This window comes from Meles meles, chromosome 11, assembly GCF_922984935.1.
Source record: "Meles meles chromosome 11, mMelMel3.1 paternal haplotype, whole genome shotgun sequence".
NCBI lineage: Eukaryota > Metazoa > Chordata > Mammalia > Carnivora > Mustelidae > Meles > Meles meles.
In genome coordinates, this window is record NC_060076.1 from 19,754,045 (window position 1) to 20,042,402 (window position 288,358).

The 288,358-nt window shown below is 47.3% G+C and overlaps 1 protein-coding gene and 1 pseudogene across 6 annotated transcripts; both read right to left on the reverse strand.

Moving 5' to 3' along the window:
* Positions 1-1,239: 1,239 nt before the first annotated feature.
* Positions 1,240-185,097, reverse strand: ZNF618 (zinc finger protein 618). 6 transcript variants are annotated; one of them, XM_046023167.1, is made up of 17 exons: positions 184,977-185,097; positions 86,341-86,384; positions 67,967-68,226; positions 58,625-58,720; positions 55,238-55,315; positions 54,616-54,654; positions 49,767-49,856; positions 48,809-48,844; positions 48,639-48,716; positions 41,423-41,482; positions 40,794-40,883; positions 28,797-29,036; positions 25,152-25,235; positions 23,149-23,193; positions 22,085-22,162; positions 9,625-9,726; positions 1,240-8,996 (listed from the first exon to the last, which is right to left on the reverse strand). In XM_046023167.1, the coding sequence occupies exons 1-17, from the start codon at positions 185,007-185,009 to the stop codon at positions 7,480-7,482; spliced, it is 2,970 nt and encodes a 989-aa protein (XP_045879123.1). In that variant the 5' UTR covers positions 185,010-185,097; the 3' UTR covers positions 1,240-7,479. The 6 variants fall into 6 exon arrangements, with proteins under 6 accessions (XP_045879123.1, XP_045879124.1, XP_045879125.1 ...); XM_046023168.1 differs by lacking the exon at positions 58,625-58,720; XM_046023169.1 differs by lacking the exons at positions 23,149-23,193; positions 41,423-41,482.
* A 34,232-nt stretch (positions 185,098-219,329) lies between these two features.
* On the reverse strand, positions 219,330-219,758 carry LOC123953506 (annotated as a pseudogene).
* Between the last annotated feature and the right edge of the window lie 68,600 nt (positions 219,759-288,358).

A 288,358-nucleotide genomic window follows, 5' to 3' on the forward strand; every position in this document is an offset into this window, starting at 1 on the left:
TCTGTGCCCCGGAATCTGGAGCCCGGGCCACTCACTCCCGCGGGCCACAGAATCCTTCTGTCCAGTCTGCCCTGAATGAAGACTCAGCGTGGTTCTCAAGCATCCTTACCTGAAATCTTCTCTTCAAGATACTGGTCACATTTGGTACAAAATCAATGTGGCTGCTTTAGTAACAACACGTACCCCTCTTTTTAAAAACCCAGAGGCTGGCCCTTCGGCCGCATGAAGGCTCTGGGCCATGCCCTTGGCCTTCTGGAACTGTGATGTTCGGACTTGGGAGAGGACTCTTTGAGCTACAGGAGACTCCTGACTTGTTTTAGATGGCATGGAAACTCCTCGATGAAACATCAGTCAACTGCTCTGGGCCATGTCCCCGGGGTACTTGTCACAGGAAACTCCCACAGGATGGTCCTGAGGGCAGGGTTCATGCCCTGTGGGACGGAGGGTCCAGCTCGGCAGCCTGTCGAGGATGCTCCACATGCGATCTGGTGGGATTTGTCCGGCCAATCCATGCAACATCCTCTTCGGGGACCGCACCCCACCATCTGGTTGAGGCCAGGAGAAAGCACAACAGACTGTTTCGACAGCAGCACACCCGCACCCTCCGGCCCACTCAGACCGCTGCTCACCTTCTGGGGGCCTCACCTCTCCTTCGACCTGCCCTCAGCTTGACTCGAAGCACTGACGTGCGTGCCAGGGGTGCGAGGCTCCGGGTGAGACTGAGCTGAAGTCCACCCAGGCTGGTACCCCAGAACTCACTGTGGAGGACACAGATTTTTAACACGTTTAGAGCCACAGATGTCATCAGCAATCTGGCAAAGCCGCACCCTTCCCTAGAGGGAAGGGGATACAACACACAGTCACACCGGTCACCCAAGGGTGCTGAGAACAAGGACACCAGAGCCAAGAGGCACAGCAGTGGCCACAAGGCAAACGTGGCTGTGTCCCTGAGACACCAGACATGTAGGACTCATAAGTTCATCCTCCTTCCACGGGACAAGGGTCCCTAAGCAAGGCCCACAGGGGCCTTAGCACTGACCTCACACGCGCTGAGCCGACTCTGGGCTGGACGTGTCCGCTCAGCTGAGATGATACCCTGACCTCACCGTGTCCCCTCAGCATGGACTCCGTCTGACTCTGTCGCGCCCAGCGGTCCTGCCTCTCGCCCATCTCTATTCCCATCTCTATTCCCCCGCGCCACGCTGGATGACATGGCCCAACGCCAAACCCAAGAAATAAGACCACACACCACCATCTTCCTAAAGGTCGTTTTATTGTAAAACCATAAATACAACACTGACATGAAATCATTTAAGTAACTGATCCTCTCTAACCATTAAAAGGATGTCTTTTTGCCTTGGCATCAACCAACTGGGAAATAATGTTGCAAGAATTCGGGGGATGGGGGGTGAATTCTGGGCTAGGGCTTTTGGCGATTTAAGGAACCAAGTGGAACCTTCCTCTTCTTCCTTGGGAATGTCCCACTTTCGGACAAGAACAGACAGGTAAAAACAGCAACATTTAAACAGCTCAGTTTTAAATTTTATTACTCTGTAAAAATCTTTTTTTTTTTCCTTTTTTCTGTTCCTTTCCTCCATTTGACATCAGAAAAAGTTTTAAACATCACGAAACTGATTTGGCTGTAAATGGAGATACGGTACCAAAACAAAATGAAACGAAAAAACCCAAAGGACAAACAGAAAACCCTAAATAAACCCTCAAGTTTGGTCTCGGGGGTTTACAGATCACAAGAACCGTCAACTCAACCCCCATGCAACGTGACTCTTGGAGAGCCGCCGGAGCCACACCGACGACACGGGAGACCGCAAACAACGTCTTTTGTTAATTAACACAGCAAGGGTGACACTAGGTAACTTTTTTTTAAATACAGTACATGGTACACAGGGCCCCAAGAGGGCCCCTGCATGAACCCCTCGTGAAGACTGGAGCCAAGCACTGGCTGTTTATAAAAATATTGTGTTGCTACAAAAGTATAAATTAATGCTACCGGTATTAAGAAATATTAAACACATAAAACTTATAAGGATTAAGAAAAATATTCATTAATACCTGTAGAAAACTCTGGCCTAAAAAAGATATTTTTTTTGTGTTTGTTTTTTTGTAAATTTTTTTTGTATTTTTTTTTTTTTTTAAGATGACTTGAGTTTCTTGCACTCGGAGAGAGAGACACAGTCAGATGTGCCTATGGTATTGCCTAGAACATCTTTAACTACTGAGAAAGGACAGGGGTGGGGGGTGCACGCACGTGGTTATTGAGCGGGGCGTGGGCAGGAAGGGGCACCAAGGCTTTCTCAAGATTTACCTGATGTGAAAGAATCACCGACGTGAAGTTTGCAGGGGGAAAAGAAAAAGGATCAGAACACAACTGAAAAATAATTTACGCTTTTTAAAAAATATCTCTGCTTCGGGTGGTTGTACAAAATGATTTCCTGATGCTTGAGATCTGAATGGCCCCGGACGCACTGCCCAGCAGGTCCCCTCTCTCCCGGTTGGCGAGTCCCAGCCCCACGCCAGTCCACGAGCTGGCTCACCACCCGGGAAACCCGGCCACCCTGGCTGGGCGGGAGGGAGGGCCCCGGGCAGGGACCGGCTGGCACCTGGGCTGTGGGAGGAGGCTTCCCTCCAGCTGGTCTCAGACCCCACGGTCTCGGCCAACTGGACATCAGGAAGCGCCACAGGGATCCCAGGCCCCTGAGGTTGTGGACAAGGCTGGGCTGTGCCCCTTTAAGGAACTTTGGTTCGAAGAGTCAAGGTGCCCAGTGGGGACGCGCAGGTGGGTAGGACCCGTGGGTCCCGATGCTGACGCCCAACTGCAGACCTAGCCAACCCTTCTCTGGACAGGAGTTGGGTCTTGGAAGCAACACCCATGGCAGCGGCGGGGACGTGAATACAGTGAACAGCGACCCCGGGATCTTCACCCTCATCAAAGCCGAAGCAGGTGCCTCCTCTCCCAGAAACCACAGGGCCCCCTCCGGGGAAAGGCAGGCCTCTACTGACCACGACCCTCAAACCCAAATGAGAGAGGAAGAAACACAAAACGGCGACAACAAAATCCTCCAGAAAACCCTGAAGAGGGAACCCAGGAGGGAAACGTAAGAGGAAAAACAACACCGTATCATTGGTTCACCATAACTGGCCTAGCAAACATGAGCCACAGTGAAGAGAGAGACAGGTCCAGCTGGAGCTGGGGCAGGGCTGGCAGGACTGAGACCGGAGCCCTCGCCTACCGTCTCCAGGGGACAGCCCGGGCCGGACTCAGCCACTCTGTTCTAACCGGCAGCCTTTCCAGGAGCTGTCAGGTACATCCCAGGAAAACGGGCATTGCCACCATTCTCAAGGCCAAGGGCAAAGCTATGAACTCACCCCAGCTCCGCCGGGCAGGAGGCAGCTGCCCACCACACCCCGTGTGCCTCCTCTTCCCATCTTCGCGAGCACGTCCATCATGGTGACAACATCCAGGCACCGTCCCCTTCCCGGCTGTTGCTCACAGGACCTTCCTCCTCCATCCACAACTCAGCTTCACTCCGAACCTTTCTTGGGAATGTGTGGCCCCCGAGAGTGCGTGCCATATCCCTGATGTCTCTCCAGGTGGCCCCTCGCTGAGGAGTCTAGTCCAAGCCCAGGCAGCAGCAGGTGGCCTCAGCCGAGCACAGGGGACCCCCGAAGGCCGAGGTTCAGCTTCACAGTGGAAAACACGCCTTGCAGAGTTTTTCCCTGGGGGTTCTTCAAAGTGCAGGAGATAAAAGAGGAAACTCAAGGGGAGAACACTTGCCAGTTTACGAACCAGGTGTAAAAAGAAAGTCCTTCCTTGGACCGTTCTCTCCTGACCAGGAAACCTTGTACCCTTTTCCCACCAAGAGCCAAAGCCTGAACTTGAAGTCCACGGCTGTCGGGTGGCACGTGCTCGGGGATCCAGCGGCAGTTTTGCTCACCAGGCCCTTCCGTTTTGTTTCCCGGTTTCTAACCACTATCTGAGGCCTGGCTGGTGGGCCCAGGCGCTGGGAGGGAGAATGGTGTTGGGACCAGAGCATCCGCGCCCAGGCCACTCAGATCGACCACTCATGAGGCTGCAATCCTTGGCCTTGGCTTTGGTGGTGAAGCCAATGGACATCAGATGAGGGGAGGACATCCTGCAGGATGGAGGCGTGCTCTCTCTTCTCCCCTCTGGGATCCACGTGTGTCAAAACCAGACCACTTCCGTCCCGGGAATCACATGGCTTGAGTCAAGTTGTGTCCAAGTTCAGCAGACGACCACACTAAGCTGCCAAAAACATGACTGAGATGGCCCTATTGCCCGGCCTGCCAGCAACCAACGGCCTGTGGTAGAAAGTCCCACAGTGGTCACAGAACGCAGGGAGCCGAAGACAAAATCCTTCGCAAGGTCAGTGCCAGGGGAGGAGCACGGAGATGAACTGGAAGAGTCGACCCTCAATCCTTTGGCTAAACTAGAATTTGGATAAGGTGGATATTGCTGGAAATGAGGGACCAGTGGCTGGACCTGTGAGATCTTTGGGTTTTCCTAAGCTGTTCACTGCAGCAAGATTTGCACTACGGGAACCGCATGCATGAGGCAGGCCGAAGGGGCACCTTGATACAGCCGTTCCTGTTGGTGACACCTTTCGGGGGAAACCAGCGGCTGCAAGAGGCAAAGGACTACCTGCCACCTGTTACCAAATCCAGATGAGGCAGCCCCAGGAGACAGCTTTCAGAGCGCCTAGCAGCATCTCTCTTAAACCTACAGAGCGAGCCAAGCCCAAAGGGTTGAAAGGAGGTGGTAAGTTAGAGCAGAACGAGGGTGACACGTATGACACTTAGAGTGTAGCTAACCAGACTTACAGACTTTCATTCTGGAGGGCAGACAGCCCCGTGTTCTGAAGAGAATATGGAATGCTCTAAATGAGTCTCTGGGCTTGGTCTCTGATGGTTCTGCAAGAAAGTGAAATGTCTGGCCCGATAATGGGGCAATGCAGAACAGCTCTGCTCTCGGGACAGGGATGGTGGGCTCCAAGGCTCTGCTCCCACCAAACACACAAAGCTCTGATCCTCCATGTGTGGTGGGAAGTGCCAAGTCGTGGACCCTTCTGCAGCAGCCTCGCAGCTACCTTCTGGAACGTCCCCAAAAATCAGATCCCTGCTGCTCCCACTCTCTCTCTCGTGACATGAGGTGACTGTCCAGTGCAGATGGAGGCTCTTCTGGTGGTGTGACCCCGGCTGGAAATGTGGGGGAAATACCTAGAACTTCTCCAGGAGAGGCAAGGGCACACTGGTTCCTGAGACCACCGCTTGCAGGAGCGAAGGTGTGAACAGCCTGTTGTGATGCATTTCAGTTTGTCCAAGACTCGAGGGAAAAGCTGGGTTAGTTCTCATGAGGCGACATGAGCAGGCCTGGCCCCCAGGCACACCGTTCTGGTCTAAGATCGATCCTAAGCCTTCTCGAGTGTTTGGACCAACTTGACTTCCCGATCTGCTACGGACCCGGGGAGGGGCCTGTTGTACAGTGCTTTTTGGAATCGAGGTATCTCACTGCTAAGTAATGCTTTATTACCAAGAAGGGAGGGAGCGGACTTGGTCAACCCTCAAGATGGTGAAACATGCCTTTGCAAAGAGCCCTCTGTGAAGGTGGTCATTCTTAGCCTGAAGCCCTCAGTGTAACTATCTATCCCACTAGCCATGGCCACTGGGGGGCCAGAGGCCACCAGCACATTACTCGTGGGAGGGCTGGGGGGGGGTGAGGTGCTGACCCTGACAGAACCACTTCCTGGGAGGGCAAAGAGGCCACGCTCTTGGCACTTGGACTGAGCGTGTAGAACCTAAACTGCTCACAGAGAGAAAAATCCATCTTTCACAGCCTCGCATTAAATGCGGCCTGATGCCACTGTGCCCTCCAGACATCAACCGTTTGGCCCCCAAGGCACCAAGCTCAACTACTGTCCTGGCAGGAGGGCCAAGGCTCACAGAGGGGAAGGACCCCCCTCCCAGGTCTGGGGCAATGGAACCAGAGGAACCCCATGGGGCCCCGGCGAGGGGGGAGGGGCTGAGGGTCTGAGGTGCGACGGATGTGAACATGGAGGGACTCGGGAGTCCCTGCTGAGCTGGAAGTGTCAGTGACGTGGCGAGTAGTGTGATGCACTCTGGGTACAGAAGTCAGACATTCGTGGTACCAGATGCGGCGAAGCGGGAGGGCGGGTCTTGCGCGTACATTCACGAGCACTCCTAAGCCACACGCTTCCCTATGGCTTCCACCGAACCCCACGTCCGTGAAACCTCTGACTCCAGCCCCACTCCTGGTTTCCAAACAGCAAAGCCAAGTTCGAGGTCTTGGCCGTTCGAATACATGAACATGGGACAGTGCAGGGAGGGCTAATAAAATCCTTAGGCTACTGAAGGTACCACTGAGATGAGCTAGTTTACAGTGTGATTTGAGGAACAAAAAGGGCAACTGAAAAAACAAAAAACAAAACCAAAAAAAACCTCCAAAACATAAGTTACAGACATTCAGTGCCTCCTAGCAGAGTCTAAAATCAAATCTGAGGGAAGAAAAAAAAAAAAGGTAAAAACTGCTAAAATGTTAGGGAAAAAAATTATTAAGGAGTGGAGACAGTATCTATACTTCTTTAAAAAAAGTCTTTTTTTTCTATCTTATATTAAAAAGCAAAAAGTCAGCTTTATATTCTTAAAGTCTCCTTTCCTGATTTGGGGAGATAGATAGGTGTGTTTCTAAGGCGGCTGCCCCGGGACCCCCACCCCCGCCAACGGGGAGGAAGCTCGGCGGCAGCAGCTCAATGCCCTGAAGGTGAACGAGAACACAGTCCAGTGCAGACACTGTCCGTCTGATGCAGTTTGGAGAATCCATGGCAGAGCAGCCGGGGGTTGGGGGAGGCGGTGTGGTCAGGAGGGCTGGGGGGAGGGGGACAGGAGAGGGGGAGACGGGGAAGCCATGGGGCAAGGACAGAGAACGTCAAGTCACTTCAGATCTCAGCTGCCTGAACATTTTACGACATCAGCCTTCTACCAATCTGCACACCTGAAAATGGAGTCTCTGCAGCCCCCTCACTGAGAAAAGGAGGTGAAGCGTCTTCCCTCTTTCCCACATAGCTTTCCTGACACAACGCAGCTTAATGCACAGGCGCCCGCGAGCAGGCGTGTGTGCACGCACCAGGGTTGTGTGTGTGTGTGCACGCGTGCACGAGGCTGTGGGGGGCCGCGCAGGCGAGCACAGCACCCCCTCCCCCGTGCTGCACACCCGCGGCCCACGCGCTCAGACGCGTGCGCACACCACATGCACACGCACGCCGAAAAAGCACTTAAGTTTCCAGGGGGGCGTTTATAATGAGGTCCACAGTGTTTAGAACTTAAATTCCTTTTTCTTTGCGACAGTGTTGTGTGTGTGTATGTGGTTTTTTTTCCCTAACGTTTCTCTTCTCTTTCTCTTGTCTTCCTTGTCAGCGTCCCGAAGTCTTAAAGCATGTTGGATTTCAGAAACATGAGTTTGTTCATGTCTTCCGGACTGAGCAGCCGCCTCCTTTTGATTAGAAGTGCTTGCTCACACATATTTACACACCCGCTCCTGGCCCCCACGGCCGGAACCGCGAGCAGCCAGAAGGCCAGCTTGGCGAGTTTCGTGTGCTTTTGGGTCACGCACGACCAGTACTGGAAGAGATCGGGGGTGGCCTGGAAGAGGGGCTCCTGCAGGTAATCGTACACCTCGTTCTTCCCCAGCCGATCGTCCTCCTGAGCCACGGGGTGCTCGCCCGCGGCGGAGCGGGGCTTCTTGGCGGTGGGCTCAAAGTCGGCCTCCTCGGCCCAGGACTCCTTCACCTCGTTGATGAGCTCGCACACCTTGCCGATGATCTCCTCATGCTGGTAGGGCGGCACAGGCCGCAGCTTCTGCTGCGGGTCCAGGATCATGGCCACCTTGTGTGCCGGGTGCACCTTGAAGTTCTCCTTGAGGGCCTCCAGGAAGAGGTGGCACAGCTTGCTAACGGTGCCCGCGTCATTAGCCTTGGCCGTGAACAACTTCTCCAGCCGGACATAGGTGGGCAGCACTAGCTGCAGGGTGGGCTGGCTCTCATTGCTCAGCTCGATGACCGCCTGCTTGACGGGCGTCAGGATGGCCGCCAGGTTGCTGAGCAGGTGCTTGTTGAGGCTCTGGATAAGGTTCATCTTCTTGGCGCGGCTGTAGAACTCACAGATCTGCTCGTAGCGCTCGTGCACCAGCAGCAGCGAGTCGGTGACGGAGTTCCAGCAGGGCGGCGGCGAGGTCTCCTCCAGTGAGCCGAAGGTCTCCTTGGCCAGACCCGTGGAGCCTGCCAGGTCCTCGCACACATTGAGCAGCTCGATGACCTCATGCATGCTGCGGGCCTGCAGCGTCCGCTTACTCAGCACGCTCTGCACCACCGAGTTCAAGGCACAGGCTGAGCAGCGAAGGCACATGCCGGCCTTGGAGAAGGCCGATGCGCTCACCCGGCAGTCTGTCACGTACACCGTCCTGATCTCCGACATCACGAACTCTGACAGCACGTTCTGCACCCAGTGGTGCACCAGGTCGCCGCTGTCGCGGATGTCTGCACCCTTGACGCCCAGCACGTAGCTCTTGATGTGGTTGCCCTCGGCCTGGTAGGCCGTGAGGATGTAGCACGAGTCGGGGCCGACGCTCTGTGAGTGGCAGGTGACGCCGATGCCCAGGCAGGCGTTGCTGCCCAGGGCGCACGTCACCTTCACCTTCACCTGGTTGTACATGCGCGGCAGGTGCTTCAGCGCCAGCGTGTTGAAGTTGCCCAGGATCTCCGTGACCGAGAAGGCCCCATAGCGGGCGCCACTGTCCACCAGCGTCTGGGCCAGCTTCAGGAACTCCTTCCCGCTTACCACACTCAGGGCACCCAGGTCGGCGCACATGACCCGCAGCAGCCGCTCTGCGATGTTCTGCCGCTCCTTCTCGGGGATCATGCTGTTGGGTGTCAGGCCACTGGTTATGGCTGGCGGAGGACACAAAGAGAGAGAGGTCATTAAACCTGGCATCTGAGGTCCCTCTGTCTGGCGGCAGCCTACCACTCAAGCACCTAGTATTAGAACTGTGAGGAGGTTTCACCTTGCACACCATGAGCCTCAGAGGAATAACGTTCTGGGATTGACTAGTAATGCCTGCCATGAGCATGGGAAGGGAATATAGTGGGACGTGTGCAACATACTTGCTGCATGTGTCATTCACCTAGCCTCTTGAAGCCAACTAGTCTAACTTTTTCAAGATAGGAATTACCCCTAAGAAAGGAATCTCTAAAATAAATGAGGCCACAGCATCAGGAAAGAGCAGCCTACAGAAGTTGCAGACAGTGGATTCCAGTTGTGACTCTATGACTAAATACATGTGCTCTGACCACAAAAAGGTCACCTCCTCTCCCCAGGCTTCCTTCTGCCTGTGCAGTGAGATCAGAATTTCCACGGGTGAGGTCTTAGGTGTGTAAGAGCTTCAGACGTGGTCTCGCACCATCATGAGAGGCACAGGTGGTGGGATGGGGGAGCAGAGGGCAGTGACCGGAGCCAGGGCTAGAGGTGCACAGGGAGGACCTCTGCGAGCCCCCAGGCTCTGGCCTGGGAGAGACCTACTGTTGTTGGCGCTATTCCTCTGGGCCTGGGGTTTCCACTTCTCTTCTACAACAGCAGGCGGTGATCGGGACTGGTTGGAGGCGATGTTGTTCTCATTGTCCGCTGCGGGCACAAAGGGGACAGCATGTGACCCTGAGGTGCAAGAGGCCTGCCAACTCACAAGATGAGAATGACAGCAGGGCTGGTGAAGTCCAAACAAGACTTCTAGGACACAGGCCTGGGTCCCAACCCCGGCTCCCGCTCAGACAACCTCCGATGCTTGCAAAGCCTCAATTCTGTGACTTGGAAGAAGGAAGATGAGGACATGGGTGGGACACATGGGTTGGAAGGACCAACCAGAGAGAATGCAGGGAGAGACCAGAGCACGGGGCCAGGTGCAGAGTAACTGCCCAGTGGGTGGGAACCGCTGCCCCAACTCGACCTGGGAGGCCTCACACCCACACACAACCCCGTTCTAGCTCAGAAATGGGCGAGGGGGGCCAGGTACAGCAAGGGGCCTAAGGGACCTCACATTCTCTCACTTCTCTCAAGTGTGCTTTCCCATCTTTTCAGTTTATTGACTCGGAACAAAACCAAACCAAAGTCCTATAGGATACTAAGTTCTCAACCCCCTTCCCTGTCAGAGGTGGAAACTGACGCCCAGAGACAGGAAAGGATCTGCCCCAGATCACACCAAAAAAACCATAGGCAGGGCTGGGACAGACATCCAAGGTCCCTAATTCCTAACGCCTGCTCCATCATTTCCCAACTTCTGTTTACTTGTGCATATGCAGCTGAATCAAAATGGTACATACTGGGCGCCCCGGGGGCTCAGTGGATTGAGACTCAGACTCTTGATTTCGGCTCAGGTCATGATCTCAGGATCATGAAATTGAGCCCTGTGTCGGGCTCCATGCTGGGCATGGTGCCTGTTTAAGAGTCTCTCTCTCCCCCCTGCTGTCCCTCCCCACCCCCAGCCCACACGGTCTCTCTCTTGCTAATACACAGACAAAATGGCACATGCCTCTTTTCCTCCCTTCACTGCGACTCCTTGCCATTTTTATAGAATCATTTCTGAGCAGAAACGGTCTGAGTACCGGGCTTGTCATTACAAATGACCACACAGTCTTCCGTTGTAGGATCCCCCACGGGTTGCTGAACCACACACCGAGTACCTAATTTCTGGGCCGTTTCCAATAGGCACCTACTGTTTCTGCTATTAAGCTACTTGCCCAATATTCTACTATCATTTCTCTGTGCTTTTGTTGTTGTGGTGGTTTATTTCCGAGACATAATCTTACAGGCAGAATCACAAACGCAAGGAGATGAACAAGCCAATGACACTGGCTCAGGGTTGCCAGAATCTTCCATTGTTCTCAGTTCAAGGCTTGAGGCCCTGGAAGCCAAGGCCACAATTTTAAATAGCAAGCGAAGAGGCTTCCCCAGTATCTACATGTTCAGTCCTGCAGGGGTTAATTAAGAAACTCCAGGAAAAAAACAAAACCAAAAACATCCCCCCCAAAAAACAACAAAAAAGGACCTCCAGGATATCCACTCAAAGGAACATATTCTAATCACTAAAAAAGGTGGTTGCACAGACTGTAATAACAAGAGAAAAGGCATAATGAAATGATCTCATCACAATTTAGACATATTATTTATATTTGTATTTTGGACTTGAAAGTCAAATAACAAATAAATCCATGCACCAAAAAGAGTCTGGAGGTGGTCGGGTTAGGCAGGGGACCGGGGACTTGCCCTTCCACCCACGAAGCATGACCTGCCACAGGAATGGCCCTTCCAGTTGGAAACAACTGTGAATCACAATTCCGCTGCTTTCGGACAGATAACCCAGGTTCTGATCCCAGAAAAGGGTGAAAAAATGTGGTGAATAATACCACTGGCCCAGCTGGCCTGAACGCAGTTCACAGGCGGCAGCACGAGGACAGGGAACGGGAACAGAGCCCAGAGGTCTTGCTGATTTGAAGAGGCAGAAGCCGATGTTTAGGGAGACCCAAGGGAGCTAATATTTACAGGGAAAGTACCAGAGAGGAGGGAGTTATGTAAAGAAAGCGCATGCTGGAGACCTTCAGTAGGGTTCCCTGAAGTCTGCTGAATACTGATTTGCCCAAGTACAGAGTCAAATTCCACAAGATTGGGTAAAGAATCACTAGAAAGCACCAAGTGGAGGGGGCAGGGAGGAAATAATTTGTATTTCCTCAACCAGAAAGGAAAGACGATGTGTAAGGAATTGGGTAGGGTCCCCTCATTATGGGGCAAAATTAACAACAGATTTAAGGGCTGCAATAGACTTGCCCTAATACCTTCTTTTTTTTTTTTTTTTTTAAAGATTTTATTTATTTGAGATAGGGAATGAGTGGTGGGGGGGGGGCGGAGAGGGAGAGGGAGAAGCAGCTGCCCTGCTGAGCAGAGAGCCTGAGGTGGGGCCCAATTCCCAGGACCCTGAGATTATGACCAGAGTCAAAGGCAGAGGTTTAACTGACTGAGCTACCCAGGTGCCCCCTCTACCATAATACATCTTAAGAGTAAGCCTCCAAAGTATCAAGGTGGTCCTATGTTACTAACCTGTAAATCAGAACAAAGTTCAATGTTTTTTCAAAATCTAGCACCTAACAATATAAAAATTCCCAATGTCGATTACGCAATAAAAAATTAATCAGGCCTTCCAAATAGTAAGAACATACAACCTATCAACCAGGAGAAAAACCAATCAATTGAAACAGAGCCACGAAGGACAGAGATGATGGAATTATCCAATAAGGAGCTTACAGCGGTGTTATAAATACCATAAACACGTTCACAGACATGAAGGGAAGCATGAACACCATCAGGAGAGAAACGGAAGATGTGAAAAACCCAAAACTAAAACTAACCAGATCAACTGGAACTTGTAGATATAAAAATAATCCAGGGAAACAACACACTGTATGGAATAAAAGATCAGATGCCACAGAAGAAAAAAAATCAGTGGAGAAAGAGCAAGAGAACCACCCAACATGAAAAACGGAAAGGGTAAAAGGCTGAAGACAGTGAACAGAGCATGGACGCTAGCAGACAGGCAATTTCATATACATGTAACTGGAGTCCCAATGAAAGGGGGTGAAGGTAGGAAAAAATACCTGAAAAAATGGACACAATTTTTCCAAACTAGATTAAAAGTCTAAGTCCAGATTCAAAAAGATCACCGGACTTTAAGCAGAATAAACATAAAGAAAATACCACCGAGGCACAGCATCATGACAAAATCGTTGAAAACCACTGAAAAGAAACTCTTAGAAGGAGCCAGAGAGGGGGAGAAATTACACACAAATGAACAACAGTAAAAATGACAAGAGACCCAGAGGCAATGGAACAAAGCATCAACAGAAAGGATCATCCTAAATTTTTTTTTCAATCAACCTAAAATTCTAAATCCAATGACAGTATCTTTCACAAATGAAGATTTCTGAGATTAAAAAATTCCAAAAAATCACACCTGCGCTGTAAGAAATGTTACAGGAATTTCTTTCGGTCTTAGCAAAAACAACATCAAATAAGAATCTAAATCTACAAAAGAAATGAGGATTGCTGGAAACTACACCTGTTGGTAAATGTATATATATTAAAAATGCTCCCTCACTTTTGAACTCTTTAAAAGATAAAGGACTACTCATCAGAAAATAACAATGAACTGCAGTAATAATATGTACAGTAAACTGTAGGACAAGAATATCACTAAGAGGGGGATCTGGGTGGTTCAGTCATTGGGCATCTGCCTTTGGCTCAGGGCACGATCTCAGGGTCCTGGGATCGAGTGCTGCATCTAGCTCTCTACCCAGTGGGGATCCTGCTTCTCCTTCTCCCCGTCTGTCGCTCCCCCTACTTGTGCTCTCTAATAAATAAATAAATAAAATCTTTATTTAAAAAAAAAAAGGAAAAAATAAAAAAAGAATATCACAAAGACCAGGACAGGGAAAGAGAAAGTTTCTCATATAATATGGAAGGTTGGCTGATGCCACTTGACTTGACAAGAAATATATAGTTTAAAGCCCAAATAAACTCTAATAAATAAAACAAGGAGCAGGCTTGATGAATCACTGGAGATAAAAATGGAATCCTAAAAAAATCCTCAATCCAAAATGAGGCAGAAATATGAGAGAAAGAGAAACTAAGAAATGGACTGATTAGGAAACAAGTAGTAAGATGGCAAATTTACACCCAGTACTATTAAAATTACATTAAATATAAATGGTCTCCACATTCCAAATAAGACAGAGACTGTCATACTTAGTAAAAAAAAGTTAAGACTCTACCATATGTTATCTATAAGGAACCTATTTAAATATTAAGACAGGGTAAAGGGCTGAATAAAGTCACATCATACAAATAGTAGAGAAGAAAGCTAGTGATGTTTGCGATAGCATTACAGAAAAAACAGACCTCAGAACAAGAAATATTACCAGGGATAACAAGAGACCCTATACCATGATAACAGTCAAAATACCAAGAATAACATAATAATCCCAAACGTGGATATATCCAAACACATGAAGCAAAACCTGAAACAAGAAGTAGACAAATCCACAATTATACCTGGGGATTTCAACTCTCCTCTCGGAGTAACTGTTAGTTAGAAATGAAGGAAAAGGACTGCATATAAGTGAACAGGCAGTTGAAAAGATCAAGCAGCCTAATACACATATAACTTGGTTCCCAGGAAAAGGAAGTAGGCAGAAATATAGTGAAAAAACTGCAACTATTTGAATAATAAACATTACACTTCTAAAAATCACAAGGACCAAAAAATACCATAAGGGAAATCAGAAAATGGTTTGAACTTAATATTAAAACATAACCTTTCAGAATTTGTGGGTTCCATCTAAAGCAGGGCATATGTATAGCATTAAATGATTACATTAAAAAAGAATAAAGGTTTAAAATCAGTATTATAAGCTTCTACCATAAGAAAGATCTAAGGAGGAAGAGCAAATTGATTCTACAGTAAGAAGAAAGGAAATCCTATAGCTAAAGCAGAAATGAATAAAACAGAAAATAAATACAATAGAAAAAAACTAATTAAACAAAAACCTCATTTTTTGTAGAAATGAAGAAAAGTGATAAACCTTTAGCCAAAAAGATTAAAAAAAAAAAAAAAAAGGATACAAATTACCAGTATCAGGAAAGAGAGAAGGGGACATCACTACATATGCTACAGATATTAGAGGGATTAAAAATGATGCAACTCCTTCAGTGAGGCAAACAAACACCCTAAAACATGCAAAGAACCGAAGTCCACTCCAGAAGAAACAGATAACCTAAAATATCCATTATGGAAATCGAGTTCATATAGAGGCACAAAGAAAAATCCCATATGGGTTAACTGGAGAATGTGACCAAATATTTAAGTAGTAATACAAATTCTATGAAAATTATTCCAGAAAATAGATGAGAGAAGAACATTTCTCATTTTATGAGACTGGCATTATTCTGATCCAAAACTAGAGAAAATCACTTCAGGAGAAGAAACTACAAACCAATATTCCTCATAAACACACATATAAACATCCTTCACCAAATATTAACAAACTAAATACAGCAATATATTAAAAAAATAATAATACATCGTCACTAGGTGGAATTTACCCCAGAAATATAAGTTGAGGTTAAAAAAAAAAAAAAATCCAATCAGTGCAATTCCCTATACTAAGAGAAAAGAAGAAGAAAAATGATCTCTATGGACAGAAGTACACGTTAAAATGTGAGAAAATTTCAGAGGAGCCTGGTTGCTCAGTCAGGTAGGTGTCCGACTCAGTTTGAACTAGGGTCATGATCTCAGGGTTATGGGATTAACTCTGTGCTCAATGGGGAGTCTGCTTGAGATTCTCTTCCCTTGCCCCACACCCCACATTGTCTCTCTCTAAAAATAAGTAAGTCTTCTTAAAAATGTGACAAAATTCAATAGCCACTCTTGACACAAACTCTTAGCCAACTAGGAAGAGAAGGAAACTTCCTGGACCTGATAAAGGAAATCTAAAAACAAACAAACAAACAATAAAAAATCTTAAGTCTGCTGACTTGATAGAAACAAAAAAGATTTTAAGGAAATACTATGAACAACAGTATTCCAACAAATCACATAATCTGGATGAAATAAATTTTTTCCAAGATTTTATTTATTTGTTTGACAGAGAGAGATACAGCGAGAGAGGGAACAGAAGCAGGAGAATGGGAGAGGGATAAGCAGGCTTCCCACCAAGCAGGGAGCCTGATGCTGGGCTCAATCCTGGGACCCTGCGATTGTCATATGACCAGAGGTGAAGGCAGACGCTTAACAACTGAAACACCCAGGCACCCCAAACTCTTAGAAAAACATAAACTACCAGAAACCAATTCCAGAAATAGAAAATCTGAACAGACCTATAGAAGACTGAATTAGTATTCAAAATATTTTTCACAAAAAGAAAGAAAAGCTAAGTTCAGATTCTGATGAGTTCATTAGTGAATTCTAATGTTAAGGAACTCTTCACAAAATGTGAAGGAACTCCTTCACAACAGAGGAGGGAACATTTCACAATTTATTTCACGAGGCAAACATTATTCTGATACCCAAATCAGACAAAGAAATTACACGAAAAGAAGCCACAGGCCACTATGTCTTAGGATTACAGACACAAACATCTTCAATAAAACAGAGCAGACCAAATCCAGCAATAACAAGTGGGATTTACTCCAGGAATACAAAATTGGTTCAACGTACAAATAAAACATATTAATCGAACACAGAACAAAAACCAAATGATCATCTCAACAGATGCAGAAAAGACATCTGACAAAATCCAATACTTTTTTTTTTTTTAAGATTTTATTTATTTATTTGACAGAGATCATAAGCAGGCAGAGGGGCAGGCAGAGAGAGAGAGAGAGGAGGAAGCAGGCTCCCTGTCGAGCAAAGAGCCCGATGTGGGGCTCGATCCCAGGACTCTGGGATCATGACCGGAGCTGAAGACAGAGGCTTTAACTCACTGAGCCACCCAGGCGCCCCCAAAATCCAAAACTTTTAAAAACCAATCAGCAAACCAGGTACAGAAGCGACCTTTTTCAACCTGACAAAAGGGCATCTCTGAAAAACCCACTGTTAACATCACACTTGATGGTTAAACACTGAAAACTTCCCCCTAAGATCAGGAACAAGACAAGAATACCCAGTCTCACCTCTTTTATTCAACACGTATTAGTGATTCTAGCCAGGGCAAGGAGGAAAAAATAGTTAAGAATTTCAAAAAATCATCCAGATTGGAAAGGAAAAAGTAAAATTATCTCTATTTGCAGGTGACATGGTTTATGGTACATAAACAATCTCATGAAATACACACACACACACACACACATACACACACACACGCAAAACTATTAGAACTGATAAGTAAGTTTAGCAAGGTTTCAGGGAACAAGATCAACACATATGAAAAAAAAAATCAATTGTATTTCTTTATACTAACAAATGAACACCCCAAAAATTAAACTAAGAGAACAATTCCATTTTATAACAGCATCCAAAAGAATAAAATAGGACTAAATTTACAAATGAAGTGCAAGATTTAGTACAATGAAAACTAAAAACACGGCTGGAAGAACTCAAAGACTTCAACAAACGGAAAGACATTGCATGTTCATAGACTAGAAGATTTAATATTGTCAAAATGGCAATACTCCCCAAATTAATCTAGATTCCACACGATCCCTATCAAAATCCATGCTGACTTTTTAAGAGAAATTGACAAGCTGAGCCTAAAATTCATGTGGAAATCCAAGAGAGGCAAAATAGCCAAGATGATCTTCAAATAGAACAAAGTTAGAGGCCTTAGACTTCCTGATTTCAAAGGTACTGCAAAGCCACAGACTAATCAAGACAGTGTAGTACTAGCATGGGGTCATACAGATTAATGGAACAGAATTCAAATTTCAGAAATAAAACCTCACACTTATGGACAACTGATTTTTGACAAGGGTACAAGGACAATTTAGTGGGCAAAAGGATAGTTTCAAAAAATGGTGGTAGGACAACTGGATACTGCATGCAGAAGACTAAAGTAGGGCCCCCCTCCCCAATAACTCACACAAAAATGAACTTGGAATACAGTATAAATGTAAAAGCTAAAACTCGGGTTTCTTAGGTAAGATACCAAGAGCACACGTGATGAAAGAAAAAATAAATGGACTTCACCAAAATTTTAAACTTCTGTGTTTCAAAGGCCAGCATCAAGAAAGTAAAGAGACAACCTGCACTACAGGAGAAAATACTTACAAACCATATACCTGTAGAAGTCTTATATCCAGAAGATGTAAAGAACACTCACAATTCAACAATAAAAAGACAAAAGAAAAATTTAAAAATGGGCAAAGGATCTGAACAGACATTTCTCCCAGGGAGATATTCAAATGGCCAATAAGCACAAGACAAATGTTCAATGTCATTACTCGTTAGGAATATGCAAATGAAAATTATAATGAAATACCCCTTTGCACACATTGGATGGCTGTAACAAAAAAATCAAATAGCAAGTACCTTGAACAGGTGTGGAGGAATCACACCCCTCATACACTGTTCATAGGAATGGAAAAATGGTACAAGGCCCTTGCAGAAACAATCTGGCAATTTCCACATAAACGTGAGTTAGCACGTAACCCAGAATTTCCACTCCCAGGTGTACACCCAATAGTTAAAAACATATATCCACACAAAAACGCATACTTGATCGTTCACAGCAGGTGTGTTCAGAAGAGCCCCAAACGGGAGAGAACTTAAGTGGCTATCAACTGGTGACAGGATAAACAAATTGTGGCAGGGCCAAACAATGGCGTCCCACTCCGTAATAAAAAGCACTGGTTACTGATGACACAGAACGTGGATTCATCTCTAAAGCATGCAAAGTGAGAAAAGCCAGACACAAAAAACTAAATGCTATGTAATTCCATTTATATAAAACTCCAGTAAAAGCAAAACTAGAGCCAAGGGAAGCAGAGAGTGGCTGCTCGGGCTGGGCTCAGAGCGGGGACTGGCCACCAGGAAGCAGGAGGGAACTTCTGGATGGATGCGGTTATGTTACACATCTTGACAGCAATGGTGATCAGATGACCATCACATGTCAAAATGATCAAACTGCACTCTTCAAATGTGTGAATTCCATGTACGTTAAAATTTTATCTTCATAAATCCAGTTTTAAAATGAGTGAAGAGAAGCCCATCCCAACAGAGTGGGTAGCTCTGAGTAGTGAAGGCATGGCTTCATTTCCTAACTTCCACACCAGTTCCCGATTTCTTTGAAGAAGTAGGTATTACATTAAAAATGGGGGAAACACATGTTCTAGAACGGAAACCAGCAGCCGTTCTTGTTGCCTTTCTCCACCAGCGTACACAGGTTTGAAGCCCGGGGTTTGAATCAGGCTCTGCCATGGTTGTGGGCTGGGAGACAGAGCTAGCTGCTTCAACTTTCTGGGCCTCGTTTCCCCCCCTTAACCAAAATGCTGGGGCAGGGCAAGCTGTAGGCTGATTCCCCTATCCTCTGCCTTTCTGCAGGACCTAGAATGGAGAGGACTCAACCCAGCAGTGGAGAACAACATCTAGTATTAGCTGGCTCAATCGACTTTTTTCTCCAGATCCCACTGATACAGCCTCTGATATGGATGAGGTACTTGGTAAATGCCCGTGAAAAGGCTTGATTTATAGCTTGAGTAGAAAATAAAGTTTACTCAGTGTGGCTATCCCCTAAGTCCCACAGGTGCACATGCCCGGCCCCATTGGCAAAGGGCTGGATACGAAGCTGGAGTCAAGGCCATCTCGTGGGCAGGGGCCACTGTAGGAAGCAGATGTTGGGAAAAGAGGCACCTGTTGCTTTTCAGTATCTGAGACTATACCACGACCCTCAATATGGGACAGATGTTATTATCAGTCCCCTCACCCAGCCTGTGAGAACGCTGACTGGCCCACTTCACAGCTGAGAAGCTTGAGGCCCAGACTGCTAAAGCGGCTCCAAGGGAAGGTCTGGGACCATGCGAGAGCTCATTATGATGTTAGATACCTTTTACAAGCTCTGCAACTTTGGGCCAGTGATTCTGTTCTGTGAGCTTCAGTTTCTTCATCTATATAATGGGGATGAGAACATCAGCTCCTTCAAGAGCTCTAATGGCACAGCCTCGTCTGACCCACAGTAACTGCTCACTAAATGTTAGCGATCTCTGGTATGATGATTCCCAAAACACACTCTGGAATGGACACCAGGGGCAAGACAAATTTTCCTATAGCACAGAAAAGAAGTTTATTAGGGGGAATTACCCTGTGCCATTCAGCAGCCTCTTAATGAGATTGGTGTTATTCGAGGCTGATCCCCCTTATCAGCGACACCGTGAACTGCACAGATCATGACGCTTAATTTTTCACTATGGAGTCAATCCTTTAATCCCGACTCAGCCTGGCTGGGATTCAGGCTGGCTTTGCACTGGATTGCCCGTGAGGCATTCTTTGCCAGCAGTGGACCAGAACAAAGCGGCCCAAAGCTCTCCCTAGAATACAAGTCTCAAGGCTTGGGAGCCGCAAGGCCCCACAGGCACAGCCTCGATTTGCATTTTAATGGCCTCCACCCAACTGCCTGAGCACCCAGACAGACCCTTCCCTAACTGGCCTCAGCTTCCAGAAGCTGGCAGGGGGGCAGGTGCAGGGTCCTGGTTTCGGAAGGGGAGTCAGCAGACACTGGACTGTGGGAGTCTCTGCTCCAAGAGGTGTGCCTGTCACTGGTTCCCACGGGGTCAAGTCTGAATGCCTTCAGCGGGCATTCCAGGCCTTCCATGGGGAAGGATGGTTGGCGGCCAAGGCAAGCAGGAAGGGTGAGGCTTGCGAAGATTCGTGGGAGGACAGCTGGACAGGACAGGTTTCCCAGATGGAGAAGGCTCAGACAGGGGGACACGTTTACTGCCCGGAGCACTCGGCCCAGCGGCACACCAGAGCCTGGAGTGGGGATGCTGCCATAGTAGCTCTGCTCTGATTTCAGTGAGTTCGTTAGAAATATGTAATAGCTCCCCCCACCAAAGAGCACGTGACTGAGCGCTGAGGGGACAGCGCCTACCCAACAACTGCATGCCGAAGAAGGGAATGGACGGACGCCATGAACAAAGAGGGGATATGCTCACAGAACAGAACAGCCCCCGCCTAAATGAGGGTCCGGTCCTGCTTCCTCTGTGCAGGTCAGGCCAGCCCTAAGAGGGGCACGAACAGTAACGGTCACGATCGCAGACACGGCAGTGACCACTGCTTCTACACGGCCCAGCGTGTCAGGGACACTCCTCCCACTTCCAAGCATCCCGATCCACCCCCACCCCAGGAGGCCTTGTAGAGACGGGTGGCAAGGATGGCTAGCTGAAGCCCCAGGTTCCCATTTCTCCCGACAGTGTGTCAGGCTGTCCCTGGACAGTGGCACTGGGCGTGCTCCTCGCCCCTGGAATGTGGGCATATAGGACCACGTGTCACTTGTGATCCAAAGTGGTAGAGGAGGAAGTCTGCTGCTCTCCCCGCTGCCCCGTCTGAGACAGAGAGACTCTGAGGAGCCACAGGGAGGACGGAGCTTCGGTCACATGGTCAAGGCCAGCCAGCCCGGCCACCTGAGTCAGGCCGCGCTGGGACAGCAGAAGTCAGTGATTACGTAAAACCACTGCGACTCTGGGGCTTATCCACTATCGCACACAGTGGCGTCCGCCTGACCGGAACAGAAACTGGACCAGAAGCGGGGTGCTGCTGCGAAAAGACCCTGAAAACGGGAGGCGTGGCTTTGAAAGCAGGATGGTTGAGAGGGCGCTAATACCACATACTTGGAAGGTGGCCGCACAGCTGATAAAAAGGTCGCCTGGACAGCGAGCCACTAGCCAGGAGCTTGTCCCGGGTGGCTCTCCTCATACTCCCTAGACTCACGGCGGGGCCGAGGACTTGCCAGCAACGCCAGCGCCAGGCCCTGTCGCAGACCTACAGACCCCGGCATCAGGGTCGGGGGCCTGGGCATGCTCCAGTCTGAGGACTGCTGCTGTCATGTCTGGGACAGTGTCATAGTGAACGTACCTCTACTCGGAGACGGGGCTTGGGCCCAGGCTGCCCCGGCAGGATCCCTCTGCCCCGTCTAGCTCCCGCCTCAGCTCCCCGAGATCTCAAACCACACTCCCTCGCCCCCTTGAGGTCCTTCCCGTCAGCTCCTACGGTTATGCTCGGGGGGCCAGAGCCACAACCTTCAAGAAGGCTTTTTCAGCTCGTCTCCCTCTCTAACTAGGCACCCACCACCCTCTCCAGCACAGACCTCCCCTGTGGGGCCAGAGGGCTCCCTGAGGGCAGATCCCAGGTCCTGTGCCCATTTCCTGAGAAGGCCTGGCCTCCAGGGCAAGCTCCGGGCGGCAGGGGGGCAGGAAGAGCGCTCGGGACGGCCCAGGCCAAGGACTCCCTTACCTGCGTGGGACTGCATGTGCTCCAGCAGATTGTTGTAGAACTGGAACTGGATCCCACAGGCGCCGCAGGTGTACGGTTCTGGGGCGGGAGGGGGAGAAATGAGGCAGCTGCATTAGTGGCGGAGCGACCCTGGATGCCCGGGAACCGGCTGGGGCTCTGCGCTCGGAGCTCTGGGCCCAGCCTGTCTGCCCCTGTCACTAACCGCTGAGGGAGAGGCTTGGGGGAAGGAGCAGCAACGGAGGGAGGAAGACCTGCAGATAGAGACCGTCTAGTTCAATCACACAGACATTTATTGAGTGCTTACTGTGTGCCAGGCACTGTTCTGGGCACTGGGGAGGGGAAGGGGGGCAACACTAATGGACTAAGTGCTGTCCTGGGGCAGAGACCATGTCCCACATGCCCCACAGCCCATCCCAGGCCTGGAGGAGTGCAGACGTCCCCGCCGAGGAAACAAAGACGTGAGTGTATGAATGAAACGAAAACCAGATGACGAGCACAGAGGGCCGTAAAGGGAGCGGGCAGTGAGCGGGAGAGCAGGGTAGGAGGTGGAGAAGGCCACAGGAAGGTGAGAGGACACAGGACAGGTGAGGACAGGGAAGACAGTGCGTGCAGGACAGAACCACGTGCACAGGGGGACCTCCCACCTCTGTGTCCCCAGAACTCAAGTCAATGCCCGGCACAGGGAAAAGTGGAAGGCAGAGGAAAGAAGGGAGTCAAAGAGGAGTAACGAAGAGAAGTAAAGGGTGGCTGAGATGGGCCTGGAAGAGGTGTCCTGAGGCCGCCCCCATGAGTAGCAAGGGGAAGGCCTGGGTTCCTGCGGGGGGGGGGGGGGGTGGCGGCGGGGGGGGGGGGGGCGGAAGCAGGAGTCAGGCTCTGCCTTGTCCCCTCTGCAGACTCCCCCTCCCCCCTGGGGCCGGCCCCTCCTCCTGCCTCCTCTGGCTGCCAGCTCTGCCTAGGGGTGGCCCAAGGGCAAGGGCTCTGGGGAAGTCCTGAGCAGGTGGCTGGCTGAGTTCACTCCCTGCCCTGCCTTGCCCTCTCCAGCCCCCCATAGGACCGTCACTTACTCTGTAGGAGAGGGAAAGGATTGGAAATCAGGGGACTTGCAGTTTCTGCAAAAGAGAAACAGTTTAGCTAAGTCTCTTCCGGTTCTGGTGCTCTGAGATGATTGTCATTACTTCTCTTCTCAGGAAGCAGTAAGCCATCGGGGCTCTCGGAGGAGGAGGAGGAGGATCTGAGAGCCAGGCTCACATTCTGGGCTGGTGCTGGGGCACCAGGCAGGGCAAGGTCAGCCAGGGCCATGCCTCCAGGACACTCTCAACTCTCAGAGAGTGAGCCACAGAGCTCGAATGAGCAAATGTCCCTGTGTGGCTGCCGCTTAAGGAGAGGGAGCTGGGAGCTGCTTCTAGACCCTGGCACCGGACACCAGAGCAGCCATGGGGAGGGCCGTGCTGGGACAGGTTCTGCTTCTTGGCATTGTCAGGTGAGCCTCAAAGGCAAAAGGCAGCAGGCGTCCCTTACAGACTGGGGACCTGGGGACCTGGGGCCGTTACCGACCTCTCCTGGGCCTGTTTCCTCATCCAGAAAATGGGGTTAATAAGAACACTGACATCCCGCCCCCGCCCCCGGGCTGTGGTAAGGATGAAAACAGGGGAGACACAGACAGCTCTGAACACAGGCCAGGCACGTAGTAAGCGCTCAATAAATGGTGGCTGCTGGTAGCAGCGTGTCATGCTGTCCTCCAGGCAGCAGTGCTGGAGGACGGAGAGGCGGGGGGTCTAGCCTGACTGCTACGGGGAGATGGCGGTCCCAGTCCTGGCTCTCCTGCTTCCTGTGTGGCCTCGGGCAAGCCACCCCGTCGCTCCTGGCTCCGCCTTTTGGAGACTGGGTCACGTGTCTCAGAAGGTGAGCGGCTTGGAAAAGTCAGCAAGCTCTCTATGGTTTACGGGGCTACACGGACATTCTCAGCCCCCGGCACGGCCCATCTCCCTCGCTTCTCCTCGGGGCACTCCACGCGTCGCCTGGTTCAGTTAGAACCACCACTGTCACCACCGCCACCAGAACACCAGCCCGCTGCCACAGGGACGTGTGCGCGAGCCCCGCTTCAGAGTGCACGGGAGGTGAAGAGGCCGCCGGCCCCAGGCACCAGCTTGGAGGTAGAGCCGACGGGGATCACGCTTCGGCTCGAGATCAGAGCTGGAGCTTGCCATATGGGGCAGAAGCGTCCACATCCAAGTCTGGGCTCCTGGCTGGTTCATGAGAGCCCCGACTGCTGGCCCCGTCTATGCCCAGGCAGTGGCCAGCACGGTGCCAGGCACACCCCAGCCCCTCACCTGCTGAGCTGAACTGCAGCTGCACGGAGGTGGGGAGGTACCCTACTTTAACGTGACCCCAGCATCAGAACCGTGTTCCCATCTTGCCCTGGTCGCCACTGTGCAGGCCGGCTTGCTGCGCCTTTCTCGGACAGGGCTCCCCAGCGCCCTGCTAGGCTAGCGGAGGATCCTTCTGGGGAGAGCGGCCTTTGGCTGCTGCAAGGTGCGAGAGGACCGCCGCCAGGGGGCACCAAAACACCACCGGGAACCTGGGACAAGCCTTCCGCAGGCAGGGGCTGGCAGAGGCCCTTTGGATGGCCTCTGGTTCACAGTGGGGCCAGAACTCATGGGTCTCTGGCTCTTTGGCTACAGTCCTCTCTGCTGCACCCTCCTTTGCCTGTCCTGGAAAGAAACTGGCTGCAACGTTTACTCTAAAAACCCAGCAACAGCTCTCTCACTCCTCCCGGGGCTATCTGCATCAATGCTGCAGGCGATGGGGAGGGTGAGTCCCTCTCTCCTGGGGAGGAGACGTAGAGCAGCAGTCCCTGAGATGCCCCTGAGGCCCAGAGGCAGGTCCCTGGAAGAAAACACCCTTCCCATGTCTGCCTGCCCCGGCCCCCTCCTAATTCCCTGCCTGCTGCGTCCTCCCAAGAACAGCATCGGGGACCATGAAGACCCCAGCCCAGAGCGCCTGCCGACTCCCCGCATAGGAGCAGTGGAGGTCACAGCACAGGATGGTTGTCACAGGGCACACTCACCGCTGGAGTTTTGGGAACTGCTATTTGTCTCTTCAAAGTGGTTTTGTGCTTTGCCTTCTACTCTCCGACTGAAAGCGCTTTCTGCTGGGTGGGGACAGGAGAGAGCGAGAAAACACCGGTGACTGGTTAGCACAATGAGGGCCAAAAGGAACTGGCTTGGAGGCCAGGGTACCCGGGAACTGCCTGGTCCAGGGTCTGGGCGCACTCAGCGAGGGGCGCCAGGACCCCAAAACAGACCTCCAGCTCCTTGGGCTCACCAGATTTGCCTGACATCTCATCAGGCAAAAGATCCCCCCTACAGCGCCCAGCGTGGGTGAAGGGGCAGGCACGGGGGGCAAACGTATGTGACCTGAATGCCCAGATGAAATCCAGCCGAGTGGGCAGAAGGCAAACAGAGCCGGGTCTCCCATCTCTGGTTAAGGAGCCACATGTGTGACACTAAGTCATTGGGACCTGCCACCCGCTACTTCCTCGGCCAGAATCTGCTGCCACGGGCTCCACCACGGAGCCGGGAGGGTGACAGACTGTTTTCTGGCGGTGGCTCCGGCAGAGCAGGAGGGCCAGACAGCACATTCCAGATCTATAAGCCGAGTGGTCGCTGGGTGGCAGGGAGGGCATCCTGGAGAGATGGCGTGACAGGCAGAGGGTGGGCAGCCACACACCCCGAGAGTCTGAAGACCAGAGGAGGTCTGCTGCGAGTTCATCCACGGGAAGGGACTGGATCCTTATGGGATTCGGGGGCATCTCCACCCAGAGGGGGCACCTTCCTGGCGCCGTGTGAAGAGATGGGGTCTGGGCAGGAGCAAACAAACCAGTTTAGCTCCCACCCTTGCCCCCTGTGGAAGGTCCTAAGATAGAGTTATCAGAGCTTGAAGGCAGCTCTGCTCTTCCCCGTTGCTCCTGGCACAACAGGGCTGCAGGATGCGCCGGGACATAAAACTCTTCTGGGAGCAAGTCCGGTTGGGACAAGCAGCTGACCCAGTCCCTTTTAAGGGAGATCAACTCACACAGGGGTATCCAAGGCTCTGAGAAGCTCCACCAGAAAGAGACCCGCGTGGCTTTGTGCGGCCTTCCCAAATACATTTTAGCCACTGAGGCCCATTTTAAAAATTCCTTAGTATCCCTCAGAAATGGTGATCCCCGGAGCCCACTTTGGGAATTGCCAGCTCCACCCAGCCCACCCCACATCAGAAGGACAGGTGCTCAGACGGTGGGGGCTGGGGTTCTGCACGAGGATGGGGCAATGGGAAAAGAAGCCCCAGGAGGCTCCCTCAGGGCTTGCTCCATGTCCGGGCTCCCGAGCCCAACGCTGCCTCCCAACACCGAGGCTGTTGATGACATCCCAAGAAGACCCGCTCTTCAAAACGCATCTGTGAAATGCCCAGGCTGACAGCTACCCATCGGCTCACCTCAAGGTACCATCTGTAAATCGGCAAAGAACGCCCCTCAATTCTGTGTGGGGTCGGGGGGGGGGCTCTCATTTACTGAGCACCTACTATGTGGCCAGCACGGTCTGCACACCTGATGCCCGTGGTCTCCCACAGTCCTCCCGACGGGGCTGTGACAGCCACACTGTCATTGCCATTCTACAGGCAGGAGGACAGGCAAGTGACACTGCCCAGTCCTGGAGGCGGGTGCACGCCTAACCCACCGGGTGGCAGAACGAGAAGAGTTCGCTGCTGAGACACATGCGGTCTCCTGAAGAGGGTCTGGGGTAGGGACGGGATTCCTTTCTCCATCTTATGCCCTGTGCATTCCTTCAAACCCCCGCCCCCGCCCCCGCAGAGGCGTTCCACGCAGCCTGACCACCATCTCAAGAGGACGCAGCACCACAGAGCTGACAGTCCCCTACTGCTCAGGGGACCACGCAGACCAGAACCGCTACTTCCAAATCAGCACCTTGGGCCAAAAAGCCGGGGGCAGTGCTCCAAGGGGAGTGCTGTGTGCAGACATGCTCGTACCCAAGGAGCGCGGCCTGTGAGCGGGACAGGGGCGAGGACAACTTCCAGATTCGATGGGCAGGGCCCTGCTCACCCCCTGTTGTCCTCTGCCCCAGGACCCCCAGCACAAGCCTTCCAGGTCACATGGAGGCAGCCAGAGGCACGTCCCATAGTTGGGTGGATGCTTACTATGAGGCACTGAGGTCTGAGAAACATGAGAGACCACAGGGCCCTGGCAGGCCCTTCTCTGCACAAAACGGTCAATGCATAAGCTCCCAGCCCCAAGGTCAAGAGTAAAAGCAAGACTTGAAAGCCAGGATCCCATTATCTGGTTGAGCCAGTATCTACCATCAACGAGCCCGTGATGACCAGTCTGTTTCCAACCAATGCATGACTGCTATTGCAAAAACACAGAGGCTTTTGGCTTTTCTCAGCACACTGCCTGAAAAATCATTACCTTCAAGGTTGACGGACTACTTACTTCTCTTCTGAAAGACCTAAGCACAATAAACTTATCCTCAAACATTTTGAAGAATCAAATCTTTGCCCAAAATTGAAACACAGAGGAAAGGCAAACCCAACCCACACTGGGCTGTGTGGCGGGTCCAATCTACTTGTTCACTAAACTCGGTTCTCAGTCTGATCGCTGGTGTAGCTCTCTGCTGGCTCTGGGCCTCTTGAGGGTGAGCAAAGGCCCACAGCCCCAGAAGGACAACCTCGTCACTCTTTCCTCACCCCACACACCCCGGCAGGCAGCCCAAGGCTCAGCGCACCCAGACGGGCATGAGGATTCCTGACAGTCGCCACTCAGCAGCTGCTGTGTCTCGTCAAGTCTTCCTGGGCACGGTGGCTGCTCTGTACCCTTCACTGCCTGGTCCCCACCTGCAGCCACAGACTCAGAACACACTGCAGCTGGCGTCCACTGCTTTCTTGCTGGGCTAGGGCCCACGGAGGGGCTTCACAGCTAGTACCAGGCAGGGGGAGGCTAAGAGAACAGAGTTCTGCTTCATGGGGAACAACTCTTCTAGAAATGAGTTTTTGAAATTTTTTTCAGGAAGACGGGGGGATGCAAACTCATGCCAAGAGGGTCCAGGCAGGTGATGTAAATGGATGAGCGGGGCTGGATGCGAGACAGACAACAGCGTGATCACAATGAGAAATGACACCTGCCACGTGGCCACTGTGTTAGGGACGCAGGAGGGAGTGGTGAGGACCACGGAATACCGGGCAGTGTGTGCTCTCTTCCAGGTGGCCGCTGTGGCTCAGCCGCACGCCAGCGGCTGCCCTCCGGGGAAGCGGGCCCAGCACTGCCAGAGCTGACTTTCCGACGTCAGCAAGAACTCAAACGTCTTATGCAAAATCTCTTTAGTCTCAAAGGCTGGCAGTTAATTTAAAAAGAAGTTTGAACTCCTTAGGCTATGACTTGGGAAAAAATAGTATCCCGCTTAAAAAAAAAAAAAATTGCAAACTGTCACATACAAACTCTCTGATTTAGAGTAAGAAAACCGAGGCTCAGAGAGGCTAGGTGGCTCGCCATGGTGAGAGCCAGCCAGCTAGAGGCACAGCTGGGACCCAGACCTGTCCCAGAGAAACACGGGGCCTCCACTCGCTCTTGCAAGGTAACAGTGGCCCCAGGCACAGCTGTGGCAGGTGGGAGTGGGGTGGGGAGTGGAGGAAGTGCGAGCATGACAGAGGCCATCGGTACCTGCGGTCGCCTTGCTTGCCGGAGATCCCGAGTTTGGAGTGCGGAACGTCTGGGTTTGGGTGGCTGGAGGGGTGCGGTGTAAGAGGGCGCCACATCGAACCACGGAGGCCGGAGCTTTTTTCCCCGACTGGTTCGTCTGGGTCTTCGCTGCCACGAAGCGTGGAGACGGGGAGACCTCTGGATGCGAACACTCAGAGCCCGTGTCTGGATCGTCCGGTGGCTCCCACCCGGGGGCAGTACCTGAGAGGGTCATGCTCTCAGTCCCCGTGGGCCCTTGGTGCCGGCCGACTGAGTGGTCTCTTGGGCCACAGAACCCCATGCTCAAGGGTCAAAACCTCTTCTTGGTCCACAGAGGGCAAAGGCTCTCACTCTCTCTCGAAGCCTAATAAAGTCCAGGATTCTAGAACCTTCTCCAGCTTCTCCTTGAAGGAAGCCTGATCATCAACTAACACACTGACCAGCTTACCTTACCGGGAGGGCTTTCCCATAACCCTAGACCAACCCAGTGCCTAAGAACGCAGCCTATGACCTGTTGGAGCACATGAATTAGTCAACCCAGGCCAGAGAGCATTTTCTAGAACACTGGCTCCGAAGCCTCTTTTCCTTCCAAGGCAGGCTAGCTCAGAAGGAAGGACAGAAAGCAGACAGCCAGGAACATGCCAGGGTTGCCTGGTGGTGGGGGGGAAAAGCAGAGGGGCTCCATGGAGCCCCAGGGTTTTAGGGGGAAGGGGTGCTGGAGACTTGCTGCTCTCGGGGACAGCGCATGAAGTCTACGCTGCTGCTTTCACCAAAGTCAGTGCGATGCAACAGTTCCCTAGTGCTGTCTGGGAAGTGTGGGTCACCATTTCCCAGACCCCGTCTCCCTCCCGAGTCCTCTGCAAAAGCCAGAGTCGCTGAGAACTGGGGGCTGACACCCAGGTGGTCTCCACCTCTGGCCATCCTGGGCGGGCAGCAGTCTGCCTCCTTCATGCCGCCCGGGGCCCTAGGCTGAGCCCTGAACCTGCCACACTCCCATGTTCAACACAGAACAGGAGCAGGGAGGCAGTGGTCTTCTAGCTCAACGGCAAATCTCCCCACCGAAGGCAAGAAGGGGACCAGACAGCACGGGAACGGGCTTCTTCGGTGCTGCTGCTCCCCTGCCTCTGGGGGGTGGACAAGGGGCCTCATTACACCCCTGGTGCCAGGACAGTGTCCCCATCCTGGGCATCAGACACTTCACCCACTGTTTTCAGAGCCAAAAAATAAAAAGGCACTTCCTGATCCTCTACCTTGGGCCATTCCTGGTAGCCACGAGCAAGCCCTGGCCTAGAGAAGCAGGAAGCAGGGCTTTGCATGGGGCCACACAGGGATGCACTCTTCAGCCTGAGACACTGAGACACTCAGATGAGCTCAGAGCACTCGGCTGCCCCCCGTCCTCTTGGAGGTACGCCCTCCTCCATTCACAGTGGTGGCCAGATGCCAGGAGCGGGGGGACACTCTGGTCACAGCCATCTTAATTAAGCAAGCCCTCACCCAGCCCAGCCCGGCCCCAAGAGGAGTTCCCAAAGCCACTGTCCGCAGAGGATACAGGTGTCCCTCACTGTCTCAATACCCATTCTCTGGACTCTGGCTTTCTCAATCACAAACTAGAGGTCTGGGTAGGGAAGGCCACTTCCCTATGTTCCCTCCCTATCTCTCTCTCCCTTTTGGAGCCAAGGACCTTAGAGGTCCCTGGAGGCTAATCTAAAGGGTGGCTTGTCTCACCATTTCCAAATGTTTTTAGCCACAGAACCAGCTACACACCACACTCCATGGTGTGTGTCCAGAGCTCTGAGCTCCCCACTACCTCCCTGAAGCTGAGTTTGGGGACCGAACGTGCAGCAAGAGGAACCCACCTCCGGATGCCAGGTCCCTGCCCCTTCCGTCTCCGTGGTCTTGGCTTCTTTACTTCTCCTCAACTGACCTTAGCTCCCCCCGACCCGTGCCCCTTTTGTCCGCCAAGAAAAGTGGTGTGCCCGGCCTCACGGGGATTCTGTGAGAGCCGAAGAACACACAAGCTCCCAGAAGTCCCGTGAATGGTACATGGCTCTTCACGTGTAAGCGGCTACTACTGGGCTTGGGACGGATAAGGACACCGAGGCCCAGAATGTTCAGTCAGTTTAGGGTCACACGGCAAGACCGTGTCAGGATTAAGACAGAAGCTCAATCTTGTCAAGCTACCTGCACAAGGCCGTGTGGTCCCCTGTGCCATCCAACCACACAACCCAGGAACCTGGGCACAAAGGACAGAATTTCTGAGCAACACACTGAGCACATGGCTTTCGTTCTCAAGCCCCAGGCTCTACTCTGAAGGATGGTTTCTAGAAGGCCCTCCAGATCAGTTCTTTCCAGGGTCTACAATTCCTGATGTCAAAATCCTGGCCTGTGTAACAGCCTGCCCCCCCCTCCCCCCCCCCCCCGCGGTAGGGCAGGGAGCTCAGGGACACCCACGAAGCACATGATCCAGGCAATCTTCAGGCACCTGGCCTGGGACTGGCTCACCTCTTGCCTTTCCCATTCTCTAGCACCCTCTCTCTTCCAAGCCTTGCAGCTCTGCACATGTCATATTCTTCTGGAACGATCCTCCCTCCAGTTTTCACCTACGTAACTTGTGCTGGTCTGACACGAGTGTCACGAGTGTGTCAGACTGGGGTACCCCTGCCGACACCTCACTCGGTCATGGACCTTTCAGTCTTTCAGTGGCTCCTCTGCTCCTCCCTTCCCAGAACTGATCACCACCCGTACTGACACACGGTGTGATCTTTTGAATGGGATCTTGTTCCCCATTAGTCTTCAATGTTCTGGGAGGGCAGACGCCGCCAGTGAGGCCCAACCATGCACTCGGGACCTAGCACATTCCCTGACACACAGGAAGTGCTCAAGAGGTGTTGTGGGATCAGAGAATCACTGCGCGAACGGCCAGAAAAGCACAGCACACCAAAGACGAGATGCCGGAGAGGAGACGTGAGAACCCAGCCCCTGCGTCACCCTCCCATCAGCCCCGGAGGCGTATCTAGGGACAGATAGCCCCTCGGAGCTCAGAGAGGTACAGGAACCACTCTGGGGTCACAGAGCAGGTAGGGACAGAGAGGATGAACTTCGCAGACTCCTAACTCCTTTCCCTCAACAGTCTGCTCCATCTGTGGACCTTCTCACACGGAATGTGATCAGGCTGCAATTCCTACCCGAGTTCTCACTGGGAAAAGAAGAGCGAGCTTCAGACAGACTGGCTGACAGAACACCCATGAAAGGTTTACATCTAGGAGATACTTAAAAATACGAGGGCACTGAGGTCTCTCCTTTCTGTAAAGCCAAAAATTTAATAGGAGCAAAATCAATCAATCAGAGAACATAAGGATTCCAGAAAAAAAACCATGGGGTTACTGAGAGCGCAGAGAGAGCAGGGGGTCTCCCTGACACTCTCATGGGGCAGAGGAGGGCGGAGACCATCTGAGGCAAATGGGAACAGCGTGCTCAAAGGCTGGGGGTGGGATTGCGGGGGTCGTGGCGCAAGGGGAGTCTCATCTGGGAATGCCGCGTCATGGTTTTCATTTTAGTTAAAGAACCGGAGAACTTACTCCTCCAGCCATCCCAGAGTCCCCGGTGTAGGACAAAGCCCTCCTCCAGATTCAGCCGTAAAGCTGGACAAAATACACGGAACATGGCAGCGCAGGGTTGTGATTCATGAGGGAAGACCTGATGTGTGATCACTCCAGTCTCTGCCTGGAGATCTTCCGGACCACGGCACGGGGGTGGAACCCAAAGAAAGCACTGCTGTTGGGCTGAATGGGGGAGGCAATGGTCAGAGTTCAGGGCTTCTGAGGGACCTGGAATTAGCAGGACAGAATAACAAAGAGTAGGGAATTCTGAAGGGGGGGGGAGAAACTTCAGTAATGTGCGGAGGGAACCCCTTAAAGTCTTAGACCAGACGCCAGAATTTTTTTTTTTTTAAAGATTTTATTTATTTATTTGACACAGAGAGATCACAAGTAGGCAGAGAGGCAGGCAGAGAGAGAGAGGAGGAAGCAGGGTCCCCGCGGAGCAGAGAGCCTGATGCGGGGCTCGATCCCAGAACCCTGAGATCATGACCTGAGCCGAAGGCAGCAGACGCCAGAATTTGTACAGAAGAAGTCTCTGAAAAGTCTGGCAGGTAACCGCTACAAAGAGCTGTGAGCGAGCAAGGATTCAGAAGTCTCACAAGATGAGGAGATGTTGTCTGAGTTCCCATCTGCCAGAGAAGATGGACCTTGTTGAACACCTCGAGCATTTAGTCCAGGACCAGGAAGGTCAGGCCATAGAAGGATTACTCTAACCCTAGAGTAAGAACAACTGGAAACCCACCCTAATAGTTTAAAAACAAACCACTGAAGTATAAAGCTGATCTATAAGTTAAGTAACCATCTGCCATAAGAAAATTCAACACTTTTCAAAGGAAGATAACAAAATCCAGATGCTCAACAAAACACTGCAATGTGCAGCCCAGAATGAAAAATTACTTGTGAGGCAAAGCAGGAAACTGTGACTAATAATCAAGAGAAAAATACCACTTAAGAGACACGGAAAGGATCATGGGCTCTGCTGACAAGGGCCTTAAAACAGCTTTCATAGATATGCTCTAAGATTTAAAGGATAATATGAACTAAATGAAAAAAAAATGCTATAAAAAGGAACCAAACGGAAATTACAGAGATGAAAAATAGGAGAGTTGAAATGAAAAATTCACTTGACAGATTTTTCTAATAAAAAAGATTGTGGGGGCGCCTGGGTGGCTCAGTGGGTTGAAGCCTCTGTCTTCAGCTCAGATCATGATTCCAACATCCTGGGATCGAGCCCCACATCGGGCTCTCTGCTCTGCAGAGCCTGTTTCCCCTCCTCTCTCTGCCAGCCTCTCTGCCTACTTGTGATCTCTGTCAAATAAATAAATAAAATCTTAAAAAAAAAAAAAAGAAAAGAAAAGATTGCATACTAGAGAAGAAAAGAACAGCAAACTTGGAAACAAGGTACTAGAAACCATCCAAATTGAGGCTCGAAGGGAAAACAGGAGCTTCATCACCAAATGGTTTAATACAAATAGAAATAATACAAATAGAAAGTCTCAACAGCAGAAAAAAGATTGGGTAATAAGAATATTTACAGAAATACTGACTGAAATTTTCCAAATCTGATGAGAAATATAAACCCCACTGAACCACAAAACTCAATGAACTCCAAACAGGAGACACACAGAAAAATTATACATTATAATTAGGGTGGTAAAAAACAGTAACACAGAGATTTATTTAGAACCACCCAGACAAAAAAGACACATTAAATATAGCAGAATAAGAATGATCTTTGACTTCTCATCAGAAACAACATAAACCAGAAGATAAAAGAATGTCATTTTTAAAGTGCCAAAAGAAGAATTTCTCAACCTAGAATTTCATATGCAGAGAAAGTATCCATCAAAAGGACAGATAAAATAAAAACATCTTCAGTTAAGCAAATCTTTCGCCAACAGACCTACAATTAAGCATTAAAGGAAATTCTTCAAAGAATAAGGGGAAATGATAATAGATGGAAGTTAGATTCATACAAAGGAAAGAAAAGTACAGGAAGTGGTAAATATGTTAGAAAATAACAAAAAAACATTTCCTTATTTCTTAGTTAAAAAATAATTCACTGTTTAAAGCAAAAAGAATAACTGTTGGGTTTATAACTTACATACGCATAGACATATCAGAATAGCACAAAGGACAGGAGAGTAGTAAATGGAGATGCACTTTTATAAGGTTCTTAGAGTATTGTGATATTTTGAATTCATCACAGATTGTAACACATTAAAGATATCTACTATAAACTACAGAATAACTACTAAAGAAAAAGAGGAGGTACAGTTGGAAAGCTAACAAAGGAAATTTTTAAGTTCTCAATTAATATTAAAAGAAGATAAGAAAAGAAGAAAAAAATGAACGAGATGGGACAAACAGAAAAAACAAGACAAAATATACAAAATACAAAAAATATGAAATACAAAAATCCAACCATATCAATAAATAATATTAAATATAAATGGATTAAACACTTCATTTAAAAGGCAGGAATTACCAGACTAGAGAAAAGAGTGAAAACCAACTATATGTACACACTTCAAATAGAAAGACACAAAGATTGTAAGAAAAAGATCAAAAGAAATATACCATGTAAATACTAAGCCTAAAAAAGCTGTAGTAGCTATATTAATAACAGATAAAGCAGATTTCAGGACAAGAGCTATTACCTGTTAAATAAAAAAAATTTTTAAATAAAGAGATAAATAAAGGTACTGAACAATTTTTAAAGAGTCATCAAGACATAATGATCCAAAGTGTGTGCACCTGAAAGCAGTTTCAAAGTACATGAATCGAAAACTGACAGTACTAAAGGGAGAAACAGCATATTCATAATTACAGTTGTAGATTTTAATGCCTGTCTCTCAATACTTGATAGAACAAGCACACTTTTTAAAAGCCTGAAAAGGAATAGAGATTTGAACATTATTAAGCAACTTCACCTAACTGACACTACACTCAGGAAATACTCTTCCCAGCTCATTCCCAGAGACCAGTTTTAGCCTGATACCCAACTCACATTATAAAAAAGGGAAGTACGCTACTGGTTGGAATGCAAAAGGGCATAACCACTTGGCAAACAGTTTAGTTGTTTCTTAGAAGTTAAATGTCCACCTATCATGAGATCCCACTATTCCATTCCTCTAGCTGTTTACTCAAGATTAATGAAAGCAGCTGCCCATACAAGGACTTGAACACAAATGTTCAGAGCAGCTTTGTACTATAGTGCTCCAAACTAGAACCACCCAAATGGCCATCCCCAAGTGAATCAAGCAAACTGGGGGCTGTGTATCCATTCAATGGAACACTACTCCTCATCAGTTAAAGGAAATGAACTGACACATGCAACCATGGATGAGTCTTAAAACAATCGTGGTGAGTAAAGAACCCAGACCCCCACAAACCCACACAGAAAGGGTACATACTATGAGATACTATATATATGGAATATTCTAGGAAATGAAAACTAATACATAGTAACAGAAAGCAGATCGGCATTTGCCTGGGGATGGGGACGTGGTGAGTAAGGGATTATAAAAAAGAGCACAAAAAGCTTTAGGGTGCTGGATGTGTTTCTTATGTTTGTTATCTCAACTGCAGTGATAACTTCATAAGTGTATACACTTACCAAACTGTACACTTTAAATACAGGCACGTTACTGTAGGATAGTATGCCTCAATACTGTTTTAAAAAAATATTTATTTTCTTGATTATGACCATTAATCAACAAACCACTGATATTCATAGGGTAGAGCTAATTCTAGGATTCTAGCTCCCTAGCTTTGAGAAGTCAGTTTTGGGAGTGATACCAAAAACCAGGTAAAATCCTGGGGAATTTTAGCTAGAAGTGATCAGAAAATATGTTCTTAAAAGCAAGTAACTCTACAAACTGCCCTAGGTCTTAAAGTAATTTAGATGCCTTTCCAAGAAAAAGGAGTTTCAAAGAAGAAAGTCACTCTCTTGGCAAACAGGACACATCCTAACATTGTAAGTTCCTTCAGTTCATTTCATAGTTGGGACTCTGACTGTTTTCATGTGTTTTAGTAAAGTACAGGCACGGTGATTTATTTAAGACCTATGCTAACAAGGGTGCCTGAGTGGCTCAGTCTGTTAAGTGTCTGCCTTTGGCTTGGGTCATGATCCCAGGGTCCTGGGATGGAGCCCCACATCAGGCTCCTTACTCAGCGGGGAGCCTGCTTCTCCCTTTCCCTCCACCTGCTGTTCTCCCTGGTTGTGCTGTGGGTCAAATAAACAAAATCTTTAAAAGACAAAACAAAACAAATTAAGCCATGTAATATACCACATTATCAGAATAAAAGAATCATAGAATCATTTCAATACACGGAGGAAAAAACATAAAACAGTGATTTATGACAGAAAATTTCAGGGAACCAGGAATAAAAGGTCACCTCCTCAACTGATAAAGGGCATTTATAAAAACCTACTTCAGCTACTATAATTCTTAATGATGAAAATGATTACTCTTCATAGTAAAAAACTGAACCCTATGATTAGGAAAAAGACAGAAATACTCACTCAATTCTTCTATTCAACATTGTACTGGAGGGTCCTAACCAGTATAGTGAGATGAAAAAAAATACTAAGAATACAGACTGGAAAGAAAGAAGTAGAGCTATCTTTATTAGTAGATGACATCAGTATGTACAAGGAAAATCCAAAGAAACTGACCAAAAAGCTACTGGGACTAGTTCACTACTAGTTACCTTAGCAAAGTTTCAGGACACAAAATCAATACACAAAAATAGTGTGTTTGTGTAATAGCAATGAGTAACTGGAAGCTAAAAATTACAGTAGAAAAAACAAAGTACTTGAGATAATTTCATGAAATACGTACAAGACCTCTGCTCTGAAAAATATAAATTATTGCTGAGAGAAAAAGGCCTGAATACATCCAGATATAAACTATATTCATGGATTGGAATACCCAATATTATTATGACATCCTATTCTCTCTAAATTGGTCTATAGATTCAGGGTAATCCTAAACAGAATCCCAGTTGAATTTTTTTTATAGAAAATGGAAATCAGAAATTCCCCTAACATTTATATGGAAGAGCAAAGTTCCTAAAATTGACAAATATTCTTTTAAAAGGACAAAGTTGAAAAACCAAGAGTACCTGAATTTAAGATTTCCTATAAAACTCCAGGTAAATAAGACCATATTAGCATAAACATAAACAAACAGATTGACAGGATAGAAATAAACTCATATATACTTAGGCATGCAACTGATTCTCAACAAAGGTTGCAAAGTAATGCAATGAGGAAAGGACAACTCTTTTAATAGATGATGAACAACCAGATCTCGATATGGGATAAAATGAATCAACTCCTACCTCTCACCATTCATAAAAGTTAACTTGAAAAGATCACAGACCTTAGTCCAAAAGTTAACTTGAAAAGATCACAGACCTAAATCCAAAGGCTAATTATCTAAAAGATAATTAAGGAGACTGTCTTCACAATCTTGAGATAGCTAAGACATTCTGGGTAGAACCCAAGAAGTACTAACCATAGTAAAAAACTGATAAATTAGACTCTGTAAAAAAAAAAAAAAAATTATCAAAAGATACTGTGTGTCACAAAGATAAACTCGAAATGGATAAAAGACCTCTGCATGAGGCAGGAATCTATCAAAATCCTAGAAGGGAACATAGGCAGTAACTTCTTCGACATCAGCCACAGCAACTTCTTTCAAGGTATGTCTCCAAAGGCAAAGGAAACAAATGCAAAAATGAACTTTTGGGACTTCATCAAGATCAAAAGCTTCTGCACAGCAAAGGAAACAGTCAATAAAACAAAGAGGCAACCCACGGAATGGGAGAAGATATTCACAAATGACAGTACAGACAATGGTCTGATATCCAAGATCTACAAAGAACTCCTCCAGCTCACCACACACAAAACAGATAATCACATAAAAAAATGGGCAGAATACATGAACAGATACTTCTCCAAAGAAGACATACAAATGGCTAACAGACACATGAAAAAATGTTCATCATCACTAGCCATCAGGGAGATTCAAATCAAAACCACATTGAGATGCCACCTTACACCAGTTAGAATTGCCAAAATTAACAAGACAGGAAACAACGTGTGTTGGAGTTGATGTGGAGAAAGGGGAACCCTCTTAACACTGTTGGTGGGAATGCAAGCTGGTGCAGCCACTTTGGAAAACAGTGTGGAGAGTCCTTAAGAAATTAAAAACAGAGCTTCCCTACGACCCTGCAATTGTACTACTGGGTATTTACCCCAAAGATACAGATGTAGTGAAAAGGGCCATCTGTATTCCAATGTTCATAACAGCAATGGCCACAGTCACCAAACTGTGGAAAGAACCAAGACGCCCTTCAGCGGACAAATGGACAAAGAAGATGTGGTTCATGTATACTATGGAGTATTATGCCTCCATCAGAAAGGATGAATACCCAACTTTTGTATCAACATGGATGGGACTGGTGGAGATTATGCTGAGTGAAATAAGTCAAGCAGGGAGAGTCAATTATCATATGGTTTCATTTACTTGTGGAACACAAGGAATAACACGGAGGACATTGGGAGAAGGAGAGAAGTGAGTTGGGGGAAATCAGAGGGGGAGACGAACCATGAGAGACTGTGGACTCTGAGAAACAAATTGAGGGTTTTGGAGGGGAGAAGGGTGGGGGGCTAGGTGAGCCTGGTGGTGGGTATTAAGGAGGGCACATATTGCATGAGCCATGGGTATGGTGCATAAACAATGAATCTTGGAACAGTGAAAAGAAATAAAATTACAAAAAAAAAAAAAGAATAAAGATAGTTTATGAGAATCAAAGGGCATGCTGAAAACAGGAAGAAAATATTCACAGTGTATGTGTCCGATGTAAGACCTGGACCTGGATCTAGAATATATAAAGAGAGCTCTTACAACTTAATGATACGAACTCCAACCACAAGATGGGCAAAAGACTTTAGATCATTTCTAGAGTAAATATACAATGGCCCATATGCAGATGAAACAGTGCTCAATGGTCTTCAGTCATCAAGAAAACACAAATTAACTCCAAAATGACCACGTCGCACTCACGGGAATAGCTAGAATTAAAGAGCCCATCACCTCCAAACGTTGGCAAGAATGCGGGTCCAGGGGAACTCCCACAGGTGGCTGGAGGGAGCGTAAGATGCTACAGCCATTTTGAAAAACAGTTCTTAAGTCTTCAGGAAGTTCAACACTCTCCCCTACAACCGAGCATTTTACTCCCTGGTGTTTATCCAAGAGAAATAAACACACATGCCCTCAAAAAGCCTCCTACAAACACCTTCATAGCGGCTTCATTCTTAAGAGCCTAAAACAGGAAACAACTGAAATGAACAAGCACAGGGCTAAACCAACGGTGGGATTTTCACAAAATTAACACTGCTCAGCAGTCAGGCAGAATGAACTGACGTATACCACACTGTGTACGAGTCTTACAGACATTTCGCTCAGTGAAAGCAGCTAGACACAGGAGACTACTGTTACACTTACAACTTAAACTTACAACTGTCCAGTTGTAAGGACTTCTGTAGTCAGTGTAGGTTCTTCTAAATACTCTCCTCAGACCCAGAGTCCCCAAGCCCGAGCCCCGGGTCCCACGTGAAGCCAAGCCCAGCCCCTAGTTCCGCACAGAACCCAGCGGCATACAGACCTCCAGATCCAAAGGGCTGTTTCAGCCTTGGCAAAGCAATCCTCGGTTGGATCTAGCTGATATCTCTCATACCCTCCTAGCCCACATCCTGGGGATCTAAGGATGGAGCCCCCTCTGACACCCAGGAGGGAAGCTGTCAAACAGGAGACTGGAAGGCTGGGGTGTCCCACATGAAGGGCCATTAGAAGTCTTTTCTTCCAGACCAAGGGAGAAGGGAGAGACTGAGGGCCAGAGACAGGATGGGGCCTGCCCAAGGTCCTACAACCCTGAGACCCAGCTGATTAAAACCCAGGGCTTCTGAGTCTTGGCTTAGTGCCCCTTCTAGCTTTCTACCCCCTCCACCACCAAGGGCAAAGAGGCAGCTGTCTTGTCTCCTTGGCCATGGCTTAGTGGCATCACGTAGCACCGGCTCTTGGGAACCACGCAATTCAGAGGGGCTCAGAGGTGAGGACAGGACCACTGAAGGAAGTGGATGAGCGATGCCCACCGTGAGCTGACCGAGGGTGACTCAGGCTTTCGGCTTTCCCAGCTATGCCAGCTACTACAGTAAGGTGGCCCAGGGTCAGACCCAGACACCTGGAGATTGCCCCGGGGCCAAGGTCACCTTCATGGTCACCCTCCCCTGGCAAAGCCTCCATCTTGGGGCCGACCCATCCCTCCGCCACCACCCCCCAGCCCCCCAACCAGAGAAGGTACTCACTGATGGGGGCGTGTAAGGCCACGTGCTCCTGGTAGGGTGTGTAGTACTTGTACTGCTTTCCGCAGAATTCACAGGTGTAATTGCCAGTTTCTGTCCAAGGAGAGCAAAGTGTGGGAATGGGCGCCCGGGTCCCACTGAGAAGCAGCAGTATGCTCCCTCCCCTCCAGTTCCCCCTCATCCTGGGACCAACTACAATCAGGAGCACGCTGGAGTCAGACCGCCTGGGTTCAAGTCCCAACAACTCCACGTCAAGCTGTGTGACCTTGGGCAAATCTCTTAACCTCTCTGTGCCTCAGTTTTCCTATCTGTAAATGGGGGGGTAATAATAGGACCACCTTCTAGGATTGCTGCGAGGATTAAATTTATATGTCAAGTGTTTAGAACAGTACCTGGCACACGCTATTTCTCCAACACTCCGCCCCCAGGCCCTGGTGCTCAGGAAATGTGGTGACCTTAGCTGACCCCCCAGTGCCAAGCTCGCATTCACCCCCTTTGCGAGTCCTAGCCTCTGCAATGGCCACGCTTGGGTCCCCTCGTCTCCAGGACCTTCCCCGCCCCCAAGCACCCCACCCCTTCCCAGCAGGAGGGGTCACGTCTTCCTCTCGGGTCCCACCAAACTTTATCTTTACCTCTCTTTTGGCACTGCCTAACTTCTTTCTTCTTAAAAATTTCTGATGTAATATTGTTCACTGGGGGAAAATTATAAAATACTGATAAATACAAATACAAGATTTAAAGAGTTAGAGAAATTTCAATCATCCGTCACCCCCAAACAAAGAGCAGCAGCGACCCCTTGGGGGTGGAGCGTGCAACCTTGACATCTGCCCCAGGCTCCATCCCTCTACTCCCATCTCATCTGGAGCCTGCTTCTCTCCCTGACATCATCTGTCTGGCCCCGGTGGGCCCTGAATTAGCCAGCCCTGATCCATATCCTCTTTGTAACCTGGTGTATGCAATCGACAACACTTTGTGGACATCTTGCTCAATCAATAAACATTGATCCGTACTGCATTTATTGGCTGTATGCATCCCACTGGACTCTGAAATCTGCTGAGCCAGCCTCCTACACCGGGGGATGTTTGGATTGTTTCAAAATTTCTCGCTTACCAAAAAAAAAAAAAAAAAAAAAAAGCTGTGATCCGCATCCCTGTAGAAATGTCTGCCCAATTTGCTCATTATTTTTCATATCACTGCAAAATAAGGATTATTGTGCATAATCACTGCTCATTATTTCCCCGGGATAAATTAAGGGTACGCATTTTTAAGGCTTTTGATAACCACAGCACCAACTACATATCAAAAGGTTGGGCTCATTTTCATCCCAATCAGAAAGATGGGCCTTATAGGAGGAACTATATGGCGCTGCTGCTTTCATTTTCCATTTGTTTGAGTTCTAAGGAAACTGACCATTTTTCATGTTTCATTAACCGGTATTTTTCCTTTTGTGACTTTCCCATTTGTGTTCACAGTCAATGTTTCCATAGGCATATTTACTTTTAATTGCCAAGAACCCCACTGATGAAGGACATCAACGATTTCATTCTACAGGTTACAAGTATTTTTTCACAATTTTTAAAAATTCTGTGTATGGGTTTCTCTCTCTCAATATGGACTTAAAAATTTTTCAACAATAACTTTTATAACTGATTCACGAACACTGGACAAGATCTACTATTTGTTGTTCATAGGTTTCAAAGTTGTGAAATCAACTGTACTGTATTATTCAAACCCGGTATGACCCTGTCTGCCCACCTGCTCTATCAAAGACTGAAAGTTGTGCTCAATCCTTCCACTCTGTCGTGCTTCCAAATCTATTTTGTATATTCAGATGCAATGCTGTCTGATGCATATAAATAAGGCCCATGAGATCAAAATCGTCACTGCCAACTGTAGCCTTCAGAACATGAAACGGTTCTGTAACACGGTGCTTCTCAAAGATGCGGTTCCTGGACCAGCATTGTCCCACAATCAGTGAGAAATGCAAAGTCTCAAGACTTAATCCAAGACACAATGAAAGAAAAGCTCTAGGACCGGGATCCAGGAATCTGTGTTTTAACCGGCCCCGCAGAAAAATCTGACACACGGGAAAGTTTAAGAACCACTGCTCAGATATTTAATTATACTGTTGTATTAGCTCGCCTGACATTAGTTACTAATTCTTGATCATTTGTAAGAGCCTCCTTTCTCATTGTTTGCATGTGCCTAAAAACATTTCCCTAAATTTTCTTGGGAAAATTCATTAAAAAGATACGTTGGTAGATGGCCAGCACAAACTGCTGAGAAAAACGAATCATGGTTCCGGCCTTCAAGGAGCTTACAGTCTGGAAGAGGAGACCGAAAAATCAAAAATAATCACACAAACTTAAAACTGCAATCCCAATGGGTGTTCTTAAAGAAGACATTTATAGGGTTAGGAAAATCCCAAAAGGGGACTCAATTTAGTTAAGGAAGCAAGAGGGAGCTCCCAGAGAAAGAGATGGGGAATTAACGAGCTAGATCTCTAATAAACCACTATTTCATATTAACTTGAGAACCTTTGTCTCCTAATAAGAGACATTAGGCCATTTGGTTTTGTAGCTGTAAGTGACTTGGTATTACTTCTTTGTGTGTTTTCTTTTCTTTTCTTTTTTTTTCATTGTTCCACCCTTCCAGGTTTGTTTCCTTCGTTTGCAGCTGCTCGATGCATGAAATCTTTTCTCTGCCTTTCCATTATTTGCCGATATTACCATTATTTTCCAATATTCTCCTTTGTTTGTTTTACACAGCATGTAAGATACATCTATTACAGTTAAGCAGAAAATGACATTTTCAAGTCTATTATCATAGAGAAAGGTAGCTTAACTCTGTGCTTCTCCAACTTTGGCAGGTTTAAGAATTATCTAGAAAGGTGGTTACAATACAGATTGCTGGGCTTCACCCCAGAGGCTCTTATTCCCAGGGTCGGGGGTGGAGTCTAAGAATTTACATTTCTGATAAGCTTCCAGGAGATGGTGCTGCTGCTGCTGGTCTGGGGCCCACACTATGGGAGGGACTGGTTTAACCTTCTCTACCGCATCCTTCCCTTATTCCTTCCTTCTCGTGTTCTTACAAATTGTTTTTATTACTGCATAATGATCTTTGTCTTCTGCATTCAATTTTGTGTCCAGATTCGTTACATTTTAAATTTATGTTTACGGATGGGTGGCTCAGTTGGTTAAGTGACTACCTTCGGCTCAGGTCATGATCCTGGAGTCCCAGGATCAAGTCCACATCCAACTCCCTGTTCAGCGGTGAGTCTGCTTCTTCCTCTGATCCTACCCCCTCTCAAGCTGTCTCTCCCTCCCTCTCTCGTTCTCTCTTTCAAATAAATAAAATTTTAAGAATATGTATCTAAAAAAATAAACTTATGTCTAGTTTATCTGGTTTTAACATGGACCACAGGTCCTCCTATGCGACGAATTCACTCTTCACAACTGGGGTGTACTTCATGAATTTTTTGAAAATGGGTACATGGGGAAAACAGTCTTTTCAAGCCCTCATTTTCCCCTTTACTCATAAATTACAATCGGTCTAGATATAAAATGCTTAGGATGTAATCTGCATTTCCTTTCAAAACGTAATCCAGGGGACACCTGGGTGGCTCAGTGGGTTAAGCCTCTGGGATCTAGCCCCGCATTGGGGCTCTCTGCTCAGCAGGGAGGCTGCTTCCTCCCTCTCTCTCTCTGTTTGCCTCTCTGCCTACTTGTGATCTCTGTCAAATAAATAAATAAAATCTTAAAAAAAAAAACGTAATCCAGTATCTTTTGGCATTTAGCCCTGTACAGAAGTCTGAGACAAGTCCCCCTTGGATTCACTGTTAAAAACTGGCTTTTCTTATACCTAGATGCCTGCAAACTTTTTCCTTTATAGTTTAAGGAAGTCACAAACATCTGTTGAGTTATGGGTCTTTTTATACGGAGGTAGATTATAGCCCAATCATGTCACCCCCGACACATGGTGAGGCCTTACATCAGCACGTGGGTCTGCCTTCAGCACATTTTTCTTCGACTGCATCTCTGGAGTATTACTTCTGTCCCACCGGTACACTGACCCGGAACTGGCTCCCCAGGCTCCGTAGTTAGCTTGTTTTCCCCTTGTTCTCTTGCTCTGTTCAGGTTTCTCCTCCCTGTATTTAATTCTATTTCATTTAATTCCAAGAGATCAACTCTGCTCCAACAGATCCACTCTGGTCTTTACTACGTACCACGTCGATTTTAATTTCATTTTCTGTTTCTCTGCAGTTCTCCACCTCCCTCCTTTCTCTGCCTCTTCATTTTATCCTGCTGCTTTGTCACCGGACAACTTCAGGCTCCTCTCTCACAGGGGTCATGCTACAGACTGAACCGTAGCCCCCCCCAAAGTCAACTGCTGATGCCCCACTTCCCCATGTGAAGGTATCTGGACATGGGGCCTGTGGGGGTAACTGGGCTGAGATGAGGTCACGAGGGCAGGGCCCTCGGGACTGGATTTCTGCCCTTGTAACAAGAGGCACCAGGGAGCTGGCCTGCATCGGTCTCCCACCATGTAAGGGGCACAGACAGATGGGGGCCAGCTCCAAGTCAGGAAGAAGGTTCTCACCAGAACCTGACCACGCTGGCACTTCGACCTTGGACTTCCAGCCTCCAGAACTGTGAGGAAATAAAGCTGTTTAAGCCATCCAGTCTGGGAGTTTGTTATGACAGTCCAAGCAGACTGACAGAAGTCGTATCTTCTTACATTCGGTTGCGGCTGTCAAACAGAATTTTCTTCCAGATTTCTGTAGTAGGTCATTTTCAGAGGTATGCTTTCCCTCCGAGTCTCCTAATTTCTGTCTTGTTAGGTGGAATTTTTAGCTTCATACTTTGGAATCTTTTTAATTTTTTTTTTAAAAGATTTTATTTATTTATTTGACAGAGAGAGATCACAAGCAGACAGAGAGGCAGGCAGAGAGAGGAAGGGAAGCAGGATCCCCGCTGAGTGGAGAGCCCGATGCGGGGCTCGATCCCAGGACCCTGAGATCATGACCTGAGCTGAAGGCAGAGGCTTAACCCACTGAGCCACCCAGGCGCCCTTTTTAATTTAAAAATTTTTTCAAGTTACTCTTCCTCAGCCACACATAAAAACTGAGTCAACTACAGATGATCCAGACTTAATATTTTTAGTAGCTATGAGCAAACTGTCCTTGAGCCTCCCATTATTGCGGCAGTAAGTTATCGTGGCAGACCACGGTCCCAGTTTAATTCTCAGATCTGCAGAAGAGCAGGCGGACACGCAGGACCCCTATGGCCAACTGTGTCCTTCTAGAAGGATTCTTCTGCTATCATGGCTCCGGCAGCACCAAGGACCTAATTTCTCCAGGTTGTTCAGATCACGGGGTTGTGGGAGGTGTGCTTCCCAGAACGCACTGCTTCTGGGGTTTTCCTCTTCCTAAGTCCCTTCGTGGGGCTCTGTGCCTCTCACGGCTCCGCTTACTCTACACCTTGTCATTTCTGGGTTCTGTGACCCTGGCTTTCTGAAACCCAAGACGCAACATTCTCATCTCGTGAGGCAGCTCCTGAGCCATAACAGGAGAGGTTCACACTAGTCCAGCAATCTTGGTCTCACAATGTCAAGCTGGGGGCGTGCACAGAGCCAAACCCAGTGCTATTTTCTCAATGCAATTCCCAACTGCGTATGGCGCGTGACCCTTCCCAAATCCGACTCGGTTGGTTACTGATAGAACAAGCTGCATCTAGTTCCGTATCTTCCTGGGCAACAGGTGCTTCTTCTTCAATGCCTTCCACGCATGTGTTACTGACTACTCACTCCCTTGCAATTGTGACCTCATTCATTCTCCACGACCATCCTGAGAGGTGAGTTTTCTCGTCATCAGCTCATTCTCGAGTTAAGGAAAACTGTGGATTAGGAAGATTATAAAGTGTGTAGGACGTCACACAGGTATTAGGTGTAGGGCTGGGGCTCCCGGATGGGATGCTCTGAAGCTCCCACCCTTGGCCATTTCTTGACAACATCACTCACCTGTTATGCCCTGAATACAAGCCAGGGGGCTGGGCTAGTCCCTCCCTGAACGTATCCTCCACGGGCCCTACAGAACAGAGAGATGCTCTCGTCCCCAACTTGGAGGAGTCAAAGGACACTCAGAAGGGGGATAAGCAGCTCGTCAGTGGGTGATGCCCGCATTCAAACCCAGGCCTCCTGATTCCAATTCTGTTTTCATAATTACGATGCTAGGGATGGCTGCAAGGGCGTGCTCCCCGGGGAGGGTGAGGGGGACAGCTGGGGGAGTGCTGAGATGGCAGGTCCCCGATCTCGCTGTCGCCATCCTGTAGCTGTCTAGGATCTCCCATCACAGAACAGATCTCAATACACAGGTGGGTTTTACCAGTTTAATTTTTAGCAGTTTTAGTGTTGAGGTTTGTTATTTTCTTCCAGAGAACAGGCCACGCGCACAGTCAACGCATGACAAGCACCACGCTGACCGCTTCATGGGTACTGTCCCAGCCCCAGTCCCCCGAGTGCTGAAGAGTTCGAAGAGAGCAATGAATCCCCTCTACCATGAAGAAGGGAGAAAAAGGACTGGGGGACCCAGTCAACACCTTCCGAAGGGGGGGCCACGCTCTGCCCTGTGAGGTGCACCTCCAGCTTCGCTGGCTTTCGTGCCCCGAGATTTCCTCGTGCATTTATTCACTGTGTGTGTACCTTTTTGCAAGCTGCCTGGAAGCTTTACTGTAATGAGGCAGAGTCAACAAAGGTTTCTTCTTGCTGGGTGGTAAGTGAAAGGAGGGAGAATGCGGGTTCCTGAAGGCCTGGACCAGACACCTCTCACTGGCTGACTCCACCTAACCCATTCTTCTAGAAACAGCCAAAACAGACTTGTCAATCTGACCAAGATTTTACCAAATATAAGTCTGACCAAGTCCCTTCCCCACTTGGGGTAACCCTCTAGCTCATTTCCCTCAGAAGGAAGTCTAGATGCCTTCCTCTGGCGTTCAAGGCTCTCGAAGACCCCAACTCAGAAACTGACTAGCCTTTCAACTCCCCAGAACAAAAGCTGCTCGCCTACCTTCACCCTGTGATGCAAAAGGGCTCATTCTCCACCCTGGTCCCCAACGCAAAAGCCTCCTCGCTTCCCAAGGCTGGAGAGGGGCCCACCCCCTCCCCCCTGGCTCCCAAGGCTCCCTGTGCATCGGGTTATGCTGTCTGCACACTGCCCGACTGCCCCCCTCCTGAGCCGAGGACCCGAGGGCAGGGTCACGACTGCCCCATTCACTGCTGTGTCCTCCCCACACTCCACACAGCACCCCGAGAACAGGCGGGTAGCAGGTGTGGCTCCTGCTCTCAGGGGTGTCATGGGACAAGGACAGAATGTCCAGGTGGCTCCCTTGGACAGCTTCATTTGCCGATGAACCCCTTCACTGGCGGATGATGACAACAGGAGTATTTTCCGAGCACCTCTTATGTACCAGGCACTGTGCTAATAGGTGATTTACATTCACGATCTCATTTAATCCCCCAACAAACCTTCGGGGAAATGTAGTCCTCATTGACACGTGAGGAGCCGAGGCTCAGGACGGCTAACAGACTACCAGGGCACCAAGCGTGTGCTACATTCGCTGCCCTGACCTTGACCCTGTGCTGTTCTGCTGCTCCTCAAAAGCTGAAGTCCTAAGACTGGCCCATTTGACAGGTGGACAAAGTAAGGTAATGGAAGCCAGTGGTCACCGGCCAGTAGCACTGTTGCAGGATAAGTGAGGTCACCCCCTTCCAATGGCAAGACTCATCCCGCCCCCCTCAGCCGGCCCCCGGCTGTCTCCCACCCAGCCCACCCCCAGGGAGAGGCCCGCATACTTGGCCCGATTTTCTGGAATGGTTCCGGGGGTTCCTCCTTCACCTCGTCAGCAGCCACAACGCCTTGTTCGAAGGGGTCTGTGGGAGAACACACAGCCCTTAGCACCCTGGTAACCAGGTCCCCTGAGCCCAGCCAGGGACAGGGAGGTGGGCAGTCACCAAGGACTTACCTGCCCGATTCTCGGGGGCCCCTTCCACACTAAACACTGCGCCCAGGCGGTAGGCAGCAGCCGCAGAAGGAAAGAAGCAAACAGGAGCCCTGTTAGTCCCTGTCCACAGCGGCCTCTGCCCAATGCTCCCAGCCTCTCTGGGACCCAGGAGAGGCAGCCATGGCCAGCATGAAAACCAGGGGCCACAGGAAGGCACAACTCAACCAGGACGCAGCCTTTGCCTCCATTCCTCACGCTCCCCATGGGCTGGGGACCAACCCAGAAGAAGGCAGACTCTCTGCCCAGCCAGTTTCTGGATCGCTGGCAGCCACTCAAGGGGCCAGGACAGGAGAAAACGAGGAAGAGACCAGTTAGGAGACTAAGAGGGGATGAGAAGGACTAGCCAGTGGCAACAGGCGGCCGAGCCTGGTTGTCACAGCCCACGACAGGCTGGGGTGCGGGGCTGGAGAAGGAGCCCCCTCCACTTTTTCCAGGCCCAAGACCCTATTTCTGGGATTGAGGTTCTAAAAATAAATTACCTAAATTTATTTTTCTAATTTCTAACTCTATAACCTAAGACACTAAAATACCATCATTCATTTTAAAAAACTGGTTTAATTTCATCAGAGCATATGACTACTCAGTATGAAATTGTAAAATGCATCGATATGAAATTGCTGAAATTCGACGGATTCTGACCTACAAAAATGGCAATTTCACTTGGGCTACCCTAATCAGAATGTATGGAATATGATGGGGACCTTCTCTCTCCCAGAATCCTCAAGGGTCTGTCACTTTCCTCGTGGTCTTGGCTGCTGCCGGACCTTCCTCTGGGTGGGAGGAGAGAGGGGACACCTGGGGGCTGGGAGGAGCCAGGTGAGCAGCCCTGGCGCTGGGGGGTGGGAGTGGGGAGTGGGGGACGGCATGGGCGCTCCTCCTCACGTGACTCTCCTCCCTCGGAGCCAGGGGCCCGACTCACCATCCACAGCGTGCAGGTCCCGGTGCTCCTGGAAACAGCTGTAGTACTTGTATTTCTTCCCACAGATGTCACACGTGTACCTGAAATTGTCTGTGGGGGATGGAAAGACACAAGCAGTTACCAGGGCTTCGGTCACGTGGGATGGGGATGGGGGGGGCGCAGCTCATCTGCCTTAGGAACCAACATGGGACCAGCCCACACCAGCCCCAACTGGTGCCCCCTGGACAGTCAGTCCTGGGATTGTTAGGGGTTCTCTACACAAGGAGATAGGAGAGCTTGAAAACCACCTTCAAACCAGCCCCCAAACCCACTCTGTGCGAACCAAGTGCCTAAGGGCCGGGCCCCACCTCCCTTCTCAAGGTTACATGAGAGCGACTGTCACTGCAGCCACTACTTCCTGGGCACTGCACGCGCCAAGGGGCCAGGCCAGGCACTTCCTCTGCCTTTCCTCCATCAGTCCTTGTGACTGAGCAAGGACTGAACACGCGTGTAGACGCAGGGTCAGAAGGGACCCAGCCCAAGCCCCACAGCCAGGAGGGCCTGTGGTAGGCAGCTTCCTAAGGACCCTGGCCTCCGGGCGTTCACACCCGATGTGATCCCTTTGCTCTGAGTCTCAGCTGGGCCTAGTGACTTGCTTCTAACGAAGGGAATGTGACAAAGCGATGGGATGTCGTTTCTGAGAGTCAGTTACCAAAGACTGACACTTCTGTCTTGCTCTTAGGAGCTGCCCAGAGCGCGAGCCAGATGGCATCCTCTGTGAGCAGCCAGTGGGAAAGTGAGGTCCTCAGCCCCACAGCTGGGGAAAGACCCCGCCTGCTGACTGCCACGGGAGTGCAGCGGCATCTCCTTTCCCGGCTGAGCCCTGAGATGGGCCTCAGCCCCGACCAACACCTCCCCTGCCGCAGGAGACCCACAGCCGAAGGACCCAGGGAAACCACACCTGAGGTCTGACCACATAACCCGAGAAAACCAGCGTTTGTTTACATCATTCAATTCTGGGGAAACGTGTTACATGGCAAGAGGTGACGAACACCGGGCCAGAGTGTGGATGATCCCGGGCGGGTCTATCCAAATTCTGAGTCCAGACTCTCCCACGGCATTGCCCTCGGCCCGCACCAGCATGGACCTCCCGAGTGTATTCCTTGGGCAGATCTAGAGATGCCCCATTCACCCCCATCTTCCTGACGAGGCCCAGCCCAGGGGGACAGAGTGGCTTGCTCAAGGCTGCAGAGTGGGGTGAGGAATGACCAAGATTCAAATATTCACTTAACTCCATGCCATAGCTAAGTCAGGGCACGTGTCCTTTCTCGGTCCGCACAGGCCACCTTCCACTCCTGACTGAGGCACCAGCCTTCCCACCCTTCTTCGACTCCCCAGCACTCAAACGCGGGATTTGATGGGACCACCTCCATCCCGAGGTTGCAATGCCCCGCAATTCTACAGGAAGGTTTCTAGTCCCTGCTTAGCTGAACTTAGGGGCACAAATGACGTCAGCCTTCTCCTTGCCTCTGCCCCCCACCTCTTCCACACTACACCTGCAGGCTCTCAAAGTCCCCTGTCAGGTGCCAGGGCTACAGAGACGAACTGGTCCCCAAGAAACGCGTGCAGTGTCAACACACACAGTCCTAAAGGCCTGGGGACCGGGTCCTGCCACCCCCATACCTACCCGTGAACCAACCAGGCAGTGGTGTGGGGAGAAGGCAGGGTTGGAGGAAGAGAGGCCTGGTCCTGCTCTGCCTCACCCAGACTGTCAGCGACTGCTGACCCCACCTCGAGATTCAGCTTCCCTTCTTTTCCCCCTCATCTGAGGGGATGGGAAGGGATGGGAGGGTGGTAATGGGCTGACTTCCACGGCCTCTTCCAGGCTGGCCATTCTAGGATTCAAGCCTGGCTCCAGATTCAATCCGGCCTAGACAATAATCACCACCTCATGCCCCATCATGTCCCATCTAGACCTGAATTCTCTCTCGGCAGTGGATACCGGGGAACGTAGCTAAAGAAGTGAAGGCTGTCCAGGGTCTGGCTCTGGACGGGACGCTGCCCCTGAAATGCCTCTCCCCCACTGGCCAGTGCCGGTCTCCCTCCACAGCTGCTGGGAGCACTTGCCTCACCTGTGCTCACAGAGCGCCCCCCCACCACCTCCGAGAAAACGAGAACCCCCCCGGCTTTCTGCCACTGAGAAGCGCCATCACCCCACTCCTCCTTCTCAGCGGGAAGCGTTAGGGGTTCTCAGAATCCCACCCCACACCTCCTTCTCAATGTGCATGGGGACCACATTCCCGGGCCCACCTAAGGCAGGAGTAGATTAGGACAAGAGTTATTCCCCAGAGGAAGAAAAGCAAAATGATTTTCTGTCAATGAAACCACAACTTCTGAGCCTCCGAGAGAGCTCAGCGTCTCTAGGAACAGCAGTGAGCAGCAGTCTGGGGAGACAGGCTCTGGGGTCAGGTTGCCAGACTCCAGCCTGGCTTGGCCACAACCAGTGTGACTAATGTTGGACATGCTCCCTAACCGCTATACCTCGGTCATCTGTAAAATGGGTATGATGGTCCCTTCATCTCCCAGAGTTCGAATAAAGAATGAGCCAGGACAATGTCTCACAAACAGATACTAGGTAGATGGCATCTAATACTGTTCTGGAAAGGGAATCAGTGTAACAGCAGCAAGAGAACCCGACAAGGCGTTAACCTTTTATTTTCTGAGCTAAGAGATGGATGAGTGGGTATGGGCCTCCCTTTCAGAGTGCACAATTTTTCTAATAACTAAATGAAAGACTCTGGATTAGAAGGTGGGAGGCCTGGTTTCTAGGCCCACCTGAACCACTAACAAGTTGCAGGAGTTCTCTCTGGGACTCAGTGTCCTCATCTGCGAAATGAATAGGCTGGATTTGGTATTCTCGATACAACGCTTTTGGCTCCAGGACTCCATGGTCAGGCTCCTGTCATGAGGCTGGTGTGAGAGGACGCCAGGCCTTCTGACCAGGCGCTGCTGGCTTGGGTCGGGGTGGGATGCAGGGCTGAGAACAAAATAAAGCAGAGTGGCCATGGGGAGAAAACTCCCTAGGGAGGAAGGCCAAAAGACTAAAAATACCCCCGGCGAGAGTCCTCTACATCCTCTGGGAACCAAGGAAGCCAGACGGAACACAATGGATCATTGAGGGGCTGCCCGAGAGGCCAGAGGCCCAGAATAGCCAAGGAAAGAACGATAAATAGAGAAGATCTTTAAATGTGTGGCTGACCACAGGCAAACCGCGGAAGCCGGGTCAGAAGGAAGCTTCTGAAGGAGAAGGAAGCCAGGGGCCAGACTGGGGCAGAGCTCAGGGAAGAGGTGCAGGCCTACACGGCCCGCTAGCCAGGTCCTAGGGCAGGTGTCGGGCCTGAGCCTCAGAGTGTCTAGAACACGGAAGCTTAGCCTTGGCCCCGCCTGCCTCTCACGTGATACGGGAATCCAAGGAGAGAGTGACTGGGAAAGGGCCTGATAGAAATGCTTTTTGGACCTAGTACAATTAAGGCCCTTCACTGGCCCACACATGTCCTCAATTGGCTTTGTTTGGGATTTTTTTTTGGGGGGGGTGCATTTTTATTATTTTTAAAGACCTTCTGCAGCAGGAGGAAAAGGGGCTGACAAACTATGGCCTGCCCACCCTCTGTTTAGGTGAAAAGTTCGCTTCTGTATCATCTCTGGCTATGCTCAGGGTACAAGGCAGAGCTGAGTGGTGGGGACAGAGATGTCTGGCCTGCAAAGTCTAAAATATTGACTATCTGGTCCCTATGAAAAAGTCTGCTGACCCTGAGGCAGAAAACTGTTCAGCTCCTTCGATTTTCATAAACCAGAAACCCCTTCCCAAGGCTAGCATGAGTCACTTTCCCAATTCTGTACTTCCTGTACAGACATCTCGGAGGAGGGGCTCTTGTGCTGGGCCCCTTTGGCTAATGGTTGTTTGTGTGTAATCCACGTTGCTGGGAGGAGCCATTTACCCTTGCTTCTTGCTGCTTCACGTGAGCACACCACAAGTGATCTGTCCGTTCACCTAGTGCTGGGCACTTGGGTGGTTTCCAGTCTGGGGCTGTTACAAACAGTGCTGCTAAGAACAGGCTAGCTCCAGGGCGCCAGGGTGGCTCAGTTGGTTGAGCACCTGCCTTCGACGCAGGTCATGATCCCAGGATCCTGGGATCGAGCCCCATGTCGGGCTCCCAGCTCCCTGCTCAGCGGAGTCTGCTTCTCTCTTCCCCTTCCCGCAGCTTATGCTTGCAAGCTCTTTAATAAAATCTTAAAAGGAAAATATCCACTTCCCATCTTTTGGTGGACATGTGGCACACAGCTCTGTTGGGGATACACCTGCGAGTGGAAAGTCTGGGTTGTAGAGCTCAGGCTCGTTGGGCGGGGAGAAGTTCCACCCCAGCCTACGCCCATCTGGCTTTTCTGAGGCCCATGGGTTTCGATCTGGAGGAGGGCAAGCAGAACCCGGTCCTCAGACGGCAAGGCCCTGTGCAGCCCAGACTCGGAGGGAGCATCCAGAGATAAGACTCGAACTAGCATTTCCCAAACACCAGCACTGAGTTTGCCAGTGAGGGGCCCTGAGGAGTCTACTACAAAGAAGTATGTTCATCTTGGCAGAACTCAAGGCTCGGGTACTCAAGAACTCGGGCCAGAGAACCTGTTACTGACAATACACCTGGTACCTTCCACAGGATGCACGCCATGGACACATTTGGGAAAGGCTGCTCTGAGGTTCCATCCTCCAATGTCAAGACCCTCTGGCCCCAAAGCCTGAACCACAGCCAAGTTGTCTCCCACAGGCCCCTTAGGACAGTCCTGAGGGGGAAAAGAGCAAGGGGGAAATACTCACTGCCTTGGGAGGCTCCCTCCCCTGAGGTGGCTTCGGTGTCTGCGCAAGAGAGAAAATGAGAAGGAAGTGAACAGACGGGACCCCCCATGGGGCTGGTGCCAAAGAGCACGAGGGACTAGGGGGAGACAGTGACCCCAGCACAACGTGCCCATGACGCTCTGTGCCCATTCACAGCCCTTCCCCGTGGCCCCTGCTGTCAGGCTTGGACCCACTGGCTGTCCTCCCTCGCACCATCTGTCCTGTCCCCTCAGCCTCCTCATGTTCAGAATGGAGACAGTGCCCCGACCCCACACCCGGGGAAGCCGGGAGGAGCACACGAGATGACATGGGAGCACCTTCCCTGCAGAGGCCGCCCCCTCCAGGCAGCCCTGATGCATTCTGGGAGAAAAAAGGCCCACGTGAAGCAGAAGACTGGTGGCATGTCCTCCCAACCCCCCACTGGCCCTGTGTGCTCCCACATAAGGAGGCCTCTTCTCTCCACCTGGGTCTCCATTCTACGGCACACACCAGGAGAGGACTGGAGCTCTGGGGGGTGGGGTGGGGGTGGGCTTGCAGTCATCAACAGGCCAGGCAGGGAATGGGGAGGTGTGGCCCCTGTCTCTGTTCCTGGGACGCCCCTCACCTCGGTGTGCCCGGACGTGGGTCTGGAAACAGTTGTAATACTTATACTTCTTGCCACAAATTCCACACTCATAGGATCCTGGAAAACAGGAAAGGGAGGGACAGGTCAGTAAGTGCCCAACGTGTACAACTACGAGGTCCCAGGACCCACAGTGATGCCCCCCAAGGATCATGAACTCCATGACCAGGGGGCACCACGTCCCATGGGCTGTATTAGCTCTGGCAAGCAAAGATGCAGCAAGGACCAGCAGACACAGCCCCAGGCCAGAAGTTCAGAGCCCGGGGTCTAGTTCCAAGTTTCTGCCCCAACTCTCTAAGTGACCTCGGGGAAGTTGCTTCCCATCTCCCGGCCTCAGTTTCCAAATCTGTGAGATGGAGAAGACAACTCTTTCTTGAACTTACTCCTTGGGAGGAAAAAGGAAATGAACCTAAAAGTGCTCTTTCAAAATAAGAATAAATGGCATCCAAGGAAAGAAATCAACATGCACTTGAGTAACTTTTATCTCTCCTCTTTGCTGGGATGGTACAGAGATTAAGAGGACAGTCTTTGAACCAGATGGATATGATCCCCATCCCTGTTCTGCCACTTACCAGCATCATGCCCTAGGTAATTCCCTTAGACACTTAAACCTCAGTCTGCTCATCTGTCCAATGGGGCTGTAAGCACCTACCTTACAGGGTGGCCCTATATTCCTCTTAGGAAGTGCCCAGCCCTATTAGAGATGTGCCCTACGGGGAGAGTACCCCCCCTCCCCACCACAATCTACTGAGAAGCTTTCTTGTTCTCTCAGACACACAGGGACGGACACAGTGTAACTACCTGACTCCAGTCCTCTGCTGGCCCCTTCTCCCAGGAGCTGGGACTGAAATGGCTGAGTTCCCAATAGGCATTTCAGACAGGGCAAGGCGGAGCCTACCCATACAGAGCACACATGGAAGGCTCATGGCAGGAAGCCAGGCAGAGCCCATCAGACCCAGCCCGGCCGGGGCCCTAGGTGCGGAGGCCTGGCTCATCCCTCACAGACACCCGCTGCCACCAGAGCCTCGGCCACAGCCTTCCTAACAGAATGGTCAGGAAGCTCGCACCACACAGAGGCCCTGGCCCCACGCCAGGGTCAGTGTCCTAGAATGGCTGGGGTTAGGGGCCCAGGAATCTGCCTTTTACAAAAGGGTGCCTCAGTGGATTCTGAGCAGACCAGCAACCAGGTTCAGGAACCACTGATTCTAGAGTAAGACAGACCTGGGAGGGGATCTCAGCTCTATCATTTACTGGCACGGGGGTGCCCGCATCACCTGCTCTTACTGCCTTTGGCCTCTCCTGGGAGCAGAGGCATGTATACCGGGTGCAAATTCCAGGCATCAGATTAAGTCTGAGGAGCACTGAGCCTGGAGTCAGAAGGTCCACTCAGCCCTGCCACGGCCCCCAGCGGACAGCAGGCACACCCCTTTTTCCAGTCAGAGCCACAGCGGCCTCTCCTGTAACCCAGGACGGTGACCCCTATGTCTCACGACCGAGATCAGGACTAACAAGACACATCCTGTGAGCTGTGAGCCGGCTGTCACACAGGTGGCCTCGCCGCCTTACCACCGTGGATCATAGAGGGGACGCTGTCATCCCAACATCAGTGTGGAACCAACAGCCTGTTACCCACTGGTTTTATACGTGCTACCCTTGTCTCACAGAGGAAAAAATACAAATACGGGGAGGGTAAAGATGAGACTGGGTATTTCTTTGTCTTTAGTCCACTGATTGGCACGCAATGGGGGCTCAATAAATCCACAGAGTCCTGCTGTTCTGCTCATCTGTCACCGAGTCATAATGACCCCAACCCCCTTCCCGTGCCTCTACCCACTCTTTGGCAGTTTTTGCCAATTCCCCGTCAACCAAGTGAGAATTTGTGGAACACCTTCCACGCGCCTGGCACCAAAGCCCCAATCATGAGCAAGTCCGTGCGTGATCAGCGCCCTCCGTGACAGGAAGGAGACAGGCCACCAGGCAAGAGGACAGGCAGGGTGACAGGTTTACGACAGTGAAGTACTGAACCTGGTAGGCGCAGCGCAGGACCCTGATGTGGCCACATCAAGGGGCCAAGGTCAGAGGGGTGAACAAGCAGGCGGCAAAAGTAAAGGGCAGACAGAAGGGAAGGCATCCCAGGCAAAGTGGACTCTCTCCCCAGAAGACATGAGGCCACAGACAGTGATGAGGCAAAACTTGGTTCAGATCTGACCCTCTTCCAGATGAAGTCTCTGTGATCCAGTCCTGCCCCCTCTCTGCCACAGACCCGGGCCTCAGTTTCTCCCCTATCGTCAGTGACCTCAGGACTCTCAAACTGTGTAGTAAGTGCAGGCTGCAGTGGGTCCCCCAACTTGTCTGCCTACTTCATCCTGTGGAAAAGCAGGCCAGGTCCCTCCCAGCTTTATGGGATTTTCCCTTCAACCCACAGAGCAAGCTGAGGACCCCTGAAGCCTTGCTCCCGGATCTCAACCCACAGAGTAACACGGGGATATAGCCGTCATTCTGGTACCGTCTCCTGCCTCTCCAAGGCAGAGTGGGGACCCCCTGCCCTATGCACAGAGTCTTAGGATCCCCTCCCAAGGTCCTGCCTGTCTCTCACTCACCCTAAGACCCAGGCTTCAGGTGCTCTGTCTGCAGAGGGGCTGGATGCTCAGGTGGCTGAGGGCTGGGGGCCACGGCCATGGGACAGCACACCAGAGCGGCAGCCCCACAGCCCGGTGGCGTCAGCACACCTGCTTCAAATCCTGGCTCACCACCGAAGTAGCCAAGGGCCCCAGAAACACTCGTGCCTCAGGCTTCCTCTCTAAGCACAGGAAAATGGTACCCACCTCAAGGGGGCGCTTGTGAGCAGTAATACTTTGGCTACTGAGCACAGTACATAGTACAAAGCAGGCACTCGGCACAGCACAGCGGCTGTCATCATCCGCATGTTCCACAGTTCTTCAGAACCCAATTTCCGGAACGCAGTCCAGGAAAGAGAGACCCATGATCAAGCTAAGCTGGTGGGAGGCATAGTCATCTTGGGAAGGTGTGGCACAGAGGGAACTTGGGAAAATGTCCTACAGGAACCCTGTTTAACCCCAGCCCTTCCAACACACTTGGCCACAGGACTCCTTTATATAGCCTTGGCTTGTTTCAAAGTTGCTGTCCACAGCAGGCACTGCCAGAATGGTCCTGGTGTTCCAGACTTGCCAATTTCCACAAGCCGGCATCCCTCCGATGGCCAAGTCCTCCAAGCCCCTGGCAGGCTCAGAAGTGCTGCCCTCTGGCAGCGACAGGGAAGACGAGCGTGGCCCCATACGGCCCTGTCCGGCCATGCCCCACCCTCACATGGCCCCGATCAGGTCCTCCTGTCCCTCGGCCCTCACGTACCAGATGCGTATCTCAACGCTTGGTCAAAAATCCAGGTCCCTGAATAGCGGCTTCGCACCGATCCACCGTGGGGGTTGCCTTCGGGCGCTTTTCCATCTGAATTACGTAAGAAATCAGAAAGAGCCCTTGAAGTTGGGGGTTCCTGGGAGGTGGGGAAGGAGCCAGGTGAGGGGGTGCCCCACATCTCAGGAAAGACAGTCGCCTGAGCTGCTGGGGCCTGGGGCCTTGGTTTCTGTGTCCATACCGTCTCCTTTTTCACTGGAGAACTTGCTCTGCTCAGGGAGGCATTCACACCTCCCTTGGAAGGCTGGGCTATGGCAGAAAGCAGCAGTCACAGGCCCAAATCCCCCCAAAGTTTGATGTTTTCTCTGTATTCTAACTCGTGACATAAATATAACAAAATTATCCACTGTATGGCTATGACATTACTCCCTCAAGGCCTTCCAGCAAAATGACCCTACGGGGAGGCTATGCCCTACCTATGCCATTGTCCCCCCCCCCCCACCCGCCACCCCCCCACACCCGCCAGCCCCAGTCACTGAGTACCCCAGTGTGGTGCAGGGGGGCGCTAGTGAGCCTTCCTGGGGATGCTCAGCTCAGACAGCCCCAGGCCCCACAACTGACTCCCTGCCAGGTACACTTCCTCACTCTGCTGGGCTCCCCAGAAACCCCTGTCCTTTGTCACCACCAGTCTAAGTGACAGATGCTTAATGCACTTCATTCGAGCCTCCCCTGAGTCTCAGCAGAGCTGGCCTCCGAGCCCGACACACAAGCAGAAGCTAGCCAGGTGTGCAGCCCCGTGGCCAGCTCAGCTCACCCTCATGCGCCCAGCAGACAGAACGATTGTCGTCCCCATTTCTCAGATGAGCTAAGAGTAGCTCAGATCAGCGGTGATCCAGCGCCTGTGTGTGTGTGATCGCCACACCTCTGGGAAAGGCCCAAGAAGAGACAGTGCTTTTTAATATGCACCATCCACTGGGGGCACCCAGGTTTTGTTCCCGTCCTCCATCCTCCCACAAGTCCTGGATTGCTTGGGACAACTCCACACCCAGTTCACTGATGAGTGTGAATGTTCTAGGGGCCAGGCGGTCCAGGGTGGGGGCTACTCAGCTTGTGGCTGGCCGGCCTTCCGAGCCACCCTGCGGCCCCCACACCAAGTCATCTCTGGATGCCAAGGGAGCTGGGGCTTCCCCCTAGCACTGCAAAGCAGCTGACCCCCCCTTCCACCCCCGTTTGCCCCACCGCGTCCGGTCCTCCTGCGGGACTCCCAGAGTCCTCCATCTATTCTCACGGCTGCCTGGGGCAGCAGACAGAGCATGCCAGCACACGGCAGCCCAGCCTCTTCCTCTCCCCAATCCCGTCACTAGTGATGCAAGAACCTACAGGCACTGAGTAACAGAACCTGTCTGGCATTTTCCGGAAGCACTTGGCAGACAACCTGGCTTAGCTCCCTCCCCAAGAGTGCAGGACAGACCAGGTGAGGCCAGCGGGGCGGGGCGGGGGGGGGCGGCTCTAGTTCCTGAGGCCTTGGAGGGAAGAAGTCACGAAGCTAACACAGAGAAAGCTGCCCCTGAGGGCCAGGAATGAGGGCAGCAAGCCGCAGCCCTATCATGTGCACCCAGCTAGCTCCAGGCCAGCTCACACACCTTTCTAGATACACAAAATGCAACGAGGCAGAAATCTGGAGCAGGTGAATGAGAGGAAAAACACAAGAAGATAGGGGTGTCAAGGAGTCCCGAAACCTCTCTTGGTTCCAGGACCCCGCAAGAGCGAGGCCCACGGCCTGCTGGCAGACAAGGGAGCCAGAGAGGTAAATCATGGACAAGTGGGTTTCCCAAGGCTCTCCAGGCTTGGACTCAGCCCAAGTATCCTTGGGACCAGTGTCTTTCAAGTGGGGTACAAATCGCCTGGGGATATGTGAGCACAGGTAGTTTTAAGAGAATCAATATCCTAATCATAACTCTCAAATATATTCTTCCCTTAAATCAATGTGCTGGGGATGCAGCAGGGGGCGGGGAGGCCCCGCTCAGCGGGCTCTCCTTCCCACGTTGTCTCCTCACCGCCACCCTGATACGCTACAAGCCAAGACGATTCCTCACTCCCCCATCCCACCACGGTGCCCACCATGGGGGCTGCTCATCTCACGGCTCCAAGCAAAGAGGTCTAGGAGGGAACCTAGAATGGGGGCAAACGCTAATGGCAGGGCACAAGGCCTTCTGTGAATCGGGTGATTTCCAATTCTTTACTCTCAACGAAACGGAAGAAGAATCTAATGGAACTGTCCACACAGAGACCCTTAAAACCAGCGTGTGAGGACACACCCCGTGCGATTCTCAGCACACAACTTGGGAAGAGTTCCAAACACTGAGTGACGCTCCAAACTCCGTCCTTACCTACGTGATGAAGCTTTCTAAGTACTTACATGTACAGAAACAAACAAACAAACCAGGAGTTAAATTAATGCTAAATCTTGCCTCATTCAATAATGAGAAAATATTAATTCACAGAAACAGGAGGCAATTGAAAAAGACATAAAGCCCTATCCATTTCATTAAGAGGTGCATTTCCAATAATTTTTTTTTATTTTTATGTTTACTGTTTATTCCAAATTTGTTTTTAACAAATGGACTAATACTAACTCGATCTGGGGGGGAAAATGTTTTAAAAAGCGGAGTTTTATGATCCTGACAAATTTTTTAGAAATTTCTATTTCAATTTATGTACATCTTGTTGTGGGAGAGGAGTGTGAAACAGTGATCAATAAAAGACTCTCAGGCATAAAAAATATATTACATGAGGATAAAATCCTGCGAGGGAAGTGGACTGGAAATATGAGTTCAAGGAGAGAAAAGGAAAGATGTAAAATTTCTGGCTGTTGAAGATGAGCCGGTTCGCAGGTTTTTAAAATGGATGATGTCAGATATTAAACAGCAGTGGCTTTGGATTCTCTCCGATACGTTTAAAACAGTGGTTTCACAGTTGCATTTCCAAAAACGACACTTTTTTCTTTTTTTTAACACAATACTCCAAAAATTAGATCCTTTGCAATTATTTAAACTTTGGATCAAAATGTGAGGTGTCAACTTGAAAATATGAAAGCATATACAATTTCTTGAACTCCTTTTGGACGGGATGAGCATAAAAAGTTGAGAGCCACCAGCCTGTCAGGTTCCTGGCTGTCCAGATGTGCCAACGTCCTGAGGCTCCTGCAAACACTGCTGGGAGCTGTTTTGCATTTTCTGTCTCTCCGTAAAAAACGCTTTCATACCTGTTACCTCGCTGTGCCCCCAACATGCCTCCTGGAAAAACAGGCAGACGTTCTTACACCCACCGATGGATGAAGACAGCACGGCTCAGAGAGGTTAAGGGTCTCATCTGAGACTCCACCGCGGGGCAGATCCTGGGACTCTCGGATTTACAGCCCAGGGACCCTTCCCGTGGGGACCCTCCACCCAGGACCTCTTCCCACCCTGACCCACTGGCAGCAGAGCTAAGACGTGCCTGGGAGGGTGGCCAGAACCCCTCCTTCCCCGCGGCTGCAGCAAAGGGCTGAGGGCTGGTTCTGGCAGGCTCCGGGGTGAGGCCTGCCAACCACCTACTGAAACAGGAAACTATCAGCTGGCCTGATATGGGGCAGGACCTGGCACCTCCGCTGCCCTCATTTGTCACAGACCCAAATCCATGTGGCCGGGTCTGAACGGTTGCCTGCCCTCCTACTGCTCCTTCCAGAGCTACAGCCGAGCCACTGCCCCCTTTCCCTGTGCCGCCTCCCCTGGGCAGTCCTGCAGGCGTGGAAACACCTCCACCTGCCGTGCTCAAAGCTCACTGCTTAGAAACACCCGTGCAGTCCTCCATCTGCTCCTTGACTGCCTCCTGCACCCCGTCCAGTGATTTCCAGGACAGAACTCATGCCCTCCCAGGCCTGTATCTGGTTCCAGACAGTTCCCACAGTCTCACAGGTTCCTGTTACTGAGCTGAATTCACTGGTGATGCCCCCTTATGGGTTGAGGCCAGGCAGAACACATCCACTCCTTCCCCTCCCACTCAAATGCTTCCAGTCATGACTACCTCTAAGCCCCCCTCCCCCGACCCCTACCACTGGCCCCCACCTCCAGTCTCTTCCTCCCCAGGACAAAGAGCCCTTAGCTCTTCCACGGGGCTGGAAATAAGCTGGTTGGCCCACACCCCACATCTGAGGAAGGGCCCCACTGGCTGGCTTGCTCCCTCCAGGGGCTCCTGCAACACTGGTCTCCAGGCACCTGCCACTCTCCCTGGGCTCCCCTCAGGTGTAAGCTCCCCAGGATTAAGGACCAATGTCTCACCATACAGAGACAAGCACCCACTGCTGGGTAGTACCTTCTGACCACTACGATGGGATCCGAGCATCCTTCTCTCTCAGAACCAGGAAACGCTGCATGGACTGAACGTCCTGACTGCTCTAAACCCAGCTTGCCCTGTCTTCACCATCTAGGACAAGAACAGCAAGTAGGTTTCCACTTGCTACTTTTCAACCCGGCTGCCTGGCAGTGCCATCCGATGGAGCATGTTGAGGAGGATGCAGAGGCACACTGCTGCCGTCCATGGTGTCCATGGTGACCCGTCAGTGACGTCAGCTGCTGAGTGTGGGCGGAGGTGGCAGCAACGGGAGCGCCCTGTGTTCAACACTCCTCGTGGGGTTCTCGAAACCTCAAGTGTGGATCCAACCGCCCTTGGGGCTGCTGTGCCGAGATTCGCATGTAGCCCGTCAGGTGAACACAGGCCATCGGTGACCTCACTTCCTTTCATTTCTGGTTTTATCCAACGAAGTCATCAAGTTCAAGATCATCTCAACACTTCTGGCTCAAAACCCCCGGTTTCCCCCACACTGGCTCCAATGGTAGTGACGTTCTTTCTAAGAGCAAGAGATCACTTTCTTAGCCCAGGAACTTCTGGCAGCCGGGAAACAGCAGTCCCCACTGCAAGCCTGGCAGTCAGCCTCCTGGGCACTGATGCCCCTCCAGCCTCTCCCAGCCTGAGAAGCTGCCAGATGCCGTCCTCAGGTCCAAGCCCCGGCTCCTCCACGGGAAGTGCGCTGGGTGAGGTCTGTGCCACTGGAAACTGTCTGAAGGCCACTACAGGGCCAGCAAGGACCTGCGGATGGGGCAAGGTTCCCCTACAGCACAGCACTGAGTGACCATGGGGAACACTGTTCTATTCAGTAACAAGCCGGCTCTGAGCCCTGAGCGTGGCTTGGGGAGCGGGGCACTCCGGAGGCCCTCGGGCGCACAGAACTTCATGCTTCCCCGCCAAGCAGCTGGTGAACGTATTCCTTAACCAGCCTCTGTGGCACAGGTGCATTTAAAGGGATGGCTCTAATCAGCATTCGGCCCCTGGCCGGATCCCCAGAAGTGCTTTCCCTCCTTGTTCTCCTTCCAGGTGGGACAGGGTTGCTGTGAGGTGGATAGTCCCTTCATGAAGTGGAAGAAAATGCCACTGACTTGCTCTGTGGAGCCACTCTCTTCCTTTTTGTTGGCCTCTGTTTGTCCCTTTACAAAATGAGGGGATAAGGGGTGTCAACTCGTAGCATACAGAGCCCCACTGCCTATTCCCACATCTGTGGCAGACATTAATAATCAATCATGCTTAATCACACCGCCCCTTTAGAACCTTTAACACAGAACCCCTAATAAACAGCAGCAATTACTCGGACTTGGCCCACGAGATGAAACCTTGCCATCTTGAGATCAGCTGAATTTGAAAGGCTCGATTCTTACATCGATTTTTTTTTTTTTTAATGCTTTTCTTTCCTGGTACTGAGGCCAAGCCAGATTTCTCTGAGCCTGACCCCTGACAGAAACTACACCCCCAAGGAGGAAGGTCTGCCCTGATGGATGCAAGATGAGCCTCAAAAACCAGCAGGGAAGGTCCAGGCCCTGCCTGGTCTTCGGGGTTCTAAAACGGCGGCTCCACTCCCCCTGGCCACCGTGGCTGTACTCCTTTTCCAATAAGGGTCTGCCAAAAGCAGGTTACTTAGCAATGTCACAGCATACCCAAAGTCCCTGGATTCTAGGGAGGCAGCACTAGCAAGGGCTCCAGGGACGGGACAGGCTGTCCTGTTCAGACGAGACAATGGAGGCTCAATTAGAACCCACGTCCTCTGACACCTCACCCAGAGCCAACTTCTTCCCCGGCCTATTTTTTTCTCTACACCAGCCTGGCGTATTTATTTCTTAGGCTTCAGGAAAATGCAGGAACTATTACTACTCTTTCCCCTTGAAGAGGTACTTGAAAGAGGCCCTCTCCGCCCCGGAAGAACAATGCTAATCCTACCAATAAAAGCTAGTCTTACCAAGTACAATGCTGAGGGCTTTATAGACCTCACCTCGCCGAATCTTCATGCAACCCCACAAGTTGGCAGTTCTGAGAACTGAGGCACAGGGAGGTCAAGCAGCCTGCCTGATGTCCCACAGCTATTACATCAGAGAGCCTGGATGTGCTCGGACACTGAGCCCTGAGCTCATCTCCCTTGCACAACGCTGTTCTCTTCCACTGCCTCTTTTGATCTGCATACCCGTGAGTGGGCAGGACGGCGAGCCTCACTGAACAGAAGAGGACACGAGGGCACCGCAAAGCCAAGAACCCTGCCACTGAGCGGCCACCGAGCTGGAAACCACCATCTGTGGCTGGCAGCTGGGGCAAGGAAGACTCCCTCCGAACATTTGCTAGCATGGCTGCCCTAGGCCTTCCCCACCAAACCCCGACTGCTGGCTCTGTCCCAAGATTCAGATTCACCTACTCTTCACTGAGCATCTCCTGGGGAGGAGGCAGAAATAGCTCCTGAGTCTCCTGAGTCTTAAAACACACCCGCCCCCTGGGGCGCCTGGATGGCTCAGTGGGTTAAGCCTCTGCCTTCGGCTCAGGACATGATCCCAGGGTCCTGGGATTGAGCCCTGCATCAGGCTCTCCACTCTGCGGGGAGCCTGCATCGTCCCTCTCCCTGTCTGACTCTCTGCCTACTTGTGATCTCTGTCAAATAAACAAATAAAATCTTTAACCCCCCCACCAAGTGAGCAAGGGCACATCCTATTTTAGGTTAGTGGCAGATCCCTAGTGGCTAACACTGTTCTTAGACCCAGGGAACACAGACTGATGGAGGAAGGCCAGACACAGGCTCCTGAAAAGGCCCTTCTTCCCCTGGGCTTATTAGCACTGGGCTGTTTGTTACTCAAGCTCTTCACCAAGTACTGCTGGGTCATCCCAGTTCGGTCACGTGGGAGGATGGCATCTCCTGGCCACCTGCGGTTGGGTGCGGCCATGTGCCTCATGTGGCCAATGACAGGGAGGGGATTTGACTCTCTACCCTCTGGGCTGCAGCAGGTAATAGCCAGTCTGAATCTCTCCAGAGCTTGCCTTCTTTCTGTCCCTTGGCCGACAGTATTTCACACAATGGCTGCTTTCAGCTTGGTTCCAGAGCCCCCAGATGACCTACAACGCACACACAGTGGGACCAAGGAAGAAACCTTTGTGGTTCTGAGCTACCAAGATCTCGTTACTTTCAGGATCTGTTGTGACTGGGCATAACCTAGCCCCATCCTGACAGTTACGACCCTGATGTCGGTACTGCCCCCTCGAAGTTGGCATCTTGCAGGACATTGTGGGGCGGAAGCAGGAAACCCAGAGACACAGATCAGACAAGTTCCGACGCACCAACCTCCACGGGCTCCTAGTCTTGTGGCAGAGGCAGGCACAGACAAGGTCCCTCTAATCTCAAACAGATCATGGGGAGTGCCCAAATGAGGGGCAAGGTAGAAACAGAACGCGCTGACTAGAAGAAAGTCAAGAAGGCTTCTCGGAGGAGGTGGCACTGGAGCTGGCCTTGAAAGACGGGCTGGATGTGGGCATGCGCACATGGGCAAAGGAACTGCAGGGAGAGGAATGAGTACCAGCCAAGGGCAAGAGATGCCGTGGAAAGGCAGTGTGTGTGCTGGAATGCAAGGTCCAAAGAGGTCCTAAATAAGCAACAGGCATCAGGTTATAGGCGATCTTGATACACGGCCTTGACCCTACACACAGTGAGGAATCCCAAGTTTATAAGCAGAGTGTGACATGGTCAATGACTTATTTTTGCCAAGGCCCCTGGCAGCCAGAGTGGAGGGCAGGTGAGGGCAGAGAGACACGAAGGCATGGCTGTCTGCAGGATGCCACGATGGCCCAGGTGTGCGGACAGAGAACAGCCAGGAAACGGAGGACAAGGCTGAGTCCTGGCAGCTGGGAAGAAAAGGCAACAGGACTCGAGTGTAAACTTGGGGAGAGAGACACAGTGGAACCTCCACACGAGGCCCTGCATGCCACATGTGGGACATGAGCCCAGGAGTCTGGAGCAAGTAAGCCAGAGCTGGACCAAAGAGGACAGGGAGAGGGGAGGGAGGTGGTGACATGTCTAAGACAGGGAGGACCGTGCAGATGGAACAGACCAGGCAAGGCCTTGGCACCAGGGTAAGGCCCGCAGACTTTATTTTACACACCAGGAGTTGCCACCCTGTGCCACGGAAGGACCCGGACCCCCAGATAGGTTCTGTTAGGCAGATCTCAAAAGTCAAATTAGTCACCAACACCTAAAGCCAAAAGAATTCACATCAGATGTCGCATTTCAGGCCTGTGGCATGTCCGCTGAGATCCGGCCACATAGAGCCTGTCTCCCACCTCGTTACTGTGGCCACGGAGGATCGAGCCACTCCATGTATGTGCTGGGCCTCACGGGCATCTGAGTTTGTGATCCTTACAGGGGTGCAGGCAGCCCCCGAGGGGACTCCCCTAGTGGGGGAGCGAGGACTGCCACGAAGCTCGTTTCCACCACGAAGCTCGTTTCCACCGAGCTCCTCTGAGCCTGACCCAGTCCAGAAGAGGCAGAGGAAGGTGCTGGTCTATCACCAATGTGATCCGGCCTGGGCACCTGCTCCAAGCAGGACAGCACTGGGAGCCGCCTTCAGGAGCCCACGGTAAAGCCAAGGAGGAAGAAACACAGAAGGGCGTTTAGGACAACAAGCGATTTGTCTGAGCCAGGCCCACCTGGGGAGTGGCTCCTGTGGGAGCCCCACAGCATGAGGGGTTCACCACACCTTCCAGGCATCTGACCTGAACAAAGTCTTAAAACACAGGCTGGTTTCTGACACGTCAGGTGGAAAGGAAAGTGGTCCAGACCAGGGTTGTACAAGCCAAGGGCAAGTCTAAGGAGACTAGGTCCTTCCCTGAAGGCAGCGGGGAGCCACCAAAGGCTCTCTCAGCCAGGGAGAGGCAGGCCTCTGCTCTTCGGGACTCTGACCACCCTGGTCCCAGCCCCGAACCTCTCAGGCAGGCACTCACCAAGGGTCTGCTGGTTGCGGACACCACCGATCACCACGCAGATCTCGGCGGGCACATCACCTGTCCCGTCCTTGCCGACCGCCTTCTTCTCCTCCTTGGCCTCCCCCTGCCAGATCACCTCCTGGATGTAGTCATCAGGTAGCTCGGTCTTCACCTTCACCTCCGTCATCGTCCCCTGCTCGGCACTCAGCGAAGCCTCGGCCGGCGCAGGCTCTGGCCCCTCCACCTTGGTGCTCTTCTGGCTGCGCTTCAAGCGCTCCCTGGGCGAGAAGAGAGTCCGCTCAGTGTAGACCCTGAGCCAGCCCCCAGACCCACCTGGGAGCCCACTGGCCCAAAATGTTTAGCTATGAATCTCACCCTGAAGCACACGAGACCCACGGCAGCCCCTCGGGGGTCTTCTGGGAACCCACTGTGCTCGGAGGAACACAGTTTGAAAACCACTGGGCTAGTATGGCTCCAATTCCACCATTTTACAGATAACGGAAGCTGGGCTCTCAAGAGGTCTAAATCTAAACTCTTTTAACTGGAGTTACAAAAGACCTACAAGGGCCGCTCTGGATGGCTGGGATCAGTTCTCAATCATCATGTGCGCTTACACATCAGCTGAGAACATGGGTAAAATGCCGATTCTGGTTCAGCAGGTCTGGGGTTTTGCCCGAGAGTCTGCTTCTCTAATGAGCACGCAGCCGGGGCCGGGGCTCTCACCTTCAGTCTACACTCTGAGCATCAAGGGTTGAAGTGATGTGTGCAACGTGCCCAGCGCTATTCCTTCCCCTCCTTGGCAGAAGGGCTAGAGAGTTCATCCACGCCCCCCCTGTTCCCGGCGGACAGACAGGCGACTACAAGCCAAAAGCCTCACTCAGACCAACACTCTTGCCTCCAGGTAGGTCTTCAAATATGAGAAGACATCCTTAAGGTCATGAGCTCAGTACTGAGGGGGACAGGACCCCGGTTACTACTGAGCCTCCTTCATGAGGGGCCCACCGCGGCCCCGAGCAGAGCTGGTACTTGCCCAGCCCCACACACGAGACTGGGGGACAGGCCATGACATGGAGCCGGGTCCCTGCCATCTCTCGAGCAGACGGTTCGGTGGGCTGCTATCCTAAGGGCCCCCTCGGCCTTCTGGCAGGGGGTTCCTCATCACCACTGCCATCTCTGAGGTACAGGAGCCAAGGTGTGCAAGAAAGGGGAGACCACAGCACAGTCCAGGCTGGGAGTGCCGCCCCGCACGTCCAGCCCTCTCCGTAGACTGCACCTTAAGGCCCAGGCTCGAGCCACACTCAGACAAGACCCATTAGCACACCGACTAGAGGTGCCAGGCTGGGAGGCAGGGACGCAGGTTCCAACCCTGGGTCTTGCCGTGGGACTGTGGACAAGACCTTGCTCTGCTCTGGGCCTCAGCGGCTCCATCCGTCATCAAGTGCATGAGTCTACTCATAATTTTGGTCCCTCCCAGCTCTGAACTTGCTCTTGGGTTGGGGAATGGAAGAAAGGGAGGAGGAGGGTCCCAACTAATGAGGAGGGAGCAAGGAGAAGGCACTGTGGAGGCTTCATGGCCTGAAATGTATTCCCCCCACCTCCCATTCATATGGTGAATTCTTAAGCCCCACCATGACTCTAGCTGGAGACAGGGTCTTTAAGAGATAATGAAGGTTAAATAAGGTCATAAAAAGTAGAACCATAATCTGAGGGGCCTGTGGCCTTAGAAGAAAGGGGAGAGACAGCTCTGTGTCCCCCCTGCCATGGGAGGGCACGGAGAGAAGGTGGCTGTGTGCATGAGGGGCCTCACCAAAAACCAACGCTGCAGGTGCCCTGATCTCACACTCCCACCCTCCAGGACCACGTGACGATACATTTGTCCGAGCCACTCTATCTGTGGTCTTCTGCGATGGCGGCCTAAACGAATACACCGGACTTGGATGGGCAGCTAGCGTGAAGCACAGCCTGAGGGGAACCAGCCAGCAGCCAGAGCTGTCCCATCAGCCACCTCCTTGCTGGGGTGACCTAAGCCGGCTGCCTAACCTCGGAGCCCCAGTTTTTCCATCTGCAAAACGGAGCTAATGGGACTGTCAGGGAGATGTCAGCCAACGAACAGAACACGTAGCACAGCAGCTGGCCTGTAACAGCTAACGAGACACAGCCATCATCACTCTTATTAATAATGACAAAGTGTTGGGGCGCCTGGGTGGCTCAGTGGGTTAAAGCCTCTGCTTTCGGCTCAGGTCATGATCTCAGGGTCCTGGGATCGAGCGCCGCATCAGGCTCTCTGCTCAGCAGGGAGCCTGCTTCCCCCTCTCTCTCTGCCTGCCTCTCTGCCTACTTGTGATCTCTGTCATAATAAATAAAATAAATAAATAAAAATAAAATAAAAATAAAATAAAAAATAAAAAATATAAAAAAAAAGTCAAAATAAATAAAATCTTTAAAAAAAAATAATGACAAAGTGTTATGGCATCTTGAGCACTCGGTGGGCCCAACGACACTTCCTCCTGGTGTGTCAGCCACACTACCGCCACCTGATGCCGTCCGAGCATCTGCCCTTCTCCGCAGCGGGAAACCTGAATCAGGATGGTTCGATCGCCTCCGGGATCACTTCTTTTACTGATTTAACAAACTCTGAAGTTGCTTCCTATGGGCTGGGACTCTGCTAACATTCAGGAAGCCTTAGGATGATCTGTTTTACAGAAAAAGAAACGGAGGCACTGAAGAGGAGAAATAAAAATGATCCAAGTCATACAAGTAGGAAGACGTAGGACCAAAACGGGATGCAGCCATCGTGGTTCTTAGCCTCGGCGCATTGCAGTTAGGGGAGACACCTGCAGAGGGAAGCCTGCCCACCTGCTCCTGGGGCAGCCCCCATGTCTCCCACTCCTGACCTTCTGCATCCAGAACAGACTCAGAACCAAGGTGTGAGTGGGGGAGCAGGAGAAGGCAGGCCACCTGACTTTTCTGGCTGCTGCTTTCTTGGAGGGGGCTATCTTTAGCTAGAGCCTCCTTGCTGAGGACTAGCGCCCCCTGGGAAGGGAGCAAGCCGACCCATTCCCCACTTTATAGTTGTCACAAGGCCAAAAAGACTCAGGCTCAGTGAGGCCCCAGGAGCCACAGGACCAGTGGGTCTGAGAAGTTAACAGGGGACAGCTATGGCTTCAGGGAAGGAGGACAATCTGCCAGCCAGCCAGCTACAGAAGGTGACATCCGGGGGGGCTTGGGAGGGTCCTCCCCAGCACCGGAGCACCAGAGCAGAGGTGTGTGGGCAGCGTGGCAGGAACGGGCCATGATGGACTCAGATGGAACGTTCTGTGAAGGTGGAGGGTTGGTTACACAGCCAGTCTCAGAACTGCTGCTCTCAAGCCCTGGGTTCTTGTGCAAATGGCTCCAAACTCCCTTCCACGCCTCAGTCTTCACACCCCTACAGTGGGGACAAACAAAGCACCTTCCCCACAGCGCTGTGAGGCAGGGACAAGCCAAGGTCTGCAAGGGACCCGGAACAGGGGACCCGTGGAGACATTTACGCAAATTGACTGTCTCACACATGGTGCCGGGGAGGGAAGGATGCAGAGGACACAAGGGAAGGGCCTGCGACGGCACAGACATCATGCAGGGGCTGTGGAAATTGTAAATCAACAGGGGTTCAGGTCCCATCACTATCACATTCTGGCTGGTGACCCTGAATGAGGCTATTTCCACATCAGTGAAGTGGGGAGCCCCACATCCACTCAAAAGGTCTTGTGAAGTTCAACTGCAAAAATGTAGATCCAGGACCTCATCTAGAGGGATTCAGAAAGCAGAGATGCTCACACCGATGGCGACTGCTGACAGTTTCTGAGACCGCTGCTCCCTGCCCGAGACCACGCAGATGCTAACAAGGCCCTGCTAGTCCTAAGGCTCATAGGGCACGGGGTGGAACATGGGGACCCCGTCAGGGCCTGAATGCCAGCCCACAAGTCTCGGGGGCTTGGCCCTGGCTCATCCTGACCCTGACTGCACAAAAGGTTAGGCTCCAAGGACAGAGCAAAGGCACTTCCAGAACAGCAAAGAAGCCCCCTAGAGACACAGGCCCCCTGCCTGCACTCCCCGTGACAACTGTGGTCACAAGGAGGGAAGAGAATAGAACAGACTCTCCCCTTTCTTCCCTGCCAACCTTCGGAACCTGAGCCTGAGGTCTATGAGCACTTGCCCATCCCACCTGAACAGACTCGGTGTCCCCTCCTGCTCTCAAGGACCTCACCAGCATCATGATGTCCTGGTGGGAGGCAGGAGCTGCTGGAATCAGACAGGCTGGGCATCCATACACCCTGTGACCTTGGGCTAGGCTCCCTGAGCCTCAGTTTCCTTGTCTAAGAAGGACCATGATCCCTGACAGCTTGGGGATGGGGAGACGAGCCAGGGAGCCGGGCAGGGTGGATTTCCAGGCACGGCAGCTGCCATTATGCCACTGTCACTAATTCATGGGGACGCCCCCACCTCTGGGAAGCCTTCCCAGCTTGCTCAAGGGGGAGTCAGACCCCCTTTCTGAACACCCACCGGGACCCCACACGAGACTCTTAAACTGGGAGCCACGTGAGCCATCCTGTCGCCCACAGACTCTCCTTTAAATGGGACAGCCCCCCCCTCCCCTGCCCAGCCTTGGCGGCACCAAGGACACTGGCAACTTCTCTTTTCCTGGCTTCGTGCTTTAGATTTATAAGCCTAAATGTTGCTTTTCTCGGGTGCTTTGCATTTAATTAGGTGTCCTAATAACAATGGAATCACTGAAGTACTTATATCACTTTGAATTAGTGGTGCAGCATCTTCTAACTTCTTTAAAAAAATTTTTTTTTCATATATCATTTTTTAAAATAGAGCTCATTATTTTAATTATATCCATTTAAATGTACAGTGGAGCCCTTGGATATTCTCAGCACGAATCATTAGGTATATTAGTGAAAAAGCACTCGGAATCTATCTCCATGCTGACACTCCATAATCTATTCTATTTGTGTCGCTGTAAAATAGATTTATATATAGATAACTACAAAATAGTTGCTCAAGATATGCTATGAATTTTATATTTAACCTGAGTCACACTTCAACATAAAATCTAAAGTCAGGCACTAAAAAGGATATTTCTCTGTAAGTAGATACTGTCTGTGGCCACTGGTTCCTGCTCACGCCATAATCCCAAGGGAGAAGCCAGACCCAGTGGGTCCCTGCCCAAGGATTTCCCCAAGAGCACTGACCCTTTATTAAGGCAACGGCTCTCAAAGTGTGTTCCCTGAGGGCCTAGGGGTTCCACAGCAGTGGGCCAAAAGCACTCTTGAGGCCTGAATAAAGAGGGTGGCGTTGAGTTGGGCTCCAAGACCCCTGCTCCCTCTTTGATTTTTAGCCTGATGTATGTATACATGGGCTTCTATCTCCCTGTCGTGGGGTAAACGGTGCTCCCCTATTCGAGATATCCCCATGTCCTAAACCCCAGAATCTACTTGAAAAAGGCTCCTTGCAGATATCCTTCAGGATAAGATGAGAATCATGGTGAATTACCTACGTAGGCCCTAAATGCAATGATAAGCGTCCTTGTAAGAGACACACGGGGCCTATGACGGACAGAACAGGGGACAAGGCAGAGAAGAGGAGAAGGCAACATGACCACAGAGGCCAAGTCTGGAACGACGCGTCCACAAAGTGAGGAATGCGATGGCCAAGAGAAGCTGGAAGAGGCAAAGAACTGAGTCTCCCCCAGAGCCTCTGAAACAGAACAAGTTTCTGGTTTAAGCTCCCCTAGTCTGTGGCAATCTGTTACAGCAGCCATTGGACACTATTAGGCGGTGTCAGACTAGCCCTGGAGAACCAGCTCCACCGTGGTGAAGTCTGCAAGCCGCTACCCCCTCCGTTTTCTTGTGCCTCCTTCTTACTCATGCCCAGTGCTGCGTGTGGCCCCTCCGCTGTGTCTGCACAGCCTGCCTGGGAAAGTTTCAGAAGCAAATCTCTTCCTCTGGGTTTTACCAGATGGTTCTTCAAGTGTTTCGACCCTCCCCAGCCCATCTGGCATTCACGAGAGCCCTGGAGCTAGATGCAGAAACCCAAGCCCAGCACAGGGCCGGAGCCTCTTTGGTTCACATCCACGCCCCAGGCCAAGCACCAGGCCTGGGGCACAGCAGGAACTCAGTCCACACTGGGAATGAAGGGCATGCCCAAGGTCACGCAACTTCCAGGGACCAGGAACAATTTTTCTGACTTCTGGTGCCATTCCCATGAAGCCAGACAGCCTAAGACAGTACAACCAAACAACGTTACCAGTGGATTTGGGGCCCAAAGACAAATGCCACTTCTGGCCACGTTGGAGAAGAGCTGCAGGGGATGCCATGTGGCCTGGAGCCAGACAACTTTGTCTCTGGGTGTAATTCTCCATCATTCCACCAAAAATGCTAAAGCTTGAAGCTCTACCAACTCATAGTAGTTACGCGGGTTCGCCCCACGCTGGACGTCACCTTGCCCTTGCATGACTCAGTTTCCCCATTCGCATGACGAGTGCACTGGAGTCTAAGGCTGTGACAGAAGCCAGACTTCCCCCAGCAGGGTGTGTGCCCCTTCTCGCACAGGCTTGGGACCTGTGCCCCATCCGTGCCCCAAGGCTCAACCTGAGGACCACCCCACCGCCTGCGAAGGCTCTGCTTACTCACCCCAGTACTTCGGCTCCCTGAAACAATGAGAAGGGTGGGTGCAAAAGCTCTAATCGCAGTGTGTAAATAATGACTCCTTAACTCCCGCTAGAATAAAACTTCATTAAAAAAGACTCCACTCATTAGGAATGAGGGTAAAGGAGCCTCAAGCTGAGCTTAAATACGTTCTCCACGAATGCACAGATGTACAGGTTTTTTGTTTTTTGTTTTTTTTTTAATTTTTTTTTTTTAATTTGACAGAGAGGGATCACAAGTAGGTAGAGGGGCAGACAGAGAGAGGGGGGAAAGCAGGCTTCCCGCTGAGCAGAGAGCCCGATGCAGGGCTCGATCGCAGGAACCTGAGATCTTGACCTGAGCCGAAGGCAGAGGCTTAACCCACTGAGCCACCCAGGCGCCCCCAGATGTACAGGTTGTTAACGGAACTAACGCACACCTAAGCCATGACCTCCAGGGCTGCGTGTACCCCGCTGCGGAGGCTGACCACCGACCCAATCCGCTGACGCTACCCATGTGCCCACTCCTGATGACCCAAGAGCTGCAAATGACTCTTCCCTACTCACAGGTGTTAGCAGGCCCCTTCTTGGCAAGGCTTCCAAGTCCAGTGAGGTTTCTGCCTCCCCCATTCCACCAGAGCTGCTCTTCCCAAGGCCTCCCATGACCTCCATGCTCCTAGAGCCAATGGTCCCTTCTTGTCCTCAGCCACCTCGTCCTCTGTCGGCAGCCTCGGATGAACCTCCTTCTCCCCCGTCAAACTCTGTGTGCCCTTTGGCTCTGTGCTCAGCTGGGGAGCCTCCTGCCTCCAACCCTTCTCTGTCTCCTGCTGATTCCTCTTCACCAATTCTTGACCCTCACACCCTGACATGCCCCCAAGGATCCATTCTAGAACCTCTTCTATCTTTATCCACACTCACTCCCTAAGTGATCTCATCCAGACTTGGGCTTTTAAATATTAATGATGTGATGATGAATCCCAAATTCCGTCTCTAGCTTGGACCGCCCTCCCCCCCCCGAACTCCAGACTACACACATAACTGCCGACTGGACACCTCCCCCTGGATGCCCAAGAAGCACCCATATTTAACAGACCCCAAATGAGCTACTGCTATACCCCCTCCCCCAAGTCCAGACAATCCTGACTCCCACCCCAGTGCTCTTCCAGCTAAACCCCGCAATCCACGATACCACAATCAAACATCCGCACACTTCTCGATTTCGGTTAGGAGCAATTCCAACCTTCCAGCTTCTCGGGCCCAGACTCTAGAACCAACCTGTCTTCCCTCTCCCTCACTCTGTGCTAATGAGTCCACTGGAAAATCCCGCCACCTTCACCTGCAAGATGTGTCCAGAACCTGACGACTCCTTACCAGCCCCCGGTCCCCACTGCCTTCCCCAGCCTCCCGTCTCGTTGTCAACTACACAGCCAGTCTCCTGCACCTACCCCCGCCCAACACCCCAAAATCAACATTCAACACAGCAGCCAGAGGGACCTAGTTAAAGCAAGCCAAGTCATGTCACCCCGGGCCTCAAAACCCGTTACGGTCCCAGACCTCACCCGAGCAGCAGCCAGAGTCCTGACCCCCAGGGCTCCCCGAGACATGGCCCAGGAGCCCACTGCCTTCACCAACACAGCCCCTTGTGGGCCACACCAGTCTCCCTGCTGTGCCCTGAGCACATGGGGCCTGGGGTCTCTGCCCCCTGCTCTTTCCTCTGCCCCTCCCGAACTGCCCCCACGTTAGTGCTCATGCAAACATCCCCCGGCCAACGGAGACATCCTAGCTGCTTGATCTACGCCCGCACACAGCTCACCCCAGCCCTCCCCACTGTGTCTCCCCACTCCCCACTTTACCCATTCTGTTCACTACTCATCCCGCACTCACCCACCAATCACCTCTTATCCCCTTTGCCCTCACTCACCCACCAATCACCTCTTATCCCCTTTACCGTCTGTCTCCCTGGCTGGAACGTGAGCTCCGGGAGGACAAGGACTCTCTCTTGTCCATTCCCTATCGCCTCCCAGCGCCCACAGCTGCACCTGGCACAGGGGAGGCGATCAGCAGGCGCCTGTTTCCTGAAGAAGCTATGCAGTGAGTGTTGGAAAGGGTGGTATAAGCATGGCCTTCGGGGTGTCTCTCCCTCGCCCTCCACTCCTGACTCACAAAGAACATCGATGGTTTAACCGCGTCAGTTAACATTCAGAACCGAAGTCAGCGTGGTCCACCCCCTGGGCCCTGGGCAACCATATGGCCCGGAGATGTTCAACAGGAGCCCCATTCTGAACGGAGAAGCATATTCCACAAGGGCCATGTTCTTATCCTGCTCCTCTCCGGCAGGAACTTTCTCAAATGTAATGCACTCTTCTGTCCCCCTGAAACGCCAAGAGGGCAGCCGGACGATGCTCTGACCCCAAGTCTTTTTCTTCTCCCGCTCTGCTGAGGTATTACTGACACGTAAAGATAGGGAAGGTGCAGGTGCACAGTGACGATCTGTCCTGCAAGGGGTCACCAACTCCTGACCATGCAGACCCGGGATGACGAATGTCACTTGGCAGTCTTGGACCCGCAGGGCCTGGGACAGGATGCTGAGCTCCCAGGGCAGCTGCCGTCTCTGACATCCACCCGGAGCCTGCGGCCTCATCCCCACGGTTACTGGGAAAGCCCCTCTGTGCCTCTAACCGGCTCTGGCTGCGAATCTGCCCTCTGATTCCACGTGGCTGAGAGCCCTTCAGCCGCAAAAGCTCTACCCAATGTCCGTGTATCCTTGCACCTGGCCCCTAGCGGACAGCAGCTAACGTCTGCTGAACGACACAGACAGAACAACCAGAGGTGCACATGTCAGCGTGAAGATGGAGGTGACTGCGGCAAGGATACTGTCACGAGGGGAGGAGGACAAGGGTGGCTACTCTGAGGGGCTCCGAGTGGCTGGGATGAGCTGGGGGGACAGTGCTTCACCCCATGTCCAGGCACCACCCCTGTTCCCAATGCCTGATAGATGCTCAATAGAAAACTGAGGATCAGAGACACCGAGTGACTTTTTCAGGGTCACACAGCTTTCTACGGACAGAACGGGATGCACCCAGATCTGCCTGACTCCAACCCCTGGGCTTCTAGTCCTGTGGATGATTCGTTTTCCCTTACCAAAAGGAGAGACGATTAAAGAAACAAAAACAAAGCACTTTTTGAATGAACAAAGTCTGGCTTATCAACCAGAAACTCCCAAGAGGTGGGGAGCATACCCCCTCGTCTTCTCCTGTATCCTCAGCATCCTGACGGAACGGGGCACATGCCAGATACTTAACACATAACAGAGAAATGCGATGAAACTACGGCATGGAGGGTTCCGCGTCTGCTACGGAGAAAGTGCCTGGGCTTTATGTCCCCTGTCGACCTCTAAGTCCCCTTGACACATTCCAAACTGGCTGCCGTGTCCTGCGGACACAGAGTCTCTTGTAGTTAGTGACAAGGACAGGAACCAAAACAGGGATAAAAGCTGCGGTTTCCACCAGCCTAGAAGGACCAGGAGAGAGAGAACCTACAGGGAAACCCCACTTTCCACAAACCCCGGTAACGAGGCCTGCGTCTGTCTGTATTTACTATTCCGCCTGTGTTTCAAATCTTCACACCATCACCCATGCCTTCATAACCCTCAGAATTATCTGCACTTCCATTTGTCATGTATCCCTGATATATTTTAATAAATAGTCAAGGAGAAAAGATGAGATTAATAGATTAAAACTATTAACCTATTAAACAACTCTTAACAGTCTAGAAATTCAAAATAACCTACAATGCATAAATATATCATTAGTTTGAGATAATTCCCAGGCACTTAATTTTCTTTAGTGTATATTGTCAGTCAGCCACGACGCTGGGTAATACTAGTTCAGAAAGGCAGCGTGAAGATTTAAATATTAAGAGTGAATTCCCTGGTTAATTTAAACCGAAAAGAGAAAAGGCAGGACTCTTGAGTGATGCTGTCAAGTCACAAACTCCGACATGTGGCAGGACGGGGCCCTCCGGGTAAAGCTGGCAACCTCTCTTACGAGAATCAAGGCACAAGGAAGGCTGGCCCGGGCTGTTAGAAAGCATTACCATTAACAGGATTTTAAGGAACACGCCACCTTCGCTGGAAAGGCGGGTAGCAGTGGGGCAGTCTGGACCCACCAGCAAGGCGCATGGTCCTCTCAACACTCACCCTGTTGAGGGGTTCCCCTCACCCCACGGTGGCAAAGCTGCAGACTCCAGTTTTCTCACGCGGACAGAACTCCCTCACCTGGCAGGTGGGGAAGGGGAGGCCCCCGAGGGGCTCCTGCCTTCTGTCCTGCACAGATCCTCTGGGGCAGCCACAGGCTCCCATGCAGATCCCAGAGTGCAGCCAAGTCAACCAGGGGAGACTGAGGCAGCCCCCAAGCTGGTCCTCACGCTGGATGATGAAGAAAGATTCTCCTTCTGCCACCAATGCGATTTCCCACCGAGGCTGTGACTTTGCTACTATCCCCTCCAGTCCCCTCTCTGACGCCCAGCACCTCTGACCACTGTCTCCTTGGAAAGAAAGACAAAGAAGCTTCCCGAGAAAACCACTGCGCTCCCACCACCCTGCCCACGCTGACAACGGAGGCCCGGAGCCCCCCAGCTGCCGGCCTGCCAACGTGTCCCTGACCTGGTCCAGGTCTTCCCAAGGTGCCTGGGGGCTGGGCTCTGCCAAGCTTCCTAACCCACCTACACCCCCCTCTCCTCGCATGTAAGCCCGTGAAGTTAACACGAACCGCTCAGGCCCCTTAAGAGATTTGAGGGCAGAGGGGCGCCTGGGTGGCTCAGTGGGTTAAGCCTCTGCCTTCGGCTCAGGTCATGATCTCAGAGTTCTGGGATCGAGCCCCGCGTCGGGCTCTCTGCTCAGCGGGGAGCCTGTTTCCTTCTCTCTCTGCCTGCCTCTCTGTCTACTTGTGATCTCTGTCTGTCAGATAAATAAATAAAATCTTAAAAAAAGAGATTTGAGGGCAGAGATGCACATAAGGAAGGCAGCCGGCCTGGCCCCCCACACACGGTGGGGCGCCATCAGTGTTAAGTTCTTTTCTCCCGTCCTGACCAAGCATTTGCCAGACAAAAATGTGTAAAGTCTGGTCAAACTATCAAAAACATCAGCTCTCAGACCACAGATGGAGTACTCATAAATGAACGCAGAGGGCAATTTTAGGGTCCTCTGAAAACAGAAGACGTAGGAGGCATGGCCACCCCCCTACACCAGTAGTGATAGGAGGGGGATGAGGACACACACTGCGGCCAAGTTCACTGCAGGATGGGCAGGAGGGAGCAGGAGGGAGTGATCAGGAAGGTAAGTCTGGAGCCTACGGACATTCTGAAGCACCAGGCTTTGCGTGGAAAGCTGGAGAAAGCATAAGGCAGGGGGAAGGATCTCTTTCAGGTGCGGAGCCAGACAGAGGGGGAAGCTGTGGGAATTTCCCGAGTTGTTTTCTCAGATGAAGGGCCTTTCGCATCAACGGCCTCTAGAAGCAGCCAGGCCAGGCCACCCTCGTTACCGTCATCAACACTGTACTTCCTTAGGACAAGCCAAGACTTTCAAATGCCCCGAGCGGGTAAGAACAAGGGCCCAACAACATTCTGAATCTGCTCAAGGAACACAGAAGGGAGACTCCTGCTAGGAGTGTGCACTGAGCAGAGGTTCCCTGGGGAACGGTCACCTCCCTTTGCTGGACCGCCCCAAGCTTGAGAGCCACAGTGTTATTGGGCAAAAATGATTCACCCGTTTTGATGTACATCAGTTTGCATTTCTGCAGCTGTCTCCGCAGGGCAAACCTAACGATGTGCCTGAATTTTCAAGAATCCGCCCTATCTGCAGAGTCTAGGTCTAAGACTAATAGATCAAGCAGAAAGGAAACTCTGCCCACCAAAAAAAGCACTGGCCCCCCAGAGGATGAGTATATGAACCCCAGAGTCAGGGCCTGCTATTTATGATCTTTGCCGCCCAACTTTGCCCCAAAGTTCGATAAGCTGAGAATACACATTTCTGGAATCACATCCGAGCTCCAATAACAGCAACATAAACCTAGAGTCAAGATAAAGATTTGCCTGGGCTAGAATATACCCAGAATTCTTAAATAACTCATTCTGCTGCTACTGTACTAGTCACTGACTACCATCGGGCCTACTGGTACTGCAGGCTTTTGTGCAAATCAAATTAATTTGTTTAGGGCTACTTTTATTTTACTGCTGAAAACTAAAATGCTTAACAAGACGATGTTCTTTACAAAATAATTCTGTAGCTGCACACACGTGGTGATCAGATTAAGAGTCCACCCGTGAAAAATCTTAGCTTCAAGGACAAGACTCGGCTAGGCCCAAAGCTATTTTACTACACGCGTGACCTTGGACAAGCGCACTGCTCAATTTCCTCTGGGGAGGAGGGGTAGCATCACAACCTCAGAGGGCCGTTGTGGGGACCAAGGGGGATCTGTGTGTGATCCTGCATGACACAGGAACTGGACTGTGGTCAGCCCTAGACCCCGACCCTCGTCCCTGACTCCAGTCCTTTCTACAGTGTCCAGACTCAAGAAGAAATCAATCGCCATCCCACTGCTATCTCGTCCTAGGAAGGGAATCCAGCCTGGTAATGATAAAAATAAACATTTCTTGAACACCTAATACAGGCCAGGCACTGTGCTAAGGGTATGCATATTACTATTATTACACTTAACCCTCACTGACAACATTATAAGGGAAGGTCTAATATCATACCTATTTTACAGATGAGGACACTGAGGTCGGATAAGTAGCCCAAGGTCATACAAGCAGGCAGTGGGTAGCCCCAGGATCTGAACCTAGGCAGTCTGGGCTCCTCAACACAGTGCTAATAAGCTGTTTGGCCTTTAGTGAGGCTAGAGAGAAGGCAAGGGAGCAATGTGGCAGACCAGCCATGGAGAAGCATGCATTTTTGGATGGACACAATGCTTTGCTGAATCAGATTCCTCACACCTGAAGGAAACTACAGCCTTTCGGAAACTCACTTCCAAGCCAAACTTCTAAGGTCCTGCTTGTCCTGAACCCTTGGCGACATCTCTTCAATCTTGCCCCTTGCAGAGTTTATTCACCTCCTGGCAGCTGGTATGATCCTTTTAAAACTAAATCTTACCATGCCCGCTCTCTGCTCAAAATCCCCAGGGGATCCCCCTATCTCATGCAGTGTAAAGGTCAAGGTCTTGAGGATAGCCTCCAAAGCTCTATCAGTCACGTCAGCCTCCTTACTGTAGCTCCAACACAATGTACACACTCCTGCCCCAGGGCCTTTGCACCTGTTGTTCTCTCTGCTCAGATGTGGTTCTCCCAAATGACTGCTTTGCTCAGTCCCTCACTTCCTTCAGACCCATGTTCAAATGTCACCTTCTGGTGATGCACTAACTCCTTCTGTCTCTCCCAATCCCCCACCCTCCCTTCCCCTCCACCCACCTCACAGCATTGTTTATCTTATGACATACCATCCATTTTATGTATTGATTACGTCTCCTCCACTCTTGCTAGAATATGAGCTCCTCCAGATTTCTGTTTTGTTTGCTGTATTTCCAGCGCCCAGGTCAGATTTGTAGAATAACCAGTGAGTTTTGGTCTTATCACTTCCCCCACCCCACCCTAATCTGTCTACTAGATCTGATTCCTAGTTAGGCAACTGGTCCACAGAGCAAACAAATGAGTCCCTTAACTTCTTCTGTCCCTGGTTTCCTCATCTCCAAAATGAGATGGTTACTCCAGATTATCTCCAGAGCCCTATCAACTCTGACAACCTTCAGTGGACGCCCCCCAAAAAAGGGGGCAGAATTCTTCATTACCACAAGCCTGTAGCTACATTTACTTGATTATAAAGACTGCACTTCCTTTAGAACGTTCCCCAGTTAAGGCCCACAGCCTCCAGGCCTCTTAGCATAAGTGGGGCTTGGCTGCTGTTGTGCTCCGTGATTTGTGACCTGCGCACCAAGTCAGCATTAACCTCGAGTGCTGGGATCACCGGTCCTGTAAAACGGACCCAGGCTGGGTTACAGAGAAGTAAACCAAACCACATTTGGTTGTTTCTTAGGATCAGAATCACCACCGCTCCTGGTCCCCCTCAATTTAACATGAATTCCTTAGCAGTCCATGCTGTTGGTTTTGGGGCTCAGCCAGAGGCCCTCTGGAGAAGTACCAAAATTAGGTGTTCTGGGCCAAAAGACAGGCACTGGGAAGAAAGCAGAGCCCGGCGCAACAGCTGAGGGGGCCGTGGCACAGCCAGGAGTGGACGCCCGTGTCAGAAGACCAGGGGTCCTTCAAGGTCATTCCCAGCCAGGGTTGGCATAGCCTCACACTGACCTCAGGGAGCCTCACCCTCGTGTTTCTCCATCTAAACTGGGGACTAAATACACCTAACATGCTAGAGTGCCTAAACCCCACCTGGCCAGGCCACGATCACATTCACAACCAGCCTCAGGTTAGGCCCGCGTTAATGTTCTCTTGACATGTGTGGGGTAATTCGCTTTTCGGACTGAGCGCTGGGTCACAATACAATAACACTGTTTTGGTTTCTCAAAGACGCTCTATTAGCTTTAATTATACAATCAATACAAACTCACTCGTGGTGCTCCTTCGAAGTCCCTGCCTTCTTGACAAGCCCCTGGCCTATGGCACAGCCCCGGGTCCCTAACAGACTCTTCTAACATCTTAACTGACCACTTCATCCTGAGAAGGGGGAGGGCGCGATGTCAAGCACACACATCCGAGAAATCAGACCTGCGTAGGCATCCCAGCTCCATCACACACTTCCCACTAGGGAGCCTGAGGCCCGTACATACAGGTCTCTGTGCCTCAGCTTCATCTATAAAGTGGGACTAATAAGAGTACCTCCTTCACGGGGCTGTTAGAAAGATTGCAGCATAAGTTAACAATAAACTAAATCACTTAGCTCTGACTTACTGACACGTAAGTGCTGACTGAATGGTAGTCATTATTATTAGAAATTTCTTCTTTACGTCTCAAGTCACACACAACCCTAAGATTCGGGCTGGCCTTTCCTGATACCTATTCTGGCATTGTGGCAGAACACAAGGGCTCCATCACTGAGTGTGTGCAAGCCTAGGCTAGTCAGGTGGGACAAAGAGATGGCACATGTGCCATCTTTCCCCTCCTCTGACCAGGACAGGCATCGCTAATCTATCCCCGCACTCTTCTCACTCTGACTGCAGCCCATGCCTGGTAAGACTCAGTTCAGAACTTCGGGCAGCTACTACCATTATGGGGGAACCTGCCTGCTGTCTTCCCACCTGCTGTCTTCCCACCTGCTGTGGGAGAAACTCTACAATAGAAAGTTAAGGGCAAGGTGCATGAAAAGTCATGAAAAACAGATGGAGGTTTGTCTCTGTCCACTTCTCTAGACACTCAAGTACCTGCTGAATGACTGACTAATCAGCTTTAAATCCACTGCAGCAGGGGCTCAGTGAACACGGAGGGCGCAGTGGGAGAGGCTGGCCAGACCCTCACTGAAGCACAGCACTGGTGAGTAGAGAAAGTACCCTGCTTGGGCAGGTTCGAGGCCTGACATATGACCCTGAGCAGGGCCATCCCTCCCCATGTGTCCAGTGAGAGGGTGGGACCAGACAAACCCCAAGGGTCCATCCAGTCTGGACATTCCAACCCAGGAAGCACTTGCACACACTCCCGGTCTAGAGACTCCCACTGCCCCCGAAGACCACAGCCTCATGCGCTGCTCTTCACACAAAACTCTACAACCAGGGGCCCAGGAGAGAGACACAGGCACTGGGCAACTGCTCACCCCATGTGTCCCTGCCAGCATTCACAGGCCCCAGCCTGGCAGCCCACCCCTCCTTCCCAGCCCTACATCACCCCCACTTCCTCCACCTCATTCAGGGTAGCCGTCCCATTAACTCTGAGCACTGCGAGAGGTTTCTGCCCATGGACGTGACACCCTAAGGGGAAAGGCAGCGAAAATGACACAAACGTGGAATGAAGAAAGAGCATGAAGAACCCAAGAGGGACACAGGCCACAGGCCCTTTGAGGAGAGGTGCAGGGAAGGTTTCTCGGAGGGCAGGATGGAGTCAAGAAGGAAGATCAGAGAAAGAACATTCCAGGCAAAGGGAACAGTAGTTGCAAAGGCTCTCCGGTGATAGTCAGTTGAGGGCAGGGGCTGGCAAACCCCGGATTGTGTATTTATGTCTTATCTGTGTGCTTTCACACACACGGGCAGTGCAGAGGTCATCACTGAGACCTATGGCCTTCAAAGCGCAAAATATTTAATATCTGGCCCTTCGCAGGTAAAGCTGCTTGACCCCTGGTTTAGAGTGTTACATACACAGAAGGTCACAGTGGCTAAGACAGACTAAGCAAGGGGTAGACTGATGCCTGAGGAGGTGGGGGGAGCCAGGCTGCACTGGGTGGGGTGGTTCTCGATGACCTCCAGCCAGGCTTGTCTGCCTCCATGCTGTGCGCCCCCAATCCACCCTGCAAAGGGTTCCCAGGTGATCTTTCCAAAACACACAAACAGGTTACTCTTTCTCAAAGAGCAATGGCTCCCTGTGGTTTCCCAAAGCACGTTCCAAGGAATACTCGCTCTGCAGATGAACTTCAGAAGAGGGTTCTTTGGTTAAGAAAGTTTGAGAAACACGGCATTCTCATCTCGGATGTCCTCAAGCACACACGTAAGCACACACGTCAGCCCACGAAAACTAAGAAGTCCCTCTGCAAAGAAATCTGTTGACTTTGTTTAACCTACTGTCCTTCAAACTCGTTTGGCCACGAACCTTTTTTCCACCCAAATCTCCCAACATTCTGAAGAACTAGTGTTCATGGGCTACAGGGCGAACTCCTCTGCCTGGCCTCCGTGCTCTGACCCCAACTCCAGTAGATAATCCCAGAGCCCGTTCCAGAGTTCCAGGTCGTGTGTGCGCGGGTGTGCGTGCACGGGTGTGCATGTGTGTGTGTCCTGGAGCGCCCTCTCTGGTCTGTCCTTTGCCTTCCTATTGCCTCTGATGCCCCCAGTAAAGGTCTTCTTGTTGCTTGGGCTCTGCCCTCCCTGAGGAACAGTGGCGGGATCAGCGCTCACATTTACCGAGTACCTGCCTGTGCCACCCACTGGCGGCGGACAGCCACCGTGCAGCCCTATCCAGAGTCTCTTCCTGCCTTCTTTGGTAATGACAGCCTAGCTTAATCCTTTAGGGGCTAACCCCCGCCCATCTCCTGCCAGCTCCCAGGGTAAGGACACAGCCCCGCTGAGGCTCAGCAGTGTATCCCCTCCCCTTGCTGTGGGGTGACTGGTTCGGGGAGACGAGCACAGGACCCAAGCTGGGCCAATGAGTTCCAGACCAGGATGGGTTGAGCGGCTGGAGAGTTCAAAACAGAGCAGCCGAGATGGGATTCGAGCCCAGTCCTTCTGCCTGCTCTTCTGCTTCTCCTCTAATTTACTGCCAACCTGAGTGCCCAAAGGCCTATCCGGGATCTAGTCGTCCTTGGTGCATCATGGGTGCTCAGCGAGGCTATCGGAGGCTGCAAAGTGCTGCCCGTAACCGCACATCCTCTGGGGAAGTATGTATACTTCTCATTCAAGGGAGCTGTCCTGGATCCCCCAACTCCTTCCAGGGGAAGGCAAGGACCAGAGAGAGGTGGCTGTTGGTTGGGAAATGCGGAGAGGGAGGGGTACAACAGGAGGCAAGGGAAAAGAGAGTGTACCTGCTTGCGGTGCTTTTCCTTCCGGCTGCACTGGCTCCGTCAGCCTGCAAAAGAAACCCAAAACACCGGTATCAGCCAAGGGAGCGGCGCCCAGATTCTACCCACTACCGCCCCACCACGCCCCCCCTCAACACCAGTCTTCAGACAGGGGAGAGCTGGCCCAAGCCCCTGTTCCATTCTTGCAGGCTGGGAAAATCTGCCCCTAGTGGTAAGAGGGAGTCAGGACACCCCCACCCCCTCACCCCATTCGCCCTCTGCGCCCCCGCCCCCGGAATTTGCTTGGCCCTTTAAATCTAGCAGAGCACCCATTGCCAACACAAACCCAGCAACCACAGGGCCCTGGGGACTCAGTGAAAAGTAAGTAACCAGCTAAATCTGAGATTGAATTGCACCATTTTTATTTTCATCTGGGATTTCCAATAAAACAGTAGCCGCAGATTTATTCCTACCAACCAGAGAGGGAAAATCCTATTATGTTAAAATATTCTGTCCCCCAACCTGAGACAAGAGAGTGCCGGTTCTTATTCTCTTTCACTTGGGGTTGGGGAGGGGAATGAGATGTGGCTGACCCAGCGAAAATTTCAGAAATCATACAGTTCTGGGTCAGATGGAGAGACTGAGGCCCTGGGCCAGGAGGGAGCTGCCTGAAGTCTCAGGAGGACAGAATGACAAACACCTGGGGTTCCTGACCTCCCTGCCCAGGCCAGTGCTACGGGGACCTCTGCTGCAGAGGGTGAAGTAGGTCATGGACATGGAAAGAACGCACGGGAAGAATGCACGGGTCGTAGCTGCTTTCCCTGGCTTTGTTAACGCATTTATAATAATAGTAATCACAGAATAACGCAGGTTCCAAACTCTGGCACACACGTGTTTCCAAATTCAGAATACTTCCAAGTTTAGAAAGGTAATGTAGTACATGTGCTCTGTATTTTGCAACAACCCCGGCAGGGTCTGGGCAGCCCCCCACCAGCCCCAGACTCAAGCACGGTGGTTATTTCCACAGTGAAACTCGTGCCATCAGGCCCTATGGAGGATAAACGAAGACGGAATTAATCTCTTCTCCCTTCAGGTCAAGTCCTGCCACCTCACCAGTCATAAAAAATCTTTTTGTTTTCGAGTTTTGTGAATTTCAGGATTGCAGACCTAAAATAACGACAGCAGCTACCTTTTGACGCAGGTTTTTCAGAAGTTACAAACTGGCAAAACCAGATGGCAAGCTTCAATTCAAACCGTCAATATGGAGAAATAAAAGAATTTCACCCACAGAAGGCCAGATTTCAGCGAGTGAAAGCAGCACTTAGTTCCACACGACCATAGTCAGCTAGAGCTCCCAGTCCCCACCGCTCCCTCTTGCCTTATACCCAGCCCTCCGGCCTGGCGCCCAGGGGTATCCAGTTTCCCTAACCTCCCCTGGGGTGCCAGTGTATGCACATTTAATGCTCCTTATTCAACCCTCCCAACGGGTCCCCCAACACACACAAGGAAGCAACTGAGAGTCAAAGAATTTTAAGTCACTCGTCCAACATTCCACAGCTACAAGCCCAGGTCTGGGTCACTCCAGGGCCCAGCTTCCTAAGCTCTGGAGTATTTTCTCTCCCATCAACATTCAGAACAGCCAATCGGGAAATGAGGTAAACCCACAGCCCCCACTGCCCACAGGAGGGAAATGCAAAGATGAAGGACAAATAAGGAGGCAGAAATGTGAGGCCTGGGAGGGAAAAATTAATGGGATGCTGGTGTATTATTTCAGTGGCAGAAACAAGAAAGCGGAAAATGGTTTGCATATCATTTCACTGGGAGCAAAAGAACAGGATCAATTACAGCCTCCTTCCGACATCTTGCATTCCTCAAAACTTCGATGGAAAGTGAATGGGACAAAGTTGTTTTAATCTTCATATCGTTAAGAGGCAGAAGTGGTTAAGGGGTGGAGATTCTGCCCCAGAGAGCTTAAAGAAAATTTTAAAATCCCAAATGATCTCTCATCTTTCCCACTCAACTCTGGGCACGTATTTCTAGCATTTTGCACATATTTTCACGGTGTTTGGTTTTTTTTTGGGGGGGGGGACTCCTCTTCCTTCCCAGTTTCACCCAGAGTGGACTGCATGCGGACAGGGAATACGGGGCTGGGGAGGAGAAAAGATGCTCCGTCTCTGGCATAGCTAGTCACCGCCACCTACGTTTCCTTTCTATTATGTTTGCGATGCTCTGCACTTCTTGCCACCAGTGGCGACACTGAGTTTTGTTTTCCACCGATTTTTATGAAACAAAGACAAAATGCTAAAAATGTTCAAACCATTGCCCAAACAAACCCTTGCACAGAAACTGAGGAGAAGCCATGGGAGAAATGGAGCTGCTGGTGGGAGGAGCCTCACCTGGGCAGGTGTGATATGCGGGGGGTGGGAGGTGGTTCCCGGCCTCTCCAGGGAACTGATGCAGGTGGGCCTGTGCTCGGACAGCAGGCTCAAGTGAGAGATGTCCACCACAGCATGTGTCCCCATCACAGCTCCCGTCGGTCAGGGCGCATGGGCCTGGCTGAGTCCAGGCCCACCATAAGGACTGGGGACGGCCTCTCGGGCCCTCCCCACCCCCATGGAAGCCCACAGTGCCAAGGGCAACAACCTTCAGTTGCAGGGATCAGCCTTCAGGTGAAAGGATCAGCGAGATGCCAGACCAACTCTGTCCATGTCCTCACAACTCCCTACCACTTGAATGAAGCTGACCCTCTGACGTGGCTGTTTTCCCAGCAATTTCCTATATGATTCAACCTAAACCACAAACTCACCTTACCCAGTGTAACCCGACCCGATTCCCAACTGGAACTCAAGTCAAACAACACACAGTGAAGCATCAGACAGACAGTCTTGCGTCTGGAGCCCCCAACAATCCTGCCGTTTCCTAGCTATGGGGTTCTTGGCAAGCCACCTGCACGCTCAAGGCCTCAGTCTTCCTGCGCGCAAAATGGCAATATGCCGATCCCTGGACCGCTCTCCTGGGACCAGCGAGGTAACGCGGGTAGAAGTAACTAGTGTGGACTATGCTGATTGCACCGCAGAGGGGCAAGAAGTGGGGCTGACCTTGCACTGCCCCAGGACTCTCCCCAGCCTTTCCCAGGGTCTGATCTGAATCCTGGGCTGCAGGTGCAGGTCGGCATCTCATGGGTGTCCACCAGACCCCACAGCTCTGAGGCTTCTTCCAAAGGGCTGGTAGAAACGAAGACAAATACAGTGATACAGCCTATGCTAAGCACAGGCCAGCTATGTGTAGCAACAGCTTAAGCAATGGAAATGTGGGAGTGGCTTCCACTGGACCATGGGCTCCTACGGACACAGCTCTGCCTGGTTCTGTCCGCGTCTCACCGGGGGCAGGCTCCTTCCTTTCCCGGGACCCGAGGTTCTTGCTGGTAAAAACTAGATGAGAAGCAGGAGAGTTAAATCAGATCCTCTCCTGCTGCCTGTGGAAGTGACCCAACCTTAACCAAACCCCACTATGGCAAGTGAAATGGGGCGTGGCACAGTGGACCCATGAGAAACCCTGCCCCTCAAGCCTACATCACAGGGGGAGGGTACAGGCATCCACTTCCCCAGCTCCCCGTAAGGGCATCGGCCCCCCTTTGCCAGCCCCATCCATTCCTCCTCCACCAGTTTCTCTGTAGGACCCGGGCAAAGCTATTTTTGGTTTCATTCAACCCTCCTCTTCCCTCCCAAATGAATGTTAAGTTGTTCTTTTCCATTCTCTTATTAAGGATTTTCTTGGAAAGAAAATATTATTCCAAACCCAGAAATTTTATTTCTGAATTTGTGCAAATGTAAGTTGTAGGACATTAGCTGCATTTCACATTTTGTGCAAATGGCAGAAACAGGCAATTCGTGTGCTACGGGATGGGGGCTGGCCAACGATTTCGATAAAATAAACCCTTTTTTAATTTAAATGCTAATGCACTGAATTAAAATTTAATAACTGAGGAAATTGAAAAGCCGAGCAGGAATATTGGAAATAAATCCAAGCAGAAACAGCTGAAATTAAAAATTCTAGAGAGTGGGAGGATAGCAGCTAAGCTGTCTTATATGATTACATTTTTTTTTTTTTTTTTCAGAATGAAGCAAAAAAAAAAAAAAAATCCTATCTCTCGCTGGCTCTAGGGCAGTAAATCCACAGTGCTGTGATTTATTGCTCAATTTTCCTGAGGGAAAAAGGCTTTCTTTCATGCTGAAATATTTCATAAATTTCAAGCCAGCATAAATTCTTAATTTAAAAGTTATGGAGGTCACATTTAGTGCACTGGTACGGTTCCAAAATCTTAAAGCAATAGCAGCGACCAAAAAAATTAAAAAAAAAAAATTAAGAAAAAAAAAGCAAAAAGGAGGGGTAGAATTGGTTCTTTTTTTTTTTCTTTTTTTCATTTTGGTTTTAATTCACGAGTTGAAATTTCATTATTAAAGATCCCTCCTAGATGGATGGAACCCAAGCACATGGGGAACTGGTATGTGTTTGGAAATCTGCTGCAAAAGATGAAGAGATAAAGATTTAATTCAATTATAAAAGGGCTTTTTTTTTTCTTTTTTTTTTAAAGCCACTTGAGGAATTTCTGGTAAAAATTTCCTCCCTTCGCTGCCTGGGAAGGGGTGAGGGTGGGGGAGGGTGGCCAATGTAATTGCTTCTCTTAGATCTCCAATCTTTTGTGCACACTGATATATTCATTTGTTATACAGCTGTTCAGCGGCGGAAAGAATGCTGGGGCGCCCATAATTCTAAGCAAATCAATCAAAAATTAATGATTTGTCATGCTTGCACAATGGAGGAAAACAGCTCCTTGGGTCCTGGCTGCCTGATCTCGAAGAATGAAATGCCTTTCTGCGATAAGAGAACCAAGCCAGAGGCTCAGCGAGGCTGAGGTGCCCCTGTGAATGTGGGTGCTCATGGTCCCCTGAGCACTCAGAGGATGGAGGAGGGCCACCATCTTGAAGAGAACATCTCCAAGATTGCGCCTTGGCCAGTAAAGCCCAGGACAGACCGACCCAAGCGCATTTCCATGGAGATATACTTAGGATCCTGCCTTCTCCCTCCCCCACTGCAATGCAAAAATTGCTTCCTCTTGGGACACATCAGTGACTCCCCCAGCTCCCCAGCCAGATTTGACATGTCTCTGTTCACTGTCCCACCACCACTCTTAACCCACCAACACCGGCACTTTTCACCAACTCTATGGGATGGGGACCACAGTTCCTGGAGCACCCATATGCCCGCAGACCATGTGCTCCTCCTGGACAAAGACCACACCCCACACATGGCTGTGACTCCAGCATCCAGCTTGGGGCCCGCCACGCGGCCAATCTTCAGCAAACAGGGTTGACTCCATTAATTATTATTTCTCGGGAAACACAGATAATGAAGTTCCTTATATGCATTATGAACTACACTGGCAACCAGGATGAAAGAGAACAACTGATCTTAGATAATCGATCACTCCTATATTCATTCAACAAACATTCCCTGAAAAACCTACTGTACTCAGCTTTGGATGGACAGCCTCAAATCCACTGGGGGACAGTTCCAAACCCCCAACATTTACTGCTTCTTGGCTTCTCTCCAACCTCGAAAGGAAAGAGTGAATGTGAACCCACAGGAGAAGTTCCCTGCATGCTCAAATGCCTTTCAGGTCTTTTATTCTTAAGTCACATGAATGCTATTTTCACAAGGATCAAATGCACATTACTCCAAACTATGCCTGTGCAAGTCATACATACGTATGTTTGAATATAAAAATACCATCCTATATTATCAACATGTACAACTGATCCTGTAGGAAGATGCTTAGCCTCAGCAGTGAGGGAGGCCAAGGGCACTCACCTGGAGGCCTGCAGGAGGCACTGAACCTGTGGGATGCACCTGCCAGAGCCGCGGACTCCGCCCAGAGGGTCACTCTGTCTCCTCCTCTTCACTGAGGACGGGAAAAGTATGCTGAAACAACTGGAGCCTCATCTGCAAACCCCCTTCCTTTCCAACAGTCAGTGGATCCCCAAAACTGAACCTGAACTTTCTATCCCACTGAGGCACAAGACTCAAATCAGGGAAAGTCATTCACGCATCCCAAAAGTATTTAATGAACTGCTTCTAGGCACGAGACACTGTTCTGGGCAGTTGGGCTATATTCCTGCCCTCAAAGCGATTACATTCAACTTGGGAAACAGAGCAGCATTAGGTAGAATAAGTGAATAAAATATATCTTATGCCAGAAAGTCATCAGTTCGGTGAGGGGAAGACAGAACAGGAAGGGGAATCAGACTGCAGGCGCAAGGGAGGAGCCACAGGCTGCAATTTTAATCCGGTGATCAGAGCAGGCGTCATTAAGCAAACAATGGAAGGTAAGGGAGTTGGTGTCTGGGGGAAAAGGGAATGGCCAGTGCAAAGACCCAAGGGCAGGAGTGTGTGCCTGGTGTGCTCCAGGAACAGGAAGCATTTCAGGAGTGAGGAGAAGGGAGGAGGTAAGGGAGGCCACTGAAGGCCTTTGGCTCGTACCCTTGAAAGTCAATGGAAGGTTTTGGCACACTGACATAATTTGACTTCCATTTTTTTTTTTTTAAAGACTTTTATTTATTTATTTGTCAGAGAGAGAGAGCAAGAACGAGCACAGGCAGACAGAGTGGCAGAGACAGAGAGAGAAGCAGGCTCCCTGCCGAGCACGGAGCCCGATGTGGGGCTTGATCCCAGGACGCTGGGATCATGACCTGAGCCGAAGGCAGCCGCTTAACCAACTGAGCCACCCAGGCGAATTTGACTTCCATTTTTAAAAAGATCCTGGGGCGCCTGGGTGGCTCAGTGGGTTAAAGCCTCTGCCTTTGGCTCAGGTCGTGATCCCCGAGTCCTGGGATCGAGCTCCATGGAGAGCCTGCTTCCCTTCCTCTCTCTCTGCCTGCCTCTCTGCCTACATGTGATCTCTGTCAGTCAAATAACTAAAATAAAAAATCTTAAAAATAAGTAAGTAAATAAATAAATAAAAGAGATCCTTTCTGGCTGCTCTGCAGAGAATGGACCAAGGGCAAGGGTGGATGTAGGCAGGAGGTGGTCAATTAGGAGGTCACAGTCATGGCCCAGGTCAAAGATGAAGGGGTTGGGATGAAGGGGGTGAGGAAGTGACTTCTGACTATGCTGGAAGGTAGGACCAACAGGACCCTCTGATAAACCGGATCTGGGCTGTGACAGCAAGAGTGAGGGAAGACTTGAGAAACCTTCGGCCTCCGCACCAAGGAAAAAGGACCTGTATCTTTCTGGCACATGAGAAGATAACAGTCACTGGAACAGCACCTTCCATGGATCGTCACACCACATCAAATCCTCCCAATAACACTGCGAAGGAGACGCTGAAGCTTATGCATCCCTCTTCGACCAAGAATCAGCCAACCACCCAGAGGGGCCCAGTGACTGGCGCAAGGTCACAAAGAAGGTCAGTGGTTTGGCCACAGCTCACACATCTTCTCACCCAAGTCAGTGGCCATTTCCTCTACACGCTTGGCCCTTGTTGCCTAGAAGACACAGTCAATCCTGGTCCTGAACAATGGAGGTGAACTTGGCCTACTGACCTATCCAGCCCCAAATCAAGCACAGACTGCCCCTACTTTTTGTTCACCGGGTGTTCTTGGAAAAGACCTATTAAGGGTGATTCTGCCAAGGCCCAACAATAGCTTTGCACATTACAAAGAGGATCCCATTCCCAGGAAACTAAATACATTATAAATTCCCTAATTAGACCTTGTTTCTCAGATCACCTTCAGTGATACATCTCTAGCATGTGGTGCTTCATTTTTAATTCTATATTTGCTTTCCACCCAAACGTGGTTACTCAAAGCCGCAGACAGCTCAGGGGTCCCAGCGGAGGGGGTGCTGCTGGAGAAGACACGGAATCAGACATGGATACTTCAACGGGTCTTCACACCTTGCACAGTAGACACAGGATTCTGAGAGGGGCCGTGGGGGGACCATGCATCTCAAAAATGGTTCCTCGTCATTCACCCAAACACTACCTGCTGAGTGCCTACCGTGTGCTGGACCGGAGCTGTTACTGGAAACATGACAGCAGCGAGAACAGTGGGGGAGACAGGCAGTGATTACTTAATTATTTCACGCTATCGACTTATAATTACCAACTGAGATCTGTGCTCTCCAGAGGAAGGTCTAGACTCCACAAGAATCTTTGACAACAGGATCCAAGGAAGCTGCAGGGTCAGGAAGAGCTTCCCCAAGGGAAGGATGCTAGAACAGGGCACATGGAGCTCCTGCTCCGCAGAGGGGAAGACATGGTCTAGTTGCAAATGAAGCTATGAGCTGGGTGTCAGGGAGCAAAGAGAAGGGTACCATGTGGCCCAGCAGCGAAGCCTGGGTCCCTGATGCCTATAGGGCCTCCACCTTCTCTAAAGGCCTTTTCCTCTGGAGGAAGGGACCAGCCCACTGACAGGCCCAGGTTCTGATCAGACCCCAGATCAGAGCCCAGAAGCCAAGGAGGCCCAGACATACCATCAACTAGCCAAGTTTCCAACTGCAAGGGAAAACGAAGGGAAATGACCAGTGTCTTTATTCCTCTTGGTTACAATGCCCCCCTGCTCTCCGCAAGTCCCTGCTGTCAGAGATCAAGTGTCAAGACATAAATCAGGCTTCCTAGGGATGGAACCAGCACCGTTCGGTCAGTTTCTCAGGTACTGCAGGTGCAGGCAGGACCTCCCCTCTTTGGGAGACAGACTGGAGCAGGACCCTAATGCTGACATCACCACCACCACCACCACGGTCATGACCATCTCTGTCATACCATCCACAGCTGGGGATTATGGAGCACCTACAAACCAGGCACAGGACTTGGGGCTTCGCCCCAAGGCTCCACGGGCTGTCCTGATGGCTCGTGCACCTCGTGAAGCCACTACTGGCTAGGCTGGAGGCAGGGAGGCCAGCATGGAGGCCACCGTCATGCTCCAGGGAAGAGATGCTCTAGAATGAAGGGCTGCTGGGAGCACCAAGATCACCTAAGGTAGCCTGTGAGGAGCACCCGGGACAGAGCCGGCATGTAGCAGTCACTCAATAAATGGCAAGTTTCAAAACAGACAAATAACAGCAGCTGCGGAAAAACCCATCTTAGGCTGTGAGCAGACGACCTAGTCTCCTCTGGGCACCTGCGAAACACAGAAGTGAGAAATGAAGCTACCTCCATACCCGGGACCTGACTCGGGGCCCTGAGCAAGAGGGTGGCGTCCTGACCTCAGGCAGGAGGGGCGGCGCCCTCCCCCAGGCTGCCGTGCAGGACTCGCCACCCAGACCCCAAGCCTCGCTCTTGTCCCCAGGTGCCTGATGCCGGCACGGCTGGAGCCCAGAGACCATACGTGCATCTCCAGGGTCCAGGAGAACTCCTGGGTGTTCCACGTACATAAATTCTATTCTCCCACCTGCACTGGATCACAACGGGTTCTAAAGATGCGTCCAAAATGGTAAGGCTCTTCCTGGGGTCAGGCCCCGCAACGTTATTGGTTTGGAGTGTTTTTAAAAAAAAAAAAAAATTTATATTAAAATAATTCTAACAGAGTAACAGAGCAACTCTGAGGCGTTCCCTTCCACCTCTCACCCAACTTCAGGTATGGAGAGACATGGTCAGAATTATGTCTGGGAAAGGCCTGCCGGAGGGGGCAACACAAAGCCGTGAAGGCCAGTTAAAGGCTGATGCCAGTGTCCCAGGAGGGTCAGCTGAGGCCGGACCATCAGTCAAAACCATTAGGCCCCAAGAATAAATCGTGAAGGCCACCAGCAGCGGCACAAGTCAGGTGGGGCGTAAGTCCTGCCACTTGCGAGGGGGACCTTGGCCTCTCAGTGCGCTGACCTCTCAGTACCTTGGTTCCTTCCTCTGTAAAATGGGAGTGATGCCGGGGCCACCTCACCGGCTGCCGTGCAGATGACATGGGCTCATCAGTCACATGCCTGGGCAGAGCCTTCAGGGACACGGTTCGCCTAGCTTGAAGGGCCCCCGACAGAGAGAATACCAGCAACCTCAGAGCAGCCAGCATCTACTGAGCACCTCCTGTATGCCAGCCCTGGACTCAGGCACTGAATCTCCTCGATCACCCTGGGTTGGAGGGACGGTCCCCAGTCCTGCAGTCCAGGTCCCAGAGGCTTGCAGAGCGCGGGACCAGCTGGAAAGAGGCTCGGCCAGACCTCCAAGCCCGACACTCTGATTCCAAGTCCACGTTCTCAAACCCTATGCCACGCCGTGGCCAAGGCCCAGCGGGGTGACCTTGGCAAGCGATTTTTCCATCTTTAAGAGTGGACACGCTCCTCTGCGAGCACGAATGCTGCTCTGTTTGTTTTCTTTCCAAAAAAGAAACGCGTCTCAGTTCTTTACAGTCACACACTTAATCTCTCAATTTACAAAAGGGCGAGTCATGTGACTGGATTCCACAAAAATTCTCTCTCCAGGTTTATGATTTTACAGAAAACTCCAGGGAAAACCGCCTGGAGCGAGTTAAAACCAGATCAGCCATAAACCATGTCCTGGTACAGCCTCACCAAGCCAAGACTCAGATTACTCATTAAATATGTGATAAATATTCGCTTCAGATCAGCAGGAAGTTGGGGGCGGGGTGGGGGGAGAGAAAACTTTTTTGCTTCACAAGAGGGAAAAAACCTATTATAAATAGAGAAAGTTACGAGCTCTAAATTAGTGAAACTAGAATTGGGGGATGGGGTTTGAAAGTCACCTCCCCTTAGGTATTTTTAAGTAAGGCAGTAAAGAAAAAGGCTACTCCTCAAGTCTCTTTGAGGAGATCACAGTAAAGGGCCTGGGCCTCCTGTGACAAGGCCATGGTGACGCCACCATGCCCAGACGGGGAACAGTAGCTACATCCCCATTTCCGGAGACCCTTTCCTCTGACTGGGGCCACAGACAAATTCTGCCCGCCCCCCCCCCCCCCGTCCCCCTCCGTCTGCCCACCTGCCCAGCGAGGCTGCTGGACCCAGGGCCTCTCAGAAACCTTCCAGCTCTGCCATCTGGAGTCAGGCAGCCTGGGTTCAAATTCTGCCCCAAAGCAGCTCTGAAACTGGGCTCAAGAAACATCACCCTCCAGCCTCAGATTCCCCCGATATAAAAGAGAGGGAAAATTCCCATGAAATACTACTGCTGGGCGGATAAAAAGGTAGAAAGCCCATCCCATGCTCAGCTAGTGCTGAACAATGCTACGTGAGGCACAGATCTAGAGGAGGTCAGTGTGGTGACCCTGATGGTGGGGAGTAAAATTAATACATTTAAAAAACAAAGACACCCAAACATATTCTGATCCCTCCAGAGGGGTATACTCTGGACAGTATCTCCCCCCAGAGAATTTGGAGCTGGATGGCCAGGGTTCAAGCCTGGACTCCACCACTTCTGAGCCATGTACCACTGAGGAAGTCACTTACCCCTAAGACTCAGTATCTTCATCTGTCAAATGGGGATAATGACAGTACGCAGTGTACAAGGTTGCGTAGGGCTGAATCAGTTAACATTTATAAAGCTCTCAGAACAATGCCTGGTACATAGTAAAAGCTCTATAAATAGTTGTAATTAAAATGAATTATCATTTACTGAACTTTAGCTATATAATTATCTTTCATTCAAATTCAGGCAAGTCCTGTTTTCCTGAGCCTCAGTTTCCCTACCTATCAATTGGATGATTTTGACCTGATGGGCTCTGAGGACCCTCCTAAGTTCTGAAGTTTGCTGATTCCTGTGTTTCTTCTGTCTTTGATCATGCGGTCTCACCACCCAGACTGTGGTCTACTGAGCCGCTGGGTCCCAGGCCCTGCCCCACAAAGACTTCCCTGACCACAAAGACAACCTCCTGGAGCCCCAAGAGCGTGCCTGACCACAGCTAGAAGCACACCACGCTCTGTCTCTTTGTTCCCAATCAAACTGCAACATTTCCAGGAGGGCAGTGATCTTCTTTGGGCTTCTCTCTGGCTCCATAGCTCCCAGACCTCTGCTGCATACAGAAGGGGCTTCATAAAGGTCAGTCAATTGGTTTAAACCTAAAGGAACTTGCTGCCAATACTCAGAGAACCATGGTGATGAATGGGGCCTAGGAACTCATCTAGCCCAAGAATGGCAAACAAGTTGTATTTTCAGTGCCAAGTATGATCAGTCACTTGTGGGCCCCCAGGGGCAATGTGTTGAGAAGGATTCTGGGGCCACATCAGAGCTCAGCCAGAGAGTGCTGTGATTGATTACTGATGTCTGCAGTGAGCACAGTAAAGCTGGGGATGGCATGCGCTTGCTCCCCATGAACTACTCCAATATCCTCCCTTTATAGAGAACCCCAGGTCTCCTGGCCCCCAAAGCACCCTCTATCCAGTCACCACATTCTGAAAGAGGAACTGTGGCCTTTCAAAATTCAGTGTAAAGGGATACCAAAGAAGAGAGAAGATCAGAGACAAAAGAAATCCACAAGAAACAAAAAAACCTGCATAAAACACTGGACTCACTTTGGTTGTGAAACAAGACTAATTACAGAAGGGTGATGTAGATGCCCTAAGAAAGACTTTACTCTTTTTAAAGAAAGAAGTCTGGAACTCTTGCTCAAAGTAGAAATCTTACAAATTCCTATTGCAAAATAACTCCAGGTCAGCCAACCACAATTTCTATAAATATACCACCAGATCAACAGCCCAGGCAAATAGGGGGAGGGGGAGAATGACTGCATGAATTTTTTAAAAGTCAAATAGTCCCTCTTGTATTTGGACAGGAAGGAGTTCACCCGTTTTCCTGTAAATGAGAGGCCCAGGAAGAAAAGAAAGGTTTTAATTCCTCACATCCCAAAGGGTGCCTACTGAGAAATCTACACAGCCAAATTATTCTGAAATTACTCTACAATTCTGTTTTCTCTGTGGGGGGGTGGGGGGATCTGGTACCCTGAATTCATCAGGGCAGCCATGATCTTACAACGGCTCCCCATGGGACTATTCAGCGGTGGGTGGCGGCGGCAGCCAAATGCTCTAATGGGCCTGATTGGGGGAGGGGGGCAGTTAATTCCCTACAGGGTCTGGAACAGGAAAAGACAAGCCAATCTAGGTACTTAAAACGGAGGCAATTTAATTCAGGGATCTGAGGACACAGGTGATGAATGGGCTGAGATCAAATGGGGGACAGGAAGGCAACCAAGGAGCCTGGAGAGAAAGAAAGGAAGAGATGGTATTACCAGAAGCTGGGGCTGTTCAGCAGGGGCTAATGGGAGTGGATCCAGAGGCTGCTCACACAGAAAACACTGCGAGAGGCAAGAATGAGTGGGGACAAACACCCTGGGCTCATCCCTTCTTCCCACCTTCCAATCTCCCGGCTGGGCATCCTTCTGGCTCAACTACTAGAAGGCCAGAGGGCAGGGGCACCCAGGAAATGCCAGGTCCTTGTCAATCAGAGCACAGCAGGGGAGCGACAGGGACAGAGCTCAGATCAGGACGCTCCAGGAGGACAGAACCACGTGGTGGCAGTGTCCTGCGCAGCTCACTGGGGGTCCCCCCTACCCTGCCCGAGTCTAGCTTCCCTGTAGGAGCTGTAACTTTCCGAACTGTGTCCTCTTCCACACCAGCCAGCAATCATGGCTCAGACCTGATGGGACCCTGGAAGTCTGAGAAATGGACGTCTGGCCACCAGGTCCCAGTCTCCCAACATGTGGGATGTCTGGATGGCCTTCCTGCATACTTTGGCATCCGGCCTTTGCTCAGCATCTATAATGGACAGCAAATTCGTAATGTGAAGGCTATTTGTTCCCAATCCATCGGTCAGAAGACCCAAGCACCCAGGAGACACTCCAGAAGCATCTCCTGACCAGATGTGGAAGACTACGTTCACAGGGGTCAGGAGTAGAGGCTCTGCGGAACGGAAGTCTGATGCCAGCTAGCGGGCTGAGATGGAAATGCTTCAAGGGATCCAGAACTTTCCCCTGCTTCAGGACCACTACTCCAGACTTCAGATCTACACTGAACCTTGGTGGCAATCTTTTCTGAACCATATCATGAAAGACAAGAGTGTTCCTGTCCCACGAGCCACGGACTCAACCCTATGAACCTCTTCGTCCTGGCTGTGGCTAAAGGCTTGGTTCAAACGACACTGTTCAAAGAAAGGGCCCTTCCCCTTCACTGGTGGCTCCATTCCCACCTCCCCCCAGCCACAGGACCAATCTCCCTCCCCTGTTTTCTTAAAGCACTTATTGCTGGGGCCATTCAAATCATATTGATCAACCGGCTGGTACACTCAATCGTCTTTTTATGACCTGTCTTCCAAGCCGGAGCATACATCTTCTTTGGGTAGAGGCCGTGCCTCTGGATTCCCTAGCGTCCAATGCGTGGCCCAGCACATCTACATGCCATCTACATGGCATCCTTCACCGGGAAAATGGCTCCGGTGCCCAGAAGCCCACGTCTGGGGTAAGACAGAAATAACATGGTCTCTATCAGCGCCCCACGTCTGTTTAGCGATCGGCAGGATTTTTACACCCATTACTTCATTTAATTCTTTACAAAAGCAGGAGTCATGATTTCCATTTCAGAGAAGAGGGGGCAGACATGAAGGGACTTTGCGCAAAGTCAGTAGCTGCTGAGATTCAAACCCATGACTTCTTCCAAGACAAACAGCAAGTTTCTTCCCCCTCCTAGCTCTCGTCTCCCCTTCCAAGATTCCAGATCTTGCTTCTCTTTCCTGAAATGAACTGATTTAATGAAATCATTAAGTGATAAAAAGAGTTAATAAATGTGAAGACACTTAGAACAGTGCCTGGCACGGACTCAGAGCTGGAAGTAATGGCTGCCACTGCCTTCACTGTCATGGTCACCTCTCCATCCCCATAAAACTCAATTCGAAACGTCAACCCACCAGAACACCAGCAGTTAGCAAACCCCACAGCCGAAGCAGCGGAACATGGAAAAAGCCCATATTTAACCCAAATGGAGAAATCAGAGAATGTCAAATGACTTAGCAGTTAAGAGAAGATATTTAAAGATAGCGTAGGATTCTCAAACATCTACCCAAAGCACAGAACTCCCCTGTACCAGACAACCACCAAAACTTTATTCAAAATTAGGCCAGACTCTCCCTTCCTGACTGACATCAGGGAGAACACCTTCAGTGCACCTACAGTACTTTCTCACTGGTGCACGATCTTCCGAGCCAGAAGTCTTGACGTACAAAGAGGAAATGAAGGCCCAGGAGGGAAGTAACATGGTCAAGGCCACACGTGTCTGAAAACAATCCACAAGTCCCTTTCATGAGTATCAGACTTACTGTTCCCTCGCTGGGTCCAGGGTGGGGCTCTGCAAATCATGGGACCAAATATGTATTTTTGCTGAGCCACAGAAAGATCAACATTCCAGCTTCCAGCTCATGACCGGGCCCAAAGTCTTTGGGCCAATAAAACAAGCCAGCAGCTACCAGCCTGAACTAAGAAGATGAGAAAGCAGCACTGGGTCATGTCAGCTCTCCCAAATGGGGTTTTTCTACAAGAATCTCCAATGCAGCTGTGTGTCCTCAAGTGCCGCATCCGCTGCTCCCTTCGTCTAGCTGTGACTTGCCACTGTCACAACTGTGTTGCCAACTCTCATCTCCTTTGACCTAGTAATCCACTTCGGGAACAAATTCTCGTATTTTACAAAAGAAGGAAAGGGATTCTTGCACAAAGATGCCCACTGCATTATTTATAAGAGAAACTGGGAAACAATCTCCATGCACAATGTAAAAAAGTCTCTACTCACGAGGCAATCAGAATGGGTGTCCGCGAACAGTGGCAAGCTCCGTGTAAAATACTTGGGCGTTAAAGTGAAATGACAAGAACAGAATCAAAACTCCCTGTGTAACTTTGTATAAGTCGACTCCCAAAAAGCACTTGCTCTGAATGGCTCGGAAATTCTTCCCCCTTCCTGCTTAGCTTTCCAGCATCACTGCTTTCGAGGGAAAACTCATCATACTTTAAGGCGTGCTGCCCATCTGTAAAGGAAGGTACTGGAAAAAGGTGACTTCCTGGGATGCCCTCCTTCTCCGGAATGAAGACGTGTGACTCTGCAAAGACACCCTTTTACAGTCTGTCGTCGAGGATGAGGGCCCATGAGTAGACAGACATGGTGGCTGAACCCAGGTGTATACCCAAGCTCCACCTGGGGGCTGCCCGAGATGACTGACAGAGTTCACTCAAGCACTAAGACTTTTCTCTAACAAACTCTGTGGGAAGGTCTTCTTAAGCCTCCCGCCTTTTTCAGAGAGTAGACCCTGAGAGTGAGGTTTTTTAGATCGTATACAGCTGCACCCACAACTCTATTAGGACTGCTACTGTGTGTAAAGAGACAGTATTACGGGTCAGCAACTCCAGAAGTCTCGTTAAATACGTCTCAACTCCTCCAACATCCTCAATTAATGAGGAATTACTCATCTACTTTACAACGGGGGAAACAGAAAGTCCTGAGAAGTGCAGGGACTTGCTAGGGTAGGGGAGTGGATCCACCAAGCAAGAATGTTCAGGATGAGCAGTCCAACCACACAGCACTGTCTGAAATGCGAATGTAGGTCAGGTATCTTTAGTAAACCATCTTGTTTTATCCTCACCATGTAACTGTGCAGTGTAGAACGCTGCCGCCATTTTTCTGGGTCTTCCCAGAGCTCCTCATACTGTTGTGATTTTACAGATGAAGAGACAGGCTCAGAGGGGTGAAGCCACTTGACCAAAAAAATCACCCAGCTGGAAAGCCACTGGGCCAGTACTTGAAATCAAGCTTTTCTGGCCCCAGAGCCCACACACTCACCCATCCTGCCACACCTAACTCCACGAAAAGGAAAGAAAATGAGAGAGCTATATGGAGTCGGACTACATATTACAATATAAGAAAACATGTCCAGAGCCACAGAGGTTGCCCAGAAGTGGTGGGCTCCCACGGGGAGTGTGCCATCCGAGGGTGGACAGCCACTGCTGGAAAAAAAAAAAAAAACAGTGGTTATGAGGAAAAGAATGGATGAGCTCCTGGGGAGGGCCAGATAAAAGAGGCAGTGCTCTCTGCCAGGAGATTCCAGTTCCAGATCCTTCTGGAAGATCCAGCCCTCCCTAACACTCCTTCAGACCAGCCCTAATGACCTCGCTTTCTTTGTCCTCCATATTTAAGGGCCACCATCTTAGTGAAACGTTGCGGACCAAATATTTCATTTCCTTTATTCCCCTCTTCCTGGCTTCACAAGTGTAGTAAAAAGTTAATGAATCTATAAATTGCTCACTGGCTTAAAATGAAAAAAAAAAAAAAAAAAACAGTTAATGGAAATTTTAATGAAAACGCCCCATCCGCATAACTGATGGCAAACCCAGGCCCAGACTGCCTGGCACTGCATGGCCCAAACCAAGAGCCATGGGGGCTTGAAAACATTTCCTGGAAGAAAGTATATCAGAATTGGAAAGGAAGAAGTAAAAGAGTCTCTATTTGCAGATGACATGATTTTATATAGAGAAAATCCTGAAGACTCAACCAAAATACTATTAGCTCTAATCAATGAATTCAGTAAAGTTGCAGGATATAAAATTAACACACAAAAACCATTATCATTTCTGTACACTCACAACAAATTTTCTGAAAAAGAAAGAAATTGATCCCATTTCTAATAGCATCAAAACCAATAAAAACACTTAGGAATAAATTTAACTAAGGCAGTGAAAGATCTCTACTCTGAAAATGACAAGACATTGATGAAAGAAATCTAAGAAGACACAAATAAATGGAAAAACATCCTGTGTTCATGGACTGGAAGAATTAATGTTAAAATGTCAATTTTACTACCAAAAGCATTCTATGGATTCGATGCAACTCCTATCAAGATTCCAAAGGACAAGGGCGCCTGGGTAGCTCAATCATTAGTCTGCCTTTGGCTCAGGTCATGATCCCAGGGTCCTGGGATCGAGCCCCATATTGGGCTCTCTCCTCAGCGGGAAGCCTGCTTCTTCCTCTTCTGCTCCCCCATTTGTGTTTCCTCCCTCACTCTCTCTGTCAAATAAATAAAATCTTTAAAAATTAAAAAAAAAAGAAAGAAAGAAAGAAAAAAAAAGGCTCCAAATGACATTTTTTATAAAAGTATAAAAAACACTCTCAAATTCTACATGGAACCAAACAGCCAAAGAAATTCTGAGAAAAAAAGAACAAAAGCAGAAGGCATCAACTTCCTGATTTCAAGTTATACTGTAAAGCTACAGTCATCAAAACAGTGTATTAATGGCATAAAAACAGACAAACCCATGGAACAGAACTGAGAGCCCAGAAATAAACCCAAGGATGCATGATCAACTAATATTTGACAAGGGAGCCAAGAATACCGAAGACTGGAGAAAAGACAGTGTTTTCAATAAATGGGCCCAGGATAAATGGATATTCACACATTATATAATGAAACTACTAGACCTTTATCTTTTACCATCCACAAAAATTAACTCAAAAATGGATTAGATTTAATTCTTTTTTAAATGGATTAGATTTAAAAGCAAGACTTAAAACCATGAAACTTCTAGAAGAAAACATACACAGGATAAGAATAAAGTTCTTTAAAATGGTCTTTGTAATAATTTTTTTGGTAGGGATATATAAAACACAAGCAACAAAATAAAAAATAAACACGTGGGACGATAGCAAACAAGAAAGTTTCAAAAAGGCAAAAGAAATCACGAACAAGGTGAAAAGACAACCTACAGAATAGGGAAAAATATCACAGAATGTGCATCTGACAAGGGGTTAATATCCAAGACATGTAAAGAACTCCTACAACTCAATAGCAAAACATAAGTAAAAAAATAATAAAAATGGCCCAATTTAAAAATGGGCAAAAGACCTGAAGAGACATTTCTCCAAAGAAGTACAAAAGGCCAAGAGGTCCATGAAAAGACGCTCAACATCACTAGTCATCAGGGAAAGGCACATTAAAACCACAATGAGCTATCTATCACCCCACACCGGTTAGAACAGCCACGATGGGGGCGCCTGGGTGGCTCAGTGGATTAAGCCGCTGCCTTCGGCTCAGGTCATGATCTCAGGGTCCTGGGGATCAAGCCCCGCATCGCATCGGGCTCTCTGCTCCGCAGGGAGCCTGCTTCCTCCTCTCTCTCTGCCTGCCTCTCTGCCTACTTGTGATCTCTCTCTGTCAAATAAATAAATAAAATCTTTAAAAAAAAAAAAAAGAAAAAAAGAACAGCCACTATGGAAAAAGATGTGGAAGAACAAATGCTGGCAGAGATGGAGAAAAAGGAGCCATTGTGCACTGCTGGTGCGAATGTAAATGGGTACAACCTTTACAGAAAACAGTATGGTAACTCACCGCAAAATTAAAAATAGAACCACCGTATCATCCAGCAATTCCACTTAAGGCAATATAGCCAAAGGAAATGAAAACACTAACTCGAAAAGATATCTGCACCCCATGTTCACTGCAGCACTATTTACAACAGCCAAGACACAGAGACAACCTAAGCCCATCGACAGATGAATGGATAAAGAAGTTGTGGTATATGTACGCAATGGAATCACTGGCCATAAAAAATGAGGAAATCTTACCATTTATGACAACACAGACGGACCCAGAAGGTATTATGCTAAGCAGAATAATTTAGAGAAAGACAAATACTGCATGATTTCATTTATAAGATTTCATTTATAAGTGGAATGTGAAAGAAAGGAAGGAAGGAAGGATGGATGGATGGATGGATGGAAGGAGGGAGGGAGGGAGGGAAGGAAGGAAAGAAGGAACCAAACTCATAGGAAAAGAGAGCCGACTCTTGGATACCAGAAAGGGGGGGGGGGGAGGGGGAGAAGGAACTGGAGGAAGATGGCCAAAAGGTCCAAACTTGCAATTATAAGATAAATCCTAGGGATACAATACACAGCATGAGGAGGACAGCTAACACCGCTGCATGGTACAGGAAAGTCAAGAGAATAAATCCTCAGAGTTCCCCGTCAGAAAAGAAAAAATTATTTTCCTTTTTTTCTTTTTCTCCTTACAGTGTCTGAACCCAGCTGAACCAATGGTGGTCATGATCCCACAATCTGCGTAAACCAAACTCACACTGTAGGTCATAAACTACACAGTGATGTGTGTCAACCGTCTCGCAGTAAAACTGGGGGGAAAATGGAAAAAAAAAAAAAAGAAGGTGGGGGTTCCCAAGCTCATGGGCGTCTGAAAGATGAGAAAGTCTCCAGGCTTCAAAGTGGCATCGTGAGCTACACCTACCCTAAAGGAAACGTCAGCAAGTCCCATCAGCGAACTGGGAAACCCCGTTTGAGAAAAAGAAAGTGGCATGGGCCCACACATGTTCTGAGGCATGAAGCCAAAACCTCAGGGCTCCGCTCCCAAGATGGAAGAAAGTCGTGATAACTGAAAAGCCACCACAAGCCGCTGGGATTCTCAAGAGGAGTTCATCGACATAGGGCTACCCGAGTTCCCTTCCTCTGAAATGCCACAGTTGACAGGAGAGGGTATTGTATATCTGGGCAAAAGGGCCCCGGGCCATCCAGGCTCATGCGCCCTCTTCAAAGTACTGCTTTGGTGTGTGTTCTATGTCAGGCACTGAGCTAGAACATTTACCCATTTTGTTTCTGATATGCCCCCTGCAACATGGACTATAATAAATAGGACCATCCTCACTTTAAGCTGGTAAGGAAAAGGAGGCTCAGAGACGTCAAGTGACCACCTCAAAGTCACACAGCAAGTCCATCCCCATCCTCACAGGTAGATGCTCAGAAGTCAGCACTCGTGAAAATGCACCCAGGCTTCCTTCAAAAGCCTCCAGAAACAGACCCCCAGCCTCCATCCAAAGCCCTCCCATCCAACAACAGCCACCTGGAGCCTATTTGGTCTAAGACACAAACCTGACCCTCTCCTTCCCCTCTTTAGACCCGTCAGACTCCCCTCTTCCTGCCAAGGTTAAAGTCATGCTCCTTCCCAGCCCCCATTACCTAATGCTCCGGCCGCCACAGGGCTTCTGCCTGGCTCCTTTGCTCACTGCCGCTCCCGCTCTTCCCCCTCCACACCCAGTCCCCTTCTAGAATCACTTCCACTGGGAAACTTCTTTACACCCCCAGCTGCCCCCCTCCACCTACCTCCCATTTCCACCCAGCTCCTCAAGGCAGGGCTGGAGCCCCTGTGATGTACCCTCTGCCCAGTGGCCTCGCTGCTCCACCACCCGCGGGCCTGCCTCCTTCCCCAGGCCGTGGGCGGCCCCGACGCAGGCTCGGAAGCCTAGTCACCCAGCACAGGGCCTGACCCAGAGGAGAGACCCAGGAAACCCTGAGAAGAGGCAGGGTTGCAGGACACGTCTCCCTGTGGCATCCTTGTCACACAACACCCTCACACCCCGGGACCAGGTCCAACTCTGCCCAGCCTTCCCCAGCCTGCCTGAGGGACGATGGCCTGGATCAGCGGCCGTAACACTTTCCTCTACCACTTTCGATCTCCTGGCCCATCGTTCCTCCCTCAGCGGCTCCACCAAGATGAAAGTGGTTGAGACCAGAGTCACCACAAGGGCCAGGAGCAGCAGAGAAGGCCAGCGAGCCACAGCACAGGAACAGGAGTGCCACAGCTCAGGAGAGCGGGGACAGGCCCATGTTTGTCCTAGGGGTGGTCCGGCCAAGGGCAAAGCGAGGCAGACACAGACGCCAGCCCGCCAGCACCCAGGGCCCTCGAAGAACTGCACGGGGACCAGAAATACCTGGAAACTGTAACAGCTGCTTTTAGTTTCCAGAGATTTTTGAAGCCTCTTTCTCTTTGTTTTTCCCCTAAACCAGTTACAATTAGCATTGAGGGATATAATTACGTTGTTAGTCTAATTGCCTGTTTGAAGCAGGATCTACGGGGGTTTAATAGAAGATCTGAGGGGGAGGGCAGATAAAATAAAAAGTCGGGATAATCACAGAAGAGCTGTGTCACGTGACTCTCTTCCCAGGTAGAGACAAGGCCTGAACTGCGTCAGAGGCCAGGGAATTGCCTCCTGCGCCAAGTGCCTCGCCCGACGGGGCGGGGAACCGAGCTACCAGGCGGCGCGACTTCGCTGGAAATTGATTTTGGAGACGCTGACCTAATTAATCAGGAAATGATCTTAGAAAGGCCCTCGGATGTGGAGCCTTTGCACTATTACTGTCAGTGACACACTTATACATGGGCGGGCAGTATCTTCCCAGGTGGAGCAGGCGTGGTGGCAGCTGCAGAACCAGAGTCCTGCCTCTCACCAGGGGAGAGTGGCTCTGTACAGGCGGAGACACAACTCAGAGGGAGGGTCCTGGGCACACAAGTCAGAAGGAGGCAGCTCTGAGCTCAGGAGGAAGAGGAGCATTCTCCTCCACGGGATGAGGACGGCGGAAAGGTAGTGAGCACCTTGATGACAGAGGTATTCAAGTGGGACGATCTCGTGGTGAGCATGCAGAAGAACCAGCCATGCGGAAGAACCCAATTGCCTCAAAGGGGCTCTCCAAAGAGCTCCTGCCTCCAGACCACAGAGACAAAGGGGGTGTGGAGCAGAACTTTTCTCTCCATACCAGAGGACACCTCCTGCCTTCTAGCACTGACCCCTTGAGCTATGGGACTTCCACCCTGAAGACCCAGCCCTTATATCTCACGGGCAATGGAAATGTTCCTTCTCTAATGGCTTTTTTCCAAATACAGGCAGCAATTTGCAGTAACCAGAAGCTACTTCCATATGGGAAAAGTGGAGCTCCATCGGATTAAGTCAAGGAGCAAGGCAATGTCATGGGCAGTTAAGGCCACCATGTTGACCCTGCTGTTCCCGGGGCCATCTTCTCCACCATCCCATTCAATACAAGCATGACATCTGATCTGGGGACCGAGGAGCCTGCCTTCAAACCCGATCTCTGCCACTTCGAAGATCAGAAAAAAGGCAGAGATCAACTGCCCCCCAGTCCTTCAGCGGCTCCTCGTGAGGAGAAAGGGGGAAGTGGACCACCCCCTAACATCTTCCAAGTTCCAAAGTGTAGGAAAGCAGCACCCTTCCCTACCAAGCTGGGAAGCACAGAGATAATAACTTCACCAGACAGGACTGACCCTGTGCACACGCCTTCTGAAGCTGCTGGCCCTGGTACCATCACAATCCCAGGACTCCCATCTACTCACCCCTGCCTGGCTGGCTCCTAGCACGATGCCTGGCCCACGGTGGACACCAAAACGATGTGGATGAATAAATGTCACAGACTGGGCACTTAACTGGCCACTACCAGGTGGGTCTGATAAAATACCACATGTCCTTTTAATCCAATAAGCCTGGGTCTAAAGCATCTCAGCAGGGTCAGAAAAGGCAGCCTCCAGATTCCTTCCAGAACCATCCACGTCCCATGGCCACATGCCTCCCCTGATCTGACAATGAACGGCGCAGTTGTGAGGCCTGGGTGCCCTCAGCAACTCTCTTAAAGGGTAAAGTGTGAGAATCTGGGTTTCCAGGCAAAGGTGGACACTCTTGATGCCGTGGAGTTGGGCAAGGCGGTCTCTGCTTCCCTCCCACGCAGCACCTTCTGACTAACTTGTGCCTAAAAGCAGAACTGTCCTATTCCACATCTCAGCGCTGCCTTCGAGAAATGACTTCTACTGGGTTTTCTGCATTTTCCCCATTCAGGGTTGACAATGGCCATGGAGTGTGCTTGAGGCCCTCAGTACAAAGGGAGCGAAAATTCCACTGCGCCATTTATGAGGCTGCACTGCACATATGACCCAGAGCAGAAAGACTCATTGAAATCCAATAAAGATGAGGGGCGGGGGGAGGCTCCTCTGTTCCTGGAGGCCCACAGGATCTCCTTCCACACAATCTGCTGGGCTCCGCCATCGACTGAGGGGAAAACAAGCTGCCATTCTGACGCTCTTTGTCAAGAGCAACAAGATGGCAACTAAGGGGACTTCCCGGACTCGCCCTTCTCCCCCACATTCCTCGAGGCCTTCAATTCAAAGGCCTCCAATGTCTGAGGCAGCTGTGGTTTTCTTGGGAGGGAGTAGGGGGAGTAGAAGTTTATTTATAATGAAACATAAAAATAGAGCTGAGGCACTTTTTTTCTGGTGGAGACAATAGCTGGCTTTTTTCACATCCTAAAAGGCCGGGAGAGCACGTACCTGCGCAGAAGCCTCATGTCAGGGCTGGTTCTGGCCACACAGAGCAGCCAGGGGGACATGAAGGCCCAAACAGCATCTCCCATGGCCTGACCCTGGGAGTCATAACAGAAGCCAGAACTTGCCATTCAGTTCGGCACGTGGCCACAGGAGTTGGAAGGTTCTAGAAGGAGCCTTCGTGTCAAGCCCTCTGCTGGACTTATTAGATACCTCAAGGAACGTGTTATCTAGGAAGGCCTCGATGGGGTCACCTGGAACGCACATCGACGCCATGAGTATACGCCAATCATTTGTACCATCTGAGCATTCACTCGGTGTGCAGCTGGTGCAGTCTTCCATCCCCTCACACATCCCAGTAACGCTGTGGTAAGCATTCTATACCTCCAGCGTCCAGAAGAAGAAACAGAGAATGACGGAGATGAAGTTTCTCCTTCAGGCAGAGGAGCCCAGGTTCAAACCCAGCTCTGACTGCCAAATTCCCTGAACGATCCCAACCAACCAGTGGAGAAGGAGTCCCTAAAAGGTCCTAGGACAGTCTTTGTCAGGAGAGCTAAATGGGGAGGAGCTTGCCCCCTCCCTCCCTCCCTCCTTCCCCAAAGCCGCTGTGAGCCCCTCCTCTGAACAGGGCACTCTACCCCCATGATTTAAGGGAAGAGAGTTGTGGAAAACAGTAGGCCTTCACTTGGAAGGAGAGAGAGGAGAGATGCCACCAATAATCCTCAACACAGAACCAAGACTGGAGAACCACAGGCGGCCAGGAGGAGGCAAGCCCCCCCAGAGCCCCGCACAACACAATGAATGGGCTGCAGGGAAGAACAGGGTGAGGCCCATCTCTGGAAACAAGCAGCTCCTGGCCATGAAGCCTGGGGTGCAAAATGGCACCTGGGAAGGTTCCCCTGCATAACCCACCACCAGGTTCCCCTTGGGTTCTGTGAATACAGGTGAGCATAAGGGCATGAGACCCCCAGACTGCACCCAGCACCTAAGCACCCACTACACCACCCACCTGCACTCCCCCACCACACCCCTGCAAGGGGTATTTTCACCCCCCACTCCAGAGAGGAGGAAATGAAGCTCACATATCCTCACTCCTTGGCCTACAATCGGTAGAGATGGAAGAGGCTCCGTCGGTGATTAACATCCCCAGCCTGCCCCCACCTCCAGCCTGCCCCCCACCTCGCGTAAGTAATTACACACTGGGTCAGGTCTACAGTCCCTCCCCGCAGGTCCCGGGTCTGCAATCAGGGGAATGAAGGTGGGGCGTCTTGAAGGAGTGAAGGGCTGTCTGTCTCTGTGAACTCACAGGAAATCCCAGGACTCCCTGTTTCCTTGGAAAACAGTTTCTAGACTTGTCACCTATAAATTGCCTGAATCTTTCTTTTTTAGAAGGTTTCCCCTACTTTACTAATTGCTTTCTGCTGCCTTTTGCTCCATAAATTTAATTAACCTGCTACGTGACCTTGGGTTAGGCAAGCCACCACCCCTCTTCAAACTCAGTTTCCTTCTCTGTATAATGAAAGCGGGAATCTCTCGGAGCCCTGACAGCTCCACCATCCCAGGATTTCGTGACGGGGCTCGGGCTAGGCACGTGACCTTGACGTTTCTGGCTGCTTTGGCCTGGAGCTTCCCAGAGCGCCTGGACCATCCTGCTCAGAACAGCCCCCCAGCCCTGAGTCAGTGGCTCGCTCTAAGGCCTTGCCTCATCCTAGATGAAAAGACAGGACAGCCTAACTTGGCAAAGTCCCCTCTGTCCCTGATGGACCCCCACCCCCACCCCAAAGCTCAAATTTGCCTCTAGCATTTCAGTGAAGCTGCCAGTCCCTGGGTGTAGGAGAAACTCCAGATCAGGGGCTGGATCAAGAGCATAAGCATGAGGCTAAAATTGTAATAATAATAACTGACATTTATATCACGCCTTTCATCCCCAAATCCCAAATTAATTAACTTTTTACGAGACATTTTTAAACTAGTGCCATTTAATAAAATTCTATTAGGAGAAGTCTTTTTTTTTCCCCCAGCCCTATATTTTTATTAACAGCCACCAAAAATATAATTTACAGCCAACCTAAAGCCAGTCGAGAGAGAGACAGGGAGTGGCTGATTCTGCCGGGGAGAAAGCAGCAGATCTAGCACAGGCCACAGGGGCTGACCCCCTGGCCTCGCTGCTGGGGGTCTGGGCCTCTGGGGTGGAGGGGAGGGGGAGTGGGGCGTGGGGATGGTGGCTCTACAGGACTGAGCCTCAGCCCTGTACCATTCATCATCTCATATTTATTGATCATCTATATTCTGCAGCCACGATGGGAGCTGCCGTGCATAAATCGAGCAAACAAAGCACTCTGGTCTGTGCATTCTTGGGGTAGAGAAACATGAGACCGTATCTTAGGGTAACTAGGTAATTGTAATTGTGCTACGTGCTAGGAGGAGAGAGAGAGAGACGCTACTCTTCCCCCCACCACCCAACAGCATCAAACAGGAAACATAATCTAGCCTGGGGCTGGGGGTGTGGAGGACAGGAGAGACGTCCCTGAACAAGATTTTTAACCTGAAAAAAAAAAAAAAAAGGTTTAGTGTGATCTAGGCAAAATGTGGGGGTAGAGGCAGGCGGCAGGATCCAGGCAATGGGAACAGGATATGTGAGCACTCAGAGGCTGGGAAGTGTGTGGCATGTCTGAAGAAGGAAAAGGTCAGTCTGGCGGGGGGGGGGGGGGGGGGGGGGGGGGGGGGGGGAAGGAGGGAGGGTGCAAGGAGGGCTCGGAGAGATGGTCATGCCGGTGGAACCCCATCCTGAGGAGAACGGAGGGCCGAGCAAGGCTCAAGCAGAGGAAATACACGATCAAATGGGTCCTTTTACGTAAATGGGTCACATCTGACCTGTAAACTCTTTTGTCTGTAGAGTATCACCTTTTTATGTGCACCTGTCTAATACACTTGCCACCAGCCACATGGGACTGCTGAGCATCTGAGACGTGGCTAATCCAAAGTGCGATGTGCTGTGCGTGGAAAATGCCCACGAAGTTTGAACACTTTGTGTGAAATTTAAAAAGAAAAAAAAAAAACAGGTATGCTGGATTAACAGGAATTTTTATATTGGCTACATGTTGAAATGACAACACGTTGGAGATACTGGGTCTGAAAATACATGAACATTAACTTCACCTGTTTCTTTTTCCGTTTTTACTGAGGTTACTAGAAAATTTAATGTCAGATAAGCGGCTTGCATTCTACTTCTACTGGACATCTCCGTGTTATGTATTTAAGAACAAAGGATTCTAAATAAAACATGTATTCCTCTACTTCGGGGGGAAGAGAAGCATTCATGGCTATTCTGGCAAGGTCAAGCCCAAGAGCATATTTTTCTGGTCCTTGCTCTGCCCTCCAACAAACCAGAAGAGGAAGGTGGAAAGGGTAGGATTTCCACATGGGATCAGAACTGTGCAGGGCAGGAGCAGGGGCAAGGGGAAGCCAAAGTTCTAAGAGGCAAACCAGCCCCAACTATCACCATTTCATTCCCCATCCAGATTTAGTTAAGGGGGAAAGAAGGGCGGGGGGGTTAAAAGAAGAAAACCCAAAAACCCAAAAGTCTTTCAACTCCCATTCTCTGTATCACAGTGAACCGAGGTCAGGGGAAGACACGGTTCTCCAGAATCACCCAGACTCCTTTTTAGGATTCAGGGCCAAGCTCCCTTTTCTGACAATGACAATGGATGGGACAGTCAAGGCTAGGTTAGGGGGCCTAGGTACCTCTTCATCCTCTCAACAGGTTTCACAAACAGGTGGCTTGGAATGTTTGTTGTTTGTTTTTTGTTTTCGGGAGGGGGGGAGTGATTTAGTTCACACTATTTTAAATTTTTTTTCAGTCAGCTGCCGTAATTTGAAACTTAGGAAATTTTACATAAACTCCAGATTTAGAACTTCTCTTAAAAAAAAAAAAAAAATCAGAAGATCTGGCCACAGTGGGTCTATGTTCTAACATGTCCACAGTCAGCTGTAGCTGGATGGCACCAGCTCCCGTGAGATGGAATACAGGCGCTCCCAGTGCTGCCAAGCGCAGGGCCCCGCCCAGATGCACCTGCATTCTCTCCAGAATCAAGCTGCGGAGCCCAACACACATGCTTTGGAACCTCTGTACATGCAGTAACTCTTGTCCAGAACACCCTTTCCTCTCAGGTCCACGGTTAGCTCCTTAGCTGACACTGTTCTCCCAAACATTCCAGGTCTCCAGGGGTGGATGCGGAGTCTGCACTTACCAGAGGCTACTGCAATAATTCATGCCCATCCCGATTCCTCCACTGGACACCAAGCCATTTGAGAGCAAGGATCACATCCAGCTTCGCTCCCCTGGCCCAAGAGTACCAGGCAGAAGAGATTCTCAAGAATGTTTGCTTGGCGGGCACCTGGGTGGCTCAGTGGGTTGAGCCTCTGCCTTCAGCTCAGGTCATGGTCTCAGGGTTCTGGGATCGAGCCCCGCATTGAGCTCTCTGCTCAGCAGGGAGCCTACTTCCCTTCCTCTCTCTCTGCCGACTTCTGATCTCTATCTGTCAAATAAATAAAATCTTAAAAAAAAAAAAAAAAAAAAAGAATGTTTGCTTTGCAAACCACGCCAAGAGTGAAAACATACTGGAAAATCACACCCTACCCTTGCCTCCTCCCCAGCCAGATTTCTTCTGGTGATGTTTCTAGATATGGCTGGGACCATCATCAACCTGATGGAACCAACCTAGAACATCCCTCTAAACAAATCACACTTTCACCAATTAAGTTAGAGGCCAAAAAAGTCATTAGAAGTTGAGAATTATATGGAGTCTGGAGTGACTTTGAACCCATGTAACCACTGTAAATAGCTCTTTCTGTTGAGCAAACAAGAATTTCTTGATTGCCCTTTTTGAAGTTGCGAGAGCCCTGTCTTATTGCTATTAAAATGAAGTTTCACAATGGTCCTAAACCAGTTCTTCTCGTTTTCTTGAAAGAATGGACTGTAATTCAGCCCCAAATAAAATCTTCCATAAAACAGCAAATGCAAGGGGACTGCCCTGCGAAGTGAGAGGCACTTCTCCGTGTCAGAAAAATGGAGCACCAATTCACTGACGGCTCCGCAAGCATTTCCTGAGCAGCTATTACATGTGAGACCCAGCAGTGCAGAGCCCAGGAGAGTGGCAAAAGTCACAAAGGAGACATCAGAGGGCAAGCCAGATCACGCATGAGGACATCTACCTTTTCAGTTACTCCATCCACACAAGCACAGGGATGCAGTCCATTCTCCTCTTTAGCAAATGAAAGGCTTTTTGAACCCCTGGATCCTGCATTCAACCAAGTTGACTTCAACCAGGAAGACAAAATACAATGGAAAACGGAAGAGACTTAAGATTGAGATGTGAGGGGCACCTGGGTGGCTCAGTGGTTTAAGCCTCTGCCTTCGGCTCAGGTCATGATCTCAGGGTCCTGGGATCGAGCCCCGCATCAGGCTCTCTGCTCAGTGAGGAGCCTGTTTCTCCCTCTCTCTCTGCCTGCCTCTCTGCCTACTTGTGACCTCTCTCTCTCTGTCAAAAAAATAAATAAAATATTAAAAAAAAAAAAGATTGAGATGTGAGAAATGATCTCCCAAGCCCACTCCTCTGTGTGAGATTTAAAAAGCTATAACTATACCTAAAAACTTATGAAGCTCCATCATTTTGAGTAGGTAGAATGAGGCTCTGAGAAGGTCCTATCTTATCTGGCCTGGACATCCCACTCAAGAGCCCACCCCTTTCTCCATCTCTGATACCTTCGAGGGTTATGGAAAGAGAAGCTCCTGTTACTGATGACTTACTCCAAGCCAGACACTGGGCGACACATTCTGCTAGCTGTCTACATTATCTCCCAAACACTGCACGTGGTAGGAGCTGTTTTCATGTCTCTTCCAGATGGCTTGGAGAAGGTCGACCAGCTGTCCAGCTGCATGTGCATCCCAAGCAATCTGGTCACCATGGCCTCAGTGGATACCCAACATTGACCGGACATTCACTTATCTCATCTCTCCAGAGCCAAGAACAGAACACAAAGAAAGGCTGGAGTTTTCAGAGCACAAGATCCAAGTGCTAAGGAGGAGAAATGACACAAGACACCTAGACACACCTGATCCCATTTCCTAGCTCCAAGAACAAAGAGGAATCCTAAATGCTTCCACAGTGGGGAAGAACACCGGTAGAGCAACAAGATAGTCTAAGTGCCTTACAGAACCTTACACTGCTCATCTGCACGGGCCAGAAGAACGCAGAAGCTACAAGACTCTGAGAAAATGGGCCCTGAACCTAGAACCCAACAGCAAACCAGCCCATCATTCAAGTGTGAGGAAGAGCAATGACTTCTTCCCGGATAGGAACATTCTGCTGTCACCCCCCAGCACCTTTTCTGAAAGCATTAAGGAAAATGAATCCAAAGAAGACCTCAGAGATTTAAAAGGGAAGAGAAAGAAATCCAACAGAAAGTCATCTACAACAGGGAACACAGAGCTGTGAAGCTCCAGGAGGCTCGTAGGAAATATCCCAAAACAGAATGCGTGTTTTCCTAAACTGGAAATAAAATTCCCTATCATATTAACCAAGAAGCGCTTATGGAGAGAGGATAAGGAATGTACACGTGCATTTAAGGGCCAAATAACTGAGGGAGGAAGGGAACGGATGGGGAGAGGGGCTTGAGGGTAATTATAAATACTAATTAATTCCTACCCAAGCTTAAATGTTTGTTAAAAATCTAAGCATAAGAAATGAGAAATAGGGTTTTGACTTCTAAATCAAAAGGAGAGGGGCAAGCAGCAGCAGCAGAATTAAAAAACAGAAATAAGGACACCAAGTAACTAAAGAAAACTTTGGTGATCTAACAGTAAGAAGGAAAAAACATCATGGAAAACCAAAAGCAAAAAAAGGTGGCAGAAAGAAGCTGAAACTTAGGGGTGCCTGGGTGGCTCAGTCAGTTAAGTGTCTGCCTTTGGCTCAGGTCATGATCCCGGGGTCCTGGGATGGAGCCCCACATCAGTGCCCCCCCCCGCTTGTGTTCTCACTCTAATTAATTAAATTAATTAAAAAAAAAAAGAAGCTGAAACTCAAACAAGCAATTGTAATAAATATGGGTGGTATATAAATTCCCCTATTAAAAACCAGGGTATTACAAATGGGGGCGGGGGCGGGGGATGCAGAGTAGGCCAGGAGCTGCAACAAAGAGACCCAGAAAGGCTAAAAACAGAAGGGAAGAAGATGCACGATGTTACCGAGAAAGATGGGCAGTGTACACATGGGAGCCTTCTGTACTGATCTGCACTCCACTCCTTGTGAAGTCTTAAATTGTTTCAAAACAAAGTTTTTATTTTCTTAAGACTGAATTTATTATTATTATTATCATTCATTCATTCATTCATTATGGGGGGGTTGGGGGGGGAAAGACAGAAGGAGAGAGAGAAACGCAAGCAGACTCCACGCTGAGCACAGAGCATGAGGTAGGGCTCAATCCCACAACAATGACACTAAGATCATGATGACCCTGAGATCATGACTGGAGCTGAAATCAAAAGTCAGATGCTTAATTCTGACTGAGCCACCCAGGTACCCCTCAAAACAACAAGTTTTTCAAAACACAAGGGATTCACAAAGTGACACCAAGGCATATGTCAATAAAAAGCAGAAATGGCAACAGACTCCAAAAAAGAAAAAGAAAAAATTACAAAGGGCAAAAAGTTTAATAGATATAAAATTCAACCCCCAAAAGGATATGCAGTTATGACATTTCACATAGCCATAAAATTCATAGAGCAAAAACTGCTGAAAATACAAAGAGAAATGGAAAAAAAAATTGGATAAAACAGGAGATTGCAGCATACTTCCCCCAAAATGGACAGATCATGAGGATTTAAAAAATAAAAAATTTTTAAAAAAGCAATAAAGGACTTGAAAAACACAATCTGCCAATTTGATCTATTTTTCTATGTACTTACAAGACAATGTGCATCTTTCCAAAAGTCCATGGAACAATCACAAACTGATCACGTGATCGGCCACAAAGAAAACCTCAACAATTTTTTTAAATTAGAAATTACACAGGCCATATTCTCTGACCACGAAGCAATAAAACTAAAAATTAAACAGAAAGAGCCACAAAAAGTTTGACCACTTGGAAATGTAACCCAAAGGTTATTTAGAGTAGTATTTTTTTTTAAGAAATTAAAACAAACTGCAGACTGTTTAAAAAATGAACAATGAAAGCACTATATAGCAAATCCCGTGGGATACTTCCAAAGCAGTAACTCAGAAAAGAATGAAAAAAATCAAAATAAACCAAAAGTAGAAAATGAGCAAAAATAATTAGAAGCTAAAGAAACAGAAAACAAAAGACCAGATAATAAAAGCAAGAGCAAGTCCTTTGAAATTACTAATAAAACAGCCAACCCTACCCCTCCACACCCATGCATTCAGCCAAGAAAACTAAAAATAAATTTAAAGTATTAAGAAATGAGAAGCTGGCTGTAACTACAGAATTAAAGGAAGAGACAGAGGGAAGGAGAGAGAAAGGAATACTTTATATATTTTAATTTTCTATTTATCTATTTTTAATGCATACAAAACAAACTCGTTCCTAGATAATAAAAATTACCCAAAACTGACTCAAGAGGAGATAGAAAACCTGAAGAGATCACTAATCAGATGAAGAAATTTGACTTACAAAGTTACTGGGACTATTCAAATAATTTTACTGGCAAATTCTACCAAATCCTCAACAAACTAATTACATCTATGTTTTCTAAATTGTTGGGGTGAAGGGAGCATTTCAGTTCTTGCTACAAAGCCAACATATTTGTCCTATTAAAACTGGGTAAGGAAGAGCCTGGGTGGCTCAGTTGGTTAAGTGTCTGCCTTCAGCTCAGGTCATGATTTCCGGGTCCTGGGATCAAGCCCCACATCGGGCTACTGCTCAGCAGTGAGTCTGCTTGTCTCTCTCCCTCTGCCTGTTCTCTCTCTCAAATATTTAAAAAAATTTAAAATTAAAAATTAAAAAAACTGGGTAAGGATAGGGAGGCCTGGGTGGCTCAGCAGGTTAAGCGTCTGCCTTTGGCTCAGGTCATGATCCCAGGGTCCTGGGACTGAGTCCCACATCAGGCTTCTCGCTCAGCGAGGATCCTACTTCTCCCTCTGCCTGCCCCTCACCCTGCTTGTGTGCACGCACGCCCTCTCTCTCTCTCTCTCTCTCCCTCTGACAAATAAATACAATCTTAAAAAAAAAAAAAATCTAGATAAGGATCATTTAAAAGACAGAAAACTGTAGATAAATTTTATTAAGTACAGATGCAAGATTCCTACATCAATGTTAGCAAATAAGAGACGGCACTAAATTACAAAAGCGATCAGCTCCAAAAATAAACATCAACCTACATCTTCTGGGCAGTGTGACATAAAAGAAAAAAATTATATAATTCACTAGGAATTTTTTAAAACCTCTGTAAAGGGTTCCCTCTCAAAACTCCTCCCCAATCTTAACAGAAAGCCAGAGCTACCAACTAAAGTTAGGAATGATCAATAATGCTCAATGTCACTACCCTGTCACTCAAAACTATTCTGGAAATCCTAGTCAATGTAGCCAGAATGGAAAAAAGAAACAAGAAGTATAATTACTGGAAAGGAAGAGACAAACCTGCTATTCTTTGCAGATACGATTATCTGCATAAAAAAATCCAAGAGAATAAACTGAAAAACTGTTAAAAGAATTCAGCAAAGCAGTCAGAAATAGGCTGAATATTCACATCAATGGCTTTCCTACACACCGACAATAATCAGTTAAAAATATAATGGGAGGAAGAATCCCATTCCCATGAGCTACGCACGTCATAAAACACCAAGAAGCAAACCTCACAGAGTTAAAAGGTATAGTAATTAAGACAGTAAACAGCACAGAATTAAGTGAACTGGCCCATTTAAAACAAAAAGATGTCCAGAGGCAGGCCCACAGACACCTGCGCATTCAGAAGACTGTAAATATGTCACTTCGGATCGGGATGGACCCGTGCGGTAACAGTGCCTTGTGATGTGATGCACTGAGAAGGCCAGAGCATCATTCCTGGGTCTTTCCTGCAAAACACCCTTCACCTGTACCTAGTAATCAGGAAACAACAGAAAGACCCATCGTGAGGGTCATTCTCTAAAATAACTGGCCCACGCTCCAGAAAAAAGACAAAGGAAAAAAAAAAGTCAAGGTCATAAAAGACAAAGACGGAAGAACTAATTCAGATGCAGAGACTAAAAAGAGAAAGAACAAGTGAACGCAGCAAGTGATCAGGGTTTTCTCTGCTCAGGAAGGACGTTACTGGGACAGACACAGGAATAAGGTCTGCAGATGAGCTCATAGTATTCATCAGTGGGAAGCTCTGGCTTCTGACCACTGCGCTCTGGTTATGTAAGCGAATGTCCTTATTTTTAGGAAATACGTTCTGAAGTACCGAGGAGTAAAGGAATAGCATACCTGCGATTTTGTCTCAAATGGTTTCGGAAAGGAATTACAAGAAAGGGCGGTCTCTCTGTATATACAGCTAAGAGTGTTGCTGGGGGCAGGAAAGGGAAAGGGAATGTGGAAAATGTTATCATTTGGGGAATCAGGGTAAACGTGATACAGGAATTTCTTTGTACTATTCTTACAATTTCTCTGTAAGCCTGAAATTATGTCAAAATAAGTTTTTAAGAAAGAAAATGTGAGTTGCAAGGTCCCTTGGGACAGCTGTGGTTTCATCCATATACAGCATTATTAGAAAACGTGTCTTAGAATTACAAACACCAAATTCTGGATTGTTGTTACCTCTGGAGAGGGAGGAGACTGAGCCTGGGGAAGGGAGTTTCAACCCTCTGTAAAGTTTTATTAAATAAAATCAGATGTGGCAAAAAGGAATAAATACAATTTATAAATAAAGAGTCAGACACCTGGAAAAATACACAAAAATAAATCCAGATGGACTAAATAGCTAAATAGGAAAGAAAAACAATAAAAAATACTAAATAAATACTAAAGAATTTTTTTTTTTTTTAGAATTTTTTAAGTAACATTAGAAGAGGTATTTCTAAGCATCCTCAGAAAACAGAAAGTAAAACAAGGACAAAAAAATACTAGTTACCAATATGTCAGGTTCTGTTCCAAAGCATTTTATATACACATTCTCTCAACTGATCCTTATTACAACCCAATGATGTAGGTTCTATTACTCCCAGTACACAGTTGAGATTCAGAAAGAACCTTTAGTCATGCCCAAGACACCTCCCAGAGTCCAAGCTCCACACCCATCCCCATCCTTCTATGCTGCTCACGGCAGGAAGTCCCCAGTCCTCTGAAACTGCCACAGAACAGAAGATAATCCAGGAGCAGCCACATTCTAGAAGGTTCCAGAAGATTCCTGTTTGCTCTTGCAGTAACATTTACTACTCCTTTTTAAAAAAATCTACATTTTTGGCACCATAGTAGACACTTATTTATTCCTCATGCCATCGTGAGGGAGCTTTATACCTCTTTTCAAGCTGAGATAACAGCAGCTCAGCCCCCGGGTGTGGCAGAGCCGGTATTTGAACCCAGGGCCTGGTCTCTGACCACGGAGCTGCATCACCTTTCTACCCCTGCTCAATATGCCAAGCTCTGCGAGAGGCTTCCCCTGGAGCAGAAGGGAGATCCCACTCTGTGATTTCAAACCAACAACTACTCCCCCCACCCCCACTCCCGGATGTTGGAAAGAACAGGCCCAACCTGTTTGTGCAGCAGCACCTGGCCCTCCAGATACCACTGTGCACAGAGCTGCAAGTAAGCATGAATGTGATCCATTAAGCAAACATTTGTTGAGCAGCTACTATGTGCCAGGTCCTGGAGGCACAGTGGGGAGTGAGAGAAAATGTCATCCCATCCTCAAAGCGCCTGCAGTCCAGAGAACTGAATATCCAGCCATCAACGCTAAGGATGAAGCCGATGAAGACAAACTGGAGAGAGGGGAAGAAGGGAGCAAAGGAGGCTACACGGAGACCCCCCCCACCCACCCTTTCTTTTTTCAGAAGCAACAGAGGCCCAGAAAAAATTATGTATGCAAAGGTCACACAGTCAGGAAGTAGAGCTCAAATTCAAGGTTTCCAACGCAGCAGTGCCCCTTCTGTGGGGTAAAACAACGCAAGATACAGGGCACGGCGCTAGAGGTTTCCTGCGCTAGGTAGAGAGTAGGCGGTGTTTCTGGGAATAACTCTCATGCCGATGCAGCCTCATGGGAGGCTGGCCAGCAGCCACTGGCTTGGTCTCTCCTGGACCTGTCCCTTGATTGGGGGTCTCCCACTTTAGCTCCTAAAATGGCACACTTAACCTTGGCCAGGCGCTCCACTCAGTGAGCTTCCTGCAGGGGCCCACAGTGTAGTCTGGGAGGAAGGGTCCATGTGCTTCCACACAGGCACTGGCCTAAAAGGTCAGAGCGGCAGCCCCGGCCAGTCTCTCTGTCCCGGAACCCCCCAGAACCCGCGCCACCACACCACTTCTGAGCAAAGAGGGGAGCCGCCCACAGCCCCACACCACCCCCAGGGCCTCCAGCTAGACGGCCCGTGCTCCCCATCATCCCTGACCCGCCCACCAACCTGGCAGCCATTCATAAAACTGGGGCCCTGGGTCTGGAGCTGATGGGACCTGAGCTTGTGGAGGGCACCGTGAGCCCGTTCTCCTCCTCCACCCGCCACAGCTCCCTCACACAGCTGCCGTGGCAAATGGCTTTAGAAAGCATAAAGGGCTGTACAAACAGGATACCCCGGCACCCCTGGCCTTGCCCCACTCCGGCCAAGGCCAACCATGTGCTCCAGCCCAAGGTCTCCCTGCCCCCTCGTGTGCCCGGGACAGACAGAGCTCAGGAATTCACGCAATCCAGCCAGTATCACAAGCCGGCTGCCTAAAGACTGCCACTGAACCAATGGGCCAGAAGGCCCATGACCAAAGGGATGGATCCCCTTCCTAGTGCCCCTGGGGGGCTGTGTTCTCAGACCAGCAATCCTTTTGGAGGAACACATCTGCACATCGTCCTTCTCACTTAAGGATGGCTCTGCTCTGGTGAAAAGGGCGACCAGTCTTGGGGTGCTTACCACAAACCATGTCCCGGGCATAAGCGTGCGCCGCGCCTTCTGCCCATTGAATCCCTGCGGTCAATGGAGGAGGCTGGTGCCATGGTTATGCTCACTGAATTTCAGACAACGAAGTCACCTGCCCAATGGCAAACACTGGGGGCACAGTGGAGCCTGGGGTGGGCTTCCCCGGCCTGTGGGTGTCCTCCCCACTACTCTGCCACCTCCGGAGCCTTTCTCCTCTAGCCTCCTTTGAAAATGAGAGTAGTGCAGGAGCACAAGGCCCAGGCAACCCCTTCCACCAGACCCCCGTGGCGTCAGCCGCAGACACCACATGCTGAAGACTTTGGCCTCCGGCTCACCGTCCTTCCCTCCACCGTGACTGTCTTCACTTTCAGCAACAGGAACAGCTCGTGTGACCTTGGCCACTCAGTTCTTCAATCTCCTTTCTGCCAGTGGCCTTCCTGTCACCCCCCACCCCCGCCACCAGTTCCACCACCCAGTCTCACATTGATACCTGGACCTTGACCTCGCCAAGGACCCACCACCCTAACCATCTCAATCGTGAGTACCCCCAGAACCCTCTACCATGCCTGCCCCAGTGGGCTCTCCAACCTAGCACCCCAACTTCCCTTCCTCTCCGACTCTCCCACCCCCAGCTTATCCCAGCTAAGACCAGCCCCATGGGCATCACTCCCGAGCCCCACTATCCTTTCATTCCCCTGCAAAACCCCAAGTCAACTCCCTGCCCACCTTGTGCTGGAGGAACGTACACAACCGCGCGGATTGTCTCACTTTAAATTTATGACCACAAACCTCAAGTGGGCCCTTAGCACAACCCAACCATTTCCCTGCTCAATCTGCTCTCCTACATGAGTATTTGAGACTCTCCCCTTTCCCCTCAAACCTCAGACAACCTGCTCTCTGCTGATGGCCACTTTCCCTGAGAAAAGAGAAGTGAAAAGAAGGAACTCACCCTCCTCCCAACACACACACCAAATCCGACAGGTTACTCCGGCTGTACCAAGGAGGCCCTCTTCCTGCCGGTCACCCCAGCTGAATCTACCCCCACCTGGGCCAATGCCCCATGAGGGTGCTGGGTCCCATCCCTTCTTCCCAGCCCAAGGTCACCGCTCTGGCAAGTCCCCCTTCTCTCCCCCTCGACATCACTTTCCCTCCTCTGCTGCATCCTTCCCGTGACAAGAACCGGCGACTACTCCAGCCCAGAGCCAGGGCCCCGTCCATACCTGTCCATGCTTGAAGCCCCCTCCTGGCCCCCATTCTTCTGATTCCCCTCCATTCCAGCTGGCCACCCTTGTCCACGAATGGCACGGAAGTCCCTCTCCCCAAGGTCACCAACAACCCACCCTCTTGTTGCCAAACCCAATGGACAATGCTCCATGTTTGTCTTGGTTGTCACGATTGATCTCTCCTTCCTTCCTGAAACTCCCTCTTCCTGGCTTTGAGGACCCCTCACCTCCTGGTCCCCTGCCACCTTGGTCCCATCTCTTGGCTGGGTGTCCTGTCTCTTCCCCAGTCAGGGGCTTGCACTGGGATCCCTCTCACCCACACGAACACCCCAGGTGACCGCAGAGAGTCCCAGAGTGAAAGGCCACCATCTACTTGCTGATGATTCACTGACTTTCCGGATTTCAGCCTGGCCTCTGAGAGCCCACTTGCTACTTATCTCAGAAGCATCTTACACTCTGCGTGTGGAAAGGTTCCCCGTTTCCCACCCACCCCACTGACACCCGTTCCTCCCCAAGCCTCCGCCCCACAGATCTCCAGGGCTCAGGCCAGCTTCTGGCCTGTAGTAGCGGCGACTCACACCACCTTCCCCGCACTCTCCACCCAACCCAGCAGTAGGTCCCCTGTTGGTAGTGACGCTGACATTCACCTCACCTCTGGCCGCCCCATGCCCCCTCGCACCACGTCTCCTTCAGCTCCCCTGCCCTCTCCTCCCAGCCCCAGCATCACCTCTCCTTTCCCCTGGAATACCCAACCAGCTTTCATTTTCTTTCTCTTTACAGCAGCCGGGATCCTTTTAAAATTATCAATCAGGTGACTGTCAACCTCCTGTCAACCTCCTGTCAACCCCCCTGCTCAAAACCTGCTAAAATCCTCCTCCCTTCGTGGCGCCCTCCAAGACCCTCCAGGATCCAGCCTGCCTCATCTCACTCTGCCCTTCGCGTCCCCCATCCAGACACCCTGGCCTTTTACTATTATTCCCCCAACATTCCAAGTCCATTCCCACCTCAGCGCCTTTGCTCACACTGTTCCCTCCGTCTAAAATGCCGTTCCCTCTCCCCACCAAGCATGAGACAGGTTTCCTCACTTCAGCCTAGCCTCTATTTGTCAGGGGCCTTTCCTGATTTCCGATCTCAAAACAGCTCTCCACACCATTCCTTGTCTTTGACTACTACATCCCAACCCTGTTTCCTTTATCTTCACGGCACTTAACATTGCCTAAATTCCATTACTTATCTAGATGCTCAGTCCCTATGATGGCAGGGGCCTTCTTGTACTCACTACTGTATTCCCAATGCCCACAACAGTGCCTGGCCCCCAGCAGGCGATCTATAAATCAGTGTTGAAGAAATGAATCCGCCAATGAATGACTCAGTCATTATACCAACCAGCTTTCCATCTCCCAGGGACTGGAACACAGCAAAGCCCAACAGAAATGTAGTATGAATCCTATATGTGATTTTTAAATCTTCTAGTAGTCCCATTTTAAAAAGCAAAGTTAATTGTATTAATGTATTTTTATTTAACACGACATACCCAAAATGTTATTTCAACATCTAAATATTGAGAGAATTATCGGTGACGTATTTTACTCTTTCCTACCAAGTCTTTGAAATCTGGTGTGTTAGTTTTACACTTACCGCATGTCTCAATTTGGATGAGCCACAGTTCACGGGCTCAACAGCCACCTGTGGTGGGGGGGCTACTGTACCAGCCAGCACAGATCTAAAACATGAATCTGATCAGGCTGCTCCTGAACCTGAACCGTGCCCTGACACCTCACCGCTCTCAGGATACGAAGTCCCAATGTTTCCCTCAGGCGTGAAAAGCCTCCACAGGCCTGTGCCGCCAAGCTCTCAACAGCCCTCTGTCCTGAGAACACCCTCAAATCTCTCACTGTGCCAACTGCTCACCTGCCTTGGAGCCAACTACCTCAAAGGCTCCCTTCCTATTTATCTGAAGACCTCCTATACAATCTACAACACCCCTTCAGCCAGCACACCTTCACTGTTACCCCTAGCTTGGGAGTGCCTCTGTGCTCCCAAACTGACCATCTCCCCAATTACGGTGCTCCCCAAGGCTGGGGACCAGCTTGGTCTATAATCACTTGCTGAATTAATGAGTGAAGAAAGCTCCCCTCCCCTCCCCTCCCCCTCAGGCCATAACCCATCCCCACTTCTGCTCACTCTCACTCTCAGTGTGTCTCCCTGCCCTTACTCACTAAACAAAAAGAGACCCGGTCCTGTTCCCAATTCTACAACTTTCCCTATTCCTTCCAAAGCCAATCATTTTCCGTGAATTTTATCCCAAGAGAGGAAAATCCCATACTTCCCCCAGGATTCCGATTTGTGGGAAATAATGAACATGAATTACTTTGAAAAGTTTTTATTTATTTATTCATGAGAGACGCACAGAGAGAGGCAGACAGAGAGGGAGAAGAAGGGTCCCCAAGGGGCAGGGAGCGTGACGCGGGACTCAATCCCAGGACCCTGGGATCAGACCTGAGCCGAAGGCAAATGCTTAACCGACTGAGCCACCTGTCAGAAGAGAAAAACAAGAGGTCTCACAAGGAAGGAAGGCTCAGAGCCTTTTCTCTGCTCGTGGTCACCTTCTGGTCAAGCTTTGATGGGCAGAAATGCAGACCTGTTCTTGCACCTGCTAACTCACTCGACAAACACTAATGAGTATTTCTTCTTTGGGGGCACAATACCAGATGCTGGGAAACGGGGTGAAAACTACACCTGAGTTTGTTTTCCTAAAATGGCAAAAATTTTTTGTCCATTGAAGAACCAATCTGCTGCTTTTGAACAGGCTTCAAAGAGAAGAGACAAGGGGGAAGGGAAGAGACAAGGGAAGGGTAGAGAAGGGAAGGTAGAAGAAGGGAAGAGAGGGGAAGAGAAGAGAAGAAAGGGAAGAAAAGAGGAGAGGATACCCCTGAACCTACAGAGTTCACTACCATAAGATTCGGTGCATGTCCAAAATTATAAGCATTTTTTAAAAGATTTTATTTACGTATTTGACAGAGAGAGAGGGAGCACAAGGGGGAGCAGGCAGAGGGAGAGAAGCAGGCTCCCCATGGAGCAAGGAGCCCGATGTGGGGCTCAGATCCCAGGACCCCAAGATCATGACCTGAACCAAAAGCAGATGCTTAACCAACTGAGCCACCCAGGTGCCCCAATTATAAGCATTTTTAAAGGAATTCACAGGGGCGCCTGGGTGGCTCAGTGGATTAAGCCGCTGCCTTCGGCTCGGGTCATGATCTCAGGGTCCTGGGATCGAGCCCCACATCGGGCTCTCTGCTCTGCAGGGAGCCTGCTTCCTCCTCTCTCTCTGCCTGCCTCTCTGCCTACTTGTGATCTCTCTCTGTCAAATAAATAAATAAAAATAAAATCTTTAAAGGAATTCACAAACAGCAGAATTGGGATAATGACTTAAGCTAATTGTAGTTTTAAATGTATAAACCTCTTTGAACAAACAAAACATGTACAATGCTTCTCCTGCCCCTAAATGACTTAAGTGATATCTTATTTAAGAAAATAAACAAAAGATAGCCCTGGCATATACTTCAGTCCCCCCAATTTTGTTTTCCAAAAGGAGGCAGTTCCCCCAAGTTTTGGCTTTGGAACCTAGAGAATGGGGAACACTGGGTGTCCTCTGAAAACAAGGCTGAATGAAGGAAACCACTGGTTTATCCCACCCACGCATGGAAGCCCCAGAATCCAGGCCTGGTATCAGAGGAAATGCTCTTTTTAAAACACACTCATCCTGGGAAGAGAAGTCCAAGATAAACACACTCTGGGTCCCTGGTTATTCATTTGCCCTCACATGACTGCCATTCCCACCGTTCCTACTAGGAAGCCATTTTATTATTTAACTACATCAACAAAGTCAAAGTTGGCATCTCGAAATACTCCCACAAAACACACTTATTACAGAATCACTCCCTCCTCTCTGGTGAAGCACTCACTCAGGGTGGTGGTATTGTCGGAAGAGCAGAGTGCCCTCCCCACTGTACAGCTGGAGAAACCGAGGCCCAGAGAGCACAGCTTTGACCTGAAGGCAAGATGCCTGGCCCCGCTTCCTTCGCTCATCATGTCTCCCTCCCACTGTTGAGAGGCACGAGTACCACACACCACAGACTGTGATCTGCCTGGCCAGACCAAGCCAAGCAGGGCCAAGCACGAAGGGAGAAGGCAGCGGGCATTAAGATATGCCCAGAACCTGGCGGAGTCCCCGTCTCCTGCAGAACTGAAGGGCACCGTCAGGAGAAAAGAGACCGCCAACCCCACCGCCACCCCCTTGAGGCCTTCTAGTTTCAGCTCTCACATGCAAAGGGCACAGAAGTCACCACCCAGTCCTCACAAGAAAAGAGCTGAACAAACTGAAAATCAACTTTTCTTTCACTGGAGAACTGAGATCACAGAGCAAACCACCTGTGAACATCAGAGAGGCAAACGCAGAGAAACAGCTTACCAGGGACTAGGGCAGAGAGACTGGAACTCATGAGCTAGTAAGCAGTATGACTTAAACCGTGAGGGCTCAGTTGCTCGAAGTGTGGCAGGGACTAGCTGGAGAGTTCGCCACTCCTGGGGTCCCAGTTTTAGGAGAGCCAACACACTTTGTGGGAAACTTAGCAGGTTTGGGCTTCCATATGGAGGGGGGAGAGGGCAAGTAACCAGTTCAAAAGAGCACAGAACTTTCTTTTCTCCAGGACAAAAGCCTGTCCTCAAGAGCCAACACTTTCTCATAGGCTTATGGGGGAGGGGGGGTGTAACCCGGATACCAGCCCCTGGAGCTTTCCCTGTCTTACATAAAGGGGGAAAAAAGAGAAAGGCTCAGAAATGCTTCCACAAGTCACATCCCAGGGACAAAGGTTCAGAAATGCTTCCACAAGTCACATCCCAGGGACTCAGGCCCACTGGAAAATGCTTAGATGTCATCCTAAGAATACAGGCCCTATTCCTCTCCCTGATAACCTACTCACCACGCCGGAAAGACTAGAGTCTAACAAGAGTGCATTACAACTGAGAGCTGCATCACACAGGTTCTACTTAAGAAAGAGTTCTCAGGGAAACCCAAAGACAACAGGAAAATGGAGGGGACAGGAGGAAGCTGGGGCCCCCAACACCTCAGAGTAAAAGCCTCACAGCCTCAGTTCCACTACTGACCTCATGTCTGGCTTTCAACAAAAAATTATCAGGCATGCTAAAAGGCAAGGGAAAACACACACACACACACAGTCTGGAGAGACGAAGCAAGCATCACAACCAGACTCAGGTATGACACAGATTTTGGAATAGGACTTAAAATAACTGTGGGCCCTAATGGAAAAATCGGACAACATGACAGAACAGATGGGTAGCCTACTCAAGAGATGGAAACTCTACGGGGGGGGGGGGGGGGGGGGGGTTAATGCTAGAAGTCAAATACGTAGCAACAGAAATGAAGAATGCTCCTGATAGGCTCCCAAGCAGACCGACCACAGCTGAGGAGAGAATAACCGAGCTGGAAGACAGGTCCACAGAACTACCCAGAAATACAAAGAGATTAAAGAATAAGTGGATACAAACTTCCAGTTTCCACTTCGACGTGCAAAAGAGCCTGGTGGTCATCACGCCCATCCTCACAACAAGAAACACTGCTGGACCAATCGAAAATCAACAATCTGTCCCTCAGAACTGAGGTCACAGGGCAAACTTCTTCTGCCCCCAAAAGGGCAAAAGACAGGCAGATGAAGAGAATCACCATGAGCTGAAGTCGCCCCAGAAGCCAGCAACTCTGAGAACACTTGTGGCAGTTGCTGGAGACTAAGCTTGAGAGAATAAAATCCCTCGGTGTCCAACACTCTCTTCAGTTTTACCTCTGGGAGCCTCCGCAGCTTCTCAGAGTTTTAGGATGGAAGAAATATCTCCCCCTGGCTCCAGCAGATGGGGAGAGAGACAGTAAAAATTTTGAAATGTACCCAGAGTGTACTGTCTCATTCAACAAAGGCCTATCCCCATGGGAAGCTATTTACCAGAGTCTAACCGAAAAGGGGGGTGGGGGGAGGGGGGAGTCTGAAAAACACATGAAGGTCACAGCACAGGGGCACAGGCCCACAAAAACACTCAGAGCTAATCATCAAATTCCAAAATGCTTCTCTGACACCAATGGCTATAGAAAATGTTAACACAGCCTAGTTCCTCGTCATAGAGACAGAAAACCTTAAATGAAAACGCTGCTTACCTCAGTTCATATTATTAGATGTATCCCTTCTCTGGCTTTCCAATTTCAAAAACCTAGAAGGCAAGCAACATACAGTCTGAAGAGACACAGTGGTGTCACCACCAGACTCGGGTAGGACACATATTCTGGAATTATCAAGCAAGAAACTTAAAATAATTATGATATGCTAATGGAAAAGGTGGACAAGATGCAAAAACAGACGGTAATGTAAGCAGAGGGACAGAAACTCTACAGTTAGGAAAGGTGTAATAATTATAAAAAGTATAACACATATGCCCAGTGGGAATACCAGAATGAAGAGAGAAGAAAAAAAGGAAAGGAAGAAATATCTGAAGTAATAATGGCTGAGAATGGTCCAGAATTAATGACAGACACCAAACCACAGATCCAGGAAGCTCAGACAGCACCAAGCAGAATAACAAACAAACAAACAAACAAACAAACAAAAAACACATATATTCAAGCTGCAGAAAAATCAAAGACAAGACACCCTGAAAAAGCCAGAAAGGGGGGAGAAAAGGTTTACCTACAGAAGAACAAGGATATGAATTACATTAGATTTCTCTTCAAAAGCCATGCAAACAAGACAGTGGAGCAAAACATTCGAAGTATTTGAAGAAAAGGAAACATACACGCCTGAAAATCTATATCCAGTCATCTTATCCTTCCAAAATGAATAAGAAATAAATACGAAATCTGAGGTAATTTGTTATCAGCAGAACAGCCTTGTGAGAAATGTTAAAAAGTTCTTCAGAAAAGAAGGAAAATTAAGAATTTTCAGAAAGAAGGAAAACTACGTAGGTCAGAAATTCGACCTACAAAAGGAAATAAAGTGCTGGAGATAGAAATCATGAAACTAAAATGAAATCCTCTTTCTTCATCCTTAATCCACTTAATAGGTAACAGGGAATTAAAAATAATAATAGCAACAATATATGGATGATCAGAGCTTATAAGCAAGTGAAATGAATGGCAGCAATGTTACAAAGGAGGAGAGTTGGCAGTTGACAATACTCTGTTACAATGTACCTGGTCTAGTGTGAAGTGGTACAGTGCTACTGAAAATGGGAGTCATGGTAAATGCACATTGCAATGCCTAGGGCAATCACTAGAAGAAATTTTTGAAAGAACTGAGATGCTGGGGTGCCTGGGGAGCTCAGACAGTTAAGTGGCAGCTCTTGATTTCAGCTCAGGTCATGATCTCAGGGTCCTGGGATCAAGTCCCACATCAGGCTCCATGGTCACTGGGGAGTCTGCTTGAGATTCTCTCCCCTTCCCTCACCTCTCTTCCTGCTCACACACACTCTCTAAAATAAATATATAAACCTAAAAAAAAAAAAAAAAAAAAAAAAAAAAAAAAAAAAAAAAAAAAGAACTGAGATGCTATGAGAGGGGAGAAAATAGAATCATATAAAATACTCAAAACCAGAGAAGACAGGGAAAAAAGTAGCAGACAAAAAAAGAACAAGGGCAGCAAACAGAAAACAGTTCCAAATAGGAAAGATACTACTAATACAACTGTATCAATAACCACGTTAAATGTGAATTGTCTAAATACACTGATTAAAAGAGAGAGACTGTCAGAGTGGATTAAAGAAAAAGAACAAGCTCTAACCAGGTACTGGACACATTAAAAAAAATCCACTTTAAATACAAAAACACAGATATATCTGGATTAAAAGAAACATACGGAGGAAAAAAAAAACCACGCTAATACTAAGTAAAAGAAATCTAGAGTAGCTGTATTCATTTCAAAGTAGAAATCAGAACAAGAAAACCTGTCAGAGATAAAAGAGTGGCGTCACATAATGACAGAGGGGCCAATTTCTAAGACATAACAATCTTTTATGTGCAGGCACCTAACAATACAACATCAAAGTGTGTGAGGCACAAACTGATGAACCTCAAAGAAAAACAGACGAATCCACCATCAATATCCTCTTACCAATAACTGACAGATCCAGCAAGCAGAAAATCAGTAAGGATATAGTTAAACTGAACAGCTCCATCAATCAACTGAATCAAACTGACATTTATAGAGTACTTTATCAAACAACAGCAGAATACACATTCTTCTCAAGCTCACATGGAACGTTCAACCAAGATAGATCACATTCTAAGCCATAAAACACACCTTAACAAGCTTTAAAAAAAGAGAGACCATACAAAATATGCTCTCAGATCACAACAGTTTTAACTAGAAATAAATAACAAAAAATTGTGGCTAAATTTCAAACCGTTTGCTGGACGTATCACTGGAGAACTCCAAAATACTTGAAAATTAAACAACACGCTTCTAATAACACGATGATCAAAGCAGATGTCTCATGAGAGACAAAATGTTTTGACCTAAAATAAAATGAAAATATAACTATCAAACTGGTGGGAAGCAGTGAATGCAGTGCTTAGAGGGAATTATAACACTGAATGTACATATTAGAAAAACCAGAAATATCTAAAATCAATAACCTATATATCCGCCTTAGGGAACGAGAGAAAGAAAAGCAATCAGAAGATAAGAAGTAATAAAAATCAGAGCAGAAATCAATGAAACTGCAAACTGGAAATCAATAGAGGAAATTAATGAAACCAAAACTGGGTGTTTGAAAAGATAAGTAAAACTGATAAACCTCCAGCCAGGCTAACCAAGGCAAAAAAAAAAAAAACCACATATATTAATATCAGAGGTAGAAAAGAACCCATCGTGACTGATCCCGTGGACGCCAACTGTTCCCCCTGCTTGTACTCTCTCTGTGTGTCAAATAAATTAATAAAATATTTTTTTTTAAAAGGGATAATAAATGATGAACTTATTTGCCTTCAAATTTGGTAACTTAGAGGAAATAGACCAATTCCTTGAAAGATACAATCTCCTAAAACTCACATAAGGACAAACAGATCATCTAAATATGCCTGTACATCTAAAAGAAACTGAAACAATCATTTAAAACCTTTCAACAATGAAAGCACCCATATAGCTGGTTCTGGCAAATTCTAATGAGCACTTAAGGACAAAATGATACAACCACCTCCAGGAAATAGAAGAAAACAAAACACTTCCTAACTTGTTACATGAGGCCAGCATTACTCTTCAATACCAAAAGCAGATAAAGACATAAGAGAAAAGGAAAAACCACAAACTAACCTCTCTCCTGAACACTGACACATAAATCATCAACAAAATATTGGTAAATCAAATCCCACAATGTATAAAAAGAAGTGTACACCACAACCAAATGGGATTTATTCCAGGCATGCAAGGCTGGCTCAACATTTGAAAATCAATGCATATAATCCATCATATCAACAGGCTGAAGAAGAAAAATCACATTACTACATCAAAACATACACTTTGACAAGATCCAATACCCATTCATGATAGAAACTTTCAGGAAAGTAGGAATAAAGGGGAACTTCCTCAACTTGATAAAAGAACGTGTACCATCCACCCCCCCCCACCCCCCCACCCCCTGCCTGCCTCTCTGCCTACTTGAGATCTCTCTCTGTCAAATAAATAAATAAAAATCTTGGGGCTCCTGGGTGGCTCAGTGGGTTAAGCCTCTGCCTTCAGCTCAGGTCGTGATCCTGGAATCCCAGGATCAAGTCCCACATCGGGCTCCCAGCTCCTCCCTCTGCTTCACCCTCTGCCCTTCTTCCCTCTCATGTTCTCTCTCTCTCTCAAATAAATAAAATCTTTATTTAAAAATTTAAAAATAAATATTATAAAAAAAAGAATGTGTACCGAGAAAAACTACAGCTAACATAACACTTAATGGCGAGAAACTGAATGCATTCCCCAGAATTATCAGGAAAAAGGCAAGACTGTGCCCTTCTCACTACTCTTTATCAACATCACATCGAAGTCCTAGCTAATGCATTAAGACAAGAAAATAAAGGGTAGCTAGATTGGAAAGGGAAAGATAAAACTGTGAATAAATACGACCATCAGGCGCCTGGGAGGCTCAGTGGGTTAAAGCCTCTGCCTTTGGCTCAGGTCATGATCCCAGGGTCCTGGGATCGAGCCCCACATGGGGCTCTCTGCTCCGCGGGAGCCTGCTTCCTCCTCCCTCTCTGCCTGCCTCTCTGCCTAGTTGTGATTTCTCTCTGTCAAATAAATAAAATATTATAAATAAATGAATAAATAAATAAATACGACCATCTATTTAGAAAACCCCAAAGAATCCATAAAGAAAAACTGGAGTAAGTGACACTAGAAGGTTGTGGGATACAAAGTTAATATAAAACACCTAATTGAGGGGCGTCTGGGTGGCTCAGGGGGTTGGACCTCTGCCTACGGCTCAGGTCATGATCTCAGGATCCTAGGATTAAGTCCTGCATCGGGATCTCTGCTCAGCGGGGAGCCTCCTTCCTCCTCTCTCTCTGCCTACTTGTGATCTCTCCCTGTCAAATAAATAAATAAAATCTTTAAAAAAAAAAAACACCTAATTGCTTTCATATATATATATATATATATCAACAAAGAATAACTGGAATTTGAAATTAAAAATATAATACCACTTATATCAGCACCAAAAAAAAAAAAAAAGGACTATTTTGGTACAAATCTGACAAGGTTATTTTGTATAGGCTATATGAAGGAAACTACAAAACCTATGAAAGAAATTAAAGATCTAAATAAGTGAAGGAATATTCCATTTCACGGAAGACTCAATGTTGTCAAAATGTTAATTCTTGCCAACTTGATCTATAAAATCAAGACAATCCCCATCAAAATTCCAGCAAGTTATTCTGTGACTCTCGACAAGCTGGCGCTCAAGTTTATATGGAAAGAAAAAAGACCTACAGTAGCCAGCACAATACTGAAGAAAAACAAAGTCAATTTACACTACTGACTTTGAAACTTACTATAAAGCTAAGATCATCAAGACTATGGCGTTTTCAAAAGAGAAGACAAACAGATCAATAGAACAAAACAAAGAGCTCAGAAAAGGACCCGTAAAATACGGTCAAGTACTCTCTGGGGAAAAGGCAATTCAATGGGGAAAGGAGAGCCTTCAACAAATGGCGCTAGAATTGGGCACCCACTTGCAAAAACCCCTCTCAGGCTTATCCCTGGTTCCCCAGCATACAGCCATCAATCGCCTCGACTTTCTTTGGACAGGATGTGTCAGCTCTCCCAGCAGCTGCCAACTTAACGTCCCCTCCCTCCTGACCCACCCCGCGTGTTTCACCCCCAACCATTCCTGAGTCCAGTCAAAATTCCCAGAGTCCATGACAACTGTCACTATCAACTCCAGGCCTTTCCTGAGTCCCACTCCCATCCCAGGACCTTCCCTTCTTTCCGACTACACACACTGCATCCTGGAGGAACTGTATCTGCCTTTTGGTCTCGGATTCCTCCCTAGCAGGTGCACATAATAAACACTTCCTAAATGAATAAGCTTTTAAGTTATGTACATATCCTATGTCTACTGAGTACCTACATCAAAACATCAATGTATCAAATATCAACACCCAGAGTGATTATCTCCGGGTGGGAAGGTTATGGGTGATCTGGGGTTATTCCTTTTTTTGCTCATCTGGACTTCCTAACTGTTCAATAGTGAACATGAATTACTTCTGATAATAAAAATAATAATAGGGATGCCTGGGTGGCTCAGTGGGTTAAAGCCTCTGCCTTTGGCTTGGGTCATGATCCCAGGGTCCTGGATCAAGCCCCGCATCGGGCTCTCTGCTCCATGGGGAGCCTGCTTCCTTCTCTCTCTCTGCCTGCCTCTCTGCCTAGTTGTGATTTCTCTCTGTCAAATAAATAAAATATTTAAAAAAAAATAATAATAATAATAGAAGCAAAAAAAAGAAAAGGCAACAAAACACAACATAAGAAAGGTTAGGTTTATACAAAGGAAACACCGGGAGTGATGATTCACTATCCAGAAGGCACTTTGGGCTTTGTATAAGCTTTGTCATAAAAATCTTTTATGAGGAGTAGTCCAAAAAAGGATTTGATTTGCGGGAACTTTTCAGGATGGTGTAAAGTTCAGAAAGTACCATTTCCCCCTAGGAGAACGAAGAAGCTGTTCCTTCTTCCTTCCTTCTAGCCTCTTCTCATCAAGGGAGGTCACAGCATATTCCCAGTTTATGAGTTCTGAGCTCAGTGACTCCTGACCCCAACAACCTCTGGGGGTTTCTCTTTCAGATGCGGGGGTTTTGGAACTCCAGAAAAAGAGCCTGCGTTCTCAGCGGCTACAACCAGGAAGGAGGCTTCAGCCAACTGGAGACAGACAGAACACTCCCACCCTGACATGCAAAGAAAGGCCACGGCAACTCTCCAGGTCTCTGGCTTCCAAGCAGAACCTGTATGTGTTAACACTAACCCGATCTGATGGGTGAAGAAACAGACCAGAGAGGTGAAGTCCTTTCCCTACAGTCCCCAAGCTATTTTGTAGAAGAAATAAGACTCAAAGACTCCAAGCCTGGTCCGACAGATGCCAAATTTTCACAAGAAGTGAAGCTTTATGTTCAAGTCACTCTTTAAAACACAAAGGCACAGAATGCCTGATCCGTACCAGGTTCTGAGCCAAGGCTGCCAACGAAAAAGCCACCGTCCCTCTGGGTTTGTACGCTGGCAAGGGAAAGCCATCACAGAACCCCCAATTACCACACAACTGACCTCCACCGGTGCCATGGGCTGCCCAGGTAGAGTCTGTGCTCTTGGCCAGGTGGGACGCAGACATACGGTGAACTAGCCACCAGGCAACCTACAGACAGCTCCATGGCTAGCCCTTACTAATGCCACCACCAACGGTCATTGCTGTGGCTCCTCCCGGTAACAGGCACTGCGGGTGTGCTGCCCATCCATGTTTTACTCAATCCTCATGACCACCTGCAACGGGAGCTCATTTCCCCCCATTTTATGAGACTCTTGAAAACGCAGGAGCTACTTCTTTTACAGTACCTTATAGTAGCTTCTGGTGGCACAGCAGAGAACTCCCCCAGCATGGGCTGTACCCTGCAGGACCCTGTGACCCCTCCCCACCTCTCCCCCCACACACGCATGCGCTCGCACACACACATCATGGCTACAGAGCCACCTAGCCTCCAAGGAACCTACACTGATGGCTTCTCTTGAGGTAAAATTCTCAGAGACCATGAGATGAGCTCTACATCACCATGGCAATGGACTGAGCAAGGCCTGTAAGAAACATGGGGACACCAAGGGCTCGGAGAGAAGAACCCAAGCGTGGGAGCTCTTTTTCCAACAGAGTCTCCATTCTGGACCCAGGAGCTGCAGAGGACCTAGGGCCCAGCCCAGGGCCCCAATGGCTCCCCAACTCCAACCTGGTATCAGGGCCATGCCCAGTCAAGATGGGACAGGATGCTGGCCACAGGTCCTTAGCACACACACTGACTCAGATCTCAGTGAGACAGGGCAGTTGGGGTGATGGTGAGGCTCCAGCCCAGCTCTGCCACAGACTGACTTGTATACATTTCACTGGGCCCTCCCTCGCTGCAGCATTGAACATATGGGCTCCTAGCCGGCTCTGCTCCCTGTCAGCAAAGCAAACGCAGAGCCTCAGTCTTCTGATCAATAAAATGGAGATGATGAGAGCACCTACTTCATGGAGCTATCCTCAGAGAAATATACATACAGTATGGACAAGGCATGTCTCCTACACATCCCTGGACTTCCACCATGACAGCGCTTAGCCTACTTGCTGAACAAGTACCTGTTTGTTCGCCTGTAAACTCCACGGGGCAGGAGACCTAGCTCAGCCCTATGCCTAGAACAGTGCCTGGTAGACAAATGGCATTCGATAAATACTTCTCGGATACATGGATAAACGATGGAAAAGAATGCTAGAACAGGACCCTATTTTAGGCTACTTGTATCTTGGGCCGGGGTTGGATATGCTGAGCACTAAGCTGGGGCATCCCAGGCTGGGCGAAATGCTTAGCTCAGCTCACAGCTACAATCCCAAGCTGAGCAAACAGGCCTCCAGCAGCCACCACCAGAGACTACAGAAGGCCCTTGTCCTTGAGAGGTGGTCTTCTAACACCTGTTGGAATCTCCCCACGCCCTTGCCCAAGTACCACATAGTAAGTGCTCAATAAACACAGATTCACAGTAACCTCATGTGGCTCTCTCTCTCCCCAGTGCCTGTTCAAGCAAATGCAGTTCCTCCTCCTGCTCCTCCCTCTGCCATGTAAAGTTTTGCTCCTGCCCCTGATGCAGGAGGCCCCAGAGAGATCAGCAGCTCATGTTCAGGTGTCCCCTGCAGCTCCACCCAAGTCTGTGACTTTTTTTATTTTTTTAAGATTTTATTTATCTATTTGAGAGAGAAAGAGACCACAAGTAGGCAGAGAGGCAGGCAGAGAGAGAGGAGGAAGCAGGCTCCCTGCGGAGCAGAGAGCCCGATGTGAGGCTTGATCCCAGGACCCTGAGATCATGACCTGAGCCGAAGGCAGTGGCTTAATCTACTGAGCCACCCAGGCGCCCCGTGACTTTTTTTTTTTTTAATGCATTCACCATTTCCAGGAACCCTCAGCACTATAGAAAGGCTGTTACTCCCCTTTTTCTGCGCCTCAGTTTCCTCTTTTGCAAACTGGGACAACCACGCTTGCCTAGCCCGCTCTCTAGGACCACCGTGAAGAATCAGCAAGAATGCAGATGCCAATGAACAGCTGACTCAAGGAGGTATCAGTCCCCTTAAGTCCCGATTAGTTAAGGATTCCACCTCGAGAAGGTTCCACCCCGAGAAGGGGCCAGTGCCGTTCTCGGAGGACACCAGCATCAGCAACCCAGGAGCCAGCCAGGCCTCTCTGGACTGTGAAAAGGCTACCTACCACTCGCCAAGTGTGCTCCTGGCACCAGAATCTGCCAGAACGGATGGCAAGAGAGCCTGGCAGCCAGTCTGCCTCTTCGGGGGCATGCACACACAATTCGACTCATAAATAAAAATCTGATTATCACAGGCTTTTCCAAGCCTATGTGACGGAGTTTTAATCTTTCATAAAGAAAAATTCATAAAATATTCAAGCGAAGCCTGCATGTATCGGGAGACCAGAAGTGGCTCTCAGCAGCCCCTAGCCACAGACGGACCCACGGGGGCCCAAGGACCTCTGCCATCAACCACTGGAAAGCACCCTCCACGGCTGGTGTCCAAACAAGTCGTTACCAGGGGGCGAGGCCAGCTCTGCCAGCTCCAGCTCACTCTCCCGCCAGCCTGCTCTCCTTGGATGCCCTCTACGCTCCCGGCTCTTTCGACTCTAGGAGATTGGGGATGCCCTGGGCTCCTTTTCAGACTGTCTGTGCTGCAAATAGGCTGCAAGGGACAAAACGGGACTGTCCAATCTCTAAGGTGCACAAGGAGAGGAAACGGGAAAAAGACGCTCCCCTTCTAGAGCTAATTCAGGCTCACCAGGAGACTAGTTCAAGGATGAACTTCAGCCTCCATAAGCTGGCCTAACCAATCTTCCTTTCTAGAATCCATTCACTCACTCACTCATTCACTCATCCGGAAGTATCCGCTGTGACCTTACGATGCACCGGACACTGCGAGCACTGTGACTGTAACGAAATGAGGGACACAGACAAGAACCCCTTCCCCTCCTGCATGGAGGAAGGGCTGATTCCATAGCGGGGGCAGGGATGCTGCCAGACGAACCCGGAATATCTCGTCGCGTAGAAGAAAACCGCTCGAAAAGAATGATGGGGACTTGTCAAAAGGACAGAGAGAGCTGCACAGAGGGGCTGCCACTGGCCAACTCTGGGATAATCCAAGCAGCAGGATGATGGTGATGAATTACAGCCCATAAAACAAATAGCCAGGAGTCTAAACAGACGTTAGTAAGTGAATAAATGAATAAACAGGGGAGAAAGGAGAGTTCTTTCTAGAGCAGAATTCACATTAGCAACTGTAGAAGGAAAGATGGAAAGAGGAAATCACCATCTGGCAAACACCACGGTAATATCTATTGCAGGCAAGAACCATTCCAGGAAGCTAATACCAACGGACAAAAAGTACGAGGAGAAGGAAGAGATCTGCACAGCTGCCAAGTACCTCCCCACAAAATACATACTCATGCAAAGATAAGGGAGTAGACACCACACAGGCACCACCTTCGCCAAGTGTCCAAAGTTACCATCACCAATGGTTAAGTCGAAGGAACATCCACCAAGGACAGCATCCCTACTGTGGGGCTCCCACCGCCAGAAATGCTCAGCCCTCATCAGCGATCCAGCAAACATCCCACACACAGCCCCCACAGAGGGGCACTCTGCAAAATAACTAGTCAGAACTCTTGAAAGGGATCGAAGGCATGGAGTTCTAACAACCACCAAGGATCTGTCCCAGACGGAGACCAAGGAGACAATGCAGCCAAATGCAAAGTGGGACCTTGGATTGGATCCTGGCCAGAAAAAAGGCCATTAGTGGGACCATTGGCAAAATCTGAATAAGGTCTGTAGATGAGTTCACAGTATTGCATTACTATTAATTTCCTGTATTCATATTAACGTCCTAGTATAATGTGGTCATGATACTACGGTTATATAAGGTGTTAAGCGGAGTCAGGGGAGATGGAAACTCTGTGTTATTTTTGTAAATTTTTATGTAAGTCTTTCCAAATGAAAACTTGAAAAAAATCTTTAAGCGCTGCCTTCACAAAGTTTACATTCTTGGGAAGGGTGGGGGAAGAGAAACAAAGTATAATTAGAAAAAAAAATAAAATATATACTCTTAGATGGTAAAATACAATGGAGAAAAAAAGAATAAAAAAGGAAGATGGGATGCCAAAGGTGTAATTTTAAACAGCATGATCAGAGAAGACTTGCTGAGAAGGATGTATCCAAGTGAGGGAATGAGCAAAGATAACAATGGAGGAATGCATTCTGCACAGAAGAATAGCAAGTGCAAAGGCCCCGAGGTTGCAGTACCTGGCGTGACAAAGAAAAAACAGGGCCAACAGGGCCAAAGTAAACCAGCACAGTCTCTCAACTCCAGCCCTGCTTCCAGGGGAGCCAGCCCCCTCATTCTAACCTCTCCATGGCCCCGTCCTCCTGAATAAGCCGCCAGATCATCTCCCTGAAGGTAAGGCAGAGTCACATCTTGGACAATATGAAGCAGCACATAAACCTGAAATCTTACAGTTCAACCCTCCACTCCACTACTCCTTAGGAAGTAGGACACGCTGAACAGACTGTCTTCCCATTTTTCTAGAATTCCAATGGCCAGCTTGTCCTCCAGAGCTGGAGCAGAGCAATGGCTTCTCTGGTGGAGAACCAGATGAAGATGTTGGCTTGCATCAAGGGGCCAGGTTGCACAGAAGACACACGTGTCACATCACAACAATCATGGTCAGCCGGGCAAGGTGCGCTCACTGCGAGGGACCAGAGAACAGCAGTTCTCAACTCCTGGTCATCTCACCCCAGGGGGCCCCTGCCACCTGCACAATTCTTATTCTCCTGCTGAGATGCTGTGATACCCGTTCCTAATATCATGTCCCTGCTTTAACGCCTCCCCACAGGACGCTTTCCAGGTGAGCCTGACCCGTACACTTTACTTCTACAAGACTACACAACCGTGGACATGTCCGAATGGCAAGGAACTGCACACCGAACTCCCCGCTGGGCTTCTCTTCTACAAATTTTCTGCTGGGACCTGCTACCTCCTATCTGCAGCTGAGCTCATCGTTGGTGCCACAAAGGAACAAACAGCGGGGAGCGCCAGCAGAAGGTCCCAGAAGCACCTGGCCCTGTCTCCATTGTCGGCCTGCTTCATTTTCTGGGCCTGGCTCGGGCCAGTGATTTTTTTTTTACTGCAATCCTGTAACACGGTCATATTTTCTGCTACTAAAATTGTCCCTGGGTCATACAATGCAATCAAATTGATCAACATTTCATGGTGCTGTTAACAAAAAAAGCTGTCTGGCATCCCTGTGCCTCCCTCCAACACCACAATACACACACACTGAGCATGGCCCATCTTACACTGGTACAAGAAGACAGCACTACCTCCTAAGGCCACCATAAAGAGAAATGTGATAGATACCAACCAAGTACCTTCGTTCACTTACTCAACAAATATTTAATAAGCATTTACTATGTCAGGCCCTTGCTGGGAGTTGAGGACACAGTGATGAGTAAGAGACACAGACTGTGTCTTCATGGGGCTTAAAGCCTGGTCCTATTCATTTCTGTGGTTAGTAAATTCTCCACCTGGTTTTTACCGTCCTCCATAGGGACACCCAGTATCTGTCTGTCCATCTGTCCAGCCAGCCATCTACATCTCTCTCTGTTCCTTCCCCTTCCCCCCTCCACATACCCGACATCCCACCACTCCCCAAACAGTCGCTGTTCAAATAGACCACCTGCTATTTTCAGTCTTCCTCAAAAGATATTTTTAAGCATTGTGAAATATCATTTGCATATAAAACCTCTGCTAATTATAATCTTTCTACCTCTTTATTAGCGCCTGGGTTAGCCTCTCCTTTCCCCTCCCTTCTCAATGTTAACCACACCACAAGGTCACACTCCTCCTCTAGCAGGGGTCCCTGACCTTCCCTGAGCCCCATCAGTCCCCCCACCCTTCCCCCAGACACACATGTCGGCATCCCCCAAGTGCAAAGGGACCCTTTTCCTGAGCTCTCGGGAGCTCCTGCTCCTGCTCCATCTTGTCTCATCTCGTCTCTCTGCCAACAGCAGGTCAAGGGCAAGGACCGCTGACGGTTTCAGAATCCTCTGCCTCCATCCAGCCCAGGACAGGCAGGGCAGAAACCCCGGGGAACCCATGGGCTGGCGCTGCAAAGCAGCCACCATCACCCTCCTCAATGGCACCGGGGTTCTTCTTGGCACCCAATTCCAGCACCTCGCATAGATCCTGGTGTGTAGTAGGAGCTCCATCGATAAGGGCGGGTTGTTGCTGAAACTGCTCATCTTGCCAATTTTGCTGAACAAGGCACAGGACTTCCGCTAAGGCCAATGGAGAGGAAATGAGGGATTATATGCTAATTGTGCAACTAAACTAAAATCCTGGGGAGAATTGTTCTTAGAAAGGCAGGGGTGTACACTGCAAGAGGTCAGGGCCGTGCAGGTGACTCCCACTCGTGAACCAGGCTGGGGGCCCGGGCTGGGAAAGTAAGGAGGCTGCTGCTCGCTGTCACCTGCTGCCGGTGGGAATCTGCCACCACCCACAGGTCCGGGCCGTCACAACAAGTGGAAGATGGACTTTTTCCGGTGTCGTGTCCAGTGTCTGATCTCTGGCGTAGCCAGCCTCTGCTCAAACATTCCTTCCCCTCCTCCCCTCGGCCCATCCTGTTTACACTGGTTGTGAACAGAAAAGGTGTTTTCATAATTAGCATCGTGTCTGTATTCCAAGAGGAGCTTTCAAAAGAATTAAAAATAGACTGACTCCTTACACACCTTCGAGTCCTTCGACCCCCCCACCCCGGAAGACCTTGTTTACACCAGCATTTCCCTTCGCAAACCTTCCTTTGAAAAGGTCAGCTGCAGTTCACAAATTCTGAAACCAGCAGCTCCGAATTACTGGGATTTTGGAGCACTCCCTGAGGTGGCTTCCAAGCCATACCATGGGTTCTTTGGATCTCCCCCCACCGCGGCCACCGGCTCCAAGTTCTACTACTAAAGGGCTCACCAGGGGGGACCCCCAGGTAGGGTATATTCCCTACCTTGAGGACCTGGCTACAGAGGGCTCCTGGAAGCAAGAGAGACTCCTGGTATTTGGCAGACCTCCCAGATCCCAGAATAAACTTGGACTTTGGTTTAAGAAACCTCACGACTTTGGGGATGTAGTCGCCACCTTGCTAAGGGACAATTTATCCAATTTCCTTCCGGACAGGGTGTTCTCATGACAGAAAGCAACCACGTTAAAAGGCACCTCTTCAGGGGCACCTGGGTGGCTCAGTGGGTTAAAGCCTCTGCCTTCGGCTCAGGTCATGGTCCCAGGGTCCTGGGATTGAGCCCGGCATCTGGCTCTCTGCTCAGCAGGGAGCCTGCTTCCTCCTTTCTCTCTGCCTGCCTCTCTGACTACTTGTGATCTCTATCAAATAAATAAATAAAAAATCTTTTAAAAAAGGCACCTCTCCTCTAGGGGCACAGTCAAGCGCTCCCATCTTTTCCCCTTAGCCAGCAGGTCATTAAACAAAAGAGGTGCTTAGAGAGGGAAAGAATGGCTGGGGCGGGGTGGGAAGGGGGGGTAAGCAAAATTAATCTCCCTTCTTTAAGGAGGGATTTTCCAGAGCCTGCAAAGGTCTAGTGGCCACTATGGATGTCCCAGACGGAGTATGATCTGCTCACAGGTCAGCTGCTAAACTCAAGCCCTCCCTCCCTTCTGTCCCTTGCCCAGCGTGCAGTGCACCCACCGAGCACGCTGCCTCAACTGCCTTTCCAAGAGATGAAGCGAACAAGCCTCACTTGCAGGACAGCAAGGGACATGCCTAGGAGCCACAGCTGATTAATGACGCAGGCTGCTCTCGAACCCAGGCAGGCCTACTGGCTGGGCTGACCCAGAGGTGATATGGCGTTAAGATGGGAACCCCAGCGTCCACGTGCTGAGAGCGATTCCTACTGGCGTCCCCACCTGCTTCTCATCACAAACTAACGCTTACATACCTCCGGGGATCAGGATCTCTTTTCGGGTTTCAGACGGCTGGATTCTGGCCAGAGAAAGAGTATGTCTGGTGTTTTCTTTTCCAAGACTGCAATGCTGCGCGCTGCAGAGTTCGGCCCGGGGGTGCCCCTTTGTTTCAAAGACATCTGCAGGGGCGCCTGGGGGCCTCAGTCTGTTCAGCGTCTGCCTTCAGCTCGGATCATGATCCCAGGGTCCTGGGATCGAGCCCCACATTAGGCTCCCTGCTCCGCTGGGAGCCTGCTTCTCCCTCTGCCTCTCTCTCTCTCATCTCTCATGAATAAATAAACGAAATCTTTTTAAAAATAAAGAAAGATACCTGCCGAAGAAAGCAGTCAACCACAGGGACTTTGGGGCCTGGCAGCCCTGAATTCGAATCTCAACCCCACCAGTTACCTGCAAGGTAACCCGCTCTGAGCCCGGGAACCGCAGTACCCTCCCCTATAAAAGCAGGGGCCATTACACAGCTGCAAGGGGTTAGGTGCACGAGAAGGCGCACGACTATTACGTGTCATCGGCTAAGGTCACTCCCATCTCCAGAGCTCGCACCTCCCCTTCAGCTCACCTGTCCTCACGGCTGCTTCAAGAAACCGCCCAAATGAACTTGCTGTGAAGGAAAGGCAGACACCAGTAAGGGCCTCTGCAGCGAAAGCTGCCCATGACCAGAAGGGACTGGAAAATCCTAGTGTGTTCAAAGGGGTGTGTTCAAGAGCCAGTCCATCATTTAACTGAACAGATGGGGAAACTGAGGTCCAAGGGTACTGGGACCTGCCTCAGCCAAGGCAGCAGGTCGACAGGGGCACCAGACATGGGCATCGGTCCTTTCTTTGGGGCACCCCACTCCCCGAGGTGGGGGGGAACGAGGGGAAAACTCTAGGAAGGCAATGCAGCACCCCCAAACCCTCACCACGTTCCACTGGGTTTTTAATAGACTTTAACAATTTACGGACACCAGCGGAGATTATGAAGTAGTTTAATTGAATTAATTAGGCAGTCAGGACTTACTCCTGAGTTCCCCCTTTGGCTCGGGGGAGGCTGTGCCAGCCGCCTGCTTAACCCCTTGCATCCTAGAGAGGCTGTCACTCGCTCTCAGCTCTCACTTACAACTCACAGCAGACTTCACCGTTTTGTTCCTAAAGCGGCTCTCACCCCAGGGCCCACCTGTAAGCCAACCACTGAGCTCACCGGAACAATTAGACAGGGGAGGTCCCCTTGGGTGGGTGAGTGCGGGTCACAGGGGCAGCAAGGGAACCGGGTGGAGGTGCCCCAGCATGGGAACCACCCACTGGCCTGGCCCAGGCCCTGGCTCCCCCGCCCCCATCTCCTTATCCTCAATTTCCCTCCCCACAACGGAGAGGCTGGCTGATGTCCCTCCAAGTGTGCCCCGCACCCCGGCAGCAGCAGCAACCAGCCCTGGAATGGGAGTCAGAATGCAGACTTGGGACACCACCGCACCCACTGAATCAGGGGCGGGGGGCGGTGCAGAGAGCTGTGCTCGCCCTCCAGGCACACACTAGGGTAGAGAAGCAGTCTGGGTGATCCCGTCTGGGAAACAATCCAAAACAAAAAAACTAATTCACTTACAAGATCCTCTTCACAGCATTATTTCTAATGGGAGAAACCAAAACTGCGAAATATCCCCCAAACAGGGCACTGCTGGGTAAACCAGAATACTGGCCTCTTCACGGAACACCACACAGCCAAAACCGCAGGGTTTACAAGACAGTTGGGAAACGCCAATCTCAGAACGTCAAGCTTTTTTTTCTTCCATTAAGCAGGAGAGAATTCTAGCTATTGCACCTATTGGTTAAGACACACACACCGATTAGAAGGAAAAGGATCAAAATGTCCCAGGGGCGAGCTAGGGATCTACAGGTGGTTTTATTCCTTCCTCATACTTTTCTGTATTTTCCAACTTTTCCTATAAAGAGCATTTGCTACTTTAAATAATGAAGTAAAACAAGCTGTTGCAAACAAAACAAAGATTCTGTGAGAAGACACTGCTGGGAAGGCAGAAGGTGGCACAGTGACTTAAAATTCGCTCAGCATTTGGGCTGGTCCCTACCGCCAGCCTGGGCTCTTGGCGGCTGGGACAGGAGTGGCCATGCACACGGTGGGTATGAAGGGAGGGAGGACAGACGGATGGAGAGAAGTGGGTTCCCCATAAACCACTCTATGGAATGGCATACAATGGAAGTATTTAAGTTAAAACGTAATGGTGAGAAAGAAAATAACCCTGAAGAGCCAGACTCGAGGGAAAGGAAAATTCATCTGCGCCCACGAGGATGTCCTGTCCAGCCCCGCACGCACTCCCGCTTTCTCCTGTGCACCCCTGGCACAGACACGCTCATCAGGCCGGCAGAAAGCCACTGTTTCCAGAAACTTCGGAATCCCTGAAGCTGGCACTGGGGCAGCAGGTCCGCTCCAGCTGGCTCGCGGTAAGCGGCCGCAGCAGCAATCAATAGTTACAAAGCAGAGAGCAGAGGCCAGGTGAGCAAACACCAGCTGAGGACCAGAAGCTGGTTGGGCAGGACGCTCTCCCACTCAGCGGCTGTGATGGGGACTCACCCCCAGCCTCTCCGGTGTACGGCCTGGGAAGCCATCACACCTGTGCCCAGCAGGAAGATGACACGCGGCAAGGCAGGGCTGGGCAATCCTGGGTAGGTCTAGGACTGCCACTTAGTATGGCTGGGACAAGAGGCGGCAGGGCGGCGGTCGTAAGGTCCCGAAGCCAGCCCCAGGCAGAAAAGCACGTTACCAGCCGGACTGTGACAGCACACAGCACCACGAGGGCACCGAGCAGCTGCCCACGGGGCTATGGAACAGCCAAGTTCACCCAGTCTGGGAGAAGTCCATGAGCCGCCGAATGGGGGACAAGGGCTGCAGGATCACCCTGAGCCACCTGGACATTCCCCTTCATCACCCCCACATTTTCTCCACACCTGCTGTCAAGGCGGAACGAGGCCCAGGTGGGGGGACAGGGTGCACAGGGCTCCTGGCACCTGACCTCCAAGCAAGAGCCAACAAGCTGTCTACCCCGGGCTGTGGGCATAGGACATACCACAGTGTCCTGTTCACATCACACACAGCAACGTGTGAGAGGACCAATGCAGCCGACTGGCTCCTTTCCCAAATGCAGTACCTCAAGGTCAGAGAACAGAGTGTCCCTATGCTGTCACATGGCAGGCTGCACTTCAAGCCCCACACTCCTTGACTCTCAGCCCAGCCCAGCAGGGCCCGGGCCCTTCAGGGCTCTCAGGCGGATAAATGGTAACTGACCCGCGGGCTCGCTGGGTACCATGAAATCCTACAGAAGTGGACCAGAAAAGAGAACTAACACTGGGTAGTGAGTTCTCCGTCCCTAGAGGAGTTCAAGCAGAGTCCAGACAGATGACCACGTGGCAGACGTGATGCTTAAGAGACTGAAGAACAAAACCTGGGTTTGGCGGGGAGGAGGAGAATGACTTTGACATTCCCCCCTTAATGGGATTACCTTATGATTCTTGCCCGATGAGGCAGGCCACTGTCTGGTAAGAAGATCCAGGAGAGGAGTCTCAACAAGGTCTTCAAATTTAGTTTGCCTCCAGATGCCTGGGTGGCTCAGTCAGTTAACCATCTGCCTTCGGCTCAGGTCATGATCCCAAGGTTCTGGGATGGAGTCCCATATCGGGCTTCCTGCTCAGCAGGGAGCCTGCTTCTCCCTCTGCCTGCCGTTCCCCCTGCTTGTGCTTTTTCTCTCTCTGACAAATAAATAAATCAAATCTCAAACTAGGTTCCCCTCCTCCAGCCTGCCTCTGGGGCAGCCCACGAGTGGCCAGGCAGGCGAGACCCATTTCTTCAGGATCGACCTCCCCGTCACACAGAGGAGTCCCAGCGCCCAAGCCCCACGGACTTTCAAGGGCCCCCAGAAATACTTTAATTTCTCCTAAAATCAGAATAAAGAAACTGAACTCTGAGGTCAGAGAAAATGTTGAACATATAATATTAATACTCTCATCTTTATACCAATGCGGTCATAAGACATAATTTTTAATATTTTTTATGGAGGAAGGAGCCCACAAAGGCAAAAGTGCCTACGGCCCACAAAAGTCATAACGTGGCCCTCCCTCCCTGATTAGAAAAATTGCTTTTATCTGTTCAATATACTGGGTTCCTATCTAAGACTTCATTTATAAAAGAGTTCTTTGCGTAGGAAGATTTTTTTGAAATCTCATAGCAGGTGAAAATCATGTTTTTCACTCCAAAGTTTTAGGGTCTTGACTTATGAACGATGAAATGTAGTATCATAGTACTCCACAGCTTTTCCAAGCCAAAAGGCTCCATTTCTCTGGCACGTCGGCACCTCCCAACTCTCGTGACCAACCCTGACACATCACGGCATAACCACTGTTTCTTAGTAAAGAAATGTAGGCACACTGTGAGTTAGCCTTTCTTTTCAGGCTATTTCCAAGGTACATTTTGAGACAAGGAAAGTGCCAGATCGCCCCCAAGTTCAAATGGTGCACCCCCTTTACTCTGGAAGGAGCAATTTGAATCTGAAGGAGGGAAATCCTGAAAGCTGGATAAACTTATTAAACAATCCCATCAGGAGAAAGGAGAATCCCTTAGTGAAAGACCTACTCAGGAAAACTCAGCTAGTTCAAGGGCGGTCCCTCAAGTGAGGCTCTCAGCAGGCGGCGTGCTGTCAGCAGTGCTGGGGGAGCCGGTGGGCTTGAACTCGCAACCTCCCCCTCCCGAGACTCAGAACCAGCAGGTCTGATAACGGGGGCTGCACCTGCCAGCTGCCAAAGCCAGAGGTCCTGGACCTCCCTCGGAGGAGTGTTCTCTACTAATGATGAATATGGGTTTGGGGTGTCCCCCGCCATGTTGCTGGGCCTTTACTTCTGGGTGCCAATGACTGGGTAAAGCAAAACCTTGCAGCGCCTCTTATTCAGTAAGTGGCCTCAGAAGTGGAATGGGCAGGGCATGGTGGGTTTCTCTCTTGACATGCAACACACCCTAACACACCCACACACAGTATTCTTCTGCTCTCCCAGCCTTAAACTCCCCGAGACGGCTCATCCCCACCTTTGGACTGAAGAACTGGGGCTTGGGTACTAGAAAACCAGAGCCTGATAACTCCCCCAATCTGCTCCGTCTCAACATGGCCCTGTTCTGGGCGAGTCCATCCCTGTGGAAAGAGTGATGGGCAAGAAGCCTCACCTGCCTGAGATGGTAAGAAGAAAAAGCTGATGGCCAGAACCTGGGAGGGCAGAATGCCACTGTCGAACCAAGGTCAGACAGGAGAAATGGGCAGTTCAGGCGCTGCCTCTTCAGAACCCGCAATCTGAGTGGTTTCAATGGGCTGTCCCGGGCAGAGTCTTCAACGACCCACATCTGTCCAGTACGAAGCACACACTCTCGAGTACTCTCTTGGCACCAAGACTGGCTCCGGGATGAGCCTGTGACCCATGAAAGGCCAATGGGAGCCTTTCCTGGGCCTTTTTGGTTGAAATCCTTAGGAAACAGGTGCTCCCTTTCCACTGGGGTCCGAAATCAGCCTGGAGACGCTGCCATCATTTCTGCCATCACCCGAGGAGGGCTTGCAGTAAGTCTAAGTCAACACCAGGAAAGAGGAGCAGAGACATGGAGAGTAACACGTTTCTAATAACCTCTTGGAAGTAGCTGGGTCCAGCCCGGAACTCTTCAGGAGGCACAACAGGAAATGTCCCTTTGGGCTTAAGCAAGTTTGAGATAGTTTCTGTCTCCTGCAGCCTAAGGGGTCGTGACTAAAATGGATGGTCTGCTATATGAACCGGCAGATTTGGTTTAAAGGCAGAAAGAATCCTCGCTTCACTGGGAATTAGCTGTGCGACCCTGGGCGAACCACCGCACCTCTCTGTTTCCATTTCATGCCAAGCTCCCACGGGTTGTGGTAGAGAATTAAACTGTATCACAGTGACTACACGAAGCACTTGGGACGATGTTATTTAGCATCCGCAGGTGCTAAACAGATGTCAGGAAAGAAAGCAGTAGCCTAACAGAAGATTCTCCCCCAGGCAACCGTGCTTGCTAAGGAAAAAATATTAGTCCTACAGGGCCCAGCCTGAGAATAGCTTGGCAGAGCAAAATGGTCATCAGAGACCCAAGTCAAAAGAGGAACAGCTAGGAGAAGCCCTTTCTTAAGAGCCATAACCCTTGGCCCACTGCCAACTCTTTACAGCGCTCAAAGTGATTTCCTATCATCATCTACCCCCACAACCCCTGCTATTAGAATGAGACGCTCAGAAGCACAATGGCACAGCCCTTACAAAGGCCAATTTGACAGTATCGTTAAAATGTAGGATCTCTGACCCCAAGAAGCTTCTTCCAACATGCCATCTTCCAAAAGTACCCTCATAAATGCAAATATTGGCGTAAGGGGCTCCTGGTGATGAAAGAGCAAGAGGGACCAGATGTGCCCCCCCACCTCAAACCACCAAGTAACTGGACAAAACATACAAAATAATGATCTCCAACCACTGGGCAAGGGGCAGCACAGGACAGTAATCCCTGAGAGGAAAAGCAAACAAGGTGGGTCCCACGACTGTCTCAACAGACGATCTGGAGCATCTCTCTAGGTGGCGGTGCAGGGAGGGGACCCCAAGCAGAGTTCAGGGGACTTCCCTTGAGTTGAGGGCATGATTTAGAACTACAGAGGGTGAAGAGGCAGCAGTATGCAGGGCAGAGAGTCAGAGAACACAGAAGTGCCCAGAGACCATGCTCAAATTCTTCAGTGGCTTTCTTAGGAATCAGCACATGAGCCTAAGGAAACCACCTGATGCTGGCCAAGAATCACCAGAAACAACCCAGTAGGACAAGTCTCAGAGCTCACACAGAACTAAGAGTTCACATTCCCAAGAGCCAAACTGGGGAAATATAATAACTAATGGCATCAGGCTGAATACTCAGGGGGAAAAGATTAGCTCTAGACCAGGGCCAAACAGTCAATATTTTAGGCTCTATGGGTCACTGTGAAATGAAAGCAGCCACAGACAAGACAATAAAGGAATGAGCATAGCTGTGTTCCAATAAAATTTTCTTTATCAAAACAGGTGGCAGGCCAGACTTGTTCGATGGGCTACACTGTACCAAACCCTGCTCTGTTCTACAGACTGCTCAGGTATCTGTAGATTTAGCTGTTCTGCTAGCCAGAACAACCCTGCCAAGATCTCCACAACCGAATCCCCAGCACCCATGGTTATGTTAGGATCCAGGCAAATGGAATGAAGCTTGCTAATAAGATGACCTTGAGATGGGGAAATGATCCCAGATTACAGGGTTGGGTGCAGTGTAAGGGTCCTTCTAAGTAGAAGACAGCAGGAGAAGGACCGTGCCCAACACCGCTGGCTTTGAAGATGGAAAGATGGAGTCACACCCCAGGGAATTCATATAGCCTCTAGAAGCTAGAAAAGGAAACAGATCCTCCCCTAGAGCTTCCAGAAGGAATGCAGCCCAGCCTACACCTTGAGCCCAGTGAAACCCATCATGGACTTCCAATCTCCATAATTATAAGATAATAAATTCACATGTTTTTCAGCCACTACGTATATCACTGTTACGGCAACAATTAGGAAACAAGGATGACAGCAATAACAGAATAAAGCACAAAAATATTTAAAGGAATACTAAAACCTCCAGCACTCAGCAACACAAAATTCACAGTATCTGTCGATCAAAAATTACTAGGCATGAAAGAAGCAGGAAAACTCATTAATAGGAAGAGACCCAGAAATGATATAGATGATAGACTCAAAGGACATTAAAAGAGCTATCATAAATGTACCACACAAAGTCAAGAAGGGAGGAAAAACCCCTATCGAACCACCAGAGATGAAAAAATGCCTGGGATGAAGAAAAGATTAGATACTGAAGAAGAAAAGACTGATGAACCTGAAGACACAGCAACAGAAACCCTTAACAACGAAACACAGAAAAAAGACAGAAATAAACTGGGCATTCATGAGCTGTGGCATGACGTCAAAACACCTAATATATGTGCAGCTGGAGTTCTGAAGAAAGAGGAGCGAGGGCAAGGAGAAAATGTTATCTGAAAAATAATGGCCAAAAGTTTCTAATCCGGTGCAAACTATAAATCCACAGACACCAGAGCTCAATGAACACCAAGTAGAACAAACACAAAGAAAACCACCCTCACGCACATCACAATCAAACTGATCAAAACCAGAGATAAAAAGAACATCTAAAAAGTTGTCAGAAATGTTAAGAAAATATAACATACAGAGGAACAAAGTAAGAAGTACAGCCACCTCCTCACCAAAAACATTAAAACAGAAGAAACAGAGCAACATCTTTAAAGTGCTGAAAGGAAAAAAAAAAAAAAAAAAAAGAACACCCATCAACCCAGAATTCGAGAGGTAGCAAAAGTATCTGTCAAAAATAAAGAAGTGCAAAACCTAAAGGAATTCAGCACCAGCAAACCAACACCACAAGTGCCGGTTCTCTGACTGTAACAGCCAGAAAACTGGCAACACCCAAAATACCCAGCAGAAGAGGACGGGTGACATAAACTAAGGCAGATTGTTTTTTGTTTTTTAGGATTTCCTTTATTTATGTGACAGAGAGAGAGAGAACACAAGCAGAGGGAGGGGCAGAGGGAGAAAGAGGCTTCCCACTGAGCAGGGAGCCCGACGCAGGGCTGGATCCCAGGACCCTGGAATCCTGACCTGAGCTGAAGGCAGATGCTTAACCACTAAGCCACCCAGGCGCCGCACTACAGCACATCCTTAAAATGGAATACGGAGCACTGATTAAAAACTGAAACACGTCTACTGAGGCTAACATGAAACACACAGCCCTATGACATCCTACTAAGTGAGCAAAGCTAGGCTGTAAAACGATATGAATGATTTACACTTGCGCCAGGAAGTACGTAAGAAAAGACCTAACATGACATACTCCACTGTCACCAGAGCGCCTGCCTACTGGACATGAGGCTTAGAGGAGGGTGGTGAGCAATGGCAAGAGGCTCTCTCCATTTTGTTCTTTATACTACTTACTTCTGGGGACGCCTGGGTGGCTCAGTTGGTTAAGCAGCTGCCTTCGGCTCAGGTCATGATCCCAGCGTCGGCAAGGAGCCTGCTTCTCCCTCTGCCTCTGCCTGCCACTCTGTCTGCCTGTGCTCGCTCTCTCTCTCTCTCTCTCTCTCTGACAAATAAATAAATAAAATCTTAAAAAATATATATATATATACTACTTACTTCTGGGTCACCTGAATTGTTTTCAAAGACCGGCTATTCATGTGATTTCAAGTTAAAAGTACAAAAAAAGAAAGAAAGAAAGAAAGAAAGAAAGAAAGAAAGAAAGAAAGAAAGAAAGAAAGAAAGAAAAGAGGTCCTTGGCTGGGAATTCAAGGCAAGCCCAAGAGACAGTCAACTTCTTGACTAGCTAAGCACTATTTATGATTTACTCAAATTTGGGGCATGAAAACATCTATTCTTTTTGCTTCCTTCAAATATCCTCAATTTCATTCTGTCCCAAATTCCACAGCTGGGTACACATCATAACAAAGGTCTCACGGAGGTCCACCTGGGGGCATGTATGAGGATGCTCGCCACAGCTTTATTTGAGCTGGGGGACGTTGAGGCCTGGTTATCCGTCACTGAGAGGTGGGAGGCAAAATCCATCCAGCAGCTCAGTGTAACATGATGGAGCTCAAACCCTTCGAGCTGAGGGTCAAAAGCGAGCCAAGAGGAGGAGATCTGGGCACTATAGCACTGATGGACACTCTTTATACACGTACACAAAACAACCGCACACGTTTTGCAAGAACACACATACACAGAACGATGCATGTTAAATATATAGAATACTGGAGACAGCAGAGGAGCAGAGCCAGGAGAGGAGATGGGGATAAAAAGAAATAACTAAATCAAGGAGGGATTGCAATGCACCAAAGAGGACCCTGCACCTGAAACTGAGTATGTTAACTTAACCTACTGCACAGAAGATTGAAGACAGGGGGTGGGGACAACAGGTGACATTGTGACCACAAGTCGGTTGCTTTATGTGTATTAACTCATTTACTCTTCACTAGTATCTCTCCCATCAGGTTCTCGGATCTCCAACATATAAAGAGGAAACAGACACAGAGAGGTTTAGCAATCTGCCCTAGGTCACACAGAAAGGAAGCAGCAGAGTCAAGACCGGAATCCAGAACGGCCGCCTCTAGAGCCTGTGCTCTTCAGCCCAGGCTGAAGACTAGGCAGCCTCTGACTCGACCTACCCCACTTACGATGAGATAACGGAAGCTCAGCCTTTTCTCAGAGTCCAGGAAATTAGAATTAGAGCCAATATTACACCGTACCAGACCCCCTTTATGCAGGTACAAAACAGGCCCAAAAAGGCACACAGGAGCCACCTCACAGCCAAGAAAACCCAGGCCAACCCCTTCCTGCTGCGGCCCCACTCAGTCCCACTGCCTTCAGACCAGCTGGGAACATGAAGAAATGAAACAACACAAAAATATCTGAAGAACAGTATCTTGGAACAAAAGACACGAAAAGTCAGAGACCAAGGGAGGGGCAGGAGAGAAGACCAAACCTGCCCCCAAGTCCGCCGCCCAGCCATGAAGAGACTACAAGATGCCTGGCATGCAGCCCGCGAAGGCAGCATTTGTGAGCGACAAGACCCCGTGAGAACCCCGTACCCCGGCTGGGCCTGCCACTCGGCCGGGATGGGGACTCCGGCCAGGGAACGAGGGACTTTGCCGGGCCTGAGTTCGTCATGTCCTGGAAAAGCCCATGAAGCCCTGGCACGGGTGCTGATGTATCAGCTAATGTCTCATTCAAGTTGTCAGCATTTTGTTAGAGCCAATTCAGTGGGTAATTAAGGAAAAAGTTGGGACCAGATGGGGAAGCAGATGCTAGCTCAGCCGCGAGTACAGTTCCCAGCGAGTGTCTGGGAAAGCGCTGGGCTGGCCAAGTCCGGGAGAGAAGGGCTGAAGCGACAGGCCAGAGAGGAGTAGGAGAAAGGTGAGGCCCATTTTAAAGATGCACAAACTGAGGCCCAGCGAGGCCAGGGGACCTGAGGCTACTGGAAGAATGGCAGATAACGAGAATGCAAAGAAACCCAGAAGACTCGCAAAAGGGGAGTGATTCTACCATGAGGCAGAACTGGAGACAAGGCAGGACTCCGCCAAGCGGAACAAAGCACCTCCAGAAAGAGGGGAGAGGGTTCTAGCACAGGTCCCAGCTCCACAAGCGCTGAGGATGGGCATCGGAATGCCTGGGTTTGGTTCCGGGCTTCCCTAGTCGCCACATGTGGGACTTACTTCACTCAGGCTCGATTTCTCCATCTGTAAAATTGGAGTAACCGTACATGCCTCACAGCTACATTATAAGGACTTAGTAACTTAATGAGACTCAGAACAGTGGAAGGTACAACATCAATGTTCAAATCACAACCCCACTACGGCTACTGCGGAGCCAATAAAACATGACCACCAGACATTCCTGTAGCGAGCGAGAAATAAACACTGACGTTTCAATGCTAAATGAGAAAGGCAGGATATAAAGCTGTAGGCGCTGTGAAGATCGCTGTATTACACAAAGGGGAGAAAGACACCTAGAAAAAAGACAACAGAGAAATGCGGACCATCATTATAAAATGGTAAAATGATGGATTTATTTGCCCCTAATCCTCTAGATTTCAAAATTTTAATGAATGAATAACCATTTTTGTAACAGAAAGGAGGGGTTCAATACACGGAGTTTTGAATGTTGGGGAAATGCTGGAGCTTTTCCACTCGGTTCCTCATTTATAACATAAGCAGAACGGAATGAAAACGAAGACCAAAGGCAGTGGTTGGCTAATCTAACAGTGAACCCCAGACCTGCCAAGGGGTGAAAGAGGAGAGTCCTATGTGGCAGAGGGCACAGGAACCACCAACGCCTCCTCTCTTCCCACTCCCAGAGACTGACTAAGGGAGTACAGAAATAGAAGGCACTATTTATATAAAAGTCTAGAGCAGGTAAACCAGTCTATGTGAAGATAATCAGCACAGCCATGGCCTCTGGGGAAGAAGGTGGCAACTGACAATGGACCCAAGCAAACACTCTGGGAGCTGGAAATGTTCCATGTGGCCCCTGGGGTGTGAGCTACACGGGTACGTCCATTTATCCAAACGTTCAGCTATGACTCTCCATTTTACTTATATGAGGTTTTCCTGAAATCGTTACAATAATGTAGTAGCTGGGACTCCTGGGTGGCTCATCCGGTTAATCGTCAGACCCTGGATTTCAGTACACAGGTTATCGTCTCAATGTCATGGAATCAAGCCCCACGCCAGGTTCTGCACTGGGTATGGAGTCCACTTGTCCTTCTCCCTGCTCCTCCCCCCTCCCCCCCCCCCCCCCCCCGACTCACACTCGCGCTCTCTCTCTCTCTCTCTCAAATAAATTTTTTAAAAAACTACCATCACCAGCACCATCACTGAATGAGCAGAGCAGGTGGAGGTCTAGGCAGTAAGGGAATGGCAGCACGCTGATGGCTGCTGACGCTAGACCACGGGATGTGGTGGGCGCTGTGCAACTGTTCACTCGGCACACTTCCGGAACTTCCCACACTTGTCCTAATAGGAGAACACAGTTATGGTGGCTTCTCAAAAAACTAAACAATGCAATCCACTGTGTGATCCAGCAATCACACTTTGGGAGAGACCCAAAAGACCCGTTCCAAAGTGGGCTCTGGCGGAGATGCTGGTAGACCCAGGCTCAAAGAAGCATTACTCGCGACAACTAAGAAGAAGAAGCCGCCCAAGCGTCCACCGGTGGACGAGCAGGTAACGAAACACGCAGGTGCATACGGTCTCAGGAAGGAAGGAGATTCCGTGACATGGAAGAGCCCCGAGGACACTCTTCTAAGTGACATAAGCCAGCCACAGAAAGACAGAGAACTGTAGGATTCCACTTGTAGGTGCTACTTCAGAGAGTCAAGTTCACAGAGAGAAAGCAGCACAGTGGTGGCCCGGGGCCGGGGGGGAGGGAGCGAGGGGGGGCTCTTTAGGGAGAGTTTCCCAGATGAACAAGTCTGCACACGGGTAGCAGAGTAATGCACGCGTACTTAACACACCTGAACCGCACACACAAAAATGGTGACGGCGATCGATTTTATGCTATATACTGTATTTTAACATAATTTAAAAACTTAAAAAGGGGCGCCTGGGTGGGTTAGGCCAGTGGGTTAGATCTCTGCCTTCGACTTGGGTCATGATATCAGGGTCCTGGGATAAGTACCCTGTCAGGCTCTCCGCTCAGCAGGGAGCCTGCTTCCCCCCACCCGCCTCTGCCTGCCTCTCTGCCTACTTGTGATCTCTGTCTGTCAAATAAATAATTAAGATCTTAAAATAAAATAAAAATAAAAAACGTAAAAAAAAAAAAAGGAGGTCCTGAAATCTAGGAGGGGATTTCACACACACAGGCCACCCACCGAGGGATTTCTGCCACATGGGAGGGAGGGGAGGACACATGGAAGGGCATCACTATGAACCCTCTCACAGCTGCCCTCCCTGAAATTCTAACACAGAACTGGTACGATGAAAACCAAACTTGGCGGGGGACCCCAGGGGGAACGGGACCTGCAGGGACTGCCATCTGTGGAATCCCAGACATCCCAGGGGTGGCTTATCTTCTTCCACTTTCTGACTCAACCCTGACCCCATCAGGAAAGACTCCGGGCACAGACCACTGGGCACAGACCACTGGGCACTTCACAGTGGGGCCTTACTAAACCAAAACATGGAACCCAGACTAGAAAACCTACAGTCCCAGCCTCACCCCTCCCCAACCTCAGGGGGCTGCATCACCCACCCATCACTTATGATATCTGGCCCTCCCCTCTCCTCCTGAGACCCGAGGAGGCAGCAGCTACTGGTCTCGCTGGAGGGTGTACCCCATTCCCAGTCATACCCCTTCCTTATTTAGAAAGAGTAAATGTAGTGAACAGGGAGGGAGGGCAAATGGAACAAAACTGTGTAACAAAAAAAGGGAATAAGCATCCTCCTACGCAAGATTTGGAGAAGGAACACGTTAAAAACAGTTTTACTCTAGGAAGCTAAAATAAATTTGAGACAAATTCTCCTTTGCGCTCTCAACAAAACTCAAGAAAACAAGAACAGAGTCAAATGAAGAGAAAGCTCAAGGAATTCAGAAGCGAGTGCAAGGAACCAAGTAATGGCACAGAATCGTAACCAGCACCAGGAGCGGTGACAGGCAGAACTGCCAGCGCAGAAAAGAGAGGTGAGTCGTGCGGAGGAGACGTCTGAGAAGCACCTGCCCACCTCCAAAGAAAGAAAGAGAGGCTCGGGGCGCCTGGGTGGCTCAGGAGGTTAAGCAGCTGCCTTCTGGCTCAGGTCATGATCCCAGAGTCCTGGGACCCGGTGCCCTGCTTAGCGGGGAGCCTGCTTCTCCCTCTCCCGCTCCCTCTGCTTATGCTGTCTTTCTCAAATAAATAAATGAAATCTTAAAAAAAAAAGGGGGGGGGCTCAAATACTCAACACGAGATAATACATATATTGCATATATACAGATGTATACGGATAACTCCCATTCCGAAGAGAAATGAGCCCAGAGGGACACATGCAATAAAAATGTTCCTATTCTTAAGAGCTTAACCTGAGGGGCACCTGGGTGACTCGGTGGGTTAAGCGTCTGCCTTCGGCTCAGGCCATGATCTCAGGGTCCTGGGATCGAGCCTCCCAGCGGGCTGTCTGCTCAGCAGGGGGCCTGCTTCCCTTCCTCTCTCTCTGCCTGCCTCTCTGCCTACTTGTCATCTCTGTTAAATAAATAAATAAAAATCTTTTTAAAAAGTGTTTAATCTGTAGACAAAGTACATTCCATGCACCTTAGCAAACTAAAGAAAAGGCACTAAAACCTGGACACTGCTTGGAATACCCCTTGAATGTCAAGGGGGAGAAAGAATGCTATGGACATTAAGGAAGGCTGACGGTGGGAGGACGGGGGAATCAGCCATCCAAATAAAATCTCATGTGGCCTCTGAATTACCCAGTATTAACAACCTAAGACTACAGCACATCTACAGGGTACTGAGTGATAAAATACATAACCCAAAAATGCTCTATTCATCCAAGCTGCCATTTACAGGAGAAAGCATCAAAAATACCTTCTTATATAAGTACTTAGAAAAAAGAAAACTATAATTAGATGAAAGAAGTTTTAAAAAACTACATTAGGTATTATAATAAATATAACTGGGGGTAAACTCCATATTACAAGACAGAGACACTTAGACTCTGAGTTTTTAAATATAAAAAACTACAGGCTATCTGAAAGAAAGACAGTGATTTTTTTTTTAAAAGGTCACAGATAGGTTAAAAGTGAAAAGTAAAAAACAAAGTTAAACGTAGAATTATACCAGGTAAATTCCAACAACAGAAAACAGAAAGTGCTTTAGAAAAAACACCTGAATTACAGGTGAAATCGTGAAATGCTTTACAAAAATTAGGGAAACTACAACTGAAAGCAGAAAGCATAGAACAGGTCAAGGAGGACAACCCATAATAAAATGCTGGCAGGCAGGTATCTATTTCTGTTAAATACCCTAGCAATAAAATATATAAAGTAAACTAAAATGAACCAATGGTAAAACCAAAAGAAACAGTATATTATTGGAAGACATTAACAGATTCTCAAATTCTTGAAATAATAAATTGAAAAACAGTATTACTAGAGCTCTATTGGGAACCTAAAAAACGTGATTAATGTCAATGATATACAGAACTGAGAAATACACATACAGGTAGCAAACAATAAACCCCAAAGGGGAAACTGCTTATGCTGCAAGCAAATTTAACATTTACACAATTATTTTAAAAAAGGAATCCAAAACTTTCTAGGAATCACCAAGAGCAAAACTATTATTGGCAACATTCTCTCAAATAAACTAAAAATGAATAAATATAAAGACTAATTTTAAAAAGGGGAAACACAAAAATTTAAATTATATTTTTAAATAAACTTTATAGATTAAAGACAACATCCAATATTTAGGAGAGAAAAGAGTTACAACAGTTCGCAGTAGGCTTATGGGATGTGACCAAAAATGTACTGAGAGGAAAATTCACTGACTGAACACTTTTACGACTAAACAGAGAAAAATAAAGAGCTAAGGATTCAAATTAAAAAAAAAAAAAATCTAACGAAGGCAGAAAGCTCGATTTAACAAACATAACAATGTGAAAATGTTTCAAATAGTTAGAATTGACAAATACCTTCAAAGTATTAGGAAATGAATATAAAAATAATAAATAGGCCTGGATATTTGTATTCAACCAAAAAAAAAGAAAAATTCAATTACAAGAAAATCAGACTAGAAAAATACAATCAGAAGACATGTTTTTAAGTTATTTTTAAGTTATTTTCTATTCTATGCAAATACGGTTCAAATGCTTGATCAGTTTCTAAGAAAATGACCAGAACTATTTTCGACAAGAGCAAAAGCCAAAATATAACTGAAGAAAGGATTACATGGAAAATCATCAACTCCAAAAACATAACAAGATAGAGAGTTTTAAAGGCGAGTCCTTTTAAACTTTCAAAAGATAGATAATTCCCATGCAATATAAATCATTCCTGGCAGGGACTACAAATAAACATCTGGCACGCATGCTTAAACTCATTTCCTACATTCTTACAAAACACTAAATTGTTTACACATGACAGGACCTCAGAATCCTTCTCAACACAGCAATCTCAGCAGCTACTATCAACAGGTACACAGTTTACAATGTATTTATCCACCTTGTTCCAGATCACTGAAAATGATGGAAAGCTTCCCAATTTATAACCCACTGTACTAGCATAATCCCCACTTTAAAAATGACAAAAACAGCACACTAAAAATAAAACCACAGGACAATCCTACTAAGGAATATAGACACAGAACACTGCAAAATGGATCTGAGGTGTATTAAAATAATGAAACACCATGAACAAAATGGGTTCCGTCCAGGATGGTTTAATATTAAGAAATCTATTAATACAACTTATCACATCAACAGATCAAAGTAAGAAAACCATATGGCCATCTGGATACATAATGAAAAGGTATTTGTTTAAAATTCATCATCCTTTTCCCCTCCTCTTATTATTAAATAGTTTTATAGTGGGGGAGGGGATGATTCACAATCCTTTGCAGCAGAATTCAAACACAAAAGAGTGAAAATCACTCCTAAATCATACCACTCACTTCCATCTTGAAAAATAAAAACAAACACTGAGCAACTCAGAAAATGCTTAGTGATAAAGAATATGTATCAGAAACCAAAATAAAACTTTATACTTAATCAGAAAATGCTAGAATCCTTCCCACTAAAAGAAGAAATAAGATAATACAAGAATACCTGTTATCCCTATTATTCAAACCGCCCAGAAGACCTAGTTGACATGTAAGAGAAAAAGAAAAGGACAACGGCTATAAAAGAAGAAAGGAAATGAGTATTATCTCCATATGTTATCACCTTTCTAAAAACCCACAAACCACTGGAATTAAGAAGATAGTTAAGTTATCCACTAACACACAACAACATAAAAAACAGTAGCTTTTCTATATACTTGAATTAATTAGGCAAAATATACAATAAGGGAAATTATCCCACCTACAGCCAAAAATATCAAATGCTCAGAAATGTATTTTAAAACAAGCATCCAGAACTTCGGGTGCCTAGGTGGCTCAGTGGGTTAAGCCTCTGCGTTTGGCTCAGGTCATGATCTTCAGGGTCATGGGATCGAGCCCCGCATCGGGCTCTGCTCAGTGGGGAGCCTGCTTTCCTTCCCCTCTCTCTCTCTGCCTGCCTCTCATCTCTGCCTGTCAAACCAATAAATAAAATCTTAAAAAAATAAAATAAAATACAATAAAACAAGCATCCAGAACTTATCTGGAACACCTTACTGTGGGTCACACATGGGAACATGGGGATGAAGAAACAGACTACCTCACTGGGCAGAAAAACATAAAACGGTGAGAATGTCCTTCCTACTCAATTCAATGCATACATTTAATGCAATTACCATCACAACACCATTTTCAGCTTTAAAAATGATTCTGGTGTTCATCTGGTAGAATGTGTGTGAGACTAATGAAAGTTTCGAAATAAGATTAATGGGGAGAGAGATGTTTACCAAATATTACAATATTTAAAAAGCGAAATTAAGCAAAACAGGATGGTCTTGGAGTGGAAGTTAACACAGAGCTGCATCTATTGAGTCTTTCTGGGCTATACTTTGCTAAAATCTATCTGCCTGTAAAGGATTATGTCAGGTCTACCTTCATTTAGTTACCAGAGCTTTAAGATATCTTAATATATGCACTGAGAAAATATGGACTCAGACGCACTCATCTCTTCATTGCAGGACTGGACAGCCAACTCCTCAATCTTTATAAGCCTTCAAACCACCCACCCACGGGTTAAGTGGGACCCACGAGGCCATCCAGCTCAGGAGTAGCAAATGCGAGCGCAGTCACCACCACACTGCCTTCCCAGGGGCAGACATCACTAATCAATCTCAGCACCTTGTCCACAATGGCCTATCCATGGAATCAATAAAGGCCATAGCTGGACTTCATAAGGAAACCCCTCCATCATCTCTCAAGTCCAATCCCTTCGTTTTATGGGTGAATGAGTTTTTATCCTGTCAATTATTCATGACAATTCTGCAAGGCAGAGCAGAAATAGTGCATTATCTCATATTCTAGAGAACAGTATTTCCAAGAGGGAAAACGTCACCCCAAACTCAGTCCAAGCCTGGTTAGGGGCAGAACCCTCAACACGAGGCCTCCTGCACCCAGCCCTACCGTCCTTCCACCTTCTATGTTCTATACCCCAAACAGACGCAGACATAGGACTAGTGAGCCTAAAGTTTCCATGTTCTGTTCAAGAGGGGGGGAAAAAAAAAACAGCATTCGGATGGAACTGGCCAGTTAACCCTTACATAGGACTTACTATGTGTTAGCACTGTGCTAAGGCTTTTATTATGAACCCCACTCAGTATCACTCTGGCCATTCTGATGCAGAGAGGGGCTGAGTAATTTGACCAGAGTCACGTGGCCTGAAAGAGGCAGATGTGGGTTTTGCAACCAGGAAGTCTGGCTACAAAGGGGACATCCTTAGCCACTTGGCTGTACTGCTTCTCAGAGCAGCAATCTAATAATGACTGTTTTTCCCGGGGGCATCATGCAACACAGTACTCAGAAACAATGCCCCCACCCCTGCCCGGCCTCGTACTGGGCTTTGGTAAAACTACACTGTAAAGAACATCTTCATATATAAAATATTTTTATATTTTAAAATCCTCTCCTTTGGCTCTACTCCCAAAGAGAGATTACTGGTACTAAGATTTGGGAATTTCTATTGATTTGGAAAATATAGTAAACTCTTTAAAAAGTGCTGTGGGTTTTTTTAACTCACTTTGTTATTAAACACGAAAGAGGTTTGTGTTCCATGAAGAAAACTTAGTATATGCAAAAGAGAATAGAAAAAAAACCATAATCCTATGCTTCTCTAAGATCATCTCCACTAACGGTTTTCTTCCTGGGACTCCTTGGAACCCAAGACATCTAGTTGCTTGTGGGAAGCCCACCTCCAAGTTCAGTTCCCCCATCCAGGAGCTCCCCAGGGACCTGCTTTGTGCCCTCACACCTTAAATGGGAAGTTAGAGAGATCAATATTCATCCCGAGGATGGGGGAGCCAGGCAGGCAAGCAGGACATTTCCAAGCAGTTCCTGACCTGGAGGGGTAAAGGAGCTCTAGGTTCCACATGCTGAGGACACCTGGGAGGTTCTGGCAGGAGAAACTGGAAGACCCACTGCTGGGTCTTGAAATCAATTTAATGAGTCACAGCCAGCATTTTTTTTTTTTAATAAAAGAGAGAATAAAAAAGTATCAGAATGCACTGCAAGTGGTTAAGCGTTAAGTATCACTGCCTGCTTTTGCTTTACTGAGATGAGTCCACGTGTATAAGATGGTGACATAAAATGTATTTCTTCCAGTGGGTCAGTCATGAAAGTATGATTCGCCACTGCCCAGCAGGACACAGGCCCTCCGCAGGTCAGTCCTGTCTGGATACCAGGAGGCAAGAAGGAGGCCGCATCTGCAAAAGCGCCTTGTGAAAACACTGTTCTGACCTGAGGCCAGATTACCAAAGACTCGCTTTCTTCCTCTAACTTCCCCTACCTGTTATCTTTCCCTTCTAAACCCCCCACCATCCGCACCTCCTCAGCGACAAGAGTTCTGTCTGATTAACTGAACATTCTGGTGGGCCCACATAAAGGATAACCACATTCGGGCAGAATTTTATGACTCACCAGCTCTTTGAAAGAATTAGATGTATAGTAATAAATACTCAATGCTAAAAAAAAAATCACTGAAGTTCATCTTTCTTTGATGATTCATACTATTTCACTGGCCCAGAATTCTCTGCTCCCTCCCCTTCCTCCCACAGACCCATCTTTTGACCCTCAAATCCTATCTGTCCTTCAAAACCACACTCAAATACCACTTCCTCCAGGATGTTGCCCCAGATCCTCTTTACTAGGATTCATCTTTCCCTCCACTAAACAACCTCAGCGACCAGTCTTAGAACAATGGAAAATTTCTACAGCACCTTATATATGGCTGTGAACAGAATCCATATTGATTTATCACCTCAGCACCTATCAAGGATTGTCACCCATAATTAGGACAAATATTTAATGGCTAAATAAATTCAAAAGCTGTTGAAAGAGGAAGGATCATCATCCAAAAATGGTTTCTCAGCATAAATGCAGAAAAACAAGTTATTAGAGAATTCTGGCTAGTAAAATGAGGTTAAAAATAATTTATTGAAAAATTAATACTTGTTTGAGTAAATAATTAGCTTACTGAAATAATTAATGAAATTAACAGAGCTCATCTAGAGAAGGTATGCAATTATAAAGTCTTTTCTTTCATGCATACATATTCTAGGTCTCCTCACTGAACATGAACCCCTCTCAAAATAAAAAAGTCAGTGAAACACTTTAAGGAATTTACTGGGGGCACCTGGGTGACTTAGTGGGTTAGCCTCTGCCTTCGGCTCATGTCATGATCTCAGGGTCCTGGAGTCGAGCCCCACATTGGGCTTGCTGTTCCGCAGGGAGCTTGCTTCCCCCTCTTTCTGCCTGCCTCTCTGCCTACTTGTAATCTCTCTCTCACTCTGTCAAATAAGTAAATAAAATATTTTTTTAAAAAAAAGAATTTACTGTGTTTCTTTTCTAAAACAACAGAAGTTCTAAAGCCTGATACCAACAACTGGTCCAAATTGGGGAGGATATCCGGAAATGTGTCAAACTAATTTCTACCCTTGATCCGGTAATCTCTCTTCAGGAATATATCCAAAGGAGATGGCTTTAAAATATCAGGAGTACCGGGCGCCTGGGTGGCTCAGTGGGTTAAGCCGCTGCCTTCTGCTCAGGTCATGATCTCAGGGTCCTGGGATCGGTCCCACATCCGGCTCTCTGCTCAGCAGGGAGCCTGCTTCTCTCTCTCTCTCTCTCTCTCTCTCTCTCTCTCTCTCGCTCTGCCTGCCTCTCTATCTACTTGTGATCTCTCTCTGTCAAATAAATAAATAAATAAAAATCTTAAAAAAAAAATATCAGGAGTACCTTATTTACGAAATTGTTCATTACAGTAGAACTTTATAAAAGAAAAAATTAGAACCAGCCTAAATGTGCAACAACAGAGTATGGGTTAAATAAACCCTGTTCATTCTTTTCTGTGAATATCATGAAGCCTTTAAAAATGGCAATTAGGAAGACAAAGTAAAGATGGGTGAAGGAAAAGGCAGAAGGCAAAACTAATACATTATGATTCAAAAAACAAAAATATGCTCATAAAATAAATAGAAGGAAATACACCAAAATTTTAATACGACTATACAAGGGCTGGGATTTATTTAACAAAGTCTTTTCATTTCTTTATTTTCTGATTTCTTTATAATATCATTAGGCTCCTTTAATTATTTAAAAATTAGCTGATTAAAACAAATATTAGCATGTATCTAACTGCAACCAGGGAATAATCCGTTTAGGAATATCTGTTTTGAATAAGCCATGATGACTGCTTCCCATGCACTTGAGCATGTACGAGCACCCTCTGTTCCGGAGCATGTATGGTCCCCAAGGAGAGAGATCCGGGCATCTGTGAGAGCCAGCAGGTTGTTTAAGAACTCCGAAGACTCAGAAGTCGGACTCAGGCTCCAATCTCGCAGGGAACAAGAGCACCAATTAGCTACCCCCTATAGCAAGTTATCTGACCTCACTGAACTTCGGTTTCTGCATCTACAGTGGTTCTGAGGTCAGTCTGACTAAGAAAGAGAATGCCCCGTGGAAAAAGCCCGCCAGAAAGCTGCCCCTTCCTGTGAGTTTCATGTGAGTAACACACATGGCACTGTACACACTATTCACAGGTTACTTAAGATACCATTCTCATGTTCAAGTTTATCTAGACGTGACCAAATTGAAACAGCATCATACCTGTACACCCAGGGAAAAGAGTCCAGAAAGAGACCCAAGTATATGTATATTTAATGTAAGGTAAAGACGGCATTTCAAATCCAGGAGGAAAAGATAGATTATTCAGTTACTGGTGTTAGAGCAAGTAGCTAGCCGTTTGGGGGGAAAAAACAACAGAGCCTGATCTCTGCGCCTCTCCTCTAAAGCAAATTTATTCCAGACAGATAAACAATAAGTGCAAGAAAACAAGCTGTATAAAATAACAGAAGAAATAAGGATGTTTCTTAAATTCTTTTTTTGTTTCCAGGTATTGAATCTTATAAACAATTACAAGCACTCACGTACCTCTCACATGGTATACAGACACTCTTCCGTGTATGTTCCTAGAAAACAAACTGTTGATCTGCGAGATGACATAAATGTTCAACCTTGTTTTTTCCCCACCTTGGCTATTTTTAAGTGTTCAGTTCAGGAGTGCTAAGTAACTTCACCCGAGTTGTGCAACAGATCTCTAGAACTTTTTCATCTTGCAAAACTGAAACTCTATACCCACTGAACGTCAACTCCCCATTTCCCCCTTCCCCTGGCAACCACCATTCTACTTTCTGTTTCTATGAGTTCTGACTACTTTCGTGTCTCATGTGAGTGGAATCATACAGTACTGGTCTTCTTGTGATTGGCTGACTTCACATAGCACAGTGTCTTCAAGGTTTATCCATATTTTATCATGTGACAGGATTTCCTTTTTTAAGGCTGAATAATATTCCATTTTATGTACACGTCACATTTTGTTTATCCATTCATCCATCAATGAAAATATGGGTTACTTCTACCTCTTGACTATTGTAAATAACACTGCAATGAACATGGGTGTGTAATTATCTCTCTGAGATCCTGCTTTGAATTCTTTTGGATAGATACCCAGAAGTAGGATTGCCAGATCGTATGATAATTCTATTTTTAATTTTTTGAGAAACCACCACACTGTTTTCCATAGCAGCTGCATACACAGGGTTCCAAATTTTCCACACCAACACTTACTTTCTGGATTTTTTTTTCTTTTTATAGTGACTATCCTAATGGGTGTGAGGTGATAGCTCACTGTAGTTTTAAACTGCATTTCTCAAATGATCAGGGATGTTGAGTTTATTTCCATATGCTTGTTGGCCATCTGTATATGTTCTCTGGGAAAACGTTCAAGTCCTCTGCCCATTTTTTAAAAATCAGGTTATTTGGTTTTTTGTTGTTGAATTGCAGGGGATTCTTTATATATTCCAGAAACTAAGCATTTATCAGATATATGATTTGCAAATATTTTCTTCCACTATGTAGACCGCCTTCTTTCTCGCTATAAATTCTTAATGTGTGACACCAAAAAAATACATAGAATCCAAAACACAAAAATGAAAGTATTTTAAAATTAAATGCTTTAGGAGCACCTGGGTGGCTGAGTCGGTTGAGTGTCAGCTTTTGGCTCAGGTCATGACCCAGGGTCCTGGGATGGAGCCCCACCTCAGGCTCTCTGTTCAGCAAAGAGCCTGCTGCTCCCCCTGCTTGTGTGGGCCTGCACATGCGGGCTCTCTCTCTCTCTCTCTCTGCCATATTAATTAATTTTTTTAAAAGTAAATATTTTATTCAACCACTTCTAAAATAGCACTTAAAAAAAAAAAGTCTAGGATAAGAAATAGTTGGAATCTGAATAGCAAGAGTCAATACCTCTAGAATCCAAAGAGCTCTCAAAAAAAAAAAAAAGGAAGAGATAAATACCCCAAGAGAAAAATGGGCAAAACGCTTGAACAGGCAATTCCCAGAAGAAATAAAAGTGGCTAATACAAGTATACCAAGCAATGTTCAACCTCATTGGTTTGCCCATCAAGACCTCAATGATCAAGAACAGTGGCAATACAAGGTGATGGCCACAATGTGTAAGATGAGCACGCCCCCCCCCCCCAAAAATAAGCACACTCAATCTCTTAGCAGCAAGGTCAACTGCTATCACCAGCAGGATATGAATATGCTAGGATTCAGAAATCAGCCTTTTAGAGAGACTGATGATAAAAAGATCACCACACAAGCAAGAAACCCTGCATGTAAAAAGATTAGAAATAACCAAAATCCAATAGGGCACTGAGTTTGGGGACATATATACAGTAGAAATACAATGTAGTCAATAAAATAATAATGAGGATCTCTATTTACTGATGCAGAAAGAGATCCAGGAGTTTAAAAAGAAAAAAGAAAGCAGACGCAGAACAGCATGTAGAATATAATCCCATTTGAATAAAACTGTAATCATATATATTTAAATATGCAGAGAGATGACTTAAATAATGTTCATCAAATTTGAACAGTGGTTGTCTCTGGGTGGTAGGATTTGGGGTGATTTTTTTGAAGAACATCGTTATTTTTTTCTGTGCTGTTTTAATGTTCTTATAATGAATATTATTTTTATAATCGGGGCGGGGGGACCTGTTTTCACTTCGAAGGAAAATAAAAGTGAGATTCGGCTCTTAGACAGCAATCTCACACTTAGAAACCAAAATGGAGACAATGTGGGACAGCGCGAACTGCTAAGTCCTGAGTTCGAATCCTGCCTCGGCCACTAATTACCTGAATGACCCTGGGCAAGTTATTTAACTTTGCTGTGCTTTTCTCACCTGTAAAACAAACATGATGAAAATTCTATGTCATGGAGTTATTTGGGGGATAAGAAACCAACACTGAATAAGTTTTCAATAATTATTAGCTTCATCCTCCCCTCTGAGCTCATCACTGAAAGCACCCTAGTTGTATCTGGCCCATATTAGGTACTCAAAATGTGTCCAGTGAGTTGAATGGGGTAGATGGATGGATGAACAGGTAATCATAAGAGGCACACACATCTGAGGGTAGAAAGATTCTATGCGTGAATAGGTGGTTGGGTAGAAAAGGATGGAGAAGTGAATAGCTAGAGAGATGGACTGATGGGTAGACAGACGGTATGGCAGCTTGTATTTTCCAAAGATGACTATATCAAGATGCATCCCCTCCTGGGGCACCTGGGTGGCTCAGTGGGCTAAGCCTCTGCCTTCCGCTCAGGTCATCAGGCTCTCTGCTCAGCAGGGAGCCTGCTTCCCCCTCTCTCTGCCTGCCTTTCTGACTACTTGTGATCTCTCTCTATCAAATAAATAAATAAAATCTTTTAAAAAAAAAATGCATCCCCTCCTACATGTTGAATGCAATGTTGCCACAACTTCACAGAGAGGCGGGGCTTATGTCTCTCCTCTTGAAATGGGGCATATCTCTGTAATGGCCTCAACCTGCAGATTGAGGTCGAAGTTATGCTACATGACTTCTGACACTAAATCATAAAAAGAGACACTGGATCTGCTTGGCTCTATCTCTGCTGGGACGTGTGCCTTGGGAGACTCAAGTTACCATACAGAAGTCAGGCCTTGTATGAAGCCTCCATCCCGGAGGACCCCATGAGATGGATGGATGGATGGATGGATGGATAGATGGATGGATGGATGGATGGATGGATTCCAAAAGAACTCCAAGTGTTCAAGTCTTTCAAACCCTGGCACCAGACAGGAGAGTGAAGAAGACTTTAAGATGACCTTGGCCACTGCATGACCACGATCACAGAGACCCTAAATCAGACCAACCAACTGAGCTACTACCAAATTCCTGACCCACAGAAACCATGACAGACAATAAGCAGTAGTGTATTAAAGCCACTAAGGTTGGCGGTGATTTGTTACACACCAGTAAGTTATCTAATAAAGATGGTAAGAAGAGTCTAAGGCTGAATGCCTGACTTCTCTATGGGGAGCCTGGAAATCAGCAACATCTTGTGCTCAATTTCAGGTCTGGTACGCTTGTCTTTGTCTGTTCCAACAGCCTCCTGCTTACCCTCCTATTCCGCTACTTAGACTTCCAAAAGCCAGCCCTCCGAGCTCTGACTTGGATTAACTGCCCTGCTGCCCCTGAACAAACTAACAGAACACGCTTTCGAGGCAACCAGTCCAAGCCCTCACTGCCTAAGAAGGGAAACTGAGGCTCAAAGAGAGAAATTACCCCAGACTCTGGCTGAGTTAGAAGCAGGGCTCAGACTACAGACCCTGAAGCCCAGAGTTATTTCTCCTCCAACAGCCTGTGGGCTCCAGGTAACCCCGAGTTTGAGTCCTGCCTCCACTGCTTACTGCCAGTGACGGGAGTCCCATCAGGGCAGCCAGCATCACTGCAGGCCCTGGCTAGGACGTGCCAGGGCTCTTGGCTCCAAGCATACCTTACATCTGTCTGGGCATAAATTTGCATTCTGAATCCAGGAGGCCCCAGTTCCAAGTATGTCAAATGTAATTAATTACAGCAAACCTTCTGCAACTGTTTTCAAACGCAGTATTAAAGGCTCTGTGCGCATGAAACACACAAGACACGGGCCCACGGAGGAGCACAGGGAGCTGGGGAATGGGGGCCTGGGAGGCCCAGATCTGGGCACCACGGAATGGGGAGGGCAAGTTCCCAGAGACACCGGGGTCCCGTTCAGTCCCACAGCGAAGGGGAGGACATCCGAGGGAGCTGGGTTCAAATCCTAGCCAATCACCAATGCCACAACTTGGACAAATAACTTCACCTTCCTTAACTGTAAGGGTGAATGGTAAGACTCCGCAGCTCAAAGGGCTATCGTGAGCCTTGTCTCTGGCAGTCATCTGAATTTGAAGCCAACCACCCTTACCAGCTGTGTACCCTTTCACCTCTGATTCTCAAGTCCCTCATATTATAAATAAATAACCTTACTCTCCAGGGCGATTGTATTAACTGAGATAATAGATGTTAAATGATGAGTCCAGCGCCTGGCATGTAAGAACCACTTAGCAAATGTGCAATGATTACTGTACTTCAAGGCAGAAAAATTCTATTTAGCAAAAATCAAGTGAGATAAGTAAGAATGCTCAACTTCAGGCTTTCGACAGAAACAGATCCTGAGCAAAACAAGTTTGTAAGGTTGAATCCCCAACCCGAGGCTCAAACTCCTTTGAGAACTCCAAGAGAACTAGGCTACAAAGTTTGAGACCTGTGTTCAAGTCTAGCTTTGTCGTTCACTGCCCTCTCTGCCCACCGCCATGCCAGACCCCTGAGACCCAACTGGGGCGAGCAGAGCCCAGACCAGGCTGGAGATCAGGGGAGCCAGATGATCTTCCCCACTCGGCCAGCTCTGTCCTCTACAGCAGTGTGCTTCCTGGGTCTTCCAGGAGCTTTACTTCCTGAATCTGTGTCTGTACATGGAGCAGACATGACTTAGGAAGACAATGGCCTGTGGCCACTCAGGACCCTAAATAAACAGCCCCTAATGTGACCCGGGTTTCTATGCCCAAACCAGCCCCGAATTGCACTCTGATTCATAAGCCCCAGTTAAACCCCAAAGACTAAATAGACTGGAATTTTTTGGCAAGTGGAGAGATTGCCAGGGGTAATCTTTTAGATTTGTTTTTGCTTGTCTTGTTAGATGTACTTTCTTCCAAAGTGTTTAATTAATGTTTAGGGGAATGGGTAAGCAAAGTGGAAAACAGTTTTTCTTCCTAAATTACCAATCTCTTTCTCTCTCTCTCCCTCTCCTAAATTCCGTCCATTTAACCACCTACTTACGCTGATGCCTGTACCACTACATCAGTCGTCTTCTCAATCCCAAACTCTGAATCTGGCATTCTTCACCAGTGACCTGATGAAGCAAGCTGCTATGTGACCCTGAGAAAGCCACTCTCCCTCTCTGGGGGGAGCACATTTTTAGAATAGCACTGTCCAGGAGAAATGTAATACAAGCCACAAAAGTAATTTCAAACTTTCAAGTAGCCACGTTATTTAAAAAAAAAAAAGTAAAGTTCATTTTAATAATTATTTTGTTTAACCCAATATATAAGAGGCTATCATTTTAACTTATAACCAATATTTTATTTTTTTAATTTTGGTTTTTTTTTTTTCCAGATTTTATTTATTTATTTGACAGACAGAGATCACAAGTAGGCAGAGAGGCAGGCAGAGAGAGAGGGGGAAGTAGGCTTCCCATTGAGCAGAGAGCCCCATGCGGGGCTCGATCCCAGGACCCTGAGATCACGACCTGAGCTGAATGCAGAGGCTTAACCCACTGAGCCACCCAGGCGCCCCTAACTTATAATCGGTATTTTAAAAATTATTACTTAAGTCTTTTACAATCTTTTCTTTCTAACAACGCCTTCAAAGTACGGTGTGGATTTTACATTTCCCAGCGAGCCCCATGTCAACAGCTCAACAGTCAAAATGGCAGTGGTTACCCATACCCACTGGACCACACAGGCACGATCTCTCTACAAACCTTTTAGCTCTAGACTGCCCAGATCCAAAAAGATGACTAGCCTCATTACAAATTCCACTTCCAGCAGGTAGCCCCCTCACCCAAAGTTACCCTTCCCTGGGGCCTCCTTCCAGGCCAGTTTCAGTTTTCTTTCAGATCAGTTTCACTTTCTGCTTTTCCAGCATACATTATAAGAAACGCCCAGATAAACAAGCTTAAATTTTTAGTTATTTTTCCCAGCTGATGAAAAAAAAAAAAAATTTCCAGCATCCAAAAATGTCTCTATTCTCTCTGGGTAATCTTAGTGCCCTGGCTAGGTCCACTGAGTTCCCAAATCTCTGAACCCAAAATAAAGCAAAACACCAACTCTGCAACATTTCACCTGATAAAAATTCCCATCCTTAATTCACTACAAAAAGTGGGGCTGGTGGGAATTTGGCGGGCAGAGGGACAGAATCGCTAGCCCCTGAGGCACGCTGTCTTGGACAATAACATACCCAGGGAACTAGCCAGAACAACTCCGTCTTTGAATGCTACCAGCAAACCGCCAGCCAAGAGCTTGCCCAGGGCCACTCCCCCACCTCCTCCACTTTGCAGGACTCATTTCCACCCACAGGGGTTTCCTACCCCACCCCTGGATCCTGAGCCTCCCCCAGCACGAGGGCTGGCCCCTGGGAATCGAAGATTCCATCCCTGATACAGAGCTCCCTTCACTAGAAAGTGGGTTTTCCCCGGTTTTCCATACTGGCTGGGGCGCCAAGCATCACCTGACTCCATTTATTCTCTTTAGCGTATATATGAAGCCTCCTTCTGCTGTGTCAGCCAAAATATTTATATCATTTTCCTGTGAACTCAATACTGTCTTCACCTCGGCCTCCCTCCTTTCCTTTTTAAGAAAAGAAAGGAGTAGTCGCCAACATGTTTCTCTAGTTCTTCGCTGTTTATGAAGCACTTTTGAGTCCATTAACTCACATGATGCCTGCAGGAAACCGTGAGGGATACACAAGTGGACTGTTCTCCCACTTAGTGGATAAACAAACAGAGGCTCAGCGCCCAGTGGCTCCCGGGGCTGGGCAGATCCCATATGTGACTGAAACGTGGGAACTGACTGGAACAAGAAAGGGCATACCCCGTCCAATGCCTACAGATCCCAAACTTTTTAAACCTCTGGCCGACAGGTAAAATGAAACAAGCTAAGGGACCAACTCACCTCGTGGGCACCCATCTGTGATTCCAAGTTTACATAATCTCCCAAGAGCGCACTTACAATTAGTGCACTAATGCTAGTTAGAAAACTCCATGTGTAAAAAAGTAACACCTATGTAGGGCTGTCGATCTAAAAAGCATTTTCAGGGGCGCCCCTGGGTGGCTCAGTGGGTTAAGCCTCTGCTTTCGGCTCAGGTCATGATCTCAGGGTCCTGGGATTGAGCCCCGCATTGGGCTCTCTGATGAGCGGGGAGCCTGCTTCGCCTCTCTCTCTGCCTGCCTCTCTGCCTACTTATGATGTCCCACTGTCAAATAAATAAATAAAATCTTTTTTAAAAAAATAAGTAAAAAGCATTTTCAAAACAAATAAATGAATAAATAGGGGCGCCCGGATGGCTCAGTCGATTAAGCGTCTGCCTTCGGGTTAGGTCAGGGTGCCAGGCTCCTGGAACTGAGTCCTGCGTCGGGCTCCCTGCACTGCCTCTCACCCAGCTCTCATGCTCGCTCTCTCTCAAATAAATAAGGCCCTTTTTAAAAAATAAATGAATAAATAAGCATTTTCAAATACCTCCCCTCATTTGATTCTTGTGGAGGATGATTTCTGTCCCATTTCCCAGATGCAGAAATCAGGGCTCTCAGGGGCTGAGAAATTCGTCTGTGATCTTCAAAGTGTACAAACAGCCAATGTGCTGCAAACCCAGGTTATGGTCCGGGAACCCGAGTGCCCACCTTGCCCCTCTGCCATGTTATCTCTACTACACGAGTGAGTGAGGGACACTGCCCAACCCAGTGGCCCAGCCACCAGCATCTCCCCCTCTGAAATCTGATCACTCCGGTATCAGGCAAAGAAGCAGGTCACCTAGCCCTGCTTTGATGACAACCCCAAGGGTATCTAATTATAACAGGGAGGAAAGGGAGGAGTCAGAATCCTCTCACTATTTCTCAAGACCAAATTAACTTTAATTTCTTTTGACACAGCGCATGTGTAAATAATAGGAAAAGCACTGGATGACGAGTTAGGAGATCTGAGGCTTGAAGTTTACCTCTGCCTGGTCACTGAGGTTTGGGGCAAGGAACTCCACCTCCTGTCCTGCGGAGGGGGGCGGGGAACTAGATCAGGAATGACAAACTGGCTTCAGGTCCCATGCTAAACTCAACTGACTGGTTGCACCACACTAAGAAGGACTCTGAGGTCACCGACCAGACTCAATGGAGAAGACTGCCAAGATCGATTAGCAATGTCTGCCACAGACTTGAAAATGGGCGGCAGGGGTATGTATACATTACTTACTTACCATCCCTGGTACAGGGATAATGTACAAAAAACGCGCTGAAAGTGAAAAGCACTCTGCCCTTTACAAAACTTTCTTCTCACTATCCCTCACAACTTTTTACAAGAACCCAGTGCTGAGGGTATCATCCGTTCCCACCATCCTCATTATCCCCACTTTACACATAAGGAAATCAAAGGGCAGGGAAATGAAGAACTCTGGCAAAGACCACAAAATGATTAAGCAGCAGAGCCAAAAGGGAAGCCAAGCCTTATCCCATCAACTTCAACCTGTTCGTTCTACCCTTGGAAACGTCAAACTGGTATTCCACCATCCACAGGACACTAAACCTCCCTCCCACCGGCTTCTTACATCTTCTAGAGAAGGGGCACGGTAAAGTTATGAAACCCACCCAAAGACATGGAAGGAAAGAGGTACTAATTTAAAGTTCCAGATGCTTGTTCCCAAGGCCAAGTCCTGCCTGCACGGCGCAAGTGGAGAAGCCACACCCAGAGCTAAGTGAGGTAAACTCAAGCAGGACTTGGAAGTCCCTCACGTCACAATCCACCCCACCACGAACAGGACACTCTACCTCAATTCCAAGATGCCTTCAAGTGCTAAACACACACCATGGGATTTATAACATCCTCTGGTGCAGAAGAAAAGAAGAGGGAATGTACTAACAGGAAACATCTATTGTAAAACACACCCCAACTTCAGAAATACGAGTACGTGAGGAACACGGCCATCGAGGAAATACGGTCTCCCTCAGACTGGGATCCTGTGCTCACTGGCTGGGCCGGGCCAGAAGTATTAAAAGGGACAGTGTTTTATAAAGCTTACAGAAAAAAAATTAAGCAAAAAAAACAATGTTCTCAATTTTCGCCCATAGATTTTCCTCAAATCTCTGGCATCTGCACACCATAATCCGACCAAAGATGGGGTCTGACTGAACATCAAATCACATATTTAGCTGCTACACAGATAAGGTGTGGCAGGTTCTCTGCAGAGAGGCCCCTGATGCCCCCATTCCTGGGCCCATGACCAAGACAACCAGTTCCCAAAGCAAACACAGGGACCTTCCCAGCCCCTTGTACCTCAAGGTTTTCCCCCATTTCCATCTCTTTAGAAACATTGAGACTATTTACCATTCCTGCTGATCAGCCATCTGGATAATGACCCTACCAGGCCCCTCATCCAATTTAAAGAAATCGTTTATACAAGAGGAGTGAAGAGGGTAGGCAACTCTTCTAAAACTCCCCAAGATGTGCACAGTCAAAGCGTGTTACCGCCATCCAAGGAGTCCCCTCTGATTGATTACTCCAGCTTTAAAAAAAAAAAAAAAATGTGCTTAGGGCTCCCTCGTAAAACAGTGCTTTTGACCAAATGGCCAAACCCAAATTGGTCACCTACTCCTCACTAGACTCAAATCTGACTGAACTGAGCTATTTCCAAAAATCAAATTAAGTCATCAAATATTTATTGAGCTGCCGCTCTGTGCCAGACCCTAAAATGAATAACCCATGCTCTCTACCCTCAAGGAACTCACAATTCAGCTGGAGAGAGAGAACGGCAATCAAGCTACTCTCATCTATGGGCCCACAGTGTTTGGGAAGTACTTCAGGGTGGGCAAGGGGGGTGGTGTCCAGGGCTGCATAGAACAGGACCTGCAGCGGGTCTTGGGACGGGGTGGGGCGAGTGTCTGAGAGGAATAAAGGGAACAGAACCTCGAAGGCACACAGTTCACCCAGGATGAAGATTTATCCCTTTTAAAGACTGTGCCACAGGCTTTGAAACAAATCCAGGAACATTCAGAGGACCTAGAGCATCCCTGGAATGAAAGCATTAAGAACATTTTGACAAGAAGGATGCGTAAGGTACAGGAGATGTCTCAACCTCGTCTGTTCCAGATCAACAAACAAAAAAGTGGACAGTTTCTGTTGTTACCTAACTCCATCTTATTGAAGATAAGCTCCCAGGTTTCCAGAACTACCAAAACTGTGGTCACTGCGACTCGATCTCCCCCAACAGAAACCCACAGGCCACTGGGTCAAGAGGTAGCCAATAGGCCTCAACTGCCTTCTAAGAACCACCTCCCAAGGACTGGCTGGGTCTTTCCCCACGTGCTGCTTCGTTTAATTGTAAATCAACCCATCCAGGTCGGGACTGTTTACCCCCTTTTTCCAGATAAAGAAGCTGTGACTCCAAAACCAGGAGTGTCCTTCCCAAAGTAACGCAATGCTAACCACGCCATGGGGTTGGATTCCAAGCTCTGATCTGTCTGACCTCAAATTCCGCTTTCCATTTTACCAACTGGGCGGAGGTCAGAAATAGTCTATACCTCTGACCTAAAGCCCTGAGGCCTATTGGGGCAGGGGATTCTAAGGTGGTCCCATGTTCAGTTCAGAATGGATCCCACCGACAGACCATCTTTCCATCAATGTCCTCCCTCCTCTCAGATCCCAGCCCTGGTCCCTCCCACCTGCTGTCTTCTGGCATCGTCATCGTTCTTCAGGCCATACTTTATTTAAAACCCACCTCCTGCACCTGCAGTTCTCAACTTCAGGGCACGCACGCTGAGACACATCCTCCTGGGGTTTCTGGCCATCATTTGTCATGTTTAACGAAAGCATCTGGCCTGATCCTGGCAGAAGAGGGAAACGAGGAGTGTGGACCACTTCAGCCAGAAGACGCTGAACGATGGAACTCTTCACCACTACAGGCCGAACCACCACAGAGCATCTAGGGCTCAGGAAGGAAGTCCCACCAACAAAACCAAGAACTTCCGAGGCCACCCGTAACAACAACTAGACGGAACGCTGGCCTCTCCCTGTGCTGTCCAAGACGGAAGCCCCGAGCCACATGTGGCTACTGAGCACATGAAATGTGGCTAGTCAGAAAAGACTTAATAGCTCCCCAAAGAAAAAATACAAAATATCACGTTGGCAATTCTTTGTAAGGATGAGACACTGCAAGAATGGTATGTTGTGGATATATGGTGTTAAATAAATTGTATTATTAAAATTAATTCCACCTGTTTCTTCTTACCTTCTTCCGGTGTCACCAGAAAGCTTAACATTATGTGTGTGGCTCAAATCTGTGACTCAAATTCTATTTCTACTGGGCACTGCCACTCTGAGACATGGAACGGACGAGGAGACAAAGAGCAACTCGGGAGTTTTCAGGAAGCGCATACACCAAAATACAGACACTCGCAGAGTCTGACTAAAATTTAAACACAGCTCAAACACAAAGGCTGGAACTCCTGAAAAACTCCTACGGCAATGTGAAGTAAAGTGAGGAAGACGAAGATAAGTGCGGCTGCTCGCTCTCCCACCAAGACAGGCATTCCAGGCTTCTTAGAAAATCTCCTTTCTGGCTGCCTTCGCCTCCACACCTGTCTTTCCAGGCTTCTCCAAGGCCAACCAGCTGGGGTGCGGGCCCAACCGCCATGCAGCTGAGACTTCTTCCCAGGGGGGCCCGAAAGGCAGGCTCAGCCAGGGGACAAACCATGTGGCACAGGACCCCTACTCCACAGGGTTCACGTCAGAGTCAACTGGGATAATAAGTGAGAAGAGAAGAGACGAAGCGGGAAAGTTCAAGGGTATCTGCAGCACATCAAGGTGGCATCAGCCCAGTATCTTGCCAACTCCTTAAAGCACGGCTCACGGTAGGTATGTCATGCACACTGCACATGGACCGGCAAATGGACACAAAAGTTTCATGAGACGACACTTAGCTTTCATATGTGCCATGCCTCTGCTATTTTCGTGTCCTCCTATGTTCTAGTCCGTTCTTTTTTCTTTTTTTACGCTGACCGCGAGCCACTAAATTGATTTTACAGCGGTCACAATTCGCAACCTAGCCCTGGGTATAGCGAGTAAGAAGTGTAGTCCTCGCTCTGTGACACACGCTGCCCGCTGCCCACCATCCTCCCCCCGCCCCCAGAATCCTTCTCAACACAATGTCTAGGTAGCTACAGCCAACCACTTGAAGTCTGAATCAGAGATGAAACCTATTTATTAATATCCTGATCCAAAGCTCTCAAAAACTGAAGCTCAAAAGGAAAACGTGGTTTCTCCAAGGTCATACAGCAAGACCTTGGGTAAACTAGGACTCCTGTGGACCCACAAAGCCACTTCACTTAAATCACCAAGGAGGAGACACAACTGACCCCAAACATAACAAGAGCATGGAAAAAATTTAAATTTTCACCACGACCACGAAGAGTCAGCTTATACATCCAGTAAAACACGGCAGGGGAAGTTCTTATCACCCCACCAAGGAGAAGACAGGAGGATTCTGAGGTCAGAGGTAGCAGCATGCCAAGAGCTGAGTCAAAGGTTGGGGGGGGGGGGGTTGTATGCAACAATGGAGGAGTTTTTCAAACTCTGTTTCTCAAATGAAACAAACCATTGGCTGTTTATTTTCTAGAACCAGAGAGAGGTCAGCCTTATGCTGACCAGCCATCTTTGTTGCCTTTCTTCTGCAAAGTAAGAACCCTTGTTCAAGTTCACCTCTGTGCAGGGCTGAAAGCATAAGCAAACCCTTTTTCCTAGCTTGGTCCAAAGTCAAGCTATAAAGCAGGCCCTTGAAATTTCAAACCTTATTAGAAAAAAAAAAAAAAAAAACCCTCCTTAGGCAGAAAAGCAAAACATTAAGTAATAAGAGTCTCTACTGTGAAACAGTATAAATGATCTTTCACCAAAATAACTCAGCCCATCATCAAATTACCACCCCTCAAGTCCAATTTGCCAGATTTTTTGCCCAATATTACAAGAGAATTTGGTGAACAGGCATAGGCTAATAAAAATGAGCTCATATATCCATTTCTGGTCACACTTCCATCTAAAATAGGAGGTGAGAGAGGCCAAGGCCTAGGTGGGATCTCAGCCCTGGGAGACGCCAATAGAAACAAAAGAGAACTGACCCCGCCCCCAACAGTACCATCATGCACCTCTATTTCCTTTACAACAAACATGATCAGAATAACCAATTTTTTTTTAATAAAAGGAAAAAAACAAGTCTACAAAACAGAAACGATTTTCAATTCCTCGCCAGCGGTTCCCCTGAAACCAAAGACAACACAACAAAATTTCAGCAGAATGGAATTGAAGGAATCTGAGTTGTGTGTCAGGAGACCCAGGACACACAAAGGGACGTGCTGCAACATTTTTAATTCCTTGCACCAGAAATAACCTGTTATCTACAACCCTGACTTTTTCTCAGATGCCCAGTAGGGGTGCCCACCTCCCCTTCCCCAACCCAGGGCAGAGCTCCCCTCCATCACGTGCTAATTCAGGCCTAACTGTCTCATGAGGCCTCCCGAGCCCTTGGAAATTACGAATCCTTTGACCGTCCTAGGCATCGGCCTAAATAATTCAACAGAAAAAAAAATTTTTTTTAATTATGTTACTTTAAAAAAAAAAAAAAAAACAAAAAACTCATTCCAAATATGTCAGAATGTGGCCAGTCAGCCCTGAAGGATTTCGTTACTAAAAAAATAAAATCTCCCAAATGCAATGGTGATGATGGGAAATGTTGAACCTCTGCCATGGTCAAATATATTTCACAGAATTCGCATCCCCTCAGAAATTTGAATCCCCACAAAACGGGGTGAAAATCCATGAACTGGGGCCACCATTTTTTCCAAGACCAGCTGGTAGCTAGCGAAAGGGACACAGGGTTTCCCGTCTTAGCCCTGTGTGACCTACCATCAATCCCCACACAAGTCCCACCAAGATCCCACCCTCCCAATACTAACAGTATTCCCCCCCCTCCTCTTAACAGAAAAATTAAAACTTTTTGGGGGGGGGGTCAAAATCTCCATCAAGTTCAACCACAAACTAATTCATCACAAATAACCCTTCAACTCTGGGTGGGTTATCTTATTTTCCTCTGTCAAATTTCAATTCAGTCAATATTTGTCCTCTAAAAATAAAATTTTTTTTGTTTTCACCTTCATTTGATTTCATTTTAATCTCAAGAAACTACGTCAAATACTGTCTGCATTTGTGCTTTCATGTTCCAAAGGCAAGTACCTTTGGGTTTGGCTTTGTGTCTATTTTAATTTTTTTCCTTTAAAAAAATTAAATTTTGATGCTAGAATCAGCCGAATTGGTGTTTTACTCTATTTTTTTTTCAGCAAACTTAAGTGTTCCACTAGAGAAGATGACTAAGAATCAGAATTTTCATCTCCTCTCTGTCCTCCCTTCTTTTATCTTTCCTTAAGTCAGTAAAATTTGTGTTTTTTTTAATATCACAGACCCCCCCCCAAAAATGATCAAAGTGAATGGATTTTCTTTTCCCCTATGAAAGTAATCAAATTTGTGAAAAATACCAAATGCTAATGAACCACCAACCCCACATCACAATCAAAGAGGCCTAAAACCAATCTGGATTTTTAAAAAAATAATAAATTTTTCAAATTGGAAGAGTAAGCAAGCACAGAGAAGGGAAAATTCTCTCCTACCAAGGATTCTTCAACCCTTGTCTTTATCAACTGATTCAGTTGCATGTCATAAAAAATGAGCTTCTGTGAATCCACTGTTAGTTTTTTCATAATAATGTTAATTATGCATATCTTATTTTAATGGCGGTCTCTCCTACAAATCTGTGGGCTACTCAATTTGTATAATGTAATGAATTTACATTTTTTTCATTGAATATTGCTCAAAAAAGGTTCCTGACATTTCATGGATAAAACAACAACAAAAAAAAAAGAAATGCCTAGACCTTTCAGGAAACAAAATCAGAAAACAGTCTTAATTATCCCATCAAAACAAAAAAAAACAAACAAAAAAAAAACCCAACACAAAACCTAACAAATGCAGGGTGAAAACACAGAATTTCACTCTAACTTTTTCAGTTTCTGTTTTTCTTTAGAACCTTGGGATTTAAATGCAGTAAAATGTACATGCAAAATTAGAAGAAAAAAAAAAAAACTACAATTTTTGGGTGTGTCCAAAGCCAACATTTTAGGATCTATTTTCTCTTTTAAATCCTTCCCTCTTGAAAACAGAAAAACTTTAAATATTGCCAAATGGTTAAATTAGTCTTTTCTGCCCGCTGGGCTAAACAAGTTCCAAATTACAATGAAGTACAATTTCTAATTGCTTCATAAAGCCAATTCTCCAGTTTTCTCTGAACTCAACAATTTCCCTTCTTTCCTCATTCCAATTAGTTTTTTTGTCAAAGTAAAATGAGTTAGGAAGCCAAATTGACTTCGGTTTTAGGAGGCTTTCTGCTTTTTCCCCCTCAAAAACTGAATTCATTCAAATTCCAGCTTAATTTTCATTTACATATTATCTGGATTTGGCTTCAGAAATAAAAATTGTCTCCATGCTCCATGCTCCCAGAAAGATCAAAGTGAAAATTTTCACCCCAAAAATGAAAAAAAAAGAATCCTTTACCCCTCCACTGCCTTATAGTGCAAACTTTTGAAAAAATAAGAAATAAAAAATATTTCTTTTCAATTTTAATTTCTTTTTTTATTTACAAAATAGTATCCTCTAGGTGGCGTTGTTTTAATGGGAAAAAACTACCGTTTGAAGAAAAATTAGAAAAAAAAATTGAGAAAGGGAAATATGGCCTAAAAAAAAGATTGTTGCAAAGATGGGGGGGCCAGAGGGGAAAGACCTCCCGGGGGGTCATCAGGAACCCCGAGCACAGAGGGGGTTAGGGGGAAATTGCAAATTTGGGGGGGAGGGGGGAAGAGCTGGAAGGGGTTGCATTTTTGCAAAATGTGAATTGTCCAAACTGAAATGGCTGCTCTGTTCTCTCGCCGCTTTGTTTTCTGGGCTCCGGTCCGAGCCCGGGGCTGGAGGGGGCGCTGGGTGGGGGCCCGAAGAGACCCCCGCGTCACCCCCAGCCTCCTCACGCCCCGCGGCGCCCGGGGGGGGCTCCCCAGACCCCGACCCCCCGGTTTGCGCCCACAAAAAGCCCGCAAACGTGCCCAGGCACTTTGCATTTTGCAAATCTTGCAATGAAGTGGCGCAGCGCCCCGGGCCCCGGCCCCCCGGGGTCCCCCGCGCGGTGCATGCCCCCGGCCCCCCGTCGTACCTGCGGAGCCGCCGCGCCGCCCGGCTGGTTCATGGGTCCGTGCGGGAGGAGGCGGCCCCGGCGCGTCCTGCTCCTCCCGGGCCGGGCTGCTGGTGCGCGCACAATGCCGCTGCCGCCGCCGCCGCTGCCGCTGCCGCCGCCGCCGCCGCCGCTCCCTCCTCCGCCCGCCCCGCTCAGGCCGGGGGGGCGGGGGCGCTGGGGGCGCGCGGGGGGGCGCCCGGCCCTCGCCCCCACCCCCGGCCCGCACCGGCCGCCGCCGCCGCCGCCGCCGCCGAGCCGCCCCTCGGGGGGCCGCCGCCGCCCCCCGCCGCCCTGCCCGCCCCCGGTCCGGCCTCGCCGCGCGGCCCGCGAGCTTCGGGCCTCGGCCTCGGCCTCCGCGCCGCCGGCCTCCGCGCCGCACACAAAGCCGGCCGGCCCCCGGGCGCGCCGCTCCGGCCCGCCCGCCAGCCCCCGGGCCGCGGCGCCGCCGCCCCCCAAACTTTCCCGCGCCGCGCCCTGCCCTCCCCGCAACCCCCCGCACCCGCCCCCCGGCGCCCCTCTGCCCGCCCCCCGCTCTCCAGCCCCTCGCAAAGGTCATGTTCGCGGTGGAAAAAAAGTTTGGGGAGCCGCCTCTTGGCGGACCACAAGGGGTTAATGGGAACTCTTCTGCTCCCCCCACCCACCCCCCAAAAATCAGATTGGTTTTTAAAATAAAGTTTGAAGAGCTAGCCTTATGGAGCAATCGCGAGGTTCGGTGGGGATGTTCCTCTTGCCCCTGCCTGCCCCCTCCTCCAAAAAAAAAAAAAAAAAAACAATTCTAATGTCATTTAAAAATAAAAGTTTGAAGAACCAGCCCTGGGTCAGACAGGAGGGCTTAACGGGACTCTTTTTAACCCCCCCAGTCAGATGGATTTTAAAAATAAATATTTGAGGAGCTGTTTTTATGTGAAATGCGGGATGAAGAGAGTATTTCTGTCTACCTTTGTCAACATAAAGAACAGATCTATATTAAAAACAAAAGTTTAAAGAACTGGCCCTGGGTGAGACACTAGGGGTTAAAGGTTAAGGAGGGGCTAGCCCCCCTCCCATATCCCCCAATTAATTTGATATTAAGAAGAAAAATTGAGAAACTCTATGTGAAATAAATTGTGAACAAGAATATTTCTATCCAGCACAAAGTATCAGATTTTCTTTTTTTTTTTTTTTTTAATTTAAGGAACTGCCTCCCTATGACTTAGGAAGGCCTAACCAGCATTTTTTTTCCCTGTCCTCACCTCCCAAAAAAATTAAATATATATATATAATTTTTTTTTAAATTAAAAGTGTGAAGGATCTAGCTAGCCAGTAACAACACAAGAAGGATTACTGGACCCATCCTACATCTCCTACAGATGACTGATTTTTTTTAGAATAAAAATTTGAAGAACTGCCCATATATGAGATGAGAGAAATCCTTCTTTACCCCTCCTAAGAGAAAAATGTAAGGATACTTTTTAAAAAATAAACCCACTAGAAATTAAGAATAGACAGGTATCTTTCCTCTGCTCCCACCTTAAAAAATTTATTTTTAATTTTTTTCTAATGTTTAAAGAGTTGGATTGATAGGAGATAGGAAGAGGGGTTTTTTCCCCCAGAAATTTTTTCATTGCACCCCTCAGAAAAATTATTATTTTTTAAGTGTCAGGAAACTAAGGAACAATATGGGAAAATAATCTCTCTTCCTGTAGAAGGAAAATATGGGACTAGAACCGTACATAAGAGGCAGAGAGAATCAAGAGATGCAACTCTTCCCCAGACCAAACACACAAAGTTAAGAGGACCCTTCCAACCATTCCCTCCTCCGTAAAATGTTGGAGTCATTAGAAATAAAAAGTGGCCATTTCCCTCCCAGGCAGCCTGGCAAATGCGTCCCTGGCAGAGATCTGGCAGCCTCCGCCAAGACTGCTGTAAGGCAGGCACTAAGGGGAGCAGGTCAGCCTGTGGAGTCTGGCAGAATTGGGCTCCCATGAGCCCCTGGCATATGTGATGGCCAGGCAGCCCCCTGCCCGTCTGCCCCTCGTCTGCCACGTGGCTGAGGCCTTGTTACCCGAGAGATGCTCCAGGTTTGATGTCTCTCTGGCTCCATCCCTGTGTGAAGGTTTCTGTGCACCTGCCTCCAGGCTAAGACCCCTTCTCTCCCCAGTGGAGCTAAGCCTATCTTCAGGCACCAAAGTTGAAAGAAACTGGACCGGAATGACACTGAGTCTGGGTCCCCAGGGGCTCAAAACTGTAGGATACCAAAGTAAAAAAGAAATAACCCCTGCCCTATCCATGTGGAAAACACAACCCGGTAAGTATTCACTGAGCTCTTACGGTGTGCCAGGCATGTTGTGTCTAGTAAGGCAGACACACCAGAAAGAAGACGATTGCTTGCAGCCGCCCCCATCAAACTTCAGGAGCTCTCAGGGAGGAACTGTTCAAACACACAAATTTACCGGGCCCCACCCCAGAGTTTTTGATATAGTCAGGAGTAGGAACTGAGAGTTTGCATTTCTGACAAGTTCCCAGGTGATGCTGATGCTGTTGGTCTAAGGTCCACACCATTTAAACCATTGCAAAATGGTGCCAACAGCCAAATGCACAGGTCCAGGAGAAAGAGGAAGGGCTCAAACCGGGGAGGGGGGGAGATGCTGGGGGTGGGGGGGTTGTCAGCAAAGGCTCCACAAGAAACACCATCCAGCTGGAAGGGTGGAGAGAAGCATCCTTCCTCTCCAGCTCTCAATCAGAGGGCAGCCTCTCTCAAGATCAAGGATCCTTAAATCCTTGGATAGGTTTGGAGATCCATAAATAAGCAATTTTATGTCTTAAGAAAATTTATGTCTATAGGTGCATTTAAAGAGAAAAGCTCTGCCTTTCACCAGTTTCTCAAAAGGGTCAGTGACCCCAACTTAGAATGATTGGCAACCTAGAACGATTTCCAGGTAGAGGTGCCTGGAAAATCATCATGGGTCTTTCTCAACCTTCTCTTTCTGGAATCACTGCAAGCCGTTTCTGCAACCCTACTACCCACAGGCCACAGGAACTGGGCTTCCTCTCCCATTAGCACACCCCGACTGAGAGCCCACAGCGCATTCAACACCAACTAGGAAGGCATGTCTCAGCAAGTGTCCCAAGTCTGGAGGGTCTGTCCCTTTTTCACTGTGTCCCTGCTGCGCCATGAAGGGTATGCTAAGAACACAAAGACTGAGCCTAATACCTTACTGACAAAATCCAGTTTCTAAATGAACACCCTTATTTCCCAGCTAATAGAGGAAACCACCCAGCCACCCAGAGCTGTGATCTGTCCCTACTCTGGAGATTAACAAAGGGTAGACTCACCACAAGCAGGGGTCTAGGAAGGTAGAAGGACAGGGAGAGGAGCATGTAATGAGATCCCAGTGGGCAAAACCCAACCCGTTCAGTGATGGAACAGGCACTGTAATATCACAGAGAAGGAATAGAATGGCTGTGGGTCACAATTACTGAAAAACAAACACATACCTGAGGTGGCCGCTTAGTCCAGTGGGACTCCAAAGGCTTTCCCATCTGCTAAGGGTCCATCAATCAATTACAACCATGTGTTCATCAGTTTCTGGAAACTTCTGCCCCTGTCCACGTCCAGTCTACTGCCTTCTGAATCAACATGCCACACTAACACCTACATACCATTATTATTAAGAGCCCAGGTTGTGGAGTCAATGGCCTGATTTCTGGCTCTGGCCCTCCTATACTACCTGATCTGAAGCAGACAACACAGCCTCCCCTTACCTTCAGTGCTCCGTCCTTCAAATGGCCGTCAGTAGTACCTGCCTCACAGGGGCCCTCTGAGGATGCAATGAGAGAAGAGATGTAAAGCTTTGAGAAGAAAGCACCCCATACACGTCCTCCACTGGAATCACAGAAATGTATTTCTCAAAGCTGCCACTGACTGACTCATTCCGTGGTCCCGGGCTTCTGGCTTAGCCTCTAAACCTTTGTTTCCGTCTCTACAAAATGGCGGTCCCAAAACTACCAGTCTTATCAACACTCTTTTAATTGTAACCAGTAGAAACGAAATCATGCTAAACGTAAAAAGGGGGGCGGGGGTGTTTTGTGAAGTTAGGAGGTAGATCACCATACCCACGGGCAGGAAATGAAACGAAGCTTCAAGAGGATTTGGAGCCAGAAACTAGAAAGTTATCAGGAATGGGGCTTGCCTTCTCCCTCCCTCTAGGCCATAGTTTTCTTTCCCTTTCTTTTTTTTTCTTTTTTAATATTATTGCCTAAATGTATTTTTCTGTAGGGAGAGAGGAAGAAGTCTCTGCACTGAGTCTCCCCACTGAGCAGGGAGACTGATGACGCGGGGCTCAATCCCTGGACTCTGGGATCATGACCTGAGCAGAAGGCAGATGCTTAACCGACTGAGCCACCCAGGCGCCCCTCAGGGCCACAGGTTTCTTGACATCGCAGCCCTACGTCATTTTCTCTGTCTCTCTCTCCCTCCCGCCCTCCCTTCTTCCCTGCCTGTCTCCAGGTGGATACTCTGCATCTCTGAGCACACAGTCAAAATGGCTGCCCCACAGTCCTCTAGGTGCCAACAGGCGCTGACCAAGTATCTCTGTGCTTCAGTCTCAGAGCAGAGGATGCGATTGGCCAGGCTTGGCTACACGCCACCAGGAGCCAATCACCCATGACCGAAGGGAGCAGGATCACATAATCCCCATAAACTTCTAAGACCAGTCCCTGAGGGAAGGGGTGTGGTGGGTGGGCAGATCCCTTGAACACTGAGCCTCTTAGAAGACTGTGAGGATTTGCTGAGATCAGGAGTGTAATGGTCCCCAGCTCAGGGCCTGACACGTGGACACACTCAAAAGGTATGCTTCCTCCTGCTGGGGTCTGGAGACATTTGAGATAACCAGGGGTTGAGGATAGTGAGATGTTTGTCAGGTGTCAAGCTTTTGTCACAGGCTGCTAAGAGGAACAAAGAGACAGGAATTGTCCCAGAAGTCACCTTTGGGTTCCAAACAGAACCTGAGGCTTGGCTAAAATTTTGTGGGTACAATTTGGTGGAAAAGATCATTTTAGGGTGAAACAGTAGGTTCTCAAGAGTGTGAAACAGAAGGAAGGCAGGGAATTCACAAAATGGCGTCTCCTTCCCCAAGCTAAGCTTCTTTTTTTAAGCCCAAGCAATGAAGGAAGTACTCTTTTGTAACAGCCCAGCCAGGGAGACTTGGGCTCCCCAAGTCTCTACTCCATGGAAGAAAACCACACAATCCAGTTTTATAAAATCTCTTAGTAATTTATCAAACAAGATGGCAGCATTTTCTTACTTGAACCACTACTTCTCTGGAGTGGGCAGGGAAGGCACAATCACCCCTATTTTAAAAGATGAGGAATTTGAGGCTTGGCCAATTCAGCCACTGGCACCCAGGTCTGATTCGTGCTCTCCCTCTTGTACCCCCAACTACCCTCTGTGGAACTTTCTGATGAATGGAATCAAAATCAACAGATTCTGTAAATCATCTGGCCTTGGCCCTAGAATTTTCCTCTTTTCCTTCCTCTCATGCCTCTCCCTCCCCTCCCTCAGCTTGGGAAGATGTGGTAGCAATTTACTTCCTCAAGAGAGGTCCTTGCAAACCATGAAGAAGTCTCTGGAGAGGAAAGTGTCTGAGCCCTTGGCAGTCGCCCAGGGTGGTAAGTCCAGGATGAAAAACCAGAAAGAAGGAGGACCCAGCACAGGAGACCAGGGAATCGAAAGAGAAAGATCAAGCTGATGGCCCAGACCAAGAATCAGAATCAGGCCCAAATGTGAGTGGTCCAACCCTGGATTCAACACCAAAACCTCATATGCATCTACAGTGTCCACGATGTTTCATAAACCTGTTCCATGGAGCCTGCCATCCCATGAAACCTAAAGATAGTCTAGCATCCAAGGGAGGTTCTCGCCCTGTCTCTGCAGTTATACTTGTGTAGGAATCCCCACCCTGTAGTCACCAGATGGTGACCTTAGCCACCATAAAAAGCCTCAGTTTCTTCATCTGTAAAATGGGAACAATAAGGCACCTCACATAGAATGTATTAAAGGATTAACTTATGTTATGCCCTAAACACATGGTAGTTATTGTTCTAGTCCTGGCCCATTTCCACTTTAACATATATAAGGAAATGCAGGCACTGGGCGGCGGCACAGTGGCGTCACCTGCATGTGGGCAGGGTTATCTAGCCAAGAAAGGAACAAGGTCAGCTTTGGAGGCACCTCCCCCAAGTCCAGGAGGTAAGCCCCTGGAGATGGCATCAATCCTGATTTTAGTTTGCTGGATTTCAGAAGTAGAGAAAGACCCAGGCCAAGCTGGTAGAAGCTGGCTCATCTCTTCTCCTAATGCCATGTGGAGGACCCCAAGGAGGCTTTTATCTGTCCTTTCTGCACAGCAGGGATTAGCTGACACAGGAGTATGGTGTGGGGTCAGGGTCCGGATTTAGACCGCACCAGGCTCAAATCCCAGCTCGGCTCCTCTCCAGTCACACGAGCCTTAGCATCTCACCTTCCCATCTCCGAGCCTCAGTTTCCCTAACTGCTAAATGGGAGTAACAACAGATCCACCCATGTTTTCTAGGAAGATTAAACAATGAACGCCAGCACACAGTAGGTATTCTAGATGTTGGTGATGATGACCAATGACGATAAGCTCTCCATGGCTTTTATCTGCACGACTGTCCCGAGGGTGGGACGTGTTTGAAACGACAGCTCAGCCATGACACTCTTCAGTTACACTCCTCGGGTCTCTGCATTAACAGATGAGGACAGTGAGGCACAGAAGGTCAATGGAATGTACTTTCGCCAGTAAACGGACACACGGACCTGATGTGCCTCCTGATGCAAGGCACGGAGAAGAACCAACAGAGCTTACATCGAATTCCTGCCAAAAATGCATAACCCAAATCTAATCAGGAGGAAACATCAGATAAACGCAGATTGAGGGGCATTCTACAAAACAACTGGCCTGTATTGTTCAATAATGTCAACGTTAGGAAAGACAAAGAAAGGCTGAGGAACTGTTTCAAATTAAGGGAGACTAAAGAAATATGACAACGAAAGGCAAAGAATGATCTGGCATTGGACCCTCGAGCAGAGTGAAAAAAAGTGTTCTAAAGGACACTGTGGGGACAACTGGTGAAATGTGAAAATGGTAGGCTATTAGATAATAGTATTTGTGTCAAATTTCTGAATTAATAAACGGCCTATAGTTGTATAAGAGGTATTATACAACCATAGACTATTTATTTATTTAACACAAGAGAATGTTCTTGCCCTGAGAAAGTACACACTTCTTTTATAAGGATGCAATGTCTGGGGCGCCTGGGTAGCTCAGTGGGTTAGGCATCTGCCTTCCACTCAGGTCACGATCTCAGAGTCCTGAGAGTGAACCCTGCATCACGCTCCCTGCTCGGTGGGAAGTCGAAGTCTGCTTCTCCCTCTCCCTCTGCCCCTCCCCCTTCTTATGTTCTTTCTCTCTCTCTCTCTCTCTCAAATAAATAAAAATTTTTTTTTAAAAAAAGGATGTGATGTCTGCTACTCTCAAGTGGTTCAAGAAAACAAATTTTATGTCTACCCATCTATCCATCTATCCATGTATGCCTGTATATGCTTATATATCAATCTATGAGATAAAGCATTAATATATGACTGCATATTAATAATTAATGAACCTGGGGAAAGACAATGCAGGAGATCTTTGTCCTATCCTTGCAACTGTTCCATAGAACTTTGAAGCTATTTCAAAATTAAAAATTAAGAAACGTCATATATCTGAAATATGTGAAAAAGCCAGAAGCCTACCCTGAAATTACTTTCATCAGAATGAACTCTTTTTTCATTGTATGTTTGACAACAAAATTTCACTCATTGATCACTGCTTGGTCCACATCAAAACCTGCTGATTATTTTTTTCTAACAACATGAGTTCTCTTTTGTGACCACTATTCCTACCACATCCAATTGTCGCAGGCAAATGTTGTGATCTAAATTTTGTCAAGCAGATTTAGGGTGTCCCATCAATTTTTAGTCAATAACGTTTACTGTGTGCAGAATCAATCTTTGTCAGTGTTTTTCCCCCCGTTGCTTATTTCTGCTAAGTAAAAATTTTTCCAATTTTTGTGATTTTCAGTGTTATCAAAAAGATTTAATTCTTCAAACAGGTTTGTGTTTTTTTCTTTCTAAAATTAATTTTCCCATGTGTGGTTTAGTGGGATTCTCAACACTGGCTGGGTGTCTGAATCACCTGCAGGGCTTGGGAACAAGACAGGTTTCCCAGGCTCTAACCACAGCAACCCCAAGATTCTGAATCAATAGGTCTGGGGTGGGACCCAGATATCTGTATTTTTTTTTTAAGATTTTATTTATTTATTTGACAGAGAGAGAGAGATCACAAGTAGGCAGAGAGACAGGCAGAGAGAGGGGGAAGCAGGCTCCCTGCTGAGCAGAGAGCACAATGTGGGGCTCGATCCCATGACCCTGAGATCATAACCTGAGCCGAAGGCAGAGGCTTACTTAACCCACTGAGCCACCCAGGTGCCCCCCGGGTATCTGTATTTTTAACTGACCCCCCAACTCCCAAATTTTTAGCAGTCACTGGCCCATTGCTCAGTGTGGTGCCCACTTGCCTTGTGTGATCAGAAGTACAATAATTAAACTCTCTAGGCCTGGCTATCCTCATGGCAACATCCCACTTCCCTAACTTGGCTATGAGGTTCGTGGGGAGAGGCAACAAGCTGATGGTTTCTGAATGGCCTGCCCAGCCCATTACTTGTTAGGTTAGGCAGAGAAAATATTAACTGTATTATCGCTGGCTCAACCCAAACGCTGAATATCAACATCAAGAGAAGGAACTTCTTTTTCTTATTGTAGTAAATGTATATCCCATGAAATTTACCATTTGAGCCATGTGCAAGGGTACAGCTCAGGGACGTTAAGTGCCTTCACACTGTTGAGCGACCAGCACCATTGCTCATCTCCAGAACACTAACTCCCTTTTCCCTTTCTCCCAGCACCCCGCCCCCACCATAACCTCCATTCTACTTTCTCCGTGAACTAGATGACGTGAGTTACTTCATCTCAGTGGCATATAATGTTTGTCCTTTTGTGTCTGGCTCCTTTCACTTTCACTTGGTGTGATCTTCATTCATGATACAGCATGTGTCAGAATTGCATTCCTTTTTTTTCTTTAAAGATTATATTTACTTATCAGGACAAGAGAGAGAGAGAAAGCAGGAGCAGGGGGACCAGCAGAGGGAGAGGAAAAAGCAGACTTCTCACTGAGCAAGAAGCCAGAAGTGAGGCTCCACCCCAGGATGGCGGGATCATGACCTGAGCTGAAGGCAGACATTTAACCGACTGAGCCACCCACGCGCCCCAGAATGATATTCCTTGTTCCAGTTGAATAATATTCCCCTATATGAATGTATCACTTTAATTTATCCATTTTTGCCTTTTGGTGGACAGCTGGGTAGTTTCTACCTTTTGGTGATTGTGAATAATGCCGTGATGAACCTGGGTGTCCACAGATCTGTTCAAGTCCTTGCTTTCATGTCTTCTGGATAGATATTCAGAAGTGGAATCATTATATGGCACTTCTATGTTAATTTTTTTGAGGAACTGCCTTAATATTTTCTCAAGCAGCTGAAGAAAAAACATTTTGTAAAACTGCTTTAATAAAGGTAGAACGGGGGTCCCTGGGTGGCTCGGTCAGTTAAGTATCCGACTCGTGATTTCAGCTCAGGTCATGATCTCAGGGTCGGGGGACAGAGCCCCACACTGGGCTCTGTGCTGGGCGTGGAGCCTACTTAAGATTCTCTCTCCCTCTGCCTTTCCCCCCCACTCGACTCACATGCTCTCTCTCTCTCTCTAAAAAACAAAAAAATAGTAAAATAATGATGGGAGAACAATGATTAATCCTTTCTGACATTTATCCCAAGTCTACTGAGAAACAAAATTCATACATCTATCTTTAGTAACCTCAGAGCATCATGGGATGCTGATTCCCCTTTCGTTCCATCGCAGACTGCTTACGTTGAAGGCCTCACCTCTGCACATCTCTCTGCATCTACCCCTCTTTGTCATGAGGCTTTGCAGTTCTTCTCACCCAAAAGGTGAAGTCTCTTTCCTGATCCCTTGAGTCTGGATGTTGACTGTTGGACCTGCTCTGGCCAACGGGATGTTAACAAATTTCACATAAACAGAGGCCTTAAAAGTGTTTGTGTGCCTGAGTGTGCATGTCTGCCTTCAACCATGAGAAGGTAGCTCAGGCTAGCCCTTTGCAAGAACAGGAGAGGATGGTCGCCCCAGCTGACCACCTGGTGTGTGAGTCCTGAACCAGCAGCAAGCCACTCCCCACACCCCCACCTCCCGTCCAGAGTGTGAGAGAGCTCAGAGGAAATCAGCAGAATCATCCAGAGGAAGATCCCAACCCGCAGACTCATGAGTGAAATAGATGCACACGGTTTTATAACACTGAGTTTCGGGGCAGTTCGTTACACAGTAGTACTGTGGCAACAGATAACTGGTACATCTCCCCTCCGCCCCTGTCAACTGCTATGCTTCCCACATTGTCAAAGGGTGAGGAGACGACTGAGTTCACCAGACTGAGTTCACCAACTTCGCAGAGCCTGTGTGAGAGGCAAATGCCAGAATTGGAAGGTCTAGAATCTGATACTTACAATCAAAAGGCTGACTTCTCTTCCCTCTTGAAGTTTACCCCCTCCAGGCCACCTGGGTGGTTCAGTGGTTTAAAGCCTCTACCTTCAGCTCAGGTCATGATCTCAGGGTCCTGGGATCAAGCCCCACATTGGGCTCTCTGATCGGCGGGGAGCCTGCTTGCCCCTCCCTCTCTGCCTACTTGTGATCACTCTCTCTGTCAAATAAATAAATAAAATCTTTTTTTTTTAAGTTTACCCTCCTCTAGTTTATTGGATAAGAGAGGTAAGGACAGCATCTGTTCTCCATTGCCCCTCATTCTAGTGATGGGATCTCAGTGTTCCTTGGAGAACAAGATATCTGCTATGCTTAGTCTATGTATTCTGGGTGGAGCTGCTCTATTCACCTCTGAGTACCATCAACAAATGCCTCAGGCCTATCCAATCAATGTATGCCATCCCCTTGCCCCCAATATGGTTCACGGATGGTCACAGGGCAGGCCAAGCTCACGAGATTCAGTTTCAAAAATATGAATGCAAAGTTTCCTTTTCCACTGAGATTACTGAGATATAGTTTAAGTCTAGACTTAAACCAGGGACTACCACGTGGAAAAATCTTGCCTAACTTGCTAACAATGAGAAAAGCAAAGCCCAGAGATGAGAAGAAACAGAGCCCTGATGACACAGTTAAACCCCTAGATCCAGCCTTACCTGAAGCTGTATTCCTTTGAATTTTTGGTTACATGAGTCAATAACATTCTTGTTCTGTTTTGTTAATTTGAGTAAGGACTCTGTCCCTTGTAACTGAAAAAAATTTTTTTTCATTTCTCCTGGGTCACCTCCCTGACTGCATTTTCCCCAGTCACCATAGGCTCCTCTATAGTGCTCCTAGCCTCAGTGTTGTGAAGAACCGCTATGCTTGTCACTGCCGGTCACCACCTGGCACTCCAGGAAAAGTCCACCTCGTAGAGGGATATTTCTTCCAAACAGACTCCTTTGCCCTGACCAGCTCTGATTTATGCCTGTTGTCCCAGCATGATTACTAATAGCACTCCCTTGCATTGTTGATAGTGTCATCGTTTGGATAACAAATTATACAGTTCCTTTTAGCAAGCCACACTTCTTTTCATTGTGTCGTCCCTTTACTCTCTGCTGCCCCCCCACATCAAGCTGAACTTGGTTTCAGACTTTACCAAAAGGTTGAAATAATAGCACAGCAGGTACAGCAGAATCCAAAGATGGCTACAACAGTATCTCCCACCCCACATGTTCTGCTGCAACATGACCTCGCCTCTGCCCCTCAAGAGCTAGACTGATTCTCTTCCCTTTGGATTTGGGCTTGTGACTGCTTCCTCTACCAGACCGCTGTGGAAATGATGTTGAGTTACTGAAATATGGAAGGCAAAATAGCTTCCATCTCATTCACAAGAATGCTCATCCTTGGATCCCGGAGCCATCATGGCAGTAGTCCAACGTCCTTGGGCTGCCATGTTGTCAAGAAGCTATACAAGAGAGGTCATGTATAGCTTCTCCAGTAGACAGCCTGACAGAGAGACTAGACTCTAAGATGGTACCCACCTCTTAGCACTCGTACCCTTGCGTCATCCCTTTCCCTTGAGTGAGAGTGAGACTTGCTCCTATTCAACAGATTACTGCCAAGGGGATGGGTTTACGGAGACGATTTTGTGACAGAAGACCATAACCTCTGTGAGGCTGGCAGGCTCTCCACATTGCTGGCTTCGAGGAAGGGAGTTCCACACGGCAAGGGATGGAGGATAGCCTCCAGCCAACAGCCACTTAGTGACCTGACCCTCTGTCCAACAACCCAAAAAGAACCAGGTCCTACCAACAACCTTGTGAGTGAACTTGGAAGTGGATTCTTCCCCAGTTGAGCCTTCACTGAGACGCCAGCCCTTCCTGGCAGCGTCATGAGAGACACAAAAGCAGATTCCTGACCCACAAAAGTTGTGAGGTAATGTGTGTATGCTCCGTGCACCCCAATTTTTATTTCAATCATTTGGAATGGAAATCCTTCCTGGCCTCTTAAATAATGGATAACATCATTCCTGCCTCCTTTCCTGAAATCTCACATCAGGCACTTCCCCAAACTCTAGTAAGATGAACTGATATGGGGGTGCCTGAGTGGCTCAGTCAGTTAATCGTTTGCCTTTGGCTCAGGTCACGGTCTTGGGTTCCTGGGTCGAGCCCTGCACTGGGCTTCCTGTTGAGCAAGGAGCCTGCTTCTCTCTCTCCTGCTCCCCCTGATTGTGCTTTCTCTCTCTCTCTCTCTCAATACATAAATAAATAAAATCTTTCAAAAAAAAAAAAAGTTGAACTGAGCTGAAGGTACTTACACAATAGAGTGAGTTTTTCAAAGGAAACCATTTTTTTCCAGATTTTTTGAGAGCTGTTGAGTATGCATTCGGTTCTTTAGAAGCCATTATTTGACTATATGAAATGAGAAACAGCCTTCCATGATCCAAACGTATCCTTCCTACCAAAAGACAAATGTAATCCCCAGAAGTCCCTCAGGACTCACTAGCCTGTGGGTATAAATGAGGTCACACTTTATTTATTTATTTAACAAATACTTTCCTACGGCTTGTAATGAGCTATTCTAAGCACATTAAAACCATCAGTCCTTGCAACAACTTGGTGAGGTAGGTACTATCTATTATCTTCTCTGTTTTACAAATGAGTAAACCGAGGCACAAAGAGGTTAAAGTAACTCGCCGAGGAATCCAGAGCTCCTAAGTGCATCTGGGTTTTGGACCCAGGAGTCTGATCCCAGGAGCTTACGCTTGTATTTCCTTTGCTCTCCTGGCTCTCCCTGATTTGGATCCCCCACTGGCATTGCGGAAGCATTTGAAACTCCATGGTAGGGTTCCCTCCTTCCCCTAATTATTATGCTTTTCAGAGTCCTTGGGGGATGTCACATGGGGGCTCAGTGTTCCTGTGGCTACTGTTCCTGGAGGGCAAGTCTGCCACTCGCTTATTCTACCAGAGATCCATTACCGCGGTACCACATAACAGATAGCCCGAGACTTGATGGCTTCAAATAATAAGCAAGAACTCAGTTCACAATGCCGGTCAATAGAAAGGTTCTTCTGATCTTGGCTGGGGGCATTCACATGGCGGGGGTTGGCTGGCTCGTAGCCGATTTGTGTTGGCCGTGGCTGGGACAACTTGGGCCACCTGACCCTGGTCCATACACTTCTCACCCTCCAGCAGGCTAGCCCGGGGAATATTCATCCGGCAACACCAGAGGAGAAAAGCAGATAAGCCCAACTGTGCAAGCACTTTTCTAGCTTCTGTTCCAAGCCCCTTGAGAGCATCCCATTGGCCAAAGCAAGTCACGCAGCTGGGCCCAGCGTTCAAGGGGGTACGGGGCCCGGACGCCCCAAAGGCACAGACCTGGGTCATTATTGCAACCAATGTGTTACACTTAGCCCCGATTTGCTTTCTTCTCAAAAAATGTCAGAACAACATTAAATTTCAAAGTGAAAAACCATTTAGATAAAAGTGCCCAAGACTGCACAAATTATATAAATTATATGCTCTGAGCGCTGCGAAAGAAGGGAACCAAACCAGGGCCAACATGCACAAATGGTCTCTTTATGAAAGGAAAGCAGCAGCGTTCCTCTGTATCAACAGGAAATGAAACCGAGAATTCAGAACTCGGCCAGGGAGGCCCCCATTCTGGGGGCAAAGTGGCCATCAGCGGGGTAGGCATCGTGCAGGCCCGGTGTCCGAGCAACAATGTTAGTACAAAAGTCCCGTCAGAGCGGGCCTACGCAAAATCCACTGTTAGCCACTTCTCAGCGTATCCCTGTCTTATTTTGTTTCTCAGGCAGAAAGCTCAAATATTGGCTTGCCTGAGTCGAAATTGGCCCGGAGGCCACCCTGGTTTTTCCAAGAGAGTATAAATGAATGTATACTTTATTCCCATTCCTGGAAAGCAGGAGCTGTCATTTTCTGGGCTCACACACCCTACACACAGCACGGTTATAATTCTTTCTCGGAGAGACAGAGAACTGCTAGACAGCCAGACCCAATTCCAGGGTCCCTTTCTTCTACAGCAGGAGTTCACCAGAAATAGCTGCCTCCCTGAGGTGGCAAAGGTCAAGCCCTGGGGATAAAGAGCAACGGATGTTTTTTTGGAAATATCTGAGAAGACTCAGCAGAAGCTAAAACTTAGCAAGAAGAACAGAGCAAAAGGGCCTGGAGCAGTCCGCTTTTCCTTACAGAGACAGCAGGACCCGGATAATGGCCTTCCAGTGGAGGGAAATTGACGCCCACCAAGCAGGTCCCCCTTCCCAGACTGTCAGAGCTGCGGGAACCTCCACACTCCTCGGACTCCTTCCTGGATATGCTGTTTGCCGTACATGGCGTGTTTTTCACACCTTACCTCAATGAATCGTAAAGAGCTATATACACAACCCCATTTTTCAGAAGAGGAAATGGAGGCACAACGCTTCTATAAGTTGCGCAAGTCACACGGAACATTAGTGTTTAGACACTCTGACTCTAGAACCAGTGCTCATGGATATGACCCTATGAAAGCCCCCATTCGGAGTGCCCTTCAGATGCCATCCAGCCTTGTGCCTTCGAATTAGGAGGGATATGCACTGGGGATACAATTTCCAAGTAGTCGACACAGGGTTTTATGAAAACCCATGTCTAGGTTCTCAACTGCCCTATGTTCTGTTTCCTACCACTGACCTGCTTGAGAACTGTGCTGAGAAAATACCAACCTGGTTGTCCTTCCCCACCTTCCCCTTCTGGGCTGCCCTTCCCCCATTTGACAAAGCAAAAGCGCACCCCTTACCCATCCAAATTTTCCCGTGGGGCATTGCCCTGGGAGGACCACTCTGGGTTGGGGGCTGGGAGGGAAGATTCCCAAAATAGGGGAACATAAGTTCTTTTAACCAAGACTCCACAATCCTTCTCCCATCCATCTGATTAAGAGACACAATTTTATCACTATTTACTTTCTGTGAGCAATTACAGAAATTTTGATCAGCGGCATCCTAAAATTAATTCAGAAACACACTTATCAATCCATAGTACCTTATGATCCCCGAAAACAGAAACATTTAAAAATTTCTACCTACAAACACATTTCTAAGGATTTTTTAAAAAAGATGTTATTTATTTGAGAGAGAGCGAGCATAAGCAGGCGAAGCAGAAGGTAGAGGCAGAGGGAGAAGCAGGCTCCCCACTGAGCAGGGAGCCGGATGTGGGGCTCCATTCCAGGACCCTGGGATCATGACCTGAGACAAAGGCAGACAGCTAACCCTCTGAGCCACTCAGGTGCCCCAAACATATTTCTGATTCAGAGACAATACCAAGATGATCCATATGAGACTCAGAAGCAGAAAAATATACTACATTCCCATAAAATTCTGTAGGGAAGTGGAATGGAACAAGTGATTTAAAGGAGAAAAGGGAACATCACAAAATTTCTAGCTGTTAAAAGTTTGTTTGTCTTGGGGCACCTGGGTGGCTCAGTTGGGGAAGTGTCTGCCTTTAGTTGTGATCCCAGTCTCCTGGGATTGAGTCTGCTTTGGACTCCCTGCTCAGCGGGGAGTCTGCTTCTCTCTCTCTCTCTCTCTCTCTGTCTCTCTGCTGCTCCCCCTGCTGTTCTCTCTCTCTCTCTGCCAAATAAATAAATAAAATCTTTTTTTTTAAGATTTTATTTATTTATTTGACTGAGAGAGAGATCACAAGTAGGCAGAGAGGCAGGCAGAGAGAGAGGAGGAAGCAGGCTCCCCGCCAATCAGAGAGCCCAAACTGGGGCTCGATCCCAGGATCCTGAGATCATGACCTGAGCCAAAGGCAGAGGCTTAACCCACTGAGCTACCCAGGCACCCCTACATAAAATCTTTTTTTTTTTTATTAAAGATTTCCTACATAAAATCTTAAAAAAAAAGTTTGTCTATTTTTTAAATGGATGACGTTGGGTATAAAATCACTATGATGCTTGAATGTCACTGGATGTATTTAAAAGAATGATGTACAGTTTTATTTTTAAATGCTAATATTTACAATACACAGGACTTGGCATCCTTTACAACTCTTTAAAACCAGGAAGACAAATTTTTTTATCTACATGATTAGGTGCCTTTTCAGAATTCTTCTAGAGGTACGGGAGCAAATACAAACAAACAAATGAAACAAATCCCCTCCCCGCAAAGTCTTCTTATTTTACCCTGCCTCTCTTTTTACAGGGGAGGCATTTGCAATCCAAAGAGTAAAAAGGATTTACCCAAGGTCACAAGGCAGAACCCGACCTGAGCTAGGATCACGAGAAAAGCTTCAGGACTCCTAATACTGCCTAGTTTTCCTTATCAATGCTGATTTCCTGTGTCATTTGGAGCCCCAGCAGGTCCCAGCATTTATGGAGGTAAGGGCAGGGTCAAGGGCAAGCCACAGGGGCTGGCCAAGTAGCCAGGACTAGCAAAGGGGCAAAGCCATTTCCACCCTTGGTCTGAACAGGCAAAGAGAAAAACAGTTTACGGGGACTCTGTGGGACGTGTAGCTGGAGGAGAGGACTAACTAGAGGAGGAACTTGTCTTAAGTAGAGGAAGAGAGAGGATCTCCTCCACACCACACCTAGCAGGAAGAGAGCTGGGGGAATCAATGCAATGATCTCGGTCTCCTCCCTCATGGCTTTCCTACTGGTTTCTTTCATTCGTCCAATCTCTCAGAAGCCAGAGGGCAAGGGAGCTGGCTGACACATTCCTTAGAGGTCAACCTGCAGGGCCCAGAACAAAACGGAGGAGGGGGGAGAGTGGGTCAGGACGGGCGACCAGAAGATATCCACCATGCTTTCCATTTTGAACTTGACATTTGTATTTTAAACAAAAAGATTGGGGTTTTCAGTCAAGGTAAGCTGTGGCGCAGTAAAGAGCTCTGTCCTCAGAGGAATCCCAAAGCCTATGTTTGTGAGGCAGGAGGAATTTCAGGGGTGTTTAGAAGGATTTTTATTTTTCATTTTGTAACTGATACACACAGATAGCTACTTACTTTAATACTATAATTTTTTTTGGCATCTCCTTTCATTGGAAACTGATCTTTAGTTCTCTAACAATTGCCTTGTTAAATCCCCATTCATGGATGCTTTTCACAGATCGCTACAGGCTCCAACTCAAACCCAGGAGTTGAGGGAGAGTCTCTGAGAAAAGTAATGTAAATGGACATTTTAAACAGAACTATATTATTAAAGATAACAATATAAATTATTAATAGTCATCTATTAAAGACAGATTAATCCTTCTATAATTAGATTGAAAGAATGCATGCAATTGCCATTATCCAAAATGCGATAAATTTAAATCACCTTTCTAGGCAACCTAGAAAGGTTTTTGGCTAGAAAGAGCAGCGCCACCTAGGGGCAGGGAGTGCCAATGACCTAATGCCCTTTGACCTGTGCTTTTTCAAAGCAGGAGTAAGGCCATCAAAGGGGGTGTGGTGGAGTCAAGGGAGAAAAGGGAAGAACAGTGGGGAGTGAGGAAGGTTACTCTTACCCCAGTCCTCCCCCAGAGGCAGGCTGCTGGGTGATGTACAAAGAAGACCCAGGTTCTAGTTCAGGTAGTTGTTGACTCATGATATACCCTTGGTCAATGTCCTTTTCTGAATCCAAGTTTTCTCGCTTGTAAATATTCATCTCCAATGGGGTGCCTGGGTGGCTCTGTGGGTTAAGCCTCCGCCTTTGGCTCAGGTCATGATCTCAGGGTCCTGGGATTGAGCCCCGCATCAGGCAGAAAGCCTGCTTCCCCTCTGTCTCTGCCTGCTGCTTTGCCTACTTGTGATCTCTCCCTCTCTGTCAAATAAATAAAATTTTTAAAAAATCCTAAAAAAAGTATTCATCTCCAATATTTCTTATACCTCAATTGCCTTAGCTCTAAATCTGGAATGATAAAAACAAACTTTTTACAGGCTTGTCTTGGGCACCAAATACAGTTAATACTTGTGGGAGAAAAAAAAAACTCCTCGGGTGCTAAACAAGCATAATGGAGGTCACATTCTGTGGTACAGGAAACACACGTTCAGGATCAGTTAACTACCATAAACTATAGCCTCAAATTTAGATATTTGGCTATGGCCATGTAAGGAGATGAAGAAATATCAGTATTTGTAGAAATAATAGCAGAAAATTCCAAATTTGAGGAAATTTTTAATTTAGACATCCCGGAGACTAAAAGAACCCCCGATAGAATAAATACTAAAGATCCACACCTAGACACACCAGAGTCAGACTGTAGAAAGACAAAGACAAAGGGAATATCTTGAAAGCAGAGAGAAAAATGACTCAGCACATACAAGAAAACATCAATACTTTCAATTACCGACTTTCCACGTGAAATAATGGAGACTAGAAGGACATATTAAAAGCACTGGGAAGAAAAAAAAAACACCCATCAACCAAGAATCCTATATTAAGAAAAACTACCCTTCAAAAGTGAAAGCTAAATAAAGACATTCTCAGATTAAAAGAAAAAATGGCTGAGAGAATTCATGGCAATTGGAGTGCCTTATCAGATACTATAAAAAATCCTTCAGGCCCAAAGGAATTGATGCCAGATGGTAATTTGAATATACAAGAAGAAATAAAAACTATCAGAATGAAAAATATGTAATAAGAGTTAAAATAAGAGAATAGAATTTGAGAATCTATTTTATTCTCTTAATGTTTCAAAAAGACATAAAATTATACAATTTTATAAAATAATTGTATAAATTATAAAAATTTATTATATAAAGTATTAACACTATTATTATATATATAACATATATATAACATTTATATAAAAAACAATAATAGCATGGGGGAAAAGTAGAAATGCAGCAAGGTTTCTATATTTTGCCAAAATTAAGTTCATATTAATTTTATGTACACTATGATAAGTTGACATGCATATTATATTCCTAAAGCAACCAATAAGAAAATAACTAAAAAAAGTACAGTAGTTAAAATAGCACACAGAAATATTTCATACAGGATATGAACTATAGGAGAAACAGAAAAACAAAATAAATGAGAGATCCATAGAAAACAAACAGGGGCGCCTGGGTGGCTCAGTCATTAAGTGTCTGCCTTCGGCTCGGGTCATGATCCCAGGGTCCTGGGATCGAGCCCCACATCAGGCTCCCTACTCAGCAGGAAGCCTGCTTCTTCCTCTCCCACTCCCCCTGCTTGTGTTCCCTCTCTCACTGTCTTTCTGTCAAATAAATAAATAAAATATTAAAAAAAAAAAGAAAACAAATTACAAAATGGCAAATGTAAATGGTCCAATCACTTCAATTAAAAGGAAGATATTGGGGGCACCTGGGTGGCTCAGTTGGTTGAGCCTCTAACTCTCGATTTTTGACTCGGGCTGTGACCTCAGAGTCGTGGGATCAAGCCCTGAGTGGGGCTCTGCACTCAGCATGGAGTCTGCTTGGGATTCTCCATCTCCTTCTCCCACTGCCCCTCCCCCAGCTCATGCTCTCTAAATTAATTAATTAACTCTTTTAAAAGGAGAAGATCATTAGCTCATGATCCAAGCACATGCCCTCTATACGAGACATACAGATGCATAAGGCATGCACGTAGTAACCAGGAGAGAGCTGGAGGGGCTATATTAATACCATAAAAGCAGATTTTAGGATAAGAAATATTACCAGGGTCAAAAAAGGACATTTCACAGTAATATAGGAAAACGTAACAGTTATATATGTACCTTGTAACACACCTCATAATACATGAAAAAAAAATGACAGAATTGAAAGGAAAAACAGACAATTTAGCAACAATAGTTGGAGAATTCCAGACCATGCAAGTCCCAACCCATGCACTTGGGAACATTTACCCCAACCCTAGCTCCTAACCACCATGACCCCCCTCCCCAAACCAGTCTCCTTTCCTTGCCCCTCTGTTCTTTTATGTTTGCTTGACAAGCTTCCCTAGTCTCTCCAGAAAGCCTCCTGATGTGAGTAATAAACCTTTTGCTACCCTTGTTGGTGCCTGTGTAGCATCATCTGATTTGAATGCAATAATCCCCAACAAAATACTAGAAAAGAGGAGCGCATGGATGACTCAGTCATTAAGTGTCTGCCTTCAGTTCAGGTCATGATCCCAGGGTCCTGGGATCAAGCCCTGCACTGCACTCCCTGCTTGGCGGGAAGCCTGCTTCTCCCTCTCCCACTTCCCCTGCTTGTGTTCCCTCTCTCACTGTGTGTCTCTCTCTGTCAAATAAATAAATAAAATCTAAAAAAAAAAAAAAAAAACTAGCAAAGTGAATTCAGCGGCACTGTAAAAGTATTAAACACCATGACTAAGTGGGTTTTATTTCAGAAATGCAAGGTTGGTTCAACACACAGATGTCAATCAGTACGATGCATCTTATTAATAGAATAAAAACAAAACAAGCACAAAACCATCTCAATAGACACAGAAAAATCACTTGACAAAAATCTAACAACAGTCCACAATAAAATGCAACAAACTAGGGAAAGAGAGGCATCTGCAAAAAAATCCACTGTTAACATCTTACTTAATGGTGAAAGACTAAATGTTTTATCCTTTTTTGTTTGTTTTTAAAACTTTTATGTATTTATTTGACAGAGACAGAGCGAGAGAGAGAGGAAGTTTCTGCCAATGCCATAAGGCAAAAACAACAAACAAAACCAAAAGTAATGTAGACATTAAAAAGGAAAAAATGTAAAATCACAGATCACACGATCCTTTATGTGCCCAACGCCAGGAGTGCACAAAAGAGATGTGACAGCTGAGAAACAAATGGAGAAAGGTCACAGGATACAAGTTCAATGTGCAAATATGAATTATATTTCTATATCCTAGCAACAAACCATCCAATTAAGTGATTCCATTCACAATGAAAAAGAATAAAATGCTTAGGAATAAATTTAATAAAAGGAGTGCTAGACATGGAGACTATAAACCATAAAACATTTCTGAGGGAAATTCAAGAAGAACTAAAATTGGGAAATATCCAATGTTCATGGATTGGGAAACTCAAAATTGTCATCAATTCTCCCCAAACTGATCTATAAGTCTGTTCTCTTTTTAAGGATCTTGCTTAAGCCCTTTGAGTCTGTTTCCTCATCTGCAAAATGGACACGATAATCCCTTCCTCATGACGTGGTTGGGAGGACTAAGTGAGATAAGGTATGTCAGGTGATTCGTATAGTATGCAGCACAGAACAAGAGGAGATACAAGGAGATACATATTAAATGGGAGGAGGAAGACGGGGATATCCAGATGGCACTTCTGATGGAGTTGTGAGCTATTGTAAGGACTCGTCTGCATTTCTGTTTCAATTTTGATCACAACTTTCGCTTTTGCGAAATTTTGTCAGACTGTTTTCATCATGGAGCCCATAGTAATCTGTGCAACCAAGTTGAAGCTACACCAATTGGCTCATGTCTGAGACAAAGATAGTATCCCAGACCACTTTGGGGCTGACATCCAAAGAACTTGCTTACTGAGGGGCTGGGCACTGAATTCTTTTGCAGGAATGTTCATTTGTTCAACAGCATCTACTGATCACCTATTATGTGCCAGAGAATGCAAACACAGCCACGCAGAAGACATTTCCCACCACAGAGCTCACAGTCTAGAGAGAGAAAAATATCAACATAAAATATAAAAATAAATATACTCTTACGTAAAGAGAAAAAAATATAAAAGCAAACGCAGCACAGTGTGATAAGTGTTATGGAGAAACACAAAGCAGGGTGAAGATAGAGAAAATTTCGGCGTGCTGTGTTAGCCAGGTGGACCAGAAAGGTCCTCTGAGGAGACACTTCATCAGAGACCAGGCAGAAGGGAGGGAACCAACCACCTTCATGGCTATTTTCATTTGTAAAAGGTAGTATTCCAGGTACCCTATGACCCGGCAATTGCACTACTGGGTATTTACCCCAAAGAGATGGATGTAATGAGAAGAAGGGGTTGGGGCGCCTGGGTGGCTCAGTGGGTTAAGCCTCTACCTTCGGCTCAGGTCATGATCTCAGGGTCCTGGGATGGAGCCGCGCATCAGGCTCTCTACTCAGCGGGAAGCCTACTTCCCCCTCTCTCTCTGCCTCCCTCTCTGCCTACTTGTGATCTTTGTCTCTGTCAAATAAATAAATAAAATCTTAAAAGAAAAGAAGGTCATATGCACCCCAGTGTTCATAGCAGCAATGTCCACAATAGCCAAACTGTGGAAGGAGCTGAGATGCCCTTCAACAGACGAATGGATAGAGAAGATGTGGTCCATATACACAATGGAATATTACTCAGCCATCAGAAAGGAAGAACATGCAACTTTTGTATCAACATGGACGGGACGGGAGGAGATTTGCTGAGTGAAAGAAGTCAAGCAGAGAAAGACAATTATCATATGGTTTCACTTATTTGTGGAACGTAAGGAATAGCATGGAGGAAAAGGAAAGGGAAAATCAAAGCAGAGATATCAGAGGGGGAAATGAACCATGAAAGACTATGGACTCCGGGAATCAGACTGAGGGGTCTGGGAGATGGGTGAGCCCAGTGATGGGTATTAAGGAGGGTACGTACTATAAGGAGCACTGGGTGTTACACACAAACAATGAATCATGGAACACTACAGCAAAAAAAAACTAATGATGTACCATACAGTGACTAACATAATTTTTTTAAAAAGGTGGTATTCCATGATCAAATAAATTTGGAGAATGCAAATTCAACGTGAGTTGACAGTTCCCTTCCTAAGCCTTTTTTGGGGGTTTTATGATGCCTACTGGCCACGAACTTCTCCAGGAGGGAAATACAGTTTGCACACCTCCCCACGTTTCTGAGCACGGCCTCCTCCATCCCAGAGTCTCTTGCAGAACCACTGTTCCGCCAGGCAGGGAAACGCTGGGCTGGGAACCTCAGAGGATGGGAAACAGGGATCCTTACCAGCTGGTGGTGTGGTTTCGCTGGAAGCAGGCGCTGGCATTCTAACACCCCAGCCTGCTGCGCTCTGGGTTCAGAAGCCGCACGTGGGTGATGGCCGTCTTCCAGCCAAGAGGCATCTGTTTCCTGAGGCAGAGGGGAGCCCCCCTCTGCCAGCTCTTCGGAGTGTGCCTGTGCAGGGTGGAGCAGCGAGTGGCAGCTGAGCTGAAGTTAGCAAATGTAAAACACGCAGCCGCAGCCATAGAGACCAGCCTGGCTTCACCACCCACTGATGGTGCAAAGACAGCTGTGCCGGCCAAACACAAGGCGAGGGAAAGAGGGGAATCCCCTCTTCTCGGAACTTCCATTTTTTTTTTTTTTTTTTAAGACTCGCCTCTTCCGAGAAAACATGTGGCTGGGGGGAGGAGGGACTTGGGACTCTCGATGGCCACAGCAGGCTCCCTGGGTGACCTTAGCCAAGTCACATCTCCTCTGGGCCTTGTCGGTGGAACGAGAGGTCTCAAGGCTCCCCGTGACGGGAGGTCTCAAGTCTCCCCATGACCCAAGTCTATGGAGAATGGCAGGTAGTGGGGCAGGGGGTTTCTCAGGCAGTTCTTCAGTCTGACCAGAGTTGACGCATCTAATAAATGTAATTAACCACAAGGCTAATAAGAGCAACAAGGGAAACTCTGCTTCTGAGCTCGTCTGTGATCTTCGTATACATTATTTCACATAAAATAGAAACTATTCTGTGAGGTATCCACTATTATGAGCTCCAAGTTTATAGGTGAGGAAGCAGTCTCAGAGAGGGAAAGTCAGTTGCCCAAGGTCACACAGCGTTTAAGTGGTTGAATTGTTATTTGATCCCCAAATCCTATGCTCTTGGAGTACTCGGTCCTAAGCCTTGGCTCGCCCCTCTCGCTGAGGGAGCCAGGTGGAAGGAGTAGGAGGAAGGCTGCCAGCTCTTTCTCAATCCATGCCAAAACCTCAGTCCCTCTGGCTTCTCACCAGTTGCGGACAAGGTTTTTGCCAGCTGTTGGTGGGCACTACTTAGGCAGAAAAAGCAGATTAGGGTTAGGATATCCCAGGCACAGAGATAAAGCCCCGTTCCTCCATGAATACTTGTTGAATAAGTGAGAGTGGTATTGGGAATAGGAGGCAAAAATGAGATTTCATCCCAAATTTTCACGGGTTAGTAAGGGGTTTACTGCACCTGGCCAAGTGCTAGGGCCTCAGCGACAAACCAGGTAGCTGCCTGGGCTAGTGGAAGGCCAAATCTGATGGAAGAAGATACAGGTCCATAAGCAGCTAATAATGTGGGTGATGAATCGCTTGGCTGTGTTCGGGGCAGCGGGGTCGGTGAGGATGGAAGCTGCTAGTGGTAAACTGGGCATGGCCACGTCCGCCCTTCTCAGGGGCACAGTGGGACCTAAAGAGGAGTGGTGATCAGTTGTCAGCAAAACAGAGAATGGGAGCGCCTGGATGGCTCAGTGGGTTAAGCCTCTGCCTTCAGCTCTGGTTGTGGTCTCAGGGTCCTGGGATCGAGCCCCGCATCAGGCTCTCTGCTCAGCGGGGAGCCTGCTCCTCGCGTGCCCCCCCCCCCCGCTTGCTTCTCTGCCTATTTGTAATTTCTGTCAAATAAATAAATAAATAAAATCTTAAAAACAAACAAACGCACACCGGAAAATGGAACCAGAGAGGCCAGGGGGCAGCGTCCATGCGCTCGTGGACCCATGTCTGATCCCCTGGCAGAGGGAACGGAAGCCTAGATCCCTGAGATGAGGGCAACTCAACACACAGATCGTTCTTGACTGGCTGGGGCTTTCGAGGGAGCTTTTTCTCCAGCCCGAGAAAGATGCACATGGGCTGCAGCTCCCCAGACACCCAGACAGCCTGGCAGTCTTCTCGCATCGTCTATTTATACCGTTTATAATGGCCACGACATAGTCTTCCAGAGCCTGGGCCAGCCCTTTGGGTTCCATCCCCTGGATTTCCCTCCGCGTGGAGCTGACGGAACACGGGTTTCTGAAGTATTAAAGACCGAACTTAGTTGGGTGGCAGCCTAAGCATGATTTAAAAGCAATATTATTGGCAAAAGTCCTCCATGTCTAGTGTTGAAAAAATCAGCAAAAATGGCAAAAAAGAAAAATCATTTTAAGCCTCCCACTAAAGCTCTGAATCTTAGTATTTTATTGTACAGCCTGATAAATACTTTCTACACTTATATACAATACACAAATGTAAGCAGCAAGCTTTTAAAAACAATGAAGTCGGGCGCCTGGGTGGCTCAGTGGGTTAAAGTCTCTGCCTTCGGCTCAGGTCATGATCTCAGGGTCCTGGGATTGAGTCGCGAGTCAGGCTCTCTGCTCGGCAGGGAGCCTATTTCCCCCTCTCTCTCTGCCTACTTGTGATCTCTCTGTCAAATAAATAAATAAAATCTTAAAAAAAATAAAAACAATGAAGTAAGATTCTATGTGCTGCCTGGGATGGTCCATTTATAGCTGTGTCATGAACCTGTCTCTAGGTCAATAAATATGTATTTTAACATTTTAATGATAGTATATTTCATTACATGGATATGCCATCCCCTTATGGTATGGTATATATGAGATAATATATGGTATATCAGAATATGCCAAACCTTTATTAAATGGAATATATATGTATATATGCCAATATATATATACCAAACCTTTATTATTGATCATTTAGGTTGTTTCTGATATTTTCATTGACAGAGATAATATTGTGAAGAGCTTCTTGAACATTCCTTGTTATGAACCTTCCTGAATATTTTTTAAATGGAATTGCCGCATCAGAATTATGAGCATTTTAAGAATTCACTGAAATAGGGGCACCTGGGTGGTTCAGTGGGTTGAGCCTCTGCCTTCAGCTCGAGTCTTGGTCTCAGAGTCCTGGGATCGAGTCCTGCATTGGGCTCTCTGCTTGGCGGGAAGCCTGCTTCCCCCCATCTCTCTGCTTACTTGTGATCTCTCTCTCTCTGTCAAATAAATAAATAAAATCTTAAAAAAAAAGAGAATTCACCAAAATAACTTCCAAATCTGCCTCTACTCCATCCCAAACCATTGTTCTGGCTCAAATTTTCTCTTCTCCAGGGCACCTGGGTGGCTCAGTGGGTTAACCCCTCTGCCTTCAGATCAGGCCATGATCCTGGGTTCCTGGGATCAAGCCCCACATCAGGCTCTCTGTTCAGCAGCGAGCCTGTTTCCTCCTCTCTCTCTGCCTGCCTCTCTGCCTACTTGTGATCTCTGTCTGTCAAACAAATAAGTAAAATCTTTAAAAAAATTTTTTTTTCTCTTCTCCACACATTACCTGGTGGATAGCATGACTCATCTGAACTCTTGACCAGTATGCAAGATGAAAACTGATACCTCCTTCTTATGTCAGTCTTTGATACAATCAAGTTGAGCATCTTTTCCTGTGCTTTCTGGCCACTCCTGTTTAATCGTAAATCTGCCTATAGCTGTCCACGTTTCTACTGGAATGTTCGAGTTTTCCCTATTGATCTTTGGGTCTTTATTTTGACTCTATTCATTTTTTTAATGCAATTTTAAAATTACTGTGTGGCCAAGTCTTTTTTTTCCCCTATGCTTTGAAGAGCTTTTTCTATTTCAAGATTATATAAATATTTTGTCTAATTGCTCTATCTCCTTGATATTTAAATCTTTGATGCTCCTGGGATTCATTTTGGTGTATGATATGACTTAGGCATCATTTTTTTCTCCAAAATGACTAGCCAGTTGTACCACCATTTATCGAATAACCCTCTTTTTCCTTTGAATTTGAGATGTCCCCCATGGTACTTCCTAAATTGGTATGTACCTGAGGTGTTCTGGGGACTTTCTATTGTTTCAGTAATGGACCTATTTATTCTAGTTTCAGAACTACGTTATTTTCATACTGCAATTTTTTAAAAAAGATTTCATTTATTTAATTGGACAGATAGAGTGAAAGAACACAAGCAAGGGAAGCAGCAGAGGGAGAGGGAAAACAGGTTCCTTGATGTGGGACTCGATCCCAGGACCCTGAGATCATGACCTGAGCCAAAGGCAGAAGCTTAACCGACTGAGCCACCCAGGCGCCCGATACTGCAGATTTTTAATACATATTCACCTTTAATCAAACAGACCCAACACTCACACCCTGTTCTTCTCCTCGAGATTTTGTTTTGCTCTTCTTGCCTATTTTTTTAAAAATCAAATTTAGTTCTCTATAAACACTTTAAAAAGAATTTTATCAAGTTCAAAATTAATAGCATTTTTTGACAGAGCTATGTTAAATACACAGATTAACTTGGGGAGCGTTAACAATATTGAACCCTCTCGGGGCACCTGGGTGGCTCAGTGGGTTAAGCCGCTGCCTTCGGCTCGGGTCATGCTCTCAGGGTCCTGGGATCCAGTCCCGCATCGGGCTCTCTGCTCGGCGGGGAGCCTGCTTCCCTCTCACTCTCTCTGTCTGCCTGTCTACTTGTGATCTCTCTCTCTGTCAAATAAATAAAATCTTTAGAAAAAAACAAAAAAACAATATTGAACCCTCTCGTTTAGGATAATGATACAGCTTGTGTCATGTCCTCAATCTGGTTCTGGTCTTCATATATGTTTTGCATATATTTATAAAGTTTGAACGGTCTTTGCTATAAAGGAAAGGTATATATAGGTGTGTATCAGTATAAATGTTGATTCACACACAAACACACAGACACAATCCCATTTTTATTTAGCAATAGATTTTTCTAAGCAAATGCCCGAAGTACTCTGAATTTTTTGTTTTATTTTCTTGGCTTTCTATGTCAGTACATCACCACCAAAGAGTGATGATTCTAACTCTCCATCTGAAATATTTATAATTCTCAGCAGAGCTGATATTCCGTATCTGGTAGTTACCGGTCTGGTCTACCCATCTTTAAATTTGGAAATACTTCCTTAGCAGTTTAAGGAGCGTATCCCTAACAGCAAGGTACAGAAAGCCAGTTAATGCTAGAGATTCCAATGTAACTCCATTAATTCAAGTCAGTGGCTGTAGCATTGACAACAAGCGATGGGCAGTGGGCCTCCCACCAGAGTGACATCGGAACCATTCATGTCGCCTTTCATGCCAGCCTGGCCGGTTTCGCGGAAGGCAGCAAGGCTTCCTGGCACATTCTCTGAGAAGCACTCCGTACTTTAGACCAGTGGTTCTCAACCTGTGGGTTGGTGACCTCTGGAGGTCTCTGAGACCCTTTTAGGAATCTGTGAGGACAAAAACGAATGATACCAACACATCTTTTGCCTTTTCCGCTCTTTTCCTCATGAGTGTGAGTGGAGTTTTCCAGAGGCTACGTGATGTGTGATATCACAACAGATTGGACCCAGAAGCAGACCTCAGCATCCAGCTGAATTCTATTAAGCCTGACATTAAAGAGATTTGCAAAAATGTAAAACAATGGTAGTACCCTCTCACTATTTTTTTTTTCTTTTTGGAAAACAATTATTTTCATAAACTATTTTATGATAACCTTCACTAGCTTATTACTGTTATTTTTAACCAAATAAATAAAAAAATGAAAAGTTCTCAGTTTTAAATTCTTTTTTTTTTCAAGATTTTATTTATTTATTTGACAGAGATCACAAGTGGGCGGAGAGACAGGCAGAGAGAGAGAGGAGGAAGCAGGCTCCCTGCTGACAGAGAGCCCGGTGCAGGGCTTGATCCCAGGACCCTGAGACCATGACCTGAGAAGGCAGAGGCTTAACCCACTGAGCCACCCAGGCACCCCTTGGTTGTAAATTCTAATAGCATAAGCATCTGATAGATACCACCCACATAAACAAAAGACCTAAGACAGCCCTAATTTTTAACTCTGTAAAAGGGTCATGAGACCAAAAGTTTGAGAACCACTGTTCTGGGAGAATTCACAATTTATTATTATGCCCAAATTATGTAATTGCCCCTCCTCTAAATATTTCAAATCTTACATTCCTTTTACAGTTAGTGTGCTATAATTCTTTGTACAGCTCATCATGGTGCAAGATTCTGATGTTTATAAACTGAAGAATAAGATATTAAAAATGAAACCCAGAGTGAAGATATCATAGAGTCTGGATAAGTTTCTTCATGTTCTCTTAAAATATTATAAATATGAATCTTCTGACCGTGGAAGACCAAAGAAGAAATGTTAATCATGAACCACTCCTGCAACAGCTTCTTGTACTAAACGGAAACCAAAACCCGGGCATCTTTTGATACCGCGTAAGAAACAAAAGAAAATAAAATGAAGAAGTTGTATAAATGGCATGAAAACAATGCAGTTACTCCAATAAAAATAACATGAGTGACTAGAGTTAGCATGAAGTGTTGCTCAGACGACCAGCGTGCAAACGTACAGAACTAAACGTTGAAGTGTGATACGTTCATCAAATGACAATTACGTTCTGTTAAAACTCATGGTTTAAGTAAAGAAAAGTTTCTCTCCTCGACGAGGAAAATTGTTAAGAATGTTATAAATCAGTTTCACATAAAAAACATGGCCTATAGCAAAAACTTCTGAAAAATGTATCACCATATTGATAAAGCACATGAAAAGCATCTAGAAAATACCATCCATGTGGTTAAAACTAATTGAACATTGTCAAATATAAAATATTTAATAGAACTTTTAAAAAGAGCAATGTCAGTATGGGTTTATCATGGCACTCTACATTTATGAACTTGTTTGTTGCAAAATATTTATCTGCCGGTATGAGAAAACAAGTTTTGGGAAAATGTATAAATCAAGGCAGTAAAATTTCAATCATTATTGATGAAGCTTCAACTGTTTCATATAAACTAGTTTTAATAATTTACTTAAAATGTGAAATTCAAGACTTTGAAGATAATTTAATGGCTTTTGTTGATCTCACGAAGCAGGAAGGAACAACATCTGAAATAATTTATCAAAATTTATTGTTGACACATGAGAAAAATGGTTTCAATGAAAAATATTTTCATGAAAACCTTATTGGATTTTATACAAACAGTGCCTGTGAAGAGCAAGGGACACAGTCTGCAGTTACAGCCAAAATTTAGGAAAATTTCTGAATGTTTTAATTTGGCACTGTCCAAGTCACTGAATTCAATTATCCTTGAATGATGCAATAAAATACATAAAGTAAGTAAGTAATTATAAATGTTTTCTTAATTTATTACCGTACATCATGTAATGTCAGGAAAAATTTAGAATCCGTCTGAGGATTTGGGTATTGAGACCATGAAAATTACAATGGTTGGCCAGAATGCCAGGATTACAAAAGCAATTTGAAATTCATTTCAAGTTGATCAACTGAACAAAAATTATGATGTGAAGCAAATGGTTAACAATTCCTCTTTTTTAAATAGAGATTTTAGGGACAGCTGGGTGGCTCAGGCAGTTAGGTTGCTGCCTTTGGCCTGGGGTCCTGGGGTCGAGTCCTGCATCGAGTCCCGCATCCAGCTCCTTGCTTGGCAGGGAGCCTGCTTCTCTCTTTGCCTCTGCCTGCCACTCTGCCTGCTTGTGCGCACCCTCTCTCTCTATCTCTGACTGACAAATAAGTAAATAAATAAATAAAATAAAAAGAGATTTTACTTGGAGCTAATTCATTCATTAAAATACCAATGATGTGTTTAGCTTAATAGAAAGTTTTATGAAGTATAGGGGACAATTAATGTCCCCAGATTAAAAATGTTTAAATATATAAAATGAAAGAAAAATGGAGATTTTATAAAAATAGAGTATACTCTTTTAAATAAGGTAAAGGATTAGTTCAAAGAGAAAATGTATTAAACTGATAAATTATCAGAAATATATTTATTGTTTAACAACAAGTAATAATATTTTAACTTCATTTACCTTATTTTATTTTTCTTTAATAAATTGTGTCCTTTAATTTACCAAATTATTAATGTTGCTTTGACCATTATTTGACCAAAAATAGTGTTTATAAAGCCCATGGATTAAAAATAAATGAAGATTAATAAATGATTTTTATAACTAAATGCAGCATTATCGAAAGTGAGTTTGTGGCTTATTTAATAATAGAAATTAAATATATAAAATCCCAAATATTCTATAGGCAAAAAAATTCAGCAGAAGCTGAGAGATGAGTCACAACTGTGTACAATATTTTGGACCTTAAGAGACATGCTTTTAGGGGCACCCTGGCAGCTCAGTCGGTTAAGCACTGGCCCTTGGCCCACTTCATGATCCCGGGTCCTGGAATCAAGCCCTGCATCAGGCTCCTTGCTTAGCAAGGAGTCTACTTCTCCCTCTCTCTCTGCCCCCTACCCCTGCTTGTGCTTTCTCTCACAAATAAATAAAATCTTTAAAAAAAAAAAAGACATGCTTTTAACCAAGTCAGTCACTGACTACCATTAATGGTAAATTGTTTAAAGAATTTGGTCCAATTCATGTGTCAGATTGTAGCTCAGAGAGAGCATCATTTAATTAAGATGGTTGTGTTTTACAACACTGCACCAAGAGTTTCTAAAATTCAGCAAATGGTTTGGAAATTATTACAATTGTCTATCTGATAAAAAAAATATTTACTTATACCCTCTATTAATTGGCAATTTTATATCTTAGTTTCCTTAGAAAGTGAAAGGGACTAAATTTTGATGTTTTTAATGAATGTGTTGGTTTATGTAACTATCTCATTGTTAAATATTTTAAATATCGCCCATGCTTTTGGTACAGTTTATCATCTAACAATGTTATGAAGCACTTATATAACAAAGTCAAATAACATTGATGATAGAGGACCTTGTCTTCTTTCTGAGTTTAATTACAGTGTTTCTAGTGCTTTGCCATCAAACATAATGCCAACATTTGATTTGATATAGGTTAAAAAAATAATTGTATAAGCATGATCTCTGATACCTAAAGAGTTTAATATGGTTTCCCATCTTTGACATGAATATGATTAGTTATAATAATGACTTTTAATATTGAATTGACCCTCTATTCTCATAATGAGCTTATTTGGTGGTGATATTATTTTTTTAAGGTACATCTGGATCCAATAGTGCTTTTCTTTTTTAAAGAAATTTTATATCCATAACCCAAAGCATGACTGGTTATTAGTTTTCTTTTCTACGTATGTGTATATTTTATCAGACTTGAGTTTGAAAGATCTACTGATGAAGCAAGATAGATTTAATGCCTTTTTGGTACGATTCTCTGACAACCGTCTTGAACTCAGCTGTGATTTGTAGTCTATACACATTTTCTATTTCTTTTTGCATCCATTTTGGGGATACATAGTCTCATAAAATAATCTAGTTCATTCAAATTTTTAATTTTTGAAGCATAGAGCACTTGCTAATTTCTATGTAATATGTGCTTACAAATAACATTTTTCCCTCTAGACCTTTGATTCAAACTGCCTTATTATTCCCAATACTGTAAATTTTTGTATTGAGATAAAATTCACCCTTTTTAAAATGAACCATTCACTGATTTTTAGTATAGTCACAGGGTTTACAAGAATTGCTATGTAATTCCAGAATATTTTCATCACTCCAAAAAGAGATCTGACACCCATAAAACTGTCACTCCCCAATGTCTCCTCCCCCTTGGCCCTTGGCAACACTGATACATTTTCTGTCTCTATGGATTTGTCTAATCTGGACATTTCATACAAATGGGATCACACAATATGTGGCCTTTCATGTCTGGCTTCTTTCATTCGGCATAATATTTTTAAGATTCATCCACATTGTAAAATGTATCAGTATTTTATTCCTTTTCATGACTGAATAATATTCACCCTCGACAAGGATTTGGGTTGTTTCCATTTTCTGGCCATTATAAATAATGCTGAACATTCATGTACGGTTTTTTTGTGTGAACACATGTTTTCGATTCTTTTGGGCATATGCTTAGAGGTGGAATTGCTGGCTTGTATGGGAACTCTATGTTTATCCTTTTGAGTAACTACCAAACTGGTTTTCAAAATGGCTTTACCATTATACATCACTTCCAGAAATGTATGAGAGTTCCAACTTCTCCACATCCTTGTTAACACTTTTTATTGTCTATTTAGGGTCATTCTGGCGGGTATGGAGTAGTATCTCATTGTAGTTTTTATTTATAATTCCCTAAAGCATGTATTCTTTGGAGAAATGCCAATTCACATCCTTTGCCTATTTGGTTATCTTCATTTAAGTTATCTGTCTTTTCATTATTTTTTAATTATTATTATTATTATTATTAGTTTAGTAATCTCTATACCCAGTGTGGGGCCTGAACTTACAACCAGAGACCAAGAGTTGCACGCTCCACCAACTGAGTCAACTAGGTACCCTTGCCTTTTTATTGTTAAGTTGTAGAAGTTCTTTATATATTCTGATACAAGGCCATTATCAGATACATGATTATCATATGATTTACAAATATGTTCTTCCCTCTTGTGGGTTGCCTTTTCTTTCATTCTTTTTTTTTAAATATTTTATCTATTTATTTGACAGAGAGAGAGGTCACAAGTAGGCAGAGAGGCAGGCAGAGAGAGAGGGAGAAACAGGCTCCTCACTGAGCAGAGAAACAGGCTCCCCACTGAGCAGAGAGCCCGATGCGGGGCTCGATCCCAGGACCCTGAGATCAAGACTTGAGCTGAAGGCAGAGACTTAAACCACTGAGCCACCCAGGCGCCCCGTGGGTTGCCTTTTCAATTTCTTGATAGTGTCTTTCAAAGCATACCAGTTGAAGAAATTTTTTAGAATATGAAAGTTGATTAACCTATTTTCTAATTAACTAACCTGTTTTCACCATCAAAACTTATGATCTTGGTCTTTCTTTCTTGCCTTTGTTCAAGGCCAAGAGAAACACTGGCTACTTTGACAATCTTAAAGTGAACTCCAGGAACGTCACCTACAGCATGACCTTTGCGATCAAATCCAGCAACCAGAACTTCATCATTTTCCTCACTAAAATTCAAACAACCATCATTGAGTACAAAGGCTGTGATTTTTTTTTTTGCCACTCTTGGTTAGCTGGACCCTGACACATTTCCTGATGGCAGACTCTGTTTGGATCTACCCCTATTTTTTTCCAGCACAATTTCCTTTGTATGGGAAGTGCCTTCAAAAGGGTTGGCCTTCAGGCTGTGCCCAAATGGGCTTTCTTGTACTGTTTATCATGATACTTCTGATCTCATTGGTGGCCACAGAGCTTCCTGGCGGTACAAATACCTTGACACTTACCCATCCTGCTGGAGTCATGGGCCTGAGCAAAAGATGAAGTTTTAAATTTTGATAAAATTTATTGATTTTGTTCCCCTTTGGTTGCTTGAGATTTAGATGTTCTATCTAAGAAAATACTGCTTAATTAAAAATCACAACAATTGAAACTTAGTTTTCTTCTAAGAGTTTTCTAATTTTAGTCTCTGTTTTACCTTTGATCCACTTTGTGAAGTAGGTCTATATGGTATGAAGTAGGGCTCCAACTTTATTCTTATGGATGTGGACAGCCACTTATTCCTGGATAATTTATTGAAAAGACTATTTGTTCTTCATTGACATTTCTTAGCACCCTGTGGGAAGCCAGTTGACTATAGGTGTATGGGTTTATTTCTGGACTCTCAATTCTATACCACTGATCTATATGTCTCTCCTGATGCCACTACCATGATGTCCTGATTACTTTGTCTTCAATTTTAAGCTTCGTCTTCAGTTTTAAAATTGGAAAGTAGGAGGCTTCCAACTTTGTTTTTCCTTTTCAAGGTTGTTTTGGCTATTCTTAGTCCCTTGTATTTTCATGTGAATTTTAGGATCAGCTTGTGAATTTCCGAAGGGAAAAAAAAAAAGGCAGCTGAAAATTTTTTTTAAAGATTTTATTTATTTGACAGTGAGAGAGAGATCACAAGAGATCACAAGTAGGCGGGGGGGGGGGGGTGGGGGGGGATGCAGGCTCCCTGCTGAGCAGAGAGCCCAATGCGGGGCTCCATCCCAGGACTCTGAGATCATGACCTGAGCTGAAGGCAGAGACTTAACCCACTGAGCCGCTCAGGTGCCTCAAGACAGCTGAAATTTTAATGTGTCAGAGATTTTTCAAAGCCCAACACATATCTCATTTCCCAGGTTCTTTTATTAAGCTTTTTTGTTTTGTTTTTGTTTGGTCCAACTATTTTCCACCACCTCAGGGAGCCAGAATGTTAAAAAATTGCCTGTAATTGTTTTTGACAAACACCTCTAGGGAAGAGATTTCTTGCGTGGGGCAAGCACTGAATCAGATCAAAGACAGTCCTGAACATGGACTTTTCCAAGCACTCACCAGACGGGGCAGATCATGAAAAGTGACTGGGAATAGGCTTTGAAGTAGGTATAGTACTGTTCTGCTCCATCTTTAGCCATCAGGCTACTGGTTTTTATCCCAAAGGTAGTCTGTTAGTTTTCAAGACTACTGCAGAGCTGGAGAATGGAAGATCAGATTAAAGCAATTAAAATGCCACAAAGTTTTCTGTTCTTACTGGGATTCAGCTGTTTTTCTTGAACAAACACTTTCCACGTAACTGCAAGCCTTTGGTGAATTTCCAGAGTTCTGAAAAAATTGGTTCTGACCACTTTTGCCAGTTCTCTCATTATTTTTATGAAGGAGCAAATTTCTGGATGTCCTTGCCTTGCCATTTTCATTGACATCACCCAAATAATGTTAATTTAGCTTTTCTTTCTTATCTCTCTCTAATCCTTGATTAGTTCTGCCAGAACTTTGTCTTATTGTTACTATTTTTCAAAACCAAATGTAGGCTTTATTAATTCTTGGTTTCCTTTTTTTCCAATTCATCAACTTTAACCTTGTTAATTCTTTTCTCTTTCTTTAGGAAAATCCATTAAATTTCCCTTCTTTACTTCCTGAAACATTTAGTTCATTTATTTTGATTCTTCTTTGTTTCATAGTAAATAACATTAAAAGTTATGAATTATTCTCTGAGCATTACCTTAGCATCTCATAAGTTTGATACAGTGTTATCATAATTATTTTCCAGCCTGTAGTTGCAATGTTATTTTGTTTTTGACTTAAGCTTTATTTATGAGGGCATTTTTAATTTTCCAAGTGATGTTTATTTATTATTTTGCAATCCATTTCTTATTTTATTGCATTACAGTATATGAATGTATCAGTGAAATCCTACTTCTATAGGATTAATTTTTTTTCTTGGTAACCTATGAGATCATCAATTTAAAAACTGTTCTGAGAATAATGTGTGCATAGAATATTCTATTCATTTTTCTCTCTCTCATCTATCATAATTAAATATAATATTCAGTTCCTCTATTTCCTTCTTTGATCCATCAAAGACTGAGAATTGTTTCTTTTAAATCAATTTTATTGATTTAAACAAAAACTAATTTGTGTATAAATTACATACATTAAAATGTATTCATTTTAAGTGTACATTTTGATTAGTGTGACCCATGCTCCACTCAGGGTAGAGAACATTTCCATCATTCCAAAAAGTTTCCTTGTGGCCTTTCCAATTCATCCTCTTCCCACTCGCTTCAAAGTTGGTCCTAGACTGAAACTTCCATTTCTTGTTACCAGAAATTAGATTTGTCTCTTCAGAATTTCATATAAGGGGTCAAATAGAGATTATACTCTTTTGTGTCTGATTTCTTTGGTTGGTGTAATATTTTGAGATTTCTTCAAGTAGTTGCTAGTATCACTAGTTCATTTCTCTTTGTTGCTGAGTTGTGCTTCGTTGTATGGATATACCACAATTTGTTTATCCACTCACCAGTTAATGGGCATTTGGATTTTTTCCAGTTTGGGTTCCAGTTAAAGCTGCTATAAATGTCTGTGTACAAGTCTTCATGTGACACATGAGTTCAGTTCTTTGGGTTGTATTCTTTTTTTGAAGATTTTATTTACTTATTTGACACAGATAGTGAGAGAGGGAACAGAAGCAAGGGGAGTGGGAGAGGGAGAAGCAGGCTTCTCGCTGAGCAGGGAGCCCAACGTGGGACTCAATGTGGGACTCAATGTGGGGCTCCATCCCAGGACCCTGGGATCATGACCTGAGCCAATGGCAGAAGCTTAACAACTGAGCCACCCAGTTACCCCTCTCTGCGTTGTATTTTAAGTGAAGAGTTTACTATATAAGAAACTGCTAAATTTTTTTCCATAGTGGCTATGCATTTTACATTCTCATCAGCAACATGGGAGTTTCAGTGGTTTCACATTCTCACTGATAATCAGTGTTTAAAATTTGGGCCATTAAAATGAATGTGTAGGGGCTCCCTGCTCAGCAGAGAGCCTGCTTCTCCCTCTTCCACCCCCGTGCTTGTGTTCCCTCTCTCACTGTGTCTCTGTCAAATAAATAAATAAAATCGTTAAAAAAAAATACTTTAAAAAAATGAATGCATAGTGATATCTCACTGTGGTTTTGATTTCCATTTCCCAGATGATTGATGATGTTTGTACATTGACACTTTATACATCTTTTGTGAAATCATGTTTCAATCTGCTCATTTTAAAAGTTGAATTTTTTCCCTTTTATATATGAGTTGTGAGAATTCTGTTTGTTTCTTTTTTTTTATTTTAAGTAGGCTCCACACCCAACATGTGACTTGAACTCATGACCTGAGATTAAAAGTTGCATACTCTACCAGCTGCTCCAATCAGGTGCTCCACTTTGTATATTCTTTTTTTAAAAATATCTTTATTTTTATTTTTATTTATTTTTTACTTTTTTAAAGATTTTATTTACTTATTTGACAGACAGAGATCACAAGTAGGCAGAGAGACAGGCAGAGAGAGAGGGGGAAGCAGGTTCCCTGCTGAGCAGAGAGCCCGACTCGGGGCTTGATCCCAGGACCCTGAGATCATGACCTGAGCGGAAGACAGAGGCTTAACCCACTGAGCCACCCAGGTGCCCCTACTTTATATATTCTTGATACAGGTTTTTTGTCTGATAGGGTTCTTGATTACCACAGCTATATGTCTTGAAATTTGATAGACTGATTCCTTCCACTTCCTTTTTCCAAAATTGTTTCTGCTATTCTAGTTTCTTTGCCTGTTCAGATACACTCTTTAAAAGTCCTGTGTATATCTATAAGATCTTATTGGGATTTTGATAGATATTTCAAAATTTCATATCAGTTTGGGGGGGAATTGATATTATGTTGGGTCTTTCAAAACATGAACATAATATGTTTCTCCATATAGTTAGATCTTCTTTGATTTCTTTCATTAGCATTTTACAATTTTCAGGATATAAGTCGTCTATATGTTTTGTTAGATTTACACCTAAGTATTTAATTTTGTTTTGAGCAACTGTAAGTGGCATCGCATTTTACATTTTGGTGTCCACGTGTTTACGGCTAATATTTAGAAATGCAGTTGACTGAGACACTTGGGTGGTGCAGTCGCTTAAGTATCTGACTCTTGTTTTCAGCTCAGATTGTGATCTCAAGGTTGTGAGATTGAGCCCCTCGTCAGGCTCTGGGATCGGTGTGGAATCTGCTGGAGGTTCTCTCTTCCTCTCCCTCTGCCCCTCCTGCTTGTGCTCACTCTCTCTCAAATAAATAAATAAATCTTTAAGAAAAAAGAAATGCAATTGATTAGCATTTTTTTTTAACCGTAGAACCTGTGACTCACTGAACTCACTAATTAATTCCAGGATTTTTCTGGTGATTCCTTGGGATCTTCTACATAAACCGTTGTGTCATCTGTAACCAGGGACAGTTTTTTTTTTCCTTCTGATTGGCATCCTTTTATTTTTTTCTTGTCTTATTGCACTGACTAGACCTTCCAGCGCTAAGTTGAATAAGATTGGCATAGCAGACATCCTTCCCTTCTCCCCTGACTTAGGCAAAAAGCATTTATTGTTTCACCATCAAGTATAATGTTAGCAGATTCTTTGTAGATGTGCTCTATCAATCTGAGGAAATTCTGCTAGTCCTATTTTTCTGAAAGTTTTAGTCATGGATGGGTGTCAAATTTTGTCAACTGCTTTTTCGGTGTCACTTGATATGATCACATGATTTTTTTTGTTTAGTTGATCACATCGACTTTTAAATATTGCATCAGCCTTGCATTTTTGATTAATACATTGCTAAATTCTGTTTAAGAAATTGTATGCCTACAGTGCCTGGGTGGCTCATTGGGTTAAGCCTCTGCCTTTGGCTCAGGTCATGATCTCAGGGTCCTAGGATGGAGCCCCACATCGGGCTCTCTGCTCATCAGGGAGCCTGCTTCCCCCTCTCTCTGCCTGCTTTCTGCCTACTTGTGATCTCTGTCAAATAAATAAATTAAATATTTTTAAAAAGATATTTATTTAAAAAAAAGAAATTGTATGCCTATATTGATGAGGGATATCAATCTCTAGTTGTCTGTCTTTCTTCCCCTCCCCTTTTCTTTGGGTACTTCTTTGTCTGGTTTTAGTAGAAGAGTAAAACTATCTTCATAAAAGGCATTTGAACTGTCACCTTCCTTTCTACTTTCTGGAAGAGATTCTGTTAAATTTGTGTTAAATGTTTATATGTTTGCTAGAATTCTCCAGTGAAACCCAATGGGCTTCATGATTTCTTTGGGAGGAATTCTGATTTTATTTTATTTTATTTATTTTTAAGATATTTATTTATTTGTCAGAGAGAGAAAGGATAAGCAGGGGCTGAGCAGCAGAGATCATTACCTGAGCCAAAGGCAGATGCTTAACCCACTGAGCCACATAGATGTCTTGTGAGGAATTTTTAAATTACAAATTTAATTTCTTATCACATATAGGTGTATTCAGATTATCTATTTAATATTGGGTTGTGGTAGTTTGTATGTTTCAGAGTTTAGTCCATTCCATCTATATTTTCAAATTTATATATGTAGAGTTGTCTTTAGTATTCCCTTAAAACTCTTTTGATTTCCGCAGTCCATAGTGATTCCTCCTGTTTTATTGCTGATATTGCTAAACATGACTTCTCTTTTTTGTTAGTATTGCTAGATATTTCTCAACTACATTGATCTTTTCAAAGACTGAGCTCTTTGTTTCATTTATTATCTCTATTGTTTTTCATTTTAAAATTTCATTCATTTGTATTCTTATATTTATTATTTTCTTCATTTTTTTTAAAAGATTCTATTTATCTATTTATTTGACAGAGAGAGAGACAGAGATCACAAGTAGGCAGAGAGGCAGTCAGAACGAGAGGGAGAAGCAGGCTCCCCGCCCAGCAGAGAGCCCAATGCGGGGCTCGATCCCAGGACCCTGAGATCATGACCTGAACTGAAGGCAGAGGCTTTAACCCACTGAGCCACCCAGGCGCCCCTATTTCCTTCATTCTTGCTTTGAGCTTTTTTCTCTTTTTCTAGATTCTTAATGGGGGAGCTCACATGATTGATTTAGGACCTTTCTCCCTCTCTTTCTCTCCCTTTTTCTCCACACCCAATGTGGAGCCCAATGTGGGGCTCGAACTCATGACCCTGATATCAAGACCTGAACTGAGGGATGCCTGGGTGGCTCAGTTGGTTAAGCGGCTGCCTTCAGCTCAGGTCATGATCCCAGCATCCTGGGATCGAGTCCCACATCAGGCTCCTTGCTCCACAGGGAGTCTGCTTCTCCCTCTGCCACTCTGTCTGCCTGTGCTCTCTCTCTCTCTCTCTCTCTCTCTGACAAATAAATAAATAAAATCTTAAAAAAAAAAAAAAAAAGACCTGAACTGAGATTGAGTCAGATGCTTAACTGACTGAGCCACCCAGGTATTCCCCTTTCCTGTTTTCTAATGTATGCATTTACTGTTTGAAGTTTTCCTCTCAGGACTTCCCTAGATTTGTCTCACAAATTTTGATACATTGTATTTTTTACTTTCATTCACTTCAATGTGTTTTTTTTTTTAATTTCCTTTATGACTTCCTTTCTGACCCATGGATTATTCAGAAGTCACTCAGTGTTGTTAGCTTCCAAGATTTTGGAGATTTCCCTGTAATGTCTCTGTTATAGACTTCTAGCTTGATTCCATGTGGTTGGAGAACACACTATCATTGCAATTCTTTTAAATATGTTGATGTTTCTTTTATGGCCAAAAATGTGGTCTTTCTTGATATTTGTCCAGTAGGCACTTGAAGAGAATGTGTGTTCTCTTATTGGGTAGAATGTCCTATAAATATTAAATACTGTTGGTTGTTGGTGGTATTAAGTTCTACATGTTTGTTGACTTTCTGCCTAGCCGTTCTCCCAATTGTTGAGAGAGGAGTGTGGAAGTCTCCAAATGTAACTGTGGGTTTTTCTGTTTCATCTTTAAGTTCTACCAGTTTTTGCTTCACATTTTGCAGCTTTGTATTTTGGTGCATACAGATTAAGGCTTGTTGTGTCTTCTTTGTGGATTAATTTTTTATCATTATATAATGTCTTTGTCTTTAGTAACTTTCATTCCTCTAAAGCTTCCTTTACTTGATATTAATATAGCTATTCATGGTCTATTTTGATTAGCATGATAGAGCTTTTCATATCTTTTTACTTTCAACTTGTCTATATCACTATATTTGAAAAGGTTTTCTTATAGTTTGTTCATGTCTTTTAATCTGTTGTCAATATCTATCTCTTAATTGGTATATTTAGACTGTTTACATGTAATGGGATTATGGATATATCAGGGCTTAAGTTTCCCATTTTATTTTTCCATTTTCTGTTTGTTCTTTCATACCTCTGTTTCCTATTTCCTATCATCTCTGGGTTTCTTGAACATTTTTAGAAATCCATCTTGGGTTATTGTGTTATCTATAGTGTATTATATCTTTGTACAGATTTTTAGTGGTTGGTGTATTAGATATATATAGATATTATACATATGATACATATCATATATATGTGTATATATATCTATATATATCTATATATCTTATCACAATGTACTTACTTCCCTTTATGTCCTTTTACCCTCCCCTATTTAATCATCATCAAATATATTTCCTTTACATGAAACTCAAGGCATATCAAACAGTGCTATAATTTTTCTTCAACCATCAAACATAATTTAGGAGATTCAACAGAAGGAGAGTCTCTTATATTTACCCATATTTTTGTCTACTGTGTTCTTTATTCCTTCCAGATGTTCCAAGATTCCTTTGTTTATTGTTTCCTTTCTGCTTAAAGAAATTTCTTTAGCCTTTCTTTTAGGGTAAATTCTCTAGTAACAAATTTTCTTAGTTTCCCTTCATCTGAGTATGTCTTGATTTATCCTTCATTCCTGAAGGATATTTTCTCTGGATATAGGTCCTGAGTTGATCATTCTCTTCTTTGAACACTTGAAAAATACTGTGTCACTTCCTCTGGCCTCTGTGCTTTCTGATCATAACCCCTTTGTCATCCTAATTGTTTTCCCTAGATAAGTGTCTTCTAGGGCTTTCAAGTTGTTTTTTGTTTGTTTATTTCTTTTTTTAGTTTTTTGAAATTTGACTACGAAACTCTTGGTGTGGATTTCTTTGGGTTTTGTTTAGGGTTCACTAAACATTTTTCAACATTTTTTAAAAGATTTTATTTATTTATTTGACAGAGAGAGACAGATCACAAGTAGGCAGAGAGGCAGGCAGAGAGAGAGAGGGGGAAGCAGGCTCCCCGCTGAGCAGAGAGCCCGATGTGGGGCTTGATCCCAGGACGCTGAGATCATGACTTGAGCCGAAGGCAGAGGCTTAACCCACTGAGCCACCCAGGTGCCCCTCAACATTTTTTTATTAGTTCTTTTTCAGTTCTGATCTCTTTCTTTGCCCCATATGTCTCTTTAGTGACACAAATACTATATTTTTTGTTACAGTCTCAGAGGTTCCTTAGGCTTTGTTAATTTTCTTTTTTCATATATTTTCCTCCTGTTGTTCAGGTTGGATAATTTCAATTGTGCCTTCCAGTTTACTGATTTTTTTCCCACCTTGTATCCTCTCCACTCCATTCTTGAGCCTACACACTGAGTCCTTTATTTTGGTTATTGGATTTTTCACTTCACATATTTCCATTTGGTATTCTTTTTTTTTTTTTTAAGATTTTGTTTATTTATTTGACAGAGAGAGATCACAAGTAGGCAGAGAGGCAGGCAGAGAGAGAGGGAAGCAGGCTCCCTGCTGAGCAGAGAGCCTGATGCAGGGCTCGATTCCAGGACCCTGAGATCATGACCGGAGCCGAAGGCAAAGGCTTTAACCCACCCAGGCACCCCTCCATTTGGTCTTCTTTATGCCTTCTGTTTCTTTGTTGAGCCTTTTTGTTTCTTTGCTGAAAATCCCTCTTCCTTCATTTGTTTCAAGCACATTTGTAATCGCTCATTGGAGCATTTTTCTGATGACTACTTTAAATTTTTCATGAGATCTAACATCTTTGCCATCTCAGTGTAGGCATATACTGATCACGATTTTTCATTCATTTGGAGAGCTTCCTGTTTCCTGGTATCATGAGTGATTTCTTATTAAGAGCTGGACATTTTAGGCATATTATGAGACTTGTATTTTACTTAAACTATGTCTGCCTGGATTACTCTGACACCATCTCGATACTGCCAGGTAATGGTCGTCATCCAAATTTTCTACTCCACCTCTGTTGATACCCAAGGTGGAACACTCTTCATTACGGTTGGTCTGCATGGGAATTCCAGATTCCCACTAGGCCTCTACTAATACCTTCCTGGCTGGAAGAGTGAGAAATGCCTTCTTTCTGTTCTGCACATGGCCTCTGTTGGTGCTATAGGATGGCCCTGTTCTTGCTGGGTAGTGGCGAAAGTCCTCACTTTCCACTCAGCTTCCTCTGATACCATCCTACTATGAGAGGGCAATTTCATCACCCCCAGGTGGGGGTGGAAGTCTGGGCTTGCCACACGGTATCCCCTGATGCCATGGAGGCGTGCCTCCTTACCAACTGACGAAGATGAAAGTCCATCTTGGCCTTCTCTGTCACCACCCTAGGGGAAGTATTGGGGTGTCTCATTACAGTTTGAAAAGAGTGGAAGAGTCTAAGCTCTCCACTTGGTCTTTCCCAGACTGCCTTATCGTGGGGCCCCAGATTTTTCCTTGGTGTTGGGATGCAGTAAAACAGTTAATTTCTAAAAGTTTTCCATCCCCCTAGGCTGCCCTTTTCCTGGACCTTTGGCTAGAGGAAGAGAGTTCTTGTTGTGGCCTTTTTCCGCCTGCTTCCATTGGTGTCTCCACATGGCCACCTACCCCCCCACCCAGTCTGGGACCAATGAAGCCGAAAGAAAACCGAGGGAACTCACTCTCTCTTATTCATTGGGTCTGACATCCCTGGCCAGTCTGAAGCTTATTAAGAGTTTTCTGACTTACCAAAAAACCCCCAAGCTTGAGTTTTTTGATGTAGTGATTCAAGAGAATCTCAAACCGATACAAAAGGATTTCTTATGAAATTCGACAACACGCATTTAAAAATAATTTTGGGGAGTGCCTGGGCGGCTTAGTCATTTGAGCAGCCAACTCCTGACTTCAGCTCAGGTTGTGATCTCGGGGTTGTGAGATCAAGCCCCAAGTCGGGCTCTGTGCTGGGCATGGAGTTTTCTTAAGAATCTCTCTCTTTCCCTCTCCCTCTGTCTCTCCCCGCACCACCCACACATGCACTCTCTCTCTCTGTAATAACAATAATAATAATTATAGTAATAATACAGGCAAAATAGTAAAAGATATTCTGAAAAAAAGGCAATAATAATATATGACATTTAAATAAGTCATGAAAGAAAAGTAACGGAAATCATGTGGTACTAGAGCAAATTAGATCTACAACTTGATGAAACCAAAGGTCCAAGAGCCAATAATGACATGAGAGAATTTAACATATGAAAAGGTTGTTACAAAAGTGATAGGAAAAGGAAATACCATGAAGTAAGGAAGTGGACAGTACACAAGCGAGAAATTAGTTTAAGTGTACACCTGAGAATAAATTCTAGATTTAGAAGGGATCAACTAAAAGATATAGAAGACCCAGTGAGGTATACAATGGTGTATTTCTCATATGTGTATATATGATGTCCAGGGTTTTTAGTTATATTCAATGGAAAAAATAAGGAAAATTCCATCTACTCCATCTTCTCCACCTTTTGCTTACTCTCTGTGTTTCCTATTGGATAGTTTCTATCGTCACGTCTTCAACTCCATTAACCTTTTCCTGTACAATGTCAAATCTGCTGTTAATCCCAACTGCAATATGTTTTATCTAAGATATTGTAATTTTATCTCTACAATGTTGATTTGGATCATTTTTTATATCTACTGTGTCTGCAATGAACTTACTCTACCTTTTCTAGCTTCTTAAATGTATGAAACACAGTTATAATACTGTTTTAGGGTTCTCGTTTACTAATCTATATCATTTCTGGGTCAGTTTCAATTGATTGATTTTTCTCTTCTTTGTTGCTTATATTTTTAGATTTCTTTAGATTATCAGTAATTTTTAAAAAGTTTTATTTATTTTTTTTTTTAGTAATCTCTACATCTAATATGGGGCTCAGACTCACAACCCCAGGAGAGTCTCAGGTTCTTCCAAATGAACCAGCCAGAAGCCCCCATAATTGGTAATTTTTTTTTTTTAATCTCAGACTTTCTTGAATTCAGTTGCCTCATGTATTCTGTTCAGTTTTCTAGATGTTTGTGGCAGGAGGCTTGACCTGATTCTATTTACTCCATCATGACCAGAGATGAAAGTGTGGGTAGTATTTGTAAAGCCTCTCATTGCGAATGTCTGTTTTGTATATCACAACATCATGTTATTTAGTGCCTAAATTTCCCGACATCATAAATGAGAATTTTACTTTTATCAAAGCAACTTAGTCCTATCTTATTTAAAATTTTGGTTTGAATTTAACTTTCTTTCCTTTTTTAAAAATTTTAAGTTCAATTAGCCAACTTTAGTTTCAGATGTAGTGTTCAGTAATTTTTTCAGTTGTGTATAATACCCAAAGCTCATCACATCACATGCCTCCTTAATACCCATCACACAATTAATTATCCCATCCCCCCACCGACCTCCCCTCCAGCAACCCTCAGTTTGTTTCTTAGAGTTAAGAATTTAACTTTTTTTTTAATAGAAAGTGTGTATACTTTATTTCACTATTTTTTTTTAAGATTTTTATTTATCCACTTGACAGACAGAGATCACAAGCAGGCAGAACAGCAGGCAGAGAGAGAGAGAGGAGGAAGCAGACCTCCCGCAGGGCAGAGAGCCCGACTCCGGGCTCAATCCCAGGACCCTGAGACCATGACCCGAGCTGAAGGCAGAGTCTTTAACCCACTGAGCCACCTAGGCGCCCCTTATTTCACTATTTTAAAAATATTTTATTTAAGAAAGAGCGAGAGAGCAAAAAGGAGAGTAAGAGGGAGAAGCAGACTCCCCACTGAGCAGAGAGCCCTATGTGGGACTTGATCCCAGGATCCCAAGATCATGCCCGGAGCAGAAGGCAGATGCTTAACCAACTGAGCCACCCAGGTGTCCAATAATTTAACTTTTTATAATAATATTTTCCCTGTCTTTTGCAGGCTAACAGTTGCCTTATATTTTTTTACCCATTCTTTTACTTTAAACATTGTATTTTGAGTTTGCTTTTAGAATATGATGATCTTTGTCTTTTTTCTTTTTTTTTAAAAGATGTATTTATTTATTTATTTATTTATTTATTTATTTATTTATTTGACAGGCATAGATCACAAGTAGGCAGAGAGGTACATAGAGAGGGGGAAGCAGGCTCCCTGCTGAGCAGAGAGCCCGACTCGGGGCTGGATCCCAGAACCCTGGGATCATGACCCGGGCCGAAGGCAGAGGCCTCAACCTACTGAGCCACCCAGGCGCCCCGATCTTTGTCTTTTGATGGAGAAGTTTGAATTGTTGATTTATTTATTGTGATGACTAATATATTCTTAATTCTGTCATTGTCTTTTACGTTTCTTCTTATTTTCTTTCTGTCTTTGGTTATAGTTTCATATTTTTCATTTTCTCCTCCAGAAGTTACATGTATTCTCTTATTTTTATTTGGTTGATCCTATTTTTAAAATTTAAATTCTATTAATCTTTGACCCCTTTCCTGCTTGTTTGACGTTTGGAAATCTCACTAGGCTATGTCTAGATATATACTCCTTTAATTAATTTTACCTGCTTTCGGTGTCTGCTTTTCTTTCAAACTTATCACCACTTATAGATTTACTCTGATGTTTTTGCTCATCTTCTTTCATTTCACTATGCTCTCAGAATTCTAGGAGGTTTTCTTTTTTTCACAGTCAATTTAAATTATTAATTCAGTTTTCTTCAATGTTTAATATGCTCTTTATTGCCCCTGCTACACTTAAAAATTCTGTAATCATGGTTTTTCATCTTAGGTAAAATCGTCTTATCTCCGATGACTACCTGTTCATAAAAACATTTTCTAATCTCATGGAAAATATAAATTTTATACGAAAAAAATTTCCTTCTGTTTCTTGGAGTAAGTCTGCTCTATAGGGGAGCACTTGTTCAGATTCTATATCTGATTTAATTCCAGGTGGAAGTAACAATTTGATGCATGTCCTTGTTTTACTTATGCTTCGGAGACGGGTCTCCAGACGGGTTTGCAGAGGAAGTTTGTTGGAGGAGCCCGTTCAGTTCTTTTGATCTCAGACATGGAGAAAGAGAAATTTTATGTTTCTGAAGGTCTGGTTGGCTAGTCTGGGCATTTGAGGTACCACATGCTGTAGGTCATAACTATTTGTAAGGCAGTCATTTGGTAGGGAAGCGCCTTTCTCTGTGGAACATGTCCTTTCACCCTCCCTGGGTATGGGCATGGGCAGACCCAGTAACTCAAGCCATTCTTGGGATTGAGATTAGCTCTCCTCACTGCCTCTTGGCTCACCCTCAACGCTAATCCCTGATTCTAGGCATCTGGATGAAGTCTTAGGTCCCCATGCCAGTGGGGATAGGAAAAGGTTTCTGCTAAAGGGCCCTATGGATCAGGGATATTCAGGGTTCAATCAAACGTATCTTGCTTTTAATATTTGAGTTAGCGGGGTGGGGGGCACTGGTTCTTCTCGAACTAGTCTGACTATCCATCTCGATTTAGTGTACCACCTTTTAGTGTATCTCAGAGGAAAATGGGGCAAATTCAGCAGCCAAGTGCCCTGAGTATGGGCCTGGAGCATTTCCTAAAATCTTTTGATTTGCCACTTTTGACCACCATGTGGTCCTCCATAGCCACGATTTGCTTAGAGTTTTAGGATTTTCAAGCTTGCTTGTCTTTGTTTCTTAGGTGGCTCTTTTTTTTTTCTTTGTCCCATCCCTCCATTCATCCATCCATCCATCGTGCAATCCATCTGATATTTACTGAGCAGTTACTATGTGCCCAGTACTGTTCTGGATGGGTAAGATCCAGTGGTGGAAGAAGACAGAAGTGGATCTTGCATTCTAGAGAAGCACTGTATTGCATGATGGGAGAACTTCTATGTCCCTCAATCTCAGCTCATTTATATTACAATACATTAAAATATTTTTGTTTTCTAGGAATAATACAGATGTTTTGAGTGCTCTATGAGTTTGATAGGATTTGGGAGGTAGGAAGTGCAAATCATGATTATAATAAAGTATCACCTGCTTATATGAAAGAAGAAAGAGGAAAAACAGAGAGAAAAGGAAAGTAAGGAACTAACAGTTCATCATAGAAGTTCTCTCAGATAGCTCATGTGCACCATTAGATGAATTAGAAGGTCCTGGATCTGCGTGGCAGCCCCATTTGTCTCTACCATCCCTCCCTTTCTCATATTCTACTACGATGTCCTCTCCATCCTCGGCATAAAGCTTTTCATGTATTACATTAAGGGCAATTAAAAAAATAAATGTATCATTCACCATCATTTTTGTAATAAAAATGATACATTTTCATTTAACGTTTTAATTTAACATATCAGAATCATTTTTGAATTTTCAGCGTTTTCATTTTAATGGCCACATATTATTCCATTATGTTGATTCCTCAAATTGTTTAGCTGTCCCCTGACTTTTCTTGTACTCTTTATAGGGTTCTCCTTTAGCACCGCCACTATTCATAAATGGTGTGATGAAAGTCTTTGAGGAGCTTTGTTCCTGAAATTTATTTCATGAGTATGAATTCCCAGAAGAAGGACAGTTAGGTCAAAAAGTATTGATGTTGTGGGGTTCTCATTAGGTATTTTTAATTACTTTTCAAAAGGGCCCAGCAATGTGGCAATTTTCCTGAAACCTCATCAACGTTAGTTTGCTTTTTAAAAATCAGTTTCATACCAATTTGATAATTTAGAAGACAAAACTGGAGCATATTTGATGCCTATTGATCATTTGTCCTTGTGTTTACTTTCTCTATCTCCTTTTCAGTGAATTGTTTGGTCGTGTCATCTGCTCATTGATTTGCCTTTGGGGTATTCTTACATATTTTAATGTATTCTATTCTGTCTAGATGAGGTATTCTTAATCTTGGGGTCACAGAGAGCCTTAGAAAGTCCACGAGCCCCATACCAGTATACCGACCATTTAGGTGCACCTGTGTCTATGTATGCGTAGGTCTGCATGTGTCAGTGTGAATGTGTGTGTGTTCCTGTGTGTCTTTGTATGTATGTGTTTGTATGCATGTCTATGGATATATGTGAAAAGCTACTAAGTTTCTTGAGATTGTCAAAAACATCAAATTTTTAATATGAAAAGGTCTGTCTCTTTAGATTCTCAAAAATACCAAATTTTTAAAAATAGCTAAGAGCTCATTTGATAGCAGTCTTCTCCTTAATATATTTCTTTTCTTTTCCTTTTAGTTTATGTTTGCATTCGGTTAGCATTGTGATACTGCTTACTCTATCATTTTCTCCTCTTTGAATCTCTACTTCTTCTATCTTGGCCCATTATTGTTTCTTAGATAGAGTAAACTTACCATTGTATATTTCACTGGGTCTTCTATATATGTATATATATATTTTAAAATTTATTTATTTATTTGACAGAGATCACAAGTAGGCAGAGAGGCAGGCAGAGAAAGAGGAGGAAGCAGGCTCCCTGCCAAGCAGAGAGCCCGATGCGGGGCTCTATCTCAGGACCTTGAGATCATGACCTGAGCTGAAGGCAGAGGCTTAACCCACTGAGCCACCCAGGCGCCCCTGGGTCTTCTACATCTTTGATTGATCCATTCTAAATCTGGAATTTATTTTTAGGAGTACATGTAAACTAAGTTCCCTGCTTGTCTACTGTCCAACCCCTTTGTTCCATGGTGTTTCCTTTCCCTAACATTTTGTGACATCCTTTTTATATGCTAAATTCTCTTTTGTCATAGCCTGCATTTGGACCTTTGGCTTTATCAAGTTAATAGATATACTTTGTTCTAGTACTACTTTATTTCAGGTATTATTTATTAGTGACTTACTTATTTTATAAGATACTATTTATTTATTTTAGAGGAGGGAGGGGCAAAGGGAAAGGGAGAGAAGGAATCTTTTTTTTTTTTTTAAAGATTTTATTTATTTGTCTGAGAGAGAGAGCATGAGCAGCAGGAAGGAATAGAGAGAGGGGGAAGCAGTCTCCCCGCTGAGCAAGGAGCCAGACACGGGGCTCGATTCCAGAACCCTGGGATCATGACCTGAGCTGAAGGCGGACACTTAACGCACTGAGCCCCCCAGGTGCCCCAGAGAGAGAGAATCTTAAGCAGGCTCCACAGTCAGCATGGAACCTGACTCATGGCTTGACATCATGACCCTGAGATCACAACCTGAGCTGAAATCAAGGGCTGGATGCTCAACCAACTGAGCCATGCAGGTGCCCCTCAAAATTATTTTTTAAATGCAAGTTATCAAATTCTCTAAGAAATCCTTTTGTACTATTCTGAGATTATCTTGAATCACTAAATCAGAAAATTGGAGTATTTATACTTTTTGTTGAGAAACATGATATTTTTCTATTATTCAGATTTTCTACTATGCTTTCCAGGAAAATTTTCAAATTTTTTGTGTCCCATGTTTATGTCTGGGTATTTAATTCATTATGTTTGATTATGAATTGGATCTCATTCTTTGATTCCTGTCTTGTCTTTGTATTTAGTTAAGAAAGTTATTGATTTTTGAAATACTTATCATGTATCCAGAGCTAGCCAGTTATTGAATTTTTGTATTACTGCTAATGGTGGTTTAGATGAGAATATCAGATTTTAAAGGCTATAATTATGTCATCTGCAAATGAAGCTTTCTCTCTTTCTAACAACTATTCTTAAGGTTTCTTTTTCATGTCTTATCACATCAGCCAGATTTATCAATATGATATTAATAATAATGGAGATAGGGAGCTTATTTATTTTATTCCCTCTTCTAATGGGAAAATCTCTAATGTTTTTCCATTAAAAAGGACGCTGGCTTGGTTTTAAACAGATCCTTGTCATGTTAAGGAAGTGTCATTCTATTCCTATTTTTAAGAACGTTTTGACATCTATTGAAATGCATTTTTGGCATCCATTAGGATGAGCATATGGTTCGTATTATTTAATCTATTGATCTGATGTGTTGTATTAATAGATACCCTTGTGCTGAACTTTGCGTTGCTGGAGAAACCCTTTGCGGTTATGGTGTTTTAGTCCCTTAATGTGCTGCTGAACACTATTTGCTGGGACTGTACTCTCAAGTGATATCAGATCCTGTCTCCTTTTTAAAAAATTCCATATCACGGCTTAAAATAAGGACTGCATTTGCCTTGCAAAATGAAATAGCAGTTTTTTGGAAACATTTTTCCTATGTTAAAGAATAATTTATGTAACATGGAAATGCACTGTCCTGTAAAATTTGGATAGATTTCTCTAGAGACTTTAGGGTTGGCACAAATGTCCTGTTCAGGGGTGGGGTGGGTCATTCTTTAATAAATTTCTCATTCTCTTGGCATTTTCCTTGTTTGCTGATCTAACTTACATTTCTTGTTATAGCCGTTGGATTATTTTATATTTTTGTCACCTATTGTCCGTTTAATTAGTAATTTAAAATAAATTTTTTAAAGAAATACGTACAATGTCACCCCTTGAAATTTTTAATCTGTTCAATCTGTCATTGTAATCCCTTCCTCATTTCTGATTTCATTTGGGTCTTTTATCTTGATTATATCGTGCTGGTGGTTGGTCTATTTTATTACCTCTTTCAAAGAACCAGCTTTTGGTTTTACTCACTGATTCTACCGTTCTTGTGTTTCTTAATTTGTTTGTTCTTGCTATTATCTTTCTTTCCTGTGCACCACTGTCCTTGCAGTTCGTGTATGTGGTGAGGGTGGGGCAGGGAACTCTGTTTTCCAAGATCTAAAGCAGTAAGCTTAGGTCCTTTTTTTTTTTTTTAATTTACAAAGCATCTAAATTGGAATTTGCCCCTAGTACTAACCAAGTTGCTTCTCATGATCTTAACATGTCGTGTTTTGGACCCCCGTCTGTCAATCCAATGCATAATGTGGTATGAACTTGTAGCGGGCTGTGGTGTCATGGCGGGGGCGGGGGCGGGTAAGGGTTGGTGGTGATATGTGACCCAAACCCCAAACATGAACCCTTCTTGGGATTCTTTCATGTCTCCCTGTGTCCCTTCCTCATCTTGGGCATGGGCGGCTGACTGTTTGTGTTCCTGTGTTTATAAAAAGAGAAACCTTTTCCAAAAAGAGAGTGATGTAGTGTGGGACACTTCCTTATTAATAAAAACAGTTTCCAGGGTGCCTGGGTGGGTCAGGTCCTGATCTCAGGATCCTGGGATCAAGTCCCACATTGGGCTCCTCGCTCAGTGGGGAGCCTGCTTCTTTCTCCGCCCGCTGTTCCCCCTGCTTGTGCACTCTGTTTCTCTTTCTCTCTCTCTGACAAATAAATAAATAAAATCTTAAAAAAAAAAACCAACAACCCCAACAGTTTCCAATGTTGAATGTTGAATGTCCAATGTCCATGTTGAAAACGATATTTCAGTATAATTGATTTTCTTTGCCATCTTATATTTTCATCAAAAAAAAAAATGCACTGGGGCGCCTGGGTGGTTCAGTGGGTTAAGCCTCTGCCTTCAGCTCAGGTCATGATCTCAGGGTCCTGGGATCGAGCCCCACATTGGGCTCTCTGTTCAGCAGCGAGCCTGCTTCCCCCTCTCTCTCTACTTGCCTCTATCTACTTGTGATCTCTCTCTATATATCAAATGAATAAAATCTTTAAAAAGAAAAAAAATCATATGCACTTATGTATGTATACATTCTTTCCATTTAAAAACATTCTGAGAGGGGATCCATGAGTTCCCACAGACTGTTAAAGACGTCAATGACCTCCCCAAAATGGTCAAGAACTCTGCTCTGATGCCTGGTTGTGACAGGGTCTTCCTGACCTCAGTGGGATATCAGGAGAATTCAAAGAACATTGTCAACTTTTTGAAAAGATATACCATCCAGGGCGCCTGGGTTGCTCAGTGGGTTAAATCCTCTGCCTTTGGCTCGGATCATGATCCCAGGATCCTGGGTCGGGCTCTTTGCTCAGCGGGGAGCCTGCTTCCTCCTCTCTCTCTGCCTGCCTCTCTGCCTACTTGTGATCTCTGTCAAATAAAATAAATAAAAATCTTAAAAAAAAAAAAGATATACCATCCAAAAGGGGAGGAGAGGGGAGTTCCTCCAAAATCTGACTTTAAAATATTGCCACTTTCATACTTTCTTTCAAAATGAAGTGTCTGCGAGGTGCCCGGCAGAGCCAGAGCCCCTTCCCTCCTAGTGGGGGCAGGACAGCAGGCATACACGGGAGTCACCTGTTCCCACCTCTGCCCCCAACCTTCCTGCTTAAGGCAGATGCCTAATAACAGGGGTGACTTTTACTTCGAATCTCTCCTTCCGTTTTAGAGGCAGGCTGTGTCTCCTCAGTTCCGTATCCTCTGCACCCTGAGCTGGGGGTGGTGTGGGGTAGGCAGTAAGGACGTGGCTGTTCTGGGTCAGGAAATGGATCTAATCGATCTGCTTTCTGTCCTGTGGTTTCATAGGAAATCCCTACCATTTGCGTCGACCTTTACAAAACTCAATCACTTACGCCATTTTGCTTGACCAACCCATTTTACGGATGAGGAAATGAAGGTTCGGAGATGTTAGGCAGACTATTCAAAGGGACAGCACTCATTGGCGACAGCTGGTAAGAGTTAAACTCGGCTCTTCTGACTCCCAGTTAACGGCTTTGTGTGCTTTGCTGCAACACTTTCTGTAAATTTTAATTTTCTCTACTCATATGTGTAACGCAATGATTATGGGAATTTTTCTTCATTTTCGATATTACTCTATTCGTGTTTTAAATGGGATGCCCAAATATGCTTGAGGCTTTTCTAGGTAATGGAGATGACGCCCACCAATCTTCTGCTTTAATCCGATATGTCTCCCCTGAGCTCCGGGGAAAATCTACAGATCTGGAAAATTCTCCCTTCGATCCGTCTTTGTTCATAGTCACAATCCTTCCTACTGGAACTTTTCTTTAGTGGAAAGAAAAAATAACGTATCACTCTTCATACATTTGTTCAAAAATTTTAGTTAAACACCTACTATGCACAAGGCGCTCCACCTGTGATGACATATTCACTGTAGAAAAGTGTAGAAACACAGAGAAGAGAGCCCGGATGTCCACCAGCATTAGAACGTGTATGTGAATTGTAAAACAGACAAAACATTTACCACTGCCCAGCATAAAAATGCTAACTGTAGCCACATGCAAAACAAGGACACATTTTAGAGACCTAATCTTGATTTAATGACGGCATACCCACAAAATACATATGGTATGATTCCATTTTTATGAATTTCAAAAATAGGAAAAAACTGATTATTCTTTTGGGATGTCTGCTCCGAGAGTAGACTATGAAAAATAAAAAGAGAAACAAACAGCTGCCTGTCAAAAAGCAGGAATGGGGGCCTCTGGGAGGCTCAGTGGGTTAAGCTTCTGCCTTCAGCTGGGGTCATGATCCCAGGGCCCTGGGATGGAGCCCCGCATTGGGCTCGCTGCTCAGCAGAGAGCCTGCTTCTCCCTCTCCCTGCCGCTCTGCGTACCTGTGCTCTCTATCTCTCTCAAATAAATGAATAAAATCTTAAATTTAAAAAAAAGGCAGAAATGTTTTGTCCAGCATCGAGAGGCCTAAGGGGTGGCAATGAAGGTTGTCCACTTTACAATCATTACACCTTATTTGTATGTGTGCCTAATTTCACTAAAAAGGGGGGGGAGTTTAAAATTTCAGTTAAGGAGGAAAAATAAAATAAAGGCCCAAAAAAAGGAGGGGGAGGAAGGGGGGAAAAGGAGGAGGAGGCAGAGGCGGAGAGGGAGGAGTGGAAGAAGGAGGAGGATATTCACAAGATTCTACCCCCCCCACCCCCCCGCCCCTGAACATTTTGGGTGAATTCTCCCTGCCAGTTTCCCTTGAGCCCATACTGTTTTCCCTAACAAAAGTGAGATCACACTGTAATAAAATTTTGATTTCTCATTTTGTTCTCTTATCAAAGATTCTGACCCTCCCTTCCCCCAGGCGCCCTGCTACAGGCTTAGCACACAGGGCGGGTGCTGGATAGTGAAGCTGCCCTTCATCAAAGCGAGTGAAAGGACCCGCCCTGGACTTCCAAGTCGCTGAACTTGCTGCCGAACGACTACCTCTGGGCCTGGGATGAGAGCCTAGGTCCCCGTCCTCATACCTTACAAAGCAACACCCTTGGACCCTGTCCAGCTTTACAGATGGAGGGGCAGAGGACCAGAGAGTGAAGTGACTCGCCCAAAGGCACGGAGCAAGCAGGTCGGGGGCACAGCTGGCACCCTCTCCCCCCACTCGCTGAGCGCCCCCCCTCCCTCCCGCATCCGCATCTCCAGGGCGTCAGGTCGCCTCCCGGGAGCCTGAGCCGTGCAGCCACCCCTCCGGGGAGGGAGAGGGGATGGCTCCCAGCTCCGGCTTCCGGGCCGCGCCTGCCAGGGCTCCCCGAGCAGCTGATTGCATCATCACTCACGCCTTGTCAGGTCTTACTGCTCCAACATCCCCTAAATGACAAAGTTGGATTCATTAAGTGTAAATTCAATCAAACTTGAGAGTGAGAGAGAAAATAAAAGTGACTCGGAAGAAGAGAAATGGAAGCGCTGGTAAGCGGTTGTTACTCTTGTGGGGAGAAAGGGTCGGCGGCCCTGTGCTCCAGGAAGGCTGGGAGGTGTCTGGGTGGGGCTCGAGCAGGTGCAACCCCCCCCCCCACCCCCGCTGCGAGCAGCGAGCAGCGTCGCCTCCCTGAGCCTCCACCTTCTCATCTGTAGGTGGGGTACCGTCAGCCCCGCGAGACGGCATCCAGGCTGAAACGGCCTGGCGCGGGCTAGCCCACTTACATAATGGCAGGTAGGTGGTTCCCAGGTCCTCCCGCTGCTGAGGAAGCCAATAGCCTCACGTGGAAATGGGGGGTGCCTGGGTAGCCTGGGGCAAAGGGCAGCAGCTACTGGATTGCAGAATACGGAGCTGGAATCCCCCTCAGATGTAAGATGAAACCCCTTTTACATCAGGCATTTGGGGTAGCAGATCCATGCACGTGTGTTTGTGGATACAAAACTGGAACAATTAATGAAATGTTAGCTGTACTATGACAGATTTATGCTAGTATTTTAAAAATTCCTTTCCTCCAAACACCCACCCACGAAAGAAATTTCATGACCTACTGATGATAGTGTTGGCCAAGGTCACCTCGCGAGCTCCAGGTGAACCCGGCTGGAGCCGGACCGCGGGAGTCAATCCCGGGTGCCTTCCAGCGCCTCTCCCTGCCCGGAATCCAGTCTGGGCTGGGTGAGTACTCATCCCAGAGAGCACCGCCTAGGAAGCAGTGGGAGGTGGCGGATAGGGAAGTTGGACGGGACTGGGAATCGCTCAGGCTTGGAGCTATACATTTCGTGGCAAAGCACATAGCATTTGTACCCACTAGGAATCTGATCAGTAGGGGCTGAAGGACAGGTGACATTCAGAGAAAACTTCGGCCTGGGGTATGATCCCGGTTCTGCACTTCTACCGTCTGGGCTTCACTTTCCCCTTTCCGGACGTGTGTATGGGGTGGGGGTGGGGGGAGGTTCCACACGCTTGGAGAGGAAGGGTTAATAGGAAGTTCCTTCAGGCATCCCACAGGCCGCTTTGAAGCACTGCCACCTACCGGTAGCTCCCTCTCATTACACCCCTGAGGGCTCTACCTTGCAAGAGTAGCTCCTGTAAATGCTTGGTCTTTTCCAAAACACCTATGTCACGCATGTTCACTGAATCCTCAGAGCAACCCTGTGAGAAAAGCTGGTATCCTTATATTTACCTTACAGAGGAATCTGGGGGTCAGAGAGGTTAAGTGACTCACCCAAGGACACACAGGATTTGCATGGGGATGCCCTGATTTCCCAGTTCAGTGGTTCTGCTGCCCATACTGGGTAAGGACCCCCAGCATGGTGGTGCAGGGGTGCAGATTTCTGACTGATCAGAGGGGAGGGGAGGACAGGACAGCTTATTTGGGCAATGAGTGCCAGGAAACCCTGGCTAGCCTGTCTTGCTTTGTGCACTCCAAGAACTGAGACAGAGGAGTGCTTCCAAAGCAATGTCATCTGGCTTCATTCTGTTTGAGGTGGTTTGGGGATATGACAAGTTCCAGGTTAATTTGGTCCATGTAGACAGCTGAACTGCCCAGCTGCCAGTAAAATGGGGATACCAATAGAACTTTATCTCACGGGCTGGTGTCTGAATAAAAGGGGCTAATGTATATAAAGCGTTAGAGAGTCACTGCATTGTGATGGGCACTTAATAAATATTAAATATTTTGAGGTGCCTGGGTGGCTCAGTGGGTTAAGCCTCTGCCTTCGGCTCAGGTCATGATCCCAGAGTCCTGGGATCGAGCCCCACATCGGGCTCTCTGCTCAGCAGGAAGCCTGCTTCCCCCTCTCTCTCTGCGGGCCTCTCTGCCTACCTGTGATCTCGCCCGTCAAATAAATAAATAAAATATTTTAAAAAATATTAAATATTTTTATAAGACTTGAGAGGAGGGGTTTCAGTTACGCCGACCTGGATTAAAATCCCAACTTTCTCACTCATTTTGCAACCTTGGGCAGTCCTCCCCCTCTCGGGGTCTTCTCCATCTGGACCACCCTGCTAGGCTGTCCTCTGAGTCCCGTGACCACTGGGCGGTGATCATGTGACAGTCGAAGTCCACACTCAAGGTCAGCTGGGGGGGGTGCGGGGGGGGGTTCCCTGGTGTGCAGGAGGGGTGGGCGGGTTGGGACACATCTGCTCCCTTGGCTAGAATTACGCTCTTCTATTTTTCCCCCTTGGAACTATTTTATGCAGCAAGGTCAAGCGAGCAGGACTACAAATCAATTTAAACAAAAACGCTGAGGCAGGTACCCTTGAACTCCAGTGACTTAAAATAGCCTCATCGTCATCCTTAGCCAAACCCCCAGTACCTGAGTTCACTTAGCCTGTCATCGCCAACTAATAAACCATCCCCCTCATGGAAACCGACCAGAATGAAACCTTTGAATCAAAGTGGATGTGAGGCCTGCTTGGATTAATAGAGCTGCGTTGGCCTCCCACTATGTCCCCGGGATTGCTAGCGAGGTTGATGCATTCTTAGGGAAATGAATATCTTATTCATTAATATCAGGGAAGACCAGCCCAGCCATCTCAATAACCTGGCTGCTCTGTGAGTAGCCAAGCATAGCTCGGCCTCCTTCATGGAAAGCCTCAAAGTTCTACCTTAGGAGCTGGGGTGGAATTGTTTAAAGAGGAATGGGGGTGGGGAATGTTTGTTGGGAAAGGAAAGAAAATGAACACTTCGTTCTTACTGTGGGCCTAGCCCCGGGCTAGAAGCTTTAGCTACAAGGAGTCATTTCTTCTCCACGATTACCCTGTATGGTAGCTGTTTTGATACCAGCTTTTAAAATAACAGCTTTATTGAGGGCTAATTCACATACCATCTGTACTAGTCAGGGGTCTCCAGAGAAACAGAACCAATAAGATATATAGATATAAATATATATATATATATATATATACATCTATCTATATATACACATATAACATACATATAAATATATATTTCTAAAAGAAATATAAAAAAAAAGAGATTTATTATAAGGAATTGGCTCCCGTGATGGTGGAGGCTAAGTCCTACAATCTGTTAGTGTAAGCTGCAGAGCCCAGAGAGCCAGCGATCGGTTCCAGTCTCATTCCAAAGGCCCGAGAACCAGGAGCACCAATGGTGTTAAGTCCTGGTTCAAGGGCAGCAAGAGATGGATGTCTCAGCTCAAGCCGTCAGGCGGAGAAAGAGAGAATTCAGCCTTCTTCTGCCTTTTTGTTCTGTTCAGACCCTCCATGGGTGGGATGATGCCCCTCCACACTGGGAAGGGGGGGGTCTGCCTCCCCCAGTCCACACATTCAAATGCTAATGCCTTCCAGAAACACTCTCACGGATACACCAGAATCATGTTTCTTATTACCTGGGCACCGTGTGTCCTAGTCGCATTGGCACCTACAATTAACCATCCCACCATCAAGTCACCTTTCTGAAGCAGACAGGTCAGGGGCTTTAGTACAGTTACTGAGTTGTGCAACCCTCCATGTCTACATTCAGAACCTTTCAGCACCCCACAAAGAAATCCCACACCCTGGGGCGCCTGGGTGGCTCAGTTGGTTGGGCGTCAGCCTTCAGTTCAGGTCATGATCGCAGGGTCCTGGGATGGACCCCCGTGTCAGACTCCCCGCTCAGTGGAGAACCTGCTTCTCCCTCTCCCGCTCCCCCTGCTTATGCCAGCGTGCGCACTCGGGGGCTCTCTAATAGATAAAATTAAAAAAAAAAAAAAAAGAGAGAGAAAAAGAAAGAAAGAAATCCCACACCCATTGCCCCTCTCCCCAGCCCCTGGCCCACTAACCCATTCTCCGTCCACGTGGAGCCATCAAATCCAGACATTTAATATAAAGGGAATAACATTGTATGTGGCCATGAGCGATGGATTTCCTTCACTAAGCGTGATATTTTCACAGTTCACCCATGTGGTAGCGTGTGTCATTACTTCATTCCTTTCTGTGGGTGAGTAATATTCAATTGCATGGATGTAACACACCTCTTTTATCCACCTTTCAGTGATGGACATTTGCTCAGTTTCCACTTTTTGCCTATTACGACTAATGCCGCTGTAAACATTTACACATACATTTTTGTGTGGACCTCTGCTCTCAGTTCTCTTGACTTTGGGAGTAGAAGTGCTCAGGGTGCGAGTTCAGGGTCATGCGGTCACTCTGTGTTTCAGTTTTGGAGAAATGCCATACTGTCTCCCCAAGGAGCCGAGACATCTTTCCCCCACCAGCCATGTGGGAAAGCTCCATTTCCTTCAGGACTTCAACAATGCTTGCTAGTGCCCATCCTTTTTATTGTAGGGACCCTAGAGGACGTGAAATCAGATCTCACTGTGCTTTTGATTTGCATTTCTCTAATGACTAATAATGTCGTTAAGCATCTCACTACATGTTCATTGGCCATTGGCATGTCCTCTTTTGGAGGACAGGTGCATTTGAGAAATGTGTATTTCAAGCCTTTTGATATCTGATTAAAAAAATCCAATTTTAATTGGGTTATTTCTCTTTTATTGTTGAACCGTAAGATTTCTTTATATATTCCCTTATCAGATACGTGATTTGCACATAGCTCGTTCTCTCTGTTAACTTTCTTGATGATGTCCTTTGAAGCACAAAAGTTTTTAATTTTGATGAAATCCAACTTCTTTTCCCTTTGTCACTGATGTTTTTGATGCCGTATCTAAGAAGTCATTGCCGAATCCAAGGTCACGAAGACTTACATTTGTTTTCTTCGAAGAGCTTTAGAGTTTTAGCTCATACATTTAGATCTATGATCCATTTTCAGTTGTTTTTGGAAAACTGTGTGAGGTAGGGGTCCAGCTTCATTTTTTCACGTGTGGCTAGCCAGTTGTCCCAGCACAACTCTTCCTGCTCCATTTCTTGTCTCAGCATCTCGGTTGAAAAGTCAGTTGGCCATAGATGTATGTTTTGCACTCTCACTTCTGTGCTATTAATTTATATGTTTTTCCTTATGCCAGGACCACACTGTCTGGATTACTATAGCTTTGTAGAACGTTTGGACACGGGGAAGTTGTAGTTGAAGCTGTGAGCTCTCTGATTTTTTCTTTTTCCAGATTGTTTTAGCTATTCTGAGTTCCGTGCATTTCTATATGAGTTGTTGGGTTTGCCCGTCAATTTCTGAGGACAAGTCCTTGGGGTTTTGCAGAGATTCCATCAATTATGTAGCTCAATTGATGCGTATCACCATCTTATCAATATTAAGTGTTCCATGAACACAGGATATCTACATTCGTTTAGGTCTTCTTGAATTTCTTTCAAAGATGTTTTGCAGTTTTTAGGGTATAGATCTTGTACTTCTTTTGTTAAATGTATTCCTAAATATTTTATTCTTTTTCTTTTTATTTTTTTTTTAAGATTTAATTTACTTATTTGACAGACAGAGATCACAAGTAGGCAGAGAGACAGGCAGAGAGAGAGGAGGAAGCAGGCTCCCTGCCGAGCAGAGAGCCTGATGCGGGGCTCGATCCCAGGACACTGGGATCATGACCTGAGCTGAAGGCAGAGGCTTTAACCCACTGAGCCACCCAGGCGCCCCTATTTTATTCTTTTTAAAAAAAAGAGTTTATTTGGGCTCCTGGGTGGCTCAGTGGTTTAAGCCGCTGCTTTCGGCTCAGGTCATGATCTCAGGGTCCTGGGATCGAGTCCTGCATGGGGCTCTCTGCTCAGCGGGGAGCCTGCTTCCCTCTCACTCTCTGCCTGCCTCTCTGCCTACTTGTGATCCCTCTCTGTCAAATAAACAAAATTCTTTTAAAAAATTTTAAAAAAAGAGTTTATTTATCTATTTGTCAGAGAGAGAGCACAAGTAGGGGGAGCAGCAGGCAGAGGGAGAAGCAGGCTCCCTGCTGGGCAAGAAGCCCCATGTAGGACTTGATTGGAAGACCTGGGATTGTGACCAGAGCAGAAGGCAGACACTTAACCAACTAAGCCACCCGGGCGTCCCTATTTTATTCTTTTTGAAGTTATTATAATTGAAATTGTTTTCCTGATTTTCTTTTTGGATTATTTTTTGCTAGTATACAGAAATAGAGTTGATTTTTGTATATTAATCTTGTACATTAATCCTACAACATTGCTATTGACACTATTTTACAGATGAGAAAACAGAAGACCAGATGGCATGAGTGACTGATTTAAGATTACATGTTTTTTTTTTTTTTTAACTTCCCAATCTTGTTTTCTTTGCGAAACCACTTTTCTTGGTTGCATGGAAATCCTGCTCAGTCTGTCTACTGTCAGGCTCATTCTAGCTCACCCTAGAGCTGGGCTATGGCCATCTTTTCCCATCACTGGTGAAACCCTGCTGGGGAATGAAGTCACTATAGAGGAAATCACAGCTAAGAGTTGGGGAGAAAAAGAGTTCTGTCATCATCATTGAGCACCTGGATCCAGCCATACCTAAAGCCAATGCCTTTAGGTTTTTAGATACATTAACTAATTATTTTTTTTTTTTAGCTTCAGATAATTTCAGTTAGGTTTTTGTCTCATGTCACATTCTTTTGGTGAAATGAATCCCGACTTATACAGCTAGTAAAGGGCAGAGTACGGGTTTGACACCAGGCTTCCATGATTCCAAAGTTGTACTCACTCCACTGCCTCTGTATTGCCCCTTCCAGACACTGAAACTGGTTGGGTGAAGATTTGAGTGGCTTCCAGGGAGAAGTGGAGCTTGCAGTAGATTAGCAACAGGGAGACTGGAGTTCAAAACCCCTGAGACATGCACATGTGAGGAAAGGCTCAGGAAACCAGGCACCAGGACAACTGGGATTAAAGGCAGACCCCTGTGGGGTCTTGGCCAGTCTCAGTCTCTCTGAGGCATGGTTTCTTGAGATCAGCCTTTTCCTGGTTGTTTATCAGGCCTAACTTGGGCACAAAGGCCCCAGAAGAAATTAGGATGGCTCCTGAAATGCCCCTGCCTATCACCTTATAAAATTCCCAGGGGAGCTCTGGGGGGCCCAGAGGGCAGGTGATCTTGACCATTGTATAGATGGGGAAACTGAGGCTAGACAGAGTTTGGTGACTTATTTAGAGAGTCTCATCTCCTAAAAGACTGAGTAGGGCCTGGGCCGGGGGCCCAGAGGGCAGGTGATCTTGACCATGGTATAGATGGGGAAACTGAGGCTAGACAGAGTTTGGTGACTTAGAGAGTCTCATCTCCTAAAAGACTGAGTAGGGCCTGGGCCGGGGGCCCAGAGGGCAGGTGATCTTGACCATTGTATAGATGGGGAAACTGAGGCTAGACAGAGTGTGGTGACTTATTTAGAGAGTCTCATCTCCTAAAAGACTGAGTAGGGCCTGGGTCTCATGTCTTTGTGTCTAATGTTCTCACAGTAAACCAGGGGAGGCAGGAGTGCCTCCTTGGGATTTGCCTGGGGCCTGAGATTTCCCATAATCCAATTAATAAATTGTCCAAGATGGAGGGCCAGCTCCCAATTAGTCCTCCTCCCTCCCTGGTGCCTCTCTGAGCTTTGTGGGTAGCAACTCCCTGGAAAGAGGAGAGGGGCCCCCACCCTGCAAGCTCCCTCCTTGGGAATGAGGGGTCTAGAAATTAGCTGATTCTTGATAAGCCCTAATTATAAATTAGGTCTTATTATCTGTGGCTCCTGAAACTACGCTGGGTGAATTAAAACTCTAGGAAAAGGAATATTTCAATTAACCATATGAACTCAGGTAATTGCCTACCGAGGAAAAGCCCTTACGAACAAGGCCTGGAGCAGTTAGGAGGACATCAGAAGGGGAAGGCCGGAGCCCAGGCGAGCATGGTCTGCACTGGCCAGAAAAGCGGGGTGGGCCCCTCGGAGGCAGACGTTTTCTAGGGACGTGTCCTGGAAATGGCAGGACCTTCAGGCGCCTCGTGGCCAGTGCCTGGGGCTTGGGATCGGAGGACCAGGCTTGCGGTCCTCTCTCCGCCATCTGTTGCTCTGGAGACACTGCGCCTCAGTTTTCTCACCTGCAAACGGGCAGGTCCCAGCCAATGAGGACCACGGGAGGGTTCTGTCGGCGAGAGAGTGTGGTGCGCTCTCCAGGCACGACGGTGTGGGTGCCGTGAGATGCCCATCAAAGGAGAAGAGAGAACGAGGGAGAAGGGACTGCAGGATTCTCACTGACTTCAGGAGGCAGGATGGGGTGATTTGAAAAGGGCCCCCGCCTCTGTTGACATTCATTCATTTGTTTGTCTCACCGAGGTTTCAGGCACGCTCTCCACGTGCCAGGTGGGCACCAAGCTCGGCAGCTCGGGGCGCGGAGGGTGGAGGAGTCAAGTGTGTAGGGAGAGAGACGGGAAGGCAACCAGGCCAGGCTGTCAAGGACAGGGTCTGCCGGCAGCCGCCCTCCGCCAGGATATATTGGACAAGGGACACTGACGCCCACGATGGCCCTGGGGCCCCTCAAACAAAACAAAGATCAGCATGAAGTCACAGAAATTTTTTCCCCAAACGAAGCCCTACTTTCCCTTCTGGTTTATGCACACAGCCAGCGAGCCACGGAGAGTCCTAAACTTTCTTTGGGGAGTTCCACTCCTCCTACTCCCCACATCGGCTCACATCTGATTCCTGAGGTCTACAAGGAGGGGGAGATGCCAGTCCTGTGACAGGGTCACTCCTTGTCATAGACACCGAAGGGACTTACTCCCCAGAGTCCTTCCTCACGCTCCTGACCACTCTAAGAAGGCACATCAGAGAAGAGACAAGTCTGAAGTTTAGAATTACGTTCGAGAAGATTCAGCGTGAAGTGTATGCAGCGACTCAGAAGAGCCCGCCACAACCAGGCCTGCAGCGATGAGTGACCAGAAAAGAGCAGAATGGATGAGTCATCTGAGAGAAGCACAATTGGTGGTAAATTGGTGGTAACTTCCCCTTATGACCTTCCTTGTCACTCTTGCTAAAAGAGGTTCCCGTGGGGCGCCTGGGTGGCTCAGTGGGTTAAAGCCTCTGCCTTCGGCTCAGGTCATGATCCCAGGGTCCTGGGATCGAGCCCCGCATCAGGCTCTCTGCTCGGCAGGGAGCCTGCTTCCTCCTCTCTCTCTGCCTGCCTCTCTGCCTAGTTGTGATTTCTGTCAAATAAATAAAATAAAATTAAAAAAGAGGTTCCCATGCGGGTCCCATACACAAATCTCTGTACCTTGAAAATATGAATCCCTGCTCCAGTGTTGGAATCCCTTTTATAGCTCAGCAGTTTATAAGCTGGGCTTGAATACCACCAGCAAAGGGGGACTCACTACCTCAAAAAGTTATTCAGTCCATTACCCGACGGTCCCTCTTTATGATGGACTGAAACCTCACTCTTGCTACATCGGTGGGGAAGGAGACAGGGCCGGGATTCCTGCTGGATGAAGTTAGGAAAGTCCTTCCTATCCAGTGAAGGAAACCTCCTTCCTCTTATTTGCTGGTGCAACCAAACATTTAATTACAAAAGCTTCTCCAAAGCAATAGATGTTAAAAATTAAGATGAATACACTCATTTTGGCCAGTAGCACACACTGCTATTATTCTGAAAGTCCCAATTCATTACTGTATATTGTAACGGAACATTAACACTCGCATAACGACCTCAAAACCTGTCTCGCATGCACAATCAGTACGCTCTGCCCAGTCTCCTTTATACCCAGGAAAGAGAGGAAAAAAACCCAGATGCCCTCAGAAAATTGCCTTTCCAACGGAAACATTAACAGACCTTTAATTACAAGAGCTCACCATGAGCAGGCTGACGCCACAGCTCAATCCCTGGGCCCAGCTCAGGGGTGGGGGGGCAAGGGAGGGAGGCAGGGGAGAAGCTAGGGGCGCCGAGTTCTCTAGATCTCCTGATCCACCTGAACACTCTTCAGCAGCTGGGTCTCCTCCACCCACCAGGGGCTGCCTCAGTCTCCCTGCCCAGAGCGCCTGGGAGAGCTGGCCAAAAGTCAGGCAGACACCTAGGGACTGTTCTCCATGGACTCTACCCTTTGCCCCAGGAACATCGGGGTACCTTGGAGGCAAAGAGCAGCTCTCAATGGACCTTATCATCCTCTACTTGAAAACCTTTAATGACTCCCATCACCCTTGGGATAAAAGCCCAAATCCTGACAGAGGCCCAGCAGTGGTGTGGTTCAGTCCCAGGCTAGCTCTCTGGCCTCTTCCTCATCCCTTCCTACCACTCTGGTCTATCCTGTCTCTCTAAACTCTTCCCTGACTCAGGGCTCTTGCACATGCTGTTCCCTCCACACTGTTCCTCTCACTTCTGGACTGGCGAATTCCCCTTCCTTTGTCGGGTCTCAGCTTGAAGGTTCCCCTCAAAGGGAGAGCCAGAGTGATGGGGACATATGAATGGGCCATGTTTTTCTCCAACCTGCTCTAAGTCAAAGCCTGTTCATTGCGTCAAATCAGCCGTGCGGCCTGAGAGCCAAGTCTTCTCAAATAGGAATTTTCTTAAAAGCACAGAAATATAACCTCATGCCCATCCTAATTTGTTAACATAATGAACTTGTGGACTGCCAAGAGAGGAGGTCCTCCTCCATCCCTGCCCCACGGCGCTGTGGCCAGGACATGGGCCTCTGGTCGCAGACAGGTTTTTAAAAGAAATTTTAAAAGATTTTACTTATTTATTTGAGAGAGAGAGAGTGAGAGAGAGAAATCACGAGAAGGGAGAGGGTCCGAGGAAGAAGCAGGCTCCCTGCTGAGTGGGGAGCCCAATGCAGGACTCGATCCTGGGACTCCAGGATCATGACCTGAGCCCGAAGACAGATGCTTAACTGTCACCCAGGCACCCCCAGACAGCTTATTTTGTTTTAGGTGGGACAACATTCTGCAACAGAAATGAGTATTTTAGAATAGTATTTCCATTTGCCTCTTGACATTTCCCTCATTTCCGTCACCCAGGCTGGTACTGTGTGGGGTGTGACCCCTCAGTCAGTAATGACGTCAATATCATAGGTGGCAGCAGGAGTGGTGGCTAGAAAACCCACGAAATGTGTGGGACACGAACCAGTGGGTCCTGGGCTTCACATCACAGGGGGAGCCTTAGGGGGCAGCTGGATCCCCAGGACCCAGAGGGGGTCCCAGAGAGTAGGCGGGCCTTAACTTTCTCCCCGAGGCCCCTGTACCCAGCCAGGTATGACAAAGGTGGCCCAAGAGAAGTAGCCCCTCAAGAGCCCGCGTAGAGGGGACATGGAGGTGACTCAGTGGCCCCTGGCATGGGGCCACGGCTGAAGATGGGGCACACTTGTTGCTGTCCCGGCAGGTGTCCCTAACACCTTAACACTACATAAGGGCCTTGAACTTAGAAACAGGCTCAGAAAAAGAGGGTGTAGGGGACCGACAGGGGTTCAAGGAAGGAATTAAAGTCCGTGATACAAAAATATTAATGTATATTACCATATTATGATATACATTTTATTTATTTATTTATTAAGATTTTATTTATTTATTTGACAAAGAGACACAGCCGGAGAGGGAACACAGGCAGGGGGAGTTGGAGAGGGAGAGGGAGAAGCAGGCTTCCCGCTGAGCAGGGAGTCCAATGCAGGGCTTGATCCCAGGACCCTGGATCATGACCTGAGCCGAAGGCAGACAGTTAAGGACTAAGCCACACAGGCGCCCCTATGATATCCATTTTAAATCAGGGTAAATGAAGGCCTGCAAGGGTATGGATGCCAGCCGCCACGGACTGGACGGGTACCATGGACGAGGTACTGCGTAATGATCATGGGGCCAGGGTCTGCCTCTGTCCACCATAGGATTCCCCCACCCGGCACAGTGGCCAGCATCAAATTCGTGTTGGATATGTAATAATTAAATACACAATTGAATTTCCCGTGTGCCTAATTCCTGCCATCTGATTTAATTCTCCTGGGACCTCCATGAATTTGGTATAATCATCACACCCCCCCCCCCCCGCCCCATTTTGTAGACGAGGAAACAGCACAGAAAGCTGGGACAACTTGCCCAAAGTCCCCCGGCTACGAGAAGCAAGCCTAGGATTCAGAGCTTAATTTTCCTCTGTGTGACACCTGCTTTCAAGAAGGTGCTGTGGACGTGTTGGGCTCAGTACAAACACCACGTCCTCTGAGAAGCCTTCCTTGATTCTCGCCCTGATCGCATGTGTCATGGCTCCCTTTTTGGACCTCCCAAGGCTGACACCGCCTTGCCATCCTTCATGCCTGTGTCCAGGGTAGTCTCTCCAAGGTTGATCTGTTTATCTCTGCCCCTGAGCGCTCTGTGAAAGTTTGCCGGATGATGGATGAACCCGGAGACTCTAGCAATGGGCCAGAGCTCTGGTCTGGGGTTGGGGGGGGTGGGCAGGAAGTGGGCACTCACGACCTAGCTTCACTCCAGCAAAAGTGAATTGAAATCTGGCCCACAAGGGAAAGGTCACAGGGCACTAAGCTCCCAAGCTCACCTTAAGATGCTTTCAAAAATCAGCCTGTGGTGCTTGGTCATAACTTGCAGGCTTGGCTCTTCCAGAAGACATCAAAGCTGAGGCCCAAACTGGCTCCCTTGCCTAACACTCCATTTGCTTGCTGCTCCCAGTAATATACTACTCCACCCATGACTTTCTGAAACAACGAAAATGTAAAATTAAAGGGCCCGGCTACGAGGAGAAAGATGAATGATCAGGACTGATAAATTTGATTTAGTATCCATTTCTAAGTAAATGGGGGAGTGTTGACATTACCCAGAACACCCCGAACACAGAGTCTTCTTTCCCAAGATTTCAGGGAACAGAAGGTCGAACAGCCCCCACCAACCCTTCATTGATTTAAAGGTTTTCCAATTTGTAAACAAATATATTTAGAAAAAGACCCCCGGTGGGAGAACGAAGTCAAATTCCTTTCGTCAAGGAAACTGTTGTCACACATATTTTCCCCTGAATCTCCAAAGCCAGACTCTTAACCTTGGCTATCAAGATGGAGTAGCTATAAAAAAAACATGAATGTTAATTCTGAAAAATCCCAACCTCACCATCCTTGGGGAAGTTGGATTTGCCGGAACCACTTTGCCCCTTGTGTCACGGTTGTCACTATACATGTGTTCTTTAGCCTTCTCTCTAGACTGTCAGCCCCTTGAGGGAAGAGTCCATTAAGCATTGGCCTCCTTTGTCTTTCGTGATGCCTGAGTCCCATACGCAGCAGCGGCAAGCTAGTGGCCCCTGGCGGAGCAGGGTGGGTGCGGGGGTTAAATGGGAGGGTCTACCCCCACCCCTGCCCCACACCTGGCAGAGGAAGGTTAGCTTGTATCTAGTGATAGGGAGAGTCAGGGTGACCAGTCATCCTGGCTTGCTGGGGACTGAGAGTTTCCCGGGATGGACAGTCCGGGCTGATCCGAGTCCTGGGACGGCAGTGATTCCCGAGTGCGGATAACTTGTCGGGAATGGTGCTGGGTAATTCACATGGATTGTCTCACTTAGGTCCCACAAGAGCACTGTGAGCGGGCTGTGATGGTCTCATTTTACAGAGGCAGCAATGGAAGCTTTCTCATATGGCTCCAGCCACTAGCTCCTTACCGCTTAGAATACCGATCTTTAAGACATGACGTATTTGTTGTTTCGTGGCACTGGGCTAGGTTGAACGCCTCTCTTCCTAGGGTCCTTCACTCCTTTCTGCACCCACACCCTTGCCATGTGACTTGGGTTTGGCCTTGTGATTTGCTTTGCCAGCATGTGGGCAGAAGTGTCCTATCCTCTCCCAGCCCCATGAGAAGAGCAGATCCTGGCCAACCTGCTGGTCCTAGGAGCTGGGAGATACACGGAGCAGAACTGCCTCACCGAGTCGCACACTCGCAGTGAGAAGAGGTGCCCAGAGAAGCCCAGCTTAGATCAGCCAGACCCCTGCTGACCAGCAAGATGGGTAAGGGCTAAAGAAGGATTCTTTCTAAGTGCCTGAGTTTGGTGGTTTTTCACACAGCTCGAGCTAACTGATATATCCACCATCTTGCCATAGTGGTGTGGATGAGCAGATTTTACTGCTAAAGGTATCTGATGAGCTAAGCTTATGCATTAAGTCTGGCTAAGTGTTCCAGATTACTGTTTTTTTTTTTAAGATTTTATTTATTTGACAGAGAGAAATCACAAGAGAGGCAGGCAGAGAGAGAGGAAGGGAAGCAGGCTCTCCGCTGAGCAGAGAGCCCGATGCAGGACTCGATCCCAGGACCCTGAGATCATGACTGAGCCGAAGGCAGCGGCCTAACCCACTGAGCCACCCAGGCGCCCCAGATTACTGGGTTTTTAATTCAGGACTGTTGCTATTCCTTTTGGGGATATTTCTAAAGGTTTAGAAGGGAAGTGGAAGGAGGATGCTCACTGTGTGCCCAGCGCGGTGCTCAGTGCTTTCAAATGTTTCTTGCTTCAGTCAAGGGGTGTGGGTTCGCTGCCGGCCCTGAGCGAGCCCATCCCTCTCCGCGTCTCGGTGTCCCCATGGCTAGCTAGCATTTGGCACTGGCTGTGAGCACTGCCAGGGAGCACAGAGCAGCTGTGTGTCAGGTGGGTTTTACACAAAGGTTCTGAAGCCAGACCTGGGTTTCTATCCTCCTGTCTGCTTTGTGTGCTGTGTGAGCTTGGGCAAGCTGCTTCACCTCTCTGATCTCAGCTGTCCCCTCTGTAAGAGAGTCACTGTGAACTCTGGATGCAGCAACCTAATGAGGGGCCTGGCACGGGGAGGCCCTCAATCAGGGGCGTTTTTTATTACTAACACGGTACAACTGGTTAGTCTCCAGAAATCAGTCATCTCGAAATAGCATTGTTACTTTCAACAGAGTAAATATTTTTCTCCTTCTGCATCATTTCAAGCGTTCCCTCCTTAATTTTACAGTTGCACTTACAAAAGCGTTATTTACAGTGCAAAGGGACAGGACGGGCTGCCTCCTGGAAGCGGCTTCGCAAATTCCCTCTGCTTCCTGTTAAGATATTAGCGCCCAGTAATTGTCGCTCTATATAAATGTGGAGCCTCGGCTGCGAACGCGCACCCTGTAGTAATTGTGAGTTGTCTTGACGCTAATTACATAGGGGAGCCTGTTTAATTGCCAGTTAAATTGACTGTGTGTGTTTTCTCTAATCTGTGTTTCCGGGCAAGTTGGATGACATCAGCTCCTCATTGGACTAAGCCTGAATTTGGAAGACCCGGAGAGGCCGCTGCGGGGAGGAGAAGTGTGGTCGGTGGAGGGCGGGTGGGGAACGGCAGCCAAAGACCATGGGACTGTGTGTGGTTCATGGGAGCCAGCCTGGGTCTCCTGGGATTGGGGAAAGGAAGCCGTTGCGTTTGGGCAGGTGCACCTCCGCTGAGCCCACCTGATAGCACCCAGATCTGCCAGAGGCTCACTGGCTCCCTCCAGGCCTCTGCTGATGCTAGTCCTTCTGCCTGGAGGAAGGGTCCCAGTCCTGGGTCCCCCACCCTTCTGGCTCCACATCTGTAGTGTCATTTAATGCCACCTTTTCCATGAAGGCTTTTTTGATTTCCCAGTTGGGAGAAAGGATCCTTCCTTTCTGGTCCAAATCCCCAGAACTTCTCTGTCTTCTGAGTCTGTGCCCACTTTCCTCCTTGTGTTTGAACTAACTGAGAACCAAAATATGAGCTCCCTGAAGATGGGTCATTCCTCCTACAGAGTGGGTGCTAAGCAACCAGAGGCAGGAATCAGGAGAGAAGGGGGAGACAGGAAGAGATGGGGGGGGGAGGGGAGGAGAGGCAGGGGGAGAAGGGGGAGGGGGGGAGAGGTGGCAAAGAAAGAAAAATTGAGGAGTAAGAATTAGGAACTTATACTTCTTTGTGGGGTGTGTGTGTATGTCTGTGTTCATGCACCAAGCACTGTCCAAAGTACTCCGTCCTTGTTAATTTCATTAATCTGCCCCACAAACCTGACATAGGCTCCCTTATCATACCCATTTCACAGAGGAGGGAACTGAGGACTTTGAGAAGCTAGGCAACTTGTTAACAGAGCTTAAGTGGTGGATCCAGGGCTACCTGGGAGCTTTCAGCTCCAAGGCTAAGATATCTTCAAAGAAGGAAGGGAGGGCAGGAAGAGAGAGGCCAGGAGGGAGGGAGGGAGGGAGAGGAGGAGAGCTGAATTCCATAGCATGAGTTCTCCTGATGTTTAAAAACCTCTCCAGCCTTCCACACACGCTTTCTCCTTAGCTCAAAAGCTAAATTAGAGTGGATTGCACTCTCCTCACTTTAGTAATTTAGATAAAAGTAAAATTTTGTCTGAGAGCAGAAGCAATTATAGCGCGGGTTTTGTGATTAACTTGATTAACACTGTTTCACTCTAAAAATGATCCCCCCCTCCCTTTGCTGGCGTACTGTAATCAGAGCCCCGTCTTTCAACTGTGCTACAGCTGCTCTCCCCCCCCACACACACTCCCCAAAAAGGATTTTGACATAAATACTTATTAGGGAGAACTCTAGGTTCTGGCTGGAACTGTTGAGCAAGGAGGAGGGAACCATCGCTCTCCACATTAGCATCTGTAGCCGGTTAAAAGGCTGTCGCCCCGCTACCCCCAGTTACTGACAAAGATCCCAATTATGCACCAATGAAATATACATACATGATACAGGAGGGCTTATACATTTTTAATTTTTTTTTCAAAGAGAAAACGTTCAGAGCAAACTCTAATTAGAGATTTCGGTGCTTTAAGAGGAAAATGATATGTGGTTTCAAGAAAGATTATTTGGGGTTATCGGTGGGCAATTGTGAATCCTTCCATTCTCAGGGCTCTGCTCCTGAGAAAGGGACTGGAGCCGACTAGGGGACTGGGCAGTTATGGAAATGCTGAGCTCTTTGAGATGTGAATCCCAGGTGGGGTTTGGGGTTTGGGCGCCTCACCTCCTCCCCTGGGACACTCCTCTGGGCTCCTGGCACCCACACTCTCCTCTGCTCTCAGAGAGCTCAGGTCCCCTGCCCAAGACCACAGAGTGCTCAGTGGTGGAGTCGGATTTGAACCCACACACGCTGACTGCAGAGCCCAGCTTACTCTCTTGGCTGTGCAGACATTTAGAGAATCAGAATGTTATGGCTCAGAGGGACTTCAGAGAGGAGTGACCACTCCACTCAGCAGCAGAGGAAACTGAGGCCCCAGAAGGGGAAGGGACTCGTGTCTGGCCACAGAGCCTCCAGTCTGAGGTAGGCTGGATGCCTGGCTCTGGCCAGCCTTCCTCTGTACTGACCTGTATGAACTGGATTTTGTCCGCAGCCCCCTCCCCAAATTCATATGTTGAGGACTGTATTTGGAGATCAGGTCTTTAAGGAGGTGATTAGGTTAAACGAGGTCATGAGGGTGGGGCCCTAATCCAATAGGACCAGTGTCCCTATAAGAGGGAGGGACCCCAAAAGTGTGCTCATACAGAGAAAAGGCCATATGAGGACAGAGTGAGAAGGTAGACACCTGCAAGCCAGAAACCAGCCCTGCTGACACCTGGATCTTGGACTTCCGGCCTCCAGAACTTTCTGTCGTGGCAGCTCCTGTCTGTGGCATCTGCATGGCAGCCTGGGCTGACTCAGACAGTGTCGAAGGCTTGCCTGCTCTAGCGTCCAGGCTTGCCCCGCATGGGAACAAACACAGGAGGGGGCTCCTTTTCCTGGAATCCACAGGCTTTTCCTAGAGATGTGTTTGCCATTGCTGGCTTCTGGACTGGCTCTAAAACCTTTTCAGACCGTCTGAGACCAGCGTGCACAGAAGTCCCCCATGTCACAACTTCCCCCTGTCCACGTCTCTGCAGTTTAATCTAGAGCTTCTCACTGAAACCGAGTTTCTGCACATTCATGTCATTGAGGGTCTCAGAGTTTTCAGTTCATCTCGATCTCCCATGTATATGCTCCACGCAGGCAGTCACGTCTGGACACCTAGACCCTTCTCTGTCTTTCTCACCCCATGCACTGCGGCAGTGTCCCCCCGGGGGAGGCAAAGCAGAAGGGATGTTCGGATGTATCACAGAGAGGAGGTCTGGGGGGCCACTGGGTTCAAATCCCAGCTCAGGCTCCTCCTCAGCTTGGTGGCCTCCAGCAGGTTCACGGACCTCTCTGGGCCTTTGGGTCTCAGTTTCCCATCTAAAATATGAGGATGTTTTAGATTACATGTCTGTAATTGTACAGACCTCCGAGGACTGAAGTTCAATCAAGTTATTCGTTCAAGGCACACAGACCGGGGCACGGAGTCGACTGTCCACGTTGCGCAGTAACCGTCACTACGGGCGTGCTTGGGCTGAATCGGTCCTTCCGCGGGGTAAAGCTGGTAACATAGCTGTGGTTTCATATGCTCCAACCTAATATCTACCGAGCGCTCAGTAGCTAGTAGATGCTGTACTTGACAGACGCAGCCTGGGTAAGTGCGTGCGGAGGGGGATGCCCAGAGAGGGCAGGCCGCAGCTGGTGGAGAGCGGAGCAGGGATTCAAACCCAGGCCTCCTGGTCCTCAGCCTCCCGAACACGCAGACATCCCCTGGCAGCCTGAGCCCCATCTCTGAGGCCCCCCGCCCCCCGCCCCGTGCCTCCCTCCTCCCTTCCAGAGGGAGGCAGCCAGCCAGCCTGTGGGCTGAGAGGCAGGGCTGGCAGAGTTCATCCTCTTCCTCTCCGTCCCACTGTGGTGAGGGGCCCACAGGGGTCCGTCTCCACCACCAGGGCCCTCCGGCCTCATCGGCCCCCTCCCATCCAGCCCTCAGCTGGCCTCCTGATTTCCCATCCTGTGCCACCAGCCTCCTTCCTGCCTTTCCTGGGGTGGGCTCAGGCCTGGCACCACTCCAGGACGGCTTAATCAGAATAAATCCTGAGAAAGCACATGTATTATTTATTCCAGCAAAGGTTAAATAATTTGATGAATTTCTCAGGACGCTGCCGGAATGCTGATGGCCTCTTGGAAAAAAAAAAAAACAAACCTCACACACATACAAACAACAACAAGGGAAAAACTCAACACATTTACACACACCCACACACGTGTGCAGCAGCTGTGGTCACTTGCCCCACGTTGGCTCACGCAGGACATGGTTTGGGCAGCTTGGTGACAGCAGCGCTGGGGCCCGGGAGAGGACACAGATTTTCCCTTGTGGTGACTGGAGATGACAGCTCCGCCCCCTCCCCCCCACCCCCGGCAGGATGCATTATCTGGAAGCAAGCCTTTGATTCTGCAAACAGCTAAGGAAAGCCTATTAATTCACCCACCCCAGTGATGGCCTTGCCTGAAACATATTTGTTTATGGAGTTCCTGGCCTTTGAGGCTCTGGGGCCATTGAGATCAAGGAAGGGACTTTCGGGGAGACAGGAGAGCATGGGGAGAGCCCCTGCCTGGGGACCGTGGGTGACCAGGCTTGCCTTGCTCACGGCCTCTATGGTGGGTTGGCTCACCTAAGCCGAGTGGGGAGGCCAGACTCAGAGGCAAGTTGGAGCAGGTAACAGGTATGCCCTGTTCTCTTTCCTTTCCTCCCCTTCTCCACCCCCTAATCCTTCTCCTGGCTCCCAGAGTGGCTAACAGCCACCTACCACTTACATGTGCCAAGCAGGGGGCTGAGTGTTTTATGTCCATCGTGTCCTGAAATCCTCCCAACAGCCCTGGTGAGCTGGGCACTTGCATTTAAATCTCCATTCAAGAGATAAATAGTCCCAGAGAGGTTCAGTGAGTTGCCAAAGGGCACAGAACCATCAGAGAGAGCCAGGCTTCTCGCCACCTCTCTGGGCACCAGGCCTGCACTCTCAGCAGAGGGAAGGAGTGCGGGCTCTGGAGGCAGATGACCGAGGAGCAGAGCCTGTTCCACACGGCGGGGGGCGGGGGGGCATGTGATGCTGCGGAAAGTCCTCAGCACCCTGTCCCTGTAAAATGGAGATGCTCCTCCGCCCTGCCTCCTGGGGTTGGGGAGAGGATTGCGTGGGTTCATGTCATGAACGATGCTGAGAGTTGTGCCTGGCAAAGACGCAGAGCAGAGCGCCACTGACTGCCCCTGTCTTCACTGCGCTGCTGTAACCAGCAACCACACCCCATGAACTTGACACGTGCTTCTTGGTCACCTGGATTCATCTAGTCCCGAATTCCCAGACCCATTTTACAGACAAGGAAAAAGAAGAGCCGGAGAGGTCTGGTGGAGGTTTGCCCAGTTTCAGAGGACCGGCAGGGAGGCAGTGGATGTGGGGCTGGAGGGTATGCAGTCCTTGGGCCGCACAGACCTGGGCAGGAGTCATGGCTCTGGCCAGTTTGTGGCAGGAGCAGGGGGCCTAAAGTCCTAGCTCTCTGACCTTTCATTTCTCTTCAGGGAAAATACAACCTTTGTCATAGAGTTTTTCCTTCTGTGGACCTGGCAGTAGGCTAAACACTCCACAGGCATTTCAGACTTGACCTTGTCCCATGGGGATGTCCCGCCATCCCTGGTGTGTGGTACTCAGCAGATCACAGCTGCCACTCCCCTCCCACTGAACCGTCCTCCCAGCCCACCCAAGTCTGCTGCCCTAAAAGACAGATCCCTCCCTCTGCCTCTTTGCTTCTTTGGGCCCTTAACCTCCTTATCCCTCCCCACCAATGCCCTCCCGACCACTCCCCCCAAACTAAAATTTGCTCTAGTTTCCTACTCCAGAGGCGCCTGGGTGGCTCAGTTAGTTAAGCGACTGCCTTCGGCTCAGGTCATGATCCTGGAGTCCCAGAATCGAGTCCCGCATCGGTCTCCCTGCCCAGCAGGGAGTCTGCTTCTCCCTCTGACCTTCTCCCCTCTCATGTTCTCTCTCTCTCTCTCATTCTCTCCTTCACATAAATAAATAAAATCTTTAATTTCCCACTCCACTGTTGCCCTTGAACTTTTCTTCTGCTTGTTCAGCCTTTTAGACTTGACCATGGAGACTAAGCCTGGACTCAGGGCCCCCAGCATGGTTCCCACAGCTGTTAATCTTTCCAAACAACATCCTGCCCTGAACACAGAGGATGTAATTTATAGAATTAGGGCGTACATTGGAGTCATTTCAGAATGCGGTTCTTCAACGCATTTGTGTTAGTCGCAAATGCTTCTGAGAGCCACCTTGTAGGGTGGAACTGAACGTTAATCCACTGGTCATGCGGTCAGAGCTGCAGCTCTCTAAGAAGCATTCAGATTACAAGATGCCTGCAGAGGCTTCTTCTCCATGATCTCAGCCATCTGTGAAAGGTGAGAAGAAGTGGTGGAAAAGCTACCAAGATGGATGTGGAAGTTACCAGAACAGCAGTGATCCATGGGCATTGCTTCTAACTCTGGGTGAATAACATGTATACCCAGCTTTCCACTCATCTATCCATACCTCCATCCACCCATCCATCCATCCATCCATCATCTATCCATCCACCCATCCATTCATCCACCCACCCACCAACCCATCCACCCACTCATCCATCCACCTACCCACTCCCACCCAGCCATGCATCCACCCACCATGCATCCACCCACCCATCCATCTATCCATCCATCCATCCATCCATTCATCCACCTACCACCCATTCATCCAACCACTCATCCGCCCATCCATCCCATCCATCCATTCATCCACCCACCCACCAACCCATCCACCCACTTACCCACCCATCCACTCATCCATCCACCTACCCACTTCCATCCACCCACTCATCCATCCATCCATCCACCCACCCACCCATCCACCCATGCACCCATCCACCCATTCATCCATCTAACCATCTATCCAGCCATCCAGCCACACAGAAGGTGGATGAGGGGTCCGCCACAGTCCCTGCTTGCCACAGTGCATTGGCTTTAATGCTTCAAAAGGATTATAAGACCCTTGTATTAGTCAGGTTGGACTGCCTTAACAACATTCCACAGATTCAGTGGCTTAAACAACAGAGACGTGTTTTTGCGCAGTTCTGGGGGCTGGAAGTGTGAGATCAGGGTGCCTGGGTGGTTGAGTTCTGTTCTCTGATCTCTGGCTTACAGACAGCCCCCTTCTCTGTGTGCTCACATGGCCTTTCCTCAGTGCATGGTCATGAAGAGAGAGCTCTCTTTCTCTTCTTCTTCCTATAAGGCCACCAATCCCATTAGGTGAGGACCTCACCCTTATGGCCTCATTTAACCTTAATTGCCTCCTGCAAACTTTATCTCCAAGTTTAGCCACACTGGGGATTAGGGCTCCAACCTGAATTTGGGGGAACACAATTCAAACCACTGCAACCCTCAAGGACAGGAATATCTTACTGAGCCCTCTCCTCCCACACTCACAGCTTAGCAGGATACAAATGAAAAAATGTCAGCTAGTCTACTCTTTGGCCTTGACCAATTCTCTCCATGAAACCATGGAAGTAAGAAGTGTAGGCTGGAATATCTGGATCAAGCAGATGTGAATTTAATTCCAGGCTCTGTCTCTCAGTTGGATAAACAAGAGCATTTAATCTCACATTAAATCCAGAAACTAGGCATCTAGTTTCTCCATCTGCAAAATGGGCGTAATTATAATACCTACTTCGTAAGACGAGGTCCTTTATGTTAAGCACACTGCACAGCTTTCGAAGTCGGCATTTCACAACTTGCAAAGTTGACTATTAGGAAGGGGCCCAGGCCCAGAAAAGAGCATTTCGTAAAGGTGAGAGGCAGCCGAGTATAGTGATTAAGGGAGAGAGCTCTAGAGCCAGACATCCAGAGTTTAAATCCTAGTTTTGCCTCTTCTTGTTGAGTGACCTGTGGCCTGTGCCTCAGTTTCCTTGTCTGGAAATGTGGAGCCACTAAACGCAGCTCATCTCATGAGAATGGTATGACTTAATACCTCCAAGTTCTTAAGACAGTAAAAACTAAAAATATTGGCTATGATGATCTGAGATCCAAGGAGCTGTGGCTAATCTCCAGGGGGCAACATTGCTTCCCCTCGGATGCACTCTGTTAATTTGCAATAATTTTTATTAACTTATACTCCTTGCTGGCGTGAGACATGGGGCGCTCCCCGAGGCGTGTCCCCATGTCTTCCCTTCCTCTGCACCTCACCCAGGCGAGCTCTGCCTGGACCAGGAGCACAGGCCCTGGGGCAGATTCCCGAACAGCCCCGGAGCCCACTAGATCCAGTGGGCCAGGCCCCAGTGGAAGGATATGATTGGAGAGACGACATGCTGTTCCCCCTTTTTAATTACCGCTTCCTTAATTGAGTCACAAGTGGTGTTTGTGTTGCCATCAAACCCACGAGGACCTTGTTGTTTATGTGAATGACTCTCAGTGGAGTGACAGCTCTGAAATGTGAGATGTTCTTTTTGTACCGGTTTTAACAAAGTGGCGGGTGTTGGCTACACATTTCCTTCTTAACACATGGCCTGGGAGCTCATAACAGGCGCTGGTCTTCCCTTTGCAAAGGATGACATGAAACAGAACAGACCCTGGTGTCACAGGACCCTGGAACCAGGGGATGTTGGAGCCATGGAATCTTAGAGTCTTTGAGCCCTAGAAGGTCTCCCATCTGCTGCTGGATGCTCCTAGAGATGGTGAGCTTTGTATCTTCTAAGGCAGCTCCTTTCCTGCTGAGCCCCCTGGCTGTTGGGAGCTCTCCTTTGCTCATTGAGCTCTTCTCTGCATTTCACTGACGCTAGCTGAGTCCTCTGAAAAAGTCCTCTCTGGAGGGACAGATTGAAGGGGGCCAGGACACATGGAGACTCAGACTTAAGTCAGCAGCTACATACCAAGATTTACTAGGGGCTGTGCTTATGGCGGCAGCTACAGAGAGGACAAAAGGTGGTTCCACCAGGACTCTGTCCTAGTGAAATCCCCACACAAGCTGGCAAGGGCCACACCCACGGAACAACAGTGGTGGTACTTGAGAGAATTAAGAGCAGGGTCTGGCGGCATGTATTCTACACGTAACCAGGGAAGGAAATCAGGGAAGGCTTCCTGAAGGAGGAGGAAACATGGTATGAACTGGGCCATGAGGGATGAGCACAGTGAGGAAGGATAGGGAGGAGGAGGAGCAAAGGGAATAGGCAAGGTCTCTAACCCTCAGTGTGTGGAATGCAGCTACGTCCCATGCACTGTCCCCTCACACGTCCCCTGAGACCCTGGCCAGCCACCAGCCCAGGAGGAGGCTGTGTCTGTGGAGCTTCCCACTTATTTATTTATTTTTTTGGTTTATGAAAAGATAATTCAGGAGACATTATTTCAATCAGACCCCTACGCAGTTGCGGAATGCTAATGCTTCCTCTATTAAAAAGGTGTGGAATAATTAGGATGCTGATGAAGACTGGGGGCGAACTCTGGAGAAATCCATTACCCAGTGCTCAAGGCTTTTCCCGTCCCCTCCGTATCCCCGAGTGACAAATTAACACGAAACAGAACAACGGCTGCTAACACTTAGGGCACGTTTAGCTCGGATTGGAAGCTAGGATTTTCAGAAAATGAAGATTCTCATGGCTCAACCTTGGAACAATTTGGGATCACAGAAAGGAGCCAGAAGAGGGTGAGCAGTGTAGAGACCAAGGGCCAAGGGGGGAGGCACAGACACTCGAGGCCATGGGACCAGCACTGGGATTCGGGAAAGAGATCTGAGTTTTGATCTTGTGGACTTGCAGTGTGACCTTGAGGTACTACAACCTTCTATCTGGGGACAGTGAAATAGAGAGCCTCATTGGATGGAAGAAACAGGGAAGGCTTCAAAAAACATAAAAATAATAGTAATTAACATTCACGGAACACTTCTTATGAGCCAGGCACTGTTCAAAAGTTTTACTTGTATGAATTCATTTCACGTTCCCTACAATCCGCTGGAAGTAAGTACTGGTATTATCCCCATTTTAAAGATGAAGAAATTGAGGCATAGAGCACATAAGCAACCTGGGAGGTGGCAGAAGAGAAATGGGAACTCAGACACAACCATGAGCAGTATCGTAGCCAGAACTGCAACTTCCCAGGATAGGCAGTGTGGCACAGCCCATGAAAGGCCTTCCAAATCAGGTGTTACGGGCTGAGTGAGCCCACCTAAAAGACGTTGAAGTCCTAACCCCTGTACCTGTACATGTGACCTCCTTTGGAAATAAGGTGTTTGAAGATGATCCGGTTAGGGGCACCTGGCTGGCTCAGTGGGTTAAGCCTTTGCCTTCCACTCAGGCCATGATCTCAGGGTCCTGGGATCGAGCCCCGTATCAAGCTCTCTGCTCAATGGGGAGCCTCCTTCCCCCTTTCTCTCTGCCTGCCTCCCTGTCTACTTGTGATCTCTCTCTGTGTGTCAAATAAATAAATAAAATCTTTAAAGAAAAAAAGAAAAGATGGTCCGGTTAAGGAGAAGTTGTGAGAGCCGGCCCTCCTTCGGTATGACCGGTGCCCTTGTGAAAAGGGAAAATTTGGTCACAGAGACAGACACACACAGAGAGCAAGGTGAAGACACGGGAGAATGCCATCCACCAGCTGAGGATGGCCCAAGGCTCTGGGAAGCTAGGAGAAATGACAGAACATGCCCCCTCCTCACCCTCAGAAGGAATCAACTCTGCCGGCACTTTGATCTTGGGTGGACTTCCCAGGGACCTGGGCAATGGAGAGCTACTGCAGATCTCGGAGCCAGGGAATCACATACAATTGGCACTTGAAAAAGATGACTCCAGCGGCATGGAGACCCGGGGTCTGGAGGGGCAGAAAAGGGGGAGGCAGGAGAATAGCTACCATGATCTTGTGTGAGACGGTGTGAGAACCAGCTGGGAGCTGTATGGGGACCGTGGGGGTGGTGGCAGGAATCGTGGCATCGTCAACAGGAAAGGGATAGTGCCCCCTTGCAGGTCTGCAGTAATAATGATGTTAAATAACTGTATTCACTAAATCAACTACATGCTTTCATCGCTTCATCCCCAGGGAAGACTGAAATGCTCTGAGTTAATATCTAAAAGAAAAAAAAATGGAATTCAGGGATCAAACAACTTTTTTGATGAGGGAAGTGTTATTTCTACCAAGCTAAGACATCAAAGCCTGTGAACGGCGCTTTTTAGGTAATATTAAAGTGGGCTCTAAACAATGTTCGACGATTTCTCTGCTTTTCCCCGGGGATCACAGATAGTCACTCCTAGAGGAAGAACACCAGTAATGCCCCGAGCCACCCTGCTCGCCAGGAGGACCAGTGGGTTTCCCTGGAATGCAACCGTTGCATAGATATGGCTGAAGTTGCATTTAGCAGCCCAAGCATTAAAATTCATTGTTCTAGGCATAACACGCTTCTCTGTAGGTTACATTGGCTAAAAGCCTGACAAATAATTGAACTATGTTCTGACAGTTCTATCCACTTGGACGGCCCGTGCATTAGGGAATATATCTGCATTATGACAAAGTCACTATCGAGTGAGTTTCTGAAAAGCAAATTTCATTTCCTCATTATTAAATGGCAAAATAACTTTCCAATCTACTTGTAACAGTGAGCTTCTGCTGGGTAACAAACCATCCCAAGGCCTAGTGGCTCATAACAACCACCATTTCATGATTACTCATAAATATGTGGGCCGACCAGATAATTCCACAGTCAGCTGGTGGGTTGGCTGTCAGTTGGTGGGTCTAGAATGGGTATTGGCAGCCACCATGTCTCTGCCCATCCAGTAGACTAGGCCAGGCTCCCTCACATGGCCCTAGTTTCAGAGTTCCCAAGTATATTTTGCAAGTCTCTGCTGGGCCAGTATTGGCGAAAATACCATTAGCGGAAGCAAATCACATGACCACACCCAGTTCCCACCCAGAGACAGACATTCTGCCTCTAGAAGGGATGAGAGGTAATATCACTTTGCAGGTGGGTATGGTACAGCGATGGGAGAAGTCTGGGCCATCTTGCAATCTACCATCCTCTTTCTCCTGGTAAAAATAAAGGAGGCTAGCATATTTTAACTTAACTCTGTGCCAGCATGGTTCTGTGTAAGTTAGATCTCATTTAAGCAGAAAAGTTATGTAACTTAAGATCACACACCTAGTCAACCCTGGAGTCAAGATTCAGCCTCAGGACTGCTTAGATCTTACGCTATTCATTTCTGTCTCCCAGTGGTCGAGTTGAATTGATCATTTTTGGGTTCTTAGAGCACATTATTCAACTCTTCATTATATTTTAGTTTCTGTCAGATTTTCTCTACTGTTAGTCATCCAATCTCCACTTGCCTACCTCCAGTGATGGGGAGCTCACTACCTATCTGGACAACCTACTTAGAGTTAAGAGCCCAATCTACTATAAGCTTCTTTAAAATCAAAATGAGACGTTAAAAACCCTGGGTGGGAATGAGGGGAGTTGACAAAGTTCTGCTGTAAGTTTTCTTTTCTGCTTTGGTATCTACAGTTTATCTTTCTGAGCTGCCTGGTTTTGTAACTGTGGTAATCTTTTGTTCTATGCTATTTGGAAAATGCAATTTGCATTGAAAGAACTGACACAGGAAACTTTTGATTAACTAGGTGAGGATTTTTTTTTTCCTTAAAGAAAAGAAAGATAAGAAAACAAATGTTTAAAAAGGCTTATTTATAAAACAGGAACAATGATAATTGCCTGCCTGGAACTCCTAGGGCCATTCACTTGTGGTCGTCTCTGACGGTACACATTCTGTCTGGGAAGGCAGGGGCTGCGTGCGGGGGAGGATGTTCATGGAATCATTCATTCATTCATTTATTCATCCAACATGAATAGAGGTTACTATACTCAGGACACTTTACTGGGTAAACTAGAGAGTATACGGATTATACACAGCCCTTACTCAAGGCTTTCCAGAGCCTAGAAGGGGAATAAGGCAGACGGATCTGGCCTGAGGAAAAAGGTGCCAGGGGCTTCTTAAAGGTACCAAGAGCAGCAGGGGCTCAGAGGAGGATGGGATTACATTGCACAGGATCATTTGTGGGTCTCTCCTCTTCATTTGAAGGCAGGAAACTGCTCATTACACCCTGCATCAAATTATTAAACCGGGCCCTTGAGGGCTACCCTTCTCCAAAAGCCCCTCCAACATCACAACAACAACAACAACACACACACACACACACACACACACACACACACACACACACAGTGAAATCTCCAAAGTCAAAGGCTGTCCCTATGCAAATTTAAAACTCAAAAGGACCCAGAGATGAGCAGCCCTGTGGTCAGCGTCCAGTGGGTGGAAGGAGCGGCTCTGGGTGGTGGAGATGTTGGGAGAAATCAGTCCCAGAGCCGGGGCACTCCGTAGGCTGCTTCAGCTTCCCCCCTGCAGATGGTGTCAGATGTTCTCTCAATAAAAATTACCACTGGGCAAACACAAATAAACTTAACGGATTTAACTGACAGAGTTAAACAAGCAGAAGATAGGATTTCTCTTAATGAGAGTAAACTACTTGCATATGAAAAAGATTTAAAACTGAGGCTCCAAAAACTCGCCAGAAACTTGGAACAGATTCACAAAACTGGACGGGGAGATGGGGGGGTGGGGAGCCTTCCAGGCGGGAAAACTCCGTCTGGAAAGTGGGTGCTGCTGAAGGACAAGGCCACGCAGCAGGAGGCAGTGGGAAAGGCACGGGCGGTGGGACATGGGCCTGTCATGGGCTCCGGCATCTAGCCACTGATGGGCAGACCAGGAGATACCAGTAAAGGGTTTCAGCAGAATGGGATTAAATGGAGTCTGTGCCTTTGAAAGATCACTCTGCTCCCCTGCATGGAGAGGGAGAGGCGAAGAAACAGGTCAGAAGGGGGTTGTCAGGCTGGGAGGGGATGCAATATCGGGTTTAAGAGGAACGTCAGAACCTGGCCACTGCCACTGCCTAGCTGGTGAACTTGGCCCTTACCTTATCATAGCGCTTTAGAGAACAATACCTCCCTAGCAGGGTCTGTATAAGGATTCTAGGAGGTAAGACACATGTACTATTTTATTTTAACAAATATCTCCTGAGAACCTGCCACGGGCCAGGTACTGTTCACAGCACCGAGGGTGCAGTAGTGACCAAGATGGATACAACCCCCTTGGGGCGCCTGGGTGGCTCAGTCCAGTAAGTGTCTGCTTTGGCTCAGGTCATGATGCCAGGGTCCTGGGATGGAGTCCTGCATCTGGCTCCTTGCTCAGCAGGGAGCCTGCTTCTCCCTCTGCCTCTCTCCCTGCCCATGCACCACCCCCAACTCTGACAAATAATAAAATCCTTTAAAAAAAAAGATCAACACAGCCGCACTCTTGGACAGTTATGTTCTCATGGACCTTCCATTCTAATGCAATCGTCTGAACTTTTTGTTTGCCACAAACAGAAACCCAACTTGCTCCGGGAATGGACTGGCTCGAAGCATCAGGAGTAGCCCACTGAAGCCGAGGAAGGGCTGAAGGGACCAGGGTCTTGGCATCTGGAACTGAGGACTGGGTTCTGAACTACCAACTGTCCCTCTACAAGTGAATCTTGTCTCTGCCTTTCCACCGTCGGCTTCTTTCTCTCCTGGCCTGAGACGCCTTCCTGCTGGGGTGGGAACCTGGCCACCAGCAGCCCCAGCTTCCCAAGTCCAAAAGAGAAAGTGCTTCTGTCTCCAGACACCTGCATGGCCATCCCAGAGAAGGTCCCTCTAGACCCTTCTTGGGTCACTTCCCCCCACCCTAGAACTAATTAGTTATTGTTGCCAGGATGATGAAGAAGCACGATTGGCCAGTGGGGGTTTCCTGCGTACCGCCATCAGTGGTTCCACCAGAAACACATGGAGACGAGAAGGAATGTTCCCCCGATAGAAGGGAAGCAAGGGACCAAACAGCAAATGTCCTCCCATGAAGTACATTCCCCAGGGTATGTGTGATAAAGGGTGACCTGAAGTGGCGATCGTCCTTAGAAAGCACTGGGAGAAAACTCAGGTTGTCTTTATGTTTTGCTAATGGAAAAACTAAGGGCCTAGAGAAGGGAAGGACCAATCTTAGAAGCGGGAATGCAATCTTCTTCGGAAAGTCCAGTCTGTGATCTTGGATGCTCCTCTTTAACCAGCTGAGTCACCTGTGGAGAGGGGCCACCCACTGGATCTCTGGATCTCAACCCCAGAGGGGGCCGCTGAGAGCCACCCTGGGGGTGCTCACATGGCCGCTATAGGATTAAGTAAGAGGGCAAGAACAGCACACAAATACAGGGCAGAAACTGAGTCCTGGCAGCTGCAGCTGAGTCTGGTCCACAGATGTTTTGTTTGGCTCGCCCAATGTTTGCAAAGAGTTGAGCCAACATTTAATAATTGGAAGATTTTACACTAAAAATGCAGATTTCTGGCTCCTCTTGAAAAAAAGTCAAGAGATCTGACAGCAGCAGATCTGAATTCCCACGTGGCAGCCATCAGCCGAAACCAAGTCATGACTGTCCCTTTAGACAGGGCCAGTGCCCGCCACTGCCCCCCACTGTCCCCACCATTCCCTCTTGTCTCTGTCACTGAGGCCAAGACATAGGCACTGTTTTTCACTGTGCTTGCACTGTTGTTTTTCCGTAGTGGAGGAATGTATCTCTTTCAGAATGCAAAATCAAATAGAATTGGGGTGGGGGGGGTCACACGATGTTTCTTACACACAGCGTACTCTATTCCTGGCCCTCCTAGGCATTTCAGCTTGTGAATATTGTCATATGGGATTATTACTTTTATTAGGTTATCATTTCCCAACCAAGAGAACAACAGGCAGGCATGGCAGTAACCTTTCTAGAAATAACAATAGCAAGCAATTTCTCAGCATTCAAATGCCAGACACCATTTTAAGCCCTTTACATACAGTATTTCAGTGAATCTGCAAAACAACCCTCCTATAAACATGGGTGCTACTATTCTTCTCATTTATAAATGGGGAAACTGAGGCACAGAGAGGTTAAGGAACTTGCCCAAGGTTAGCGTTGCAGGGATTTGAACCCACATCACCGGGTCCCAGAGTCCAGACTCTCAACCAGAAATTCTGTCGAGATTGCTGGTGGAGACACCTGGGTGGCTCAGTCGGTTAAATGTCCGACTCCTGGTTTCGGATCAGATTGTGATCTCAGGGTCGTGGGATTGAGCCCTGCATCAGGGTCCACACTGAGCATGGAGCCTGCTTGAGATTCACTCTCCCTCTCCCCCTTCCCCCGACTAGGGCATGCTCTCTTTCTCTCTCTAAAATAAATAAATCTTAAAAAAAAAAGATTGCTGATGCATGTATGTGTGGGCGGACAAGGACTGTGTGTTCTCGCATCTGTACACAAGTGTAAGTCGTAATGCTGTAGGTTGTATGGGTCGGCCCACAGGATGGCTGCATGGAAAGGACCAAAATATCATGGAGTTGAGAGCCGAATTCCGCTCTGGAAAGCAGACTGCCTGGGTCTCAGGCGTGAGTCCATTGCTCACTTCGGCAATCTCCCCATCAGCGTGGGCTTCAAATGTTCCATCTCTATAATCAGGTGAAGGGTTTGGATTAAATGATGTCTAAATAGTCTCTTGGCTCTACTGTTCTGTGCTTCTCTCCCTTTCTCTCCTCTCTTTCAAACTGTTACCCAGAGATGAACCGTGGCCAAGTCGTTGCCATGTGTCAGCTTGGAAAAGGCAGGGAAGCTCTGTCCAAGCCGGTGTCTCCATTCAGGCTGTGCCAGCGACAGAGTGTGCCATTCACTCTGGGGGAGTCCTGCCACTGCAGATTCTTAGCAGCTGGAGCCCGCGACAGCCTGCCAAACTTCCAGCTGGCTTGCCAGCTTCTCCCATGGGATTCCTTGGAAAACTGGAAGATATGTTCCTTAGCTACTTGGCTTCTGGTCGCAGGGAATTTTCCAGGTTTTGAAAGAGTGATGGCCTGGCAGCCTGGAGACCTGAAACCTACTTCTGGCCCTTGCAGGGTGCCCTGAGGACCTGTTGCGGCTCTCATTCCTCGTGTGACTCTCCCCCTTTGGCCCTGTTTCCTCACCTCCCTTGCTTTGGTGATTTCAGTGGGCTATACAGGAAGAAGGGATAATTGACCTTATTTGCACAGAATCCAATTTCCCCTTAAACTGGCTGGGGCCCTGGACTGCAGAGAGACCTCTGAGAAAGGGTGACTCTGAGGGGATGAAGCAGTGGGTCCCCTGCTAGAGCTTGTGGGGGAGACAGCAGTGAGGAAGACTGGATTCCTGCCACTTCCTTCAAAGAGGGCAAAGTGACCCCCACCCCCAAGATAGCCACCCTCCACTCCCTAGCACCTGTGAGCATGTTCAGTTATAATGGGAAAAGGGACTTTTAAAGCAGGGAGATGACCCCGGATTATTCAGGTGGCCTAGTCCAGCCACAGGAGGGCTTACAAACTGAGAACTCTCTCTGGCTGGGCTTGGAGAGACGCAGCAGCAAAAGAGAGAGAAAGATTGGGTGGGCTGCTGGAGGGAACCACATGGAAAGTAGCCACAAGGAATGCAGGCAGCCTCTGGCAGCAAAGAACCAGCCCCAGGGGGCAGCCAGCAGGAGGAATGGGAACTCAGTCCTACAGCCACAAGGAACCGAATTCTGCCAACAACCGGAATAGGCTTAGAAGCATAATCTGCCCTGGAGCTTCCGGGTGAGAGCCCAGCTCCACACCCACCAGGTGAGCCCTTCAGCAGAAGACGCAGCTGGGTGGGTCTGGGTGTTGTGAGCAGACTTCTGGTCCACAGAACTGTGAGATAATGAATGGCCGTGCTTTTCAGCCACTCAGTTTGTGGTAATTTGTTACGGAAGCACTAGAAGGTGGATTCAGACCTCTTGTTGAGGCCATCGGTTGAGAGAGAAAATGGCAGCATACGGCTTCGTGAGGTTCTGACTGGGTCAGGAAGTGGGCTCAGAAAGGGGCAGCAATGGCCGCCGGATTAAAGGAGTGCACTCCTCAGGCAGCAGCGCTAGAAGTTATGGTCAGATTGGGAGACAAACGAGCAAAGGCAGTTCCCTCGGGGGGGGGGAGGATTTTGCCCAGTCTCCAGAAAATACCCACGTCGGTGCCATGGAGAGCCTCTGGGGGCTTGAATGACCCTGCTGAGCAGACAGAGAGGGGTGTATCATGCGGGAGCAATCTTTAGATGCCGGAAGCATCCCTGGGTTCGTGAACGTTCCAGGGAATCAATACCCCTCTTCAATGAACATGATAAATGATTGCACTAATAGTTCACATTTTCCCTCTATTACGTATTTCCTTCATGTCTGAAAGGCCATAGAATCAAAATCAGAAATGAAAATGACCAGAAACAGAGGATGTTTGGAGGATGAAATTCTTCCATGTAGTCACAAACGATGAGAAATTGGGGCCCTCCACCAGTTCCTCCTTTGTTGCATTTTTATCCCACAAAGTTTAGGCTGAAAGGGCTTTAAAGGAACAGGGAGGTTACAGACTTCTCTGCAGACTCAGAACAGGCCAACAAGCACTTATTTCACACCAGCTGTATGCTCCTTGCTCTGCAAGGAAAGAAGTGGGATAATGATGTCTTGAAAATCATGGTGGAGTGGACGTTTGTGGAACTCTCACTGACCTGGTCTCATCATGACCAGTTTTGTCTTAAAGTAGATTAGCGAAGATCGAAACAACGCTGTACTTCCTAGCGTTCATACATTCACACGTCTGGTTCCTGTGCCCAGGCTTCCACTTCCCTATTCGGACCTTCTGCTCCAGTTGGAATCCCATCTGTTGGGACTGGTGGTCTACAGTTTTTAAAAGTCTCAACATAGTACTCGCCCTTGGACTCTGCAATTTGCCCTCTAGGAATTGATCTTTTCTTTTTTTAATGAGGATTTTATTTACTTATTTATTTGAGAAAGAGAAAGCACAAGCAGGGGAAGCAGCAGGTAGAGGGAGAAGGAGACTCCCCCTGAGCAGGGAGCCTGATGTGGGGCTGGACCCCAGGACCCTGGGATCACAACCTGAACCAAAGGCAGACGCTTCACTGACTGAACCACCCAGGTGCCCCTAGGAAACGACCTTTTAGAAAGAATCCTGGACATGCGCAATGATGTGTGTCCAAAGTTACTCATCACAGGTTGAAAGCCACCTAGATACCCACCGATAGAAAACTGTTACACAAATTATCATGTATCTATAACACAGAATATCTATGTGGCCATTCAAAATAGTATAGATGCATGTTTATCGTTATGGAAACAGAGTCATCTTGCAATGCCAGAAGGAATCCAGTCTCCAGAATAATACTGCACTATCAGTTTTCCAAGACCTAATGGTGATTTACCCACAGTGGAGAACCTCTCCAGGACCGTAAATCAGAAATCTCTCCTCCATAAAGAAACATCCATAAATATGTTCCAGTTCAGAATATCAAATAGGTCTCTGGACGCCAGGCACCTGAAATTTTCAGTTTTCTCAGAATTTCAAAGATATCTGATACCCAGACACAGTTTCCAAGTATCCTGTCTTGGATATATATAAAGGCAGGACTATATGCTGAGTCTGTAAAGCCAAGCCACGGGCCAGGAGCACAACCATAGGTGATACCAAGAATCGGGAAGGAGGGAGTCTCCTTCCCTCTGGCTTCAGAGTTTATCAATGAGAAGAAGAGAAAGGCAAGAAGTGTCCGGATCTCTGGCAGAGGAAAAGCCACAAACGAATACGTCCCCAGACTAAGTGCATCTTTGGGGAAGACAATAGACTCAATTAAGAACCAGACTCATAAAAGTACGCAAATTTCCCAAACAAAACATAATTGAGCGGAGAGATGAGACCTGATCCCATAAATAACCCACCGTAATTAGAACATACCAACAGTTCCTATTAAAGAAACATCAGGCAGTCAGTATTGGAAGTCTGGGAAAATTGAGTTCTTAATTAAATCCTCATCAGAATTACTAGTCCCCATATCTTCCACATCCCATTTCCCCAAGTCTCAAGTGTAGGTACACCAGGAAGTGGCTTGGTTCTGTGTAATCACACGAAATGAATTCTTCCCCTTCAGTCCTAACAAGGACCAACACAGAGGCACTGGTCCTAAATCCTGAAATACTACACTTTAGAGAAATCTGCCTGAATCTCAGTATTCCCAGAAAGGACCCATGCATGCAGTCATCTTTGGGGGAAAAAAAAAATTGTCTTCTCTTAATTACACTCTTCTTACTCAACACCCTGCCTTAGTTCCTTAATGTCTATGGAGTATAGTAGGAATTCCTAGAACTGGAAATTCCAAAGACTGCCTCTCTCTCCCTCGTTCCCTTAACATGGCTCATTCTTCATTGACTCCCCCCCCCCTTTTTTTTTCCTGATCGTGTCTCCTTAGCCTGGAGTGTTTTTTCATTCTCTGCCATCGAAATCTCCTAAGATCCCACTGACCTTGACATATCAAGGTCACCTGCCATGTCCGCTCTTCAGCCCCTCTGAGCAGCAGTTGGTCTGGGTCCTTCTAGAAAGATTCCCTATGTCTGTGACTCTCTTCCCTCTTGGTTTTCCTCCGTTTCTCTCTTGAGGCTCCTTTTATGCTCTTCCTCCCCTCGCCCAATCTAAAGAGCAGTGCTTCCCTAGGTTCTCTCCGTCACTGCTTCAGTGGTGTCCCCCACACCCAGTTTCTATGTCCACGACTCCCCAGCCTGACAGGTAGGAGTGGGAGTCCTGGGTGTGAGGTATGCTCACTGCTCTGAGGAGATCACTGCCCCTGGACCTTCTCAGTTGACAGAGGAAGGTGACAAGGAAACATATGGCTGTTTCCTAACGCATGTAATACACATACCTATAACTTTTCCAGTACATAACCATCTGTATCTATGTTAAGCTGACCATGAGTTAATACTGATCTTGTCTTTATCCATTGTATTGCTCTAGACTTGACTTAGAAACCAAGTTCAATGTGGAAAGGAGCAGGTGTCAGGCATCCATTTACCTTGCAGATTTGAGCAGAGGTGAGATAGGTCTAGAGCAGCTTCAGGACGTGGCGGAGTTGGCCTTCTGTGGGGAGAGAGCCAGCATGTTTCTGAATCCAGTGTGCTTCCTGTGGTGACAGGAGCAGCAGCTCCCTTGGTGGCCCAGTTCTGCCATGTGGCTCTAGGAGCTGTTTCTCCACACCTGTGCTAGGCTTCATTTCTCCATTAACTGCGCAACAAAGCTCTTTCTGCTTACAGCTGGCTACAAAGGATTTGATTCTCTGCAGTGGAACGGTGATAAATGCACTTTGGGAAGCATGGAAAGGAGAGATTCAACGCCCTTTACTGTAGAAAAAATCAAGTCTTTTTTAGGTCTAAGAGAACCTGGAGAAGGTGTGGCTACTGAATGACATCATCAATATAACAAATGTACTCGAAGGACTGGCTGAAACACTGAAACGATTTAATCTGGCCAGCCTCTGTTTCCTTACCTATGAAACGGGAATGCTAATGCTGGCTTCATAGGGTTATCGTAAGTATTAGATGAAACAACGGATACTTAGCCTCACATCAGAGCAGGTGCTCAGTCGAACCTTCAGGAATTAATATTTATTTACCTTACATTTGGGTATACTCTTAGGTGTTAATAATTTGGCCATTTTATTCATTTTTGGTTGCTTTCTTTTTAATGGTCCTGAATAAAATTTCTGGATGGTAAAAAAAAACCTGGTGAAATTTTTTCAGTATTACTTAAAATTATTTTTTAATCAAGGACAACGTCAACTAGAAAAACAACCGAGGGTGTTTGTGAAGGTGGGATCAATTCCACAGCAGTGAAATCTTGAGCAGGAGAGCGCTAATCAAAGCCACTGCAATATGAGGTCAGCAACAGCTACTGTTTCAGCCACGAACACTATTATGCCTAGAAGTGTTTTCCACTCAAGTTTTTGAGTGTGTTGGTGAGGCTTTTTTTTTTTTAAAGCAACTTTTGCCAAAAATAGCATCATTTGATTCATCATCTTTTTTGACAAATATATAATGGAAGAGGAAGTAACTTTGAAAGCCCTCTTAACTACACTGCTACACATTTGTTTAAGCTGTGGTGGGGGAGGGGTGCTAGATTGAAGAAAGTACTGAGAGAATACTGGGTCCACCCACAGGATCTGAGGAGGCCCAGAGGGTGTGCAGCCCAGAGCAGCGCCCCAGGTCAGAAGGCATCCAGGAAGACATAACCAACATGGCGGCCACGCAGACTCTGTGGCTCATACAACTGACCCCAGTGACATGGGATTCACGCACTGCTGTCACTGTGCCGCGAGATACCGGTATCACTCTGGTGGCCGCTGCCATTTGCCACATGGAATTTCTGCCAAGTCTCTAATTCTTTATATTGCTGCTTTCTAACTCAAAGTCCGGGGTTATGCAGGTGATCCTCAGAAGCTGGGTAGCATACCTCAGCCCCAGCTGCAAAGGAGGCTGGGAAAGCTAGTTTGTGCCACTCATCTTCTTCCAGCAAGAGGTGGCCTCTGTCTCCTAAAGATGGAAACCCTCCAACTATAAAACAGGATGGGGAGTGCAGGTAGGGCCCCGAAGTGAGGATGAAGAGCACTAAGCACTCCGGATTCTAAAGAGCCGGGAACAACTGGGGCGTGGTACCCCAGGCGGGGTGGCCGAGTAGGCTCTGCCCCGCCCACACCTAAGCAGACATTTAAGGTGGAGGGAGAGGCAATTAGTGAACTATCTACAGGAAAGACAGTGTATTTTCTATCTCTGCCCACCATCTGGGGGAGAATAGGGTGCCACTCTTTCGTCCCTCAGGCAGGTGATGCGGAAAGGCTTCAAGAAATTCGCTCCTAGAGATTGAGGGTGTAAGCAAAAAGACAGGTATCTCATGCCCCCAGTTGGTATTTACTAAACAGAAGAATTGTTCACCTGCCCTTGGGTCCTATTTGAGTAGGAAGAAGAGAAGAGAAGGTAGGGTGGACAGAGAGAGAGCAAAATTTCTAGACCAGATAGATGCTGGCCAGGGTCTTGCCATCTTGCCAGGACCCCAGTCAAAAGATCTGCCTGATGCCAAGGGACCCTGGCAGACGCAGGAGGTTGTGGGGTGGGGGTGGGGGAGCTGAGGGAGCCAAAGGGATCGGCCTGGGGCTGGATCTGAAGCATCTGGGGTGCTGTGTGCACCTGCTGCCCGGAAAGGCACTGACCTTCAGCAGGGCTAGCGGGAGAAGCTGGAACAGCCAACTGAGACAGGACCGAGCCAAAATAACTAAGTGAAAAGAGCGTTTGTCCATCTCCCATTCTCCTCTCAGCCCACAGCACCACAGGCATGAGGTCTAAGGAGGAGGAGGAGGAGGAGGAAGTCTCCACCTTTCTCCTCCACACTCTGATGCTGGAGCACGAGAAGGAGGCAGCAGATTCCTTGGCCCACTTAGGCTCCATGGGCCACAGGTCTGGCTGCTGGCAGGTGGCAGAAAGTGGGCTTGGACATGGGCTGACTTCTGATGGCCACAAGGGCCCCAAAAGCCAGCGGCGCTTTCTGAGAGGCCAGGAAGGGATTTGCCAGGGGGTGGGGGGGCTCCTCATGGGGGAAAATAAACCCGCTGCCCATCCGAGGTACTCCAGACACCAGTTCCAGACCGGAAGAGCTTCAGATACTGGAAGACAAAGTGAATGAAAACTGCCTCCTACAGTCTTAGTTTGTTCTATGGACAGACTTCAGAATAAAGGGAGAGGGGATAAAGCCCTTGGAAATGTGGTTCGCAGATATTTAATTTCTATAAATATCCAGCAGATTTTTCTTCGGGGGCTGGTCCCTCTCAGACAACTGCAATGCAAACCAAATAATCTACTGCCCGAGACAAGTCTGAGAACTAGATGAGAAAGTTGATGATGGGGAAGAACATAATTGAAAATGATGCATTCGTGGAAACTTAGAGACCCTCCCAGGTCCTCAGCACCAGTGGGAGTTCCTCAGTGGAAGCGTGCTCTGCTGAGCATTGCCCTGAGATAGAAGAAAAAAGGGCCAATGAAGCGAGTGATCTGTCCTCTCAACTGGACGAGGCTGTCATCGAGAATTTTTTCTTTCTTTTTTTTTTTTTAAAGTGTATTTATTTAAGTAATCGCTACACCCAATGTGGGGCTTGACCTCATGACCCTGGGATCAAGATCTACTCCCTCTACTGCCTGAGCCAGCCAGGTGCTCCTGAGAATCTTCTAAGGTCATCTTGAGAACCCTGACTCTACCATGCACCTTTCTACTACTTTCTGAGAATCTTCCCTTGCAAATCACTGATGGGGCTTCCAGAAGTAAAATTAAAAATCGTTGAATTCACATATTCACCCGAGTGAGGATTCTTAAAATACTGTAACTAAGAGAAGAAAGCTGGCCTGGGGTCCAACCTGCTGGGACATCATCACACTTCCGGGCAGCCCCTTTCCCCGGCAGTGCCAGACTCGGGCTGTGGAGGGCGCTGTTCCCATGCTTGGGTTTTAAAGTCATCCAGGCTTGACTAGGAGTCCTACTTTGCCACCTTCTACCCAGATGACTTTGGGTGCAAGTTACAGAAGAGGCAGCAAGCTCTTGGCATGATAACTGGCAAAGAAGTGTCTATTAACCAGCAGTTACTGCTTTTTGTTTTATTTTGTTTTGAAGATTTATTTGAGAGAGAGAGAGGGCACACAAGCAAGCAGGGGGGTTGGGGGAGGGGCAGAGGGAGAGGGAGAAGCAGACCCTCCCCTGACCGACCGTGAGATCAAGACCTGAGTCAAAGGCAGATGCTTGACTGTTTAACCTTAAGGGGCTACGCCATCCAGGTGCCCTAGCAGTCACTGTTGTTATGGAAAGTGACTCCGCCATTCACCTGTGAGCCAACTAGGAAGGCTTTGTGGTTGATTATTGGTTTTTCCCCTAGTTGGGAACCATTTTAAGCACTTCCATGTTATAAACACAAAATAGTATGAAGTGGGTTGCAAATCGCATTAATTTTTAGCCTCAAGCACTAAACTTGAGAGGCATGTCTAGTTCACCATGACCGCTGTGGGCATTGGCCCTCTGCTCCTATGGGGGAGGCAGCTGTGTGGGTCAAGTTCTTGCTCCCTTTCCTCAGCCATCAGGGAGATTTGAGAGACCAGTCTGCAGGGCACACTTAGAGTTCTTAGGACGACCTGTTGCCATCACCTCCATTCAGAGACAAGGAACAAGAGGCACCGAAAGGTCAAGATCATCCAGCTGCAAACCCTTTTGATCCACCCCAAGGAACTTTCTGTGGTGCAGTGTCTCTCCCTCTGTTTTGCCATCCCTGCCAGGGTTGTCCCAAAATTTGTAAGGTCAGAGGTGATCCTTTGGTCAAAATTTACCAAATGCTTCCCCTTGCATGTCTGAGATGTTAAACATCAGCTCCCCCCTTCTCTTGAACATTCATTTCTTTCCTGCAAATAAGCAAAACACAGTCTTTTCCTTGAAATTCTGCATGTTCAGCGGGATATTTTTGGGCATTGAGGTGGATTGTAATGCAAATGCCCTTGATTTTCCTGGGACTCTCTTTCTCTTGTGAATTTCAGTGAGTGATAGGCCCCCTTGAAATAAACGCGCTTTTGATAGATGAAAATTCCCTTTTCCCTTGTGAAATGTGCTTGGCAGCAGATACTTCCTTTTGGTGGAATTTGCTTAATAACACAGTGCCATGCAGGGCTCAGCTGAGCAGACCTGTAAGAGGAAGTGAGGACCCAGGGTTGAGACCCGGAGACGGCCCCAGGGAAGAGGGTCTGGAGCCAGAAACTGAGTTCTCCCCATCAACCAAGAGCCAGGAACTGGGATCCCCTTGAGGTGATTAAAGGGGTGCAAAGCACAAGCTTAGGGTCAAGGTCAAAAAAGCGGGGAGAGGGATACAGATGAGTAGAACCCGGGAGTGGGAGACACCCAGGCAGCTTTATTCTGCCCTCTGCGTGGAAGCCGCAACTACCACAAGGGCCCCAACATCTTGCCCCAAGTGTGCTTATCTGTCAGGGTCCTTGCTGGAGAGCAACCTGTGGCCGTCTCCACCGCATTCCTTGGGGGTAATGAGCAGCATCGTGTGATCGTCTTCAGCTCCCCAGAGAAACTTCTTTCAGATTTGTCTGGCATCACGGGGGTCTCACGGGGTCGTCATAGTCAAGTGACTTGGGGACATTAGCTCAGAGAGGAAAAGGTCAAACTGAGTTGATCGGAGAATGTAGGGAAGCAGCTTTTAGCTCATTATAAGGAAGAATTCTCCCCTGGTCAAAGCAAGCCAGGCTGTCAAGGAGAGAGGAGCTGCCCGTCACCAGAGGTGTGCAACCTCGAGCAGGGCTCCTGTGCAGAGCTGGGGTTGCACAAGCTCACCAGTGAGGTCCTTTCTGCATCAGGTCTTGCCTGCCCACGTCATACCCCCGTGGAACACTCTTCCGTAGCTCCCTGTGGCACTCAAGGGCATGATCTGGTTCCTGCCACCGCCTCCAAGTCTCTCTGTGACCTGGGCCCAGCCTCCTCTTCTCATCTCACCACAATGCCAGCTCGCCAGGTTCCATCTTGAGGCCCCGGAAATCATCTCGGGCGCTCCAGTCCCTCCTGCGCCTGGGCCGTGAGTCCTTTTCCTGTGACACTCATCTGCCTCTGTCTTTCACCTGGTTAACTCCTTTTCTTCCTTCAAGATCCTCCTCCTGGAAGCCACCTTCCCTCTGCCCTAAGAATGGATTCCGCATCTCCTCTGGGCGGCTCCCGTCCCTCCCATTTCATAACACTTCACACCCTGCTCTGGAAGGGACTCAGACCCTGGGTGCCACCAGCAGGTGGGGAAATGTCTGACTGTCCATCTTTGAATCCCCAGGGCCCAGCACCTACTGAACACTCATTGCAAGCCTACTGACTTTGAAATGGTTCAGTGTCTACAATCTCTGTCCCCCCAGCCCTTCTGGTCAGACCTTGAGCTGCCTGGCAGAGCTCAGACATTTGGTCTTGATGGCTGACTTTGGAACACTGGGGCCTGATGTTTCATTAAATTTTTTTAATTTTTAAAAATTAAAAAATTTCCCCCACATTCATCCTAGGAGTATGAAGATTTTTTAGAAGGTTAATTGAGGCAAAAATAGAGAACATCTGTCTCTTACTCCCAGAGAGAAAACAGCACGCCCTCCACAGAGGCAAGTTGCTAATGAATGGAACGCTTAGCTTGGAGAGACCAGGACTCTAATTCTGGCTCCTCCGTTAACCTGCTGTGTGACCTTGGGCTAACTGCCTACTCTCTCTGGGCATCACTCGTTTGACAAATATTTATTGCAGTCCTACCATGTTCCCAGCACTTTGAAAGTTACGAGGTAGGGAGATGTAATTGAACATATTCCCAATCCTTGCCCCCTGGGGATTTACAATCTAGTGGAGAGACAGAAAATACATCAGCAAATGACCAAAAATAAGTATCTAAATATAAATTGTGATAAGAGCTACAAAGGAACTGAATAATGTAGAGTAACGGAATAATGGAGGTAAGGATGGAAAAAATCTTCGATGCTGAAGAGATGATATTTAAGTCTTAAGATATTAAGGATACAAAAAAAGCCAGTGATGGAATGTCCAAACAGATGGGTAATGGCAGGTGCAATGGTCCTGAGGCATACATAATTAAGAAAGAGAGGAGGGGCGCCTGGGAGAGTTAATTGGTGTAGCATGTGGCTCTTGGTTTCAGCTCAGGTCATGATCTCAGGGCCTGAGATCAAGCCCTGAGTCAGGCTCCACACTGGGCCTGGAGTCTGCTTAGGATTCTCTCTCTCCCTCTGCCCCCCGGGGGACTGATGAGGGAGAATCACCTCATGTTTGAAATGAGTATGGTGATGTCTGCACTAGCTGCTTCTCAGGACCTTAACAAGGGCAGGTGTTGGGTCAGAATTTTCCCAGTACCAAGCGCATAACAGCTGCTCCACCAATACCAGTTGAATAAACAAATGAATGATCTCATGCTTCCTTTGCAAGAATGAAAATATTTGAATTGGCAATTATCGGCCAATTAGGACCACTCATGACATTCATCAATAATTTTCAAAGCTTGCGTTTGGCCTTCAGGATTTCCAAGGATAAGAACAGCTGCTGGAATTCCAATTTGTCTATACATTCTCCTAAAAACTTTGCAGAAAAAAAGAAGAGTGGATAAAATTACTCTTTGCCCATGTCCATGGCATAACCACGCATCAGAAAATACGGGAAGCTTCAGTTTATTTGTAAGTGGGAAAACCAACATCTGCACCCGGTAGAGTTGAATCTGAGTCCACGGCAGAGTATAATTCCAGGCAGTCCACATGGACTAGAGAGCAGGGCAGCAAGGTCCTAGACTGATAGAACCCAGATGACACCAACTAGATCTCACTCCCAGAAAGAGAGGTATTTCTCCATCCCGAGTAAGGAAGCACCGCTAAGAATGGGTCTGAGTCCTGGCCCATTAAATATTAAGCAATGGAAAGTCAAAAGGAGAGATCCATGAAGTGCGGCATCCAGAAGTGGCGGCCTTAAGTAACTGCTTCCAGGAAGAGGAAAGATTCTTGGAAAGGAGAGTATAACTTGGCTTCGTGGTAGTGAAAAGGAAGAAAAAAATAACCCAAGATACTCAAGCAAGATACAGTGTAGGTCAGATAAAAAAAGACCCAATTTATTAAAGATTTATTAAAGAATCTGCCTTTATCTGTAGCCACAAAGGAAGGGAAACTTCAAAACCAGAATCCAACAAGACACTCAAACTCCTCCATCCTCTCTTTATGCTTACCTGGTAGGAAGGTCCAACCTAAAGAAATAACAAGAAACATTTTTTAAAACCCACAGAATCCACACTAAGTTTAAAAGGAAATTAGAAAATGAGAATCAGAACTTTTAAGCCAATAAACACACACACACACACACACACACACACACACACACACACACAAATACATGACCCGGAAAAAAACTGTAACACAACACTTCAGCAGGAGCTAAATATAATTCAACAAGAAATTCTAGGTATTAAAGATCAACATTTTTTAAACAAGTTCAAAACTAGGAAAAGGAATTGTATAAATAACAGGAAGACAGAAAATGGAAACTGGCTAAACTCAGGAAATACATGGAAAGAAGAGTGAAAATCACAGAGAAACGATGTATCCAAGGAAAAACAGATGCAACCAAGTGGATGGAAATGAGGAGAGACAAGAAAATCAAACCAAAGGAAAGAGTTATAAGGATCAGAGAGAAAGTGATAGATAGAGAACATAAACAAAGAGCAATATGTATATAACTGGGGGTTTTGAACTAAAAAAAGAAAACAATGAACAGAACTCTCCATTACAACTCTAACTCAAGAAAACTTCCTGAAATAAAATGACATAAATCTATATATCAAAAAGCCTCCCTGTTTGCCTGGGGAAATTGACCCAGAACAGTGGACACCAAGTCCTATCTTAATGAAAATATTAGATGTTCAATAAAAGAAAATGTCTTCTGAGCTTTCAGACATAGAGAGCAAGGAAAAAAATAATCTTGGCATGGAATTTCTCAATAAGAACATATAAAACTTGTCATCAAAAGAGTAACACATTCAAGAAACTCAAGTATATAAAATCATGGAAAGAAGGAATTTTATATCCAGTCATCAGTTCTTCACTATTAAGATGAAGAAAAATAGTTCTGCATATGCAAAAATTCACACAATCTTGTATTCATGAGTCTTTCCTGAGGAATCTACCAGAGGAAGAGCTTCATCCAACCCAGAGATGATGAGAGAAACACTGGTCAAAAGACTGATTTCGGTCATTGGATTATTTAACCACAGATCTGTGACTAAAACTTAGATTTCCACAAGTGTGAGAGAACAGTATGCAAACATCATCTGTTCTGAGAACGATGAAATTATATAACTAAAAAGGGGAAAGGAGAGAGGAAAAGCAAAGTGGAATTAGTTCATTATTGCTGCATAGTGAATGAATACCATTTAAAGTTAATACCCAAATAGTAGAAAGCACAAGGAAAGAGCAGGGGAGTCAGGGCATGAAATGAAGGCATTAGTGTGGACAAAACCACTAAAATAAAACCACAATCCTTTCTAAACACCAAAAGACACATAAACACGAAACAAAACAGAAAAGTTTAAGTAAAGAAAATAGAGTCCATACCAAAAGATACATAATAAATGTAACATAAAATAAGACAGAACTGAGTCTAAACAGAATTCCTAACCGTAAATGTAGATGGGCTTGACTCATTGTATTACTCAGGTTTCTCCACAGAAACTGACTTAATAACATACACATAGATATATAGAAAAAGATTTATTATAAGGGATAGGCTCATGTGATCTTAGAGGCTGAGGAGTCCTGCGACAATCTGTCATCTGCAGGGTGGGGACCCAGGAAAGTCAGTGCTGTAGTTCCAGTCTGAACCCCACATCCTGAGAACCAAGGGAATTTTTATTTTATTTTACAGAGAGAGACACAGCGAGGGAGGGGAACACAAGCAGGGGGAGTGGGAGAGGGAGAAGCCGGCCTCCCACGGAGCAGGAAGCCCAATGCAGGGCTCTACCCCAGGACCCTGGGATCATGACCTGAGCTGAAGGCAGATGCTTAGTGACTGAGCCACCCAGGTGCCCTGGGAGCCAATGTTTTAAGTCCCAATCCAGGCTCAAAGGCCCAAGAATTAGAGCTTTGATGACTGAAGGCAGGAGAGGATGGATGTGTCAGTTAAAGCAGAGAGAGAATTTGCCCTTCGTCCATCATTTTGTTCTCTTTAGGCCCTTAACGCATCAGATGCTGCCTCCCTGTACTGGGGAAGGCAGCTCCTTTACTCAGTCTACTGACTCAAATACTAATCTCTTCTGGAAACACCTGCACAGGCACAGCTAGAAATAATGTTTTACCAGCTCACTGGGCATCCTTTAGCTCAGCCGACAAGTGAAATTAATGATTGATTACAAGTATTTCTATCTTCATCTGTTCAGGTTGCTATAACCTGAATTCCAGAGACCAGGTGCCTTCTAAAAACAGAAATTTATTTCTCACAGTTCTAGAGGCTGGGAAGTCCAAGATCAATGCGCCAGCAGATTCAGTGTCTGGTAAGGCTTTCCTGGTTCATAGAGGGCCATCTTCTCATTACATCCTCACAAGGCCGAAAAGGCAAGGAAACTCTCAGGGGTCTCCTTTATAAAGACACTGATCCCATTCTTAAGAGCTCCACCCAAATCATCTTCCAAAGCACCCCCCCACATACCATCACATCTGGAATTAAGTTTCAACATGTGGATTTTGAGGGGACACAAGCATTCAGTCTATAGTACTTACCTACTAGAGGAAAAAGATGTTCAGATCAGCTTACAAACAGACTTGAAAGTAAGTGACTCAAGAAAGCTAAACATAAAGGATTGGGGCAAAAAAAATAATAAAGGAGTGGCAGGCAAAAAGAAAACAGGTACTCTGATCTAAAAACAAGCTAAATAAAATTCAGGCCAAAGAAATTAAGGGAGACAAAGCAGAACACTTGCTAATGTTACAGGCTGCAATTCAGAATAAAGATGTAACCGTCATGAGTATCACTGCACCAAATAACGCACAGCAATCTCCATAAAGCAGACACTATAGGGGATGCAGAGTGAAAGGCACAGAAACCACTAATGAAGAAAGATTTTAGCACATCACTCTCACTCCAAGAAAGATGAAGTGGACAAAAGACAAAGATGGATAGAACTCCTAAACAACATTAATCAATAAGTTCGATCTGATGTATGGCTATCAAAATGTATACCCTGATTAATAACAGAGAATATGCCTTCTTGTCAAGTTCACATGAAACTTTCACAAAAAAGAACAATACATTAGGTCACAACGGAGACCTTAGTAAGTTCCATAAAAAAATAAAAGCACACAAATATAAAAAATTAAATAAAAAAATAAAAGCTAAACAGATAGACAACTAAGCCATGAGAAATATGCAGAAAGAACAAATACACAATATGAAGGAAGAAATAGCTACAGAAACAGAAGAAATTCTTTTTTTTTTTTTTAAGATTTTATTTATTTGACAGACAGAGATCACAAGTAGGCAGAGAGGCAGGTAGAGACAGAGGGGGAAGCAGGCTCCCTGCTGAGCAGAGAGCCCAATGCAGGACTCGATCCCAGGACCCTGGGATCATGACCTGAGCCA

Excerpts from the sequence above, each read along its gene's own strand:
- ZNF618 (XM_046023167.1), bottom strand. The coding sequence starts at position 185,009 with ATGAACCAGCCGGGCGGCGCGGCGGCTCCGCAG. Across the intron at positions 58,721-67,966 it reads CCGCAACCAGCAGACCCTTG|ATGGAAAAGCGCCCGAAGGC; the intron begins GTGAGTGCCTGC and ends TACGTAATTCAG. Across the intron at positions 8,997-9,624 it reads GAGGAATAGCGCCAACAACA|CCATAACCAGTGGCCTGACA; the intron begins GTAGGTCTCTCC and ends GTCCTCCGCCAG.